The 255,759-nt window shown below is 50.0% G+C and overlaps 11 protein-coding genes and 1 non-coding gene across 23 annotated transcripts; 7 read left to right on the top strand and 5 right to left on the bottom strand.

Moving 5' to 3' along the window:
- Positions 1-3,305: 3,305 nt before the first annotated feature.
- On the top strand, positions 3,306-16,818 carry MLXIPL (MLX interacting protein like). 4 transcript variants are annotated; one of them, XM_035343331.1, is made up of 16 exons: positions 3,306-3,465; positions 3,642-3,724; positions 4,007-4,096; positions 4,844-4,888; positions 5,188-5,386; positions 6,040-6,120; positions 10,781-10,935; positions 11,015-11,609; positions 12,476-12,549; positions 12,971-13,151; positions 13,804-13,916; positions 14,102-14,221; positions 14,445-14,572; positions 14,953-15,076; positions 16,231-16,360; positions 16,586-16,818. In XM_035343331.1, the coding sequence occupies exons 1-16, from the start codon at positions 3,321-3,323 to the stop codon at positions 16,702-16,704; spliced, it is 2,382 nt and encodes a 793-aa protein (XP_035199222.1). In that variant the 5' UTR covers positions 3,306-3,320; the 3' UTR covers positions 16,705-16,818. The 4 variants fall into 4 exon arrangements, with proteins under 4 accessions (XP_035199222.1, XP_035199221.1, XP_035199220.1 ...); XM_035343330.1 differs by having other exon boundaries at positions 12,968-13,151; XM_035343329.1 differs by having other exon boundaries at positions 12,473-12,549.
- Positions 16,819-17,113: 295 nt separating this feature from the next.
- On the top strand, positions 17,114-22,531 carry TBL2 (transducin beta like 2). The gene is made up of 7 exons (XM_035343228.1): positions 17,114-17,278; positions 17,355-17,485; positions 17,571-17,755; positions 19,113-19,264; positions 20,414-20,540; positions 21,435-21,587; positions 21,952-22,531. Exons 1-7 carry the CDS (start codon positions 17,152-17,154, stop codon positions 22,406-22,408), a joined length of 1,332 nt encoding a protein of 443 aa, XP_035199119.1. The 5' UTR covers positions 17,114-17,151; the 3' UTR covers positions 22,409-22,531.
- Positions 22,532-23,006: 475 nt separating this feature from the next.
- BCL7B (BAF chromatin remodeling complex subunit BCL7B) lies at positions 23,007-29,310 on the top strand. 3 transcript variants are annotated; one of them, XM_035343231.1, is made up of 6 exons: positions 23,007-23,231; positions 23,505-23,580; positions 23,834-23,930; positions 25,260-25,445; positions 25,680-25,759; positions 28,584-29,310. In XM_035343231.1, exons 1-6 carry the CDS (start codon positions 23,140-23,142, stop codon positions 28,596-28,598), a joined length of 546 nt encoding a protein of 181 aa, XP_035199122.1. In that variant the 5' UTR covers positions 23,007-23,139; the 3' UTR covers positions 28,599-29,310. The 3 variants fall into 3 exon arrangements, with proteins under 3 accessions (XP_035199122.1, XP_035199120.1, XP_035199121.1); XM_035343229.1 differs by lacking the exon at positions 28,584-29,310 and adding an exon at positions 26,224-28,509 and having other exon boundaries at positions 23,017-23,231; XM_035343230.1 differs by lacking the exon at positions 28,584-29,310 and adding an exon at positions 26,224-28,509 and having other exon boundaries at positions 23,023-23,231; positions 25,275-25,445.
- Positions 29,311-38,635: 9,325 nt separating this feature from the next.
- MKS1 (MKS transition zone complex subunit 1) lies at positions 38,636-75,925 on the top strand. 6 transcript variants are annotated; one of them, XR_004755333.1, is made up of 19 exons: positions 38,636-38,773; positions 38,862-38,977; positions 39,045-39,112; positions 39,714-39,869; positions 40,977-41,074; positions 41,261-41,389; positions 41,708-41,812; positions 42,213-42,321; positions 43,182-43,238; positions 44,191-44,233; positions 44,754-44,816; positions 45,575-45,645; positions 46,486-46,555; positions 47,892-47,999; positions 48,527-48,660; positions 48,970-49,152; positions 49,207-50,141; positions 50,226-50,308; positions 50,389-50,447. XR_004755333.1 is itself a non-coding variant. In XM_035343217.1 (19 exons), the coding sequence occupies exons 1-19, from the start codon at positions 38,694-38,696 to the stop codon at positions 51,072-51,074; spliced, it is 1,752 nt and encodes a 583-aa protein (XP_035199108.1). In that variant the 5' UTR covers positions 38,636-38,693; the 3' UTR covers positions 51,075-54,707. The 6 variants fall into 6 exon arrangements, 4 of the variants coding, with proteins under 4 accessions (XP_035199108.1, XP_035199109.1, XP_035199110.1 ...); XM_035343217.1 differs by lacking the exon at positions 49,207-50,141 and adding an exon at positions 50,968-54,707 and having other exon boundaries at positions 48,970-49,026; positions 50,389-50,486; XM_035343220.1 differs by lacking the exon at positions 49,207-50,141 and adding an exon at positions 50,968-54,707 and having other exon boundaries at positions 38,665-38,683; positions 48,970-49,026; positions 50,389-50,486.
- On the top strand, positions 63,245-180,294 carry STX1A (syntaxin 1A). The gene is made up of 10 exons (XM_035343221.1): positions 63,245-63,369; positions 87,877-87,954; positions 89,009-89,108; positions 132,184-132,258; positions 140,117-140,190; positions 155,770-155,878; positions 172,245-172,318; positions 172,983-173,120; positions 176,140-176,250; positions 176,965-180,294. The coding sequence occupies exons 1-10, from the start codon at positions 63,340-63,342 to the stop codon at positions 177,040-177,042; spliced, it is 867 nt and encodes a 288-aa protein (XP_035199112.1). The 5' UTR covers positions 63,245-63,339; the 3' UTR covers positions 177,043-180,294.
- BUD23 (BUD23 rRNA methyltransferase and ribosome maturation factor) lies at positions 180,246-185,689 on the bottom strand. Its single transcript, XM_035343226.1, has 12 exons — positions 185,612-185,689; positions 185,488-185,525; positions 185,302-185,397; positions 185,016-185,098; positions 184,823-184,919; positions 183,920-184,016; positions 183,552-183,602; positions 182,893-182,978; positions 182,638-182,683; positions 182,295-182,356; positions 181,128-181,217; positions 180,246-180,982 (listed from the first exon to the last, which is right to left on the bottom strand). Exons 1-12 carry the CDS (start codon positions 185,657-185,659, stop codon positions 180,928-180,930), a joined length of 849 nt encoding a protein of 282 aa, XP_035199117.1. The 5' UTR covers positions 185,660-185,689; the 3' UTR covers positions 180,246-180,927.
- On the bottom strand, positions 181,645-181,778 carry LOC118176477. Its single transcript, XR_004755426.1, has one exon.
- Positions 185,690-185,734: 45 nt separating the features above from the next.
- On the top strand, positions 185,735-188,337 carry DNAJC30 (DnaJ heat shock protein family (Hsp40) member C30). Its single transcript, XM_035343227.1, has one exon. It carries the CDS (start codon positions 185,762-185,764, stop codon positions 186,386-186,388), a length of 627 nt encoding a protein of 208 aa, XP_035199118.1. The 5' UTR covers positions 185,735-185,761; the 3' UTR covers positions 186,389-188,337.
- Positions 188,338-192,501: 4,164 nt separating this feature from the next.
- VPS37D (VPS37D subunit of ESCRT-I) lies at positions 192,502-195,054 on the bottom strand. Of its 2 annotated transcripts, none has more exons than XM_035343222.1 (4): positions 194,652-195,054; positions 193,644-193,815; positions 193,236-193,318; positions 192,502-193,074 (listed from the first exon to the last, which is right to left on the bottom strand). In XM_035343222.1, the coding sequence occupies exons 1-4, from the start codon at positions 194,772-194,774 to the stop codon at positions 192,589-192,591; spliced, it is 864 nt and encodes a 287-aa protein (XP_035199113.1). In that variant the 5' UTR covers positions 194,775-195,054; the 3' UTR covers positions 192,502-192,588. The 2 variants fall into 2 exon arrangements, with proteins under 2 accessions (XP_035199113.1, XP_035199114.1); XM_035343223.1 differs by lacking the exon at positions 194,652-195,054 and adding an exon at positions 193,957-194,110.
- An 8,554-nt stretch (positions 195,055-203,608) lies between these two features.
- LOC118176298 (fibrinogen-like protein 1-like protein) lies at positions 203,609-216,453 on the top strand. Its single transcript, XM_035343225.1, has 3 exons — positions 203,609-203,851; positions 214,828-214,947; positions 215,610-216,453. The coding sequence occupies exons 2-3, from the start codon at positions 214,884-214,886 to the stop codon at positions 216,251-216,253; spliced, it is 708 nt and encodes a 235-aa protein (XP_035199116.1). The 5' UTR covers positions 203,609-203,851; positions 214,828-214,883; the 3' UTR covers positions 216,254-216,453.
- On the bottom strand, positions 204,411-211,747 carry LOC118176427 (fibrinogen-like protein 1-like protein). The gene is made up of 4 exons (XM_035343417.1): positions 211,660-211,747; positions 208,599-208,742; positions 206,090-206,152; positions 204,411-205,082 (listed from the first exon to the last, which is right to left on the bottom strand). The coding sequence occupies exons 1-4, from the start codon at positions 211,745-211,747 to the stop codon at positions 204,454-204,456; spliced, it is 924 nt and encodes a 307-aa protein (XP_035199308.1). The 3' UTR covers positions 204,411-204,453.
- Positions 216,454-219,993: 3,540 nt separating the features above from the next.
- On the bottom strand, positions 219,994-241,053 carry LOC118176282 (fibrinogen-like protein 1-like protein). The gene is made up of 7 exons (XM_035343194.1): positions 240,940-241,053; positions 239,876-239,921; positions 239,435-239,512; positions 239,065-239,168; positions 238,447-238,600; positions 221,675-221,806; positions 219,994-220,761 (listed from the first exon to the last, which is right to left on the bottom strand). Exons 1-7 carry the CDS (start codon positions 241,051-241,053, stop codon positions 220,133-220,135), a joined length of 1,257 nt encoding a protein of 418 aa, XP_035199085.1. The 3' UTR covers positions 219,994-220,132.
- Between the last annotated feature and the right edge of the window lie 14,706 nt (positions 241,054-255,759).

Here is a 255,759-nt window from a genome sequence, read left to right as displayed (position 1 = left end):
AAAAAAAAAAAAAAAAAAGCTCATGCAGATAGTAGGGGCATTTTCACGACTGTCTGATTGGAGCACAATCACTTTTTGCTTTGGGACATTTTTTGGGAAAACTGTGGCTAGATTTTTATCTCCCAGATTCTGGATTATTGATGTTAAAAACAAACAAACAAACAAAACAACCGTGATTGTGGTACCAAAATTTGCAAAACATTTGCAAGAGTATGAGCTGTTAGGAATTCCAGGAAGGGCTGTCATTCTTCAGCCAGTATGGGGCCAATGGGGTCCCTGCTGCCTGTGGAACAAGGGGGTTCTGGTGGCCCCATGGGGACCTGCTTCTGGCCGCTGTTTCTGTGTACTTGGAAAGGTCAAGCAGTCTCGTGCCTGCAGGAGGACCTTCAGCTTAGCCTTTCCCCTCCTGCTACAGCCCATTTCACTTCATGCACCTCTGCATCTAACCAAGTCATTCCTTCCCCCTCCTCTTGGCATTGATGGAGAGCAAAACACTCATTTTGCCATGAAAGTAGGGGCTGCAATGCTTAAATTTCTGGGCAGGCTAAATGAATTGTGGAACAAACAGGTGCTACTGGCTGAGCCAGAGGTGGTGCTGGCCAATGCCAGGGTTGGTCACAGAGCAAGCTCCACTCCCACCTCACCCTGTCACACAGAAACCCCTTTGCCAGTTGTGGGGTCCAGGTCCCCATTTCTTGAGCTCTGCAGGGCAGCAGGACACGTGAAGTGTGCCAAGGCACACCAGGGCATCCCAAACCTTTCTCACGGCTCAGTGCGGTGTTTGCATCCATCTCCTTGGGACATAATTTCAGGAAAGGGTGGGGCGTCTTTCAAGGCAAACTAGTGAGCAAAGATCAGCGTGATAAGCTCCGAAACTGAAAGGATCGTTAATGGAAGAAGAAGGCAGTTAGTAGTGAGGCTCACAGGCATCTCCTTTCTGCCTCCATGTCCCATGGTGCTTGGTGGCCATGGCCCCACCGGCCTCATGCGTGGACAAGGCACCCAGCTGCAGACCAAGGGCTTGGGGCCACAGTCTCTGGCTGCTCCTTTAAGCTGGCTGGTGGCATGGGCAGCACTAGCAAGGAGTGTGGCTGGGTAGCCTTGACCAGCAGGAACTGGCCACGTGCCCAGGAAACCCGTCCTTTCCATTGGCTCCTCTGCTTGGCACCACCACGCTGTTTGCCTTGTGCCACCGGGGAAAGTTCAAAATCCCTGGTGATAGTGGAGTGGCCAATGCATAGACAAGTCCTTAACTCTCTGCGGTCCAGAGCCATGGGGATGTAGGTCCTTCTCCAGCCCCTAGGGCCGTGGGTCAGGGCTGGGTGAGTGGCCAGTAGCCGTGGCTCTCCCTGGGGGAGGGTGTCCCCCTCCACCCCTGTGGCTCAGAGCTCTAGCTCCCAGACATGTTCCTACATCAGGCTCTGGAGTTGTGGGGCACCTCGGGGGTTCCTGCATCTTCTCCCAGTCCCAGCCAGAAGGCACAGGCAGTGTTCACCTCCCATCCACAGAGCCAGCTGGGGACAGCGTGGAGCATTTTGCTATAGGTACTGCTGCCTGACAGGGACACCTGTATGTAACAGCAGTGATGTCTCCCTGTTGCCCAAAAAGCCACCTCGCTCTGTAGGGCAGAGGGACAGGAGCACCCTGGAGTCTTGGCCGCCGTGTCTGGCAGTGGGTGGCTCTTGAGGGAAGCACCATGCGAATGTGGCTGTGTTGCCGGTTCTACTGCACTGAGATCCTCCTTGCCAAGTCGCTCAGCCACAGAGGGAGGGAGCCTTGTGGGCAGGACAGAGACAGCCTCTGCCATGGGACCCAGTTGAGCTGAGACACGGGAAGCAGATTTCAAGGCACAGTTAGTGCAGAATTGGCCAGTCTTCATTAGAGGGTGCACAACGGAGGTTTCATGAGTTTGAATGGGAAGTGTGCTGCTGCTTAAAGCAGCCCAGCTCTCCTCCCCCAGCACCTCCCCATGAACACCTGTCCCATCATCTGCAGGGTACATCCAAGGAGATGCTGCAACAGGGGAATATGACCCCACACACCCAAGCCCAGCCTTTACCTTTCCTCTTCTCTGCACATACAGGGGATAAGAGGGACCTGAAGCAGCATTGAGATTTTCAAGGGAGAAACTTTTAGCTGGAGGGACAGGAGGAGCTGCAGCTGTGGCCTTCCACATGCACTGTACTCCGTGTGTGAATGCTGCCCATGGGGAGCAGCCCAGCCTTCATGAAGCTGTGGGTGAAGCTGTCATCACCCAGGGCCATGTGTTGACAGGCGGGAGAGCAGGAAGAGGAGGAAAGGAAACATTCAGGATCCCAAACCGATGATAGAGAGGCTGCCCAGAGGATCAGGAGAGCCAGGCAATAAGGAAAAGAGACCCCAGCCTCTCCCACAGGGCCCCATGGGGCAGCATGACTTTGGGAACCTTTGTGCAGTGCAGTTGGGTGCACAGGAGGGTGATGGGTCCCTCAGCTGGAAGGAAATGAGCTGCAGTGCTGGCTTCATGAAAGGAAGGTTCTCACACTGCAGGCTGTATGAGGGACATCACCACCACCATGGAAAGCTGCACAACAAACACCGCTGCCTCCAGGAGCCTGGAAACACGGGAAGGAGGGAGCCCAGGCTGGGCTGGGAGACAGAGTGAGGGGGTGCACGGTGGCACCAGGTGTAGGCTTGCGTGGAAAATGAGCCCAGGGCAGTGCAGGGCTGAGGACAGGGCTGGTCCTGTCTCTGCCCTCCTAGGGAAGAGAGTGTCCCGTAATGTCCTCAGGCTGCATGTCCTTCTGTCCCCAGAACCACACTGACAGCTGTCCCTGCCTGCCTTGCTGCCCGTGTCTGGCCCTATCTGAAGGCACAGTTTCCAAACCTTGCCTGGAGTTAAAAAGAGGCTCAAAAATAGCAGTCCCAATGCTGCAGTGAGGCAAGAGCCACAGTAGCACATGCTCCCTGTGACTTGACTGGGTGGACAACTTCCCTTCCTGTCCCCTGGGGATAGAATACATCTCGGGGAAGGTGGGGTCCCACCTTGGAGCAATGTTTAGAGTCTCAATCAGTGAATTCTCCTGTATGCTGTCCTTTAATCCCAGGGCTCCAGAAGCCTAATGTGGGTCTGCAGAGCTCCTGGCTTAGGTCTGTGCTGCTCTCAGTGAACAGGAGCTCAGGTTGTTCTATGGTGCTCTGGTGGGCCCCTGGCAAGCAGCCTGCAACAGATCTGTGAAGCTGAGCCACATGGCTGTGCCTGCTCCCGGACCTGCTGGCAGCCCTCAGTCTGTCTCAAGGAATGGCCTCCTTGTAAGGCCCCAAAATCGGAGGGCTCTAGCATGGTCCCCTTCAGCCTCTCTTTTGTCTGGCATTTTAGTGGGAAGCTGGTGTCACCAAAGTGGAAGAATTTCAAGGGGCAGCGGCTGCTTTGCCGGGATAAAATCCGTCTCAACAATGCTATCTGGAGAGCGTGGTACATCCAGTGTGAGTACGGGGCCAGACCCTGCTGCCCAGGTCGAGTGCCAGGCAATGCTGTGTGGGATGGGGCTGATGTTGGGGCAGCAGAGCCGCAGCAGGCGCCCAGCCCTACGAGTGCACTGGCTCCCTCCCCTGTGCAGGGAGGGGGCTGTGGGCAAAGCTGGCTGTTTTCCCCTGGGCAGATGTGGAGCAGAGGAAGAACCCCATGTGTGGTTTCATCACCCCCCTGGAGGGATCAGAGGCTGATGAGCATCGAAAACCAGAGGTAGGGTGTGGACCCTCATTGCTCCTGTAGCCAGGAGCAGGTTCAGGGGGGAGGGGTGTGCAGCTGGGAGCTGGGGACATCGCAGGAAGTAGAGCCCCCATCCTAGCTTGCTGTCTTTGCAAGATTTGCTGGGGAAGGCATTTACAATGTGGCCCAAGGAAACCAGTCCCATCTATGGGGTGCCTGGGGTAAGCAGGGGCTGGCTGTGGGGTGCCAGGCTGGGGGATCAGCGCCCCAGGGTGCCACATGGCCGTGATGCCCCAGTACTGTCCACTCCCGCAGGCTGTCGTGCTGGAGGGCAATTACTGGAAACGTCGCATTGAAGTGGTAATGAGGGAGTACCACAAGTGGAGGATCTACTACAAGAAGCGGGTGAGTGGCCCTGTCCCTGCTGCTCCCTGCCCCAGTGTGACAATGGTGGGACAGGATGGCGGTGTTCCTGGTGCAGAGACGTAGCTGCCTGGGAACTGGCCAATGGTTGCCCCCATAGTGATGGTGGAGGGGACTTGGCGGGGTCCTGTCCCTGGCTGCCAGTGGTGCTGTGGCGCACTCTGGCAGTCTGACCTGAGCTGGTTCTGCCTTGCCTGCTGCATGGCCTGGGGCTGGGCTTGGCAGCGCACCTGCAGTGCACGTGCTGGGGTGGGACGAGCGGGGCTCACTGCATCACCTCGGCTGGGCTGCGATTCGCTGGCAGCAGCAGCTCAGCCAGGCAGCACGTGCCAGCAGGCCGGCTGGCCCGGTGTCACCCTGGGAGTCACTCCCGGGCAGGATAATCTAGCGGTGGCCCGGGTGGCACTGGCCTTGGCCGCCCGCCATGCAGGGAGGAGCGTGATGCCAGCCTCCTCCCCAGCCACTCGCTCAGCCTGAAAAAGGCCGGGGTGCCGCGGGAGGCAGTGTGCAGGCAGCCTCACACCACTGCGCACCTCTCTACCAGCCCTACTGCTGCTCTGTTCAGTAAAGGCAGATGTGAAAGGGTGGTGGCCAGGGCCAGACCCCAGAGCAGGCAGTGTGCTTGGTCCTGCTGGCTGGCAGGAGGTGATTGAGGGGCAGGGCCCGCTGCCCCCTCTGCTCTGCCCTGGATCTGCCCACACCCCAGCTGTCACCTTCTTCTCCTTCCAGCTCCGAAAGTCCAGCCGGGAGGGAGAGCTCTCCAGCCCAAAGCAGGTGAGTCTGCTGGGGAAGGATGGACAGTGGGGAGAGGGGCATGATATAGAGCTCTGTGCCAGGCAGCTCAGGAAAAGCGCAGTTGAAAGCCCCTTGTCCCTGATGTCTGTGGTGGCCACTGGAGGGGAGGCAGTTGGGATGCTGATTCACCCTCCAGAAGCACCAGCGTGCCAGGCTGGAGGCCCTGGGATGAGGGAGGCTGCAGTTGTCCGGGAACTGCCAGGGCAGCAGCCAGGGAGGCAGGCATGGGCCCTGCCTGCGGGAGGTGCCCACCAGCTCCTTTGCTCCATCTCACCCAGGACGAGGATGCCTGGAGACCAACGGAGAAATGGTGCAACCAGCTCTTCTGCAATGTGGTGCCCATGCTGCTTGGGAACGAGGAAGAGGAGCTGGGGGGCAGGCAGCACTTCGACTTGGACACCTTCCTATCAGACATCTCTGACACACTCTTCACCATGACACAGACACCCAGCACCCACCAGGCGCTCCCAGAGGATGGTAGGTGCCCCAAGTCATGCTGGAAATGGAAGAGGAGGGGTCCAGGCAGACAGCATGCCCAAGGCACATCTCTACCTCTTGGCTTCAAACAGAGAGCTGCTGCCTTTGGCAGATAGGGCCCCCACCAGTGCTGGACAGCCCCAACACTGCTGCTGCCCTGGAAGCACAGAGCTCCCAGTGGCTGCATGTGGGCTAGTCCATGCTCTCCATGGCAAGATGGGCTGTGGTGCCACAGGTGGCTGCCAGGGAGGCCAGGACTTGCCTTGCACCAGACTCCATGGCAGCGCTGTCAGTCTGGGACTGCTCCTCATTGTCTCTGCCTGGCCCGGTTCCAGGCAGTTCCTGCAGCACCAGCCAGTACCAGCTCCTGCACCTGGATCAGCTGTTTTTTCTCCTCTTTCACGGAGGGTTTTGGGTGGATGAGGCCCTAGATGTGCTGGTGGGCAGGGTGGTGGGATAGGATGGCCCTGGAGGCAGGGAGAGAACCCATCTGGCTGGCTTTGCTCTGCTGTGGGGCGAGGTGCAGCAATGCAGGGTGACAATGGTGTGTTGGCGGTGGCAATAGGTCAGGTGCGAGAACAGCCCTGGGGGAGGGGGGACACAGGATGACTGGGGGTGCAGTGCCCTAATGCTGTATCTCTGTGCTCTTCCAGCATATATTGGGAATGCTGACATGATCCAGCCAGACTTGGCACCCCTGCAGCCCAGCCTGGATGATACCATGGAGATCTCAGGTAAGAGCCAGCCTGGATGCGGAACCATATCCATACAGCCTGGTGCACTGTGCACACCATGGCAGCCCAAGGTAGAGGTAAGAAGTCTGGCCAGGACCAAGAGTAGCTGAGGGGTGAAAGTGCTGAACATGGAAAGAGCAGCAAGAGCATCTGGGGTGCCCTGGTCTGCCATAGCAGGTGAGGAAAAGCTTGGCCAAGAGCTGGTGAACAAACAGAGGGTCTTGCCAGGTGTATGAAAGCACCTGAATTTGGCTGCAGACAGAGGAAGGACAATTGTCCCCATAAGAAAGAGGAAACCTCTACAGAACAGGTTCTGTGCTGCCACATCCCTCTCCTCACCCCTCTCTTGCTGGCCAGCCCCGGGCACAGCAGCCTGGGAGCTGCATTGGAGCTGGGCCCCTGTGATGGGCTGTGCTACATCCCTTGAAGACATGTCACTGTCAGTGCCAAGTTGGCCCCAAAAACCAAAACTGCCACTGGTGTCCAGGCCAGACCGCTGGGGCAATGGGGCTGCTGAGGAGGATGGGTGAGCAATCTCAGCTTCTTCCCATGGGGCTGCCATCAGTGCTGCCAGTCATGGTCTGCCTGTGACACGCTGCACTCCTTTGTAGTAGTACAGTGTCTGTGAGCACTAGAGCATCAGATGGGACATGTCCTGGTCCCATCTGTGCTGTGCTGTGTACCCATGGGTCGTGTGAGGGCCAGGTGCTGCTGGTACACACTGCACCAGAGACCATCTCTGGCCTTGAACGTGCTGAAGCCAGTAGCCTGGGAGCACTTTCTAGGGGGGTGCAGCTGATGTGGCCTGGTGGCTGCAGGCCTCCCATGTAGCTGGCAGCCTCAGACAGCACCAGCATCTCTGAACCCCTCACAGTGTGTCTCTCAGTGCCCTGTGAGTGGAGCCTGGCTGGGACTCCCGCAGCTCCTTGACCAGCCTCCATTTCCCACTTCCTTCCACTGGAGGAAACAGAGCGGCTTGCAACATACAGCTGTGGGCTGATGCAAGACCAGATGCTGATGGGGATCAGGGGCAGCAGTGGGCACCCTCATGTGCTGGGGCAGGTGGTGGGATGCCCCAGGGGTGGATGGCTTGGGAGGACTCTCCCAAGATGGGAGATGCATTCGCTCCATGCATCCCATTGGGGTGAGCCATGCTGGGAAGAGGGTCTGTCCTCACTGCTAGCCATTGGCCTCCTGTCCCTGGGTGCCCCTGGTGGGCACCAGTCGCTGGGTGGTGGGACAGCTCTGAAGGGGTCAAAATAACACTTGCCATTCCACAGGGAGGTCCTGCATGACATTGGAAGGCTGCACTGACCCCTTTTAAGCAGCACCTCGCAGCAGTGGTGTCATGGCAGCAGCTCCAGTGCCTCTCTTTCATGGGCCACACTGTCATCCATGCTGCTGTTGTGCACCCAGTGCGGCACAGCCTCGTGATCAGCAGGAATTGTCAAGTGGCACTACGGTACCCATCTGAAGCAATGTATTTCTATGAGCAGTCAAATTGTCTTTCTTTTCCTGGGGTAGAGGCCTGCATTTTACTCCAGGGTGCTGCCTGCAAATGGGCTGGGTCTTACTGCAAGCCACTAAATGGCAGGAAAGCCTCTGCACCAGGATGTGTGAGTGTGCCAGGTGGAGGTGTGGGCGCAGAGGAGTGCGCACCTCAGGCTGGGCTGGGAGTCTGCACTTGTATTAGACAGCACAGCTGAGGTCTGCAGGGCCCTAAGAGTGACCACAGGGCCATGTCCTTTGGCCATGTCCACCACCATGGTGGTCCTTTTCCAGGAAGGGGAGGCTGATGCTGAAAGCTGGGTGCTGGGTGCCAGAGTAGCAGCTGCCAGTCAGCTTAGGACCCAAGGCTGCTTTTGCAGTGTGTGTGATGGCTGATGGTGGCTCAAGAGCAGGGATCCCCTGGCAGCCTTGTGCAGAGCAGCATGGTGTAAGTGTGTGGGGTCGGCACCACAACAGCCCTACTGGGGCTGTGCCCAGAGTCCACACATCTCATGAACAAGGCAAGCAAAGCAGAGATGGGGACTCAGGACTCCTGAAGGGTCACAGGGCTGTCACTGTGCCTGGTGGCTGTCATAGAGCTCGGTGCCTGTCACTCAGCAAGTGCAAGCCAATCCCCAAATGAGGAACCACCTCATGTCCCCAGTGGGTGCCGGAGCATGGTGTGGGGCGGATGGAGAAGTCCTGATGGCAGAGGCAAGGGAGCAGCCCGGTGCGGTGCCCGAGCTCTGCTGGCACTGCGCTCCAGGTAGGACCCGCTCTGGGCACTGGGTTACAGGGGCCAGGTTGTCCAGCTCATGGGGTGGCATCACCCTGCAGCACTGCAGGGCTCGCCTGGAGCCCAGGGCCAGTGCTGGAGGGTCCTGTATTTGGGAACAGGCTCTGTAACCTGGATCCCTTTGGAGAGCAGCTCCAGGACTGAGAAGGATGCCAAAGGCTTAGTGTGCTGACTGCACAGGCTCTTGTCCCCCAAGCAGCAGTGTGCCCTGGTTACACTGCACAGCCCGGGAGCAGATTGGGTCAATGTGACAGTGGAGAGGAGCGTGGGCAAGAGCTGCAGGGTGGTTAAGGGGCAGGAGAAGGGGAGGACAAAATGCCCAGGAGGTTGCCAGCTGCTGTGCTGGGTAGAATCCACCATCCATCCTGGCAACACAGTGAGAAGCACAAGAGGAATCGAATCTGCAGTGCTGGGCACCAGAAATGTCTATAAATACACACAGAGCTGCAGTGCTGGTGGCAGGGGGCAGCTTGGCATGGGCACAGAGAAGGGCCAGGGGTAGCATGGAGCTGGGTGCTGCACCTTGGGGAATGCTGAGATCTTGCCTGGCCATGCCACAGCCCACACCAAGTGCTGGCCCTGGAGGGGAAGGAGTGGCTCTGCCATGCTCCTAGGCACTTGCCATGTCCCTTACCTCAGTCCAGGTGGGACTGGGAACGGGCTGAGGAGGATGTGCTGCAGCCTCCGAGGACAGTGGGGCCATAAGGATCCGAGCACCTCAGAGGCCATTTCCATCATGAGAGCTCTGGTGCCGACAGCAGCCAACTCTTGTCTTGCAACAACCTGTAGCAGTGGGCTGGGAAGAAGTGTAGTGTCAATGTTGCTGCCAATCCCTGCAAGGGGGATGTAGACAAATGCTGTCCTCAGCCTGGGTTACGTGGGCTGCAGTGCCTCTCTGCAGGGCTCATGGGGAAGAGGCAGAGTCAAGGAGAGCAGAGTGCCTGCCCTGTGTCACACCAGTGTTACCCTCAGCCAGCAGTGTGCTGTGCGGTATGGCACTGCTGGGATTCCCACAGCATCCCTCTCTGCTGGCATTTCCTCCTCCAGTGTAAACTTGAAAGAGTCTCAGGCCCAGAGGTTTTGCCTCTCCCAGTGAGGACACTCCAGGCACTGGAGCCTGTGCCAGAGCCCAGAGGAGTCATTGCAGGCCTCCTGGTGCCCAGGGCACAGCTGGGCAGGCAGGGTCAGCCTGCATGTTCTTGAACTGGCTCTGCTGTCAGCAGCATGAGGGCCCGAAGGCAGAGATGCCCATGTCAGCTGAGGATTTGGCCCTGTGCTAGAGCACAGCTGGGTGCTCCCCAGCAGAGACATGGGTGCTTATGTACTGGACCAGCTGCTTGGATGCAGAACCTGTGCCACAGACTGTCAGGCAGCTGCCTGCAAGCCCATCCAGTGCTCCTGCTCCACCTTACAGGGAAACGTACATCCAGCAGCCCCATCCACACCGCACAGTCATTCTCACTGGGGAAAAACCCTCCTTGGTCAAGTTTGGTCCAGTGCTGGCACAGGCAATGGTAGCCCCAGCACAGAGCCGAGGTGTGCGTGGGGCTGATGTGCCCATGCAGCTTGTTTCACAGGGGAGGTGATTGCCCCAGGCATAACGCCAGCGCTTTGTGTCTGTGGTGTCTGGGCCTGCGGAAGAAGCAGGGTTGTGGGAAGGAGACAGGAAGGGAGAGGGAGTCGCAGCAAGGTCACGGGGCTCGGCTTCGGGAAGGCCATGGGATGTGGTTAGCCACAGGCTGCACGCAAGGCAGCACCAGACCAGAGAAGCAAATGCTTGCCCCGACCCCAGCAGGACTGTGTCGCGTGGCTCAGAGACAGTGTGACCTGATCCTCTGAGTTATGCTGTGTTGGCTATGAGACCAGCTCCACAGCTGCCCCACAGCCTGGGGCAGCTGTGGTCCCTGCTACCAGGGCTGGCTCAGGAGGAGTAGGAAGGGCCCAAACCCCCTGGGAGTAGCTGGAGCACGCAGCTCTCAGCTGGGTGTCAGGGACAGGGATGGGGATAGGGTCCCCACCCCTGGATGGTGTCCTTGGGCGGGTTTTCCTGTCCCGGTGCCTGTGGCAAGGCTGGGCCTAGGCGCGTGAGTTGCCTCTTCCCTCTCACCATGTGAAACTCCAGTGTTTCACAACAAGGGCACCAAATCTGCCATGGAGCCAGCAGCTGTCCTGGCACCAAATCTGCCCATGGAGCCAGCAGCTGTCCTGCCCCCACAAGGTGAAGGTGAACCAGGCAAATCTCCACCAGCACCAGGCATGGAGTCTCTCTCCAGTGTGCCCTGGGCTTGTCACCCCTCTCCAGGAGCAGCTCATAGCAGCAGGAGCACTCTTCTAGCCCCTCACTGCCCATCACCATCTCTCCACTTTGTCCCACAGATATTTTCATCAGCCATCGGCCATTGCCTGCACAGACACAGCTGGGCTACCAGGAGCCACCCTGCTTTGTGACTACGGCAGAACCCCTCTATGGTGGCGGAGGGGCCATGCCTGCCAGCCCCGATGCCCTGCTCCCTCCCAGCACCCTCCTCCAGGTGAGCGTGACCCCCAGCTCATGGCCCACGGCTGCCAGTGCCCAAGCCACTCCTCCTGACATGTCCCTATTTCCTGCAGCCTGGCGGTGCCTCCCAGCTCAGCCTCCATGGTGCTTTCCTCAGCTCCGAGCAACCCGTGCCACCGCTGGCTCCCGAGCCCCCTGCTGCAGTGCCTGGCAGCCTCAGCCCCCAGCTCAAACACAAGCCCTTGCTGCAGTACAACTTCCCTGGCAAGTGCGTTGGCATGGAGCCGCTCGGCCTCCCCTACATCCCCCCCAGCCCATCCCCTGGGCCCCCACTGCTGGGCCCAGAGCCCTCATTTTCCCCCGTCTCCACCCCCCGCTCCAAGTTTCCCTACACTGCCTCACCCAGCCCCTCACTCCTCGCCCACCCCGTGTCCCCGCTCTCCACACCATGCTTCGCCCAGCACACCCCGGACATGGGCTATGCTGTGGACATGGTGCCCCCAGGGTACCCTGGCCCAGCTGCCCCCCAGCACCTGCCCCACACCACACTGGGCAGCCCCAGGTTTGCCACCCCAAAAGGGCCATCCCCTGGTGGGAGTGGGCGGTCGAAGGCAAAGACTAGCAGCACCAAGGCAAAGAGGCTGCCAGGGCCCTCCGTACCACACCTGGCTGTGCCCAACCCCTGCCTGACCCAGCTGCTGACCACAGGTGAGGGGCTGCAGGAGACCCTGGGGGGTCACAGGGTTGGGGTGAGTCAGTGGTGGGTGGGGGTGCTTGGGGATGTTGGGAGAGGGGGCCCTGCTTCCTCCCAGGGATTTGGATGCTGGGGATGTGGAACTGGGTGTGTGGCTGTCCCCATGGTGAGGCAGGGAGTGGGCAAGCAGTGCCAAGCCCAGAGGCAAGGACACATGGGTGAGCCCCCCGCCCTCTGCTCTTGGGATGGAGACAGGGGCCAGTTAGCTCCAGGGCTTGATCACCAGCACTGGTCCCCGTGTCTCCAGCCTGGTGTCTCCAGCCTAATTGGTGTGAAAGGGCTGAGGGGCCTGCTGTGTGCTGCCCACCCTGCTGCCCATGTGTGTGATGGGACAGGTGCCATGGAGGATGTTTCATCCATTCCTTTGTTTGGCCAAAGCTTGCTGGGGGTATGTGACTGCACCAAGGCTCCCAGGCTAACAACAGATGAGGATTTAAGGGGCTGGCAGTAGCCTAGTGGTTGTGCTGCTTGCCTCCCCTTTAGCTGCATGTTGTGGCTGTGGGTTCGAGCTACACCCTGGGATGCTTTGCAGGCTTCTTTTTTGTAGGGTAATGGTTGGACCAGAATCATCTGGTGATTGAAGGTCTTTTCCAACCTTAATGATTCTATGATTCTATAATTCTATAGGATGTCCCCAATGCAGGGAGCAAAAGCACCTCTCTCCAGTGGCTGCTTCAGTCTTCCCTGGAGCAGATGGGCAGGGAAAGGGCTGCAGCAATGTTGGTGCTCAAGGGCTGGCACCCCCATGGGGCAGCAAAAGGTCACCCAAGCACTGGCAGCCTGATGCAGAAGCACCCTTCTGCTCCCCTCTCTCTTGCAGCCAAGCAGGAGCCAGCCCTGGACACCTCGCCTGCGCATCGTCCTGCACTCCTGCCTGCATCCCCTGTCTCCCCGGTAAGCACTTGCATACCCCTTTACCAGTTGCCCCCTCTCCCTCCTCCAGGTTGAGAATTGCCCTCCTGGTTGCTGGGAATGGGTAGGGCCACCACATAGCAGGTGGAGAGAAGGGGGCTTAACGGGGTCCCCATTGCAAAATGGAGCTGGATGCAGATGGGGCCTGTAGCTGGGGTGCCAGCGAGGCTTGGAGCAGTGCTGGGTGGGAGTCACCCAAGCATCTTTTCAGGTAAAAGAAACTGGGTAGAGCTGGCAAACATCTCACTTGCAAGGCCCCTGCAGGTCCCCCTGCAGTGTTTGGCCGTTAGTGCCGGGGCGCTGACCAACCAAAGGGGCTCTGTGCTGCGGGTGAGGTCTGGTTCCTGGCACACACAGGGCACTGGCTCCCAACCTCCTGCTTCCTTCCACTTTCTCTCAGCAGCAGAGCAGTGTCCCTGACGTCCCTGCCGCCTTCCTGTCCAGAATGGCCCAGCTGAGCCCAGGGCTGTCTCCTGGCTCCAGCCCTTCCCAGGCAGTGCCAGTGCCAGTGATACTGGCAGGCGCTGCACCGGGGCCGCTGCTGGTCCCCAAGGTGGAGCAGCTGTCCCCCACATCATCTTGTGGTGAGTCTGGGCACCCCAAGGAGCCCCACTGGGAACTTCCCCAGGGCACCCTGTTTCCTGCAGGGAGCCTGGACCAAACACAAATTGCTTCTGGCAAAATTTAATTTCTGCTTTGATTCCAGCTGTTTGCAGTTACCTACCTGAGTAAGAATGACTTCTTTCTCCTGGGAAGGGCACAGACCTTTTTATCTGGCTCTTTCTCCAGGAAAAAAAAAAGAGGAAAAGACAAAAGCAGAAAAATGTCAGAGTGTGGTTTTGAAAACCCAGAGCTTGGTTTTTGAGTGGGAAGCACCCTGCTTTCACCCACAGAAACCAGAGTGGGGGCTGGAAAACAGGCTCCCATGTCATGTTGTTTCAGTTTGGTGCTGCAAATCACAGCCTTACTCCCCTCAGGACTCCACCCAAAGAAACATTGGGAATTTTAAATATCACTTACCAAATATTCCCATTTTCTGAGCACTTGTAAAATGAATGTGATTTGGAAAAAGACAGGACAAGAAAAGGTTGGAAACTGGACTGAGGTTGGAAACAGCTGAGGGGAAACAGCTGCCTTGGAGCCAGGGCAATGCTGCAGATTGCTCCCCACTGACCGTCCCAGCACAGGACCCTAGTGTCAGCCTATCTTCCCTAAGCATCCTCTTTTATTATCCAGGCAGTGACTGGCCCAAACCCAGACAGGCCTCCTCGGGACCCACTGCAGGGCTGGGCACTGGCATCTCCCTGCATCATCCCACATCCCGTAGGGGCAGACCTGAGTCCAGCAAGGTATGGCAGGAGCAAGCGCTGCCTTCTCTATGGGGGCAGCAACTCCATGTGCACCCCCTTCCCTGCTGCCCAACCAAATTCACTCTCACCCTCACTGCAAGCTTTGGGTCAGCCCATCTCCAATGTGGCAGGAGGCCCGGGGCCACCTCCACTGCCAGAAGGTGCCTGACAGTGCTTGCCCACAGATAGAAAGCCGGCGTATCACACACATCTCTGCTGAGCAGAAGAGACGCTTCAACATCAAGCTGGGCTTTGACACACTGCACAGCTTGGTGAGCACGCTGAGCACCCAGCCCAGCATCAAGGTAAGCGTGCAGGGCAGAGCAGACCAGCTGGCCAGCTCTGGGCACGCACAGGCACGGGGCATCTCCTGGGGATGGTGTGCCCCCAGGCTGCACCAGCATGCATGGAATCATGCCCAGGTAGCCTCGGATCTGCAGCCTGTTGCAGAGACTTCCAAGGTTTGGCAGTGAGACCTTTGGCACAAGACCTTGTGCTTTTTGCTGCCTCAGCCCCGCTCCCCTGCAGGTCAGCAAGGCCACCACCTTGCAGAAGACAGCTGAGTACATCTGCAAGCTACAGCAGGAGCGGGCAGCCCTCCAGGATGAGGCACAGCGGCTGCGGGAGCAGATCGAGGAGCTCAACAGCTCAATCAAGTAGGGGGGCACAGCCAGGGGAGGTGGGAGGGAGCTGCTACCTGTGTGGGGGCAGCCAGGCAGGGCAAGTGGCAGTGCCATGGGGCAGCAGCCACAGCAAATCTTCTGAGCACCTCCATGGACCTCCATTTGTCTGTGTGTCCCCCCCCTGTCCCAAACCCTACCTGAGGGATTTGCTCAAGAAGTATAGCTGTGTGGGACCAGTGTGTGGGCACATGCTCCACCACTACCCTGAGAGCAGGACAGTACTAGCTCAAAACATGCAGGGCTACTGAAGCCTGCTGAGAGCTGAGGGCCTGCTGGAGCCTCTCCCTGCAGGGTGGCTGCCACAACTCCCAGCCCCCTGACTGCAGACTCACACTGCTGCTTGTGCACCATAGCCTGTGCCAGGAGCAGCTGCCAGCTACGGGAGTGCCCATCACGCGCCAGCGCTTTGACCAGATGCGCAGCATGTTCGACGAGTACGTCCGCTCCTCCACACTGCAGAACTGGAAGTTTTGGATTGTATCCTTTGGGGCTGGTGCCTGTTCCTGGCTCTGCTCCCTCCACCAAACACTGGGTCTGCTGGTCTGCCCACTCAGCCCACTGTTGTGTCGCTCTGGCTCAAGAGGCTCTGGAGATGACACATGGTGGTGGGAGCCCACTGAGATGCTGTGGCTAAGGGGAAGCTTCTGTTACAAGGGAGTGAAAAGAGTAGGAATAAATGATCCCTCTTTGGGGAAAATGAAACTCACCAGTGGAGCTGAGCTCACTGTTGCCATGCAGGGAAGAGCTCCTGGTGACCTGAGGAAAGGACCAGGCACAAACCTGGTGACATGAGGACTTCACCTTGGTGGACAGTATAACACACCCTGGAAGCCAAGGTGTGCCCATGCCTAGGACACAAGTCTGGACTCCACACAGTGGAAAGGATGAAGGGGGCCAAAGGCCAAGGAGTGGCAGACAGGATGGTCAAAGAGCTGGGCCAGCTTCTTAATGAATGGGGATTAGACACATTGAGACCATCAGTCCTGCAGAGACTGAGGTCTGCCAACCCCCAGGTAGCAGAAGCAACTAGGGCAAAGCAGAGGTGGTTCCTGACATGGACTGGGGGAGGGCTTTGTAGTTTCTTCCGCACAACAGTAGGGATCCTAAGGCTGACATAGGCATGCTCATGGTGGAGGAGGTGCCTGCTGTGGATTACTACACACATATTTACCAGCCCTCAGTGTTGTTCCCTGAAGCTGGGTATAGCTTGGGGAGCACACATACTGGTGTCATGCTCTGCTTTTAGGTACCTGCAGAGGACACAGTGTGAGCCAACTCCTTGATTTGGTCTGGAAGAGCTGTCCTGTGATTCTGGCAGCTTCAGCTGTGATGCAGATGGTGCAGCTCTCCTGTTGCCTGCCCTCAGCTGTGTGGTGCAGGCCAGGAGCTGGACCTGGCTCCCCAGGGCGCCCACATGCCAGAGCTGTGGTGCTACAGCGCTTGGCCTGGCGGGGTGGTTGGGATGGTGGCACTGGGCCCTGTCCTGGTCCACAGAACAGTCCTGCTGACGCATCCCTGTCACCCCAGCAGAGGGCCCGTCCTGCTGCCTGTGGGAGGATGCTGCCCACACCAGGAGCTGGTGGGTGGGAGACCACGACCAAGCTGGCCCTTAACTCCTCCGCTCCCCTCAGTTCAGCATCATTATCCGGCCCCTCTTCGAGTCTTTCAACGGCATGGTGTCCACAGCCAGCATGGAGAGCCTCACCCAGACATCTCTTGCCTGGCTGGACCAGCACTGCTCCCTCCCAGCGCTTCGGCCCAGTAGGTAGCCCCGTCCCCGCCTGGCGCCCCAGCGGCCCGGCTGGCCAGGTGTCCCGCAACGACTGGCTCGGCATCTCCTGGGGGAAAACCGAAGGGAAAGCGGCCGGGGCGCGCCGGGGTCGGTTCTGCGACACGCGCGGCACCTCCGCCGGGAGTGCGGCGTGCCCCGAGCCGGGGGGCTCGCTGCCGGCTGCGGGCACTGACGGGCCCCGCGTCTCCCCGCAGCCGTCCTGAGTTCCCTGCGGCAGCTGAGCATCTCCACCTCCATCCTGAGCGACCCGGCGCGCATCCCCGAGCAGGCGACGCGGGCGGTGACCGGGCCGCCCCGCGGCAGCTCCTCGTAGCCGCCCCGGGGCTGCCGCGCGGGGCCAGCCTGAGCCGGGCGCTCGCCTTGGCCGGACGAACGCCCACCGACGGCAACGGGGAGCCCCCGGCGGGGCTGCGGGGCCGATGGCAGGCGGGGGCCGACGTCTGCGTGCCGGGGAGATAAAGGAGTGTCTGCAGTACAGCCCCTGCCTCTTCCTGCCGCGGGGCGGGGGAACGGAGGGGAAGGAGGGAGGGGAGGGGAGGGGAGGGGAGGGGAGGGGAGGGGAGGGTGGTGGGCGGGTGGTGGGCGGGGCCGGCCAGCGGGGTGGGGGCAGTCAGCGCAGCGGGAAAGGGGCGGAGTCAAACAGAGGGGCGGGAAGGGGCGGGGTCAGACAGCAGGGCGGGAAGGGGCGGGGCGTGCCTCAGCCGCTGTCGCCGTCCGGCGCAGGCGTTCTGGGCCCCGCCACAAGCGGTGGGGTGGGAGGATGGAGACGGCGGTGCTGGGAGGGTGGGGGCCGTTGGGGGTCCTCGTCCTGGTGGTCCTGGTCCCGCTGCTGGCGGCCGCTCTCCGCCGCGCCGCCCCGCGGGGGCCGACCGCCGCGCCGCCGGCCGGTGAGTACCGCGGGGGGCTGGGCTGGGCGGCGCTGCCCCCTCAGAGCCGCTCCCCGCTGATCCCCGCTCCTCCCAGGCCCCGGGGCGAGCAGCGCCGCCGCCGCCAGGCCGGAGGGCCTCAGGAAGGCGAAGCTGCCGGCGCGGGCCCGCAGGGACAAGCCGCAGCCGCACAGCTTCACGCACCGGCTCCTGGTCGCCGCCCTCAAGGTACCCTGCCATCCCCGCAGCGGCGCTGCCGGGCGCCCCGTGCTCTCCTGCTCGCCTCCTCCTCCTGACCGTGCGCACTCCACAGGGCCACAGCGGCTCCGTGTCCTGCCTGGACTTTAGCAGCAGCGGCAAGTACCTGGCGTCGTGCGCTGACGATCGCACCGTCCGCCTGTGGAGCACCCGCGACTTCACAGCACGCGAGCACCGGTGTCTGCGTGCCAACGTGGAGCTGGACCACGCTGAGCTCGTCCGCTTCAGCCCAGATTGCAGGTGGGGCCGGGCCTCCCTGTGCCTCATCCCTGCCCAGCCCAGGGACTGCGTGTGGTGCTGCTGCACCCCAAGGCCCCGTGGATGGAGCTGCCAGGCACACGACCTGAGCACTGGTTGAAGTCAGGGCTATAGCACCTGGGCTGCAAGGATGAGTGGTTGGAGAGCTGCCAGGCGGAGAAGGACCTGGGAGTGATAGTGGACAGTCAGCTGAATATGAGCCAGCAGTGTGCTCAGGTGGCCAAGAAGGCCAACGGCATCCTGGCTTGTATCAGAAATAGTGTGACCAGCAGGGCTAGGGAGGTGATCGTCCCCCTGTACTCGGCTCTGGTGAGGCCGCACCTCGAGTACTGTGTTCAGTTTTGGGCCCCTCGCTACAAGAAGGACATCGAGGTGCTTGAGCGGGTCCAAAGAAGGGCGACGAAGCTGGTGAGGGGCCTGGAGAACAAGTCCTACGAGGAGCGGCTGAAGGAGCTGGGCTTATTCAGCCTGGAGAAGAGGAGGCTCAGGGGCGACCTTATCGCTCTCTACAGATACCTTAAAGGAGGCTGTAGAGAGGTGGGGGTTGGTCTGTTCTCCCACGTGCCTGGTGACAGGACGAGGGGGAATGGGCTAAAGTTGCGCCAGGGGAGTTTTAGGTTAGATGTTAGGAAGAGCTGCTTTACTGAAAGGGTTGTGAGACATTGGAACAGGCTGCCCAGGGAGGTGGTGGAGTCACCATCCCTGGAAGTCTTCAAAAGACGTTTAGATGTAGAGCTTAGGGATATGGTTTAGTGGGGACTGTTAGTGTTAGGTTAGAGGTTGGACTCGATGATCTTGAGGTCTTTTCCAACCTAGAAATTCTGTGAAATTCTGTGAAATTCTGTGAGGCTGTACCCCTCCAAGAAGTCTCGCAAGGTCTTGACAGTACCACTGATATTTGGCTTCTCCTGAAAGCAGCTGGCACTTCAGTATTGTGCTTGGGGCATGTATCCCAATGTCCAGCTTGCTGCCCCTGTGGAAGGTGCTTGTTAAGGTCTCTGTCAGCAAACCAGCTTGAACTGCTAGGCCTCTGGAGAACTGGGGAGGGAGCTCTTGCTGCCTGGAGAGGTTGCTTAAAAAGCCTGCCTTGGCATTTTGCAAAGTGGCCTCCTTTAGAAAGAGGAAAGGATCTGGTTTCCAGGTGTTGTTTTCCATTCAGTGTTGCAATTGACCTAAGGCAGGGAGAACTTGGTACCCTCATAAAACAAAGCTTTTTATCTGTCACTGTATATCCCTTTCTCCAGGTGTCACTGAATGACCTATTAACTTACGTTATAGATAGGCTGAACTGAGGTAACTTGTTTCTTAATGGTTCAGAGTGACATGTCCTTCCACTTAGGGCATTCATTGTCTGGCTGGCGAATGGCGAGACTATTCGTGTCTACAAAATGACTAAGAAGGATGATGGCAACTTCACCTTCACTGCGACTTCTGAGGACTTCCCAAAGAAACACAAAGCTCCTGTCATCAATATAGGAATTGCAGAGACGGGTATGGTGATGACAATCTGCTCACTTGTCAAGGCTCTCTAGATCTGCTTTGATTTTCCTTTAAAGCAATGGCTGCTGGGTTTAAACTGTTAGGGTTTTTGGCTTAATTAAGACCCACTTGATTCTCTGTAGTCTTCTAGATGTTATTTTTTAGCCTTTGTTTACTAGTAAGTAAATTGGAAGACATAGGTTGCGAAGAAACAATTTTCACATAAACAGAGAATTACCTCCCTGATATGCACAGTCTTTTAAATTAGATTTTCAAGTATACTGTTGCAAAGAGGTCTGGCCTCAATATTGAGAGCATTTCTGTTCTTTGGCTCACCTGTCTCTTTAACCAGTTAGAAATCTCCCTAGTAAGTTCATAGATTAGGAAGCATAGGATCTATCTTGGACTTGTAGGATTTTTCAGACCAGAGCCTGGGAGGGAGTTTGTTAGCAGTGAGGGAATTGAAGGATGCTTCAGGTATGTGACAATGGGCAGTTGAAAGTGGGTAGATACAAGTCGTCCTCCTCTGCAATAGAAGAGCAGAGAAAATATTAACTGAGGCCCTTGTTCAGCTGCAGAAGTGAAAATGGAAACTCTGCAACAATTAAGTTGAAGGTTAATGTGCAACTCCAGCTGTGCCCAGGCTGAAGTGAACAAGGGGGGTAAGCACTGCAAGCAAAAGTCTGAAATGTTGACAACACCAGTAATCAGGGATAATACTGCTGTGACTCTGATCAGCTACCTGTCTGTAATCCATGACTTGTAAGCTAGAGATACCTATTCAACTTGTGTTTTTTTGGGGGAAAATCAAGTCTGCTGCATTTCTCATGTGGTTCCAGTGTGGTACTGAGCTCTGCAAATGGGATCTGAAAGGTCCTGGGGTGAGAAGCACACAGGGTCTCATGAGTGCCCATTGCCAGCTGACAGCTGCTGAAGCCACAGGTTTGAGCATTAAGGTATTAACCAGGAGCTGAGCCTTCTGACACTGCTTTTCACTCAGTGCCAGGAGATCAGCACTCAAATTCTGGTGCTACTTTTGGTTCTCTTGATTGTTCTGGTGCAGAGAGAGATTGCCCTGCTTAGGGACTGTCCTAGTCCTTTGGTAAGCCTGTGACATCTTTAGGCCTAGATGCTCTCTTGACCTCTGTCTTTTTTCCCCAGGAAAGTTTATCATGACAGCTTCCAATGATACTACCATCCTGATCTGGAACCTGAAAGGTGAAGTCCTTGCCAGCATTAACACTAACCAGATGAACAATGCCTATGCTGCAGTGTCACCCTGTGGGAGGTGAGGTGCATGCAGGTATTCCAAGCTGTTCCTGCTGAGAAGTGGGAGGCCACAAGAATAAACAAAAACCTCACTTTTTCTCAGGGGAAATTATCAGATCATCCGCAGGTTGCTGTTACTATAATGCAGTTTTCGGAGGGTTCCACATTATTTTATTTTTATTTTAAAAAAATATTCCTGCCCCCAAGAGCAGTCCCTCCAGGAGTGCTGACTCCCACCTGCATGGTCTCAGACACTTGTTGGTTTGTCATTGTTTCTCAGGAACTGCTGCTCCCGTTAGCCATCTCTTGAAGAGCTGAGGGAGAGAACAGCATTGGCTTTGGGTGGCAAAGTGGGTGGGCCAATGTAAATGGTGTGTACAAAGCAAATAACATTTCTAGTGCACAGTTTTTAACCTTTTAAATGTTAATTACAGAATTAAAATCTTTATTACCTAAAGGTTGTTTATCAGGAAAATCTTGCTCTCAGCTCTGTCTCTAATCTGTTGCTGTAACAAGACTGTTAGTATGCACTGATCCCACTGAGTTCAGGGATCAGAGCACTTAGGTTTTTTATTTTGTCTGAGTAGTTTCTCAATGTTAAGTTTTGGAGTTGCTGCTCTTGTCCCTGGTGGCCTTCCTTAGCGTTCCCTCTACTAGTCTGTTTCTTTCAGTGAAAACTTTTTCAGCAGACCAAAGCAAAGTGCTGAATGTAGGTGTCCAGATAGGATTGACTTCACAGAGCCCTTTCTTACATGCCCCTCTGCACAGGCACCCTGTAGGACTGCAAGTGGCCTCTGCCTCCCTCAGGAGGCCAGAGGAGAGTTCTGTGTGGCTGTGGCTATAGAGCTCCATGGCCCAGCCAAAATAACAAATTTGTAACAAATACCCTGTCTCACTGCTTTCTTCTACCCAGGTTTGTGGCATCATGTGGCTTTACCCCTGATGTAAAGGTGTGGGAAGTGTGTTTTGGCAAGAGTGGAGATTTCCGGGAAGTGACCAGGGCTTTTGAGTTGAAAGGCCACACTGCTGGCATACATTACTTCTCCTTCTCTAATGACTCGAGGCGGTAAGTCAGTGTTATTTCAGTGCCTGAAATAGCACCATCAGGACACGTGCTCACCCCTTCCAGTGTGCCCGAGCAGCTCATCCAAACAGGCTGTAGCCCTGCACAGTGTGGAGGAACTGCTGTGTGTGTGCTCCTGGGAGCACAGGGATTGCCTTGGGCCATCTTCGTCTTCCCCAAGGGTTTCCTCCTGGTGGGAGACTGTTGCTCTAGAAAGGAGGATGAAGTACACATGCATACAGGCTCACACTGCCCAAAAGAGCGCTCTATCTACAAAGGAAAGGATTCCTTCTTTGCAGATATGGAAGGGGAATAGGTGCTACCCATTTTTCCTTGCGGTCACATGTGGTTTATGTCCTGCTTGTAGGATGGCAACTGTTTCGAAGGATGGTACATGGAAATTCTGGGACACAGATGTGGAATATAAGAAGCAACAAGATCCATACCTGCTTCTGACAGGGAAGTGTGAAGTAACAGAACCATGTCACATTGCCCTATCCCCTGATGCTCATGTCGCAGCCATCTCTTGTGGTACAAGCATTATTGTGTACAACACTCGAAGAGGAGAAGAGGAAGAGCGTTTTGTTGGTGTTCACGGACAGTACATAACAGACTTGGCTTTTGATACTAGCAGCCGCTACTTAGTGTCTTGTGGAGACCGGGCCATCCGGGTGTTCCACAACACTGCTGGCTACCGGGCGGTGGTGGAGGAGATGGAGACCATGCTGAAAAAAACTGCCAACAAAGCCACTCGAGAGAGACTGGAGCAGCAGATCACCAGTGCCAGGAAAGCACTGGCAGCAATCTATGGCAGGAAGCACTAGTCCTCTTTGCCCACAGTAGCATCTCCCAATTCCCTACAGTTGCAGGGAGCAGTGTGCTGTGGTTGATTTTTAATAACGCTGAACAACTTGTAATAAAAGAGCACTCAGACTGCTCAAGCAGAGCCTTCCTTCTGTGCTTTCTGACTGTGGTAATACAGGGCTGGATGATGCAGGGCTGCTGGGGGGTGTGAGAGGCGGTCTCGAAGGGTCTCTCGCAGCCTCCAGAGCCCAGCGGTCGCTGGCGCTGCCGGGGGGCCGTCGAAGTCTCCCCGGCTTCACGGGGCGGGCTGTTTCCGCTCCAGAGGCGAGGCGGAGGGGGTCGCGTGCCGACAGCGGGGTTGGAGCGCGGCGCCGGGCCGCCTCCCCGACCCCAATGCCGGCAGCGGGGCGGGGACGAGGGGGCGCGATTCGCCGCGCCAGGGGCCGGGCGCGGGGACGGCTCCGCCGTCAGGGGCAACGGGCAGCTGCCCCGCCCCGGGCCGGCCCCAGTGCAAGATGGCGGCTGCCGCCTCGCGCCACCTTCGCACCGCCTCCTCCTCGCGCGCCGGCGGGCGGGGCGAGCCGCGCAGGCGCAGTGCGCGCCGCCATGCTGAGGCTTCCCCCCTCCCTTCCCCCGGGCGCGGCGTTACGTGGTGACGCAGCGCGCGGGGCGTAGGCGGGGCGGGGCCTGCGCATGCGCGGGGTGCGGCGGCCGGTGCTGCGGAGCCGGGGCTGCCGGGGCTGCGGGCGCCATGTCGGGCCGCTCGGTGCGCGCCGAGACCCGCAGCCGCGCCAAGGATGACATCAAAAAAGTGATGGCGGCCATCGAGCGCGTCCGCAGATGGTGAGAGGCGGGGCGCGGGGGGGGGGGCGGGGCCTGCCGACCCGCAGCCAATCGCCGCGCCACACGGCTGGCGGCGGAGGTGCTCCAGGGGCGAGCCTCCAATCGGAGCGCCGCTCGGGGCAGCGGGCGGTGCTAGGGAAGCGGCGACCAATTAGCGCGCTCGGGTGCTCGGGAGCGGTGGGGTGGGGGGGCTGGACCAGAAGCGCTGGTGATGGGCAGGCCGCGGGACCAATCACGAGGGGTCGGCGGGGCGCTGACGGTCGTGTGGCGCAGGGAGAAGAAGTGGGTGACGGTGGGCGACACTTCGCTGCGCATCTTCAAGTGGGTGCCGGTGGCCGACAGCAAGGAGGTGAGTGCCGCCGTGCGCCCCCGGCCCCCCCCCCCCCCCGCGCTGCCCGCGGCCCTTCTTGCCCCGCAGCAGCCGCCCCAGCCGGGCTCTGCCGCCCCTTCCCCCCCCCGCCTCGCTTCTTCCCCTCGCTCCCGGCGGGGGCCCGCTGGCTCCCGGGATGGGGAGGGAGCTGGCCTGGGGGGCGGCCTCTGCGGGGCGCGTCCTGCAGCCCGGCCCCGTCGCCTCGTCTTGCGGTTTTCTTTCTCTCCTCAAGAAAGAGAAATCCAAGTCAAGCAGCAGCACCGCCCGAGAGCCCAATGGTTTCCCGGCTGACACTTCTGCCAACTCCTCGCTCCTCCTGGAGTTCCAAGGTGAGCCTGGTGGAGCCCGCTTCCCTACCGGGCTGGGTGAATACTCTAAGGCCGTACAGAAGGGGGGATGTTACTGGCTTATGCGTGCTGTCTGTTGGGAAGAGCAGCACACGTCTTCAGCGCAGAGTTGTGCGGTTCCACTTCTGGACTGTTCCTGCGGAAACTGCTGATTCTTGCCGTCAAAAAGAATCATAATCAGTTGCTTCTGGAGTTTCTGTCAGCAGTTTAATGGGGGAACCGGAGGAGTGGGGATTCCTATTCCCACTTTGCGATCCATGCTAGGGAAAGATGAGTGGCTGCCTGCAGCTGAGGCCCATGCTTACTGTGAGGACTGGCACGGACTTTGGGATGAAAGCACAGAGGATCTTTGGCTGCTGCCAGACTGAGGGAAGGCAATGTAAGATGATAAAGGAGAGGTTTTCTGTGAAGGTAACGCTACACCTCCCTTGTTGCCAGATGTGCTGCAGTGGCAAGATGGGCTTGTTTCCTCTTCCCTGCTACTGTTAGTGTGCTCTGGCATGGTTGGTGTAGGGATGCAGGGTTTTGCCATCAGGCCTGCTCAGACCTTTGCCTTTGGAGCAGTCTCTCTCTCCTGTGGGTCACGGCTTGTGATCCAAAAGCGCTGCAGCAGCCATGAGCAATCTCTGATGGTGCTGAGCAGCCCACGAGCCCACTGCTGGAATAGAGTGTATGCCTGTCCCCAGCCAACACAATCAACCCTCATTGTGGCTAAGGGACGTCGGGCATTGTGTTGGTGTTTCCAGTAGATGCAGTTAACAAGTTAGCACCGCAGGTCTACAGTTTAGCCCCCGTGGAACCGCTTTACCTGGAAAAACAGGATTGCCTTCCCTTGTGGGGCAGATGCGGAGTCTTGCTCTGATGTTAGTTTGCTGCCTTGCAAACAGAAGAGGTACAAAATTCTGGTACAGAAGCAAGAGGCCTCCTGCCCTCAAATGCCCAGGTGCAGGTGCCCACCACAAGCTGCAGACATGAGATTTGGCAATGCAGAGCTTTGTGTCAGCCTTGCACATTGTGCTCATTATTTTTTTCTGAATAGACCCAAGTTGCTTTCCTCTCCCCTGCTCAGCCTCTCTGGTCCCTGGGCAGAAGCTCCCTCTCTCCTGTGGGGCAACTGTGGATCTGGTGCTAGCTGTGTCCCAGTGTGGAGTGCTGCATCAAGGCACTCTGACTGTTGATGAGTGACTTTGTGAATTGTTTGTGTGAATGCCACTGACTGTTCTTCAGTTTCCATGAGCCCTCCATGGCCCTGGCTCTCAATGCTGCCTTTGGCTGCCTGTGCTGCTGGATCAAGGTACTCTTCTTCACTAGGTGCTGTTTCTGCAGATGAGAACAGTAACCAGAGCTCCCTGTCGGATGTCTACCAGCTCAAGGTGGACAGCAGCCCCAACTCCAGCCCCAGTCCCCAGCAGAGTGAGTCCATGAGTCCTGCCCACACATCTGACTTCCGCACGGACGACTCGCAACCACCCACACTGGGGCAGGAGACTCTGGAAGGTGGGCTCTGGGACACCTGGGCATGGCTGCTGGGCTGGGAAGAGAGGAGGTGGCCAGCTGAGCCAGGAAGCCTGGGGAAGGCACTTCTGGAGGGCCTTGTGACAGGGCTTGCGCCTTTCTTATAAGGAGGGTGACTGAGGCACCTCAGTTGGAGGTCTCCTTTCCTGGCTCAGTGGGCTGGGTACCACTGTGCTTCTGGGTCTGCACTGTTGTTAACCCTTCTATTCCCTCCAGAGCCATCCCTGCCTTCCTCGGAAGTTGCAGATGAGCCTCCCACTCTCACAAAGGAAGAACCGGTCCCCCTTGAGACTCAGGTAAGGGAAGGAGGATTGAAATCATGTCAAAATGTGTATGCACCCAGCTTGCCCTTTCTTCCCAGGGCACCTTTACTGTTTCATTAGTTGTCTATTGTAGCAGAAACATCAAGATGTATTCCAGGTATAGACTTGCTCTGCAGTTCCAAACTTCCACCAGGAGCTCCCCAAACCTGGCTTCCTGCAGAGTCCTGTGGTTTAGTTCAGGTTTTAGGGCACAAATTGTCTGTGGAAAATGTGTGGAGATAGAGTAGAATAATAATTATAGCTGACTCCAGAGCTGGGGTGGATTCTCACTGCTAATGCCCAGGAGCTCATTAAAGTCTGGCTCCTGCTGAGGCTGCCTCACAGAGGAAAGCTCAGGGTGTCCCCCCAGGGTGAGAGACAGCCTTGTCCAGCAGGTCAGCATGGCCTCGTGGGCGCACTGAGCTCCTGTCACTGCCGGTGACCTCTGGCTCTTGCAGGTAACCGAAGAGGAGGAGGACTCTGGTGCGCCGCCTCTGAAGAGATTTTGTGCCGATCAGAACTCTGTGTGCCACACGGCCTCGGAGAGCTAGCCTGCCCGTCCCCGGGGAGAGCCTTCGCCAGCCCCTCGCAGAGCCGCCTGCCCTCCCCTGGGGGCCGGGGTGCTTCCCCCAGCCTGCCCTTCCTGAGGGACAGGGCCCTCCTGCCACCTCGCTATCCAGCCTGCCCTGCCCTCAGGGGCAGGAGCCTCCTGCCAGCCCCTGCAGAGGCAGCCTGCAAACGGTTCCCCCAGCCAGATGGGACTGCTGCCAGTACCTACAAATATGCCTCTATTTATTGGCTCCCACTCTCCCTGCTGACCTGTACTAGAGTGATGTGGGGTCTCTGGTGGGTGGTCTGCATGTACAGAGGGAGGGATCCTTGGGGCTCCCCAGTGCCCATCACCCCTATGGCACTGGCACATGCTGTTTGCCTGTTTCTGGATCTCATGTCTGCCCTCCACACCAGCTGCTGCGTGCTGGGAACCAAAGAGCTGTGTTCCACCTGCACGAAGTGATTTGTCTGTTCCCTTGTGACCATAGGCTGGGGTGTTCCTGCCATAGGTGTAAAGTGCAATGGAGGGTGGGGGGAGAGCACCCTGGGAATAGAGACAACAGCCCGTCATGCTGCTGGGCAGGGATCCCACACTGGGACGCTGTGCAATAAGCTGCTAGTTTAAGCCATTAGTATTGGAAGAGAGCGGAGCGCTACCACTGTGGAGGGCAGGTACTGAACACATCGGTGCAGCCTGCCTCTGCTCTGCTGCCGGGCCCTCACAGAGCCCCTGCTGTCCTCTGCAGAGGGCAGGTGGGGGCTGGAGCGCAGAGAGACTGGCAGGGGAGAGGGGCAGCCAGCGTGGCAATGTCCTGGCTGGGTCTGCACCCTGCTCCCCTCCTGCTGTCTTGCACCTTGTGGCTGGCAGAGCAGGGGGAGCTGCCCCTGAGGTATACCCTGTCCAGGCAAGATGTAGGAACCCCCAGGGAGCCCTCCCATGCCCATGTCCCTAAGCTCCCCACACCAGCACACTGGCCCACAGCACTGCGCTGGTCTTCCCTGCCGCCACTGCATGTCCTGCCGAGTCTGTCTGTGATCAAGCCTGGCGAAGCCGAAGGTGTGGCCGCGCGTGGAAGTGAAAAGATATTTTAGCACTTAATAGAATATTTTTAAAATTAAACTATTTGAAATACAGTGCTGGGTGACTGTGGGGGCAGGTGGGAGATGAGTGCTGGGGTGGGAGCTTGGGAATGGGTGGCGGGCAGCACTGGGATTTGCGTTCTCCCCCAGCCTCATGAGACAAGCTGGTGTGGAGCCCTCACTCCACCAAACTGGTGCCCCCTCCCCACACCACGACTTGCAGGCCTGCTGCCTATTGCCTGTCTTTCTAGTCAAGCCCAGTGCCCCCTGTCAGGAAGTGGGATGGTGGCCATGGGGCATGAAACCCAGTGGGGCATGGAGCCTGCCCTTCCCAGACCCGGTCCCAGCACATCCACGTGGTGTTGCCACCCTCGCATGCAGCTGCAGGGGGCTCAACCGAGGGGCTCGGTGCGAAGGCAGCTCAGCTTTACCATTGCCAGCGCTGTGTGGTGCGTGCAGTTCCAGTGAGCTCGTGAGCTGCTCCTGTTCCACCACCAGGCTCCAGTCTGTGTTCCTGCAAGCTGCGCTAAATCCAGTGGTGTCCCGCATGGCCCCACAATACTGCCACAGTCGTGTCACAGAACTTGTGGTGTTTATGTCAAATGGTGATGAGGAAGAGGTTCAAGGTTGCTCTTTAGTTATGACAGTGCTAGAGATAATTTTGGAAAGCCTGGAGAAACCCATCCTTTACATGGACATTTAGAGCAGCCTTGTACATAGTCAAAATGGCTGGGCTGTGTTTTGCACACAGCTTTAAGATAACATTTAGAGATGAGATGGATCATGGATATACTGAAATGGCCACACAGGGCTGGGGCAGCTGGACTGTGATAATTCATCAAGGACACAGCTGGGGAGTGTCGTCTCATCCAGCCAAAGGTGCTGTGGTGCAGAGGCTTGCAGAGGAGACTCACCTCTACCTGTATGGTGACTGGCACATTCAAGAGTCATGCCTTCCCACGTAAGCCTTACCTTATGCAAAAGAGCCCAATAAATTAGGTTAATTAACATTATGTCCCTGGGTATCTTTGCAACAGTCTGTCGTTGATCTTTGTGCATTGCGAATAATGGTTTTTATTTTCCATTTATTAAATGTAGTGTATAAGCCTAAACTACGGGTGTATGGTTCCTTTTGTTACGCTGCCTTGTATGATTGCCAAGTGTTTTTAATAATTTCTCATTTCTGGATCCTGATGGCTAGACAAGAAGGGCAGCTGCTGGTAGATTTGAAAATAAACCATTCTGATGTAGTTACAGATATTAGGAAAATAGTTTTAGGAGAGAGATCCAGAGGGAAGACTTCTTGCAATCAGAGAAGGCAAAGAGATGAGCTTTCTAAAGCAGTGTGTGTATTGCTGAATTCAGGAGAAGGAGGAGTGAGGATGGAGAATTACTGTTGCCAATAGCATGGTATTGGCCTGGACATAGAGCAGTGCCTCAGGGAGTGCGTTATGTGCACAGCAAATACTTCAAGAAGATGCAGCAGCAGAGTCACTTTCTGTATGTTACTAAAATGCAGAGCTGTTGAGGTCCAGAGCAGAAAAGTGCATCCACAAAGCCACATATCTATAACATGAGCACTGGTTTGTCCCACAGGTCTGTCATTTCCATTTTGCCTGTTGCTCCAGGTAGAGCTGCTAGACTTCTCAGGCAAAGGGAAAGCTGTGCCAATGAGAACAAGCAAACCACTGAGAAAGTTCTGCTGAATTTTGATAGGGGAGCAAAGGAGACCTCTTTGAGCACTGAGGAGCACCACATGCAAGATGCCATTGCCAGGTTTTTAAGGAGAGAAAAACTGATGCATTGGAAAGGACCTGGATTTCAGTGAGACAACACCATTGAATTCAAGAGCTCTGTAGAGAATGTCTTGGAATATATTAGCAAAAAACACCCACAGTATGTCTCTGCCTTTGTAAACACTCAGGGTGGTCATTTTTTTTTTAGAGCAGGTGACAGCAGAAAAGTGAAAGCCATAGTAAAATACAGAAAAAAGCTTTAGAAAAACAAATAGCTGATATCATGAGATCAATGCCCATCTGTCATTTCAGACATATCCTGAGCATTTTTGACAAAGAATGCTTACAGGACCGCGTATGTGCTGTGAGAACTGGTTTGTTCAGCCTGGAGAAGAGGAAGCTGAGGGGAGACCTCACCGTGGTCTACAGGTTCCTCACGAGGGGGAATGGAGGGGCAGGTGCTGGTCTATTCTCTCTGGTGACCCAAGGGAATAGTGTCAAGCTGTGACAGGAGGTTCAGGCTGGATATCAGGAACAGGTTCTTCACTGAGAGGGTTGTCATGCACTGGAACAGGCTCCCCAGGGACATAGTCACGGCACTGAGCCTGTTGGAGTTTAAGCAGCGTTTGGACTGTGCAATCAGTCATGTGGTCTGAATACTTGGGTAGACCTGTGTGGTGTCAGGAGTTGACTCAGAGATCCTTGTAGGTCCCTTCACTTGGGATATGAGAGTTGAACCATTTTGCTGTGTTGTTTTCCATGACAACCCTGAATCCTGGATTGTGACAGGTGACACAGATGAAAGACTGAGCAGCAAAAAAACAGATGGAGCTCATGACAGCTGCAGATTCAGATAAAAATTGTGGGAAGTCTGCATTTATGTTAGTGCCAACTTAATTTCTGCCTTGGTTTGTAAACATTTGGGAGTGAAGACCAACTTCTTTTGTTCTGTGTTCTCACCAAACCTAGAGAAGGGGCTTTGCTGTGTAGCACAGTTCTATGCACTAGTGGTCACTGTATTTTAAATGGTCCCTAACCACAAACCATTCTTTGAAGCACTGCTCTCTGAACTGTCTCAGCAGGACTTTCTGAAGCACTCCCAACCAAAAGAAGACTTCCTAGGGATTCCATATACCTTTAAGTGAAGTTGACAGATTCAAAATTGCTTAGGAGCTTCCATTAATTCTTAATGAGAATTGCAAAAGACTTCTGCAACTAGCTTTGTAAGATGATAAGCAGGGAGTGAACTCCTGGTGGAAATCTGGCTACCTTATGTGCCTAAAAATATCTATTTTGGAAAAAAATAAAAATGTCCTTACTGGCGCTGAGCTCCATGGATTGAATTTCCCAGTGCTTGATGCACAGTGAAGATTAATCTCCATACCCTGGCTTGGTCAGTGTAGATGCAACAACTTGCCACAAGCTGTTTGGTGCCAGCTGTAAAACAAAATAGTAATTTTAGCTGTAATGATTGTGTCAAACGACCTGCCTGCAACTTTTCTTCTTTTCCAAATCAAGTACTAATGGCATCTGTAATGATGTCAGCAGCACTGAAGTAGCTACTAAAGCCTCTTCAGTCCTCTATTCATATTCTGAATATATATATATATTCAGATATATATTCTCATTCATACCTCCAGAATGGCTGGAGGTAGAGGAAAGTCCTTTTAAATCTACAGCCCAACAAGTACAATGCTCAGTATACAGCAGGTTGCAAACTGCTTTCCCTTTTGAGGTGCTCACACATTTCAGGTGTCAATTGAAACTCATTTTGCATACCCAGTGTGGCTCCATAATTGTTAAGAGCCATGTTTTGAATGAGCAGGGATGTAAGGCTCTGCTTGTTTTAATAATGTAGTCTCACTTCATTTTGAAATCTTTCCCTTTCAAGAGCTGTGTCCTGCATTTTCTTCCATCGCCCCACAGCAAGACCTGTATGGCAGGTCCTACAGAACTTAATCTGTTATTTGATAGTCCACAGGTTTGGATAAGAATTTTTCAATTTTAAGACAAAAATAGCCCTTCTTTCCCTGTGGTTCCCTGTAACATGAATCTCCCACTTTTGTGTGCTCATGGCAACAATGGCACAAGCAGAGAATACACTGGCCAGATGGCACCTCCATCCCCAGCCGACCCCAGGCAGATTCTCATGTTGTGCACAATCTATCCTGTACTCCTGGTCTCCACGTAGATCTGAGATATCTTGTCTCTGCAGGTGGTTGTTTCCTGGCAGTGATGATCAGAGCTGCAGATCTTTGACCAATGAACGCTGTTCGCAGCCCAGCACAGGATTATTCAAAGGCATATCTTTTATCAAAGGCAGCAACTCTGTCCTTGCTTCTCCCAGCCCACTGAGAGAAGGAGGTTGAAAGGTCAGGTAAAACACCAAGAGGGTGATGCTGATGAGAGAACAAAACAGCAAGGTCTTTAGGAGAGATATATCTACTGAAGAAACTCATGGTACATGCAGGTAATTCCTGTAGGATGCTGGTGTGCTGAACTGGCATTTCAGGTGTCTCTTACTTGTGCACTGGAGTCTCAACAAACTCATCCTATGTGGGCCTAGATCTTGCCTTTGAACTTTGTTGTCTATGCTTTGAGCGAACTTTGTTGTCTATGCTTTGAGCCCTCTTCTACAGCAAATCAAGATTGTGTTGCTTTGACACAGTATTGTCATTCTTAACTATGTATGCTGCATTTTCTTGAGCAGGATTGAGAAGGGAGGTTTCAAAATACTAATTTTAGTTATTTAGTGTTGTGTTTTAAAAGTTCATGTGGAAGAATGTTGATGGATATAACATATTTTTCCATCCAAGATGTTTCAAATCTGCATGAGGAACTTGCAAATAAACTGAGCTTGGCAAATGGTCCTCCATGTGAGAGATATGTGTATTCAAAAACACGTATCAAATGTGTGTCTGAACTACAAGAACGCCCCTCTCCTGGTATGCCATTTATTCTGGACATTTTTTGGAATTCAAGATTGCATTTGACAGAACTTCTAAGAAGATAATGCTGCATAAAATTTAAGATTTTATGAATTTAAAAACAAAACAAAAACAAACAAACAAAAAACAACAAACAAACAAACAAACAAACAAAAAAAAAACACTGTTGAGGTATTTAAAAGTGAAAGTGCTCCAAGAATGTTGATTTTTTCCCTAATTTTTCAGGTGTTTCGATCCCTTCTCCCCCATTTTTTCCACTAACTATAATCACAACTATGAGAATATACCCAATGTCACAGGGGTTTAGGCACTGGCTGCCACCTGTTATGCTCAGAAATCTTCTCATGGGCAAAATGTAAACAGAAAAGAGAGAATAATTTATTTCTGGTAAGTGAGATTTCAACAGTCTCATCAAATAATTATTATTAGTCTAGATCTAATAATTACAGATAAATAAAGGGGCAATACACAAATTCTCAATAATAATAGTTGCCTGCACTTTTCCTAATATCAAATTCTGCTCCGGGTGTTAGGCTCAGCCTTCCTCTGCCACTTGGGGTCCTAATGTTACAGCTTCCGTCCGCCAGGGGCTGTTATTGCAAGTTGTCAGCATCCACAGTTCTTTCATCAGGAGTAAGTACATAGTTGAGTAATTAGTTGAGTCTTTTGTCAGGAGTAAGTACATGCTTTTTCCTCATTCCAGGTTCCACCTGAGGTCACTTGCTCTTTGTTTACTAAGACACTTTTACACCTTATTCTTTCTTCACTGGTCTGCAACTTCACCATTGCATCTGAATTTAGTAAGCCCAGTGTGTTTCACAAAAGTTTGATGCTTGTTCTTTATTATCCTTAGAAAGAGTTTTGTTGAGCTCTGAAGCAGCTCTTCTTCATCTGGCAATCTGATAGCTGTTTCTGGCCTTGGGATCTCCTGTGCCACATCACTTGCCATCCTGCACTTGCGCTCCGCACCACATCCTTTATCCTGCTTCTCAAGGTATCTGCTTTTCTACCAGAGCTTAATTTTCCCTACTCCATTATGGTACAGGCAGAAATACCTCATGATACACATGAGATGCAGAAAACTTGCTTGTTGTTAATGTCTGTATAAAGCCATGGTTGCACCGCATGAAGATAAACAAAGTGAAATAAACTATCCACAGCCACCTGGCTATTAGAAAAATTGCTATTATAAGTCCCTTGACCTGCTGTCAACACTCTTCCTAATGCAGCTCGGGATATCGTTGGCCTTCTTGGCCACAAGGGCACAATGCTGGCTCATGGTTGACTTGCTGTCCACCATGACTCCCAGGTCCTCCTCTACAGGGCTGCTTTCCAGTAGGTCAGCTCCCAACCTGTAATGGTGCATGGGGTTATTCTGCCCTAGGTGCAGGAGCCTGCATTTGCCCTTGTTGAACCTAATGAGGTTCCTCTCTGCACAATGCTCCAGCCTGTCCATGTCCCTCTGAATGGCAGCACAGCCCTCTGGTGTGTCAGCCACTCCTCTCAGTTTTGTGTCATCCACATACTTTGCTGAGGGTGAACTCTGTTCCATCCTCCAAGTCATTGATGAGTAAGTCAAACAGTACAGTCCTGTACCTCTAGGTTTGGTTGTAGTGAGCTTGGAACATTTTTTATTTATTTATTTTTATTTTTTTAGTGGTGTTTTTGTTTCTTTGTTTCTTTGTTTGTTTTGGTCAGCTGCACCTTATCATTCACCTGCCCAAGATGGCATGAAAGTCAGCAGGAATGTACTTCCTCGGGAAGGAAGCACCACAGGATCATTAGGTTAGAAGGGACCTGTGGAGGTCATCCTGCCCAAACATCTGCTTAAGCAGGGACACCTGGACCCAAGACCTTGTCCAGATGGCTTTTGACCATCTCCAAGGAGACTCCACAGCTTCCACAACTGGCAGCCTGCTCCAGTGCTGTCACCGGCACAGCACACAAGTGCTTCCTGATGGTCAGAGGGAATGTCTTGTGTTCCAGTTTGTGACCATTGCCTCTTGTCCTGGCATTGGGCACCACTTTAATGAGTCTGGCTCTCTCAGCCTTTCTTCATACAAGAGATGTTCAACTTGGACTCAGTACCACTAGGACTCCCTGGGCCTTCTCTGCTAGGCTGCTTTCCAGCTGGGTGCCCCAGCCTGTCTTGGGGCCTGGGCTTGTTCCTCCCCAGGGCAGGGCTCTGTGCTTCTCCTTGCTGAACTGCAGGAGGTTCCTGTCACCCATTTCTCCAGCCTGGCCAGGTCCTTTGCTCAACACCTCCATCATGCTCCTTGCTTGTTACCTGCTCACATTTCTACTCACTCAAGCTGTTTAGAGACTGCAGTGAGTCATGCAGATTTCCCATCTAACTGGGACTATTGAAGTTAACAATCTGTTGAAATATTGTGTCAGTATTGATTGCCCAATTCTTACTGTCATGTCAAATTTGACAAAAGCAATATTGCTATTAAAACTCCAACTGTGCAGAAACCTGTCGAGAATCTTCCACATAATTATGCCTTTTCTTTTTGTCTCAGATGCCACCAGTTGCCAGAGCTTTGCCAAAGTTTTTCTTGTGACATAGTTCCTGTTTACCACTTACTTTATTAGATTTTTAAAAGCTGAAAAAATAGTCACATGATAATGTCATATTTGCCCAGAAATAAATAAATAAATAAACACGGATATCCAACTGCATCAGTGTCTGTTATATACATATATATTTTCTGATTTTGCATTCTCTAGTATTTGTAACGGCCAGCATTCCAGATCTGAAAATGTAAGGGCCTTACAATAGGGACTGCTGAGAAATTGCTGTAACAACTAGTCTGAGAAGTTGAGATATCTGAATCCTATCAGGCTTTATACTTCAAACTATGTGTGTGTGTTGCTTTTACCTTGATAGGTCGCTGAACTCCACCACAACCACTTTTTCACTCCCCCTCCTCAGAAGAGGAGGGGAAGAAGAAAAGGAAAGAAACAACTCACGTGTTGAGATAAGGATATTTTAATTAAAGGAAAAAAAATAATTATTAAGGAAAAATTATTATTAAATAATTTAACTAAAGGGAAACAAGGGAAAGGGGAAAAGGGGAAAAAAACAACAACAAGCAAAGGCTGTGTAGAAGTTCAGGGGAAATAAATTACTCTCTACTTCCCACAAATGAGCAATGCTTGACATCCTTAAAGCAGGGACTCAACACACTTAGCCATTGTTTGAGAGGACAGACATTTTCACAACAGGAGCCCACCCCTCCCCTCTTCCTTTTTCCACCTTTTATTACTGAGTCTGACATCATATGGTATGGAATATCCCTTAGGGTGACTTAGGTCAGCTGCCCTGGTGGTGTTCCTTCCTCACCTCTTGCCCACCCCCAGCCTGCTGGTTCTCAGGAGGTTAGAGGGAGTCCTGTTGCTGTGCCAGCACTGCTCATCAGTAGACACAACACTGGTGTGATACCAGTGCTGTTCTAGCTACAAGTGAAGAGCACAGCACTGTGTGGGCTGCTGCAGGGAAAGTTAACTCCATCCCAGCCAGACCCGGTACAGTGTGCCAGTTTGATGTGGCACGTATCATGTCAGCATTGCAGCACATTTAAGCAAATATGCCTTCCTGCAGTATTTAAACTTGCCTTGACCAAAACATCCCAAGAGTAGCAGTGGGGAGCAACTCCTACCCCTGCAGGCCTGTACAGGGGAACCCCTCAGAAGTGAGGTCCTGGCTGGCAGAGGAGGGTTGCTGAGCTGGGCCCCACGCTCAGGCATGCCAGGCTGGAGGGAGAGACATATCTGAAGAATCATAGAATCATTGAATGGCTTGTTTTGGAAGGGACCTCAAAGATCACCTAGTTCTGACCCCCCTGCCATAGGCAGAGATGCCACCCTGGTTGCCTCATCTAACCTGGCCTTGAACACCTCCAGAGATGGGGCATCCACAACCTCTCTGGGCAGCCTGTTCCAGTGCCTCACCACCCTCTGAGTGAAAAATTTCCTTCTAACCTCTAATCTAAATCTCCCCTCTTTTAGTTTAAAACCATTCCCCCTTGTCCTGTCATTATCTACCTGAGTAAAGAGTCCTTCTCCATCCTTTTTATAAGACACCTTTAAGTACTGAAAAGCTGCAGTGAGGTCACCCCCGGAGCCTTATCTTCTGTAGGCTGAACAGCCACAGCTCTCTCTGCCTTTCCTCATAGGAGAGATGCTCCAGCCCCTTTATCATCTTTGTGGCCCTCCCCTGGACCCACTCAAACAGCCCCATATCCTTCTTGTGCTGGGGGCTCTAGACCTGGATGCAGTACTCCAAGTGGGTCCTCACAGGTGCAGGGTAGAGAGACGCAATCCCCTCTCTTGATCTGCTGCCCACTTCTCTTTCAATGCAGCCCAGGATGCAGTTGGCCTTCTGGGCTGCAAGCATGCGCTGCTGGCTCATGCTGAGCTTTTCATCCATCAGAACCCCCAGGTTCTTCTCTGTAGGGCTGCTCTCAGTGAGTTCTTCTCCTAGCCTGTTACTCCTGTCCAGGATTGCCCTGTCCCAGGTGCAGCACCCTGCATTTAGACTTGTTGAACCTTATTAGGTTCACGTGGGCCCACTTCTCTAGCCTGTCCAGGTCCCTTTGGATGGCATCCCTTCCTTCTATTGTATCAACTGTACCACTCGGTTTGGTGTCATCTGCAACTTTGCTGAGGGTGCACTCGATCCCACTGTCTATATCGTTGATAAAGGTACTGAACAGCACTGGTCCAAGGACAGACCCCTGAGAGACACCATTTTTCACCAGCCTCTGCTTGGACATAGAACCATTGACCACCACTCTCTGGGTGCGACCTTCAAGCGACCTTCCTTATCCACTGAATGGTTCTCCCACCAAATCCATCTCTCTCCAATTTGGAGACCAGGATGTTATGTGGGACCGTGTCAAAGGCCTTGCAGAAGTCCAAGTAGATGACATTTATCGGTCTTCCTTTGTCAACTGATGCAGTCATTCCATCATAGAAAACCACTAGATTGGTCAGGCACAATTTACCCTTGTTGAAGCTATGCTGGCTGTCTCGGATCACCTCTTTGTCTTGCATGTGCCTTGACATTTTCCATGATCTTATCAGGCACAGAGGTGAGGCTCACTGGTCTGTAGTTCCCCGGTTTCTCTTTTCTACCTTTTTTAAAAATGGGAGTGAAGCATGAGAGACCCAGTGAGTGGGCGTCTGGTTAAATCATAGGATGGGGAAAGGTGGCAGCGGGGCAAGAGGCTGCGATTCAGGTGAGGCCACAGTAGCTGCCTTGTGGTAGGACAAGGAGTGGCAGCAGTCCTATGAGAAATAAAAAATAAATCAAAGGAAGACTTCAACAAGATGCAGAGAGACCTGAAGTGGTGGTGTGCAACTTCTACAGGGTGCCAGGCAGTCTAGGAAAGGAGTCAGGCACCTGGACACAAGTTGCTGCAAATATACTGACATGCCAGGTCTGTTGGAGATGTGGTGGAGGAACAAGGACCAGGGAGATGCGTGACCACAGCTGGCTGTGCTGCGCAGCATGATGTTGCATGTCAGAAAGTATTTGAAGTAAAATCAGACTATCAGTGTGAGCATGTCAGTGAGCAGTACAGCCCCACCAGTTGAAATCCCAAGGCACAGTGAGGGCAGTTTGAGCAAAGTTGCATTGGACTGTGCTGCAAACACTGACCTTTTATAAAAGCCTGACCTTTTATAAAAGCCTGAGCAATGTCTCATGTCCAGCTAGGCATGGAGCTGTGAAAGAAGGTGGCTACTTTGCAAAGGGGGACATCACACTGCCAGCGCCCACAGCGTGCTTGGCCCCTGCCTTCTTGCAGGAGCAACACAGTCCCACATCCCCCTCTGCACTGCTCCTCTTCAGAAAGTGGAACTACATAAAGTGAAATTTGTATAACAGGTGCTGCTAAAAGGGGGTCATTTAGCTATTAACTCCTTGTATGCTGTACGCACACTGCCCAGAGCCCTGAGAAAAGGGCAGACCTGGTTGCCAAAGACCAGGTGGGTTTCCATGACGTTTTCACCAGATCCCACCACAAGCCACGCAGACAGGGCAGGCAGGAGGCTAGGGTGGGTGGCACTGGGTGGGTGGCTGTGAAATGGCAGTGACTCTTGGTGTGCTGGCAGCAGGGCGCAGCACCAGCTCACATCAAGAGAGAGGCCCGCTGCTACGTGTCAGTGAGGCCCTAGCTGACAGCAGTGGTGTCCTCTTGGAGATGTCCGCTCCTTAGGAAAGTGGTGGGTAGGAGCAGGGAAACAAGCAGCAAGAGGTAAAGGTTCGCAGTCGGCTCCTCACAGCTCTCAGCCTTCAGCTCCGCGTATCAGGCTCCGCAGCATGCAGCCCGTCTTCTCTGCCAGCATCGCCAGCAGGCGGCTGTGGGGCTTCGCTCTGGAGGGCCGCGGGGACCCCCCCTCACACGTGGGCTACGGACACCGCGCCTGCGGGAGGCGCTCTGCCGCAGCCGGGCCGCAAGAGCGCCCCGAAGCCGAGCCGGGGGCCCGCGGGGGAACGGGCCCTGCCGCCACCCGGCTCGGAAGGAGCCACGGCCGCTCGGCGCCCTCCGGCCGGGGGGAGGCGCTGCGGCCGCCGCCACCGCCCCGTGTCCATGGTGAGGGGCCATGGCGGAGCCGCTGTGGAGCGCTGAGGCGGGCGGCGCCGTGTACCGCTCCCGCGACCCCGTGCGCAACCTGCGCCTCCGGTGAGCGCCCGGTCCGGTCCGGTCCGGCCCGACCCGGCCCCGCCCCCGGGGTTGCTCCCTCTCACTCTTCCTCCCTGTCCCCCCGCAGGGTCCGCATCCAGCGGGTCACGGCCACTGGGCCCCTCCCGGCGCAGGCCTCGCCGCCGCCGCTCTCCACACCGTGCGGCCCCGAGCTGCTGGCGCTGGCCGCCCGCGCCTCGCCCGGTAAGTGGGGAGCCCCGCGGGGCGGCGCTCCCGGGCGCTGCCGGTGGTGACCGACCCCCTACCGCAGGTGCCCGGCGGCGCCCGGACGAGGAAGAAGAGGCCGAGGTGGGGTGGCAGGAGAAGCTCTTCAGCCAGGTGGGTGTGCGGCGGCGGTTTCACCTCGCTGTACCGACCGACAGCTCCCCTGCGTCCCTCTGCCGCTGCCGCCTCTGTGTCGGGGCGAGCAGGGCCCCAGCAGGGGGACAACTTTCAGGCAGATGTAGAGAGTGATAAGGTCTCTATTCAGCCTCTTCTTCTCCAGACTAAACGGCCCCAGTTCCCTAAGCTACTCATACGTCCTGTTTTCTAGTCCCTTTGCAAGCTCTGTTGCTCTTCTCTGGATGTGTTCCAGCAACCCAGTATCCTTCTTGTAGTAGTTTTACCAGTATAGGGGACTACCCCCTTGTTCAACTTGGTGATCTTGAAGGTTTTTTCAACCTAGTTATGCTGGTTATGGTGTTTCTGATGCAGGCCAGGCTGTTAACCCTCTTGGCCGCCTAGGCACACAGCCAGCACTCCAAGGTCCTTTTCTGGTGGGCAGCTTTGCAGCCATCCTTCTCCAAGCCTGTATCGCTGCATTGGGTTGTTGTGACCCAAGTGCAGCACTTTGGTGTCTCCAGAAATCTCAGCTGAAAAACTTTGTCCCTGAGCTTGCTGTTGAAATGCAGCTTTTATATTTTACCTGTGGTGCTCTCAGTTTGAGGTCGATCTTTATCAAAATGAGTCAGCCTGTCAAACTCACCTGGACCGACAATACCACGAGGAGATTCTGAAACTGGAGAAGGTTGGGGGTCGGAAGAACTACCGCATCTTCACCTACACTGATCATGACCGATTCACCAACCTAGAGGAGGTATGGGCTTTTTGTTTTGCATAATCTGTACAGCAGTATCTGTCAAGAACACTAGGCCCACTGCAGAGGGAATGTTTGTCGTTTCTTGGCCATGGAGAAGCAAGCCACATATCTTGGGAGCAAGAGAACATACTGCTTCTGCAGGCAGTTTTACCTGGCATCCCAGACCCAGGATGAGGTCTTCCTGTTCCAGTGCAATGGGCAGGGACAGGTTGGAGGGACTTGGCATTGTTGAGTTGCTCTGTTTGAAAAATTTGCAACTGGCTTGTTACCAACCAAAGTGAGAAGTCTGGACACAATACAGAATTACAAGGCACAGGTTTATTCATGTGTATGGGGTGACTCACACACAATGCTTTCTAGCAGTCTTGATTCATGTTGTCTTGATGGCCCAAGGATGGGAAGAGACCCCTTTATCCTGTTTACTGTTCAGCCTCACTGGTAGGAAATTGTGAGGGGCAGCATGACCATGCCTGGAAAACTGGGGACATTTATATGGATGATTTGTAATGTAGCGGAGTGAAACTTGAAACAGCTTCTGATCCAGTCATTCCTGGATTGATCTTGTAATAGGTTTGACCCCAAATGTGGGGTGCGAGGTTTCAAGCATATTTTAGAGGGACTTAGGGTGCTAGGATCTTGGTTGTCTGCAGTTCTGCTCCTTTGATCATCCAAGTAGCAGAATAGCAAAGTACTTATCCCCAAGGTTGGGCTGTCTCTGAACCTTGTGATGAGCAGGTGTCTTTTAGTTTGCTTTAGTTTGCTTTAGTATGAACAAGGAATTCCACTCATGAGCATAAAATGCAAACTAATAGATATACATATGCACCGTATGGATACCAACAAAGTTAACACACATTCCTATTACAAGGACCAGTCAGTAAAATAGTTAGGGAGGGAAACTTTCATCACATCTGTACGTAACTTGCTGGATGGAGTTCAGCTCTGCTTTTCCACAAGAGCAGTGAATCAACTCTACAGTCTTTTAGCGGTTTGTCCATGCATGTGTGTGTGTAAATACCTGCTCTGTTCTCCAGGAGTGGAGATGTGTTTGAGAAAGAAGTCCTGTTGTATTTAAGCTGGTTCTGGTCTGTTTCTCTCCTCCAGCACTGCCAGAAGGTAACTGACTCAGATCATGAGGTGCCATCGTATCTGGCAGAGAGGATGGCCAATGTGAGAAGAAGAAGACAAGACCGTAAGCCAATGTGAGTGCAAACTGGGGTTGGAGCTTGCTAATGCAGGTTTCCAGAGCAGCCTGGTCTGTGGAAGTTGGTGACTTGAGCTGTGTTGCACTCAGAATCTGGCTTTTTGACTCCTCATCGTGGGAGAGTTCATTGCTGGCTACCGCAGTGAGTTCTGTTGACAGTAAGTTGTACTCATGTTGTTGACAGAGAAGCGAATTCCCTGAAGTCAAAAATCATCACCTGGGAGCCCTCAGAAGAATTTATAAAGAACAATCATGTGATTAACACACCTGTTCAGACCATGTACATCATGGGGGACTTGGGACCTTATGGGAAGTAAGTAAAATCCCCAAATGATCTTAATTTCCCAGAAACAAACCCATCTCATCTCCTTACTCAAATCTGTTTCTTTCAGTAGTTAAGGGGAGGGAATTCAAAGAGCTCAGTAACTCAAGCTGCTATTTTCTCTCAGCTTCTTGGGAGGTATGGAATGTATCCCTCCAAAAGGCTTCTTAAACTAATGTAGGGAAGTACTGGTATATTTATTCCCTTCTGTACCTCCATGTGCCTTTACCAGCTCTGTTGTTCTGGAGCAAGAAAGTGTCCATGTGCTCTATTTAGACCGTCTTTGTGTTTCTTGATGTCTTCCATTAGGCTTGGTCAAAGGAAATACGAACATGTTCTTTGTACAATCAAGGTGGACGGCAATGGGGTGATCACAGTGAAGCCTGACTTTACTGGCACCAAAGAAGCCTACTGGTGAGCGGGACAGGGCTGGTACCACATTTGGGGCTGGTATGGAGGGCTGAAATTGCTGTCTCCTGATTACCCCTTAGGCAGTGAGTCTGCACTTAAATTGAGGGCTATTATTTAGGTTTATTCCAAAGGCTTCTGAGACAAGGCTATTGTTTCCTTGTGCTTGGTGTCACTGTGCATTTGATGTGTGGGGCTTTGGAGCCAGTCCCTAGGGATACAGGTTATGTGTACAATGAACAAAAGCAAGTTTCTCTGAGTTACTGATGCTGTCAGGCACTCAGGAATGAGGAGAGGACTGTCAGTGACATTTTTTTTCTGTTCAGGCCTTGATGGGGGAATTGGTGTGTTATGATGGCATAGCTGATATTGCCGGGTCTGTTTTCTGCATAATGGGGTTCTGCAGGATTGAGCTGGATAGACAGAAGCGAGAGCTGTGGAAATACACCATTGAGAATGCATCTGTCCAAGTGCAGCAAGAGGAGGAGGAACGTGAGCAGCGTGTGTTCAGAGATGTAAGGGCTGGCCTCTACTGATTATATTGGCTAGTTGTCCCAATTTGACCAAGGGAATAAAGACCTCCATGTAGACATAATCATTACTGCTACAGAATGAATGTCACTGGCAGTGAGTTTCGTCATGTTCAGTGATATAAGAACTCCAATAAATACTCCCTGACTGCTTAATTCCTTAAACTAGGTTGAGGGCCTTGTCTGTTTGCCATTGGTAAACTTGTGTTGGCTATTGATTATAGTTGATATATGTAGTAAGAGCTGATGCAAGAAACCACCAATAGTGTCACCTGCCAGTGGTTTTCCTTCCCTTTCAAGCAGTGTGCAAACCCTTTCATTGGGTTTCCTCATGATGCCTGTATACTTCCTGAATGATTACTCATTACCCATAATGTTCCAGGATACTTGAGATACTCATTTTGTGCCTTGTTCTTTTTTTTAATTGTCTTTTTGCCTGTGGCAGTCTATAAAGATACTTAGTCTGTTCTCATTTTTAATTTTAATTTGTACGGTTCCTTATTGGTTTTGTGGCCAATTAGGAAACCCTGATCTAGATACACTAATCTCCCATTATGTCAGTTAAGAACTGCTGATTCTTTGGAGCTTCTTTTTACCACATAATTGACCTTTGATGAGGTTTCTTCTGAAGCTGGAGTTTCATGCAGTGTTAGCAGTTATGCATCTTTTGTTCTATTAAATTCTTATATTCTCTGTATCTACTAGAAAAGCAAAAAAACTGTTAGCTGAGCCTGTCAACAGTTTAAGTTGGTTTTAAATTACATATCCATTACAATTTTTGCAGTAATATAAGTAGAAACCTATAATCAAAAAGACACTCTAATCTACTTGTTCTGTGTTTTCAGCTGTACAGTCGACACAAGGAGTACCTCAGTGGTCTTGTTGGCTCAGAATTTGAGATGGTGAGTACCGGTGGCACTCAGCAGGGACCTGGAGCCCTGCAGCCTTTGCAGGCTGTTTACCTGGTTCACATGGCTGCCATCTGTACCAGTCTCCAAAGATTGTGTCATTCTGGGGGTGTGTTGGCAGCTTTTACCTCAGGGCCTCCTACTGAAAATTGGGTTGAAAGGGTATGATTGCAATGGATATGGGGCCTGCGAAGGTCCAACATGCATCTGTCAAACCTGTAGCAGAGCATGCTGAACGCTACAGTCTCAGTGAGACTGCATCCATTGTTTGAAGGTCTTTGACTGTAATAAGACAGAAAGAGGATTTATATGTTTTGGGATAGAGATTGCTGTTAACTTCTTGAATATCAAATGTATCTATGTTCCACTTTGTTCAAGTAAACAGCCTTTCCCAGCCTTCAAACTTACCAATTTTTTCTTTTCTCATGCACAGTTTTCCTGCTCACTAAGTTACCTAGGCTGCATTTTTTTTTTCCCTAAAGTCTTGTTTGCCAAAGTGGGAAAGTTTTACTCTTTCCTGCAGTTAGTTAAGCTAAGTGTGTTTCAGTTTGTCCTATGGATTTTTGGCTTTGTTGTTTTGGTTGTTGTTGTTTTATTTTTTTTCATACTCTTGAGCAAATGCAAGAACGCTACAGGAGAAACAGGACTATGACTTCTCACTACATTTTTATATCCATCTAGAAATCTGTAGAAGATCTGCTTTACAGAGTAGTGAATTCCTGCAGTACAGGAATTTGGTCTTAGTAGAGAGCCTCTATCCAAAGGGACTGCTGACTTCTGGAAAGGATGACAGGTTGATACAAGAAGTGATGATTTCTCCCTGACCAGCAAAGTGAAGCATTCATGTACAAATGTCTGTAGGTTATCCATGTGAGACCCTGCTAGGGGGAAACTGAATGAGGTTCCATCAGTGGTCGCTGAGCCCTTTATCTGCTTGTTTCTACAGACTCTTCCTGGTACATTGCGTCTTTTCGTGAATGGAGAAGTAGGTGAGTCCTCATTATGAACAGTAACTGTAGGGGCAAATCTGGGTGTGCTGTGATGGCTGAGGCTATAAAGGTCTAAAGATTATTGGTTCACAACCTGGTCTAGAGTAGGTGATTCTCTCCCTAAAATTCTTTACTTACTCCCTCTTTTCCACTGCTTTTGCAGACTAACCCCTCAAGTGGCATTTACTGATTGGAGGTTTATAAATACTGCAGCTTTTCTAGGAAGACAAGAGTTCTGAATAAAGGACAACAGATAGGGGAACTAATAGACTAATGTCTAGCAAAGAAGGCAGTTAAATTTGTGACCTCTCTAATCTGGTTAGTTATATGAGGATAGGCTAGTCTTGAGAAAGTCTTCTCTGAGGTCTTATCTTTTACTTCGAAGACCCTGCCTTTTTCCATCTTCTAGCAGTAATTGGTTGTGCTGAGGTTATTTGTGATACCTCTCCCAAAAGTCTACAGAGCATAATGGAGGAGTTAGTGTGGAAGTGAGCTGCTGAAATTCATTCTCTCTTCTCAGTTTCAGCTCAAGGCTATGAGTATGACAACCTCTATGTTCATTTCTTCCTGGAGCTGCCTGACCGTGAGTATTCATGCTTCCAGCCATATCACAATGATTTAAAGAACGGTCAGTCAGATCAGTTCTCCTAAAAGTTAGTAAAAGTTACCTTTTAGGTTACAGGTAGGGTCTGAGATCTAAATAGAAGTCTTCAGAGCTAAAAGTGCAGAACTTGGTGGCTTGAACTAAACTGACATGTTTATGTTAGCATCTTCCCTCTTGTCCATTCCAAATTTGACTGGATTTGGTCCACAGACTTCTTAACCAGAGGTGATCGTGTCCAGCAAACTACCCCAGGTTCATTCCTGATACTGCAGAGAACAGTCTTCCTGTCTTTTCTGCCTCAGCAATGACCTTGTCTGATTTCACTGACCAGCACTGTGTTTTCATGTTTTGTGTTGACACTAATTTATCAGTCAAAACTGAATACATAAGGTTCCCAACACTAACATGCACATCCTGCTATGTGTTTAATCCCCCTGAAGCTATGGCCCTGGCTCCCTTGTGGTTATACCTTGATGTTTGCCTGAGGAGATGCTGCTTTTGCTTCTATGTACGTTTCGATAAGGTTCTACCATATTCCAAAGGTGGAGTTGGTGCTTTCATACATCCAGGGTGTGCTGAAGAGCACCTGGAACAAGATGGAGCAGGTTGCACCTAGGGAAATTCAGTGTGGGGGAACATCTGGGTCTGAATTTCTCTTTTGAGCTGGCTCTGGTATATGAATCATTGCTCTCAACACCCAGAGTATTCACCCCTGTGCTCACGTTCTCTTCTCCCAGACTGGTCAAGCCCCGCATTCCAGCAGCTATCAGGAGTGACACAGACCTGCGCCACCAAGGCAGTGGGCTGGGTAAGGATGCTTTCAGACCTGCAGAGCAGAGTTTGACCAGTCATTCTCTGAAGTGAAATGTATAACAAGTTACAGATTTATTCAACAAAGATTCTGGCATGATAGCTCCTTTCAAAAGCAGAGCATATTTGGAATCCTCCTCATTGTTGTTATACTTGACATTTTTCCTGGTTCCACTGTGTTCAAATAAAACAGCAGAGCAGTTTCTGGAACCTTACTTTTTCCTTCCTTCTGGCTGATTGCCTTTGGATCTTTGAATTTTGTGTTCTCAAATGCTCAGAGTTAATGGAGAATTGTTCTGGCTTGCCTGAGACTGGAGTGCAAACAGTCTCAAAACTGATTTCTCAGAATCAACCTTTCTTCCAACTCCTCTCTGAGAGACAGTAAAATCTGAATTTTATAAACTTTTAATGTCTTAATGTAATCAATCATTTTAAATGTATTTAAATGTATTTTAGGTGAACTGATTTGCATATTAAAATCATTATCATACAGCATTTTGGTAGGACTGTTGTTTGAGGTATTTTGCTTGGCTCCTATATAGACTGTGGCATTCTGTAATAGTTATGCAAATGGCTGAATGATCATTTGAGGTGTTTTGCTCTTTTTCATTATTTTCATTATTTTTTTATTTTAGCCTGTTCTGTCTACATGGCAGTGGGATTGTGTGCAGATCCGTCGTGCAGTCAAGTGTTTCTTAGTGTGCTGTGATTGATCTTGTCTGGACATCATTAGTTCTCTACCATTATTTCTTTTCTCCCTGCTTTCTGTACCCTCTGTGATACCAGTGATGGAACTCTCTTCTCCAGGAATCTGATCTCTGTCCCATTCTTTTTCTAGGATAATGTGGCGTACTTCTGCTACCCCTTCACTTTGGAGATGTTTTTCTCCCAAGAAAATGAATCAGAAGGTATGTCTCCTTGTTTCTCTTAAATGTAAAGCTCTGACATCTCTTGGTTGCAGTGTAGGCATCATGCTGTTTGGTGTGTTGATGGTCCTTTGCCAAGGTGAAAGGACAGCTGTAAACAAAGGGAATCACAGAATCATAAAACTATAGAATCACAGAATATCCCTATCTGGAAGTGGCCCACAAGGATTGTATTGTCCAACTCCACACAGGACCACCCCAAAATCAGACTATATTTCTGATAGCATTGTCCAAATGCTTCTTGAACTCCAGCAGGCTTGGTGCCATGACCACTTCAGGGAAATGTTGCTCAATCAGAAGACATTCACCCTATCACCGCATAACCTCGGGACACACTAAATTTGCCCTCCCCAGCAACGCGTTAGTATTTGTATGTATTCATTGTATTCATTGTATTCAATGTATTCATTGAAGTTGCTCTGCTTCCAGGTTACAGTCAGCTTCATCCGTGCAAAACTACTTGTCTGTCTCAAAATGTCTGGCATGCTGGTCTGCATTGCTGTGCATGTTGTACTGCATAGAGCAGTGGAAGAAATGGGCCTATTTTTGTACACAGCCAAAACTACGTATTGAATCTTAAGTTAGTAGACACACTCAGTGACCTATATAATCTTTGTATTGTCTATGTCACTCTGAAATTTTCATCTCTATTTTAAGCTGGATCTCTCTGCTGCCTTTTCCTACTGCTTCACTGCGTTGCTACTATTTCCTCACCAACCCCTTTGGTCTTTGTTTTGCAGTCACCAGGGACAGCTTTACAGCATGCCTGCCACTTGAATCCAGTGTATGCATTGGATTTGAGTATTCAACCAACACTTCGGATTGGAGTATTCAACATTAACAAACTTTCAGCCTAGAATAAATTTTACGAGTTTGTTTCACTGTAGAGAAAATAAATGAATGCTTGGAGGCCTGTAGGACAATCCAAGTTAATAATCCCTCAACAGTGATGAGAAAGGTCAGAGATAAAAAGGTTCCCATGTTTTGCATCAATTATTTGCAGAGGAGTGTCTTGTCTGTCCAAATGATAGAGAAACCAGTTTGGACTTGCTGTCAGAGACTCATCAAAACAATTTTCCCAAATTTTTTTTCCCAAATTTTTAGCATCTTACCAATAATTATGTTTTCATTCTCAAGTCTGAGGGTTCAGCTTTTATAGGGAAAGATAATCACCCATACATCTAGATCTGTCATTTTAGGAGAAATACAGAAAAGGCTCCTTTCTAGCGGAGTTAGTCATTTAGTATTTTTTTTCCCTTCTGTGATAATCTCCCTCTACAGCTTTTAAAAAGTTGCAATCTACCCCATTTCCTTGCAGACTGTCTCCCTCAATGGCCTGTTATCTACTTTGAGGTTCTGTCCCTTGATTTCTGGCAAAGATACCGTGTTGAAGGGTATGGTTCCTTGGTGCTGCCAGCATCTCCAGGTAAAACATCCTTGGGATATTATGTTAAGTGTCCAGGGAAATGAGAGTTGAATGGTTCTCCTGGGAATGGATGCATCCCATCCTGGTGTTGCTTCACCTTTGCATACTGAAGGGAATAGCTAGCTGTCTGTGAGGCTGCAAAGAGAGATTTGATGTATCGTGTACTGTTATGCCTTGTTGAGAAGCATCATGTGTTGCTGTCCTTTCTCCTTCAGTAGTTCCATTGCAAAATTGCATGTTACAATGCTTTTGTGTAGTGCTGCATGTCCATCTTTATACTAGCAATAGGCCCCCTTTGTCCCAGATGGAATTTGAGGCTCACAATTAGTCTGACATTCTCATGTAGTAATAAGTAGATGCTCCTCATAGACAAGGGTAGTTTCGATGCTGTCTGTATGACTGGAGCTTGCTTATTGGGAAAACACTGGGAATCAGTAGCTATCCATCTACTGTGATGACCTCTGTGACTTTACGTTGTTGGTCATAGCTGCTAAATTGTTGTCTAAATTGTCCTGTCCTGTGGTCAGGTCTCCACATACTCACCATCCCTACCTGGCGCCCTGTGGAGCTGGGGACTGTTGCTGAACTGAGGAGGTTTTTCATTGGTGGATCTTCTGAATTAGAGGACATGACCTATGTTAGGATACCAGCAACCTTCAAGGTAGGCTCAACTGTAGGACATTGCTCTTGCTGGGAAAAGGTGGATTATGCTATTGGAACTGCATAAGGGACCCATGAGGATCACTGAGTCCAACTCCTGGCTCCACACAGAACTACCTGAAAATTAAGCCATATGTCTGAGAGCCTTGTGCAAGCGCTTCTGGACCTCCGGCAGCTTTGGTGCCATGACCATGAAACAGGCTCTCCTGGAGAGCCTGTTTCAGTGCCTGACAAGCCTCCTGGTGAAGAACCTTTTCCTGACAGCTCCTGTCTGAGCCTGCCCTGAGGCAGCTTCCTGCTGTTCCCCCAGGTCCTCTCACTGGGCACCAGAGAGAAGAGATCAGTGCCTGCTCCTCCGCTCCCCCTGGTGAGGAAGATGTAGGCCGCCATGAGGTCACCCCTCTGCCTTCTCTTTTTTAAGCTGAACAAACCAAGCCACATTAAACTCTCTTCCTACGCCGTGCCCTCTGGGCCTTTCGCAGTCTCTGGTGCCTGGGATTGGACTAGATGATATTTCAAGGTCCCTTCCAATCCCTAACATTTTGTGATTCTTTGGGACCTCTCTAAGAGGTTGATGTCCTTCTTCTCTTGTGGCTCCTCAAGTGGCACACAGTCCTCAAGGTGAGGCTGCACCAGTGCAGAGTGGAGCGGGACAAGCACTCCCCTTGACCAGTTAGCTCTGCTGTGCTTACCGCAGCCCAGGATACACTTGGCCCTTTTGGCTGCCAGGGCACACTGCTGACTCAGGTTCCACTTGTCGTTGACCATAACCCCCAGATCCCTTTGCATAGGGCTGATCTCCAGCCTCTCATTCACAGTCTGTACATATATCCAAGGCTGCCCCATCCCAGGTACAGAATCTGGCGTCTCTTGACTTCAGATGTCTGTGGACAGTTTGGACTGGACTTGAACAAATAATCTGGTGGTCGTGTCCCTCTGACTAAAGAAATGGATCCCCTTTTATACATGTGAGCAAGACAAGAATGGGCAAACCCTGAGATAGAGCTTTCTGCCTTTTGAGGTGCGTGTAACCTAGAGAAGTGGTTGTAGGTAGACCAAAGTCTTGCCTTGCCCCTGCTTGTGCTGTCCTTTTCTGAAAAGTGTATGTCAGGTCACCATTTTTTTTTTTTTTTTTTTTACCAAGTATAGACATCTTCATGTGTTTTTGTAAGGAACATGGGCTGTACTGCACCTGGAAGTGAGTTGCCTGCAGTGATAAGCTGATGGGTGTGAAGCAGGCTGAAGTTCCACATTCTTAAGAAAGCTGCAGAGGTGCTTGCTGGTGTAATGAGCAAGTTAGTCTTAAGTGGCTTTGAGTGAGAATAAGCAGCTGAAACCTTCCTTCAGCACTGCACTATCAGCTTGCTAGTGATTACATCCTACTCTCAGCACAGCCTGGTACAATCTGCCCTTCTCTCCTACCTCACTTGCTGTGTGCAGCAGGACTGGAGGAGACCGTGCCTGCAGGAGTGCATGCTTCTGGTGGGGTATGCTCATTTTTGCCAGGGTCAGCCTGCTGCAACAGGTTGCAGGCTGTTGTTACAAGAACTTTTGCTATCTTTGCAGGGAGAACGTCTGAGCCGCTTTGGTTTTCGCACAGAGACAACAGGGAATGTCACATTCCGGCTTTACTGCCTGCAGCAATCTAAGTGAGTGCTGCAGTAATTGCAAGCTCTATCCTGACAACAGTGTTCTTCCAGCCCTGACTTGAAACTGTACTTATGTGCAGAGCCTTTCTGGAAACCAGTGCCTCGAGGCATCGCGTGCAGAGTATACTGGACCGGCTTGGAGGCTTCAGCCAGCAGAGCTCTGTCTACAATGTTTTGGGTAGGGCTTTTAGTCTCATTCTGCCTGGGGAGCCTCGGGCACACTTTTGCCCCCTTTTTACAGAATGGGCAGGGAGAATCCGTTGCTGTGGGGTTGATTGTCCCCCACTGTGAGCTCTCTTGAGTCTGAGTCCATAGCAGAGGTTAAATGTTCTGACCTGAAATCTCTGGAAACTTGAGGAGGCATCACCCCTCAGCAGGTAGAAGGGATAGTCACTTCATGAGGGCAAAACCTGTGTTGCCTGGTCTTTTCCTGGCACAAACTTGTGGCTGTGGTGCACAGGCTCTGTCTACAATTCCATTATGCACAGAGTGAAGACAGGGCTGGAAGTGAAGAGAGCAGCAAGATCCAGGTGCTTTGTTGGTAGTACTTAGTGAGACTCCTGTTCTGAGGGAAATTATGTTCACTGGGTGGACTCATCCTTCCTCTTCTCTGAGGCTGTCTGATGTATTCTGACTTGCTGTCACCTGCTGTGTTGCAGAGGCTTTCCAGAGGGCACGGCGCCGGATGCAAGAAGCACGTGAGAGCCTTCCCCAAGACCTCATCAGCACCTCTGTCTCCACTGTACACCAGACACAAGAACCGTGATTGACCACCTCCACTGCCTCTAGCCTATGAGCACTTTGGATCCTCTCACTGATACCAGCTTCCCTTGTTCAGGAGGAGTCCCAAGGCCAGTGCCTGCAAGCTTTTTGAATGCCTTCTTTTGCAGCTTCCTCTGGATGGGGGCAGGAGTCTGCCTCACATCTAGATCCAGAGTCTTTGTTTTCATAGGTATCTGTGGAAGGAACCCTGTTTTTTCAAGGCATTTTGTTACCAGGCCCTAACGGTATAGCCAATTGTTCACATTTCTGATGAGCAGGCTAAACTGGGACATGAGACCCATGAAACCTTTAACACCTTTTCAAGTATTGAATAGTAAGTGATTAGAAAACATTTCAAATCTACTTGCCTTGGTAAATTTACTTTTCTTCTTAAAGAAGAGGTTACTGTTGAAGGTCAAGGCATGAATATTGTTTGGTATTTAATTAAATGAACAGTTGACTTCTTGAGAAATGCTGATAATTGTCGTCAGCACTTGTAGCTATAGGTCAATCTTCAGTAAAATGGATCTGTCTAACTGAATTTTTAAGATTTATTTATTCTTAGAGAGAGAGGTGTCTGCCACCTGTAATGTATGAAATCAAAGCAAAGTGATGTATGACAGATTCAGAACTGGAGGAAAGGGTTACATTCTGTATTTCTTTGTGTCTGAAATTTCTGGCTCTTGCGTCTCTGTATCAATTAGCAGAAGGACTTTGAGAGTACAACAGACAACACACATTCCCTCTAGTTCATAGCAGTACTTTGGCTGGAGCTGGACAGTTTGCAGACAATGAGAGCAGATTGTAATGTTTGCACAAGAGCTGAACTTTGAACTGTTCAAGCTATTCTTTTTAGCCGTGGTTCATTGTATCATCTCTACTTGCAATTCATTGCTTTGCTTGTTTTTACCCAGGTTCTTCTCCTGTTCTTTTCTCAGCCTATTTTATTCTCCTATTTTTGTTCCTCTCTCAAATCCATGGGAGCAAAGCTACCTGCAGACTGACAGTGCTGTATAGATTTGTACACGAGTCACATCTTCACATGTTCTTCTACTCTGCTCTCAACAGAAGGGATAGGAAGAAAAATCTCAGGCTGAGATCATGGATGTATCTGTAAAGCTAGAATTCACAGGCAGAGTAAGAAATAGGAACTGGCTTTCCTCTGCATGTTCCTCACTAGCAGGGGATGTGAGACTCATGGTTGCAGCCATGTGTGTGACTATTAGAACATCCCACTCCTTCCCCATTCTACATTGGTATCCTCACCTCATGCTTTCTATTTTGATCTTGTATCAGCCTTCTCTAGGAAAACCAAACTCCCCGGTTTGTTCGTCTTTGGTCTTTGTCATAATTCCTGGCAGAATCGTCTGGCAACTTGAAATGTACCTGGTAATTTCACTTACAAAAGAGGACTTTTGCTCATCTACATTGCCTGCTACCCCTGCTTTTTTATGGAAGAAACTGCCAGAACGTATTACATAGCTTGGCCTGTTAAGCAGAGCAGTGTTCTTGGCCTAGAGCTGGCTGATGCATTTTGTGCATGAGTCAGATCTCCATTTACGCTTTTTGGTGTGATGTGGCAGATCAGGCATTATAGTTGTGAAGGCAAACACCCAGTTCTGTAATAGCAGAATCAAGGCTTGTCTGGATGTATGCGCTATCACAGTCTTCAATGATATGGTCACATTTCACAGAGATTGATTCACTCAGTGCCCAGGATGAAAAGTGTTCAAGGCATTTGTAGCTGCTTACCTTCTTTTTCTTTCTCTCTTTTTTTTTTTTTTTTAAATCACAGTTCACTTCATGACTCCGTATGTTTATTGCATGTTTATAAGCAATACTTAATTTCCTTTAGGGTGTTTCTATTGTGCTTATCACTAACAGCTGCATCTCTTGTATCTGAAGCATGTTTCAGGATTGAGTTACAAGGTAAGAGAATATGCATTTTAGCAGTAAAGTAATAAAACACTTATTTGAGTGAGATGATGCTGAAGGCTGATCCTGAGAGAATGGGCTTTTCTAATTAGGTGACCATTTCCCAAGCTTGTGCTTGTTGCTCAGAGTGTTTATATGGCAGGATTTGGTGTGTTGAATGTTACGGTTACACAAAGATACAGTAAGGTGTACATAATGATACTAGTTTTGATAGTTGAAACTCTGACTAGTATAAAATTTTACAGAAACTCGAGCAAAATTTAATAATAAAGATCAGTTATAACCAAAGAAATATTCTTCTGAAGCAACACATGGTTAGCAGTGTTTCACCTTCATACTTGTGGCCTCCTTGGCCTGACAGAACAAACTGACTGATGCTTGTAAAAAAGCTTGCCGAGATGCCTGGCCAGTTGGAATGGGGGTTGTGCATACACCAGGTATGCATGGACTAAATAACAGATAGTAAATGGGGATAGATGGGAAGAAGGGGAGGTCAGTGTTTTTCCTCCAATGGTGAAGATTTTCTCAGAGGAGTCTCCCTAGGGTTTTCAATGCAGGGACACCTCTGCAGTGACATTGAGTTGAAACTCAACAGGAGAAGAGAGGGGAAGTTGTGGGCACACAAGAGCTTGGGGCAACAGGGTAGCATGGTTAGTGGGACTGCCCCAGGCACTCATGGCAGGAGAGCCTGGCAGGCTGCAGGGTGCTGTGGACTGAAGATAGAGGCTGGAGGGCAGGCGGAGCAGCTGACACAGGCTGGGCAATGCTGTGGTCTCTGCAGGTGACCTCTGTGTCTAGCAGTGAGACAGGTCTGTACGGTCTGTGGTGCATGGCCAGTGGTCCCCAGATCTGGTCACATCTGCTGCAGCTGGTATCTCTTGAGCATCAATGTCTTCTGTCTACAGGACAGACTAGAGTTGTAATGTTCAGCACCAGCCAAACTTCCTCGTGGGCACCTGTTGGAGGCTGAATCCTGCAGCCTTAGCAGTGATATGGTCTGTGTGGGGGCAGGAGCCATGCTGAAAGCCCCTGGGGGTCTTCCAGGCTTTTCATTAAATAAACTATGCAAAAAAAGGGTAATTGAAGAAATGTTTGCTCAGTGGAAGTAAAGGCTGCCAGCAGTTGCAGAGCTTGCAGGATGCACATCAGTAGCCCTTAGAAAATTCAAAATTGCAGTGTAAATAGAACAGAAAAGGAACATGTAGAAATTAGTCATTTGTGTGACTGGAGGAGCAGCTTTGCACAAAAGTCAGACCCCAGAAAGGGGTTTCACTCAACTGAAGAAGACTTATAACTTCAAACTACAGCCTTGCCAGCAAACCTCAAACACCCCTTTGTCTCAGCCCTGACCAACTGCTTGTGGTGGACCAGGGGCTACCAAAATCTTCTGGTGTGGCTTGGTGGGTGGGCTGTGCTGCCCGCCTTCCCGCACTGTTCAGCTGCAAGCCCAGTAGTAACAAGGAGCACTGCAGCAGGGAGGGGAATGTGCTGGCAGGCAGTGGATGTGCACCTCAGAGGTGCGTTTCGGAAGGTTAGTGGGTTGGCATGTGAAGTGCTGTCGCTGGTTTTGAGGAAGAAGAAGCTGAAGCAGACACATCCTACAGGGATTTGTCTTGTCATTGCATGGTACGTGGGGAGGGAGAAGTATTTTTTATCTGCACTGTGGGACTTAATGTGATCTTTATTAAATGACTGGTTGTTGCTTGTTGTCTCAGTATGTTTTCATTTTAGCTGGGGGCTTAAGGTATCAGATGAAAGCTTGCTGCGAGCCCTCTCCTGGCAGTGAGGTGAAGGAGTGGGCTGCTCTGCCTTCTACCCCCCAGTTACCTCTTTATTATGTTTGTCTTCTCAAGGTACAGCCTGTATTGTCTAAAGTCAATATCAACATTTCAATGCAAGAGTGCAGCTGAGAGTACAAAAGAGTACAAAATCACACTTCATTAGATCAATCAAAAATAAGTGTCTGTATACTCATCTTCCTGTATTGAAGTCATTGCTTTAGTTGGAATGAATTTCTTTTACTGCTTTGTTTCAAGCAGTTTTTTTAAGTGAACTGTAGCGCTGCGTAGACCACAGGTACTTCCCTTTCTCTCATATGTCAAGATCTTGTTCTAAAGTAACACAGAAAATCAGAAAGTCTGTGATTTTATCAGTCCTATAATTCATTCACAATTCCTTAAATGTTTAAAAAAAAAAAAAAAAAAAAAGAAGACTTCCAAAACAGTTGTGAGGATGTCTGTAGTGTGTGAAAGAGAAACTTTTATTTGTGTTCTTTTATGCTTTCCAGGTCTTTGAGAATGTGAGGACCAGCCTTTTGAGCAGGTGGGAAAGGTGGATTTTTTATGATTCGTTCTGACCTTAGAAAGAAAGGTCAAATTGGACACTGAGATCTAGTCCAGGCAAGATCACCTTAATTTAATATCAGCCTGAGATGTTTGTCCTACCTATTCTTTAAATGAAGATGGAGATGATGGAGACTATTGATCATCCCTCACAGATTTTTTGTTTTGTTTTTTTTTTTTTTCTTGTGAATTTTCTGGTGCATAACAATTGATGGTGTCAGCTTGTGGATGAGCTGAGCAAAGCCTGTTGTAAAGCTGCTGGTGGAGGTGTGCAGAGGAGGGAGTGTGTGATTCCTACTCAGTGGTTATTGTTTCTCTGGGGTGTTCCCAGCCCAGGTTGCCAATGAGTCTGTGATACATTGTTCTCTCTGCTGTAAATCTTGTGAGGACTGTGGTGCCCTCTCATGGCTCTGAAAATGGCATTGTGAGTCTGAGATCAGGCAAGCTGTTGACAAAAGTAAATGGCCATTTTTCTTGCTGCTGCTGCAAGCACACTGAGTCTGGCTTGCTGGATTCTTTCTAGTTCTGTTCACAACATTTTCCACCTTAGCTATACCTGCAAGGGCTGGATTCCCTCCACATTCCTTGGTCACCTATCTTCCATCCTTTCTCTTCTCCGGTACCATGTACATGGATACCTGTGTTTATTCCTTTCTGGAATGAGTAATGGCTTTAAACTAAAAGAGGAAAGATTTAGATTACACGTAAGGAAAAAAATCTTTACTCTGAGGGTGGTGAGGCACTGGAACAGGTTGCCCAGAGAAGCCGTGGATGCCCCATCCCTGGAAGTGCTCAAGACCAGGCTGGACAGGGCTTTTGGCTACCTGGTCTAGTGGCAGGTGTCCCTGCCCATGGCAGGGGATTGGTACTGGAACGGTCTTTAAGGTCCATTCTAACCCAAACCATTCTGTGATTCTATGAAGGTTTGGCTCTGCTTTGTCTTTTCTCCCAGGTACCAACCCTTGCCCTGATTATTAGCAGAAAAGCCACTCTGACCCCTTCTTTTGCACCACTGAAGCATTTCCACCCTGTGAGAGCAGCACTGAGCTGCTCTCACCATGACACCATACCATGACACCAGCCTCTGCCATCCACGCCTTCCTGTGGTTCCTTGCCTTGCCTAGCGTTGTGGATTGTGCAGAAACACTGAGACAGTGCAACGAGTGCAGAACAGCCAGGTGATGTGGATCTGGGATGCCTTACCAGCATGCGCTAGGCAAAACAGCAGCCTGGAGAGGGATCCCTCAGGGGCATAGCTCTTCTCATATCTGGCACAACAGATAATCACATAAACCTTCCCTCAACCTCTGCAAGTCTTAGCACAGATTCTCTCCCCTCCTTACCTCCTCTCTGTTGTTGCTGAACTCCCCCCCTCCTGCCAGGCTGGGCTGCACTCTTGCCCCAAAGGCAGTGTTGAGACAGGAATCTTGCTATCATAAAAGAGGATGACAAAACATCTTCCTGTTGCTTGGGCATATGAGACAGTAGACAATATTAGCTTTTCAAATGCAACTTTTTAATGACTGTTGGCATGGAGACAAGCATTTGGTGTAATCTCTGTTCAAATAATCTCTGCTCTCCTAGCATGGTGAGTGGGAAACTGTAGCTCATTGGCTGGATCCACTTGTGACTGCAGTCATGTATGCCCTTCTCTGCACTGCTCCTCCCCAGGATGTCTGTGCTGGCATGGGCACACACAGGCAGCAGGGCACTGGTGTGAAGCTTACCGTGCATGGGGCAGCAGGTGGTGCAGAGTGGCCTATCTTAATCACCTCCTGCCTGCTCTTGGCCTGCGTTCTTGGCACTAAGTGAGTTTAGTTGGCTCCATCAGCACTGCTGTGCTCAGTGGCTTCAGTCTTTACCCTCACTGAACAGCTTTCCAGTATATTCCTTGACATACTACTGGCAGCTGTTGCAGGACTTCTGTCCTTTGCCTCTGAAGACAGGTAGTTCCCCTGAAGTGGCAGCAGTGACTGCAAGAAGAATGAACAGCTTCAGCTGCTTTCTAAGTCTCAGCCAAGCTGCAAGTCCTGCAAGCCCCTGCTTCTGTCATGCAGACTCTGGATTTCAGTCTTGTCTGCACCTTCAGCCTTGCTCAAGGCCAGTAGCTTCCTTTCCTCTGCATGTCTGCGTGCTTTGGCGAGAATTTATTCTGCACCACCTTGTTGTGCACATCCAAGCTCATCACTCTATTTGCAGTCACAATCCAGTCTCTCTCTATGGATACAAGTCCTCAGAAACAGCAAGATCAGTCTTAGATCAGTTGCATACTTCAGCAGCCATCATCCTGCAATCTCTGCTCAAAATACCGTAGTAATTTTTCATACATGAGGGGTATATGAGCTTCCTTGGGTTTCTGTGCTGCATTTTCAGTTGCTGTCAGCTGCCTGACTCACCTGAAAGCTCTTAAATACATCAAGTGCTGCAGAAGTATGCACTGTTAGAATTAAGGGGGTGTCTGACTTCCTTTATTGTCGTCCCTGTTGCTTGTACAAATGAAGTGCTGTTTGAGCTTCTTCCATTTAATCTTTGTGTCTCCAGGGCTCTTGGGAATCCAGTCCCCACCACATCTGAGTCTGAATTCCTGGGGTCAGATGCTGCTCTGAGAGGTTATTTGAAAGGAGTTTGTTCTGTAGTCTCAGTTCCAGTTCTCGCTGCTCAACAGAACAAGTTCCTGTAGCATTCTCTAGTGCCACAGATGAGAGAGAGCTCTGCACCTGTGGTGGCATGTTGCACTAGAGGGAGGGTGCATGGTCAGCAGCTGGCTGGGAGAGGGATCTGCAGTTTTTAGTGGAGGGAGCCCCCGCTGGGCTGCACATGGGAAAGGATGTGTAGGAGACGGGAAGGGACTTGGTTACAGAGTGAGAATATTAGCTTCTATGATTCTCTGCGGAGCTTCAGAGAGGAGAGAAATGTTTATGTGGGATCCTCTTGATGAAACTTAGTTAAAATTGGTGCTTCATATGGAAGCTCAAAGGCTGTTGTGGAAGAAGATGCTGAGCTGTCTTGCTAGCAGGGGTCCCTGCTCTGACATCTTGAAGCTGGTACTGGAGATCTTCCAGGCAGCAGCAAAATGGAGAGGGCTGAGCCATGCAGCCACCACAGTGCCATGAGGTGACAGGCAAAATGAGCTGTTCAGCATTAGCTCTAGCAGGGAAAAGGACTCTGCAGTGTGATGACACACAAAAGCATGGTCAGACCAATCCATGATCTCAGCTGGGACAAGCAGAGCATGGCATCCTGGCTATTGTGAGAGGTGAGGATTGGGAGCTGGGTCTGGAAGGCTTTTGAGGAGTGAGCACAGGGCATGCGGAGTTGTTCTACACCAGGAGGCAATGAGCTGCTAGCAGTGGTGGGGGTAGGGACAGGGAGGTGTGAAGCCTTGTGTTGGGCAGATGAGAGCTGAGCTGCCACAGTGTGCAAGGACAGCAGGCAGGGCTAGGCCAGCAGAGTCTGCGTGAGCCAGCATTGGCTTGGCTTTCTTTGCTGCATTATGCTGGCTTTGTGTGTCCTTCCAACAGTGGGTGAGACCATCCTTCATGTTAGAGCGATTGGCAGCAACTAGGCCTTTTGTGCCACCAGTGCATGAACACACAGTGAAGTGAGACCCTGCCCTAACAAGCTGCAGCAAATCAGTGCAGTACAAAAATTTGAGAGGTACTGTAACAGATGATTGGTACAAGGTAACACATATAGTTAAGCCCAACACTTAAACTCCACCAGTATGACCTTTCCTTTCAGTGAGATCCTTGTTTCTGTGCTCCCAGCTGAGGTGTCTTAAGATTTTTCCTTGATTTTAGAGCTCTTGAAAGGTACATGGATGTCTGCTGACCCAAAGACAGACCCAGATGCATGTTGCACTTCTTTCTAATTGACTAAAGAACTGTTTTTGGAGCTGGTAGGTGTATGTGATGGGAGCAAGAGCTTCAAATCCTCTGAGAGAAAAACTGGTCCCTTTACCTGCAGGAACACCTTGACCAAGACTGTCCCAGCTCTCCACAGAAACCAATGGGCTGCAGCACACTCTGAATGACACTGGTCCTCTCTTGGAGTGATCAGGGCCCCAGTATGCATGGAGCAGATCTGCCTATGGAGGGGAGAAGGCTGCCCCTGGCATAATGGGCTCTGGGGGATGTGAGAAGGCACCAGCAGTGTGTCACAGCGTGCACACCATGCTCAAAGCTGTAAGCGGGAATCCTTGGGGTGGCTGGAGAAAGTCCTGAGGATGGAGCACTGAGGTAATTGCACCAGGAGTGCTTTCAGCTGGGTGCATGCATACTTAGAGCCCAGGTGAAAGTGAAGCAGCCAAGCTGCACAGATTTTCCTCACATTGAACCTGTTTCATGTGCAGTTGGTGGATGAGTGAGTGGGTCTGCACTCACTGCTGCAGTTCCTCCCAGATGAGAAGGGAGCTTGTGTGGGCAAGTGTGAGCCTGGGGACTAAATTAGCATTGCTCTTCAGGGGGAGCTGCTGTCAGTAGAGACAGCTCCTTGACGGGCCTGCCCAGCCTCCCTAGGCGCAGCTTGGGGGTGGCAGAGAGAGAAGACAAAAGAACAAGAAGGTGGGCTCCACAGCTCTGGCCATGGGGAGGGCTCACAGGGGTGATGGCAGAGGGGGCGATTTCTCTTTCAGAAATGCACAGTGCTCTTGTTACTTGATTAAATTCAGCTTTGTTCCTGTTGAAGAGAACTCTCCCTGCTGGTAGGTTGTGTGATAAAGCTCCCCTGCACACCCACAGAGGAGACAATGGCAGGTGGGGACCCCAAGTAACACCCTGCAGAGCTACTCCCAGGCCCTTCAGAGGGGCTGCCATCCCATCAGAGTCTATCTCCAGGAAGCCGGAGGAGCACAGTGACACAAAGGCAGGCAGGAGCCCAAACTAGGGACTCAGGAAGGGCTACTCTCTCCAGGCCCTGCCTCCAGAGCCCTCGGCCCCAGGGCTAGGGCATGAAAGCACAAAGTGTTATTTCTGCCTGGGGGCATGGAATACAGGGGAAGAGCATGTGGACATCTCACAGAACATGTTATATGATGTTTAAGAGAGGAACCAAAGGTGGTGAAAGGGGTGGATCTGGATGATGTGGAGAAGACCAAGAAGGGGAAAGTAGAATACGGGGGCAAAAAAGGCTGGTTGCATGTGGACAGTTTGCTGGTCAGAATGCTTGTCTGGCTGTGTTCTGTGCCAGCAATCCCCACAGTCTGTTTAATAAAACTCCATTTCTAACTTTGTTTTGGGTGAGGGCTCTCTGTTCTGCATACACATATGTGTATGGGGTGTGAACGCAGCAGCCAGGGTCAGATGCAGTGGGGAGGGCTGGTGTGTTGGCAGTGCAGCCCCTGGGGCATGTGTGCCTGTGAACACCTGTGGCGATGTGGGTGGACTTGGGTGATGGGTGAGATGGCCCTGAAGCAGGGGCTGATGGTGAAGGTAAGTGTGAGAACTGTCTCCGGGGGACCAGCTGTGTGTCAGGTGTGTTTGGCCAGCCATGCATGTATGTATGTACCATCCATGTGTGTGCTCAGCAGGAATGCATGCTCAGCCTCACTGCTGGCTAGAACAGAGGCATGGAGCTGCAGCAGCCTCACCACCAGCAGATGCTGGATCCAGCCTAGCTCCCTAACACCTGCTTTCTCCTGTCACTTCTCTTCCTGGGTCAGTCAAGCCTTCACCTGTGCCCCTACCCCATGGTCAGGGCTCTGAGTGTCCCTAGAGACTTGCAGAACAGACAAGTCCTGGGACAGCCTGCTCTGTCTTGCTTCAGGCATGGAGCTGTGTTTGGGACTGGGAGTAGGGTGGAGTGAGATGGCTCACCTGACAGAGCAATATGGAGGCCCACTGTATATCTTGTCTGGTCAAAATTACCATTTTCCTAAATCAACAATCACTGTTTCTCTGGCACAGATTCCTGCCCAACACTGGCTCCGTTCTCCCTGTTATTTATCTCATGCCCCTGGTTGAACTGCCGAACTGGCAACAGACTGAAATCCACAATACCAGGATGGGCAAAGCCCTCCTGCTAATGTCCCAGCAAAGTGTCAGGAGGGATGTAGCCAGAAACCAAGCACCTCTTCTGCCCTGCTGAGCTCCCAAGTCTTGGGTGACAGGGCTGAGGGTTTTCCCAGGCCCTTACCAAAGCTGGGACAAAGCTGGCAGGAGAAGGGCTGCTGGCCAAGCCCTGCCATGGGCTCCTGAGCACCCTGCTCTCTACACATCTGCAGGAGAAGCCTTGCAGGCTCTGGATGCAGCTGTGTGGAGCAGATGGCCTCATATCCTGGCTGCTCGTGAGAGGGCCCCGTGCAAAGGGCCCTTTGCCTCGTCACAGAGCCCGCTGCTAGGGGCTGGGCCCTGCCGCTCATGTCCCTGCTCCGGAGGCGCCCCGCTCCGAGACGTGAAGGGGGACAGGCCGGGGGACAGGCACCGAGCTGCGCGGCCCGGGGGCTGAGCCCGGCGGCCCGTGGCCGGACGGGCCCCGCTCGGCGCCTCCGCAGGGTTTCGTGGCGGCCGCCAGAGGGCGCCGCGTCCCAGCACTGCCTCGGGGGGCTCGGCCTGGCTCGGCCCCGCCGCCGCCCCCGAGCACCCCAAGCGGACCCTCGCGCTGCCGCCGCGGGACGGGGCAGTCGCAAGGACGCGCGCAGGGCTCCGGGGCTGTCGGAGGCACGTCCCCTTGTCGGAGCTGAGGGCAGTGCTGAGCGGAAGCGGGCGGCAGGGAAGAACCGCAAGAATCCAGCAAGACCGAATTCACCTGACAAAAAAAGCTGTGGTGCAGCAGCAGAAAAAAAAAAAAAAAAAAGCTCGAAATGGCTGCACGGGACACAAGCTAGTGGGCAGTGGGCAGTGATGTGCCCCTGTTGGGGTGGTGGGAGCACTCCAGGGGACCCCTTCTGTGCCTTCTGTGTCCCCTGAGCACCTTCATGGCACATGGCTCTTGCCTGAAGAAGGCTGCAGCCCCCGAAGAGCCACCACAGGAGCAGGCCCATGGAGAGAACTCGTGCTGGAGCAGGGGGAGAGCTGAAGGAAGAAGGGGCAGTGGAGACAAAGGGTAATGAGCTGACTGTCACCCCCATTCCCCTGCACTGCTTGGGGGAGGGAGGTCGAAGAGTCAGGAGTGTGGTTGGGGAAGTCCATCTTCCCCAAGCCCAGTCATGGTAGTGAGCAATCTTCACATACGTATCACAAGCTCCCAGTTTTATAACCTTAATTTCTCCCCCTTCCTCACTGAGAAGGGGGAATAGTGCAGTTCAGGGACTGTCTGTGTGAGGTCTCTGTCATGGCACTGACTTGTGATGAGTGGACATTTCCCAGGGAACAGGAGCACAGTTTTGCTGGGACAATAATGCCTGGCTGACATATGGCTGCTGCAACACACAGAGGCTGTTCCTGTAGCGTTGCCTTTTGCCTGAGTGCCTCTGGAGTTTTTCCCTGGTGAAGGACTGCAGGCAGGAGCAGATCCAAGCATCCTCACCGGGTGTACCCCAGCACTCTGCTCATCCCAGGGGAGCTCCGTCCCCCCTCAGGCTGCCCCAGGGCCTCCCGTTGTGCCCTGCTGGCAGAGTGAGGTGGGCGGTGGGCACAGGGGAGCCTCCTGACAGTGGCAAGCTCCCCCCCCCCCAGCAGCCACCTGGCGCCGTTGCTTTGGGCCTGGGTCGCCTAACGGTTCCTCGAGAGGCCAGCTCCAGGGCCCCCGGGGACCCTGCCCCGCTGCTGCCCCAGCCCCCCCGGGCTGCCAAGCCCCTCCTGCGGGTGCCCCCCGGGCTACAGGGTCTGCTGCACCCCCCGGTACGGCCCCTACCGGTGTGCCCCGCTCCCAGCGTATCCCCACGCGTGTCACCCCGCAGCGCGCCACCCCTCCCGCGAGACTCCCCCCGAGCTGCGCCCCCGCCCCTGCCGCTCCCAGCGTCCCGCGGGGCCGCTCCGCTCCGCCGGGCTGCGCGCATGTGCCGCGCCCGACCCTCCCCCGAGCGGCGGCCGGGCTGAGCGGCGGCGGGGCGCGATGAAGGACAGGACCGGGGAGCTGCGCGCTGTGAGTGGGGGGCACGCGGCGGGACGGGGATCGCCTCGCCCTCGGTACCGAGCTGAGGCGCTGGGAGCGTCCTGGGCTCCTGGGGCCTGCGGAGCGCGGCCGCGATGCCCCCGCCCTGGGCCGTGTCTCTGCACCGGCGGGGGGCTCTGGCCCCACGCGAGCCGGGTGCCGGGGTTGCGGGGCGTGGAGCGGCCCCCGCGGGCCGGGCGGTGCGGCCATTCTCCGAGGGCTCCCGCGGCGCCTCTGTCCCCCGCTGCCGGCTTCCCCTCGTTTCAGGCATCGGTGCCCGGTACTCGTTCGAGGTGCTCGTCCAGCGCCCGCCGCCGCACCTGCGGCCCCGCTGCTTGCCGAACGCTTTCGGCTGTCGCGGCCGCTGCGGGACGGCGGTTCGCCTCGTGGTCCTGCCCCGTGTGCCAGCTTTTCGGGAGGCCTGGCGAGCTTCCGCAGCCGAAAAACGGCTCGCTTCCACCTGGACTGGGTGTAGGCAATGCGGGGTGCAGGGTGCGGGGGTTGTCCCACGGCCCCTGCAGGCAGTGGCCTCTGCTTTCCTCGCGCATTTTGCTTTTTCATCCCTCTCGCTCTGCTGATGTCATCTGGCCTGGGAAGAGCCTGGAGCTGCGCAGCTGTTCAGGTGTGGCCACGCGGGTGGGTGACATGAGCCAGCACCCTTATCATGGAATGGGTGCTCATCCCCTGTGGACAGGCACTGCGGGATGCTTTGTGAGAGGGGAGGGAATGAGATGGGTGATGCGGCTGTGCCACTGCATGAGGGTGACTTGAAACAGTATCAGAAATGCACCAGGAGCTTCAGCAAGCATTCACCTGGCACGTCCTATGCTCAAAAAATAACCTTTCCCAGCTTGGCTGCTTCAGGTTGTGTCCTGTGCCATAAACCAGGGGTTTTGCTCAGGCTGGCAGGTCTCGTAGCTCCAGACAAAGATGCATGTTGGGGCTGAGTGTTGTCTGGAGAGACCTAGCTGAGGCCACCTGAAATGGGAGTCTGGCTTTGTCTGGAAGGCACCAGGAATACAGAGCTCTCCTAGTGGTGACGCCAGTGAGGGGAAGAGGGGGTGACTGGTAATGCTTGAGGAGAAAGGCACTATAAAAAGAAAATCTGTACCCTTCCTGCTCAGCCTGAGTGCTTGGAAAGCACCCAAACAAGGGGTTCTTTCTCCACGAACAGCGCAGGTTGTGGAAACAGAATTGGAAAATAGGCTTTTTAATAGTGAATAGTGAAACCCAGCTCCATGAGTGTCCTCTTGGCAGCCAGTGCTACCTGAGAAGTGATGCTGTAGAGTATTTTAAAATCTCTCAATTCCTATAAATATCTAAAAAAACAAACAAAACCAAAACAAACAAACAAACAAAAACCAACAAAAAAGCACATGCCGCTTTTTGCATCTCTCCTGCAGATGATCCTTATTCAGTGGTAGCATGAAGTACCTCCAGCCGTAACACTGAAGGGTCTGCAGCCCCCACGTGCAGGAGCTTTCCTGGGGCTGTTTCTGGCACCTGCTGGGGTGGGGGGGAGGGGGAGACACTGCCTGTGCCCATGCACTCAGAAGGGTCCACATGGGGCTGCTGGGTACAGTGCTCGGCTCGGGGTGCGTAGATGTCCTGGGGCTGAGTGGGGGTGTATGCTGTGGCTGGTACAGAGCCGAGCAGGGCAGCACTTGAGAAGCTCTGGTTTAGGGCCGTGCTGGCAGGAGGGGTGTGCTCCTGTATGGGATGTTGGGGCCCACTTTGTGCTAAGGATCTGGTGCCTGTAGCCAGCCTTCTTAACAGCCTCAGTCAGTTCCTTCCTGTTTTAATACAGCATCTAAATTCTGCCAGGGAGATGATTTAAAAGAAGAAGAAAGCTGTCTTTTTTTGGAGTTCAGGAGAGGATGCAGGGCTTTTGCTGCTGTGCAGAACATGACTTTCCTATCTTAATGGGATTTTTAAAATGATGCTTGACACTCAACATGCTGATCTGTGTCTTTTCTGAACCTTTGGACCCTGATTGTTTTCAAACTCATTTTAGCATATCTGCTGCTTGAGGGTGGCAGCACTCCCAGGCCTGCTCTGAACTGCCTTGGAACAGGGAAACTTATATTTGCAAAGTGTACCTTGCTATGGAGGAGGAACAACCTGCAGACCTGATTGTGGAAGATAACCGGCAGAGCTCTGTGTCCTTTGTAGGTGATTGCCACGTGCCATTGAGGCCAACAGGAGCAAATCTGTTTGCCCTGAGCCTGGATTTGTCCCTCTGCTTGACAAGTGCAGGTTAACATCTGCCCTGTGTGTCCTCCAGTAGTGTGTTGAAGCCCTGGCATGTGGGCTGTCCTCGGTGGCTGATGGCACAACCCTATCTCCTGAGTACCTCCCAGCCTGTGCTGTGCCAGCACTGTGCTGCTTTATTGGGTGTTTTTGGGGCTGTTTGGCAAGCCAGGTCCTCTTGTCGTGCTGTTGCCTTGTAACTGGGATTTGTCCCTGTGTTACTGGGCAGGAAGAAACGCGCCTTGCCTTGCTGCATGAAGAGATTCAACGTGACATCTAGGTTAGCCCTAAAGACACTCTGGCCTCCTGCAGGAGGCACATCCTCCCAGCTACAGAACTGCATCTTCTATGCAGCGGTGTTTGTTGGGGATCCCCCGCTGCTGGGGTGGGGAGCAGCTTCCTGTGGTGGGTCCAGGCTGCTGCTGCGGGGGGTGAGAAGGAGCCTTCAGATGCCACCGATGTGAGCCTGAGCAGTGGTTGTTCAGGGGGATAATGCCAGCATGCCAGGATGGCCTGTCACTGCCGCACAGCATGTCTGTGCTAAACACACAAAGCTCTGCCGTCAGCAGGGCTCAACATCAGGGGTGCTGTGGGGCCATGAGACCAGGGCTGGCATGTGTTTGCAGGGCTTCAAGAGTCCCGTGGTGCACCATCTCACCAGGGAGGCTATGGGTCTACTAGGGTACAAGGCTTTGCGATCTCTGGGGTGCAAGATGGGTCCAAATGGTAAAATGAATATGAGCAGTATTTTGAGAGAGAGCAGGAGGAGGTGAGGGATAGCAAGCATCAGGCCATAAAGGTGGTGTTTGGGAATTCCTGGTCCCTGAGTGCCCTGTTTCTTGCTGAGTGTGGCTTGCTTCCCTTCCCCACCTGTTGAAGTGGAGAGGTGGCGGCGCAGACCTGGTTGGGTGGGGGTCCCTGTCTCTGGATGAATGCCATGTACTTGGCACTACGTGCAGTTAAGAAATGTGTGTCTAGGTGATTTCAGGAGGACAGGACTCAACTTTCAGCTTTTCATGCAGACAATTAGGATTTCTAACATTTATAGATCTTTGATGACCATGTTAGTTGTTAGTCTCTAATGGGGCTGGGAAGGACCATTTGTCAGTTGACAGATCCTTTCCCTGTTTGCTACCAGAAGGTGCTTGACTGATGTCTTATTATGCAGTAGCTTGAGAAAGTGGTCCTTGAGATGCTGAAGTGGATGCTGCTCAAAGAGCATGTTCAGGTGCTGACTGGGGAGAGGTTTGGCAGGGAGACAGTGCTTGTGGGATGTTGTCCAGGCTTGTTGTGTTTCCATGCCAGCAGAAGCTTCACCAGTGTGACAAAGACCTTCTCTGGCGCATCATCAGGGGAGAAGAGCAGCCTGTGCCTGGCTGAGCCCTCACCCCAGAGGCAGAGGTATGGACCTCATGCACATGTTGTTTACCTGCTGGTGGGACTGTGTCTATTTGGAATTGGGTGCACATGCAGAGGTTTGTAGGGCCAAAGCCTCAGTGGTTGCTTGTAGCCTACATCAGTACATGAAGTGAGTGTAAAGTTTCTGGTGATCTTCTGATTGGGTCTGAAGACCTACCTTCCTCAAGTGACATTCATTGAGAACAACCCCGTGGGAGGTAGAAGAGTTGCTCTTTAACGTCTAGCACTCATTTCCCATCATGCCTCATTTCAGAGCCAAGGCATGTCCCAAACTGTGGCAGTCACTTCCCTGGCACTGGCTGGCAGTGGAGGGAGTGCAGCCCTCATGCCCAGCCTGCTGGCAGTGGCAGCAGTGGGACTTTGTGTGGCTGGGGATAGCACATCTCTGTGGGCTTCCATGTCAGTGGGAGAGATGTGGGGATATGGCCCGCTTGTACACATTTCTGTTCCATAGAACTGGGTTTGCCTTTCTCAGGAGATGTCCATGCATTTGTATGATAGCATCCAGGATGGAAGCACCTAATTCCTGTCAATGTTGCAATGTGGAAGCTGTGGGGAGGAGTACGTTAAAATAAAAGCAGAAAGCGAGGCCAGCTTCAGGTCTGGCTCTGCAGATCCATGGTCTTATCTTCTGCAGCAGCTAGAAACAGCAGCTCAGCAACTGGCTGCAGCGTTGTGGTGCAGCTGGGGAGGCAGGTGGTGGTCCTTCTGTGGGACCTGAAGGGAAGAAAGCTGCTCAGGAAGGGTGTGTACTAACCACCTTTGGGCCATGCCTGGCCCTGCCGTGTCCCTGCTGTGCTGCTGAGTCTGCAGCAGGGCAGCTACTACATTGGCTTGCTCGTGGGTTCTGCAGAACAGGAGGAGGTGAAGCATGGGTAGTCATTGTTCCTTGGGGTCTACTGTCTGTATGAGCAGGATGTGCTGAGAAATGACTGATGTGACATGAGCGAGCCCGCAGCAGTGTGTGCGCCACCGGACTTGCGTGCTGTCGTTTTGGAGCATGCTTCTGCTCCCCAGCAGCTGTGGGATCCCACATGCAAGCATGTCTCTGCTGCTGCGACAGCCCTGCTTAGGGCAAGCCAAGGAACACCTGAAATCAAGAAGACCCTCTGACATGCCTTCCATGCTCTAGTATGCAAAGCTCCTGTTGAGACCCCAGTCTCTGGGTCATCTCTGGACAATGTTTCATGCCTCCTTCCTTGGAGGTCTGCAGAGAAGTGGGGGCACAGGAAGAAGGATAGAGGCATGGGTGGGGGGGGGTATGGAGGCCTCACGGGACCTGTCTGTGCCCTGTCCTGGTGGGAGGCACAGCACAGCCAGCTCATACTGCAGCAACTGGCACTGTCCTTGGGGTGTCCCGTGGCAGAGAGGATGCCTTTTTCCCTGTCTCAGCCTCTGCTGTCACCATCCTTGGAGGGGCTGGAAAAGCAGGATGATGAGCCCCAGGTCCTGGGGGAGGGTGTCTGCTTGAAAGCTCTGGTTGAGACTCTGGGGGCTTGGTGGTTCTGCTGAAGTCAGCCAGAGGTCAGAAGTGTTCCTTGCCACTTGAAACTTGGTGCCACAATGGGAATGTGATGTGATCTTTCTGGGTTTCAGTAAAGCTTTTGACAGTTTCCCATAGGATCCTACTGGACAAAATGTCCAGCATACAACTAAACAAAAACATCATACGACGGGTGAGCAATTGGCTGATGGGCAAGGCTCAAAGGGTTGTGGTAAATGGAGCCACATCAGGCTGGAGGATGGTCACTAGTGGGGTCCCTCAAGGCTCCATTTTAGGGCCAGTCCTCTTCAATAAATGATTTGGATGTAGGACTAGAAGGTGTTTTGAGCAAATTTGCCAATGACGTTAAACTTGGAGGAGTTGTGGTCTCTGTTGAGGGTGGAAAGGCCTTGCAGAGAGATCTGGACAGACTGGAGAGCTGGGCGATCACCAACCGCAAGAAGTTTAACAAAAGCAAGTGCCAGGTCCTGCACCCGGGACAGGACAACCCTGGCTATACATATGGACTGGGCAACGAGACGCTGGAGAGCAGCCCCACAGAGAAGGATCTGGGGGTTGTGGTTGATAACAAGATGAAAATGAGCCAGCAGTGTGCCCTGGCAGCCAGGAGGGCTGACCGTATCCTGGGGTGCATCAAGCACGGCATCGCTAGTCGGTCGAGGGAAGTGATTGTCCCACTCTACTCTGCGCTGGTGCGGCCTCACCTCGAGCACTGTGTGCAGTTCTGGGGAACACAGTACAAAAAGGACGTGAAACTGTTGGAGTGTCCAGAGAAGGGCAACTAGGATGGTGAAGGGCCTAGAGGGGAAGACGTCTGAGGAGGGGCTGAGGTCACTTGGCCTGTTCAGCCTGGAAAAGAGGAGGCTGAGAGGAGACCTCATTGCGGTCTATAGCTTCCTCACGAGGGGGAGTGGAGGGGCAGGTGCCAGTCTATTCTCTTTAGTGACCAGTGATAGGACCCAAGGGAATGTTGCCAAGCTGCGGCTGGGAAGGTTCAGGCTGGATATCAAGAAGAGGCTCTTTGCTGTGAGGGTTGTCACACACTGGAACAGGCTCCCCAGGGATGTAGACACGGCACCAAGCCTGTCGGAGTTTAAAAAGTGTTTGGATTGTGCACTTAGACATATGGTCTAAACTCTGATTTTTGGGTAGACCTGTGTGGACCCAGGAGTTGGACTCGATGATCCTTGTGGGTCCTTTCCAACTTGGGATATTCTATGATTCTAAGAAAATGAGGCCTTGCGTTTGCAAGCCATATATATTTCACAGAATAGTCTAGGTTGGAAGAGACCTCCAAGATCACCAAGTCCAACCTCTGACCTAACACTAACAAATCTTCCACTAAACCGTATCCCTAAGCTCTACATCTAAATGTCTTTTAAAGACCTCCAGGGATGGTGACTCCACCACTTCCCTGGGCAGCCTATTCCAGTGACTAACAACCCTTTCAGTAAAGAAGTTCTTCCTAACATGCAACCTAAACCTCCCCTGGCACAAATTTAGCCCATTCCCCCTTGTCCTGTCACCAGGCATGTGGGAGAATAGACCAACCGCCATCTCGCTACAGCCTCCTTTAAGGTACCTGTAGAGTGCAATAAGGTCACCCCTGAGCCTCCTCTTCTCCAGGCTGAACAGTCCCAGCTCCCTCAGCCGCTCCTTGTAAGACTTTCTCCAGACCCTTCACCAGCTTCGTAGCCCTTCTCTGGACTTGCTCAAGCACCTCCATGTCCTCTTGTGGCGAGGGGCCCAAAACTGAATGCAGTACTTGAGGTGCGGCCTCACCAGAGCCGAGTACAGGGGGACAATCACTTCCCTGGACCTGCTGGCCACGCTGTTTCTTATGCAAGCCAGGATGCTGCTGGCCTTCTCGGCCACCTGAGCACACTGCTGGCTCATATTCAGCCGACTATCAACCACTACTCCCAGGTCCTTCTCTGCCAGGCAGCTTTCTAACCACTCATCTCCCAGCCTGTAGCTCTGTTTGGAGTTGTTGTGCCCCAGGTGCAGGACCCGGCACTTGGCCTTGTTGAACTTCATACAGTTGGCCTCGGCCCATCAGTCCAGCGTATCCAGATCCTCCTGCAGAGCCTTCCTACCCTTGAGCAGATCGACACACGCACCTAACTTGGTGTCGTCTGCAAACTTGCTGAGGGTGCATTCGATCCCCTTGTCCAGATCATCGATTTGCCGTACAGTGGAGGTCTAAAATGGTTTGAGTCAAAGGGGTTTAGACTTGTTCTCATTGTTTTAATTGCAAGTGTCTTTGCCTTTATGTGAGCTACTCGGAAGCTATACAAATGTTTGTTTTGCTATGTATCTCCCAGTTAACAAGATTTCTCAGGAAATATGCAAAATTACCACTACAGGCAGAACATGTACGGTAAGGCTCATTAAGCTAAGTACTATGATAAATTGCTACTTCCATAAAATTATGTATATTAGGAAAAAGGAGGAGAGTAAGCATAAGTGCAGGACCCAAGAAGAATGAGTGTGCCATGCTGCCCTGGCTTCAGATGGCCATGGTGGTCACCTGAGTGGTCATTTGGATGTCCTCCAACTGCTGAGTCTGCATTATCATACTTAAGCCAAATACATGGGGAGTGGGTGGCTCGGGAAACAGAGCAATGTGGTGTAAATATCATACTTGGCATAAAGCCAATGAGAGCGTTTTTATGTAGAAGAAATATAAAGAGGCAACTCTGGAAGGGCAAGGGTTGGAATGGCTTTCAGAGCAGCAGGGGCAACGTGCTGCAAACAGCCTGTGCATGTGCCATCAGCGAGCAGAATGGCTGGCTGTGGCTGCAAAGGGTGAGCCCCTGGGGGTGGCACTGTGTGACAGGGGATGAGCCTACGGCCAAGCAAGGGCTGCTGGCTTTGCCTGGGGTGGGAGCCTGGAGCAGAGTGGTGGCAGCGAGCTGATGTTGGGCTCTTCTAGCTCGCTGCAGGTGGTGCTATCTGAAGGGTGGGCACTTTCCCCCAGGTGGGGACCAGTGTGTTTGCTGACAGCTGAGGATGGGCATGTGGCACATCTCATTGTGGCATCTGGGTAGTGCAGGTGTGAATCCCCAGGCACCATCTACCACTCCTGTAGCAGGTGCTGCCTTTCTTCTATGCACCTTCTCTGTGCTACTGATTGTGAAAGCCAGCAAGTCACATTGGGAAGAAAGCTTCTTTGAGGCCTCAAATTTGCAGGACTGACACTGTCCCTGTGCACAGTGCTTCAGGTGACAGGCTTCAGTGGTGAAGCGTCCAGTGGCATCTTTGGGGTTTGGTCTGTGATGAGTGGGTTTGTTGTGGTTCACTTTAGTTTTGGCACCCATCTTGAACTGTGTAACTGTGTTGTCCATTAGGAATGTTATAAATAAATATTATTTGCTTCTTTTGCAAAACAGAACAGCAGCACAGCAAGCTCTGCCTTCCTCGCAGCACCAGCCAAAGTTCAAAAAACATTTTGGCTTTCCTGCAATGCTTTTCTCTGTGAGGTGCTGAGTGATCTGGGCAGCCTTGAGAGGAGCCCACATTGTCCTGCCTCATTCCGAATACCTGCACTGTCATCCCAGTCAACTCCAGCTGGGGTGGCTTGGCCTCACTGTGATTGGGTTGCCTGCTGAGTAGGTCACTGAGTAGTGCGAATCTTGACATTATCTTCTGGGAAAGCTGTGTGCTGCTGTGCAGGGAAGCTGATTTAGCTGATTGGGTATGGTGTATTTTTAGGCAAACATCTTCCTTTGGGTGTCGGATCTCAGTCGCCAAGCTGCAGTATTATGGTACTGGCACTGCCAGTGGAGGAAGGACAAACTTGTCCAGGTTCTTTATGTAAACCAGAAGTTGGTGACAAACCTCTGCATTGGAGGTTAGATTTGTAGAGAGTGTATTAAAGCTGATGCATTTCTGGTGAAGTGGCTTCAGCAGTAGCTTGAGGTGACTTGTGTGGCAGAGGTCACAGAATGGCTGAGGTTGGCAGGGACCTCTGGGTACTTCTGGTCCAACCCTGCTCAAGCAGGGCCACCCAGAGCACATTATCAAGGACCACATCTAGGTGGCTTTTGAAGATCTCCAAGGATGAGATCCACAACCTCTTTTGGCAGCCTGTGCCAGTGTTCGGTCATTCACACAGCACACAAGTACTTCCTGATGGTCAGACAGCCTATTCTGCCTCTGGTCCTGGCACTGGGCACCTCTGAAAGGAGCCTGTCTCTATCCTCTTTGCATCCTCCCGTCAGGTATTTATGGACATCGATGAGGTCCTCCCTGATCTCCTGTCAAACCTGAGAGTGTGTTACATTTTTAGAGACAATTCGCCACATGGATGAGTGAAGCCACCTAGCTCAGGGAGTTACCAAGTCCACGTCTGGGTTTCCCAGGTCTTCCATAAGGCAACAGGCTGTCCCCTCATCCTGGAAGCCTGTGCCCTCTCTGCTGCTGGGTGCAGGGATGGCAGCACAGCAAATCTGGGAGAGGAGAAGCCCTGTGAAAATGTTTGTGAACGGCAACCCAGGCTACTCTTGCCTTTGAACCAAACTTGTGACAGTAATGAAGACACTGAGCTGGGTGTGACAGTCCATTTTATCTCGGAACCAGCTCTTCTGGTCATTTTTGCCATCCCACGTGCTGACCCTGTCCGTTGGCCTGCACAGCTCTCCAAGGCACCTCAGCGCGTTCCCTGAGGCTGTCTCCGTACACACATGGGCACATCAAGGCTGTGCCACTGCCTGTGACCTCACTGACCTTTTTCAAAACCACAAATGATGTGGTTTGGCTTTGCTGCTATTGGACTGTTGTTGCATCACTACAGTTCTGACTGGGTTGTGAATTCCTAATTTCCTGCCCAGAATTATTTGTGAGGAGTTTAATGCTAATTTGTTCCTACACCAGTGTTTTCCCGTAACTGGGAGAGGTTTCTCCTCCCTGACGCATTCTGTGCAGAAGCCATTGGGCTGTCTTTGCTGCCACCGTTTGGCACAAGAGAACAGACCACCAAGGCTGTGTCATGTCAAAATCTGCTGCAGGGCAGAAATAAGCTTTCTGCATAGTGCAGTGGCTCAGTTTTTAGTGGATGTTTACAGGCTCAAGTTTATTTTCATAAGAACTAACTTTAAAAAAAAAAATATCTTCTGTCCAGGTTGTGTGAGTTTTCCAATGTTCACTGTTAGCCTCAGGCATTTCCCATCCTGCTGTGACGTCTGTTAGAAATTCTCTAGTATTAAATCCTCCTTTTTGTCTGCTTTTATTTTCAGATCTTCCATCAAGTCCTGTCAGACATGCAGTATGTGATGTACTAAACAAATGTTCATTTCATTTTTCCAGAAGACATTTCATCTTTGCCTTCTGGGAGGACTGGTGTCTCTCCTGGATGGTGCTTAAGCTTCCTTTACAATCTAGACAAAGGCACCAAAGAAATCCATTACCATTTTTATAACCTGTCTCATTTGACAGTTGTGGGTTTTATGAACTGCACTAATTTTCTCATCTCTCCTGGTGAAATGAACCAAGGGGGCTACACTGCCAGCTGCATCGCTGCTTCTTCCAGAGGCTTTGTTTCTTGCTTCACCTGCAGCTCCTGGTTGCAGGTCCAGCCCTGGCTCCACACAGAACTACCTGAAAATTAAGCCATATGTCTGAGAGCCTTGTGCAAGCGCTTCTGGACCTCCGGCAGCTTTGGTGCCATGACCACTTTCCTGGAGAGCCTGTTTCAGTGCCTGACAAGCCTCCTGGTGAAGAACCTTTTCCTGACAGCTCCTGTCTGAGCCTGCCCTGAGGCAGCTTCCTGCTGTTCCCCCAGGTCCTCTCACTGGGCACCAGAGAGAAGAGATCAGTGCCTGCTCCTCCGCTCCCCCTGGTGAGGAAGATGTAGGCCGCCATGAGGTCACCCCTCTGCCTTCTCTTTTTTAAGCTGAACAAACCAAGCCACATTAAACTCTCTTCCTACGCCGTGCCCTCTGGGCCTTTCGCAGTCTCTGGTGCCTGGGATTGGACTAGATGATATTTCAAGGTCCCTTCCAATCCCTAACATTTTGTGATTCTTTGGGACCTCTCTAAGAGGTTGATGTCCTTCTTCTCTTGTGGCTCCTCAAGTGGCACACAGTCCTCAAGGTGAGGCTGCACCAGTGCAGAGTGGAGCGGGACAAGCACTCCCCTTGACCAGTTAGCTCTGCTGTGCTTACCGCAGCCCAGGATACACTTGGCCCTTTTGGCTGCCAGGGCACACTGCTGACTCAGGTTCCACTTGTCGTTGACCATAACCCCCAGATCCCTTTGCATAGGGCTGATCTCCAGCCTCTCGTCCCCCAGGTAAGATGCGTGTTTTCCCAGGGCATTGGCACATCTGGTTTGAGTTTGTCCCCACTGCTTTCAAAGGGGATTTCTTTTCAAAAAGCAGTTGCAGACATGGTGTCAGTCTGGAAAAAGTGGGTATAATTCATTAGGGTCAGTAACTGGACTTTAGTGTATGGGGAGCAGTCAGCCAGTGCTCAGCAGAGAAACCTGATTGTTCTAGATAGTCGCATCCCTGAGTAAACAAGGGAAAAACAGAAGGTGAAGTTTCCCCTTTCTCTAGTACTTGAGAATAAATCTGTGCCTGAGGGAGGATCCCTGTGCAGAGTGAAAGTCCTTGGGACAGAAAGCACCTCTGTGCTGGCTGAGCTCATTACACCTGTGTCTGATGTGGGGAACTGAAAGCATGTTCATGCCATGACTGAGTCCCTCCTCTGAATTTTTAGTAGCTACATCATTAGGGATTTTCTTAAGCCTTTCTTTGTGGCATTATTAATTCAGGGTCAGGAAGTCATTATTGCAGCATTCTCTTAGTGAAATAATCCCATGTAGCATAATAGGGTGCTTTAAGACCTTCACTGGGGCAGGATGTTAAAAAATTAATTTCAGCTGAGTTAAGACTTTCTGCTGTTTTTCACCCAAATTACTCTTTAGCCATGATTGCGAATACGTAAAGGCATGGATGCCTTTCCAGTAAATCATAGTGCTGTTCGTGTCCTGAAACTACAGAAGGAGTTCAGTGTGCTCAGCTCCTGGCGTGTGCAGGACTTGTGGCACCTTTATTATGTCTGACACTTGTTCTCAATAGTTATATGGAAAAGTCATGTGATTTTTAGACATGCGCATGCAACTCACTGGTCCATATGGCAGTGCGTTCCAGGCTTCTTTTTGGTCAGACTTCCCTCCAAAGAGTAGAGAGAAAGCATGCTGTGTTGTGCATCATGAAAGATGCTCTGGTTTTGGTACAGGAAATGCATCTGCTTTATAAAGCAAGTATAGCCCAGATGGCTGAAATTTCTTAGTCTGGGCAGATCAGTGCAGAGGTATCCTGTTGATGAAAATAGGTAGGCCCTAGAAGAATCATAGAATATCCCAAGTTGGAAGGGACCCACAAGGATCATCGAGTCCAACTCCTGGGTCCACACAGGTCTACCCAAAAATCAGAGTTTAGACCATATGTCTAAGTGCACAATCCAAACACTTTTTAAACTCCGACAGGCTTGGTGCCGTGTCTACATCCCTGGGGAGCCTGTTCCAGTGTGTGACAACCCTCACAGCAAAGAGCCTCTTCTTGATATCCAGCCTGAACCTTCCCAGCCGCAGCTTGGCAACATTCCCTTGGGTCCTATCACTGGTCACTAAAGAGAATAGTCTGGTGCCTGCCCCTCCACTCCCCCTCGTGAGGAAGCTATAGACCGCAATGAGGTCTCCTCTCAGCCTCCTCTTTTCCAGGCTGAACAGGCCAAGTGACCTCAGCCCCTCCTCAGACGTCTTCCCCTCTAGGCCCTTCACCATCCTAGTTGCCCTTCTCTGGACACTCCAACAGTTTCACGTCCTTTTTGTACTGTGTTCCCCAGAACTGCACACAGTGCTCGAGGTGAGGCCGCACCAGCGCAGAGTAGAGTGGGACAATCACTTCCCTCGACCGACTAGCGATGCCGTGCTTGATGCACCCCAGGATACGGTCAGCCCTCCTGGCTGCCAGGGCACACTGCTGGCTCATTTTCATCTTGTTATCAACCACAACCCCCAGATCCTTCTCTGTGGGGCTGCTCTCCAGCGTCTCGTTGCCCAGTCCATATGTATAGCCAGGGTTGTCCTGTCCCGGGTGCAGGACCTGGCACTTGCTTTTGTTAAACTTCTTGCGGTTGGTGATCGCCCAGCTCTCCAGTCTGTCCAGATCTCTCTGCAAGGCCTTTCCACCCTCAACAGAGACCACAACTCCTCCAAGTTTAACGTCATTGGCAAATTTGCTCAAAACACCTTCTAGTCCTACATCCAAATCATTTATTGAAGAGGACTGGCCCTAAAATGGAGCCTTGAGGGACCCCACTAGTGACCATCCTCCAGCCTGATGTGGCTCCATTTACCACAACCCTTTGAGCCTTGCCCATCAGCCAATTGCTCACCCGTCGTATGATGTTTTTGTTTAGTTGTATGCTGGACATTTTGTCCAGTAGGATCCTATGGGAAACTGTCAAAAGCTTTACTGAAACCCAGAAAGATCACATCAGCTGGTTTCCCTTGATCAACTAGATTGGTGATCTTATCATAAAAGGAAATTAAATTTGTGAAGCACGAAGAAGAGAGGATGGAGATCAGCAGCCTGCATCTCTTAGGGATGAGCCCTTTTTTTTTGGTTATCTTAAAGTCTATAAAGTCTCTTATGGAACTTATTCATCAATGACTTGGACGAAGGAACAGAGTACACCCTCAGCAAGTTTGCTGATAACAGAAGGCTGGGAGGAGCGTGTGATACCCCAGAGGGCTGTGCTGCCATTCTGAAGTACCTCTATGGGCTGGAGAGTTGGGCTGAGAGGAATCTCATGAAGTTCAACAAAGGCAAGTGCAGGGCCCTGCACCTAGGGAGAAATAAACCCAAGCACCAGTACAGGCTAGGGGGTAACCTGCTGGAGAGCAGCTCTGCAGAGAGGGACCTGGGAGTCCTGGTGGACAGCAGGCAGACGGGGAAGCAGCAGTGTGCCCATGCGGCCAAAAAGGCCAATGGTATCCTGGTGTACATTCAGAACAGTGTTGACAGCAGGTCGAGGGAGGTGATCCTCCCCAGCTGCTTGGCCCTGGTGAGGCACAGGTGGAGTATCGTGCCCTGTTCTGGGCTCCCTGATACCAGAGGGACATTTAACTACTGGAGCGAGTCCAGAGGAGGGCTATGAAGGTGATCAGAGAGAGAACTGGAGCATCTGTCATACGAGGACAGGCTGAGAGAACTGGGCCTGTTTAGTCTGGAAAAGAGAAGACTGAGGAGAGACCTTATCAATGTGTATAAATATCTGAGGGGAGGGTGTCAAGTGGATAGAGCCAGTCTCTTCTCAGTTGTGCCCAGTGACAGGAGAGGCAACAGGCACAAACTGAAGCACAGGAGGTTCCGGCTCGATGTGAGGGGGCACATCTTTACTGGGAGGGTGACAGAGCACTGGGACAGGTTGCCCAGGGAGGTTGTGGAGTCTCCTCCTCTGGAGATACTCAAAACCCACCTGGATGCCATCCTGTGCAAGGTGCTCTAGGTGATCCTGCTCAGCAGGGGGTTGGACCAGATGATCTTCAGATGTGCCTTCAAACCCCGCACATTCTATGATTCTGTAGAAGGGGGCAGCAGCTGTTGTGGCATTTTTTTTTCCTTCCTTTGTGAAGCTTGCATTATCTCTGGTGGACACGAGGCAGCACATGACATGGGACCCCCCAGTCACGCAGGACATGTGGTGGCAGGACTCAGGGAATGGTGTGGCTGCCTCCCATGTGCTGCCTGGTGCAGGCATTTCCTAGGAAGAGTTTGGCTTGCAGGCTAACTGTTTGGCTAACTATATCAATTCCCTTGGCTCATTGTCTTCTGTCAGCTGATTTTAGAGCTGCCCTCACTGTAAGGCACTTAGGCTCACTGTGCTTCATTATGGCTCCTCTTCCTCTCTCTCTGTAAGCCACTGCAGAGCTGAGGTGACCACGTGCTGGCTGCCTGCCTGCAGCACGGAGCCAGGTCAGGAGAAGCTCTCGGTTGGGATAAGTGGTGTCTGCAGAAGTAACCCTGTGCTGCCTGCAACAGCTCTGCCCTGCAGTGGTGCAGCGGCAGCCAGGCTTTTGTGGCTCTCAGAGGCAGGGTGGCTTCTGTCACTGGGTGCTGCAAATGTGTCCTGAGCTGGGCAGGCATGGAGTTGGGTGGGTGGTCGTTACAGCAGGGCAAAGCAGCAGTGGAATGCACAGAGCACTTGTGTGGCTTTGGGAGCATGTGTTCTTTGCTTGAAGCTGGCAAGACTGGGCTTTTTAAGGCAATGAATTGTTTGTTGCTGGTGGTGAGTGCAGCCTGCAGGTAGCTTTGACCTAGACCAGAGCTTTCCGGGTTACTGGCCATGGCTTTGAGAATCTGGGATGTCTGCACTAGGGGGTCTGTTTGTGGCACCTTTTGGTAAGAAACCAAAATGCTGTCATCTGCATGGATACATAGGTTTCTATGGGGAAGTTTCTTTGGTTCTGTTTTGGGCTGGAGGCAGTGGGGCAGGCAAACAGCTGGACATCATGTATTAGATGTGGTGTAGCACTGAGGGTATTTCCAGTGATGTGTTTGGACAGATGGTGCCCTTACCCAGCCTGCAGTGACTTCACAGTAGTGACACATGCCTTTCCTGCCATCAGGCTCCATCCTTGTAATTTCCTCTTCGCAGGGCCCCCAGCCGGCCTTTTGTGCTGCTTTCCATGTGCACAGTAGGGCAGCACCTGGCCTAAATAACCACCATCATGCTGCCTATGCATTAACGCTGTGGTGCAGGAGGGGAGAAGGTGTTTTGAAAATAGAAGGGCCTTTAACAAGGCTTTGCGTGGCTTTGCCACAAGCCCTCTGTTTGGGTTGTGTGTTGCTTTCATCCAGGATTTATGGGCCTAACAAATGGCAGGATCTGATGATCAGCAGGGTGTGATGAGAACAGGCTGGGACATGGCCTCCTGTGTGCAATGAGCCAGGACCATTCCAGACATGGAAGAGATGGGCTAGCGGCAATGAGGAAATGGGCATTTAGGCAGCAGGCATGTTAACCTTCAGTGCTTCCTGCTCTGTTAGTACCCTGTAGCCTGTGTGGTCACGTGGAAAGTCTGCATTTAAAATTAATGATAGGGAATGGTTTCCTCATGGGCTTCAGTAAAGGGCTAAAAAGTCCTGAAAATTAAGATACTCTTGGAATGAAAACAAAAAATGTGGAAGGGTTCAGAAGAAGCTGTGATGGAGATGGATTTCCATGTGCGGGACTGTAGAAGCTTACTCCTGCTTCCCAACAGATATGTCCCAATGGCCCTGGAAGGGTGGGTGCTCTGGGCGGGTGGTGGGTGCATTGGGTATGCTTGGAAGTGGCATGTGGACAGGACACATGGCATCTGACAAAGCTGCCTAGTATGTGGAGCCTTTGGGTGATGTGCACTGAATCTGGGCTGCAGCATGTGACCCCCATGCTGTGAGGGAAATCTCCAGGCTGGACAACTAACTGTGATGGTGGCACATCATGGTGCGGAGGGCCAGCAGACTGCACTGGGAGGTGCAGGGATGAGCCATCCCCATGGTAAAAAGCAGCTGGGTGCTTTGTGGCATGGAGGTGGAAAGACCCAGCCCAGCTGGAAAGAGCACAGAAAAGGAGTGGTAGGACTGGGGAAGGAAGGGGCTGAATGGTGCAGGAGGTTAACTGGAGTAACAACCGTATTTACTGTGAGAAAGCTCCACAAAACACTGTCCATCAGCATAACAACTGCACTGAGTTAATGAGGAAGAAACTCCCTACGTGAAATCCTCTGTGCTGAGACCGTATTGCTGCTGGCTACCGTGACCAACAGAGATGACCTTGCTGGCAGGAGAGTCTGGGCAGCGTGGTGGGAAGGAGACTGCCACGAGCCTGGGGCAGTGTGGGCACTGGAGGCTGGGCTTCCTGACCAGGGGTGTGTTTTCTGCCACTTGGTGCTTGTGTCCCCTGGATCTGGTTGCATTTTGTATTTCTGAGATCCCTGGGGAGAGCGTAGATGGGAGCTTATGACCATTTGCGCTGCTTAGGATAGCACCAGCACAAAGAAGGCAGAAAATGCACTCATTTTTGTGTGCCCAGGTGCAGATCTTCTGACAAGCTGACCCTTGGTCTGTGTAGGAGTAAAGGGTATGAGACTGCCACTGCCTGTGTGTTGGGCTCTGGATTCCCCCAGCAGCTGGCTGTGCTGGCGGTGCAGTCTGTCTTAATTAAAGTCAGACAGTCGATGCTGAAAATGAAGCATGGCACAAACCAAGCAGGATTTCTAGTCATGTGTAAACCAAAATGCAAACATGGATCCAAAGGATTTTGGTAGCTTTAGGAGAGAATGCTTTTTAACCTCCTCAGTTGTGAGCCCTCCTACTCATGTGTGGGGAGCCTGAGTGCAGGTGGTACCTGCCAGCTCACAGGGTTGCTGTGAGACCAGGGAAACGACTGCGCATCTCAGGGAGCAATGGAGCAAATGTAGCCATTGTTCTGGGTGCATGTCACTGGGGAGGAGGTGACTGCACAGTGCATGGAGGTAGAAGGGCTCTTGAGAGGCTGCCGCTGGGCGTGGATGGTATTTGAAAAAGAAAAATGTATTTATCTTTCTGTTTGCATTTTTTCATTTTTGGTTTTCAAGCAGTGGCAAGGCAGGGGCTAGCTGAGGCTGAGGTCCCAGGGCTGCAGCAGGTCTGCAGACCTTGGCGTACAGCTGCAAGGGCTGTGCTGGCCTTGCTTGGAACGTCGAATGAATAATGGAGGAACAATGGTGATGGAGCTGGGAAGCTTGAGTGTGGTACCCTTTAGTTTACAAATGAGGGTTTGGGGTGAGGTTGGAGCAGCAATAGCAGAGGGCTGGAGGGAGGAGAGGATGCTGGTGCCAATCCCGCTCAGAGGTGCTCAGTGTAGGTGGTTGTGGTCTGGCTGCTTGGTGGCATTGGGGTATCGTAGAGCCCATGCCCAAATCCTGCACCTGGACCCAGGGCTGCATGGTTGCTGCTGGACATAGCCCCCATGCTGCACTGCTGCTTGAGCCTTCTTCCCTCACCTCCAAGGGAGCTGGGCCAGCTTCTCCGGCAAGCCAATCCTGTGCTGGGGCTTTCTTGGCAACCGCATGAGGAATTCAGAGGAATTTGCACAAGTGGTGCTGCTGATGGGTCGGGAGGAGGGCAGCTGCCCTCCATCGTTGAAACCAAACAGGTCCTGTGTGTCAGCCAAATCTGAGGCAGAAAGTGTGGCCCTGGCCCTGGCCCTGGCCTCAGCTTGGTAGCAACCCTGGGAGTGTCCCCAGGGAGCCCCAGCTCCATGCTTGGCACCATGTGCCCCTTGGTGCTATCAGGATTGTCTTGTGTCACATGGAGCAGGGCCTGATGCTTTTTGGCACGCTCTTTGGCTGTGAAGGCTTGGGTGCACCTGGCTCCATGGGGAGCTGTGACCACCTGCACAGTGCTGGGAACACCAATGTATTTTTGTGTGGAGTGGAGGATGTTTGCACAGACCTCTGCTCCCTGATGCAAGAGCAAACTATTGAATTCTGAAAGTGGAAAAACTTAGGGAAGAAGCTGGATACTGCTTGTTGCAAAAGGCATTACCTTGTGTGGGGGCTTCTGGGCTCTCACCAAGTCAAGTTGGGTAAAGGCTTGCCCGGAAGCCAGAGCATGTGCAGGCAGCAGGCTGTAGATCTTGCTCTCTGGGTCCATACTTTTAGCACAATGGTGTATTTTTACAGCAAAGCAGCAGCGCAGGTCAAAGCATTCAAGTCAAAGCAAGAGTGAGCTCTAGGTGCTCATCCTCAGCTTAATCTTGCCCAGCTCCATCAAAATCTAAATGGATTCACCCATTCCTGTTCTGGTGACTTTCACCATGTCCCAGGCTGACTGTGCAGGCAACTTGTGCCTGCCGAGCCTGGGGCATGAGGGCCCAGCTCTGGCTGCTGCAGGAAGGAGGTGCAGGAGCCCAGATTAACAGCTCTTGAATTCCAGGCTTCAGGAAATGGAATCACAGGCTGGTTGAGGCTGGAAGGAACCTCAGGAAATCATTTGGTCCAACCTGGGTCTGCCACCCAAAGCAGGTTGCACAGGACCATGTGCTTTTTGAAGATCTCCAAGGAGGGAGACTCCACAACTTCTCTGGGCAGCCTGTGCCAGTGCTTGATCACTCGCAGAATAAAGTGTTTCCTGATGCTCAGAGGGAACGGAACCTTTTGTGTTCCAGTTTGTGCACATTGCCTCTTGTCCTGGCACTGGGCATCACTGAAAGGAGCCTGGCTCTGTCCTCTTTGCACCCTCCCTTCAAGTATTTATGGACACTGATGAGGTCCCCCTGAGCCTGCTCTTCTCCAGGCTGCGCAGTCCCAGCTCTCTCAGTCTCTCCTTATAGCACGGGTGATTTAGTCCCTTTATTATTTTTGTGGCCCTTCACAGGACTCTCTCCAGTAGTTCCACGTCTCACTTGTCCTGGGGGACTCAGAACTGGACACAGGTCTCTAGGTGCAACATTGAGTGGAGTGGAAGGATCACCTCCCTTGACCTGCTGGCAGCACTTTGGCTAGTACAGCCCAGGACACCATCAGCCTTCTTTGCCCAAGAGCACGCTGCTGGATTGCGGTCAGCTTGGTGCCCACCAGGACTCTCCAGGCCTTCTCTGCCAGGCTGCTTTCCAGCTGGGTGCTCCAGCCTGTCCTGGGGCCTGGGTTTGTTCCTCCGCAGGGCAGGACTCTGTGCTTCTCCTTGCTGAACTGCAGGAGGTTCCTGTCACCCATTTCTCCAGCCTGGCCAGGTCCCTCTGAATGGCAGCATGGTACTCTGGTGTATCGACCACTCCTCACAGTTCAGTGTCATCTGTAAATTTGCTGAGGGTACACTCTCTTCCATTACTGAGACTGTTAATGAAGATACCAAACGACTGGACCCAGTATGGACCCCTGGGGGTGCACTGGTAGTTACTGGCCACCAGCTAGACTTTGTGCGACTGATCACTACCTTTGGTGCCTGGCCAGTCAGCCAGTTTTCAACCCACCTCGTTGTCTGTCCTTCCAGCCCATACATCAACATAGACACTTGAGGATCTAATGGAGGAGTGTGAAAGGCCTTCCTAAAGTCTAGATAGACAATATCCACTGCTCTTCCATCATACGTCAGGCTGGTCATTTCATTACAGAAGCTTATCAGGTTGGTCAGGCACGACTACCCCTTTGTGAATCCATGTTCACTACTCCTGATGTTTTTCTTCTCCTTCATGTGCCTGAAAATGGTTTCCAGGATTAGCTGTTTCATCAGCTTTCCAGGAATTGAGGTGAGGGTGACTGGCTTGTAGTTATTGTTTTTTTTTTTTTTTTTTTTTTTTTTTCCTAATATCTAAGCTAAACCTCCCGCGGTGCAACTTGAGTCCATTTCTTCTTGTCCTATCACTTCTTGCTTGGGAGAAGAGACCAATCACTACCTTGCTACAACCTGCTTTGAGGTAATTGTAGAGTGATAAGGTCTCCCCTGAGCCTCCTTTTTCTCTAGGCTAAATAACCCCAGTTCCCTCAGCTAGTTCTCATAAAACTTGTTCTCTAGACCCTTCACCAGCTTCTTTGCCCTTCTTTGGACATGATCCAGTATCTCAAAGTCCTTCTTTTAGGGAGGGGCCCAAAACTAAACACAGTATTTGAGATGTGGCCTCACCAGAGAAAAGTATGGGGGACAGTCACTTACCTAGTCCTGGTGGCCACACAATTTCTGCTACAAGCCAGGATGCTGTTGGCCTTCTTGGCCACCTGAGCACACTGCTGGCTCATATTCAGCTGGCTATCAACCAATACCCCTGGGTCCCTTTCGACCAGACAGCTTTCCATCCACTCTTCTCCCAGCCTGTAGTGTTGCACGGGGTTGTTGTGCCTCAAGTGCAGGTCCTGGCACTTGGCCTTATTGAACCTCATACTGTTGGCCTCAGCCCATCATTCCAGCCTATCCAGGTGCCTCTGCAGATTCCTCCTACCCTCAAGCAGGTCAGCATTCCTGCCTAACTTGGTGTCTGCAAGCTTACTGAGGGTGCACTGATTCCTGGAGATGTTTTTACCCAGCTGGGCGGCTGAACTCTACCACAACTGCTCTCTCACTCCTGCTCCTCAAAGCGAATGGGGGAGAAAATACGATGTAAAGGGCTCAAGAGTTGAGATAAAGACGGGAAATCACTCAACAATTATTATCATGGGCAAAACAGACTCAGCATAGGGAGATTAATATAATTTATTACCTATCACTAACAGCTAAGTTAGTGATAGGAAATAAATTATAAATTATAAATAAATTATAAATAGGTAAAAAAGTAAGCAGTGAGAAACTCAGAACAAACTAAGAACACCTTCCCCCCACCCACCCTCTTCTACATCCTCCTCTGAGTGGTGCAGGGAAATGGGGAATGGGGGCTGAGGTCAGTCCTCGATGCTTCGTCTCTGCTGCTCCTTCATGGTCCCTCTCTGTCCCTGCTCCACGTGGGGTCCCTCCCATGGGATGCCGTCCTTCCCAAACTGAGCCTGCGGGGGCTGCCCACAGGCAGCAGCTGTTCAAGAACTGCTCCCACATGGCTCTGTCCATCCCCCAGGAGCAAACTGTTCCAGCACAGGTCCCCCCACGGGCAGCAGTTCCCCCCAGGCCCCCTGCTCCTGCGTGGGCTCCTCTCCATGGGCTGCAGTGTGGAGATCTGCTCCATGTGGGACCCGTGGGCTGCAGGGGGACAGCCTGCTCCACCAAGGGCCTCTCCACAGGCTGCAGGGGAACTTCTGCTCTGGTACCTGGAGTACCTCATGCCCTCCTTCTGCACTGACCTTGGTGGCTGCAGGGCTGTTTCTCACTCCTCTCTCTCCCAGCTGCTGTTATGCAGCATTTTTTTTTTTTTTTTCTTCCTTAAATCTGCTCTCCCAGAGGCACAACTTTGCTCACTGGGTCAACTCTGGCCATCAGTGGGTCCCTTTTGGAGCTGGCTGGACAAAGGGCAGCTTCTGGAGCCTTCTAACAGAGGCCACCTCTGCAGCCCCCTCTGCTATCAAAACCTTGCCACATAAACCCAATGCAATCCCCTTGTCCAGATCATTTATAAATATATTAAACAAAACTGGCACCAGTACTGAGCCCTGGAGGACACTACACACTTCTTTGTGCCCATGGAGTGAATACTGGGTTTGAGCAGCAACATTCCTGTTTTTACTTGTCAAGATGAGATTTTCATATGTATGAATCTTGCTATCTCTCAGATCTTTATGTTCGTGAGCATGCCTTTCATGAACTGGTTACCAAAGCAAAAGGTGCCATGAGCAGTGGCAAGAATGAAAGCTGGGGCCTTCTCTAGAAGAATCCACCCAAATCAGTCATGCTAGGTTGAAAAGATGATTTTAGGGGGAAAAAATAGGCAGTTCATCTGTCATTCTTCTGTGTAAGAGGAATTCTCTAGAGTCCTACTGTCTGTATTGGTTAGGTCTCTGCAGATGTGGAGTGGCCAAAGGGTGTTGAGCTCCTGGGTAGCAGCTGACAAAATGTGTGACAATTATTAGACGAATAAAGACAGTCGTCTGTTTTAGGTGGATAAAGAATTAGTTGGCTGGTCGCAGCCAAAGGGTTGTGGTCAACAGTTCTATATCTGGGTGGAGGCCAGTCACAAGTGGTGTCCCTCAGTGGTCGGTCTTGGGTCCGGTGCTCTTTAACATCTTTATCAATGACACAGACGGTGGAATTCTACGATTCTATGAATCGAGTGCACCCTTGGCAAGTTTGCAGATGACACCAAGCTGAGCGGTGCGGTTGATACAATAGAGGGAAGGGATGCCATCCAGAGGGACCTGGACAGGCTCAAGAAGTGGGCCCATGATAACCTAATGAGGGTCAACAAGGCCAAGTGCAAGGTGTTACACTTGGGCTGGGGCAATCTCAGGTATTTATACAGACTGGGAGAAGAAGAACTTGAGAGCAGCTCTGCAGAGAAGGACTTTGGGGTCCTGTTGAATGAGAAGCTGGACATGAGCCAGCAGTGTGCACTTGTAGCCCAGAAGGCCGATTATGTCCTGGGCTACATTAAAAAAGGGGTGGCCAGCAGGGAGAGGGAGGTGATTGTCCCCCTCTACTCTTGTGAGATCCCACCTAGGGCCCCCAGCAAAAGAAGGATGTGGAGCTCTTGGAATGGGTCCAGAGGAGGGCCACTAAGATGACCAGAGGGCTGGAGAGCCTCTCCTATGCAGAAAGGTTGAGGGAACTGTGTTTGTTTAGCTTGGAGAAGAGAAGGCTCCAGGGAGACCTCATTGCAGCGTTCCAGTACTTGAAGGGAAAGTATAAATAGGAGGGGGAATGCCTATTTACATGTGTTGATCGTGATAGGGCAAGGGGGAATGGTTTTAAACTAAGGCAGGGGAGATTTAGGTTTGAAATTAGGAGAAAGTTTTTCACTCAGAGAGTGGTGTGGTACTGGAACAGGTTGCCCAGGGAGGTTGTGGATGCCCCATCCCTGGAGGCGTTCAAGGCCAGGGTGGATGCGACTCTAGGCAGGCAACCCTAGTGGTTGTCAACCCTGCCCAGAGCAGGGGGGTTGAAACTAGATGATCTTTAAGGTCCTTTTCAACCTAGGCCATTCTATGATTCTATGATCTTAAATTTTCTCTATTCCACAGGTTGCTTCTCTCTAGTGAAGACAGAGCAAGAAGAAACTTTTCTACCCAATTATTTTCCATTTCCCTCTGTCATCTGTCTGCTTTAGATTATACCTTTTTTAAAAATGTCTCCTTACACAGAGGACATCAAGACTTATTTTTCTTCCTACTGCAAGCTTGTGTTCTCTGCCTTCCTGGGTTATGAGGTGACAGTGGCACATATGCTGCTCCAGACAAGGACACCCTCTCACTTGTTTGCTGTGGTTTTACTAGTTCTGATGTATTTTCTGTTCTGTCCCTTCTTTCTTACATTCTAACATCTGTACTGTTTTCTCATCACTGCTGTTTGTGGAGCCATTGTGCTCATGCACAGCTGAGAATAGCTCCGTGAGCACATAAAGTTCTCCCTTCAGGTATGCTGTAATGTGTAGGTATCATAAATCTTCCAGGGTTGACTCAGAAGGCCAAGTGGTGGTACAGCCAGCTGCAGCGGTGCTTTTCATTGTATTGTTTTTGCTGGAGCTGGATGTTATCTACTCTTCTGGTCTCCCTGCAGTGCTCTGATGTGGTAGTGCCTCTCTTACTGGTGTTTGTCCCAGCTCACAGGAGCAAGTGAGCAAAGGTGAAGAGGAAGATGTACCCAAGATAATCTCCTGAAATGGATCTGCAAGATTTGCAGGAAGTACTTGTTGATGCTTCTTTCTGTCTTGTTGCAGGCGAAGGACAGTGATGATGATGATGAAGTCACCGTTAGCGTGGACCGGGACCGCTTCATGGATGAGTTCTTTGAACAGGTGAGAGTTTTGTTTTTCCAGTGCAGCTTTGATGGCAGTTCAAAACTTTCTGTAAATGCTGGAGCAGACTGTGTGTTTATGATATGGGTTCCCATAGCAGGCAAGCAGCAGTTGAGTGAGGGTATGGGTGTTCTGCCTTGATTGATGCCTCTTAACTGGTGCTCAGGCTCTGGGTTCTCAGGGCTTACCTTGAGAGCAGTGACTAGTGGGAGCCAGGCTTCCATGCAGACCCGAGGCTGTTTTGTTGTGTTGTACCTAACCCAAGGGCTGCTTTGCTGCTCCACCTGCTCCTGTAGAAACCAAAAGGGCAGCTGAGCCAGTTAAGCACCAAGTGGTAGTGTGGAAGCCTGTAAACACAGGCTGCATTGTAGGAGGCTTTCTTGTTGCAGTGTGAATGCCTCTAGACTGCCATGAAATCAGTTTCTAAAATCACTCCTGAAAGCACCTCTGCAGAGTAAAAATTTCTGCATGGGATTGATGTAATTTTGTTCCTCTCATTACCAAACATGAGGTTGTTTTCTGGCATGTGGGTGGCTGTAAGATATACATGCGGATTTTTAGCATACCTTTAGTATGACATGTGTGTAGGGGGTGTAAAAATGTATCTGTGCAGGCAATGGAGTGTGGAATGAAAAATATGACGTGCAGATGGATGAAGACGAGCAAAGTAGTGGCGTGAGTTGAAGAAAAAGATAGAGTTGGAGTGTGTGCAGCCTGGCAGGTAGAGGGCACAAGTACAGGTTCTCAGTCTCCATGATGCTGGCATGTTTTCTTATAGTGCAGGGAAAATGCCAGTACGGAGAGGCACAGTATCACTTGGCTTCCCTACTATTTGGGGTGAGGCTCAAAACAGATTTCTCAGCCCCTGGAGCTGGGTGACTGAGCTGGGAAGAATCCTGGCTTATGTAACTTGAGCAACACACTGCATGCTGGAGATGCTGAGTCTGGAAATTCATAGATCTGATGTTCATTTAATATACCCTACAAGTTTCTCAGTGTATGATAAAGCATATCTCTCACAGGATACCTGTCTTGTTCTTTTCTGTCTCCACAGGTAGAAGAAATTCGAGGGTTCATTGATAAAATCTCAGAGAACGTGGAGGAAGTGAAGAGGAAGCACAGTGCCATTCTTGCTTCACCCAACCCTGATGAGAGTGAGTGAGCTGGGATCTGCTTGTGTCTCTGCAGGCTTGGGCCTGTGTGTGGCTGCTTTGTGTGGCGCTGGTTGTGCGGTAGATATATATGGGCAGAAATCCTCTTGTCTCTCTTGGCCTCTCCCAGAGGCATAATCTCATTTATTGGCTCAACTTTGGCTGGGGTCCCTTTGTGTCCCTTTTGGAACTGGCTGGACACAGGGCAGCTTCTGGACTCTTCTCACAGAAGCCACCCCTGCAGCTCCCCACTACCAAAACGTTGCCACGCAAACCCAATAAATGAGGGAGGAATGGGACCTATGTGGAAAGGAGATGGAAGGACTGCCGATGGCTTTCTGACCTTGAGAGATAAAATGAGGTTTCAGAGTGGCTGGTGGAGACTTTCTGAAGGACAGGGCAGTGTAGAGGCTGAAAATAGCAAATGACAATTTTGTAGCCAGGTGGTTGTTTTCTTACTCTGCCGGGCAAAGTGCTTGTTCTGCATTCCCTTCTGTATCAGTTACACATAACTGCAGGCAGAGCTGGACCTCTGGGCTGTCACAATTGCAGTGGAATCTGCAGGAGGATCTCTGGGATGAGGAGCACTGCTGCCTCCTGCTCCCAGCAGCACTTCCAGCCCCAGGGCTGCTTGGGAAGGGCAAGTGGCTGAGGCATTGCTCGCAGCGGGAGGTAAGCACTGCCTGCATGACCCACAAATGGTACATGCCTTTGATTCCACACGTGTGCACTTGTGGCCCAGTCCCACCCATCCTGAAGGACATTTCATTGCTGACTGGCCATGGAGTCTGTCCCTTCCAGACCTACTAACGTATTGCTGTTTTCCTCCCCAGTCATTTGTTCTTGAGCTTTGTTGCCAAGAATAGATGTCAAGAACTAATAAGGCAGCAAAGTTTGTCTCTGGGCTCTAACTCTGGCAGAGTTAGAGCTGTTGGTGGTGAACTCCGTCTCCCGGTGCAAGGAATGTACTTGCTGCCGGCTGAGTGTATTACTAGAGAAGAGGGGGCAGTTGGATGAGACACTGGCTGATGTGGGCAGCTGGCCTTTCTTAACACAGAGACCTTCCAGCCTTTGGTGTCTGCAAACCCCTCTGCTGGGGGACCAGATCTCTGTCTTGCCATCTACCCTCATCCCATCCGCTTCTCTTCATTTTCCCAGTGCATTTCCATGTCTGCTTGCATCCTTCCAACTTCATCTTATTTCTAGTGGTCTAGAAGGAAGTTGTCTGTATACTTGTTTTCCTATATCCAGCCCTACTTCAAATAAGTTGAAATTGCTAATTGCATGGAAGAACCTGGCCTTTCCTAAATCATCTCTCTCTCCCCTATCCTGGCAGCTGCTCCTCAGCTAAATTTAATTTGGCCCAGCCTGGAAGTGATAGAATTTCTCAAGGCAATTCATGTGTCTCAGACTGTATCTCACCCATCCTGTAGGCTCTTTTGCTTTGCACTTGCACTGTAGGAGTTAGTGGTATTTGTTTGGATGTTTTCATAAAGAGATGTCATTGCTTTGCTTCTGGCTGCTGGGCACATACAGCATGCATCAGTATGTCATCTGCCCAGGGCTGAGCCATATCTCAGGCTGCAAAGGGCACTCATGGCCTGAAAGTATAATCTATTTAAAAGTCTGAGATCTGCAGTGAACAAGATACTGTGACATTGGTGTGACTTCCAGAACCAGGAACACTGGAAGTGCTTCTGGTTTTGTTTTACAGCATCATTGTGCCTTGGTATTGCAGAAAATTCAGTATATAATGCCAAAAGCAATTTCGGCAGTAAAGGAGAGCTTCTACCTTGTTAAATAATCAGTTTTCTGTAATACTGTGGTGCACTGAGAAGGTGCAGGTGGAACCTGTGTCTTAAATGGCTGTGCTTAGGCAAACATGACCTCAGTGCTATGCTGTATGTGCTCTGCTTTCGTAGGAGGCTCAGGTGGCCAAGACTCTGCCTGAGACCTGGATGTGCCCACCTGCCCTGAGCTGGGTTGGAGGTGCTGGGCTTGAGCCTTGTGTCTGTAGAAGAGCTCATCTCTTCCCTCCTGCTGATATCTCTTCTGGCTGCACAGACTGTTCTCAGATCCACGTTGCCTCTGCTGCTTGTGCTTATTTTGGTGTCCTGTGGGTGGGCATCTGTCTCACTTTGCCATCGTTCCTGTGAGGTGGCAGCCCACCCGCCTGCAGCTCCAGCACGCTTATGCCCAGGGCAGAGTGGTTGTGGGGGGATGGGGAACATCTCCCAGCTCAGCAGCTCTGCACTGCATGGCCAGTGGTTCTGCAGCCAGGCTTGGGATGTGTTTGGAGAGGCCCTTGGAGCGGCCAACGGGCTGTATTCCTCACTGAAGAGGGGCTGTTCTCCTGATTTGAATCAATTCCTGCTAAATCTGTTCCTAAAATCCTTCTCAGTGGGCTGCTGCATCTGTTGCTACTCATGGTGCTTGAAGAAGCAGGCTGTTGCTGCTTTGGTCCTTTGTCTGGGCTGGTTCCCAGAAGAGGTGGCTTTGAATAGTAAGCCACCAAATTGAGAGGAATTAAATGATGTTTTTCTGGAGCAGTCAGGAAGGACTTCTCTGCCATTCGTCTTCTCTGTGCACAGCTTACCTCCTTGCTTCCATGCTCATGATTCCTCAAGTGCTTTGTTATATAATAGATGCTGTTTGGTGAATGAATCGCCTCTGGGAACATAAATCTTCAAATCTGAAGGTCTTTCAGCCTGTCAGCTCAGCCCATCTCCTCAAACTTCAGAAGACCTGATAAATATTTCAAACCTTGAAGCAGGTCCATTACTAATCTGCATCGAGAACAGAAGGGGAGGTTCAGTTGCATGTACATTTACCCTCTGTTTTTATAGATTTAAGCTGTGTGAATTCGAGGTGGTGGCTTCAGGGTGCACTTCCCATGTGACTTGGTTCAGATTCTGTCTGCTGGAGGAGATGTGAGTTATTTGGCCTCTAATTTGTAACAGAACTACGTCTGGCAGAGGGATGTTCCAGGTGGTCAAGAAGATTAATTGTAGTTGTTCACCTGTCTAATATGATGATGCAAAGCTATCTAGTGCTAAAAAGGCAATTCTGGATTGTCTTGATGTCTAGGCTCTGGCTAGATTTCTCCCAACAGGCTCTGTGCTTTCACTGTCAGTATAACCTTGGGGCTCACTAGGTCCTTTTGCAACCAGGTCCTTTTGCAAGGTGTCACAGCTGGAAGCCTGCTTTGTGTGGAGGAGATGCTGCTGGGGCATTGCCTGGAGGAAGGAAGGCTATTGTCTTTGGTTGGTTCTTGCTGGAGCTGCCCTCCCCTGGCACTGCTTTCTGTGGCCCCTTAACTTCTGCCTCCACTGTGCAGTCATTTTCCTGGGGCATATGTTCCTGCTGGTGCCTGGTTCAGCCTGGGCAGAGGGGAGGTTTCCCTGGAAATCCCGACCTGCAGTTGTGCTGTGTTATACAACACGTTGGAGGCTTCAGGCTCGTGTGATGCTCCTTTGGGAAAAGAAGTGTGAGAGGAAAAAGGGCACAGGGATTTCTGTGAAAAGCTTGGTTTTGTTCTCCTGTCCTCAGAGCTGTCTTTACTCCTCTGCCCTCTGTGCTGCTGCTTTTCCTGGCTTCCCTGGGGCTGCACATCAGAGCTATTGCGGACTTCATCAGTCCTTGGAGGTGGAGGCAAAACACCTGCAAAACAGGCACAGAACAAGGGACCTGGCAAAGGATGTCTGGGCACATTCTGCACCCAGAAAGCAAATTGATGTGTCCCTGCTGCTCATTGTGCTGCCCTCACCCCTGCTCTGCCACCTTGCTGGTTCCTCCCCTGCCCTGGCTGCACCCTGCTCAGGCCTGGCAAAGCATGGTGTTTGGCATGGGCAGGGCTGTGGTGTTTGTGCTGGGTGACATAAAAGGGCATGGTAAAGGCAGCTTCAGCTCCTGAACCTGCAGTGGGGTTGGTGAGGTGTGGAGTGGATCTGATGGACATGAAGGGACCTGGAGGATTAGACAGCATCCACTGGTGCAGGACTGGGGAAGGGAATGGGGCACAAATGTAGCCAGTAGTTAACAGGTTCCCCCCTCCAGAAGGGGGATTCTTCAGCCACATGCTGTTAAGCTGTGTGTGTGGGGGGCACTCTTCACTGCAGGGTGCTGATGTGGTAAAGGTTGTCAGGCTTGGGGTGAGCCTGGGCAGGCTCCTGGAAGGCAAACCACCATGGTGTGGGGAGCCCAAGCCAAAACTGGCCAGGAATACGGCGAGGTATTTTCTTTGTGCGTGCGCTCTTCTCTCTTCTAGCACGTGCTTTTGGCTGATGTGAAAGAGCCCCCCCCTCTCCCTGTGCAGAGTGCTCGCCTGTGGAGAGCCAGGTGCAGCCCTTCTGTGGAGCAGGGCAGGGCTCAGCAGCTGAGCTGCTCTCTCATCACAGTCCTCGTTTAACTGAGCCCCGCTCATCTGGGGAGAAGGTGTGGGGAGCCCCATCTTCCTCCTCTGTAGCACCCTCTCTTGCTTTCAGTGCAGTGGACATGGGACCGTGGTGCCTGCTGCTCATGTGCCACATCCTCCTGTGGCAGCTGAGAGGTGCCAGAGCTGGAAGTTGCATCACTTTGCTGTGCTGGCTGCGCTGCATATGGAAAGGGCTTGGGCACTGTGGGGGATGGCATGAGAGGATGTACTGGGTCTGGCTGGGATGTTAACTTTCCCTGCAGCAGCCCATACAGTGCTGCGCTCTGCACTTGTAGCTAGAACAGCAGTGGTATCACACCAGTGTTGTGTCTGCTGCTGAGAAGTGCTGGCACAGCATCAGGACTCTCTCTGACCCTCCTAGGGGGTGGGCAAAAAGTGAGAAAGAAACATCATCAGGGCAGCTGACCTAAACCAACCAAAGGGATATTCCATACCATATGATGTCACACTCAGCAATAAAAGGTGGAAAAAGGAAGAAGAGGGGAGGGGTGGGCTCTCGTTGCGAAAACGTCTGTCCTCCTCCCGAACACCGGCTATGTGCGTTGAGGCCCTGCTTCAAGGACGTGGTCAAGCATCGCTCATTTGTGGGAAGCAGAGAGTAATTTCTTTCCTCTGTACTTCCACACAGCCTTTACTTGTTTTGTTTAGTTACTCTCTTTCCCCCCTCCCTCTTCCCCTTTCCCTTTTTCCCCTTTAGTTGAATTGTTTAATTAATAATAATATTTCCTTAATTTTATATATATATATATATTTTTTTTTTTTCCCTCTTTAATTAAATCATCCTTATCTCAACCCGTGATTTGTTCTTTCCTTTACTTCTTCCCCTCCTCATCTGAGGAGGGGGAGTGAGAGAGCGGTTGTGGTGTTCAACTGCCTAGCACGGTAAAACCACCACAGAGGAGGTACAATCTGCTTCCCCGGTTCTCAGCATCTTGCCTGCCTGTGTTCCCAGCTCCTCTTCTGAGCATGTCTGTGAGGGGGAAGGTGAGGGTGATGCCATGGGGAGCAGGATCCTGACCCTGCTATCAGGAGGGCAGCAGGTTTGCTACTGACATCCACCCTGTGGGATGAATGAGTTCCTGTATTTCATGTCTCATTTCTCATTTTCTATAGATAATTTCCAAGTTCCAGTTTTGTGCAGCTGCAGGGGATTTTGCTGTTTATTTCCTGGCAACAGCTTGGCCAAGGGGAAGTGTGCTTTCCAAGTGTCAAGGCTGGGATAGCAAAGGACTTTGGCCCTTCTTCAGTGCTGCACAGGAGGACGTGCCAGCCTAGCATCAGCGGCAGTGGAAGGGTGCTGCTCTCCACAGACCTTTGTGCCTGTGTTGGGTTGTGCTGTCAGGGCTGCCTGTTCCCAGGCAGCTCTGGTGCAGAACCCAGGGCTGGGGTAGGTCAGGCTGCAACCCCTGTGCCTGCAGAGGGGAAGGCTACTGTGTTTCGGAGCAGTGGTGGGTGGGTAAAGTGACTCTTCCGCTGGTAATTGGACCTGTGTGAATTGCAGGACACAGCGTGAAGCCTGAGCTGCTTCACTGGAAATGAGAAAATCAGGTAGCTCTGCATACTGGGAGAGCAGGAGTGGTCCCCTTTATGATCCCTGTGCTTGGTGCTGATGCAGCAGGGGACGGGCCAATGGTTCTGCCCAGAGTAGTAAATCTGGTGTGAAATGGAGAAGCTTGAGAGGTGACTGAAGGCAGGGAGGGGGTGCTCCTCTGCAAGCTGGAGTTGGTCCAGGAGCTCCACAGCAATGTGGACATGGGAGCACAGCTGGACTGGTAGGGGAAGAGCAGGGCAGAGTGGCACAAAGTGATCCCTGAGACGTGTTCCTGCACCTGACCTCACTGATACTGTCTCTAAAAAGCATCAGTGTAGGACAGGGTCTGGTTGAACCCTCTGTTGGGTGCTCAGGAAGTACCATCAGATCCTGTGCTGCTCTTCTGCTAGTTCTGCACAGCACCTGGCCCTGGGGGCTGCTTGCAGGCACCTGTTCTAAGCATGCTGTTCTTTTGGTAGGAAATCCTGCAGATGTCTTTTGGTCCCTTGGAGGCACTGGAAGCTGTATTTCTCCATGCTAAAGGCTGCAGAGTTGAGGCCAGGAGCTACTGATGCATTTGGACAATGCTCTCAAAAATATGGTTTGATTTTTGAGTGGTTCCAAAAAATTTGCTCTGGCTCGGAGGAAGCCTTCTTTCCTCTGAGGCAGAAAATCTTCCTGGAAATGCAACTCTGGTCACCTGGTTGCTGCAGAGTGGCTCCAGGGCCTTGCTCTGCCTTGTCTTGGACGTCCTGAGCAGAGTTGTGCTCATGATACCCATGGTTATTATGGCACTACTGTAATAACCTGTCAGAAACCTCCTGCAGTTCAGCAAGGAGAAGCACAGAGTCCTGCCCTGCGGAGGAACAAGCCCAGGCCCCAGGACAGGCTGGGGCACCCAGCTGGAAAGCAGCCTGGCCGAGAAGGCCTGGGGGGGTCCTGGTAGGCACCAAGCTGACCGCGAGCCAGCAATGTGCTCTTGGGCAAAGAAGGCTGATGATGTCCTGGGCTGTATTAGCCAAAGTGCTGCCAGCAGGTCGAGGGAGATGACAAACTGGGGTACAAACTGGTGCACAGGAGGTTCCCTCTGAACATCAGGGAGCAATTCCTTGCTGTGAGGGTGCTGGAGCCTCCTCACAGGCTGCCCAGAGAGGTTGTAGAGTCTCCTCCTTGGAGATCTTCTAAAGCTGCCTAGATGTGGTCCTGGGCACCCTGCTTGGGGTTTCCCTGCTTGAGCAGGGGTTGAACCAGGTGGATCCAGACGTCCCCACCAACCATTCTATCATCCTGTGAATGCCCAGGATTTGCTAAGGAAAGGGCTTTGCTCAGGCATTGTCTCTGGGTTGCTGCATCTTGTCTGTCTTGCACAGAGATGCTTTTCATAATCCTTATGTGCATTTCTGTATTTCTCCAGCTCCATCTTGAACTATTTTTTTTTTTTCTTGTCCCAGAAATTCTTGTTGAAAGGCCACTCTAGGACTTAACCTCCAATGGTCAGGATCCATCTTCTCATTTCCAGCCTGAGTCTATTTATGATCAATTTAAATACCAATGTCATCACAAGAACAAACATACTTAGCTTAAATAGCTGTTTGCCCTTCTGGCTTCATCTTGTCAGGTCTATGCAACAGTTTGTTCATTTTACAAGGGCTTTACACAATCCCTGCCTTTCTGGTCTCCCTCCTTGTGCTGGAGGTCTGTGGTCTGTCCTTTTTGTCTCCTGGAGCTCAGTTTGCTGTAATGGAGCTTTTCCACTCATTTTACCTGAATGTCTGCAGTCTGGGATCAGACCTCTCAGCTGCCCTGAACTCCTGTAGCTGGATGTTCCATGAGTCTCCATGTCCTCTCTCTTCTTTGCCCATGTAGCTTTTCTGTTTGTGCCCCTTGATGTGCCATGTGTTAGTCCAGGTAAGATTGCCTTTTTACCATGCAGCTACTGTACAGCCCCCCTGCATGCCTAGGCTTTGTGATCACTGGTGCCTATTGTCTGCTCTGTCATCCTGAACAATGCTGGATGATCTGCAACACCAAGTGAATGCATAGTAAATATCAATTAACTGTAGTCTGATTCATGGCAACAACAACAAAAAAAATCAGCTGCTCTGTAATTATTTTTGGCTTAATATAGACCAGACAGTTAGTGGTCCTCCTGGAAGATGTGTTCTCATTGTCACAAGGTGTTTGCAGTAAAGCTGGGGTGCTTTGGTGAAAGTGCTTCTGCTGAAAAAACTTACCTCCTTTGGGCTGTGCACCCTGTTGCACCCTGGGCCCTGCTACGCTGCACTTCTGCTTGTCAGCATCCTTGCAGGAAGTATGTTTTGGAGCAGAAGCCTGCCTTTACTGCCAGAGGCATTGGTGCCCTTGTGGTAGCATAGGAGAGCTCCCATGTCTCTTTGGCTCTGTGCAATTTGCAGCAGTGCAGGCAGTATAATAATGCTGCCCCTGGTTTTGTCACTTCCTGAGCAGTTTAATCTACATGTTACTTTATGCCCAGGTCCCCGGGGGTTTCAGGAACTCTCCTGAAGGGCTTGGTGCTGTGCTGGGTGTTTACCTGCTGGGCAGCTGCAGGCAGGAATGTGCCACCTGGAAACCTGCAGGACTGTTCTGGTAGTTTTGCTGTTGGGCTTTTTATTCTGCTTGTGTTTGTGCAAGACGTGCCAGGTCCCAGACTTGCCTGCATGACAGCAAGATCATGAGCTGGATTTATGAAATGGAGTGGCTAAGGTAATCCAAGTGCTGAACTGGGCACAGATTGCCCCTCTTCTGTCTGAGTGAAATCATTTTACTTACAAGCATGGGGTGAACTGTGAGGCAGAGTGAGTAAGACGCAGGGCAGAGCCAGCAGATCAGCAGCCCTGGGAGTCAGAGGGGACAGGGCCATCACTCCCTTGGGCCCTGTTGCAGTGTTGCTGGCTGTCAGATGTTCAGGTGCCCCTCCGCTGACTCCTCTTGTTTGTGTCCCCAATTAACCCCTGCTCCCCACTCCACTTCTGCTCTTCTTTGGCTTAGCTTGTGCTTTCTAGTGCTTGCTGCTTCTTGAGCTGAGCTGTACTTTGGTGCCGCAGCAGGATGAGCAAGTGGTCCGGTGTGCATGGCAAGGCAATCTGTGCTCCCCTGTGGTACAAGCCCAGGTCTGATGTTTGGCCTGAGGAGGCTGGAATTGGGAAGAAAAACAAAGGGGAAGAAGAATCAGGGGGGATGCTTCAGCTGACCCTCTTGCAGTGCTCACCAGGAGGAGTTAAGTCATCTTGCTCAGTAGGTTGATCAGGCTGGGGCTATGGCACTGGTTCAGCAGGCTGGGAGGCTGCTGGTGGCACCTGGCCACACAGCTGTCCTCCCCTGTCCCTGATGGACTCCATTGGCATCCAGGCAAGTGTTGAGCTGGGGAGCAGTGCTGGTGTGAGCAGGCAGACGTTGGGTGACATGGGAGCACATGCTACAGTGGCATAGTTCCTGCGTGCGTGCATTGCAGGGGCCTGCAGGAGCAGCAGTTGCCCTTTCAGTTTGTGTACTGAGCAGCATGTAGATCCAGAGAGGACAGACCTGCTAATGGTGTTTGCTTTGACTCTGGCTCATGGTTGAGATTCTCTTGTCTGCTTATAGCAGCCTGGATTCCCTCCCCACCTGCTTATGTATTAGATGTAGCTTGAAAATTGCTGTTTTTTCTTGTGTTTTTAGCTGTCAGGCTCAGAGCTGGTGGGGGAGGCAGATGAGAGGTACATCCCTGTGGTATGAGCTGTCCTGTCACCCAGAAGAACGGCTCTGTGCCTGGCAGTGTGCCCTTGCTTGGGGCTGCCACACTACAGGGGGTGCTGCCTGTGCAGACAGGAAAACATAGTTCCTGGGGTGGGGTACAATGCCCTCCAGAAGATCACATTGTGATGGTTTCGCTCGGGTGGGTGACCGAGCTCCACCACAACCGCTCTCTCACTCCCCCTCCTCAAAGAGGAACAGGGAGAAAATACGATGAAAGGGGCTCAAGGGTTGAGATAAGGACGAGGAGATCGCGCAGTAATTATTGTGATGGGCAAAACAGACTCAGCATAGGGAGATAGTAAGATTTATTGCCTATTACGAATGAGCTAGAGAAGTGAGAAACAAAGGAAAGAAACCAAAAGCACCTTCCCCCCTCCATCCACCCTCTTCCACCTCCTCCCCCCGAGCGGCGCAGGGGAACGGGGGAATGGGGGCTATGGTCAGTCTATAGAAATTCTTCTCTGCCGCTCCTTCTCGGTCACTCTCGTCCCCTGTGCTGTGGGGTCCCACCCACGGGATGCAGTCCTTGCTGAACTGATCCAGCGTGGGCTTCCCACAGGCAGCAGCTCTTCAAGAACTGCTCCAGATATGGGTCCGTACCACGGGGTCCATCCCTCGGGAGCAAACTGCTCCAACCTGGGTCCCCCACGGGCAGCAGCTCCTGCCAGGTCACCTGCTCCTGCGTGGTCTCCTCTCCACGGGCTGCAGGTCCGGCCTGGAATCTGCTCCGGCAGGGGTCTTCCACAGGCCGCAGTCTCCGTCGGTGCAGGGCCACCTGCTCCACCGTGGTCTCCTCCACGGGCTGCAGCGTGGAACCCTGCTCCACCTTGGTACTCCATGGGCTGCAGGGGGACAGCCTGCTTCACCATGGTCCTTACCACAGGCCGCAGGGGACTTCTGCTCCGGCGCCTGGAGCACCTCTCCCCCTCCTTCTTCAGTGACCTTGGCGCCTGCAAGGCTGTTCCTCACTCCTCTCACTCTCCCAGCTGCTGTGTGGCGCAGCGTTTTTTTTTCCCTATCTTAAATATGCTCTCACAGAGGCGCAAACAACATCACTTATTGGCTCAGTTCTGGTCAGCAGTGTGGCCCTTACCAAACATGGGGCAGCTTCTAGATCCTTCTCACAGAAGCCACCCCTATGGCCCCCTGCTACCAAAACCTTGTCACATAAACCCACTACACGCATCCAAACCCAGGAGCGTATCCTTTGCAACTAGATCTCAGCTTTCTCTTGCTAAATCTCCATTGTTTTGGTGCTGCCAGATGGGGATAATCCATTATTTGCTGAAATGAGTTTAGTAGGACTGTGATGACCAAGCCGTAAATCCTGTTACTGTGGATTACTTCGGCACTGCTGCGTGTTGCAGAGCTGGGGAGGCTTTGTGATTTCTAGGCATGCCAAGGGCAAAAGTGCAGCCTGTGTCTGGCTGGTGCTTGTGGCTGTGGGGTTGTGTGGCATGGCCAGCCACCTTCATGGAGGAGGAAGAGGAAGAAGGTGGCCAGAGACCCTGGGACTGATCGCCAGGTCCTCATTGTCATCTGTGGTTTGGCTTCATACCTGGGGATCGTGTGGCAGGTGCTCCTGCTGTGGGGGATTACAAGAACTGGTTTTGCAAAGGGAGAATGATTTGTTAAGACACAAAGTCTAGGACAATAAAGTGGAAACTGCTGGAAACAGCTTCTGGAGGAATTGCTGGTAAAAGCATGTCTGGGTTGGAGCAGCTGGAAAAATAGCAGTTGTGTGTGTGTGTCTTTGTGCAGTCATTACTCAGAAAAGAAGTCATTGCTTAGAAAAGAACGGCCAAGGAGAGTGTACCCCCCTCTGACAGATGAGAAGGGTACTCTTTACTTGGGTAGGTAATGACAGGACAAGGGGAAATGGTTTTAAACTAAAAGAGGGGAGATTTAGATTAGAGGTTAGAAGGACATTTTTCACTCAGAGGGTGGTGAGGCACTGGAACAGGTTTCCCAGAGAGGTTGTGGATGCCCCATCCCTGGAGGTGTTCAAGGCCAGGTTAGATGAGGCAACCAGGGTGGTATCCCTGCCATGGCAGGGGGCTTGGAACTAGGTGATCTTTGAGGTCCCTTCCAACCCAAGCCATTCGATGATTCTATGATTTCCTGCCTGTGGCATGTGGGTGGGCGATGTACATGGTTATATTTCAGGTGGAGAGAGGGGGAGGAGAAGGAGTGGACTAAAGCGGAAATTTTAGGTGATAGGAGGGAGCAGGTGGACAAAGCAGGAAATCAGAGTGCTGAAGGACCCTGAGAGATTTTAAAGTACGGAGATACAGGAGGAATTGTGAAGTTGCCGTTTCGAGCAATCTCAGTCTGGTTTTCCAGCAGCAAAAAAGATGTCATTATTTGTAGTAAAAGAGAGATGTGTTCAGTAACTGTGTGTAGTGTGGGGGAAAGCCAGGCAATGCATCATGTGGTGACCTCTGGTCCAGACCCAGGGTCACTGAGGAGGGTGCCTGAGAGCTGCAGAGGAGCCAGGTGGGTGATGAGGGTCCTGAGCAGGTTCCCAGGTGTTTTTCAGTGAGCAGCAGCAGTCTTCTAAAAGAAGTCTTCTCGGTGAAGGGCCAGGAAGGGTTGGTAGTCACAGGACTGTCTCATCTTACATCTTCTCCTAGCAAAGGATGGGCACTTAACTAATACCAGGATGCTGTAATTAATGCATTGAACTTGTCTATGGAAGACAGCTGTTCAGCCCCTTGTTTTTTCAAATAAGGTGTGAGTTGGTGCTTGTCAAAATTTTGCTGTAGTAGGTCTTTAGAAGAACTTGGATTTGCAGCCACTGGCATTTGGGCGTATGAAGGGCAAGGCTGCCTGTTGGAAATGGGAGTCATTAAGTGATCAGACTGTGGTAGCTGTCGGCCAGTGGGCATTAGCATGGTGTGTGGTAGGCATCTGCCTCCATCGGTGGTTGGGACAACAATGCCAACACCTTCCTGAGCACCGCTGGGAGAGCATGTAGGTTTGGCCTGGGAGGAATGTGGGGGACAGGGCTCTGGCACAGGGTGATCTGGATGTTGTATGCAGCTGGTTTGTTAGGTGTGCAGTAAGGAGTAGAGAACCGTGGCTGTGAAATGGGAGACTTCATTTGAGGAAGAGTTGGTGTTTGCTAGTAGTGGCCCCTTTTACCACTTAGGCTGTAGCCAAGCTGCAGCAGTCAGAAATGGGGAGTTCCTGAGTCTGCTGTGATTTCTTCTGGCGTGAATGTGGCTGGAAAGCTGTGGCATCTCACTGAGCAGCCTGGACCAGTGCTTGATTGTCCTCATGGTGAAAAGAATTTTTCCTGCATTTCTGCATGAATCCTACTTGCTGCAGTTTATGCCTGTTGTGCCCTCTCTGCTGATTGTATATGACTGTTAAAAGCATGGCCTCATCTTCCTAAAGGCTTGGTAGGTGCTGGCAGGCTGCTGTTAGGTTTTCCGGGAGCCATCTCCTTGCCAGTGAGCAAGCCCAGCTCCCTTTGTCCTCCAGGGCAATTACTCCAGTCTGTCACCATCATGGTCGCCCTTTGCTGAACTTGCTTTGCCTTATCAATGTCTTGTCTGTGTAATGGGGAACAGACCAGTCTAGATGGGGTCTAAATGCTGAGTAAAGGGGGAGAACTGTTTTCTGCTGGCTGTGCTCCTGCTTGCACAGCCTGGGGCATGGCTGATGTCCCCATTACTGGGGCATGTTGCAGGCTCCTGTCCATCAGCAGGGCAATTCCCAGCCCTGTGCTGCCCAACCTGTAGCCACACTCAGGACTTCCTGCGTGGGACCAGGCTTGGCACCTTCCCTGGTTGAATGTCCCATGGTTTGAGCTGATCCCATGGCATGGTGGTGGGGCTGCGCTGCACCTGGATATTCACGCAGAGGGACAGAAAGCCCAGAGCTATGGAAAGGGCAAGTAAGAAGAATCCTGAAAACAGAGAGAATGTCTACTCTCAACTTGGAGACCAAGAAGAGTATTTTATCCAGTGCTTAGAAATAGTATACAGAAGTGTGGCCTAATATTACAACGTGATAAAGAAAAAAAGTGTTTTTAGAGGAAGGTTTGGAAAATAATCGTTTTTTTTTTTTTTTTTTTTTTTTTTAGCAAGCAGTTAGCACTGTACTGAAGTGTGTCTGGTTGAATTGCTGCAGTAGTCAAGTTTTTGAATTTTTCCAAATCTTCCCAGTGCTTGTTTTAGGAGAAAATACATAGGAAATACTTCCTATTTTCCTCTAAACTCCCCCCAAAATCCTGTTGGTTTATTGCCTTGCAACACCACCTACCTTCAACATGTAACTTCTCCTGGCATGTTGCAGCAGCCCCCTCTCTCCTGGGTCTATGGCTGCAATGCTCCAACTGCATGATTTTGATCCCGAGGGCTGCTGCCTGCACACCTGGTTCTCAGCGTGGCTGCCCTGCCTTGGGGTCTGGGTGCCCCAGGCTGCACATCCTGCGCTGTGGGGTGGGTGCACTGGCAGCTGCATGGTGGTGGTTGGAAATAACAACTTTCCTGCAATCTAGGAAGGTGATTAATCACTGTGGGGAGTATTGCTGCCCATTTGCTGTTAATGAGAACCCTGCAGAGAGCTCAGTAGTGGGGGCCTGACTCCAGGCAAGCATCTGGGAGCTGTGAATCTGGAGCAGTCACTGCTCCCTGTGTGGATGTCCGCCAACCCTCCCATAGGGTGCACGTGGATATCTGCGCAGGTGTTTGTCAGCTCTGCTGCCTGCATATTGGCCACATGGCATGGGTTGTCAGTGGGATATTAACTGGGTGCAGCTGCAACCTCTGAGCTGGGCACTGGTTTTGGCTGGGAGCTGTGCAAAAGCTTGACTAGGACCTGGGATTTATTTTGTTTCACTTGTCAGGCTGCTATGCTGTCTTCCGAGGTGCCTAGACTGGGTGGCTTGAGTTGCACCTCCCTTCTGTTCAGCTTTAGGTATTGATACAGGGGATCCAGGAATGGGAGGAATTCTTCAAGGCCTGGCAGGGAGGTGCTGGTCTGATGTGTGTTCCAGAGGCTGGAGCAGTGTCCCTGCCTTTCTGCCCTGGTGTGGAGATGGGCTCAACAAGACACTAGCTTATCTTGAGTCAGATGTACTGCTGGTGATGCTGCCACTGTTTGCTCAGGGAATGCACAGTGAATAACAGGGACTGTTGTTGCTTTTTAAGTCTGGGGATGAAAATGTGCCAGGGAACTTGTAGATGGGGAATAACTTCAGGTGTCAGGGCAGCTTCAGTCTGTAGACTGGAAAAAGCTGAGTTCTGCTATTGTGCCAGTGAGATCTAGGCCTGAGAGCTAGGAGGGTAAACATTTATCTCTTTCCTTTTTGTTGTAGCCTCAATGCATTGCAAACTGCCTATTCAGATCAGTTGTAGCTGTTTCCCCTGCACTGCTCTGGGCTGGAACCCTGGTGCCTGTGGCAAGGCTGTGGGTCATGGAAGCTGCCAACTTAAATTTTGTTTAAAGTCTGTTTATTTTGTTAGAGCCCTTCAAAATCCTGCACCTGGCTATGAAAGAGAAGGTCCTGCAGGATGAGGTATGAGCAGGAGCTTGTAGCAGCTTCTCAGCAGATAAATCAGGCTCTGCTGCAGCATGCTGTGATGTGCACCTGCCTGGCAAAGCAAGAGAAATCCTGTTTTAGACACCAACTTTCTAAATGTCTAGGGTTTAATTAAAACTCTGGAGGGCTCCAGACAGGGATGACCTCTGTAAAAGCTCAACATGTTTGGGATTAACAATGAATTAGTGACTTGTTGGTTAGACAAGCCGAGCTGTGGGCCTTGGTCTCTAAACCTCCCTCCCTTCACTCTGGTGTGCCTTTAATTCACTTCACGTGTCATGGGTTGGCTGTGCCTGTGCCTACATCTGTTCCCATCCCAGCAGCCTCCATACCAGTAGGTGTGCAAATCCCCTCGCTCTCCCTCTGGCAAGAGCTCTGCTTTGCTGTCACTTCACATCAGCAGTGATTTAGCAGCCATGCTGGAAGACATCCTGTCTAGGAGAGCATCTCTTTGGCCTCCAAGGTCGTATCTAAGCTGTTGTCAGACAGCAGTGGTATCTGCAAGGGGTCTGCACGGTGCTCTCCAGGGCCCATTGGTGCAGCTGCAGCAGATGACTGAGCTCCCTCCCCTCCAGCCCTGCCGGCTGCCTCTTCAGAGGCTGATGCATTCTTCCAGTAAGGCAATGCCAGGCACAGTGTTGCTTTTATTCTTCTCATTAGCAGAGAGCAGAGCATACCTGTGGGGATGCAGGTTGTGGGGTGGGTGGGCTGTGCACTTCTGCTCTAACCCCAGTGCCTCCCTCTCCTAAAAGCAACCCCAGCAGCACCTGGAGTACTATGTCATATTCTGGGCCCCCGAGTACAAGAGACACCTGGATGTACTGGAGACAATCCAACAAAGGGCCACCAAGATGCTTGAAGGGATGCTTTCTGGTGAGAAATCTGGAACTCTTCAGCCTAGAGAAGAGCAGGCCCAGTCCATAAATACACAAAGGGAGGATGCAAAGAGGATGGAGCCATGCTCCTTTAAGTGCTGACCAGGACAAGAGGCAGTGGGCACAAAAAGGAGCACTGGAGGCTCCCTCTGAACATCAGGAAGCACTTCTGTGCTGTTTGAGTAACAGAGCCTTGGCACAGGTTGCCCAGAGAGGTTGTGGAGTTTCCTCCTTGGAGATCTTCAGAAGGTGCCTGTGCGTGGTCCTGGGCACCCTGTTCTGGGTGGCCCAATTGAACCACCCTCAGCTGTTTTGTGGTTCTGTTATTCTGTAACTCTCTGGGTTCTAGCTGGAGAAGAAGGGTCTCACAGTTTTGCATGTACCCCCTGTTGTTGTGCTTTTTGGCTGTGGTGCCAGGCCAGCATCACCTGTGTAAGGTGGCTGATTTTCTAGGTGCTGGCCCTTGACTTTGTTACTTCAAGCTAGAGCAGAGCTGCTTTTTTTCAGGGACCCTGAAGTATTTTTAAGTTAATTCATTGAACAGGTTTAAATAACAGATATAAGGGCAGGGCTGGTTAAATGAGACACTGGGAAATGAAATACCAAGGGAAGACACTGCCATAATCTGGGACAGTTGCTGGGTATGAGCTAGAGATTATTCAGAAGAAGAAAAAATTACTGTTTGACCTGTCACTTGGCTTATTCCTCTGCATTTTGCTGCTTAACTATTAGGGCTTGATCTCTGTTGGTGATTAGCGGGTGCTCACTGGTGCATGTCGCAAGTTCTCTGCACCTTTGTGTGCAGGGAGCTGTGTGGAGATGTGACTGTGCACCCTGGACACCTCATCATCATGTGGTGACAGCGCGATGGGATTGCTGGAACATGAGCAGGCAGAGTGCCCAGATGGCCAAGAAGGTCGAAGACATCCTAGCCTGCATCAGAAATAGCATAGTCAGCAGGACTAGGGAACTGATAGCCCCTTGTATGCAGCGCTGGCGAGCCCGTGCCTCAAATATTGTGTTCAGTTTGGTGCCCCTCTCTATAAGAAGGATATTGAGTTGCTCGAGCATGTGAAGAGAAGAGCAACAAAGCTGATGAAGGGACTAGAAGACAAGATGTATGAGGAGTGGCTGAGGGAACTGGGGTCACTTAGTCTGGAGAAGGAGAGGCTGAGGGCAGACCTCATCACTCTCTACAACTGCCTCAAAGGAGGCTGCAGCAAGGAGGGTATTGCTCTCTTTTCTCAGGTGACAATTGATATGATGCATATGCATTGCAATGGCCTCAAGTTGCACCAGGGAAGGTTTAGATTGGATATCAGGAAGAATTCCTTCATGGAAAAGGTGGTTAGGCATAGGAACAGGCTGCCCAGGGAAGTGGTAGGTACACTATCCCTGGAGGTATTTAAGAGATGTGTGGCTGTAGTGCTTAGGGACATAGTTTAGTTTAGTGGTAGACCTGTAGGGTTAGATAATGGAAGTTCTTGATGATCTTAAAGTTGTTTTACAACCTGAATAATTCTGTGATTCTAAGTGTTAATGTGGGTCTGGAAAAGCTGGTTGTTTTTTGTGGGTAGTGCTCTGACAGGGCTGTGGGTGAGTACCTGCCAGTGGTCACTGACTCTGGGGAATTGTATTTACTGTTTGCTAAATGGAAATGTTTCTCAAAATGAATAGTTTATGCTGGGTAGCTGCCTAGTTCAGCAGCAAAGAGATTTCACTTCCCAGAACCTGGCAGATGCTAATTCTTCTATCATCCAAGTCCCATGGCCTGATTGCAGTAGAAATGGTGATGTGCAGCAGCATGGCTGGGACTGGCTATCCAGCAGTTACAGACTCCAGCTCCATTATGCATGAATTACTTCCTGCTGCCTTCATCTCATTTCCTGGGCCAGCTGGAATGCAGGGCAAAGCAGGGAGACAGGTAGCAGAGCAGGATACACCATGTAGGCTGCTGTTGAAGCCTACAGCCTTGCAGCCTGGGAAGATGCATCTTGTTTGATTTTGCTGCCAGTTATATTGATGTGGTGTATGCTGTCAAGGTCTTACCAAATATTTCTGTCACTCTTCCATATTTCACCATTATGGTCTTTTCCATCACCAGAGGTCATAGTGATGCTTTGTGGTGTTCTCTGTTGTTTTAGGGAACTCCTCAGATGCACCTCTTTTACTACCACTTCATCAGGTTTTTCATCTCAGTGCCCTGATTCTTCTTCAGGTGTGCTGGATACATGCCAATTACCTGTTCCACTCTTCTCCTTATCCGGCTCCAAGTGGTCTCCCTGACCCATCCTCAGCATGGCTTTGTGCATGTCTTCTTACTGTCCTGTGCTTGCATCTGGTACAGCACAAATACATGATGGGAGAGAAGACAGAACAGACTCTATCGCACAGTTTAAAAGAAGCAGCAAGCATGCATTCTATATCTGATCCAAAAACAGCCAACCTCAACACAAAATGCAAGCTGAGAGTTAAAGCAGCTGGGTGGGGAGGAAGCTGGTGCTGGCAGAGTGGAGGGACTGGTGTACAGCATGGTGCCGAGGTTGTTCTGCCTGGCAGGAAGAGAGGAGAGCAGCTTGGGCAAGGGGAGAGGAGAGGTGATGCTGTGCCTTGAGCTCAGCGGCACCAGGGTATTCTGATACTCGAGGGATACTCTACTGCTGAGAGATTAGAGAGGTATGGTTGCTTTGGGAGAGTTTGTCTTCTCCTCAGCCCCTCATGCCAGTAACTGGGTTTTGTCTCTAGCTTGGCCGGGTCTGGTGTGTGGTGAAGCTGAATAATCACTGGCATGATGCATTTGGTGCACAGGAGGAAATGCACTTCTGTTTTTCAGAATGAAGCATCTGAGGGCTGTGGTGGCTTTGCTGGGGAGGGAGCAAGCACTGTGCATGCTGCCTGTGCTCAGGCTGGTACATTCAGCGCACGCTGGATCTGGGGAATTTGCTCTTGTTGGTGAGTTCAGCTGAACTGTTGAGAGTTGCAGACTGCCCCTTTCCTAGCATGAATGCTGTCAGCATAGGCCATAGAGGCATGCTTTCCCGCCCAGAATATCCAGTGTAGAGCAGTGAGTGGAAACCAGATGTGTGGGATGGATGGGGACTTCATTCTGGTGTTGAAACCACCCCTGTGTGGTTGTGGCTGTTGAAATCACGGCTATTGCAGGGGTTCCCTCAGAGCCCAGGGGTGCTGGAGGACTTGGCTCTACATCTGCTTTCATGAGCAGGCTTGTTGTACTTGTTAGTTGATGGAGACTTGGGTACATGGTTGGTTTTCATTACTAATGCCAGTTGTGTCACTGGGAGACAGCAGCCACGTTTCAAATGGAAACAGTTGATGGGGTCTATATAAAAAAAGGTGTCGTGTGTCCTGGGTGTCATGGTGTGTAGGGCTTGGCTGCAGGGTTATTTGGACTTTTCAAGCAGCTGCAGAACAGCTGGGCATGCTGTATGGCAGAAGGGTGATGAAGAGATGACACCCCCACCTCATTCACCTCTGTTTTTCATCATTCTGTTGTTGGGAGCTCAGCTGGTGGATTTCCCCCAGAGTGCAGTTCACAGAGCTGGTGATCAGCACATGGTAGCATCTGTCACTCACTTCTCCAAGGGCCCAAAAATGAATGTTTTGGGCTCCAGACAAGAAGGTGACATTCCTGGGGGAAGTGGGGCTGAGCCCCATGTGGCAGCCACGTAACACCACAGTGCAAGCAGGCAAGGAACTCAAATCGCAGACTTCTCATCTGGATTTGGGAAACCAAATTCCTTTAAAAATCCCAGTCTGAGTTCTGAATTCACTAAGCAAATTAAGCTGAGTGGTGTGTGGAAAGACCACACCTGTGTGGGAGTAAGGTGGAAGGGTTTCTGGACATACAGGCACAGGAGGTGATAGACTACGAGCATTGGAGCAGTGCAAAGGGGCTGGGAGATCTTGGTATAGGGTTATTTGGGGCCTTTTTTTTTTTTTTTTTTTTTTTCTCATGGCATTACTACCATACAGGAAATCTGATGAGTCGTGATTTCATGTTAAGCAAAAATAGAAGTCCTTTAACAAAATAAAATGCACGTATCAATGGATTCAAAAAGCTATGAGGAATCTGTGCACTGCTGATGGATGCAGATGCAGTTACTTCATATGGGAAGGGGATGAGCTGCGTCACTGCAGCAGGAACAGCAGGAACCTGAATCATTTGGGGTGGACTCCAGGTATGTGCACCCTGCCAAGAGCTGACAGATTGGAGTTCCTGACAATTGTAGCTGGCAACCCTGCAGCAAAGCATACATGCCTTGTGCCAGCATCCACATGTGGAGCCTGCAATATCAAGGTCTGTACGTGCTACCTGAAATGCTAACATCAATTTACTAGTAAGTACATTTGATTTTAAGAAAATAGTTCCCATATGTTGGGAAAATGGGGAAAAGCACATGCTGATTCCCAGGTTTTTGGGGCTGAGGCCTACCTTTACGTAGTGTCACCTGTAAAAGTATCAGCCTGTGATGATGGGAGGAGATGACACTACTGTGTCCTGGAATGTGGCATTCTAAGCTGAGGTGTACTCTTTGTGAAGCTCCTGGAAATGATCACAGAATCACAGAATCACAGAATTTCTAGGTTGGAAGAGACCTCAAGATCATCAAGTCCAACCTCTGACCTAACACTAACAGTCCCCACTAAACCATATCCCTAAGCTCTACATCTAAATGTCTTTTAAAGACCTCCAGGGATGGTGACTCCACCACTTCCCTGGGCAGCCCGTTCCAATGTCTAACAACCCTTTCGGTAAAGAAGTTCTTCCTAACATCCAACCTAAACCTCCCCTGGCACAAAATGATGTAGTATTGTTTTTTCCACTAAGAGCTTAAAGTTTTTAAATCATGAAGAAAGGCCAGTAATGGCTTGTCCATGCCTTTATAGTCCCTTTTTGATAAGCATGTTGGGTATGTGAGAAACCAGGATTTTTCTTTATAGGTGTAGGATTTTGGAAGAATGCAGCCAAGTGACTCATGAAGCTATTGCATGTTCATCCCAAGCCAGAAATTAGGACAATTTTATGCAAGGCATGTTAACATCTCTTAAAATGTTACAGCTATAAGAAGTGCCTTATTCTTGACATCCATCTGGGTTCTTGCAAAGACTGCTTATAGTAATGGCACCATGTGTGGATTATATATCTCACTGTGACTGAAAGGAACCTGGAGCTCCAAGTCTGGGAGATAATTCTGTGTCTTGAGAGTACAGGAAGGGCTTTTAATAACTTATGATGCTACAGGAAAGCAGCCTGGTGGGAAAGCAACTTGAACGTAAGCAGAACCTCACCAACTTTATTTTCCTCTAAGTTTTAGGAAAATTCACCTTAATATTTATAGTCCCAATACTGAAGTGTGAGCACAGTAAGCCCAGGTGGCAAATACCGTCCCATCTTCTCTTCCTGTATGAAGTATGTAAGACTGGATTAAACTTGGGTGAAGTTTGCAAGACTCAGAAACTTCTGCATCTGTCCTGTTTCCTCTCCTTAGAATTGCAGGAGCTGCCAGACTGTGACAATTCAGTCCTGTTTGTGTGCTTTGTTGTGTTTATGCTTCACTGTTTGAGTGTTGAGTGTCACTTCACTGTTTGAGTGTTGAACTATGAGTGTTAATGTCTAGAGATATGATTATTAGTTTTAACATGGAAGCTATGTCAGGATTTAGCTGTGGAAGGATGCATAATTTTTGCTCTTAACTTCAAATAAAATGAAGCAATATTTAAATCCACAACCATATTTTTTGATTGTCTTGCTGCTCAGTTTAATGTGAAAAAACACTATCTAAATGGAGCCATCAGTGTTTGTTATTGTAGCTCTGTTTCCATTGTTGACCTGTCTCTGTACCAGCTCTGAGCAGTGTGCTGCTCACAGTATCTGGGCATTAAGCCCTCACGAGCTCCTGCTCTCCTACCAGACAATCTCTCAGTCTCTTTCTTCAGCAGTGAAGAAACTACTACTTAACTTTGCAGCTGAAGGGATTCCCCTCAGAAGCTGCCTCAGCCCTCATCTGAACACACCTCTGGTGGCACAGTGGTGATTGACGTGCTGGGAATGGCTTCCCCTCAGCTCGTGAAAAAGTGGACACCAGCTGACTGGGAGCAACAGGAGGAACAGAGATCAATCTGTTTTTTGTGATTTAAGTAATTTTGTTTTGGGAAAAAATGGATTCACTTGATGGAAGCAAGTTTTTGTGAACTACTGGTAGTGTCTCCTGGCAGATGGCTGTTTCAGCGTCCCTGCCTGTGGGGAGGGCTGGTGCTAAGGCATGAGCCTGCGCTGTGCCATTTCTAGCAAGAACATGGGGGGGGGGGGGGGGGTTTGTAATGTTTGGCAATCAGGATTAGTATTCAGGCAGTAAGCTCTACCTATTTCCATACTTTGAATTCAGTAAGACACCACATTAAGTTACATGAAAGCCCTAACTCCTGAACTGTTTGTTTGCCTAATGTGTCACATGGATTTTTGAGCAGCATATCTATTCCTGTCTTGGCTGGGCCTGGAGCTTGGAAATCTCTAATGCATTACATGTGCCTGAGAGTTGTAAGTAACAGCACTGGATATGTGGAAATGTGAAATCAATCCTGCTTTGCATACAGGTAAAGGGACACGCCGGATGGCTGGAGCCCACCAGCACTGTTCTGGCTGTACATCCTAAGCTCTTGTCCTGGTCATGGTTCACAATAGTGAGATGTGACTTCACCCTGATCCAGTGAAGGCCTCTGCCTGCTCTGCAGGCTCCTGGCCTTCCTGTCAAGCTGCTTCTGCTCTGCTGCAGGCTCACCCTTTGCCTGCCCATGGTAGGGTGTGAGGATGCTGCCACTACAGCCTGGGAGTGAAGGGGGTGAGGCTCGCGCTTCCCCATCATCTCCCTGTTCCTCTTTGGTGCCTGTGTACAGAGAGCCCACCTTGAGTGGACAGAAATAGCTTCTGCAGAAGCCATTGAAATGTTAAGAGCAAGCAGGCAAAACCCATTATGGTGCTGTCCCAGTGTTGACAAACCACTGCTGTGCACACCACAGCAGCAGTGAGCATCCTTAGCTGTCACATGGGGGATGTAGTACCTGCTGAGGGCTTGTTAAAAAGTTCTCACAGCATAGCTTGGAGTTAGCACTGGGAAGGTGCTTAATAAAAAGCTGCTTGCCTTTCCCTGCAGAGCAAGGGCCTCATCTCAGAGCCCGGTCCTCCCCAGCTGCGCATGGGAGTACCTGGCCTTATGCTTGAGTCTTTTCATGGTGAGCATTAGTGGTGGGAAAGAGTCCTGGAGCCGGTTTCTCCATGCTGTCACAGTGTGGGTAAGCCTGTCTGGGGGTGGTGGCGCCCCTTTGGCCATCAGCAGGAGCAGAAGCAAGGCATCCTCAGCACCATGGGGACAGAGGGTCCTTCCCTGTGTGGGGAGGAGGGAGATGCTGAGCAATGAGGAAGAGCTTTCTAAGTAGTTCTTAAAACTTTGCAGGCTCCCTATTATATTTAATAGAACATGTCATAGTTATAAGAGCAACTCTGCTTGTTCCAGATAAGATACTGGGTGCACCAGGTAGTCAACTGCTCTCATTGCTGGCATCTGTGTGTGTAAACACTGTCAAAAGGCAGAGCCAACAGTAACTGTTACTGCTCTAGACAATGTTTTGCTGTGAACCTGCTGAAAGTTTTTGCCCGAACACATTACACATTCACCTGTGCAGAGCTGGCTGGACACAGAGTGCTGCCGGATCAGTAACACCTTTCCTGCTGTTGCATGCAGTGTCTTTGTTGAGTGTGGTACTGCATGTTCCAGGTGCAGGCTATGGCCAGGAGGCTTAACCTTTTGATAGAATACACAGCGAAAGAGGCAGCCAGTTGGTTTACCAGCCTTAGGCAGCTAGTATCCAGATAAGAAAGCTCCTCTTCCTTGTGTCCACCAAGGTGCAGGCTGTTCCCCTTACTGATCCTTATTTTCCAGCTCAGTCTAGTGCCAGTGGTGCTGCATGGCAGCAGCTGACACTTTGCAGTCAAGTAACCTTCTGAAAGACAATTGCTTTTCAAAGATGTCATAGAGTTGCAAAACACCACAACAGCTTAGCTTGTTCTGCTCTTATACAGCGCAGGCTGGTACAGCTCAGAGCAGTTGAAGTTGGGAAGGACTGCTGGAGGTCATTTGGTCCAACCCCCTTCTCAAGGCTGGGTCACCTACAGCAGGTTGCTCAGGACTATGTCCACATGGCATTTGATTATCTCCAAGAATGAAGGGTCTCTGTGCCAGTGCTTGGTACCCTTATAATAAAAAAAATCCTTGCAGAACCACAGGACGGTAGAAGTTGGCAGGGACCTCTGCTCCACCTCTGGAGACTGTGGCAGGTCAAAAGTAAGAGACCAGAATCCTCCCATGCCAAAGGAGTTGGGTGATGCATGCTCCATGAAAGAGAAAAGGCCCCACATGGTGAAAGTGCAGATTTGGTGATTACTTTGGTCCTGACCATGAGCTGTGGATCAAAGACTTTCTGGGGACACAGATCTTTATTAGGTGGACCATGTCCAGACATGGCTAGTGCATGGTCTTCAGCAGAAGTTCACAGACCCAGCTCACAGACTGAGATGAACACAAGAAGACCATGTCCCTCCCTAAGCATTGTGCACAGGTGTCCCACATTCTGCAACCCATTCCCTGTCCCAGCACCAGGCAGGCAGTCCTGTGACCTAGCTGAAGGTGGTATGTGTTGTGTTAAAGGTTAAAGTAATTGGGAGTGATGCCCAATTGTTACAAGTCCGGTGCCCAAGCTGTTACAAGTCCGGTCACATTCAGGGTACTGAATTATCAGTTATGGATTCACAATGTAACACACCCTCAGTCTAGTTGCATTCCATGAACTACCGTGGCCACACTTAGAAAGAGTTTGGTCATGTTATGAGAAGTAGAACATGGCTAGATTTAATGAGTGGTGCAATTTATTAAAGCAAGAGGTACAAAGGTTCTTTGGATTGCTGGTGATAAATTCACTGTCTGCAAAGCACATACAAATGTGCTTTGCTATGTCCAGAAGTATGAGTAACACAGTCTGGCTATAAATGTGTTAAAAGGTATAAATGACTCTATAGAGTTTTCTTAAGTTTCCTGGGGAGGCACTCGGTATAACCAAGTGTTCATATATTACCCAAAGGCATCTCAGTGAGGGGAAGAGATGCTCAGCCCGTCAACTGATCCCAGAAGTCGCAATGGGTATCTTCCCTAACATCCTCTCTCTCTTAAGCTAATTTAAATTATTTTCTATCTTTTAGATGGAGCTTGACTGACTCTAATCATGCATATCTGGGTTACAATTGGTGCAAAATTTTCTCGCTTTTGTTTAAAGGTATAGACTCAGAGAAATTCAAAGTACATGCTCAGGGAGGGGTGATCACATGTTGGAGGTCGGTAGCTTTTGGGATGGAGGTGTGTTTTGGTATTATAGTGATGTTATAATGAGCAGAGTTCACTAAAGTACAGCCTTTTGTCAAAAACATGACAGGCCGTTGGCTCAGGGTAGCAGATGTGCAGTTTATTGGTTTCAGCGTGCCCAAGAGCAATCCTGTCTTATCAAAGAGCCTGGCCACGGTGTCTCCACTCTGCTCCACACTCCGTACTGTTCCTCTTAGAGTCATCACACCAAGTTCCCCCAGTGTGATTAACATCTAAGGTTGGAGGCCTAGGGAACTGTAGTGCAGCTACACTCCACCCTGGAAGCTTCTTCAGTGTTTTACCTTTTCTTAAAAATGTGAATATCTGTTTAATTTCCAAATCACCTTGGGCAATTATTCCACAGTATGGGAAATCTGGATTTTCCCAGACCTTGACCCCAGAAGAAGGGTATTGGACAACGGATTAAGTATCAACAGGACCACAAGAAACAAGCCAGCCAAGCATTAGTGAACATCAGCTGGAGAACTTCTTCCAGAAAATTTGATTAATTAGATCTTTTGCTGTGTGTAGGTAGATTTCAGACTGCCCGTATGCAGCAATCAGCCAGCATCTTCTTATCTCCCTTAGGTGAAATACTGTTTCCTAGCATCAGTGACACTTGATTTTTTTTTTTATTGGTGTGTCATCATCTAGGAAACGTGGAAGTACTGCCGGAATACAGGGTCAATGTTGTGTTTGGAGGTGGGATCATGACCCCCTTCTGTCCTCACTGTCTACTCTCAGCACGGTGCAGGCTATTTCTGTCCTCCTGCCACAGCACTGCATTGAACTTGTGGGTGGGCAGTTGTCTACCTGAATCCTGCTCAGTCACTGTTTTCCAAGAATAACACACCTTCAGTTCCCACACATACTGTCCTGTCATCATCTGCCGCCTTCCTTGCTGGCTCTCTGTAATGTCCTCCAAGTGGATGACCAGATATATAAGGTCGTGGGGTTGTATTTTACTGCCTTCCTTGGGAACCAGCTGAGATTTGTCCTTTTTCAGTATTGCTGTAATTGGTTTTTAACTTGGTTTTGTCATTAATCAAGTGTGTTTTAAAATCATATATGTGAAGCAAGCACAGCTCTTCTGTGCCTCCTCTGTGAGTTGATGTGAACAGATTTTATTCCAACCTTACAAGCTCTTAATGAAAACACTGACTTGAACTTAATCAAGGACTGACTCCTGAATGGAACTTGTTCATCATTTTTTCCCAGGCTGACTCTGAATATTTGTCTGCTCTCAGTGTCTAGTCTGGCAGTGCAGGTGTGGTATACCCATGTTGCCCTGCTTAGCCGAACTCCTTTGTACTACAGGAATATTAAAGACACTCTCCTCACTGCTTTTCCTTCCTTGCAAATTTTTCTTTGATTAAAAACTTATCCTGGGCCTAATTTTCCTTCTGAGTAGTGTTAAATCCAGCCCCACTGAAATAGGCTCAGCAGCAGTGCCTTTTTTGCCTCTGTAACAGCTGGAGGTTGTCTTTCCTGAGCGTTTTCTGGGTGCATTAATGCAGTCTTTCACTCGTAGTTGAGAGCTATGCGTTGCAGTCTTAGAGCAAAGTGTTACTTTCCCTGTGAGAGCAGGTGCTGCTGCATTGCAGAACAGCATGCGCATCTAATAAGGAAGTGGAGGTGAGGACTGTGTGCTTTGTACCCAGAGCAGCCAGAAATGTGGAAAAGGCTAACATGGAAAAAGGCTGTTGCTGGGTTAGAGCCTCTGGGAGGGTTTGGTGTCAGTTTGACAAGGAGGGCCGGGATGCACCACAACTGTAGTGTATAAGGTGGGGGACCACAGCCATGCCTTTGACACAGAGTGTTCAGGATGCTCAAGGCATGGCCACAGATGTTCAGAAGATGTCCCAGTATGAGGATTCTCCCAAGGGAGTACAAAACCTGCTATGTAAAAGTAGAAATGTCACCCTTCCAGGGAGAAGGATGTCTGTTCCTTGGCAAGCTGGTGAGGATAAGGGCTCCAGTGGTCATGCTGGGGAGTGTGTGTTTTGGTCAGTGCTCTTGTGGGAGGATATTCTTCTGCCAGAAGTGCGTGACTGCACGTCCTTGTCTGAGTCCCTCAGAAAGTGGCTGGTTGAGCAGGAGCCATGCAGGGGCTGTTGCTCTGGAGCATGGAGGTGTTGGGCTGCAGCCAGGACTTCTGGGTTGTTCATCAAAGCCCCTGTTCAGGTTGCACAGCCCCATGTCATCAGGGGAATTGCTGGGAGACTGCAGGTACTTCACCTTATGCAGATGGCTTTGCTTGCACAGTAGTTAAATTTTAAAGAGATTTTTAAGTTTGCATGCAAATGATTAGACAGGTAGCTGTGTTTGGCCAGCCAGCTGCCAACACCAGATGCTTGTGGCAAAGTGTGAAAGCTTGTAGGGCAGAGTCTGATGTCGTGCTCAGTAATTAGTAAAGAAAGAGCAACGCTGCAAATGGGGAAGCAAATCTTGGCAAATAAAGAAATCTGGAGAGTTAAGTGGCAGGGGAGGGTGAATTCCAGCATGCAGAGAAAGAGAGGCCTGAGAAGCCGTAATTAAGGGAGACAGACTGCAACTCCTCTGCAGGAGCAAAATGAGTCTGATGTAACTTGCCCTTCTCTGAGAGCTGCTGAGCAAGGAGGGTACCGGAGCTTTGGAGCTGTGAGACAGGGAGCAAGTGAGTTTACTGTTATGCTGCTGAGTTGCTTCCTGGGTTTGCTGGTCACTGCAGTCCTGTTCCTTTTGGCATTCCCAATTTTCTTCTCAGCTTGTTGCTGTCATGCTGGTGGGTGTGTTGGGTGCAGACCATCTGTCAAGGCAGGATTGGGCCTCGTGCTCTGGGGAAGGGACCATGAAGGCTTTGGCTGTGGTGCCCATGATGACTGCCATGAGTTCCTTGTCAGAGGAGTATGGGTGTCCAGACTGTGCCAAAACTCTGGGTCTGGCAAAGCATCTCTCCAGAGCCTGGCCTCTGGGCTCATCCCTTCCTGCTTTGACTGTGATGTTGTGCCTTGTTTTGAAAGATGACTCTCTTTGCTGTCTCAGCAACCAGGGCAGCTGGCAGATGTGGGTGGGCCCATTGCTCTGTGCCCTCAGCTTGAGCTGCAGCCTTTCTCTTGTGTTAGCAGCAGATGGCTGCAACCTCCCTGCCATCTTGGCCTGTGCAGAGCATCCTGATGGGCTGTCAGCCTGGGGTCTGTGGCCCTCACTCTGCCTCCAGGCTTGGGGCAAGCATGTGTTTCATAACACTGCTTCAGCTCCACTGGAGATGAAAATCCCTCTGCCTCCTGTCAGGAGGCGATGTGGCTGCCAGCCCTGTCCCAGTGCCTCTCTGAAGGGCTTAGACATGGCAGTCATTACAGTATGTCAGAATCAGAGAGCATGGACCAGGATTTTCTGTCTGACAAATTAGTGAGCACCAGGGAAGTGAGTGGCAACACCATTGATGCTAGCAGCTGACACCACGCTGGGAGGAGCGGGGTGCTGGGGTGAGCATGCTGGACAGCACATTGCGCAGCCAGGTACCCCGAGGGAAGAGGAAGACCTGGGACAGCGGAGCAGAGCTCCCAAGCAGCAGAGAGACCTGAGAGACATAGGGAAGGTTCATTAGGAGACCCAGTGAGAGCTGTTGGAGGGACGTGTGAGAAGCTAGAGTGGGGAGGCTCTGGGCTAGCTGTAGTGCCAGTTCCCTGCCTGCTTTAGCCTTAGGGGAGCCAAATTCGCCTCCACCCCCTGCCTCTGGTGTGAAGACCTGGGACTGTACTGGGGGGTGAGCTGTATGGGCAGCATTAGATCGGTGGGGTGGGGGGTGGGGGGCAGAGAGCAGAGCTGCCAGGGGAGGGAGTCCATGTGGGACTATGCAGGGCTGCTCTCTGTGGTGAGCACAGGTGCAGCGAAATGGCCCCATGTGCCACTCACCACCTCATGCAAGGTGAGGAGGGCTGGAGGCCAGCAAGGAACTCTTCCTGCTGGAAGCAACCCCTGCAAATGCAGGGCAGCTGGGGCCAGCGCTTGTGTTACCAAAAGGATGCTGGGGAGCGGTCTGTGCCATGGGGCAGCAACATAGAGGTTTCTCCTTGGGCTCCCGGGGCTGGAGCACAGACATGCTCTCCCTGAGTTGGGAGAGGAGGTCTCCTTACTGTGGCAGGAGGTCCCTGAGTTCCTGTCTTCCTATGCTGTAACACAGGGAAACTCCTGATAATTAACAATTTGTTTCTTATTTCTTTAAATTAATAAAGAGAAGAGAGCTCAGCAATGAGACAGCCTTGTGATGGCTGCCACGGGAAAGAGGCTCAGCCCCATACAGGCACCTCACATAAAGGTGAGCAGAGCTGGAGATGCGAGAGCAACCACATAGCCATGTGGAACTGGCTTTACTTTACATTTGGAGAAATGGGACTGGGAGAATATGGATTTGAGGACGGATGCACCAAACCTTGCCTTGCCACTGCAGTCACCTTCTCACCCAGAACGTGACCTGGGTGACTCCACACTTTGTGAATGAAGCCATGTTCCTAAAGCTGGAGAGAGCTGGCTTTGTTGTGGATCATCTTCAAAGGGGCACTTGGCACAGCAGGCAGCTGTGGGAGCTCTGCAGCCTATGTCAGCATTGTGCCCACCAGTCATCCTGTCAAAAAAGGTACTTGAACAAGGGCCATGCACTGTGAGGTAGACTTTTTCCCATTCTGACTGACATTTCACATTATTTTCCTACTGCCTCTTTAGCGATGCTCTGTGACCTGGACTACTCCTAGAGCTTCCTGACAAGGAATGCCTCTTTCTCTTTGTTGATTAAATGCCTTATGATTATTGCTCATGTGTTGCTATTTATTGAGACACACCAGCCTGCTGTGCATGCACAGTCCTTTGTCCTCAGTTGTGCAAGGGAGCAGTTGCCAGCGCGGTGTCCAGTGCCACTGCTGTGCAGCTCAGCTGGGGTAGCAAGTGGTGAGGCTGGTGATGGGCAGCTGCTGTGGCACATGCCTTATCGAGGAGAGACACCACACGGCTCTTAGGGACTTGAGTGGTCTTTGTGTGCCTCAAACTGCACACTCTGACACCCAGCTCAGCAGCAGCTTGAAAAGACTAGTGGACCTGACAGGGTGTTGCACCAGCAAATTTTCTTGCAGAAGCTCCAGCCAAGGTTAGAGGTTACTAGATGGGCACCATATGTCCATGTAGCCAGAAGCAGCTGCTGCCCTGCTCAGACTGGGGATCAGGATGGGGAGAACAGGGAGAGAAAAAAATGAGGGAGACTGAGACCCAACAGCAGCTGTCCTGTGTGGCCGTGACTTCTGCTTACCTGTAAAAAGACTCTGAGTAAGGCAATTCCATGTACTCCATGTTCAAAAATATAAAGCAGGCCTTTTATTTTTTAGAAAAAAAATGCTGGACTGAGCAGCAGAGGTGTCTGAACTCTTCAGCAGGTGGTTTCAGGGGCTTTATTTTGCATATGCTTTGGCAATGGAATAACAGTCTTTTGAAGAGTTTTCCTGCAGCTGAAGCTCTGGGTGGTAGGACTTCTTCAGGTCATTTTTTTCCACCAGTACTAGAAAATGTTTTCTTTTCCACTTATTTGCTCTTTGTCATGGGGATGTAGTACTCTAAAAATAACTACCACAATTCCCTGGCTGGCTGCCTTTCTGCCATAAGCCCAGTTTCTCTTTGTCCAAATGGAGTTACAGTAAGTGGTCTGTCACCTTGTGCATCACCTTGGGTGAAGGACTTCTCCTGTGGACCCTGTCCCCTGGCTCCTCCACTGTGTCTGCCTTCACTTGTGCACCTTTCGGTCTGCTCAGTAGCCAGGGCTCCTGGTCCTTGCAGCCTCTCTAGGTTGGACTTGCTTTTTGTCCTGAACTATTTAAATAAGGCATTCAGGGTACTTCTGCTTTTGAGAAGAGCCATGGTGCGTCCTAGGTTAAATATCTGCTGGTCTATAGTGGGTTGTGCAGAAGTGGGCAGTACTGGCAGGTAAATGGGAAGGTGTGGAGCCTGTGCATGCCTTGAGCATCCCTTGGAGAGCCCTCTGCTCAAAGCAGATCTAGTCTTGCCTCTGCTGAGGGGGACTGCTCCACCAGACAGGCATAAAGAGGCCTGAGGTGCCTAAGACAGGTGAGTTGTCTGATGCAGGTCCTTACGTAGTCTTGCAGCATGTAGCCACACTGGCTTACAGAGCAGCATCTGATGTGGTGTGGGGTGACCAGCATCTCTCCAGAACTCTGCCTCCTGGACACATCTCTGCCTGCTGCGGTGGGATGGGTGGTTGGAAAGGTCCCAGGAAGCAAGCAGTGTGGGCTGGGGTACTCAGGATCTTAGTGTTCATCTCAGGTGCTTGCACAAGTAAGGAGGGCAGCTCAGAGCTGACTTCCCAAAGGAGGTGAGGGCAAAAAGAGAGGGACAGATGAAGGAGCTTTGAAATACAGCCAGAATGCTAGGAATAAAATTATCAAGGCATTAAAGCATGGGAGAAAAAGAAATGATTTATTTGCACCAGACATCTATGTTACAAAACCAGTTAATAAAACCAGGAATTGAAATTGTTCATTTGTGATCATAAATTCAGCCCACTTTTTATTGCACAGACCTTGAAGAAAGATTTGCATAATTGGAATATGAAATATCCTTGGTACAGCCTCAGCAAGAATAGCTGAGTGTGCAGCAGTGCTACCTGTATTCAGGTCTGTAGCACAGGGCTGGGCTGGCACACACAGAGCAGTGTCTGTAATGCTGTAGGCCCCAGTGAGCAGCACAGAAATGGCCTCGAGGTTGATAAACATGAGAAGCAAATCTTCCTGTAATGCAAAACTACTGTACCCCCATGGAAGAATCAATCAATCCAGGATCCTGGATTTGACTTGGCAGGTAGAGGGGAACCAATGACAGGATTAAATGCAAGAAGTTTGGTGCATATTATATCATGTGCGTACCAGATAAATTTAAAACACTATATTGGTTCTCAATGCATTCTTTTCTTGCCACCTTTCTAGAACTCCTACTTTTTGAGTTCTTCTTACCACTGATTTACATTTGTCTCCATTTTTTCCATATGTGGTTGAGGAGAAGGAGAATACATCCCCACCCTCTCCCAGAGACACAGCTGGGAGCAGCAGGGACCTGGGAAGCCCAGCAAGCAGCATCCTGAAGGACAGCCTGAATTTTTGAAATCCTAGAATCATAGAATCATTAAGGTTGGAAAAGACCTCCAAGATCATCTGGTCCATCCATCCCCCTACCACCAGTACCACCCATGTCCCCCTACCACCCCTAAACCATGTCCCAAAGCACCACATCCAACCTTTCCTTGAACACCCCCAGGGACGGTGATTCCACCACCTCCCTGGGCAACCCATTCCAATGTTTGACTGCTCTTTCTGAGAAGAAATGTCTCCTCATTTCCAACAGGAACCTCCCCTGGCACAACTTGAGGACATTCCCTCGTCCTGTCGCTAGTCATTTGCGAGAAAAGGCTGACCCCCAGCTCCCCACAACTTCCTTTCTGGTAGTTGTAGAGAGCAATAAGATCTCCCCTGAGCCTCCTCTTCCCAAGACTAAACAACCCCAGTTCCCTCAGCCACTCCTCACAGGACTTGTGTTCTAGGCCCTTCACCAGCTTCGTAGCCCTTCTCTGAACACACTTCATGACCTCAGTGTCCTTCTTGTACTGAGGAGTCCAAAAGTGAACACAGTACTCAAGGTTTCCTGGATCACAGAATCACAGAATGGTTGAGATTGGAAGGAACCTCCAGAGATCATCTAGTCTAACCCCTCTGCTCAAGCAGGGTCACCTAGAACATGTTATACAGGATCACATCCAGGCGGGTTTTGAATATCCCCAAAGAAGGAGACTCCACAACCTCTCTGGGCAGCCTGTTCCAGTGCTCTGTAACCCGAACCGTAAAAAAGTTCTTCCTCATATGGCAATGAAACCTCCTGTGGTTTGATTTATACCCATTACCCATGGCCCCATCACTGGTCACCACCGAGAAGAGTTTGGCCCCATCCTCCTGACATTATCGCCTCAGGTATTTATAGAGGTTGATAATCCCCTCTCAACCTCCTCTTCTCTAGGCTAATTAGGCCCAGCTTGCTTAGTCTTTCATCATAGGACAGATGCTTCAATCCCTTAATCATCTTTGTGGCTCTGCGCTAGACCCTCTCTAGATGTTCTATGTCCCTCTTGTACTGGGGAGCCCAGAACTGCACACAATACTCCAGGTATGGCCTTGCCAGTGCTGAGTAGAGGGGGAGTCGACTTGCTGTCCACACTTCTCTTGATGCAGGCTGAGATCCCATTGGCCTTCTTGGCCGCAAGGGCACACTGCTGGCTCATAGTTAACTTGTTGTCCACCACAACCCCCAGGTCCCTCTCTTCAGAGCTACTCTCCAGCAGGTGAGCCCCCAACCTGTACTGGTGCTTGGGGTTATTTCTCCCCAGGTGCAGGACCCTGCACTTGCAGGGTTGAACCTCATGAAGATGAACCTCATGAGGTTCCTTTCTGCCCACCTCTCCAGCCTATCCGGGTCTTTCCGAATGGCCGCGCAAGCCTCTGGTGCGTCAGCTACTCTGACAATCTATGTATCATCTGCAAACTTGCTGTGGGTGCACTCTGTCCCTTCATCTAGGTCACTGATGAATTAGTTGAATAGCACTGGACCCAGTACTGACCCCTGGGGGACACCACTAGCCACAGGACTCCAACTGCACTTGGCACCATTGAGCGCAACCCTCTGAGCTCTGCCATCCAGACAATTCTTGATCCACCCCACTGTCCACTCATGGATCCCACACTTCTGGAGCTTGTCTCGGAGGATGTTATGGGAGACACTGTTGAAAGCCTTGCTGAAGTCAAGGCAGACAACATCCACTGCTCTCCTTTCATCCATCCAGTCAGTCATTACATTGTAGAAGGCCATTAGGTTGGTTAAACATGACTTCCCCTTGATGAATTCCTGTTGACTGCTTCTGATGACCTTCTTTTCCTCCACGTGCTTAGAGATATCCTCAAGGATGAGCTGCCCCATCACCTTTCCAGGGATGGACGTGAGGCTGACTGACCTGTGGTTTCCTGTGTATTCCTTCTTGCCCTTCTTGAAGACTAGAGTAATGTTGGCTTTCTTCCAGTCCTTAGGCACCTCTCCTGTTCTCCGAGACCTTTTGAAGATGATAGAGAGAGGCTTAACAATAACGGTCTCCAGTTCCCTCAGCAGCCTCAGGTGCATCTTATTGGAGGCCATAGATTTGTGGGCATCTAGATTGTCTGAACAACCTCTAACCCAATCCTCTTCAACCAGGGGAAAGTCTTCCTCTCTCCAGGTTTTCTCTAGTTTCTGGGCTCAGTAGTGCATGGGGGCTAGCCTTAGCAGTGAAGATTTAAGCAAAGAAGGCATTCAGTAACTCCACCTTCTCTGTATCCGCTGTCACCAAGGTGCCCGCCTCATTTAGCAGTGCACCCACATTTTCCTTAGTCTTCCTTTTGTTGCTGATGTATTTGAAGAAGCCCTTCTTGTTATCCTTGATGTCTCTTGCTAAATTTGATTCTAACCAGGCCTTGGCCTTCCTTATTGCATCCCTGCATTCTCTGGGCAATCTGGCAATGTTCCTATATTCCACCCAAGTGGTCTGTCCCTTCTTCCACATCATGTACACTTTCTTCTTCTGTTTAATTTTTCCCAAGAGCTCCTTGCCCACCCATGCAGGTCTCCTGCCCCCCTTCTTCCCCCTTGACTTCTTTCTCATAGGGATGCTCTGATCCTGAGCTTGGAGGAAGTGGTGCTTGAATATTAGCCTGAACTCCCTTTCTCTGTAGGGCCCTGTCCAGTTAGGTCCCTGAAGAGGTCAAAGTTAGCTCTCTTGAAATCCAGGGTTGCAGTCCTACTTTTTGCCCTGCTTCCTCTTCGCAGGATCTTGAATGCCAACATCTCATGATCACTTCAGCCGAGATGGCCCTCAACCTTCATGTTTCCAACTAGACCATCTCTGTTAGTACCAGGTCCAACAGTGCCTCTCTCCTTGGTGGTTCACCTACCACCTGCATCAAGAAGTTATCTGCAATGTTCTGCAGTAACCTCCTGGACTGTTCGTTCTGAGCTGTGTTGTCTCCCTGGAAAGTATTGGGGTGGTTAAAATCCCCCAGAAGAACCAGGGCCTGCAAACGTGAGGCAACTTGCTGATGCCTGTAGAAGGCCTCATACACTTCCTCTTCCTGATTTGGTGACCTGTAGTAAACACCCACCACAATGTCACCCCTGTTGGGCTGCCCTTTAATCCCCACCCACAGACTCTTGACTCGGATCCTCCTTATGACCCTTCTTATAGAGGGGTGTCACTTATGGACATCACTCAGATGTCCTTAAATAAAAAGAAAACTATCAGTGGTTCTAGTACAGTAATAAATGAAAATGGTTGAATAATGCAGAAAGGATGGAAACGTAAGGGAAATGCTTTTTTTGGAAAGTTTGAGATAACATGATATATTATGATGATTAAATTCTTACATTCTCACGGCAATTTGGGTGGTTGTTAAACATTAGGTACCAAATATAGTCCCTGCTGGATCTAATCTATCTGCAATCATAGATGAGAAAGCTTTCAAAGAGTTGAGTAAGATGGTGCTGCTGCCATTAGTGTTGATTTCCAATAAGTCTCTGAATACCTGATAGGTACCAGGAGCTCAGAAGGCGGCACAGCATTATTATTATTATTATTATTATTATTAAAAAGATAAATGGAATGAGCTGGGTAATTATTGACTGATTAACCTGACCTTGCTTCTGGGCAAAATAATGGACTACTTGAAGTGGAATTCGATCAACAGAGAATTAAAGGAGGATAATACAATTACTGCAGTTCAGCAAGGCATTTTAAAAATAGATTTGATCAGCTTCACATGGTACCTTTGCCTGCTGAGGATCAGGTCAGCTCTGCTCTGAGTACCTATCCCACCGCTGTCTACACTGTTTGAGGAAGGCTGGAAGGAGGCATCCACCCAGCTCGTGGACACGGAAGGAGCAGGTTGCTTATCTGCCAGAGGAGTATTCCTGGAATAGCAGGTGCTAGCAGGGCTGGAGACCTCTGTCAGACTCAGGTTTGTTGGATGGTTGCATTTGCAGTCAGTGGGAGCAGCCATTCAGAGCTGTTTGTTATCTTAAATCTTTCTGTCTTGATTCAGTGCCCCTGGAGGAGCCCCTGACAGCAAATGTCTGCCCTTCCGTGCACAGCACACACCAGACCAGTGCTTCTGTACAAAGCTGCTGCAGTTTCATCAGACTCATTATCTGCTTTAAGCCACATTTCGGGAGGGTCTCACCACTATGCAAATAGAATTATGATCTTCAGTTTGCATTGTACTCTGCTCTCTAAACTGCAGGTCCTATGGAGCCACAGACTGGAGTACCTGGTTTGTGATGTGAAAGGCTTGGGTTACCAGAGGCAAGCTGTGGTTCCAGTTTGCTTTGCTGTTAGACATGAACTGTTCTGCTGTGGCTGTCCTGTTTGGCTGTCCTGTTAGGTGGCTCCACAAGTGGGACAGGCCTTGGGAGCCTTGGTGTTACATGGGTTGAATTCCAGCTCACACAAATGTCCAGACTGGGTTATGGCATTTGCATGGATCCCTTTCACTTCTAGCTCTTCCTCACCTGACAAAACCTGTTGCTTTTGTCTCTAGTAATTGGAAAGAAAATCAAGTCCCACCAATTTCCAAAAAAGGAAATGCAGCAAGACACTGAGCTGCACTGTCTCTGTTTTCTCTACCTTTTGCACAAGTTAACCACAAAAACAAAAAGCTTTTTTTACAAGCAAAATTCAACCCCATAATTTGTGCTGCTGTATTATAAAAAGACAGCCAGAGTGATTGCCGATGAGACAATGTGTAGCATATTTTGAGGTTAAAGAAACATTGGGCACATGGCATCTGGGTCAGCTTTGGCCAGACTCACTTTGTCCTGAGATTTGTTTCCCCCCCCACCCGGAAATTTTTTGTTTCCAAGCCCAGACAAGAGCAGCAGGAGCAGCCAGAGAATGGCCATGCATGGGGACTCCCCAGGAGCTTTACACAATGGGTTTCTGGGTGTGAGGTTGTGCGTGGTTGCAGATCACAAAGCCCAGGTATTGATGCAGAACTACCTGGCGTCCTTGTCCTGACAGTGAACCCATGTGGACACTTCCATGCTTGCTGTGGCTGCAGTTGGGTGTTTGCCTGGCTGAATGGGCAGCCTGTGGGGAGCAGGCCGAGTTTCCTGGGTGTGTGAAACAGGATACATCAGCACTCATATTTTGAAGGGTATTTTATTAGTGCAGTCCCACTGGTAAGTAGCTTTGAATTACCTAAAAATATCAGTTAAAAAGTTCACCTTCTTCCTTCATTAGTAACTTAACAACAAAAAAAGAAAAAAGTCAAAGACTACAGTTTTAATCTGTTGCAGATTACATCCAAACACTGGTGGACAGTACAGGCAAGGTGTTCAGGACAGCAACTTTAGTTCCGGGGGATCTTTAAGAACTTTTTAAACCTTTGTGCCCATCATTGCTGTTCTGCTTCCATATAAAAGCATTGTGACATTTTGCACTGACACTGAATCCCAGCAGCACCTCTCCTTGATGCATGTCAAGCCGTATTTGTCCCTCCTGTAACGGTGGAAGTTAAAAATCCTGGGGCTGTTGGTCTGCCATGATGGTAATGGACATCTATACTCTTGCTCATTGCTGTAGTGTCACTGCAGCTCACTGAAGGCAGATGGATGGCACCATCACATCCTGGTTCTGCACCTCAGCAAGCAGCTGGAGCTCCTTTTATTGCTTCTGTGTGGAAGGACAAGCCCAGCTCTGCCCAGGGCTTCAGTCATGTAGCTGTCCCCTGCCCACTGTCTGTTTTTACGTGTCTATTTTATAGATTTCTAATTTTTACTTCTTGTTTTACTTAGCTTGAATAAGTAAGTTGCAATATTAGACTTTGAACTTGGTTTCCAAGAAAGGAACATTGGCCTTTGAAAACTTAAGGACTGCATAGGGTTTGTTGATATCTCAAATCTCTTTGGGCAAATGGGACTTTATCTAGAAAGTCCTGAGCTGTATACAAATGCAGGGCATTTACTTCCGAGTTACTTCTCACTTGGCATATCTGCCCTCTTGGTGCTTTCCCTGCCAAGCCAGCCTGACCAGCTGCCCACACTTAGTGCTGGGAGATGCTCCCAGTAGTGACATGGAACATACAGGAACTCAGGAGACCTTTCCTGGAGATGGGGAGTGCAGCCCAGATGCTACTTGTGTCCTGTTTCCTTGCCATGCTGAATACCACCGTGTCTCAGGTCATGCTGGCTCTGCTGCACCCACTCCAGGGATGAGTTCTTGCAGTGTGTGTCCAAGGCTGCTCTTTCTTCATGGGGGAGCAGGGCAGCCAGTACAGGAGGTTTGCTCATTCCACACAACTGTGAGAAGGCTTGTGGCTGAAACAGCCTTTCTAGCCAGTCTCCTGATGTTTTTATTACTTTAAGGCCATAAAACACTGTAGAAGAAGTTCCAACCAGCTCTGTAAGTCCACAGGGAGGATTCCATCTTGCTTGTGGCTTGTCCAGAGACCAGGTCACTTGTGTGGGCTGCCAGGCCATCACCAGGTCCTGTGCTTCATCTTTGTTTGCACTCTGCAGAACTATCCAATGTTTTGCAAATGTAAATGCCAAGATAAGCAGACAAAGGAAAAGACAAGAGAGGTTAGTTTTTCTAAAAATGTTATTGCGGGAACTGTGGTCAGGATTTTCTTTTAATTTTTTATTGAAAGAATTAAAATCTTTACCAAAAAGATCCTTTTTTTCTGACTTTGTTAGTTAACTGAGGTATGAGTTAGTTTAAAATCATGCTTTTATTGATTGTGTGGTTGGTTGTCCATAAAGAATTCCAGGTCACAAGAGGTGATGTTTAATTAATCCAAATAACAAGCAAGTGAGGAAACTCAGATGCCTGAGAACGGTACTGTGTGTATGAAGTCACTGTTGGGGTGATGCTCAGAAGCGCTGCAGGTTCCCAGCACAAAGGTGAGTGGGTTTCAGTCACCCGTGATTAACTTTGAAGGGAAGATCTGGTGCTGTGGTGCCCCTGCTGCTGTCCAGATCACTTTTTCCGCCCTCTGTTATCGATGAACTTCAGTGTCCAGCGCTTGGCTATAGGCAGAATTCCCTTGAGAGCATCCCCTGTAGGAGCCTTAACTTGCCTCTCAGGTCAGACTGGGGACGTGGCCCTGTGCTGCTGGTGGCCATTGGACATCCCTCTTTCTGTGTTGTGCTCCAGGACAGCAGGAGTTAGACTCGGTGATCTTTGGGTGTCCCTTCCAACTTGGGATGTTCTGCTATTCCACCATTCAAGGAATGGGACCTGGCCCTAGGGCAGCAGCTCTGACCTCTGGGATGTGTGTGGGGTGCAGGGAGCCTGGCCCTGCCATTGGGCAGCACACCTTGTCCCTTTGTGCTGTGCCTGCCACTGCAGGATGGCCTTGGCCAGAGCAGTGGTGATGTTGTGGTAGTTCATCATCCTGTTGCTGAATGTTACTCTCCATGAACGGTTCAATAGACTTGAGTGAGTCACTTAAACAGACGCCATCAATGTGAAAATAATTGTCTGGGAAGTCTGTGCCTGCCAGATTGCCAAGTAATCCTCACAAGTCCTGTGACTGGAAGCCATCCAGAAGGAGTGTTTTCTCTTTGCTGTTCTGTTGAAAATGTGTTGAGGAAAGGCAGCTTCAGCCTTGCCCACAAAAGCGCGCAACCCGCTGTCCCGTGCCCCTCCACCTGTTGCCTGGCCCATCACCTGCCTGAGCTGCTGGTACTGTGGGTGCCCCTGCAAGCTGCATTACTGTGGCACATCCCTCACCCCAGATCAACAGGGGAAGGGGAAAGTACTTGGCAGTGAATTACATGAAATTGTTTCATAAGATTAAAGACGAATACAGGTGGGAAGAAACTCCTGGAGGCCCCTGGTCTCATGCACCCCAGCAGGGCCATTAGGTCAGTCTTTTCAGGCCTATGTCCAGCCATGTGATGAATTGCTCTAAGGATGGACATCCCATATCATCTCTGAGTCTAGACTGCGTTCACAATGACAATATTTTCCAATCTAGTTGGAAATTCCCATGTTGCAGCATGTTCCATCACTGCTTGTCCTGTTCCACTGCACCTCCAAGGAGAGTCTGGTTCCAGCTTCTATCCTCCCTCCTCCTGGGCAGTTGCAGATAGCAGTGGGATCCCCCTTCGTGTTCCTGTTTCCAGGTGAACAAATCCAGCTCTCAGCTGTCCTTGTGTTCATGGCAGCCCTCATCCAACAGCACTTCAGGGTCTTTGTCTACAGAGCTGTTTCCCTGTCACCTGGCCCCAGCCTGTCCTACTATATGGAGTTAGCTCAGGCTGGTTTGGTTATCACATACAAGTTCTTTCAAGAAAGGGGAAAAAAAAAGAAGTAGTCATTTAAATGAGAACTCAGACTGAAAATGTTCTCTTACTTTCCGTGCCTTTGAGCTTGATCTGTATCTAATATGTAATCATACCACTTTCTCCAATGAGGCTGCTGTGTTGGTTTGTTTAGAAATACCTGGAGCCTGGGAGAAGGTATTTGCAGATATGCTCATTTCCTCATTTTCCCAACACTGCTGAAGCTTATCTCTGAGTCAGAAAAGTGTACAAGCATCGATAGGATTTGACCTTCCCCCAGTACATTCCCATCATCATGATTTTAAAGAAATTTTTATTTAATTAAGTCTTGATCCCCTCAAAATCAAGAGGGAGTGGTAGGATAGCAGGATTTCTGAGAAATCATATTGAATGGCAGGTATTTTGTACTTTCTTTAGTATCTGCATCTTGAGACACTGTGATGTGCTGGTTTTGCAGCTGAATTTTGGGGTCAGCTGGTCTCACGGTCAGGTCAGGGTTATGACCATGTTGAGCCAGCTTAACTGCCACAAGCCTATGGATGAGCACAGAGAGGGACTCACTGTGACAACTCTGCATCTATATGCTGGTCCCATGCTGAGGTGGGATGCTGTTGGAGTGCAGGAGGTTCTTGTCATGTGCCCAGATGGGTGGGTAACTGTGTGCTGGGCACAGGAGGTGTGTGACCTGCTCCAGTTTTGCTGTGGTTCTTGCCTGGGTCTAAAAACTTCATGAATATGGGACCATGAGTTGCACATCTCAGCTTCATCAAGGACACTCTGGTTTCTGGGAGAGGATCATGGTGGAGATCAAGGAGCTTTGCTCTGATCCAGGTTTACCAAGCAGGGATAGTTGCTTGGAGATGCTGTGGCAGTGCAGAGAAAAGTCCTACAAGACACAAGTGTCTAGAGACATTATAGTAATTGCAGCGTTTTTAATGAGTTCAGAGCATTACTGCCTGATTTCTGACATTTGCACATAAGAGAGGATAGATAGTCCTGTGCCAAACTTCTTCAGTTATCAGGGCTTTCTCAGCTGATTTACTGCTCTCAAGTGTGTCATATGCTTTAGTTTCCTTCTCCCTGTACCCGAGTCAATATTCCTTGACAGCCCAGGAGAGTCACTGCTGTAAAAGCCTTTGCAATCCTGGAGAGAAAGGCCTGAAACTAAACAGGGACTCGATGGGCTCCTATCACTTGAGAGGGCTGTTCTCCAGTGGGAGCCTGAAGCTGCATGCACAGTGCTTTGGCCTGGTCACACAGGAGGATGTGGGTACATAGGGATATAAATGAGTACAGAGAGAAAGTACTTGCTTGCACTTGGTTTTATTTGCATCTGCCGTGTCCCTGCACACTGAAATACGAGAACTGTTTTACAGTCCTGCTGCTGTTGTGCTCCCCAGAGCCATTTCTGAGACACAGGCTGTGGGACTGGGAGTGTTTCCTGGCACTGTGCCACTGCAGCCCACAGATTTTTGCCAAAAGCAGTGAATTCAGGCTGGGGAGTGAATATGCACAAACTGGCTATTATTAAGACAGTGTCAATGATAGCTGCTGGCTGCAGGGCAGAAGAGAGCCTAGGCATGGCTGAGCTAAATCCCTATTGCTGAGCAAGGAGAAAGTGAGCACAGGAGCACCAGACTTTCCCTGAGGAAGACATAACCATTTATAATGGCCTGGGGAGGGCTTGCCAGCGTGGCAGAGCCCTAGGTAAATTGTCCCACACTGTGGCACTTGGTGTGCAGAAGGTTTTGGTGTGCAGCCAAGCTTTTCTCTTCACTGCAGGAACCAGCACTGTCACTTGTTTATCTTTTCCATTTCACTTTCTGCACAGCCCTGAGCATGTGGGAGTTTAGCTTGGTGTGCAGGCAGGAGTCCTGCAGTATGGCTTCTCTGTCCTCTGGTTTGCCTGGCCAGCAGCTGGATTATGGCCAGGCTCAGGACTTGGGAGGAGAATCTGTCTGGGTCCATGGAGTGGAGGTGCTCCACCAACTCTACCAGCCAGGAAGGGGCAGTGCTGTCAGCTCCAGGCCCCATATACTATGGGACTGGGGTATAGATTTTAGCAGTGTCTACAACACACCCATGTTTGCTCTTTTTCTTTCTCCTCAGAAACAAAGGAAGAGCTGGAAGAGCTGATGTCTGACATAAAAAAGACAGCAAACAAAGTGCGCTCCAAGCTAAAGAGTGAGTATTTGCCTGTGATGCTGCTATGGGGCACCAGGTAAGGGGGTATGCCCACTGCACTCCTGCCTTACAGCCTCTGGGCTGGCAGGTTCAGCACAGGGAGGGGGTGCTGCCCTCCTGTGCTCAGGATGCTTCCCTGCCTCCTGCTCTGTGTCCCCAGGGCCAGCACTGCCTACTCATCCCTCTTATGTTGTAGCATTCACTCGTTTCAGCTCTCTTAACCACGCACAAACTCATCCTGACAGCAAGGGTAACCCTAAATCCCAGTGGGCACATGCTGCTCTTCTTTTCCCATGGGTCCAATCTCACCTGGAACACCTGATTTACCCTCCATTTTCTCCATCTACCAAGAAATTACTTTTGCTGGGGAGTGATCACATTAAGAATGAGCTGTGTGCTGAGTGTGGAAACAAGATAGGTTTTGGGGATGTGACATGACCAGAAATGCCTGTTAGCTTGGCTCAGCTTACCATGGGGCCTTGGCTGTCATCTCAAGCCTGTGTCACCAGCAGCTGGTGTTTGTTGCAGGTCAAGGGAATTTTGGGGTGTTTTTCTCTAGGTAGGAAAGGGCAGGTTACAAACAGAACCCTGTTGCAGCCTGGTCCTATCTGTCTGTGCTCAGGCAACCTTGGGAAGGGACAGCCAGAGGTGGCTTCTGCCTTTGCTTTGTGGGGATCACCTGGGAATGTGCATCACCTTCCCTTCTCTAGCATCCTCTAGCTACTTCTGTTTGCCTTTTATGAAGTCACACCGTTGAGTCTCTGTTCCAGGACAAAGGTGAGGGAAAGGGACATGAGCGCCCAGCAGGCTTGTGCACAAGTCCCTGCTGCAGAGTCCTGGGCCAGCCAATGCCAGCATTGGCAGGTGGGCCATTGGGCTCTCCTGGTGAGCCTGGGCTCCAAGCACACCTGTGGCAAGGCCAAAGGGGTTGCCAGGGCTGGTCTTGTCATCCCTTGCTTTTCCATCTGCAGTGCAGGCTGCCTCACTAGTGGCAGCGGGACAGCTCTGTGCTGAGCAGTGGGGCCTCCTGCTGTCCCAGCTGTGCTGCCATAGCGTCCCAATGCAGAGGCTCTGTGGGGCTGGTGGTGGGCGAGAAAGAAGCTGTGAGCCTCGGAAAGGTTGTCCCATCTCATCAGCATGCTCCGTCATCTTGGTGTGTCTTCTGCCATGGATGTCATGGGGACAGAGCGTGGTATGACTCACAGTTTCTGCAGTCAGAAGAATCAATCTCTTTGACAAGCAGGGAGAGGATGATGTGGCTGTGAACCTGCAGATCGCTGTGGTTGCACTGGAGCACTTGGCTGAGCCCATTTTGCTGAGGGAGCCTGAGTAGCCGAGATCAGATCCCAGGGATGGTGACATCTCGGAGCAGGAGGCAGGTTGTAGTGGCAGGGTTTGGATTTGTTGGCACTGGTCTTGGGACCATGTGGGATTTGGAAGAGCTCATTGCAGGAGACTGGCTGTACCTGAAGGGCTGGGCAAGAAGTGGGTGCTTCCCCTGCACCAACAGCATTCTCCTGGATCCTGAGGTTTCGTGGGAGCCCTGCAGTCATGGAGGACTTGGATGTGGCTGATGCTCTTTGTCAGATTTGTCTCCAAATGTGTGTGACTGTGGCCTGTCTGGATGCCAGAAGGAACACTTATACCTCTGTCAGAGGTATAAGTGTTATGCCAGAAGGAACTTATGCCAGAAGGAACACTTATACCCCTTGCTCCCTCTGTCCTCCTGAGACGTGATCTCACCTAGACCCAGGATGGAAACTGAGGTACCAGCTTATGTGCTTTGCACACCAGGGGATCCCTTCCAAAGAAGCAGGGCCCCTCTGGGTGGGGAGCCTCACAGTACTCAGATCCCTGGAGCCTAGGTGGGGACAGGGTGTAGTATGTCCTGCTGCGGTGATGCCTGCAAGCCCGCATCCCGAGTACCCAAGGAGCTCTCCCTGTGCAAACTGACAGAACAGAGTTTATTCAGGGGGGACTCTGGGAGGTGCCCCACTGCTGTCCCCTCCAGACAGCAGTGGCACCAGCTGCTGCTGTGGTTACTTCAGACTTCACAGCAGTCACTGGAAGAAGAGCTGAGCACTAATGGTTTCTTTTGGGAACATACAACATACTCTATAAATCACAGGTTTTTATGCTACTGCATAAAAAAAATTATTTTCCATACATTTTTTAAGAGGATTTAAGAGCCTGAAGAATTGCAGAACAGGATCTGATTCCTGTTTCCTTCTTCCAGAAAAGAACCACCAGTATTGTATTTACCTGGAGAAGCAGACTGTTAGTCCTTGTGCATTGTCCCAAATCACCTACTTGCCAGCATGATCAATGAAAGAAAACAGTCAGGAATGATTAAAAACACTATCTGCTGACAATGGATTGACTTCTTTAGGAGAGATATTGCTCATGCAGTGGCTAATTCTAATTACCAGCTTCTTGGGAAAATGTGATTTTATTAATTATTATAAATGTACAGTGTTTGACAATACTGTTCCCTGGGAATAGGGAATGATTTATGACAAATGCTGAGGAATACCAATTGCTGATGTAATGTGCTGTGCAGGCAGCATCCAGTCACTCTCCCAGGCAGGGGTATGCATGTGAGAAGTGCCACGGCTGTCTGGTTGTGTGGGATGGAACCTTTCAAGATATCTCCAGATACAGACGCTTGTTCCAGAAGAGAATGCAGAATTTGTGCTGATATTCTCTAGCACTTCCCTGGAGCACACTGTGCTGTATGACTCCCTCTGCAAGCACCACGATATGTTCCCTAGGCCCAGTCTTCCTTAGAAGCTTCGGTGCTGCTCCTGTCTGCAGAGTGTGCTGCAGGGCCATCTGCACTGACCAGCACATGGCAAGCACAGAAATGCCCACATTGCTGGTGGTGTCCCTGATGCACTGGCTGGCCCTTGGGAGCCCCTGCTGCAGGAGGGACCTGTCCCATGCCAGGCTTGCAGGTTGTGCAGCAGCATGGAAGGTGCCAGGGCCAGGCTTGGAGATCTGTGGGGATGTCTACATCAGGAATGGGGCATTTCAGCCTAACTCAGGGAGTGCCACCAGCTCATGCTGGTCTACTGGGAGGCATGTAGCTCTGTACACTGTGCCAGCCTGCTGGTGGGAGCTTTCTTCCAGGCTTTTCAACCCCCTGTAAAGATTGTAACATGAGAGCTATTGCATGTTCTGAGCTGACCATGAGGAGATTTGCACTGCCTTGCTCTGTGGCAGAACTCCTACCGTGCAACACCATGCCCTCTCCCTGCCTGGGCCCCAGTGGGACACTGAGTTGGGCGGCGCTCCTATGTGCTGTTATTTGTGGTCTTTGGACAAGTGAAAAATCAATCTCAGTTAGTTGTACTGTGGCATAATTAAAAGGACAAATCTCTGCTTTGCTAAAGGGGAATGTTCAGCAAGATGAGGCCCGCTCTCCAGCCTGGGCATTGTGGTCTCTCCTGTGCAGGGCTGAGCTCTTGTTGACAGGGCCCCTGGAAAAGTCTTGAGCTTTGGTATTTTGCAGAGACATTTTAACTCTGTATTTCCTCATCCTGCATAGCAGGGGGAGAAGAGCACTGTGTTCCATTTTGTTTGAATACCAGAAAGTACAGAGATCAGAGTTGAGCATCACATCAGTTTTGCTGAAACCCTTGCTTACCAACCTGGGAGTGACTAATGCTCTTGACAGCACTGAGTCGCTCCTTTGGCCAGGCACAGCTGTAATGCAGGTAAAAGACAGTGCCTGCCAGAGAGATCGTGTGCCCTCACCTTCTGAGTCTTCATTAACATAGAATCATAGAATCATAGAATATCCTGAGTTGGAAGGGACCCTTAAGGATCATCAAGTCCAACTCTTGACACCGCACAGGTCTACCCAAAAGTTCAGATCATGTGACTAAGTGCACAGTCCAATCTCTTCTTAAATTCAGACAGGCTTGGTGCAGTGACAACTTCCCTGGGGAGCCTGTTCCAGTGTGCAACCACCCTCTCTGTGAAGAACCCCCTCCTGATGTCAAGCCTAAATTTCCCCTGCCTCAGCTTAACCCCGTTCCCGCGGGTCCTGTCACTGGTGTTAATGGAGAAAAGGTCTCCTGCCTCTCGACACCCCCTTACGAGGAAGTTGTAGACTGTGATGAGGTCTCCTCTCAGCCTCCTCTTCTCCAGGCTGAACAGGCCCAGTGACCTCAGCCGTTCTTCGTACGTCTTCCCCTCCAGGCCTATCACCATCTTCGTAGCCCTCCTCTGGACACTCTCCAACAGTTTCATGTTCCTTTTTATACTGTGGTGCCCAGAACTGCACATAGTGCTCGAGGTGAGGCTGCACCAGCGCAGAGTAGAGCGGGACAATCACCTCCCTTGACCTACTAGTGATGCCGTGCTTGATGCACCCCAGGACACGGTTGGCCCTCCTGGCTGCCAGGGCACACTGCTGGCTCATATTCAACTTGCTGTCTACCACGACCCCCAGATCCCTCTCTTCTAGGCTGCTCTCCAGCGTCTCATCGCCCAGTCTGTACGTGCAGCCAGAGTTTCCCCGTCCCAGGTGCAGGACCCGGCACTTGCTCTTATTGAACTTCATGCGGTTGGTGATCGCCCAGCTCTCCAACCTATCCAGATCCCTCTGCAAGGCCTTTCCACCCTCATTCGAGTCCACAACTCCTCCAAGTTTGGTGTCATCAGCAAACTTGCTCAAAATACCTTCTATTCCTACATCCAGATCGTTTATAAAAATATTGAAAAGTACCGGCCCTAAAATGGAGCCTCGAGGGACCCCACTAGTGACCGCCTGCCAGCCTGACGCAGCCCCATTTACCATAACCCTTTGGGCCCTGCCCGTTAGCCAATTGCTCACCCATTGTATGATGTTTTTATTTAGCTGTATGGTGGACATTTTGTCCAGTATGATCCTATGGGAAACCGTGTCAAAAGCCTTGCTGAAGTCCAAAAAAATCACATCAGCTGGTTTCCCTTGGTCCACCATACGGGTGATCTTATCATAAAAGGAAATCAGGTTAGTTAGGCAGGACCTACCCTTCACAAACCCATGCTGGCTGGGACCAATGACTGCTTTGTCCCCCAGGTGCGCCTCAATAAGTTCGAGAACCATCTTCTCCATGATTTTACCAGGCACTGACATGAGACTGACAGGCCTGTAATTGCTAGGGTCTTCTTTCTGACCCTTCTTGAAAATCGGCACGACATTTGCCAGCTTCCAGTCTACCGGGACCTCTCCAAATTCCCAGGATCGTTGAAAAATAATTGAGAGAGGTTCCGCGATGATGTCCGCCAGCTCTTTCAGCACCCGGGGATGAATCCCATCCGGACCCATGGACTTGTAGGGATCCAGGTGGAGTAGCAAATCCCGCACACGTTCAGGGTCGGTTGGGAGTTTGTCATCCCCACCGTCCCGGTCCTCCAGCTCGGGGCACCCTGGGTCCCGAAGCCCATCATCGGCAATGAAGACAGAGGCAAAGAAGGCGTTAAGCGTCTCTGCTTTGCCTATGTCATTGTCTGTGAGGAGACCTTCCCTATCAAGGAGCGGCCCTATGTATTCTTTAGTTCTCCTTTTTCCATTCACATATCTAAAAAAACCCTTTTTGTTTTCTCTCACAGACACAGCCAGCTTCAACTCTAGGTGTGCTTTGGCCACACGAACTTTCTCCCTACAAACACGAACAGCATCCCTGTATTCTTTCCATGACACCTGGCCCTCCTTCCAGTAGCAAAACACTCTCTGTTTCCGCCTAATCTCCATTAGAATGTTCCTGGTCAGCCACGCCGGCCTCCTGCCCCGCCTGCCTGACTTGCGATATTTAGGAATTGCCTGATCTTGTGCTTCTAGGAGGCATCGCTTAAAGAATGACCAGCACTGGTGGACATCGAGGCCTTCAAGAGCAGTTTCCCAGGGGACCTTGCTGACTAGTTCCCTGAGCAGCCTGAAGTCCGCTTTCCCCATATCTAGGGATGAGGTTTTGGTGGCGCTTTTCCTTCTGTCACCGTAAATTTTGAACTCAACCACTTCATGGTCGCTATGACCAAGGCGGCCACCAATCACCACATCTCCCACCAGACCCTCTCTGTTTTCTAGCAACAGGTCTAGGAGGGCACCTTTCCTAGTTGGCTCCGTTAGCACCTGCACCAAGAAGTTATCATCTAGGTGCTTCATGAACCTCCTGGACTTGCTCGTGTCAGCCGTGTGGCACTCCCAGTTAATGTCTGGCAAGTTGAAGTCCCCCATAAGGACAAGGGGAGTTAATCTTGAGGCCTCTCTTAGTTCTGTAAAGAATAATTTATCGGCGCTATCGTCCTGGCCAGGCGGTCTGTAATAGACTCCCACAACGACATCCCCTTTATTCGTTCGTCCCTTGATCCTTACCCAGAGGCTCTCAACTTTGCCATTGCCGACCTGAAGTTCCACACAGTCCAGCCCCTGCTTCACATACATCGCCACCCCACCACCTCGCCTACCCTGCCTGTCCCTCCTGAAGAGCCTGTAACCATCTATCGCAACACCCCAGTCACAGGACTCATCCCACCAGGTTTCGCTTATGCCGATGATGTCGTAGTTGCGGGACTGGGCCAGGACTTCTAGCTCATCCATTTTATTCCTCATGCTGCGTGCGTTCGTGTAGAAGCACTTCAGGTGCGTCTCCTTACACTCAGCACCTTGTGGATCTGACCGAAGGACCTCACTGGCACACAGCCCCTCTGATTCTAGCGTACCATCCCTTAGGTCTTCACCGGCGTGCCTGGTTTTAGCCCCTTCCGCCTTCGACTCTAGTTTAAAGCCCTATCTATCAGCCCTGCCAACTCCTGACCAAAGATCCTTACCCCTCTCCGAGAGAGGCGCATCCCATCCGGTGTCATCAGGCCTGGTGTAGCATAGACCTTCCCGTGATCAAAGAACCCAAAATTCTGCCGGTCACACCAGTCTCGAAGCCACGAGTTTATGTGAACAGCACGCCTTTCAGCTTCGATCCCCCCTATCGGAAGGACAGAGGCAAACACAACCTGCGCCCCTGATCCTCTAAGTAGTCGCCCCAAATCCCTAGTCTCTTTTGATCGCCTTCGGACTTCTTGTTGCTACTTCATCGCTACCAGCCTGAAAGACCAGTAGCGGGTAGTAGTCAGTGGGCCGTACCAGGCGCTTGACTTTCGTGGCAAAGTCTCTCACCCGAGCCCCAGGGAGGCAACAGACTTCTCTGCGGGTTGGGTCCGGTCGGCATATCGGTCCCTCTGTCCCTTTCATTGCCTGGCATGCCTTTTCTGAGCTGCAGGTTGGGCTGCATGATCTCCTGAAGTCCGTTTAAGGCTGAATTATTCTATAATTCTGAATAATTTCCCTTCTGCTCCCCTCAAAGTCAAGAAATAGCCTAGAAGTAGCTTGGGAGACCTTGCTATATAGCAGCCTTCTGGTACCTAAATGAGGCCTATACGAAAGCTGGGGAGGGACACTGCCTGGGAAGCCTGACCACATGTGCAAGTGAAGCTGCAGGAGCTGGTGGAGAAGAGGACTCATGTTGGTCAGAGCGCCTGTGACACTTGTATGCCCGGGTGCCTGGGCACAGTCCTGCACCTTGCCTAAGCCCCCGCCACTCCTATGGAGACAGAGTCATTGATTCCTCCTGCCTGAATGGATAATTGCTGAAAATTGAGGGAGCAGTTTAGAAGTGGGATGTGTGCATTGCATTAATGAAATGATGCTGTGCTGTCCAGCTAAACCAACAGGCTGGAGTCAGAAACTGGGAATTGCTCAGTGCCAAATGCTCCCCAGTTCACAGGCTTCCATCTTTTAAAATCACTTTGCCATACAATCTCTTTTCCTTCTCTAAACAGCCTAAAATAATCTATGTCTTTCTTCCCTAATCAGGTATTGAGCAGAGCATTGAACAAGAAGAAGGACTGAACAGGTCATCTGCTGACCTGAGGATAAGGAAAACTCAGGTGAGTTTCTGCCCTGGTGTCACCAGAGAGGGTTTTCACTTAGTCTAAAAAGATGGGTTATCTGTCAGAGTGCAAGCCTGCAGCCTGTTGGAAATGTTCTTCCCTGCTGGGGCTGTGGTTGCTGCTCCACCTCTGTGTGGCCTTGCAGTCTGTGAAATGGTAGACTTGAAGGGCTGATGCAATTTTCCCTCTTGTTCCAGTGAAACCACCAATAACGTGCACCTTCTTTCAGTGGGCTTCTTAATGGGGTTATCCAGGGATTTAGAGGTAGAGACTTGGTTTATTGCCAAAGCTTTTCTAGGGGAGTGACACAAAATTGTTCCATAAGAACTGAACGTATTACATGAGATCAACATGCTGAATTGAGTTTTGTTAATGAGACCGAGACATGAAGGGGTGCACCTCCCTTTCCTCCACCCAGGTAGGTACTGAGGCTGCTTTATGCTCAGTTTTGATTAGGGGTCATGCTTCTCTTGCTTCTTGTCTGCAGCCAAGGGAGATGGGTAATATTGGCTTTACAAGAGATGGGGGTTGAGGGACACAGGGCTTTGTAGGTCCAACAACATGCACTAGAAACTGGGAGTCACTGATCCTTCTCTAGGCTGCAGGTTGGGCTGCATGACCTCCTGAAGTCCGTTCAAGGCTGAATTACTCTATAATTCTGAATAATTTCCCTTCTGCTCTCCTCAAAGTCAAGAAATAGCCTAGAAGTAGCTTAAGAGACCTTGCTATATAGCAGCCTTCTGGTACCTAAAGGAGGCCTATACGAAAGCTGGGGAGGGACTATCAGGGAGTGTGAGTGATAGGGGAAGGCGTAATGGCTTTAAACTAAGAGATGGTAGATTTTGTTTTTACATTAGGAAGAAATTCTTCACTGTGGGGGTGGTGAAGCAGTGGCACAGGTTACCCAGAGAAGCTGTGGATGCCGCATCCCTGGAAGTGTTCAAGGACAGGTTGCACTGGGCTTTGAGCAACCTGGTCTGGTGGGAGGTGTCCCTGCCCATGGCAGGGGAGTTGGAATTAGATGATCTTTAAGGTCCCTTCCAACCCAAACCATTCTGTGATTCTATGAAACGTTTAATGGAAGATAAGTTGGAGTGCCTCGTAGAGAGGCTTTTCTCTCACAAACAGCTGATTACAGCCACTGCAGGTGTCTCTGCTGAGCACTGCTTAGGTCCTGGCCTGAGAGGACAGATCACAAACATCTCTGTGATATCTGCATTGGGTTCTAGTACTAGACTTCAAAAACACTAACAGAGAGCACAATCAACAGGGTTGCTCATGGCAAGGACAACAACTTGGCAGAAATTGTCAAAAGAAAGTTTCCTCCAGGAAACAGGAGGCAGGCACAACTAGGGAGAGCTGTGCAAAGCACCTGAGAAGTGCTGAGGGAAAGGACATAGTGGTGAACTGGGGGCAGGGGAGATGAGCAAGCATCACACCCCACTTGGACATCCTGCGGCATTTTCACAGGTCTCAAATTAACACAGAACCATTTGACCACTGATGACCTGAGGTCTCATAAGACAGGGTTATCGTTGGTCTCCAACTGCTTTTGAAGCCAGGGCTTTGGTTCCTAAATAACATGTACCGTTAGAAAATGGGACATGCTTTTACAGATTTTGCGTGGAAGTTGAAGTTATGCAATTGTGCACTGTCTTGGATGTCCCATTATTGCAGGGTACATTGGGATGGAGGCAGGAGAGACCAAAGACATGGCTCCAGTGGCTTTGTTGGATCAGCCAGTGGTGCAGATTTATCTGTATCAGGCATAGGTATGTGTTGGCATTTTGGCCCCAGCACATCTGCCAGCCTTAGTGCTGACTGGAGTGCTATACTCTGTCTGTGGCACGCACAGGAGGGTAGGTGGTTCCTGACACTGCACCTACTAGCACATTGTTAACTCCAGGTCTGTACGTTAAGTCTATACATTGTTGGCTACGTCTTGAGTTCTAAAAGTTGAACTAGTTTAACTTGATGAAATGGCACTAGACAAAGACAAGATAAATTATCTCCAGAAAAAGTGTACAAAGCAAAAAAGTATTTCATTTACAGATGGTGTAACTTGGCCATACTACCCAGTAATGGGCTGAAAATGTGGGCTAATTTGCGTGGGGAAGTGATTTCAAATGAACATGATTTTTTATAACTTTGGATCCTTCATCTCCCAGAAGGAAAGTTAGAGACTTGATTACATGAATCATTTAATGAGAGCTTCTCCCGTCATTCACATATTGTCCTCTGTGGAGCAGTTCCCTGCTGCACAAATCTTAACCAGAGATGGACAAGCAAACAGAACCGTAATGCTTCAAGAGGAGAAAAAAAATGTGTGCCTGCCAGTAAATCATCCCTAACCTAATTTCTTGTGAAAGCTTTCAAAGGTGAGATGAGAAAAAATACTCTGGTTATTTGCTCTCTAATCTAAAAGAGCTAAGCCTCTTTTTCGGAGCTGTTCCTGCAGGTCCTGCTGTCTTTCAGGACCCCCCACTCTGTCTGGGTTTGCCATACAGCATTTCACGTGGCTTCCTCTAGAGACAGGTTAAAATTTAGAAAAATGTTTAGGAAAAATTTTTTTAGGAATTTTTTAAGGAAAAATTTAGATAATTTGAATGGAAGTGTGTACAGGTGCAAGCAGAAGAGGGAATGGTGGAAGAAGGGATTGGCGTGGGTTGATGACACCTAACCTAAGATGCCAGCACAGATACATACAGCTTCTAAGAAGGCTTAGGGTAAGTAGAAAACCATTGTGCAGCTTACTCCAGAACAGATAAAAAGGACCTCTAAAGGTCCTGTACAATTTTAATCATTCTATAATTATGTATCAGCTGTGCTGCCTAAAGACCCAAGGCAGGTAAGGGTGAAAGGGTGAAAGATCAGTGTTGCTGTCAGCTCTTGAAGAGCACAGAAGGAACATCCCAAACCAGTCTGTGGCCACCAGTAACAAAGATCCCAGGACGCATGAGGAGGACTCATAAGATGTGTCACACACAAACACTGCTGGCCATGCGTGTTTTTGGGCTTGTGAATTTGGAGCATGAGAAAATAAGTGAATCTAGGAGTGAGTGTGAGTGAAACACATTTTATTTAATAAATCAACTTATTGTTCTGTGCAGTCTTCGTGAGCTTCACTACGTTAGTTGCTGCACTCTGGTGCTGACCCTCTGTATCTTAAGCAGTCTTGCCCAACCCTGCAGCAATGCTCAGCCATGGGAGTTCAGCACCTCAAACCTGGCCTTGGCCTCTGCCAGCATCCATGTTGGTGATGTGACCTTGCAGTGTTTTCAGCCAGTGCTCAGCCATACTTGAGTCATTCACCATGGGTTAGTCATGCTGTGATGGCTGGGCAAATGGTCTGAGTTGTGATAGGCTGTGTTCAGGGCATGCATGGGGTGTCTGTGTGGTTGGTGCAGGGCTGTGAGCCTATAACAGGTGTCGCATGGTCACAGCTTCTTAAAACGAACTTGCCCTGGGCTGAAACTTTGTCTTTAATTCCCCACCACACAGTGCTGCTGTGTAGTTTTAATTGCGGGTTGGCTAACACACTGGTGAGTGTTCAGTGGAAGAACACTGTACAAAATGGAGCCGTTGCTCTGGTAGTGCTTCTTCGGCACTTGCCTCTTCTTTGCTTCAGAGTGAGCTCTGGTACTTTGTTCTCTCTGGTCATACTGACAAAACATGAATGAAAAAAAAAAAAAAGGTATCTCAGAGCAGACAAATGAGTCCTTGTTCCGCAGCAAAGAGCTTGTTTTAGCAAACCATTAAACTGATAATGCAAATAGCAGCTGCCAGCACTGCTCTTCATTGCCTATGCGTGGGGATCCAGGCACCTCTTGTGCCTCACTGGCAGAGGTTTTATACACAAATATAAATCATACTTTCTCAAAGCCCTTTGCAGGGAAGCAAGAGGATTTGGGGCATTTCTACTCCTTTTCAGCCCATAAAGCCACTTGTGTAGTCTGCTCCCCTATGCTGCAGTCAATGCCTAATCAATACCACAGTGACATTAACTAATTTTGCAAAGGCAGCTTCCAGCACAGAGCCCAGCATCCTCCAGACCCTGCACAAGTGGTGAGAGGCTGTCATGGCTGAGCCTCAGGCAGTGGGGAAACCGTGCTGTGCAAAACAGATGCAAGAGAAAGGCTTGAAATGTGTCTCAAGAGCAAGTGGAAATGACAATTGCTGGGGCTTGCTTTCAGCAGGACATAGCAAAGAAAAGCAAAGCAGAGTGAAACAGTATACAGCAAAGCAGGACAGCATCTGCGTGCCATCTCTTCTCTCCTAACTCTGGGAGGGGCCTTGGCACAGGCACAGCTCTTCACAAACTGGGCAGTGTGTTGGGGAGGGGGATGTTAGCAGGTCTCTTCCCAGAAAAAAAAACACACCTCTTCCTTCACCACTCCAAAGACACTGCTGTTGCTGCTTCCAGCAGTGTTGTGAAACGACCACCATCAAGCTTTCTTCTCAGCTCTGCTCCATGATGCGCCCTTCAGGAGTGGTTTGCTATCTCAAATACAAGTGCAGGTGTCAGTGGCAAGAAGGTGGAGACCAGGCATGTGGTACACAGGTGTGCCCAAACAGACCGCAGGAAAATAGGAGCACACAGGGCTGCACAGCCCCAGGGAGCAGTCCCAAAGCTTGTTTTCCAGAAAAGGGTTAGCAGCAAAGCTGGGAGCTCTTAACTGCCATCTCCCTTCATCCCCTGGAAGGAACTGAAGAAATTCGGTTATCTTTTACCTCCTCTTGCTCTCCTGCATCCCAGTGCCTCCAGATATGGTGAGGCTTCCTTCCATCAAAGCCCGGTGGGGACCCAATGCAAGTTGAAAGCTCAGAGCCGCTGCACTGTGATGCTAAAGTGGATGATGTAGCACAATGCTCCGCTTCTGGGCTTGGGCTTGTGATCCAGGCAGTCTCTGTCTGTCTTCTTGTGGATGCTGACCCTGTGCTGGGACCCTGTGCACAGCAGTGTGTGTGTTCAGGATGGTGGAGGCTGGGAGCAGAGCTGAGCACAGAGCAGCGTGATCCTAGGGCTGCATTGCTGGCTTTGCTCGTCATCATGGGCTTCAGGTGAGTAGGGCTGACAGCTCTTGTGGGCCTGGCAAGTGGCACTGCTGGGCTGTGAGTGCCTGACGAATGAGCTGTGCCAGCGCAACTGTTGTAGCTGTCCCCAGGGAAACAGTGTGGGGTGAGCTTATGGTAAGGCAGTGACTTGGCTCTGAGTTGAGTTATCTGCATTCCAGTTTGTTGTAGAGTTTGGGATGATGCTGATCCCACTTGCCCTACAGGGTAGCTCCAGCATCTCCCCTGCTAATCATTTGTATTTGTAACTTTCTGGCTGGGTTATACATTTAGTGTGAAAATGTCCATGGCCCTTGATGGTGTTGCCCTGTTACTTGGTGCGCTGCTGTGCAATTTCAGATTTTTGGTACTATGGGACAGATTCACTGCCCCAGAGAGTGTAATGGAGATAATGCAGCTGGTACTGTCTGTGACCAAGTGCAGGAGTCCTCCTTGGACTCAGCCACCCAGCAACAAGCCGGTGGCCCAGCTAGAAATCTGCCATCTAGATTTATTCCTAATCATGGCATCACGGTATATCAGTGAGAGGGGAAGTCAGGAGATCTCAGTCCCTGCCCCAGAGCCATGCCAGTCATATCAGGTTACTCATGGCCTTGTCAGGCTGCATTCTTAGTATCTGTAAGGATGGAGATGTCATGGGCATCAGGTCCATGGGTCCTCTAGGCCCTCGTCCAGTGTTTGACCACTCTTGTGATGATTTCCAGTTAAATTTCCTATAGGAAATTTTGCAATTTCATATATTCCAGCTTGGTCCATCACCTCTTGTTGTGCCACTGTGCACCTCCAAGAAGAGTCTGGCTCCATCTTCTCTCTTCCCAGGGGGATTCTAAGATCCCCCTGAGCTTTGACACCTCCAGCTGACCTAACCCGCTTCTCTCAGCCTGTCCTTGTTTGTCCTGTGCTCTAGCCTAGACCATCTCAGTGGCCTCAACTGTATTCACTCCCATGTGACTTCTCTGGGGAAGCCCCTTGCAGAACACAGCACTTTAGATGTGGTCTCACAGTTGGCAGGTGGATGGAGTAATCGCTGTCCTTGCCCTGCTGGCTGTCCTCCGGCTCACTGCTGACTCCTGGGCATGGTCTTTTCTCCACCAGGACTTCAGGGGATTTTATAAAGCTACTTTCTGGTCAGCTGGCCCCTAGCCCATCCTGCAGCGTGCATTTCTGTCCCCATTGCAGGACCCTGCATTTCCCTTTGAACTTTATGGGATTCCTGTCAGCCCCTTTCTCCAGCCTTTTGAGGTCCCCCTGAATGCCAGCCCTGCCTTCCAAATTCCCAATTTGATGTCTTCTGCAAATGTGCAGAAAATGCACTCTACTCTGACATGCTAGCTTGGTGATGAAGTTTTTTAACATATAGTCCCCAGCATCACACATGGAGAGGTTGTCATTAGGAACTGGCCACTTCTTGGACTTTGTACTGCTTGCTGTTCACAACCCTCTGAGTCTAGCAGTCCAATTTGCCACCCACCTTATCCAGCCCATCTCTTATCAAAATGGCTAAGTATACTGTGGGAGTCTGTGCTAAAGGCCTTAAACTCATGGTATACACCATTCTTTATTCTCCTCTCATCTGCACAGCCAGGCATCTCATTGGAAAAGTCAACCAGGTTAGTACAGCATGATTTGCCCCTGGTAAATCTACACTGGCTGTTTCCAATTATCCTGTTGTACTTTCAGGAGGACTCAGGGGAGGCCAAGCAGACTTGGGTTTCCCAGATTCTCTTACCAAAAGATTGGTCTAATGTTTACCTTTTGCCAGTCCTCTGGAATCACCCATGGTCACCGCTGTCTTTGGAAGATGTTGGAGAGGCCCTTTACAGTGACATGGGCCAGGTCCCATGGACCTGTGTATCTCCAGCTGGTGTAGGCTCTCCCATAGCCTACATCCTGCTCTGTGGGTAGTTCTTCATGTCTCTGGTATCTGGTCAGAGGACTCTAGGAGGCCAAGAGGACTGAGGCTAAAGAGCAAAATGTATCATTTGCCTTAGCCATTTCCCTGGTTGCTGGGGCTCGTTCAGGCTCACTGGTACTTTTGGCAGCCCATCTTGCTGTCCTGCTGAACACTCACACTGTTCCAGCTGAGCTTTGGCTTTCCCATCTCCTTCTCGGGCACTCGGCAGCATGTCTATGCTCCCTGGAACCTGGCCCTGCTCCCAGCTCTCTCCTAGTCTCTGAGATCCTGCCTGCCCTCAGTGCAGCTGGTGCTGCAGATTGCTGCCTGGGCTCAGCACAGCACAGTGGAACCATCCTGTGTCTGCACCTCCCTAGTGCAGGAAAGTGGTAAGGGGTTGCGTGTAGGGCCTGGCATGTGGCCAGGCTCACCTTCACTTGCCTATGCTATCTGGAGCCAAGGAAACCAGTAGGAACCAGATTGAAACTAATTTTAAATCATCAGTCTGTGAGAAAAATTTGCAATGGCTAAACCACCAAGGTGTCAAAATTGTCATTTTAAAACTCTTTTCCTACCATACATTCAGCAGCATGCTCTGATCTGTCTAGAATGAAGCCCAAAGAAGCTGCCCTGCTTCTGAAAAGTGCTTTTTTGTGTGGGAGTTGGGACAGGTTGAAACAGAGATCTGATTTAGATGTCTGGTACGTTAAGTGTGATCCTTGTGTAGGTATTTCTGCAACAAGGGCTTTACTCGTTTGTACAGACTTTGCTGTGAGCAAATCACTGAGTGAAAGAAAAAATGAGGAGCTAGTTCACCCTTGTCAACATGTTGTAAAGTAGGAGTAATGGTGGTATCTAGGCATTAAGATTATGGACTTTTATACTGGTTTTGCTGTTGTCATTGCCAGCCAAAAGAGCCTCATTGGACCTGGAGCCTTCATAGGAACAGCTTTCTCTTACCCCGTCCATTGACGTGGGCTGGGGTGCCACTCTGATGTTTGACTGCTTAAATTGTCTGGGCTATGTTGAAGCTATGAAGGCAGGGAAGACCTGTGCGGATGTGTACTAGCAGATTGGATGGGGCTGGTCCTCTGGCTGTGGTCCTGGGGCAGATGATGATGCTGGCCTCTTCCACAGGAGCATGAGAATCACAAAATAGTCTAGGTTGGAAGAGACCTCCAAGATCACCGAGTCCAACCTCTGACAGTAACAAGAACTCCACTAAACCATATCACTAAGCTCTACATCTAAATGTCTTTTAAAGACCTCCAGGGATGGGGACTCCACCACTTCCCTGGGCAGCCTATTCCAATGCCTAACAACCCTTTCAGTAAAGAAGTTCTTCCTAACATGCAACCTAAACCTCCCCTGGTGCAACTTTAGCCCATTCCCCCTCATCCTGTCACCAGGCATGTGGGAGAATAGACCAACCCCCCCTCACTACAGCCTCCTTTCAGGTGCCTGTAGAGTGCGATAAGGTCGCCCCTGAGCCTTCTCTTTTCCAGGCTGAACAATCCCAGCTCCCTCAGCCGCTCCTCATGAGACTTATTCTCCAGACCCCTCATCAGCTTCATTGCCCTTCTCAGGACTTGCTCGAGCACCTCAGTGTCCTTCTTGTAGTGAGGGGCTCAAAACTGAACACAGTACTCGAGGTGCGGCCTCACCAGAGCCGAGTACGGGGGGACAATCACTTCCCTAGCCCTGCTGGCCACACTGTTTCTTATGCAAGCCAGGATGCTGCTGGCCTTCTTGGCCACCTGAGCACACTGCTGGCTCATATTCAGCCGACTATCAACCAATACTCCCAGATCCTTCTCTGCCAGGCAGCTTTCTAACCACTCATCTCCCAGCCTGTAGCGCTGCTTGGGATTGTTGTGCCCCAGGTGCAGGACCTGGCACCTGGCCTTGTTGAACTTCATACAGTTGGCCTCGGCCCATCAGTCCAGCGTATCCAGATCCTCCTGCAAAGCCTTCCTACCCTCAAGCAGATTGACACACGCACCTAACTTGGTGTCATCTGCAAACTTGCTGAGGGCGCACTCAATCCCCTCATCCAGATCATCGATAAAGATGTTAAAGAGGACTGGCCCCAGTACTGAGCCCTGGGGGACACCACTAGTGACCGGCCTCCAACTGGATTTAACTCCATTCACCACGACTCTTTGGGCCCAGCTACCCAGCCAGTTTTAACCCAACAAAGCATATGCCAGTCCAAGCCACGAGCAGTCAGTTTCTTGAGGAGAATGAAGTGGGAAAGTGTCAAAAGCCTTACTGAAGTCAAGTTAGATCACATCCACAGCCTTTCCCTCATCCACCAAGCGTGTCACTTTGTCATAGAAGGAGATCAGGTTTGTCAAGAAGGACCTGCCTTTCATAAACCCATGCTGACTGGGCCTGATCGCCTGGTTGCCCTGCAAGATAATCTGCTCCATGAGCTTCCCTGGCACTGAGGTCAAACTAATAGGCCTCTAGTTTCCTGGGTCAACCTTCTGGCCCTTCTTTTGGATGGCAGTCACATTTGCTAGACGCCAGTTGACTGGGACCTCCCCCGATAGCCAGGACTGCTGATAAATGATGGAAAGCGGCTTGGTCAGCTTTTCTGCCAGTTCTCACAGCACCCTCAGGTGGATCCCATCTGGCCCCATCGACTTGTGTACATCCAAGTGCTGTAGCAGATCGCCAACCATTTCCTCATGGATTGTGAGGGCCACATCCTGCTCCCCATCCCCTTCGACCGGCTCAGGGTATTGGGTATCCAGATAACAACTAGTCTTGCCGCTAAAGACTGAGGCAAAGAAGGCGCTAAGCACCTCAGCATTTTCCTCATCTCTTGTCACTAAGCTTCCCCCCCCATCCAGTAAAGAATGGAGATTCTCCTTAGTCCTCTTTTTCGTGTTAATGTATTTATAAAAACATTTTCTGTTATCTTTAATATCTTTAATAACATCTTCTGTTATCTTTAGCCCTTCTAATTTTGTCCCTACACATCCTTACAACATCCTTATAATCCTTCTGAGTGGCCTGCACTCTTTTCCAAAGATCATAAACCCTCTTTTTTTTTCCTAAGCTCTAGCCACAACTCTCTGTTCAGCCAGGCTGGTCTTCTTCCATGCTGGCTCGTCTTTGGGCATGTGGAGACAGACCCCTCCTGAGCCTTTAAGATTTCCTTCTTGAGGAGTGCCCAGCCTTCCTGGACTCCTCTGCCCTTCAGGACTGCTTCCCAAGGAACTCTGCCAAGCACTGTCCTGAACAGTTCAAAGTCTGCCCTCCGGAAGTCTAAGAAAGCAATTTTACTGGTCCCCCACCTGACTTTGCCAAGAATAAAGAACTGTACCATTTCTTGGTCACTCTGCCCAAGACAGCTCCCGACCACCACATCTCCCACCAGTTCTTCTCTGTTTGTGAACAGAAGGTCCAGTGGGGCACCTCCCCTGGTAGGCTCACTAGCCAGCTGTGTCAGGAAACTACCTTCCATGCTCTCCAGAAACCTCCTAGACGGCTTCCTCTGAGCTGTATTGCATGTCCAGGATATGTCTGGGAAGTTGAAGTCCACCCACGAGGACAAGAGCTGATGGCTGTCCCAAACTCCCCGAGCCCCAGCAAACTGGCCACTAGGGCAGCCTGGCTCCTGAGCTGTTTCTGCACTGTGGAAAAGATGTTTTCATGTTCATGTTTTTATGTTTCATTACATTAACACCACCCTATTTGTCCCCACATCACATCAGTAGTTTGAATAAAGCACCCTGCCTATCTGAAAAAGATACAGGTACTTTGAGGTCACAGGGAGTTGTGCAGCTCCTGAGGGTATCCCCAGCTCAGAAATACTGCCAGAGATGCAGGTTCACAGAAATGGTGACAGTATTTTCAGTGTTTCTGTAAGTATGAAAGCTATTTCAAGTTCATAGCAGAGTGAACAGAGTGAACAGAGTGAGCAGAGTATTTGCATTCTTCCAAATGTCAGTATTTGTTATTCAGAATAGCTTTTGCTTTAATTGCTTTTGGGCTTGGTTCATCCAGCTGGTGCAGTGGAAATTTTCACCTTGGTTGGACTAGTTCTTACACTGTGAAAGAAACCCAGCTGGTGGAAACTCAGGGACAGGAACTCTGCTTCCCCTGTATCCCCAGTGGGAGCTCTGGAGGAAGGCGGGGGTGCCCCACAGGAGTCCACACAGGATGAGCACTTGAGAAATATTTCTCTTAAATAGAAAAAATGTTATAGGACAAGGTCCTTGGTTTCAGTATATGCTTTGTGGGTGTTTTGTAGCACTCCATAGGTACCCAGAGACTGATGGTTCTGCATGAGCTCTCTAGAAATCCATCTTGGTGGTTCAGCAAAGTGGGTTGCTTTCCCAACATTTGAGGAGTAAATTGTTACTTGCCGTAGGTGAAACAACCCAATTTCATGTTATTTAGTATTTTCTGTTTAATGAATTTCTTTCAAATGCAAGGTACATATTGATGTGCTTTTTATTTACTCTTAATATTCAAGCAGTTTTTATTTAATGACTAAAAGCCACTTAAAATGCTTTTGCTAGTGCATTTTTCATGAAACTCTGTGTTCTTTCAAAATCAAATGCATTTTATAGATATGGAATGCCTGTGGGAATGTAAAATAACAATCTGACAGAATAAACACTAAGTTGAATAACTTAAATAAAAGAGAGGTGGTGTGGTATACTGATTAGCAGAAAGGAGTGTCATTCAACAACTAAGGCTGTATTTGGCTGCAGCTCAACATATGTTGATAGTTTTCAGCTGAATGAGAATGAACTTGATTTTAGGAAAATGATTTTGAAAAGGCAGAACAGGAGTCACTTGGACTGTATATCACATCTTTGCAGGATTTCTAGCTATGACTTGAAGATGATCAGGAGCTGTTCTGACCTTACTTTGGGCTGGACGCCTCGAGCAGAGGCTGCTTGCTGAAGCTGACACTGCCAGGGTCTTTTGTGTGAGGTTTGCCAGCAGAAGAGGAATGAGATTGGCTAAGCCTGAGGCTCTACCATAAATGCTGACCTGCCTCTTACTTAGAATAGCTGCAAAGCAAATGCAAATGTATCTAAAGATGTCTCCAGTGCTGTGCCCAGGAGGTAGGGGTGTGTTGGCCAGGGCTGCTCAGGACACATGGACACCTGGTAGGAGCATCTGAATGCATGTGTGCATCATGCATGTTTGGCCTGTTGGAGCAACAGTGCAGGGAGTGAAGGGACATGCTGTATTGAAGCTGTCCTGCCCATGTACAGGCTTTGAAGCCTCCTCCATCTGGGCAGAGCTCAAGCACAGCCCTTTGTTTCAGCTGTCCATGGGATATAACTCACTGTAGGCCGTTCTGGTGGCTTGCCAAGAGTTCTTTGTTTTAAGAGTTCCTTCATCCTGTCAGTCACTCTCAGTTTTCTTTCCTTACATTCTTTCTCATCCTTTCTGGATATCTTGTTTTCCTGTCCCTTTTTCTGTCTCCTCTTCTCCTTTCTCCCTCCACCATTTTTCCACATCACCTGTTGCTCCTGCTCCTGGAGTCTGGCTGCATGGGCAGTCTGTGGGGGGTGAGGCTGGGGTAACACAAACCAGTGGTTTCCCACCTTGCACCATCCCATCTGGGTACTACTGACTGGCCCCAACTTGTAGATATCTGACACCTGCAGGTGGGATGCTGACTATTCAGGCTGTGCGGTATATGTGGCCAGTCCCATCAATCATAGAATCATAGAATATCCTGAGTTGGAAGGGACCCAGAAGGATCATGGAGTCCAACTGCTGGCACCACGCAGGTCTACCCAAAAATTCAGACTACCTCACTAAGTACACGGTCTAAACACTTCTTAAACTCCAACATGCTGTTACTTCTGTTGCATGGCTGAAGAAGGGCATGAACGGTTCTTGCCTGACACAGCATCAAATTTGGCTTCCCTTGAGACTCATACACAAGAAACTGAGTTTCTGGCATGTTGGGGAAAAGGCTTGTTGATGAAGTGTAAGTGTTTGGATGTTGGATGCATGTGGTGCTCTGTCCTGGCTTTTCTGGAATATCTTCATTGCTGTTTGTTGTTCTCTTGTTAGTGGGCAGCTGTATCATATGGCACTCCCAGCACAGGTGGGTTCTGGGTGGGTGAAGGGGGGGTGAGCTCCCACCCACAGGCAGCACCAGCTTTGTGGGCAGGTGATGCTTGGCAGGGGTCAGTATGTTTGACTGGCTGTGGTTGGGTATAATTCAGAGATCTAGTGCCTTTCCTTGGAAATAGAAAGCAGCCTAATACAATGACGGTGCTCTCTGTGCAGGGGCTGATAGCTCTGCTGTGACATCAGCCCCAGGTGGGCAAGCAGCTCTGCAGGCAGCCATTGGATTTGGGATGTGCAGCCATCCCCCTGTGTTCCCATGGGACCAGCACTTGGGGTGAGCATTTTATGTGCGGAGCTGGGCTTAGCTCGAGTACTGTGTTCAGTACAATGGTTGAGTATTCACCTCGAGTGCTGTGTTCAGTTTTGAGCCCCTCACTACAAGAAGGACACTGAGGTGCTCGAGCAAGTCCTGAGAAGGGCAATGAAGCTGATGAGGGGTCTGGAGAATAAGTCTCATGAGGAGCGGCTGAGGGAGCTGGGATTGTTCAGCCTGGAAAAGAGAAGGCTCAGGGGCGACCTTATCGCACTCCACAGGCACCTGAAAGGAGGCTGTAGTGAGGGGGGGTTGGTCTATTCTCCCACATGCCTGGTGACAGGATGAGGGGGAATGGGCTAAAGTTGCACCAGGGGAGGTTTAGGTTGCATGTTAGGAAGAACTTCTTTACTGAAAGGGTTGTTAGGCATTGGAATAGGCTGCCCAGGGAAGTGGCTGAGTCCCCATCCCTGGAGGTCTTTAAAAGACATTTAGATGTAGAGCTTAGTGATACGGTTTAGTGGAGTTCTAGAGGTTGGACTTGGTGATCTTGGAGGTCTCTTCCAACCTAGATGATTTTGTTAGCTGCACTGCAGTGGCAGGCAGCTTGGTGGTGAGACCCACAACACAGGTCAGGTAAAAAGTCCCATTGTCTGTGAATGGCTGGAGGGCATTAAAGAGCTATTTCAGCTTATTTTAAGGCTTATGGAAGACAGAGGGGTAATCAGAGATAGACAACATAGCTTCACAAAGGGCAAATCATACCTGACTAATTTGGTGGCCTTCTATGACAGCACTGTGGGGCACGGGAAGAGCAACCAATGTCATCTACCTTGACTTGTACAAAGCCTTTGATACATTCCCACAGAACATCTTTGTGTCTAAACTGGCAACTGTAAGCCAACTGTATCCTGGGGTGCATCAAAAGAAGTATGACCAGCAGATCAAGAAGGTGATTCTTTCCCTCTGCTCTGCTCTCTTGAGACCCCACCTGGAGTACTGTCTTCAGCTCTGGGGCCCCCAGCACAAGAAGGATGTGGAACTGTTGGAGCAAGTCCGGAGGAGGCCATGAAGATGATCACAGGCTGGAGCACTTCTATGGAGACAGGCTGAGAGAGCTCTCAGCAGAGAGAAGAGAAGGCTCCAGGGAGATCATATAGTGGTCTTCTGGTACCTAAAGGGGCCCTACAGGAAAGCTGGGAGGGTCTCTTGGTCAGGGGGTGTAGTGATACGACAAGGGGTAACAGTTTTAAACCACAAGAGAGTAGATTTAGGTTAGATAGATATAAGGAAGAAATTCTTTATTATGAGTGTGGTGAGGCACTGAAACAGGTTGCCCAGAGAAGCTGTGGATGCCCCATCCCTGGAAGTGCTCAAGGCCAGGCTGGATGGGGCTTTGAGCAACCTGGTCCAGTGGGAGGTGTCCCTGCCCATGGCAGGTGGTTGGAACTGGATGGTCTTTAAGGCCCCTTCCAACCCAAACCATTCTATGATACGATTTATAAAGGCTCTGTTGTCTTTGAAATTCCTGAAGTGGATGGGTGGACAGAGACTGGGGGAGGTTTATGGGGCATGGGGAATGTCTGGGCCCTCCAGTATGGGGAGGGAAAACAGGACTGTCCTAGAGCATGCTGCATGCTGGCAGACTAGCCTGCTTGGCCCGCCCCCAGTGCTCCACACCAGCCTGACTGGTGGCTGGTCCCTGCCTGTGCCTGGGGAGGTGCAGCAGGCAGGAAAGGCTGGGCAGCAGCACTGCCCACTCCTAGCAGGACAGCCAAGTTCAAAACCAGGTGGGTGAAGTTTTGTCTGTCTGTTGTGCTAGACCTGCTTCTCTACCAGCACATTACCCATTTCTTCTGACAGGCCACTAAAATGTTCTTAGATCAGTGCTGCTGTAGAACAGCCAGGGGCCATGGGCTCAGTGGCACTGGGATTCCAGCTCCAGTGCTGCTATCTGTTGGCAAATGTCCCCTGCCAGGTAGCTGTCATGGTGATTGGCCCAGGCACCTGTGTTGGCCTCGAGGGGGCTGCTGCCTGCCACAACCCCCAGTGAACCCTAGAGGCTGAAAGAAAAGCCAGGACTGGGGTGCAGGGTTCAGGGTCAGTCCTAGCCTTGTTGTGCACTGTTACCCACTTTGAATTCTCTTATAGTTTGAGAGTGGCCGCTAGGCTGGAAAAGGTGTTTGGATAATGGAAGCAGCCAGGTTTTGAACCCCCTCTGTTGCTCTTCCCTCTGCAGCACTCAACGCTGTCGCGCAAGTTTGTAGAAGTGATGTCTGAGTACAACGCCACGCAGACTGACTACCGGGAGCGCTGCAAGGGCAGGATTCAGAGGCAGCTGGAGATCAGTGAGTAAATGCGGTGGGAAGTACAGCTCGGTGCCCTGGGGCTGCATCCTGCACTATCTGTGGCAGAGCCAGAGGTGCCCACACCTGCGCACGCTTCTGTGTCCAAACCCAAGTGCCCCTGGGCTGTGCATGCACTCAGGAGCAGCTGGGATATGCTCCTGCTACAGGGCAGACAAGTGACAGTCCCTTGTATTTTGCTGTGTTTCATTGTTAAAAATATAGTCAGTAATGCTGGTGTGCCCACCGGAGCTGAGGAACCAGTGATTCCCACACCTGTACAGTCCCTACAGCCGACATGGCACTTCTGCTGTTTGGGTTTTCCTCAGATCTGGATTTGTGCTCATGCTCCACTGCAGGATGCTGCTCACTGCACACCCGGCACAGCTCTGAAGCACCCCAGATTGGCCATGCATGCTGCTGCTGTGAGCACTTAAGACAGCTGGCAGCAAGCCTCATGCACTGCTGGGCTCTGGCAGGAGCACATGAGGGCTGCGAGCAGTGAGGAGAGCCACCATCAGCCCAAGTGTTTTCAGCTTAATCATATCTAACTTATTTAGCTGTCCTGGTTGAGAAAGGCAAATAACAGTGCCTTACTGGGGAGCTGGCTCCATCCATCTAGCATCTGCATAAGGTGGGTGTTGTCCTGGATGCTGTCATCCCTCCCAATGGTGCAAGCAGACTGCAGTGCATGGCACCTCTGCTCCAGGCACTGACAGCGTTGCTTTGTCTGCAGGGCTGGCAAGGTGTGCCTGCATCCTGCAAAGCACAAAAACTCCCAAGGTTTTCTTAAATGCTACGTAGAGACCGCAGAGAGCACGGAGAGAGAAATTTCTCTCTCTCTTGTTTGCAGCCAATTTTGAACTCCAACAGGCTTGTGGGAGTTCCTGACTCCCATGGATATCTGTGGCATCAGTCCCTGCCCAGGTAGTAGCAGTGCCTGACTTTCCTCTGGGCGGTTTTCATTTCAGGTATAATGAAGTATATATAACAACAGACAAGTGAGCTCTTGAGATGTGGGCACTTTATGCTCTCAACATTTTCCCTTATAGCAACCCTGACCAAGGATGGTGGTAGTTCTCTGCAGTGGTGGTGTCTTCTGGCTAAATGTGGGCCCCAGGTGACACCTCTTAAGCCGTTAGCCACTGTGGCACTAGTATCTTGTTAAGATTTCACTGTGTAATTCAGAGCCCATCACTGAGGAGAAGTCTGTCTGCCCACAAAATCTGCTTTCCTAGTGATTATTCTGGGGAATCAGTGATACATGGTTAGCTTTAGAGAAATGTGGTCATCTCCCAGCAAAGAAGAACCTTAACACCACCATAATTAGGGGAATAAGCAGACAAGGGGGAAGTTAGGGCAAGTAGATACTGAAAGACATTTTGCAAATAATTTCATGGGCAGAGGTGTGTCATGAGTTTTTGTGATTAAAATGTAAAAGTCTGAAGCACAGTCCATTTTTTTCTCACAAACAAATGAGTGTTTTTTCCTTTCAAGACTCAGCATGAATATTAAGGTAGATCTCTGAGTCCTAATGGTTTCCTTGATGGTCACTTGTGGAAATGTCCCACGTGAGCTGCAAATGCCTGTCAATCTGGATGCTAGTGGGGTATGGTAGCTTCTGTGGAAGGATAGAAGGAGACTTGACTGTGCAAATCTTTCCTCTGTTAAGATTATTCTTTATCATGTATAATAATAATGTGAACATTTCACATCGGCTGAGTAGAATATTGATTGACATGAGGTTCAACAAGAGCTTGACATTTAATGTAAAGCATGATGATGAATGTGTGTCACTGCTCCAGCTGACTGTGACTCATTTATCAGCTAATGTCATTCTGTAGGTGATACCCAGCCACAGGAGTGTCTTACAACATAACAGGAATTTAAAGTATCCCTATTCCTCCCTTATAAGAGAGGAGAAGATTTGAAAGGATTTACCCAGGTCCTTAATCACCTGCAGAGAAACTGTGAAAGAATCGTGAAAGAAACTTACCTCTTGTTTGTCAGGTTTTAGAAGGACTCTGCTGCTCTGTTTGAGTTATGCAGTACTTGTCTTTGCTTTGTCTATCCTAACTGGGCTGACCTTTAGAGTTGGCAGAGCATTGACAGGGCATGAGGAAAAGGCTCACAGCGGTGCGGTTCTTGGGTGCAGAGGAGGTGTCCTAGTCAGTGAGGAACCTGCCTTCCCTTTTGGGGCGGAGATGTAAGGCAGATGCATGTGGAGGATGGGGGTCTGTGCTGTGCACAGTCCAGCGCACAGTCCTTTGCAAAAGCTTGATTCCTCTGGCTGGTGACAACAGAAAATCCCTGTTGGCAAAAAGAAGTGACAAGCTTACTGGGGTTTTGTCAGGAGTGCTGTCTGGACAGAGAACTGTGCTTTTCCCTGCATGTAACAGCCAGCACCTTCCATCTCTGCTGAACTGAGCTCAACTGGGAAGTGGTGGCTGCACAAATATCTATGAAACCTGTAGCTCTCGTTTTCCACTGATGGAAGTGCTGGGAGCTCTGACAGCAAAGTCAATAAATCACTAAGGTTCTGAAAGTATGAGAACAGGGATTTTCAGTTGTTCTGGGGAGGCTTTCCGGCAGCTGGTGAGGTTCTCTGTCCTAACTGCTTCTACATCTTGCTCCGGAAATGGGATAGCCAGCTTCTTTTCCTGGTCTGATGTTTGTGACACACTTGTTCTGTACGTGCCAGCCTTACGCCTCCTCTCCATGTGGTGCAGAGGTGGTAGTGGGCATGCAGAGAAATACCTCTCTGCTGAAGTGCTGCTGTCTGCAGAGGAATACTTTTACTTTCTGGTGCTAGAAGTGCATGGCTGGATGGGACATGGTGATGAGTGAAGTTTAGGGACAGGGTCTGCAGGGACATCATGAGTGGGAAAAGCTCAGAATGTGCTTGTTACAGAAGAAATGGTGATGTAGGAAAACTACCATGGCACTTTCATGGGCAATGCTGTTTTTTGCAAAGAGCAACTGGTGAACTCTTGGGGCTCTTTACAGCCCCCTCAAGACCTCAGGATCTGCCTCTTTTCCTTGTGTAGGCACCTTGTGCATGCCAGAGGTTGTGCCTCTGGTCCTTACTGTCACTTTCCACATACAGTGTCATCTGAGCCCCTGAGTCTGACTTGGTTAAGTGGGTATCCTCTCCTCTCACTGCTTCTGTTCTAGTCCTAACAGTTGTCCCCTTTTCCCCTACACACTCACTCTGCTTCCAAGCACACCAAGACAGAGGATGTCATAGAGGGATTTCAGGATGCAGTGTCCTCAGGTTGCTGAGTGCTGGACAAATCCTTGGTGGCTGTTCTTGCTCAACCACCTCTTGCTGGGATGTGCCTCCTCCCTGTGGCATCCCCACGGATGCTACTTGGAGCCATGCTTTCGCTAGTGCTTTCTGGAGCCTGAGTGTCATTGCTGCATGCAACGGGAGGTGTTGCTCCTTTGTTTTCCCCTCTCCATTTTGGCCATTATGAGGAATGACATCTTAAGTGATTAAGTTTTGATGCCAGAGAATTTGGATTTGAGGCCTGGAGGAGCTTTCTGTGGCACTTGTGTAGCTTTGATGTCATGGAGGTGCTGCACAGAGACTGTTTTTTATGAACAATTGAGTTATGTGTGAGACTGAGGATCCAAAAATAAAGAATCCATTGTCTCCAAAGGCACTGAGAGAACTAATCAGCCCCCACCCCACTATGTGAGACTGGGTTAATTGATGTGCAGAAGTGCAAGCTGAAGATGCTTCATGAACTGCCCATGATCTAGGACAGCCCAGGGCTGGTCCAGCCCAGGTGGCTTCTTTGAGTAGCCCTGAGCAGCCCGAAAGGCTACGGTGCTCCCCATGAATGCCAGTGGGTCGACAGGGCAGAAGCAGCTGCATGCACAGCACTGCGTGGGAGCCTTAACAGATTCACATGGGATTCCTATGGCACTTCCATCTCACAACTTACCACTCATTCATCTACCCTAAAAAGGTTCTCTTGGATCAAAATGCCTATGCAGCTCTGGAAGCTGGTGCCTGCAGCCCTCCCTGCAGAAGGGGTCACAGGGCAGGGATTCAGGTAGCAGTTTGTGACGTCCTGCTCAGGCTTTTACAGCTGAAGTCTGCTCCCCTCAATACCACTACTGTCAGTGCTCGACCCGTCTATGCTGGGGGACAGCCAAGTGGGCTGGGTCCCCAGCACTTGCTGCCTCTGCATGCACAGATAGACAGGACAGCATTATCCATGCCTGTGGGAGTTGTATAGATTTGTATCTACAGAGAGCTTGGAAGTCTGATCCAGACAGAGGATCCCAGCCTCCAGGGAAGGTGTCTGGTTCTCTCTATGTCCAGCTTGAGCCCTAGTGTCATTCTGTGGGTGCTCGTGCAGCCTCACTGCTGGGGAGGAGTGAGCACAGCTGACTTGTTACAGTTAATGCAGCTGTGGCATGTTGGACTTCTGCAGTCTAGAGGCATCTACCTGGAAGTCTTTCCTATTTATAGAGTGTGTGATGTGCAGAAGTCTGCAAACTGATGTTTTGCATTGGCTGTGTGACGAATGCAAGCTGTGGTACCAGCACCTTCCCCATGGAGCTTCTGCAAATCCCTGCACACCCCAGAGGGAGCTGCTTCTGCCCCCTCTCTGTGAAGCTAGTTGATCCATGTGGCCCTTGCAGGGCCACAGCCTCTGCAGTGGCATTGAGGGGAGTTTGGTGGCAAGTCTCCTTAATGACTTCATGTCTCTGCCTGTCCCAGAGCTTCATGACCTGTCTTGTGCCCTTCACTCCTTTCCAGCTAAGGGCTGAGTTTGCTTCTCCCTCTATTTCACAGTCCCCAGCAGTGCTCCATGCTGCTTTGTTGACAACTCTCAGAGGCTTTTCTTCTCAGGAAAGCTTTAATTTCTAAAGATGCCAAGTGATATGAAGATGCATTCTGGAGCTCTCTAGGGAGGCAGAGGACCAGTTGTCATGATTTTCCAGTATTTTGCCAAATTTCAGGGCATGGATTTTCTCCTGGGCTCTTACCGCTTTATAGGCACCTTCCATTGACTCAGCACTTTCATTCCCATTTGTGGTTATGCAGTAATTTTGTGGTAATGTGGACGGGCAATGGATCAACCAAGTATCTGACACACATTTATCTGGTTTTGTTGCTATTGAAGATCTAACAGTAGCCTTCCAAACCATGAAACCTAGCCAGAAGGCAGTGGACTTGCAGGACCCCAGAAGACTTCCCTAGAAGTCTTTGGTGAGTGTTGTGCTGCATGGTGTGAGCAAGGTGTAACTTCCAGGCCTCATGCTTTGTCTTAACATTAAAGCAAACTCTTCCTGACCAGCTACATCCCTTGGTCAAGCCTGCACTGCCCGGCTCATTGTAACCCATGTGATGTCTGTGCTCTCGTTCTTTGCCTTGAATGCTTCGGGGCCTTTACCTGCCCTGTGCTTTGCAAGAGGGGAATGGGACAGCAAGGAGACAGTGAGAGACAGGGCAAGAACATATATCTTGCATTCTATCCTGTCTCTGCCTGCAAGATGTGGCAACCCCTGGAGCTGATACTGCTGCTTGTCGTCAGGGCTTTCTTCAGGACTTGAATGGGACAGTGCAGTGGGTCCTTGAGATGCACCATACTCAGCACACTCCTCTTTGTCACTGTGCCAGTGACTGCTCAGTGCTGAGCATAATCAACATGAGGGTTAGTAATTTTGTGCTGTTCCAACCCTTGTTTTCCCTGTCCTGTCCAGGACAGCCATGAGCAAGGAGCCAATAGCAGCCAGAGAAGCCAGCATGACTTTCTGCAAAACAGGCCCTGTTATATGAACCAATTCATCTTTCTGGTGCAGTAAAAGGAATGTATTAATTCAAACACAAGACAAGATCTGACAAAAGTCAGACATTTTGATTAAGAAATTAGGTCCTTTGGCTCTGGGGTTGTATGTCAGACACAGGCATCTCTGCAGGCTGAAGCTGGGTCATGCTTGGCACAAGCAGACTCTGGATGATCTTCCACCAAAGCTAGAAAAACACTTGCAGAGCTTTTGTCCTCAGAGATGTCTTTTTGGAAGGCTTGATAACTTGCCCTAATTTATATGAATCTTCAGAAATCTCTGGCTGCCAGAAATTTTCCAGTTGCCAAAGCAAAAAAGCTTTTGGACTGTTCTTTGGAGTTACGTTTTGTTTGGAGGTAGTTCTGTTTGCAATTACAAAGACTTTTCTCTGATTGCTGGCACTTGCACAACATGAAGAACCACCAGCAGGGGAACACAGGACTCAGCTTCGCCCACTGAGAGTGGCAGGATCAGCAACTCTGCTGCTTCCAGCTCTCCACATGCTGCTCCAAGCTTCTTGCCCTCCAAGGCTGTTTGCAGAAACCATTCCTTGCATCATGCTGCTGTCTCCTCTGCTGAGCCAAACCAGGGGCCTGGATCAGGCAGAAAAGGACATTTTAAAATTTATTTATTTATTTATTTATTTATTTTGAGTTTCCTCCAATGGAGCAGGTTCTTCCATCAGCCATGGTGCATGGCAGTGGGAAAGTCAGTGTGGCAGAAAGGGCCTGCGGGGCTGGGAATGGGGTGTCCTGGGTTGCCCTTGGTGGTTCTGAAACTTGAAGCAGTGACTGGAAACAGGCTGTGGAGCCCTTTCAGGAGCTTGGGGAGGTGGGGTGGATGTTTCAACCCAAGAGCACATTGGCATTACAGAACTCCTTCAGACCTGCGAGCACACAGATTGCAGAGTTAAGCCCTGACCTGAAACCAAACAGGCTTCACTGAGCTCACATTTGGTATAGAAAGATGAAGTTGAATGCCTGGAGATCCTCTTGTACTTCACCATTCATAGACCTGGGGATGAGGAGAAGTGGCAGATGCAAGCAGAGCAGCATGCAGAGGTCGTGGAGCCTCTTGCCAAGGCTCCCAGCCCTCCTGCAGGAGAATGGAAGGGGGTCGGAACACGTCAGCAGGAATGGTGAAGGACTCTAGCAGAATGTGGTTTCCATGGGTAATTTCCATGAGAATTACATTGGGCTGAAATAGATAATATTTTGCTTCTTGGATTTGTCAGCCATGGTGTGAGCAGAGCTAGGAGGAGGACTTGTTCCCTTGCTGCAAAGCAGCAGCTTCTAAGGGCTTTGGGTGCCACTAGCAGTTCTTAGTCATCAAGACAAGCCTTGCCCAGGACTTCCACCTCTGCCCATAGGTCCTGCAGCTGTATAGGATCAGGCCTGGGCCACCCAGTTCACATCTGAGATGTGTTGCAGATGTACCTGTCTCCAGCCCTGTCTCCTGGGACCTTGGATCTTTGTCTTAGTCGTGTCCCCAGTCCTTCTCTGGCCATGTCTCCTGGATAGACCTTGGCCCCACATTGTAGCTTTGTCTCCAGTCCTGTCTCCAGCCCCATTTCCTGCTGTTCCTGACAGGACTCTTTGGAGCTACCCCAGATTTGATTTCACAGCTTGCCTTGTCTGACACTGCTGCTGGACTTTTTTATCACCACTCAGCTTTCATGCTGTGGGATTGCACCCCAGTTGGTGAGGGCCCCACGTGTGCTGGGGTCACCCCAGCTCCTGTCTCAGCCCCTGCCCTGGAGCAACTCCACTCCTGCTTCTCCAGCACAGCCCTGGGGAGGCTGCCAAGGCAGGATGGCATCCCAGCATTTCAGCAGTCCCAAGGTTTCCGAAGCCTTTGGAGTGTCTGTGACCACATTGCCCAGAACTTGGGGAAAACATTTCAAACCCACCATTTATGTAAGGGCTATAGGCTTGTCCTTGCTGTTCATGCAGGAAGATGTGGGGACAGGGCAACTGCCCAAGCAACCCCAGGAACTAGGAACTGCTGGATGAGCTCATGCCAGCTCTGATAAGGAAGAACTTCTGCTGCAGAGTGGAGATCCCTGTCGTCTGGTTCTGGTTGCCTTTCTTTTTGGGGTTGCAGACCAAACATGGAGGAACAGACTGCTGCTCCTCACCCTCTATGGTTCTTTGTGCTTATGTCCTACGGGTAGAGCATTTCTTTGCTTTGTCATATGGTCCCTTTTCTTCCTCTTTATAATCTTTATTATACTTTTTAATGTTGATATCTAAGATCTGCTCAGTTTGTGATTTTGTCTCCTTGCAGTATGCAGTCAGATTTGAAGATTTACTCCATTAAGTGATGAGCTGTGGATTATGCTCCCCTTTGAGCCATTTGGGGAGTCCTGCCTTACAGCACCGATGGGAGGGATGCAGGCTCCATTTTGGGCTCCTTGAGCCCATCAAATGCAGTTTGTTTGACCCCAAGAGGTACAGCAATAGACTACTGGGAGGCTCATAGCTGGGAGAATCTGTTGCTGCCCCGGTGTGCTGCTTGCCAAGCTCAGCAGCAGGTTCTCAGTGCATGATTTGGGCTGCAATACTTTGCATCTCTCTGCTCTCTCTGTTCAATGTGCAGGCTTGGGGAGGTCTGAATGCTCCAGTCCCCCACATAGCGGCACAGCTTGCTGTGACCCGGACTGATAGCCCAGGAACTGTCGCATTTTCTTGAAAGAAAAAGACACAGTGGGGCCAAGCTCAATCCATTTTTCTCTCTTCTTCTAAATCATGGGGTGCCTGTCCCAAGAATGCCCCAGACATGCCAAGAAGAGTGTCTTCTCCCATATGGTCTATGCTTTGGTTTCCCACTTCAAGAGCCAGCTGGGCACTGTTGCAGGCTTATTGAGCCATGCCTATTGGTTATTAAAATAAAAATCCTAATAACTTTTTAGATTATTAGATGTTAGTCACAAATAATATGAATTCTTTCCTGGCCATGGGCAATTAACCATTTTTCCCTCCTGGCCATTGTTTTTTCTCTTGTTCTTCTTTTATTTTCTATCTGTCTTCTAACTGTAATTATTTTTCAGACATCCCAATAAATGGCTTCCTTTGTATTGCCACCTGTACATCTCAATTACATCTTGCTTTTAGAATCTCCATGAGCTTCAATGTGCAGCTCGCAGCTCCTGTTCTCCCTCCTGCAGTGTCTCCTCTGCTGCTTGCTGGTCTGTATGACTTGCTGGAGGTGTTGGCGGAGCACTGGATCCAGCTCTGCCTGATGCTCCTGGGGTGATATGGATTTAGCTGTCACCTCTAGGTGACAGCTAAGGTGCTGGGCCCTTGTCATGTCATATGCAGGTTCCGCTCCCCATGCTTGGGGCACTCTCACAGCCCTCCACCTGCTCCTTTGAGGCTTCTGGAAGAGCTGCTGAGTTTCAGTTCTCCCTTTGCTGCCTTCCCTTTGACTTACTTCTTACTTGCCTGTGTGACCAGGAAGAGGAACATACAGTGCAGGCAGCAAGGAGTTGTGCAGCACTGATAATGTTGGGCAAAAGAGGAGCATGGGTGAGGCAGATCAGGGAAGTGATCCCAGCTACCCACTGCACACATCAGTGTGCCCTCCTGACTCCTAAATCTTCAAGCATTAGCCAATTGAAGTCTTCTGGAGTCTCCTGCTCACCACGTGTGTGGTTGGGTTTATTCCCTCTCCCTTCCAGTAACCTTCTGCTGCCAGGAGACAGCAAACAACCTTTGTGTGGCACAGATAACACTGCCTGGAGCCTGCAGTCTCCCATGTGTTCCTGACTGCTGTCGCCATCAACATCTGCTGATACGGCATTTTCCTGAGGCAAAGCCAGAAACACACTTCCATTGCAGCTGCTTAGAGCACCTGTGTGTGGTAAGAGCCTCAGGAAGTAAGCACAGGAGCTCCAGGTGGTCTTCTTGTTTCTGCGTTTCAGGACAAGAAAAAGAGACCTGAAATTAAGTGTGGAGGTGTCCTTTTTTTGTAGAAAATCTTCAGGCAGGGAAGCAGCATTCACTATGCTGCTGTGCAGGATGGCTTAAAGCTTCTTACTTTCCTCAAGGAAATACCAGAAGGGAGAAATTGGGTAGAAACCTATGTGTGTATCCAGCCCTGACACAGCAGTGAATGTAAAGTCTGCAGAGTCAGGACTGCTGCAGGGAAGAGCTTGTTTCCATCTTGGACTATGATGCTGGAACCAGCCCAAAATAGCCCCATTGTCTCCTCAGCCATGCTGCAGAGGGGGGGGCTGGTGCCTGGTTATGGCTGGAGGAGCACGGACTGCCTGCCACAGTGCTCCCAGGCTCACTGACAGACTCTCACTGCATTCTGCCACATCTCCTCTTCTTCCCCATTCAGAGATGTCCAGGACTCATCCTGGAGAATGTTATTGTCTTTTCTGATACACACTAAAAAATCCTGTGGGAAGCGTGTGGCAGGGGAGCACTGTACCAGATCCTGGGGCTTCCTTGTCTGCCCTTCTGTTTTCAGGCAAGCTTGAATGCATTCATGCTCTCTCTGTAGTGCTTGGTACTTGGGCTCCTGGAGGGCACCAGGGACCTCCAGCTAGGAGGGTCCACATCCATCTCCCACTGCATTTGTTGGGTTTCTCTTCAGTGGGCCTGTGCTGGTAGTGATGTACTCCCTTTCCCTCGCGTCTCTGTAACCATGTGGCAGGTACTGGCCTTATCTAGGGATTCTTCTAGATTGAGCAAACCTCATTTGGCTTCTATGGGTTCACTGTTTTTTTTACAAGTCATTTCATTTGCTTGCTGTGGCTATCAGCTCCAGGGCAGGCACGTTGTGTAGTGGAGTAGGGGACCACAGCATTCGGGGGGGGGTCCTTCATGGAAGCAACCCAGGGAGTGGAGGGAACTGTCAGCACACAGCAACCATCACAAAAGAAGCTGATGAGGACTGGGCAGGATCAGCAGCAGCAGCAGCCAACCCCAGGTACAAAGACTGCCTCTGGGGAGCACAAGCACCAGGGCGGGCAACCATGGTGCAGCACGTCAGCCAGGCGTGGCTGTTGGCACAGCAGTGTGCACGGGAGGGTGCAGGATGGGTCATTTTTTATTCTGGGAGCAGCAGAGGAAGGGCCTGCTATTGCAGCAGAAACTGTGTCCACCCACTGAACCTGCCAGTCTGAGTCTGAAACCCAGATGGAGGGGTTGCAACCTCCTTGGGCAGATGCCTACACCCAAACAGAGGATCGAAAAGGGGACTGAAAGAGCTGCCTGGACCCTCAGTTTCAGGGAACTCCAGTCTCTGGAAGTTCCACTATGTCCTGAAGGCCTAGGTGGGTGTCATGGGTGTAAGTGTGCCCAGCTGGATGAACTTTTCAAACTTTTTGAACTCTGAATGTTTTTTGAACTCTGAACTTTTTTTTTTGAACTTTTTTTTTTTGAACTCTGTTACAATATGTGCTCACTAGGCAATGTAGCATCCAGCAATCTGAGAGGGAGATTGACAAGTTGTATTATGCACTGATGCAGGCCGAGCAACAGCCCTGCCTGAAGTCCTGGTAGGGGGAAGGTAAACAAGCTTCCAGCCCTGAACCAACAAACTTGAATGATTCACAAGACAAAGGAGACTGGACCCTCGCCTCTTCTTGGAGCAGAAGTCTCCCCTTACCCATGAATTGCCCCTGCACAACAGGTATGATGCGCTAGGGCTGGAAAGAAGAGACTGTGTGAGTAATGGTAAAGACCTTGGAAAGGGCAACCATACAAAATTGGCTCAGTCTATCACCTGCACAAAAAACAGTATCACAAAAAGGGCTCAAAAGTTTGGGATCTTGTAGGTAAAAGTTAAGGACCAATAAAGTGCACCTTGTGGTTGGGGTCTACTACCAGCCTCCTGATCAAGGGCAGCCTGTTGACGAGGCCTTCTTGTTTCAACTACAAGAAGTGTCATTCACATGCTCTCATCTTGATGAGGAACTTCAACCACCTAGATGTCTGCTGGAAAAGCTAGACAGCAGGCTGTAAGCAGTCCAGAAGACTCCTGAAGTGTGTTGAGGGTAACTTCCTGGTAGCAGACGAACCAACCAGAGGAGAAGCGTTACTGTACCTGGTGCTTACCAGTGCAGACAAACTCATTAAAGAGGTTAAGTTTAGAGGCAGTCTGGGCTGCAGTGACAATGCCTTGGTTGAGTTTGTGATCTCAAGGAATATTGGCCTGGCAAATAGCAAAGTCAGGACCATGAACTTCCAAAGAGCAAACTTCAAGTTATTTAAAGACCTAGTGGACGAGATTCCCTGGAACACTATCCTTAGGGACAAAGGAGCTGAACAGAGCTGGAAACTCTTTAAATATGTTTTTCTTAGAGCACAAGAACTCTCCATTCCCCTGTGTGAGAAAGCAAGCAGAGAGGGCAGAAAACCAGGATGGTTGTGCAAGGACCTTCTGGTCAAAATGAGGTGCAAGAAGGAAATGCACAGGCATTGGCACGAAGCAGAGACATGTAGCATGGGAAGAATACAGGGATGAAATCAGGAAAGCCAAGACACAGAGGGAACTGAGCTTGGCAAGGGATGCAAACAATAACAAGAAAGGATTTTGTAGGTACACTGCACAGAAAAGAAAGGCCAAATAGAACGTAACCCCTCTGATAAACAAGGGTGAACTGGTAACAACAGACATGGAGAAGGCTGAGATACTCAACAACTTCTTTGCCTCAGTCTTCACTGGCAGTCAGGCTTCCCATGTCTCTCATTTCCCTGAACCTGTACATGAGGGCTGAGGGAGCAAAGTCCCTCCCACTGTAAGTGAAGAGCAGGTTTGAGAACACCTGCTGAAACTGAACAGGTGCAAGTCTATGGGGCCCAAAGACATGCATCCCAGGGTCCAGAGGGAATTGCCAAGCCTCCCTCCATCATCTTGAAAAGTCTTGGCAGTCAGGTGAAGTCCCTGGTGACTGGAAAAAGGGAAACATCACTCCCATTTTTAAAAAGAGTAGAAAGGAGGACCTGGAGAACTATAGACTGGTGAACCTCACCCCTGTGCCTAGGAAGATCATGGATAAGATCCTCCTGGAAGCAATATCACAGCACATTCAAGACAAGGAGGTGATCTAAGACAGCCAGCATGGCTTCACCAATGGCAAATCTGGTAGTCTTCTATGATGAACAGGTACACTCTTTGCTGGGTTAAGAACTGGCTGGACTGCAGGGCCCAGAGTAGTGGTGAACTGAGTGAAATCCAGCTGGTGACTGGTCATGAGTGGTGTTCCCCAAGGGTCAGTGCTGGGGCCCATCCACTTTAATATCTTTATTGGTGATTTGGATGAGGGAATTGAGTACACCCTCAGTAAGTTTGCAGACAACACCAAGATGGGGGGAAGTGTCGATCTGCTGGAGGGTAGGAAGGCCCTTCAGAGGGACTTGGACAGGTTTGGTCGATGGACAGAGGCCAATGGGTTGAGGTTCAACATGGCTAAGTACTGGGTCCTGCACTTTGGTCACAACAACCCCATGCAGTGCTACAGGCTTGGGAGAGAGTGGCTGGAAAGCTGTGCAGAGGAAAAGGATCTGGGGGTGTTGGTTGATGTTCACCTGGACATGAGCCGGCAGTGTGCCCAGGTGGCCGAGAAGGCCAACGGCATCCTGGCTTTTGTCAGGAATAGTGCAGCCAGCAGAACTAGGGAAGTGATTGTCCCCTTGTATTCTGCTCTGGTGAGGCCGCACCTCAAGTACTGTGTTCTCTTTTGGGCTCCTCAGTACAAGAAAGACATTGAGGCCATGGAGTGTGTCCAGAGAACGGCTATGAAGCTGGTGAAGGGCCTAGAACACAAGTCCTGTGAGGAGTGGCTGAGGGAACTGGGGTTGTTTAGTCTTGGGAAGAGGAGGCTCAGGGGAGATCTTATTGCTCTCTACAACTACCAGAAAGGAAGTTGTGGGGAGCTGGGGGTCAGCCTTTTCTCACAAATGACTAGCGACAGGACAAGAGGGAATGTCCTCAAGTTGTGCCAGGGGAGGTTCCTGTTGGAAATGAGGAGACATTTCTTCTCAGAAAGAGCAGTCAAACATTGGAATGGGTTGCCCAGGGAGGTGGTGGAATCACCGTCCCTGGGGGTGTTCAAGGAAAGGTTGGATGTGGTGCTTCGGGACATGGTTTAGTGGGTGGTACTGGTGGTAGGGGGATGGATGGACCAGATGATCTTGGAGGTCTTTTCCAACCTTAATGATTCTATGATTCTAGGATTTCAAAAATTCAGGCTGTCCTTCAGGATGCTGCTTGCTGGGCTTCCCAGGTCCCTGCTGCTCCCAGCTGTGTCTCTGGGAGAGGGTGGGGATGTATTCTCCTTCTCCTCAACCACATATGGAAAAAATGGAGACAAATGTAAATCAGTGGTAAGAAGAACTCAAAAAGTAGGAGTTCTAGAAAGGTGGCAAGAAAAGAATGCATTGAGAACCAATATAGTGTTTTAAATTTATCTGGTACGCACATGATATAATATGCACCAAACTTCTTGCATTTAATCCTGTCATTGGTTCCCCTCTACCTGCCAAGTCAAATCCAGGATCGAGGCTCAGATGATCTTGGAGGTCTTTGCCAACTTTAATGATTCTGTGGAGTGACTGCATCATTTGAAAGGGAAAACTAACCAACATCATCTAACTGGAAGCCTGTAAAGCTTTTGACACAGTCTCACATGACATCCTGGTCAAGAAATTGGAGAGGGATGATTTTGATAGGTGTACCATTCAGTGGATAAGGAATTGTCTTGAAAGCCACACCCTGAGAGTGGTTGTCAATGGCTCTATGTCCTGGTGGAGGCCGGTGATGAGTGGTGTCCCTCAGGGATTTGTCTTGGGACTGGTACTGTTTAATATTATTATCAGTGACTTAGACAATGGGGTCAAGTGCACACTCAGCAAGTTTGCAGGTGACACTAAGCTGAGTGGTGCAGTTGTTATAACAGAATGAAAAGATGCCATCCATAGGGATGTGATCAAGCTAGAAAACTGGGCCCATGTGAACTGAATGATGTTCAAAAGTGTAAGTGTAAGTGTAAGGTGCTGCACCTGTGTTGGGGCAATCCCAGACATGAGAACAGACATGGTGAAGAACTCATTGAAAGCAGCCTTGCAGAGAAGGACTTAGGGGTTCTGGTGGATGAAAAACTTGACATGAGCCAGCAGTGCATGCTTGCAGCCCAGAAAGCCAACTGCATTCTGGGCTGCATCAACAGAGGTGTGACCAGCAGGTCGAGGGAGGTGATTGTCCCCTCTACTCTGGTCTTGTGAGGCACCACTTGGAGTACTGCATCTACGTTTGGGGACCTGAGATGTGCACAAGAGATCCACAAGATGATGCACAAGAGATGTGGACCTGTTAGAGCGGTTCCAGAAGAGGGCCATGAAGCTGAGCAGGGGGCAGGAGCACCTCTCCTATTAAGACAGGCTGGGAGACCTGGAGCTGTTCAGCCTGAAGAAGAGATGGTTCCAGGACACCTTATTGTAGCTTTTCAATATGTAAAGGGGGCTTATAAAAAAAGATGGAGAGTGACTTTTTGCTCAGGTAGATAATGACAGGACAAGGGGGAATGGCTTTAAACTAAAAGAGGGGAGATTTAGATTAGAAGTTAGGAGAGAATTCATCCCTCAGAGGGTGGTGAGGCCCTATAACAGGTTTTCCAGAGAAGCTGTGTATGCTCCGTTTCTGGAGGTGTTCAAGACAAGGTTGGACAAGGCACTGGGCTACCTGATCTAGTGGGTAGTGTCCCTGCCCATGACAGGGGGCTTGGAACTAGATGATCTGCAAGGTCGCTTCCAACCCAAGCCGTTCTATATTTCTATGATTAGCAGTTCCTGCCTGTCTGCCCCCATCTGCTCCTGGTCGCACCAATGGGATGCTCTCTGCCTTCTCTGCAAGCGTCAGCCCTGGTAAAAGCCTGCACAGAATGTTTGTCTCTGTTTAGCACTGCAATTTCATGAGTACTACCTGGCTATTAGAATCATAGAATAATATAAGACTGAAGTAACTTATGCTGGAGGACTGGTGTAACCTGCAGAATGACTACTATGTCTCACCTCTGTAGCAATGAAGAATATGTCCATGGGGAGTGGGAAGCAACTGTGATCAAAGGATGAGAAAATTGCCTGCAAAGGAGCTGTGGGGCTAAAAGTACCACAATGGGGCCAGGCGTGCTGCCAAGAATGAGGGCAGGAGAAGGAATGAGTCCGATTTCTCTGTTAAACAGCTGCAGGGCTAAAACTAAGGCAGCCCTGAGGGCTTAAACACCCTTGGGGCATTAATGAGGCTCTGATTGGCTGCAGTAGGGTGTGTCAGGGCAGTGAACTCTGCTGAGCTGGATGTCTTTGTGGGCTTCGACTGTCCTGGGACAGGGTTTATTAGGATAGCCCTGAAGTCTATCCTTGCTCTTGGATTGCTGCTCTCCCACCCCTCCTGGATGCTGGCCAGCATTCCTGTAATGGCCCTCTGAGCTCTCAGGGCTAGAAGAGCAGCTCGGCTCTGCTTCTAGGAGATGCCACAGAGTCAGCAGAGCCCTGTGGTAGGGTTGCTGGACCTGTGGCCAGGACAGGAGCTCACAAGTGACCCATGTGTGTTGCAGCTGGCAGGACCACCACCAGTGAGGAGCTGGAGGACATGCTGGAGAGCGGCAACCCAGCCATCTTCTCCTCTGGGGTAAGCACCATGGGCCAGCCCTGCTTCAAGCCCAGCATGGTTAAAAGCTAAGCCAGCCCTTGTCCCTTGGGGAATTGTCTGTTGAATGTGCTCCTAGCACAGGAATGACAAGTACTGCCCATACTGCAGCAGGATAATGCATGAGCAGGGACTATGTCCTGGCTGGAAGGGCAGCTATGGGCTGGGGCAGGGCAGAAGGGAGGCTGCTGCAAACTGCCTGGCTGGGGTGGCTGGAGGCTCCCCCTGCTCCATGGTACTTGTGGGTTAGAAGCTATATGGCAGCCAAGCCTTTCACACTCTGGCACCAGCCACGAAGCAGGGTTGCCTTGCACTGCCCTGCTCTGCCCAGATCCCTGCCATGCCCAGTGGCCTCATGGGCAGGCAGATGGTGCTGGCTTGCAATGTTCCCTCCGAGTCCAGTGCCAGCCTCCAAGGCTTTTGTGTGGCTCCATGGTGCCTGGTTATGGCCTCATGGTCACTGTGAAGCCAAACCCCAGAGTGCTCTTCCAAGATCTTGCTCCGTTTTCTCTGTTTCTCCCAGAAGATGCCTCCCTTTTAAACCGTTCTCCTACCCCTCTTGGTTCCCCTGTTCCCAGAGGTGAGGGACAACATCTGGGGCACAGAGGCAGGACTGAACATGTTTACTGGCCTTGTCTTCTTGCAGATCATTATGGATTCAAACATCACCAAGCAGGCACTGAATGAGATTGAGACACGGCACAGTGAGATCATCAAGCTGGAGAACAGCATCCGAGAGCTGCATGACATGTTCATGGACATGGCCATGCTGGTGGAGAGCCAGGTAGGGAGACCTGCAGCCCATAGCCCAGATGCCAGCTCACTGGGGGGGTGGGGAGGAGGGAGGAGAGGAGGAAAGGCTGGAGAGGAACTGATGTGCTCTGAAAGGGCACAGAAAAGGCACTGGGGCAGACAGCCTGGGAGGGTAGCCCTGGGCCCATGAAAGTGCTCAGGTGGCCAAGAAGGCCAACAGCATCCTGGCTTGCATAAGAAACAGCGTGGCCAGCAGGTCCAGGGAAGTGATTGTCCCCCTGTACTCGGCTCTGGTGAGGCCGCACCTTGAGTACTGCGTTCAGTTTTGGGCCCCTCGCTACAAGAAGGACATGGAGGTGCTTGAGCAAGTCCAGGGAAGGGCTACGAAGCTGGTGAAGGGTTTGGAGAACAAGGCTTATGAGGAGTGGCTGAGGGAGCTGGGACTGTTTAGCCTGGAGAAGAGGAGGCTTGGGCGACCTTATTGCACTCTATAGGTACCTGAAAGGAGGCTGTAGCGAGGTGGCGGTTGGTCTATTCTCCCACATGCCTGGTGACAGGACGAGGGGGAATGGGCTAAAGTTGCGCCAGGGGAGGTTTAGGTTGGATATTAGGAAGAACTTCTTTACTGAACAGGTTGTTAGTCACTGGAATAGGCTGCCCAGGGAAGTGGTTGAGTCCCCATCCCTGGAGGTCTTTAAAAGACATTTAGATGTAGAGCTTAGGGATATGGTTTAGTGGAAGATTTGTTAGTGTTAGGTCAGAGGTTGGACTTGGTGATCTTGGAGGTCTCTTCCAACCTAGACTATTCTGTGATTCTGTGATTGTGATTCTGTGAAGCACCTCCATGCTGGTGTCCTTCCAAGGTGGGTGCTGAGGCAAAAACCTGCATCTGGCTACCTGGTACCTACACTGCTCCCAGCAGGGCTGAGGTGGGCTCTCCAGGGCTGGAGGTATCTGTCCTGTGCCCCAGAGCAGGAGCTGCTGTGTGCTCAGGGCGGGTGGTGAGGTGAATTGTCCTGGAGGAGGGTACCTGCTGGTGGCTGGCACCCAGGTGGGGAGGGGTTCTTCTCCCCCGGAGCCTGACCAGTGCTGGGGAGGCCCATGTGGGCTCACATTTAAGCACTGGGCCCCACTGACAGAGCCTGGGGAACCCCAGGCTGTGCCACTAGCCTGCAGGGCATGGCCCTTCAGATGGGCATGCTCTTCAGTGTCTCTGCTCACCCCCCTTCTTGCCTGCCATGCTGTCGCGGCCGAGGAGACATCAGTGGCAGGTAAAGCCCCGCCTGGCCCTTGCCAGTGCTGCATGCTCGGCTCTGCATGGCTGCACTCTGCATGTCTGTGGCTCTTTTGTGGCACCAGGGCTGGTCCTTGGAAAATGGGTGAGGGTGGCTGTGGCATGGAGGTGTTTGTCTGGCCTGCCCTTGACCAGCTGGCAAACCTGGCCCTGTGTGTCTCCTCCATTTTCCCTTGATGTCTGCAGGTCATTGGGTTGTCAGCTCCTGGGACAGGCTGGGACAGGTGGCCCAGGGTCAGAAGAGTTTGGCAGTGCCATCATGCTGCTCCTAAGAGAAGGGCCCTTGCATCTTCTGTCCCCTCTGGCTGGCCCCAGTGGGGGGTTTAGGGGGGGGAAGGGGGAGGAGGTGCCAGTCCATGCAGGGCCACCTCCACCTTGTTCAGAGACTCTAGGTACTGTGTCCTATGCTCACATTCTTTGGGTTTCTCATGCCACTCTGCCAGCAGTTGTCACCATTCCTGGGAGCCCTGCTTGTCACATGGCCATGTCTGGCTCCCCTACAGGGCCCACGGTTGGTGCAGCCCCCATGGTACACACACATAGGTGGAGGCAAGGGGTGACAGGCCGCTGTGACTGCCTCTGGCACCACCATCCCTTACCAGCCTTCCCTGGGAAGAACTGGAGGCATGAAGCTGTGTGGGAGGCTTGATGCACTCCAGGAGGATTTGTGGCCTCCTGCCCTGCTGTAACTGCTAGACCATGCCAGCATCCTGCGACACCCCGGGGTTGGGGGAGGTAGTCTCTGAGCTGCTGGCACAGGGAAGGCAGAGAGCAGAGGGGTACCAGACTCACAGCTATGCTGGCAGCTGCCTACTCTGCCCTAGGAATGGCACCAGAGGGCAAGGGAAGCAGCAGCTTTAGGCAGCATATCACAGGCATGGGACAAGAGCATCAGGGTGCCTGATGAGGGTCAGTGCTTTGACCAAGGTGAGAAGGTAAAATCCCTGGGCTTGCAAGGCTTGTCCTCTCTGGTGCTGCCAGGTGTTAAAGCTCAGAAAAGACCATTGTAGAGTTGCTGGCCGTGATCCCCAGCTTTGCAGCCCGGATTCCCTCTGTGCTGTGCAGAAGGGCATTGGGGTTCAAGCCTCTACCCACCCCTGGAAAGCCTGTCATTCACATGAACCATCAGACAGGACCCGGATGCTCCTGGTGGGCAGTAAAGAGGGGGCAGAGGGGGAAGGTTGGCTAGGTGAGGATGCCTCACGCCATGTCTCCATATCCTGGAGGAGGAGTGGGGCAGGAGTCCCTGCAGGACCCAGTGGTCCAGACTGACCAGCCTCGCTTCAGGAGTCTCTGCTCTTGGCAGGGTGCTTGTGCAGATATAAGTAGTCACCTGTGCATGTTTGTGGCTTTCTGAGCACCCCACATGGTGCTGCTGTTGTGGTCTTTGCCCTCCCCTGCCATTCCTCCTGCTTTTCCAGTGTGTAGCACCGAGATGATGCAAATCCTGTTGTGGCTGTGATGCTCACCTGGGACATGAGACGTGGCCACCAGGCCAGGACTGGGATGGGGAACCCACTTGCCTCTCTGCTGGGGTGTATACAGACGTCCCAGCCCTCTTGCACAAAGCCTGTGGTCTGGACCCGCACCCCAGGGTGTCCACTGCCTGTGTGCCTGCTACAGGCAGGTGACTATCCCTCTCTCCCATGCAGGGCCACTGGGCAGGGTGACGTCTGCACGGTGCCGGGGAGCAGCAGGGAAGGAAGGAGCTCACGTATGTGCACATGGGCGTGTGGGCTCTGTCCCTACTCTGCAGGGTGAGATGATTGACCGCATTGAGTACAACGTGGAACACTCTGTGGACTACGTGGAGCGGGCTGTGTCTGACACCAAAAAAGCAGTGAAGTACCAGAGCAAAGCCAGACGGGTGAGTCATGGCACTGGCTGTGTCTTATCTTCCCCTGCCTGCACTTCTGACACTATGGACCAGGTCTCAGCCTGGCACCCCTGCCTGCCTTGCTGCTTGCACAAAGGAGCAGGCAACAAGGTGCAGCCTTGTGGGTACTCAACTACTGCTTTACCCCACACCACTGGGTGCAGCATGGGTCCTGCTGGTGACATGAACTGAGGCAGAGCTCTGTAACAGGGGGCTCCTTGAGCACTGTCAACAAGACATGGGGCAGGGGTGCTCATTGGTGGGAGAAGGGACAGGGTGGATTCCATGGGCCAGGCTAGATGTGGGAGCCATGTCCCTTGCCAAAACAAGGTGGAGGTGGTAGAGAAAGGCGTGGTAGAGAAAGGCATGGTAGAGCTCTGACCCCAAGCACAGTGCCAGCTGCCTGTCCCATTCCCCAAGCCTGGCCCTACCAGCATGCTCCTATGTCTCTGCAGCAGTCTAGCAGCTCAGGGGATCTAGTGGACCACCAGGTTTGCCAGTCCAGTGCTTAAGAGGGAGCTTGGGTACCCAGCCATGCCCCAGCAATGGCCAGAGCCTGTCTGGCTCCCCTGGTGCTGATCAGAGCCCACCACAGACACACAGGGATGGGGCACATCGCAGGCCCCAGCTCTTGAATCCAGCTTGCCCCGGCACTCATGGTCCCCTCTCCCTTCTCTCCCTGCCGGTGCTGGAACACCTGAGCAGAAGAAGATCATGATCATTATCTGCTGTGTGATCCTGGGTATTGTCATTGCCTCTACCTTCGGCGGTATTTTCGGATAGACTCACCCCCACAGGACTGTTTGTGATGGATGGAGCCGCGCGTACCACGGGGCTGCAGCCACACTGGAGCGAACCACGCAGCCCCCGGAGCTTCCCAGCAGCATTTCAGTTTCTAATGCATGGTTGTTTGTGATGCTGTGTGTGCGGTGCGTCTGTGTGGAGGGAGCACCAGCCTTGGGGTGCAGGCGGGGTGCAGGGGACAGTGATGGGCGTGAGGGGGACCTCTGGGGAGAACCTGAGCTCTCATCACTGCACCAGCCTGAGACACTGGCTGGGACCAGGTGGGGACAGAGGTACCATTGGGCACTGCTGCTCTTCTTGTGCTAGGCAGTTTGTGTTAGTGACACCTGAAGATGAGACAAATGATGGGCAGAGTCCTCAGGAGCACAGAGCCCAGTCAACTTTTCCCAGCTCTTCCCATCACCTTCAGCCAGAACTCTTGTGTCTGTCAGCCACATCCGTGTTTGCAAAACACTTTTCCTCAGGCTGCTTTACTCATGAGGCACTTCCCCGTGGTGCACTCTGCCAGGCTCTGCCCTCCCTGTGCACATACCTGGCTGCAGGGCTCCATTCCTGCTGCTCTGCTAGTGGTGGAGCTGCCTGCTGCCCTGTGCAAGCCCTTGCCCCAGTGCAGGTGCCTCGGGCTGGATGTGCTGCTGCTGGCCAGTGAGTGGTGCTGCTTGGGGCCATCTCTGATTCTTAGGGATGGGGACAGTCACATGGGGCTCAGTGCTGCACCTCAGTACTGGCCTGGCAGGGCAAGAGGCCACAGGTGGTTTGAGGCCACCAACTTTCACTGGCTGCTTGCCCTGCTCCAAATCCTCCTTGTTCTGTTCTCAGCTCTGGCACACAGTGGCCCTGGCACTTGCTGTCCCCATGCCTGGGCTTAGGCTGTCAGAGTTTGAGGACAGCTCTGACACCCACAGCCCCAGGTGGTACTTATCTGGGAGCAAGGCTTTACCCAGCCCAACTCCTCCACATATACACCCTTGGGCTGGGGGCTGGAGGCAATGGGGCTTTCTCCTGTCACAGTCCCAGGGAGCAGCAAAGGCTTGCATCCACACCCTGCAAGCTAAAAGCAGCAGCCTTCTTTCTCCTCCTTTTGTCACCAGCTCCTGAGCAGGGCAAGGCCTGACCTCTTTCCATCTCTACCACATCTGAGCATCTGCCTGCCACCTCCTTCTGTCACAGTGTCCTGCTGCCTGCTCTTCCATGGGGCCATCAGGGAGACACCTGTACACTGTGGGCTGCTGTGCCAGCACCTAGGTGCCCCATGCTGTCAGCTTTATCTATTGCATGGATGCAGCCCTGTTGCCACCATCCTGTTACTTGCATGCTGCTGCCTCAGTCCAACACCAGGGGTCTGCCCTTGTATTCCTCAGGAGAGTCTGGTGCTCTGGCTGGCCCATGAAATGCCAAAGCACTGTGGAGGAGCCCGAGCAGGGTAGGTGCTGGTGCCAAGCTTGCAGACATGCACTAGGGTGGAGGCTGGACATGAGCCCAGATGCTGGTAACAGAAAAGAGGCACTTGATGGCAGTGAGTACTCCAGCTGCAGGCAGCATGCTGCCTCACTGTTTCAATCAGGGGCAGCTGAGTGCACTCCACCTCCATGTTCCCTGAGGGCTAAGGAGTGGAAGCTGGGGCGGAAGGGCGAGGGCAGGCCTGGTTGGAGCTGAGCCCTGCCCCACCCCGTGCTCCATCATTCTGCCTGGCTGGTATAGCACTGGCACTGGCCTTGTGCAGCATGCCCACAGGTGCAGGGTGCAGGGCAGCAGGCTGTAGCCAGGACACAGTCCTGCTTTCCCTGAGCACAGCCCTCCCTGTCACTATTACCAAAGGTCCCACAACAGAACCCTGCTTGCATTCAGTCACTGCTGGGGAGCGTGTCCAGCCCAGTCCCCCATCCTGCCCAGCCCAAGCCCCCAGCACCTGTGGCCATGAGAACATCCAAGAGCACAGACTCCTTCTTTCAGAGTCCCGTGACATCTAATATTAGCTACACCACTGCAGTCTGTGTGTGCACAATGGCTTGGGGCACTGGGACCCCTGCAAGCAGGGGCAGGCAGGCTCTGGAGACCCCTCCAGGGTAGGAAGCAGGCACTGGCATAGCCCTTGCTGTGTGGGCATGTCTGGCTACAGGAGAGAGAGGTGGAGGTGATGTACAATGCCTGCTGCTTCTGTCCCAGTGCTGGTGCCTGCCACTGCAATTCTGCACATTGCTGTGCTAAGCTAGTGTGAGCTGCAGGCCCCCTCCTCTGGGAAGCAATAACACTACTGGTAGGGCTGCTCCTAGGTGGGCAGGCAAGAGTTCATCTCAGGCTCTGACCCCGCAGCAATGCCCACTGCTAGCACAAGGGGACTTTTTCTTTTTTCTTCCAAGAAATGGTTTCTGTGATACAAGCTCAGATGACCTCAGTGCCCAGCCCCATCAAGGCACAAAGCCAAGAACAGCACTGGTGTGGTTTCTGACACTTGCTCCGTGTCGATACCACCACTGCCAGCAGCAGGAACCAGACGGCACTGTGATTTTGCCACTGGCGCTTTGCTGGGATCGTGCAGGCAGTGATAGCTGCATGCTCTGACATGATGGAGGTAGAGGAGCATGCTGCCTTCACTGCCCTGCAGGCTGTCTCTCACTGTCCTTGCTGTGAGGAGAGGGTGTTTTGGTGCGATAGTTTCCCCTGCGCTATGGGAAGCCCCATTGAGTTCCTTTTTACCTGCCTGTCATTGCATGTACAGACTGAATCACCAATAGTGTGGTTGTACTTTGGGGAAACATTTCACTTTTTCTTTCTAGCCCCCAACCTCAGACCACTTATCCTTTGGGTTTTGACACCTCTGTTCCAAGTGCCACCTGCCCTCCTAGCACCACGAGCATGTTGATGCAGTATTCTATGAGCAGTGTGGGGCACACACAGCTTGCACTTGAATTGGGGATTGGGGATTTATTTTTTTAGTTGTATTTTTTTTGTTTGTTTGTTTTTTAGTAAGTAATGTACTTGAAGGCTTTCCAAGCCCTCTGTGGAGTTGTACTGTTGCTGTACTGTGAGCTAAGTGTCCTTGTTTTCTATGTGGATCTTGACCCTAGCTTGCTCTGTCTCACTGGGCTGGATGACACTGTATTGTTGCCTCTTTTCTCCTTCACCCTTTCCCTCCCGGCTAACCTCCCTTCCTTCTCCCAAAGCTTTGGGTGCAAAACAGCTTCCCGTTTTGTGGAATTTTTATGTAGAATAAACATTTGTAACTGTAAAGCTCTGGGCTGGCACCTCTATTTAAAGGGAAGGGAGGAAGTGACAGGCAGCAAGGGTTGCAGTTTAGAGATTCCAACACCCTCAGAGCATTAATGAATACAGGGTGGGCCTGATTTGAAGCGGATGCAGGAGGAATCACCATAGGAAAGTTCAGATAATACTTCTGCCATTCTGCCTAGAGGAAGACTGGCTCTCATGGGACACACACCTTTATACTGCCTGGCTACCTGCCTGCAGGCAGAGGGGAAGCTGGCAGGAAACCTGGTGCTGTTTTCCACCTCAGCTCCCCTGCACTGAGGACGCAACACAGGAGACCAGCAACACTTCTAACTCATTGACTGTTTAGTGAAGAAGCTGGATATAATGCTCTGGCTCACCGCCCCATTAGGAAAATAAGCAATGGCATGGCAGACACCAATTGGACAGAACTCTGTGCCACTGCCTTCAGAGAAAGCAGGTCTGGCAGCTTTGCAGTTTGCAGTTTGGCTGCACCTGAGCCAGTCTACACCTGCAAGAGCCACAGTGACCTGTTCCAACAAGTCCCAGGCCTGGGGTGCCCATCTGTGCCATTCACAGGAGGCTCACTGGAGAAGCCAACACACAGTCTTCCATGTCAGCAGTGTCCACAGCAATTCAGAAGTGAGGGCGGCGCTTTCGACCTGTGTATTTCGTGTCTGCTCGTACCTCCCTGTGAAGAAAATCAGAGAGCAACTCATTGTGATACACAGGTAGGGAAGGGAAGCTAGTTCATGGCAGGAGTTTGAATGGGTGACAGACAGCAAGCCAGTCCAGCATAGTCAACTTCAGCTGAGGCAGGACCCAGCTAAACTTACTTGCCCTGTCGTCGCCTGCGCTCTTTTTTCTCAAGAATCCAGTCCCGGCTTTTCTTCACAGACTTGCCCTTAGTGTTTCTGAACCGTGTCCTACAGAGACAGCAGACAGCAGCTGGGGAGGAACACTTTTGTGCCCTGGAAGATTTCCACCCAGACCTGGGTATGCCCTCTGCCTCATAAAAACAGCGTGTGCTTTCCCACTCCCCAGGGATAAAAGAGGCTCAGGAGCACTGTGGACAAGGCCCACATGGTCCAGCTCCAGACACACAGGAGGAGGGAGGCTACCACCAACCACAGCTCTGAGCCAAGGGATACCTATCCTCCCCTGGCTGCAGCAGACCAGCACTCCCCTGTGCCACATCTGACATACCAGCAGCGTGCTTAAGTGCAGCCACCTTCCCCTTGTCTGCTCTACTCTGAACAAAGCAGACAAAGCCTCTGGCTTCCCAACAAGTTGCCAGTTCTGCTATTGCCTTCCAAGATGAAGTACCCCCTGGACTAAGTGAGCAGAGCACAGCAGTGTAAGAGACAGGAAAACATGGCAGCCACCAGCTCCTGGCAGCCATGACGATTTTCCTCTTTTTTATTCTCTGTCTCTCCCACTGGCTGCAGGGGGGGCTCCTCCCTGCACCACTACTATAGGAGGAGACCTTGCCAGCAGGAGAAACCACCCAGGACACAGCTAGGCACAGTCAGACAGCAAAGAACTTGACAGAGGATGGAAGGGAACACCAGGTTTCAAGCACAGCAGCCTGCCTCCCCGCCAAAAAAAAAACAACAAAAAAACATAACCAGAACTGTAAAAAACCTCCCTTCCACCACCAGTAACCTATGCTACAGTGTGGAGCTGAAGAGCTGAGTGCTGGACAGAAAGTGAACCTCAGTCTGAATGCTCAGCTGAAGTTCCAGGGTGAGCATCAACAGCAGCTCCCTGATGCCATAGCAAAGCCCTCTAGTCAAACCAACCTGTTACATTCATTGTGTCTGGGGCCCTTCAGTAAGATAAAGCAGTGCCCATCTGGGCTGCCAATGGTCCTCCCAGTACCCCCAGTCCGTTCCTTCCCACCACTTCACACATAGAAGCACTGTGGTCCTCAATAAGCAAAACTGAGCACTTATATCCCCTGAAATTGGGGAGGACTTGAAACTTCACCCCACGTACAATACCTCTCACTGGTGAACTTTGCCTGGTGTATTTCTTCTCCATCAGCACACTCAGTACCAAGGCCCTGAAAAGCAAAATTAGGAACTTTCACCTGGTGCAGAAAGAGCTAGTGGTCACTGCCATCTAAATAAATTAAGGGAAACACAGTGCTCTATAAGGGGAGGGACTGGGCAGGCGTAAACTGATCTCTCAGAAACTGTGACACAGAAACCAGATGAGAAGAAACATAAGAGTGAAGCCACATCTGCATATGCAGTTGTCTGGTGTGACTCCTGCTCACCCACAGCTCTTCCACATAACCCAGCAGCCAGGAAAGCATTTCTGCTGCTAGGCAGAGTTCCTCACCTTTGGTAATGTGCCAGAAGCCCCAACAAAGAGGCAGAGGAAGAACCTGAAGGGAAAAAAATATGAGGAACATGAAGCTGAGATTCAGCATGTGATTCCCAGTCCCTAAGCAAGACTGGGATCTTCTATTATAGAGTCAGATATAAACTGTCACCTCTGCCCAGGATTGAACCGTGGGAAAGAGAAAAACAGCTTGTAAAAATCACTGCTGAGGCTATGCCTCACATTGCCCATTCACAGAAACACAGGACTCACTTCTTGGCTTTGGTGCTGTTAGGGTAATCTACCACCATTCCCCCAGTAAAGCCAGCTCTCATGGCTTGGGCCGTGATGAGCTCCAGCTGGAAAAAGAAGCACATGCATATGTCATTCACCCACAACCAAAGCCCAAGAGCTCTAGGCTCAGTCACAGCTAACTGTGTATGCACAAGACGGGTCAACCCTGCTTCTGTTAAACCCTACACCAAGCCCCTAGCTCTGCAGTTCCATCCAGGCAGCAGCCTGCAGTATTTTTGTTCTCCCTGCTCCTCCACCTTGCCGGGATTCAGTGGAGCAGCAGACTCTCCAGGAGAGGTATACTAGGCTGGATTTTCCAGCCCTTGGGAATTATAGTACAGTGCTGACAATTACAGCCCAGTACAACCCAGTCACACAGGCAAAAATCCAGCACAGCACATTTAGATCAAGTCCTGTCAATTTCTTTGATTTTAAGGCTCAGCCCAAAACAAACTGTGAAGCAGCAGAAATTGCGTAGGGCTTTCTCCTTGTTGTTTTTTTCCTGGCTCTTGCAGCTTTATGGATGGCAGGAAGGACAGAGACAGACCTGATGTGGGGCAATTCAAAGCCCCAAAGAGCACACAGGTTTTCTGCCTTGCTCTGCCTGTTCTTCTTCCCCACCAAGTGATATCTAGTACCTGTTCTGAATTCTCAGGGTACAGCTGCAGGACGGCTCGGGATCCTTGGGCCTATGGGAAATAAAGTCAGTCATGACCCTGTTAAGACAAGGTTCCCCTCTGGTCACCCAGTCCCTAGCCCCCAACGCCTAAAACTTCCTAGAGAACTCTCCCAGCAGAGCTGCTCAGACTGCAGAGTCAGCTTCTCTGCAGCACAGCAGGGCATGAAACTAACAGCAGGGATTACAGAAACACAGGGCTCCATGCAAAAAGGAATGCAGACAGGAAATAGATGCTCCTGCTAGTATTTACTTAAAAAGTCTTCCTAAAAGTCACCAGTGAGGACACAGAAATAGGCAGAGGCCTGACTGAGAGAGCATGACACTTACCAAGGCAGTATAAAGAGTTGAGAAGAATTGATAAAGGCGTTTTGGAGGACTATGCGACTTCTTATCAGCATTACAAAGCCACTGCACTGCGGAAATACTGAGAAAGAGAGCAAGACCCTCAAGACAACGAGCCATCAATTCTTTAGCAGAGCCCTAACCTCCCTTTGAGCTTCCTTTCAGCGTTAAATGTTTTAGGCATCATGGAAACTAATTTTCCCTAAGTAACTTTGCCTTCCACTTTGCAGTCAAGACACTACAGGAATCCCTCTTGAGACTCCCTAAGCCATGCCACAATCCAACATAGCACAGCAGTTATTCAAGCACAACAAAAACACCAAGCATCTCTCCCAGGCCAGGTGCTCAAATAATTCAATGCTTGGTTGGGGCCCTTGCATAGCCCACACGTAGCCATGCAGGTTTTGACAATGAGCAATCCCAAACTGATTCAGATCAGTAACAGACAGCCCCTGCTCCTGTACGGTGCCTTTATGAGGTATTCTCTAAGAAAAGTATTTCTTTCCCCTTCACCTCAAAATCAACCATCAAGCTCGGCTGTGAGGTCAGTCCCTAGATCAACGTCACAGGAATACTTTAGGTTTTCATCCTAGGTGCAAGTCAACTCCCCTGACATTATCCCCAACTTCACTTTATTTATTTTGATACTCTTCCCAGCTCACTACCACAAAACACAGACAAGCATCTCTTGGGAAACTGCTGCTTCTACAATCTAGAATCTCAGCAGCTTGTCCCAGAGAGCTGGAGTCAAGTTGGCATGGAGTAAACAGTGACAGGTAAGGAGTCATCTCAGTCATCTGTTATGCAACATAAGCAGACCATGTATACAGTACAAAATATGTAGCTATGCAGAGTATCAAGAGAGCTTGATTAGGTGCACAAACTCACCTGATACAGCCATCAAACATGCCAGGCCTGAAGGGAATGCCGTGACCCACATCTGCAAGAAGAAGGTCTCCTTCCACCTCTCTCTCCACAGCCACATCTGCACAGAACAGAGGACAGCTCATGGTACCAAGCTCATGCCTTCAACAATCACCTGAGGTGAAGTGAGAGCTAAAGGGGAGGAGGGGCCACTCACCCAACATTGCAGGGCTAATGTCCATGCCAATCCAGTAGTGCCCCTCTTCAGAGATAAAATCCCCACTCAGCCCAGAGCCACAGCTGAAGGGAGGAAAGGGTGGAAACAGAGATCACAGGCCTTGCCAGACAATGCTCTAGGACAGCCATTGCACAACAGTGACATCCCCCTCTGTTAGTCCACAGCAGACACCAGCGCCATGGGGCCCGGGCACCCCCCTCGGTGCCATGTCGGGCTGAATCCCCACATGCCTGTGTGCTGCGCCCCGACGCTGGGCCCCGCTCACCCCACATCCAGGAGGAGGCATGGCCGGTCCTCGGGCAGCCCCAGCAGCTCCACGGCCCGCTCCGACATCTGCGCCTGGATTTCCATCACCCGGGAGCTGCAAGGCAGGGCAAGGGAGGGCTCAGGAAGGGGCACGCCGGGCCCGGGCCCCGCAGCCGCTCCCTCAGCCCAGCCCAGCCCGCCGTACTTCTGCGTGTACTTCCGCGCCTCCACCTCATCGTAGAACTGCAACGAGAGAAGGGAGGGGGAGGCGTGAGGCCCAGCCCTGCCAGCGGCTCGGCCCCGCCAGCGGCCCGGCGCCGCCGCCTCACCAGCTCGGGCGGCCCACGGTGCTCGGGCCGGCGCCCGCCGCCCGCCATGCTGCCGTGTGCCGTCACTGCTCCGACGTCACCACGAAGCGCCGGCGCACATCGCGCCGCACCCAAGATGGTGGCGCACGGGCGCTGAGGCAGCGCGGCCCGATGGAGCCGGCGGCGATCGGTCGCCTGCGGCGCCTCCTGCTCGCCGCGCCGGGCCTCGGCCTGGCGCCGGGCCGCGCCGGGCACCGGGGATGCGGCGAGGCCTCAGGGCCGCGCCGCGACCTGTATGAGGTGCTGGGTGTGCCGCCCACGGCGACACAGGCGCAGATCAAGACGGCGTACTACGAGCAGTCGTTCCGGTACCATCCCGACCGCAACGCGGGCAGCGCTGCCGCCGCCGAGCGCTTCGCCGCCGTCAGCGAGGCCTACCTGGTGCTGGGCAGCGCCGTGCTGCGCCGCAAGTACGACCGCGGCGTCCTCAGCCGCGAGGACGTGCGCGACGCCCCCAAGCCCTCGGGCCGCCCGGTCACCCCCGCGCCCCCGCCCGCCCGCGCCGCCGCCGCCTCCTCCCGCCGCGGGCCCGTCCCGCCGCCCTTCGACTTCGACGCCTTCTACCGCGCGCACTACGGGGAGCAGCTGGAGCGGGAGCGGGTGCTGCGGGCGCGGCGGGAGCAGCTACGCCTCCGCCGGGAGGAGGCTGCGGCCCAAGGCCGCTTCCGACTCTTCTCTGACCTCTCAGTTGGGCTCCTCTTTTTCTTGGGCGTTGTCCTGCTCTACAGCCTCAAGTAACGTGTGGGCACCAGCCCAGCTCCACCACTGCAACAGGACAACGGGGCTCACTGGTGGGCAGGGCCTCTGCACCCACTTCATGCCTGGGCTCAGCTCCTCATGCTGTGACCTGTCCCCTTTGCTGTGATCTTTAGAGACAGTGCATGGCCACAATACGTGGCTGTGATGTGTTACCTTTGCAAGTGTGACCTGCAGACATTGTATAACCACTGGGTACCATATGTGGGCCCTTCTCCATAGGCTGACCCTTCTGCCAGTATGACCTGCAGATGTTGTGCCTGATGGGTTTGTGGACCTTTGTTTGTGGACTCTGACATGTCCCCACCATCAGTGCTGTTCTTTGACCCTGGTGGGAACCATGTGTCTTCTCTTGAGCTGCAGTGGAGATTAAATGATTGACTATAGTTTTTGTGTGCTGTGTTCATAGGGTCAGCCAATGCTGACTAATGACTCCTTGTGGTTTACTGTTAATCTGAAACTAGCCACCTCCATGCTTTCACACTTGAAGAATGAAACCTGGTCCTACAAGAATGAAACCATGTCCTAGTCAGCGTGTCACATCACCTGGAGATGCTGCCCAAAATACTTTGGTATTTAGAACAGCCTGTCCTGTCTATGGCTTGCTAGGAACTTCGCACAAGACTATCTCATATAGGCCTTTATGGCTGGAGCGGTACGCTTCTGGGCACTGAGTGGTGTTATTTGTGTTTTACATGTGTCTAAGCATCATTTGTACATAAGAGTATTTACCTATTTAAGTACGGAGTGTTTTAGGATTGTCTCTAAGCGATTCTGTGTTTCCTTTGGTGAAAGTTTCACCCATACTATTTGAAGAGAATGAAGCTTGCTATAACATGGTATTGCAATGCTTAGCATGCCAAAGGTATTGTCTGCATTGCTTTGCATTGTATTTGCTGGGCTTGGCTGTGACTTCTGTGCAGAAGCTGAGCCCTTCCCTCTCACTGCAGTGACCCTGGGTTATGTTTTCTTCCAATATAAGCTTGCGAAAGGAAAATGCCTAACATTTTCCAGCTATGGAGTTCCGTGATAACTGAACTGAGCCTTACGCAGTAGCACGTCAGAGTGTAATGTGTACTGGTGCAGGGTATATGCTGCTATAGGAGAGTTTTCTGCCTCTTCCGGAAATAATTTTACTAATTCCAACTGCAGGTGCTCAAAAGTGCTTTGTGTTTGGAGAAATTCAGCCTGGGAGCATGTAGAGGGCTTTCCAGCATCTTCTTTGGTTGTTGTTCCACCCCCTCTATGTAGGATAATAGTCCTGAAATGTCAACATGCGAAGGGCAGAGGGAGCTTGGTGTTCAAATTGGTTATGAACTGAAAGCCTCTAGAGCTGTGGCTAGTGACATCACTGATTATTTTTGTGCTGTAAGACAAGTTTCTTGAAAGACCAGAGGCTGTTTCCCAGTCAGAGTTTGGCCAGTAATAGTATCTTGCAGGCTGGAAGAGCTTGGCAACAGCCATGCAAAGCAGTGGGTGCTGTAAAGGAATACATCTCTAGTTCCTGGTATCATGGGTTGTAAGGTTTTCAAGGCAGCCCTGCCAAACATTTGTGTTCAAGATTGATCTTGATCTCTGTGTGTAGTGCTGAGGCCCAGGGCTGTGGGCTGTTCCTGCAGTCAAGCCCTGTATCCAGCCATGAACTAACTTGCAGCCAGGGAGTGCGTTGGTGCTGCACAGAACAGGAGGAACTGCGACTAGTTAGTGTGCTCCCTGCTTAACACTGGGGATAGGGAAGCAATCCTATAAGCCATCTGTCTGTCCTGCTCTGTGCCTGGTGCTTGTGTCTGAAATTGGAGGGTGAAGTAACCAGACACCAAAGCTGAGCTAATCTATGTACCTAACTGTGAGTAGCATGGACAGTGTAAGAAAAGAGCAGAAACTCATGGGCTGAAATAAAGACAGTTTAATAGAGAAAACAAACAAACAAACAAAAACAACATAAACAGTAATCAACAACAGCAACAAAAAATCACCAAACGATGCACAACCCAATTGCTCGCCATCTGCTAACTGATGCCCAGCCATTCCCCAAGCAGTCCCCTAGCCAGCTCCACGGGCTTTATTGTTCAGCATGACGCCATAAGTTATGGAATACCCTTTTGGCTGTCCTGGTTGTGACCCATCCCAGCTTCTTGTGTACCCCCAGCCTCCTCACTGGCAGGGTAGTATGAGAAGCAGGCAAGTCCTTGACTTGGTGTAAGTACTGCTCAGCAACACCTAAAACGTTGATGTGTTATCAACATTATTCTCATTCTAAATCCAGAATACAGTGCTATACCAGCTACTAAGAAGAAAATTAACTCAATCCTAGCTGAAACCAGGACACTGGTCTTCAGATCACCACCTCCATGCTGGTTGGGCCTGAGTGCTCTGCTTCTTCAGGAGGGATTTTGAATCAGGCACATACTGGCTGGAGGTAATCCAGATTCACGGACCTACTGCCACCTCCCAGCACACGAAGTTTCTACACCTTCATTGTCTTGTGCTAATACTGTCATCGTGTTTAATATTTCTCCTGTTTCCCAAGTTGTTTCCCTAATGGAAGGCTGCCAGGGGCAATTGGTTTTCCATTAGCCAAGTGAGCACAGTCCTTGTGGGGTACCTGTGGCAGGAGTGCCAGAGGAAATCCGTCAGTATCTAACTGTGACAGCAGTGGTGTAATGGCAAGGGATTGTGTGAGTTGCCAACATCAGAAACTCAAGGTGGAAAAGGGGAGGAAACAGGACAAAAGCAGAGTTTAGCTGTTGCTACACTAAGTTGAATGAAAGCTCCAGGTAAACTGAGATAAGTCTGGATTAAGCCTGTCACCACCTGAGACCTTGCAAGGTCAGGGCCTTGCCCAGAGAGGAGCAGGCTGTGTGAGCAGGGTCCTGAACCAAGCTCCAAGGGGACAGCCCCAATGCTCACCTGCCCTAGAGTTGCTGGGCAAAGCTCTGTACCCTAGCCCTGCTTCTCCTGGGTCCCAGTGAAAGGTCCTGGGGAAGGGCTGCATGGTTGGCAGCACCTGCAGATGTAGGGATGGGTGAGGCAGCATCACCTTCCCATCAGCAGCATCCCCTGCGGCAACTCTTCTGTTAATGGAGTTACCTATTAACAGCCCTGCTGCCAGCTCAGCACTTGCTGTGCAGGGAGGCCCAGCTGGGGCACCATGTTGTGGCTATGCCACTTGCTGGCCAGCCCCATCCTGTTTTTTATCCTCCAGTGGAGCAGGGTTGTGGCTCAAAGGGTCTCTGGGAGTCTGACAGGGGTAGCCCTTCTCTGCCTGGTCTCCTGTCCATCCCAGGCTGGGGTTGCTGCTCACCCACCTGCCTGGGGAGCAAGAGAGGCCACGCACCCAGCAGGGCCTGCACTCCAGACCACCTTTCCCCAGTTTGGTGCAGGAATTAATGTGGGGCCACGTTCCACACACAGTAGCAGCTCTTCCTCTTCCCTGGGGCAAGTGGAGGCAAATCCCCTCCCTCTTCACCTCCCCCCCCTCCCCCCGACAGGCCTCATGGTGGGTGGTGGCCCTCTAGGGCATGGGTGCTGGTGAAAGTGTCACTGCACAGTAAGGAGAGGCACAGGAGGATCGTCCTCCCCAGCAGGACTCTTGCTGCTTCTGCCAGCTCCTACCTGTTACCAATGCTCCCATCCTGTGGCTGTGTGCAGGACTTTGTCCTCCCAGGTCTGCCTGCGTAAGGGACCAGAGCTGCCAGAATGGTGAGGCACTGCCTGTGTACTCTGGGAGCCAAGAGGCAGGCAGCTAATGGTGCTGTGCTCCCCAGAGACATGCACTGCACTAATCCTGTGTGTGCTTCCCATCAGGACCACTGACCTGGCCCCAAGCTGGATAGACCCATCTCCAGGTTTGGGGCTTAGAAGAATCTCCTCAGGGCAGGGAATCATCTTGTGCCAGAGTCTGCCAGCGGGCCTTGGATGAAGAAAGGTAATGGACTACTGGGTTGCAGAGCCTAGCCATGTCATCCCACTGAGTGGGGCCAGCACCCAGGGGTGCTGCAGGGCTTCTACAGACAGAAAGCCACCCAGGGCTGCTGCAACCCAGCAAAGGCTCCTGACTCACTGTGGTTTTGGACTGTTACCTTCAGTAAGATAAAGATACTCCACCTCCCTGGACTTGGGAGAGGCAGCTGCTCACTTTGAGGATTCACACTCATGGGACCAGATTTGACACTCACTGTAAGGTGTCTCAGTAGCTGCCTGGGCTAGAGCAGGTTGTTGTGGAGCTGCTGATAAACCTATGCAGGGAGTCTGGATGGCTGTCTGTTGGGCTCCAGGACACTGTGCATCCCAGCCCCTGCCAGACACAGCCTTGAGGTGGTCCCATGTGGAGCTTGCTCCAGGAGAGGGCCAGTGGCCACAGTGAGGAGGATGAAGCAAAGACCAAAATTACCCTCTAAAAGATGCTGGTTTGGGCCAAAAGGGTCCGCCAGGACAGGTTGCGCACATTCTCCCTGCCTGTGCCATAGGCAGTTCTGCAAGAGAGCACCAGGCACTCAGCACCATGCTCAAGGCACCTGCTGGGCCCTTTCCCTTCTCTGGGAGCTGGGTATGGGAATGTTGTGGTTCAGCAGCTTCAGCTCCTGCCACGGCTGCATGAGGTGCAAATAATGGTCTGTGGGGTGAAAGCAACAGTGCAAACCCTATAGCGAGGGATAATGAGGATAATGAGGGATAATGAGCCAGGACCCTTGGCCAATGTGCCCTGCACAGGGACTCTGGCCAGAGCCTGGCACTGGCCTCAGGGCACTGGGATGGAGGAATAGCAACCTCTTGAGATCTGTAGCATGAACCTTCCTTACAGTAAAGCTGAGGGTTAAACTGGTCTCCTATGTGCTCCTACTCAGCCCTCTTACTTCCCTGGTCACATTAGTGTTGTGGGGTAAGCCAGAGCCTAACCAGCAGTCAGCCATGTCTTGGCACATGGCTGACTGTCCTTGTTGAAGGGATGAGCACAAACTGAGCATGGTAGGACCCTGGAAAGAAGGAGGTGCTCTGCAAAACAACAAATATTCCAGCCACCACAGTCTTCTGGCCTGCCAATAAAGTGACAGCATTCATCTCGGTGGCTGGTTCCTGATTTGTCTTAAACGTGTTTGAACTGGTTAAATTGGATGACTGGCCTCAGTGCCACAGGTGAGGGTTGCGGTTTGGAGCATGAGATAGGGTACCCTGGGTGAGGGCAGCAGTACTGCCCATCTCCTCCATGGGTGCAGGAGCACTCAGGGGACTCTGCAAGCTGCATGGTGATGGGGGTGATCAAGCACTGCCAGCCTACAGTCCATATTTTGGCCAGAGCCCTGTGCTTCTTTGGATGATTTCTAAGCTGTCTGCACAACAGGGCCTCCTAGCTGGAGGGTAGATAGACAGCTGGGGAAAACAAACAAAAAACCCTGCAACCAGACAGGGACTGAACGCATAAGAGCCTGAAAACAAATCAAAGGCTAGAAACAGCATCAACACACCAGCACAAGAGACGTCCCAGTACTGGGAACATGTAGGCTGCCTGAGGGCTATCCTGCTTCCTCCCAGCTTTGTCTCACCATCTATTGCAAGAGTTTAAGGAAAGACTCCCAGAGGAGTCTCTGGGGAGCCACAACTAGTGCAAGAGGGTGGATAGGGAGTGTGTACTAAAAATACTGCAGGGCTGGGGGGAGACCTGCACTTCCTGCAGCCCTCACCATCCCCACAATGCCGATGGACTGGGCCAAACACAAGGGCAATGCCTAGGGTGACCTCCAAACCTGGCAAGTGTCGCCCCCACAGCCACCTCCTCCCCACCCCTCCTGTACATCTGTTCACAGACAGGCCAACAGGGGAACACAGAGCATGGAAAAGAGTCTTTATTTAGAAAGCATGTGGCGCCCAGAGCTCCTGAGCCCTCTTCCAACCCACCTGGGTTCTCCTGACCCCCCCCCCCCTCTCCCATCACTGTTCCTCTTGCTGTGGACACAGAAACATCTTCCCCCCCCCCCCCCCCCAACAGCTCACCAAGTGCAGCATCTACTGCCTGGCCACACTTGCTACCCCACTACATCCTCAGCCAAGCTCCTTCTCCGCAAGTACCCACCCCCTGTAGCTGCCCAACAGCCACCACAGCCCCTCAGGGCCTTGTGGACACCCCTGCATGCTCCCTGGCCAAGACCATGCAGCCCACAGGGCACAGCCTTGTCCCTGTTCTGTTACCGGTGTGGTGGCTCCTGTTTCTGATGGCATGGCAGCTGCTGCACGCAGAAGGGACGGGGGCTGAGCAGATGGACGTGTCGGACAAGGTGCAGGGGCAAGCCCCTAGGGGTGTCAGGGCAGGGGGCTGCTGGCTGCTTTCCCAGGGCTGGGAGATAGCGTTTCAGAGGTACAGCTGGCATAGCAAAGGGCACAACAACCTCTGAGGGGATAAGACAGGCATGCATGAAGTGGTAGCAGAGATGGAGGTCTTTGGGGGTTGCTCCACTCCACAGCGGGGCAAGGCAGACTGGCGCTGGGCTGACTTGGACACCTGGGCACACCATGGGGCCTGCAGGGTCTCTGTCTGCCCTGCGTTTCTGCAGCAGCTCCTGCAGTTTCTCCAGCTGCACCCGGCAGATGTGAGAGCGTGTGCGGCTCTGGCAAAAGGATTCCAGAAAGGCATCAAGGGGCAGGTCTTGGGCCAGGAACTGCTCCATCTGTGCCTGCAGGACAGGCAGTGGGCAGTGTCAAGCAATGAGCTGCGGGACCATGGAGGGAGCCCAGGTGGCTGAGCCCCTGGACTGTTCTCCAGGGTCCTGCACACAGTAGGGCACAGGCCCCAGGCGAGGAAGGGGCAGTAGCACAGGGGCCTCATCTGACTCACCTCTGACTCTGCCTCGGAGGCATCCATCTTGGCTTGGAGCTGGCCAAGGGCACTCTGTGGGCTCCACTTCTCCAGGTATGTCTCTGTGCCGGGAAAGGATAGAGCTGCCAACAGACCTCCCCCCACTGCTGGGATTGTGGTCTTTCCCACTCCCAAGCATGAGGGGAGCTCTCCCCCCCCTCAACAAAAAGCCCCGAGACACATCCCTGGAGCCATCTGCACAGCAGAGCTTGCATCCCACCATGGCAGCTGAGCGCCAGTTACATCTTACACCATTCCTGATCACGACCAGGCCGTATCCCCATGCATGTCTGATGGTGCTGAGCCCACCCTGGCCTTCCTGTTAATGCAGCATTCTCTGGACATGCCAGCCAGCCCTGCACAGCTCTGCCTTACCCCCCCACTCACCCAGGCGCTGCTGCTTGTCCCAGCACGCTTCTTGTATCTCCCGTAGCTCCTGGTACTTGATGGCTAAGGAAGCCTTCCCGTCCTCCAGCTGTGGGCGCAGGGACAGGTTCTCCCTGGCCAGGGTACTGTTAGATGCCAAACACATCTCCCGCTCCAGCTGCAGACTCTGAAACTACGGGGATGCAGGGTTCACACCAGGAGGCACAGCTGGAGCCACTCTGAGCCATGGAGCCTACTCCCATCCCTACCACCTGCTCTGCCTCAAAAGGGGCATGTCCTAGGGAAAACTCATTCACAGCACAGGGCAGGTTACCTTGAAGGTTAGCAGAGCTCACAGCTGGCCTACCCAGCCCCCCTTCTGCAGCGAGTCACAGCTCCTGAAAGGCCTCGTTAGTTAATGAGGACGTCAGGAGAGCAGCACCCTCTCTTGATGCACACACATCTTCCACCCATGGAAAGCAGAGAGCAGAGTGTGCTGTGCATCAAGAAGCCAAGTGGAAGTATGGTGAAAACAGGCCTACATTAACTTAAAAATAATCCGTCTCCATTCCCACCAAGCAGCACAGGACCAATGGGAGCCAAAGGGCAACCCTGGATTATTCCAGCCACCTTGGTATGAGCTGGGGGATGGCACCCAGGTGTGGGGGGGCACAGCTGGGGGCTCCAGGCAGGGAGCGGCTGCCCCAGGGCTGCGGCACATCCCCTGGCCGTTTCCCCCCTTGCTACCGTTCCCCTGCAATCGCAGCTTTGCCTCAAAAGGGAGAGCAGCGGAGGCAGAGGCTCTGACCGCGCTCAGGTTTTCGATGCGTGCGATGGCTGCTGCCCTCCCCCCCCCCTGCGGCAGCAGCAGCACCGGAGCAGCCGCAGGTACACGAACAAAGCTTCTACCATGACTGATGCGGCGCGGCTGGGACGCCAGGCCGGCCAGTGCCCGGCCAAAGAGGGCCGGGGTCCGGACCGCCCAGCCCCGCTCCTCGCACGGAGCTGCCAGCGGCCCCGAGCCCCTACCTTCCTGCTGAGGCGGGCGGCGCGCTGCAGCCGGGGCTCATCCTGCAGCAACGCCCGCAGCTGCACCGTGCTCAGCGACGCAAAGCAGCGCGGGGCCTCGGGGGGCGCCGGGGGCCGGGCCATGGGCCTGGCACGGTCGGGACCCCACCGCCCTTCACCGCCGACCGCGTCAGCTGGAGCCGCGCGCCCGGAGCCCCGCCCCGCCCCGCTCGCCTTAACGGGGCCGCCGGGGTCCAGGCACTTCCGCCACGCGCTGTCCTGCGCTGCGGGCGTGCTGCGCCTGCTGCGCCTGCTGTGTGCTTCCTGCGCTGCACTGCGCCTCGCTGTGTGTCTGCTGCACCTGCTCTGTGCATCCTGCACCCCTCTGTGTGCTTCCTGTGCCCGCTACGTGCATCCTGCACTGCGCCATCTGTGCACATCCTGTGTTGTATTGCACCTCGCTGTGCGCGTGCTGCACCTGCTGTCTGCATCCTGCACTGCACCTGCTCTCTGCATCTTTGTATTGGTTTTATGTGGCAAGGATTTTGTTGCGGGGGGGGGCGGGGGAGGGGGGGTGGAAAGGGGATGCAGGGATGGTTTCTGTGAGAAGAGTCCAGAAGCTTCTCCATGTTAGATAAGGGCCATTTTCAGCCATCTCCAAAAGGGACCTGCCACTGGTTAGAGCCATGCCAATAAGCAAGGTTGTCTGTACCTCTTAGAGCAGATTTAAGAAAGGGAAAAAACTGCTACACAATAGCAGCTGGGAGAGAGAGGAGTGAGAAACACCCTGCAGCCACTAAGGTGAATGCAGCAGGAGGACAGTAGGTGGGACTGCCCAGCGCTGAATAAACGTACCTACTTTACAATCTTACTGATTGTGGGGTCAGTTTTTCGTGACTCAAAACCTGTGGAATCAGGACTTTTGAGTCCATCATAAGTCAGATCAGGCTTGTGAGCTGTATGCTCTATGTAGGGCCCTGGAACTATTAAAGGGGAAAAGTGGGGCTATATTTTCAGCACGTTGAACTGAATGAACTCCCCATGCCTGAATCACCACCAGAAAGCAGTGTTGTACAACAAAAACTGGAAGTTTCTCCAAAGATGTTGCCATTAAATTAATAATATACTTTTAAAATATTAATATATATATATATTTTTTTTAAAAAACGTACTTGTCTCTTGCCATGAAATACTGTTACTATTAAACTTTATGTTCTAGTTTGGAGACAAAAAGGAATATAGTTAAGCTATGAGCATGTGACTTTCTGTTTCCTTAAGGTGGTGAGCTTTAATTCTATTCATGCTAAGTCTCAATGAGACATACTAGCATCCATGTGGACCCATTCATTTTAATGTAAAATAGTGGGTCAGATGATTCAAAGCCTTAATGTAAATGTACTCAAGTAGGGGAAAGGTGAATTGGTATCATTTATTTTAAAAAGTCATATGGTGGATTTGTTTGTTTGTTTAAGTTTGTACTAATATAAAAATCACATGAGCACACTTGTTGAACAGTAAAAGTTATTTTTATGTAAGTGCATTTACTCTTTCTGTTTTTGAACAAACAGAAGTATCAAATACTTGTTTAAATATTAAGTGGGTGTTTTGAGCCTGCAAATTTTAATATTGGCTCTAAAACTCTGCTTTCATAAGTACCATTTATTATACCACTATATTTCTGATGTTTGCATAATCATAAAAGGACCTCAAAACTTGAATATGCAGACTGAAATATAAGCTGATAGCCTTGAATATGTCAGTGTGCTATATAGTGGCCTTTGAGGACTGTCACAATAACCCTTTCACATTACAGAGGTAATGTTTTAGTCCTAAATTTTCAGGACCCCTTAGTACAGAAGAGAGCTTTATACAATTACTGATGTGAATTTCTCTAAAAATGTATATTTTTGTGTCCAGTTGTATTATTTAAGTGTTCCTTTGTATAAATTTGTGCATGCTTCTGTTGTTATTTAACCTGGCTGGCAGCTAAACACCACACAGGTGTTTGCTCACCCTTCCCCCTCCCTCTCTGGGTTGGGGGAGAGAAATGAGAAAAACTGAGGCCTGTGGGTTGAGGTGGAAACAGTTTAGTGGGACAGAAAATAAATTAATAATAATAATAATGTGTACGGGGCGGTGATGCACGTTGCAGTTGCTTGCCACCCGCTGACCGATGCCCAGCCTGTCCCCAGGCTGCTGGCCCCCCCAGCCTGTCTAGCCACCCCTATACATTGTTTAGCATGACATCAGATGGTATGGAATGCCCCTTTGTCCAGTTTGGGTCTGCTGTCCTGGGTCTGTCCCCTCCCAGCTCCTGCTGCACCCCTAACCTAACTGCTGGCAGGACAGAGTGCGAAGCTGAAAAGTCCTTGGCTTAGTGTAAGCACTGCTCTGCAACAATTAAAACATCAGCATGTTATAAACACTCTTCTAATTCTAATCCAAAACACAGCACCCTGCCAGCTACTAGGAGGAAAATTAACTCTATCCTAACTAAAACCAGGACAGCTTCTAAAACAAAACAGGGGGAGTAGATGACGCACGGAAAACTGACTTCACAATCAGTAAGATTGTAAAGTAGGTATGTTTATTCAGCGCTGGGCAGCACGGGGGGTAGTCCCACCAAAGTCGTGTGCAACAATTGGGCGGTCGTCGGGATGAAGTAAGACATTTTCCTCAGAGTTGAACTCTTAACCTTGTCTTCCTGCGCATGCTCCCTGAGCCCTTGGTCACAATCTGGATCACAAGATTGGTTTGGTCCAGTTCTTGGGATCCAAGGGGCTCCTGTTATCTTGAGGCCTTGCATGTTTATCTTATCCTTTATAAACAGTCCTTCTTATCTCTGAGCCCTTCATCACAGTCCGAACAATAAGGTTAGGTTGATCTGGTTCTTGGAGCCCCAGGGGCTCATTTGGTTCTTGGGGCCCCAGGGGCTCATCTGGAGGCCTAAGTGCAGCATAGGCCCAGTACATCACAAATGTAGCACGTACTAAGCAATGAGTGTTGTCTATATATTTATTCTTAATCAGTCACTCTCTAATTTCTAATCCCATGTTTCATAGGGGTGTGACCCCCAGGAAAAGGTAGATAAAGTATGCTATGTTCTTAATATTTTTTTTAATTGATGGACAGAGGAAGGTCCTTGCATTTGTCTGTGCAGGAGAAAAGGCAACAGACAGATCTAGGAGACAGATCTGGGAGAAACTCAGTTAAAGAAAGAGCACAAGTCATGGTAAAAACAAACAAACAAACAAAAATTACAGCACCAATCATTGGGAAGGGCCCTACACTCTAATAACTTGGGGCTGAGGTTGTGCTTGTGTATTAACAGAAGCTGGTCCTAGATGAGTGTCAGCACCACGGGTCCGTCCGGCCGTCTCATCATCTGCCTTAACATGATCACAGCACCCTCCTCTGCAGTTTGGTCTCCAGCTCAAACAAAAAACAATGTATGGAAGGGTCCCGCTGGCATATGCAGGACCCACAAACAAAGACTTCAGGAGCTGGAGGGGCAGCCAGAGCGCCCCTACCCCCCACCCCCCCCCCAGGCTGGGCAGCACTCAGTGCCTGCCTCTCCCAGGGATGTGGTTACAATGTTTATTAAAGATAGAATTAGTATGCCTGGTAGTTTTTCTCTGTGTTTTAGTTTGTGTTAATTGTGCTTTCTTAATTTGTGTTAATCGTACTTTTTTATGTTAATAAAGAAAGGGGGAGATGTGGGAGTGTGGCCATGGGGGTCGACAAGCCCCATGGCTGGTGATAACAGTCAAGCCCCATGGTTGGTGATAACATCAGACTCTAAAGAGTTTAGAGGAGGGAACAAAGAGGGGTGATTCAGGAGACACCTTGCCGTCTTGGGTTGTTTGTTCTCCGGCTGCTGGGGCATGGAACATTGGTAAAAATTTTATTAGAACACTTAATACCTAGATATGGGATAATCCAGTACATTGATTCTGATCAGGACACACACTTTACTTCTAAAATAATAAAATTATTATGTCAACCATTAGGTATTCAGTGGGAATACCACACTCTGTGGCACCCACAAAGCTCGGGGAAAGTAGAAAGAATGAATCTAACAATAAAACAATTGGCTAGGTTAATGATCAAGACAAAAATGCCCTGGACTAAATGCTTATTGGCACTTTTAAACATTAGAACTAAACCACTCAGTGAGACTGGATTATCACCATATAAAATGTTATATGGCATGCCTTATTCTCAAGGGATGCCCCTAGGGAACAATGTAGTTGAGGATCATAGTATCCAGAAATATATAATTACTATTGGTGGAAGATTAAAAGAGCTAAGAGAAATTGGGATGATGGCTCAATCACCACCTTTAGGATTTGCAATTCACCAGTTAAAACCGAGAGATAGGGTTCTAATAAAAACATGGAAAGAAGAAAGCTTATCTCCCTTCTGGGAAGGACCCTTTCTTGTTTTATTAACTACAGAAACAGCTGTGAGAACTGCTGAGAAAGGATGGACACGTGTTGCGAGTAAAAGGTCTAGTGAAAGAGTGGAAGGTAGCATTTGAACCAGGAGAAACTAAACTAACCATCAGACGGACTTGAAGAAGCCTTTGTCAAAGAGTATAAGCTAAGTTGCTGTGGGAATTTTACTGTAATTACTCCTGTAAAATTCGTAAACAGAGAAACTCTTGAATAGATACCTATTAAGGGAAGCAATTTATCAACACCAGGGATCAGTTAAGCATTATCCCCTGAAGGTAACAGTAGGCTATCTGCAGTGTACACCCCTTTAAGATTAAGGAAGAGGGCAAGACCGGATAGGGAACTGGTGCTGCAGCTGGGAAGGTCTGCCAAGGGCTGCAACCCCTTCGGGCTGTGACCACTGATCACCATGGCCCTTACCGGACCTCTTCTAGTCCTACTTGGGGTGAGTTTCTTGGCCCAAGCTACGGCCATCAACTGCAGTCAATGTATAGTAACTGCTAGAAAAGGATGGTTGAGCTCCCAAACATTGGTGTATATATATGACTGTAAAGGCCAGAAAATAGGAAGCTGCATTTTTAACCTAACTCAGTATGCTCTATGCAGAGAAGGTGACAGGACCATATGCTATGATCCAAAAGAACTCCCTTACTAATATTGAGTAGAAATGAAGACAGATTCAAAAGTAGGCAAATTAATTGGAACAAGTGAAGTTGTAACCACCCTGAATACCTCAGTGTCAATAATCTTTGATCCCTGTGATATTATAGATGAAGACCCATATACTGATTGTGGAAGCCTGAGTTGGAGGAGATATTATAGTAACCAGCCCACGTACATTTGTCCTAGAAAGGGTGGAACAGTGGCTTCACTGGATCAGTTACACTGATTTGAGTAACATCTTTGATAAGAGATGATCCATGGGACAGGAGTTATCATTACTGTGAGCCCTCAAATTGGGGTTTTGCTTGTTGGAGTACAGATCCTGGGGCTATAGGACCCCAATATATATGCTTAATAGAATAATTAGGTTGCAAGCTGTAGTAGAAATAGTTGTGAATAAAACCGGAAATGCACTCGGATTAATTGCAAAACAAAATACCACGGTGAGAACTACTTTGTATCAAAATTGCTTAGCTTTAGATGATTTGCTAGCACAAGAAGGAGGAGTCTGTGGAAAATTTAACCTTAGTAATTGCTGTTTAGAGATTGATGGCATTCTGTGGGAGGGACCCAACATGGAGCAGGGGCAGAGAGTGACTGAGAAGGAGAGGCAGAGACAAAGAGTCATGGTATAGTGGTTCTGTCGGGGATGGAGTTAACCTTCCCTGCGGCAGCCCTTAGAGCATTGTGCTCTGCACTTGTAGTGAGAACAGCACTGATACCACACCAATGTTTTGTCTGTTGCTGAGCAGTGCTGGCACAGCATCAAGACTTCTCCAAACCTCCCAAAGCCAGTACGCCAGGGGTGGGCAAGAAGTGGAGAGGGGAGATCACCAGGTCAGCTGACCTAAACTGACAGAAGGGATATTCCATACCATATGATGTTACACTCAACAATAAAACGTGTGAAAGGAGAAGGAGGAGGGGGGGCTCTTGTTATGAAGACGCCTGTCCTTTCGAACAACCACTATGCCTATTGAGGCCCTGCTTCTCAGGATGTGGCCAAACATCACTCATTGAAGGGAAGTAGAGAAGTAGAGAGGTGTTTTTGTTTTGTTTTGTTTTGTTTTTTCCCTCTTTCTGTGCTTCCACATGGCTTTTTTTTTTTTTTCCTTTCTGTTTTTTTTGCTTTGTTTTGTTTTGTTTTCCCCATAGTTAAATTATCCTTATCTCAAGCCATGAGCATTGTTTTTCTTCCCATCATGCTTTCTTCTCCTTTTCTTCTGAGAGCGCGGTTGTGGTGGAGTTCAGCTGTCCAGCAAGGTAAAACCAACACACATGGACTGACCACAACCCCCATTCCCCATTCCCCCGCCCACTTGGGGGGAGGACTTAGAAGAGTATGGTTGGGGGGGAAGGTGTTTTAAGTTTGGTTTTAGTTTCTCACTGCTCTAGTCTGTTAATAATAAGGCTTTAATCTCATTAATCTCCCTGTGCTGAGTCTGTTTTGCCTGTGACGGTAGTTGTTGAGTGCTCTCCCTGTCCTTATCTCAACCCATTTACCTTTTTTTCATCATATTTTTTCCCTCCGTTCTTTTGAGGAGAAGGAGTGAGAGAGCAGTGTGGTGGAACTTGGCTGCCCATCAATGTGAAACCACCATACACTTGAGGCCAAGCAGTGGGCATTAAATGCTGTTTCCCACCAGATAGTTTCTCTGGAAATATTAGCCCTGACCAGGCTGACCCCAGAACAGTCCAATTCCTGCTCCAGTAGCAGTGCATGGCTCTCACTACAGCTGTGTTTTTTAGTAACGTAGAACTTCTCTGCAATGCAATCCCCACCTCCTGTGAGGTCCTGGTGTGCTACTTTTCCCGCAGTTTCTGCACTGCAACATCTTTTACCTAAAGCATAAGCGTAGGGCTATACAAGGAGAGTTTCCCAGCCTCCAGCACAGAAATGTCTGGAAATAGAGCTGATAAGGATTTGAGCAGTCAAGTTTCTGCCCCTGAATCTTTCTGAGCAGCAGAGATGAAGCATCAAGGACTGACTGCTGCCCCCATTCCCAGTTCCCCTGCCCCACTCAGGGGGAGAACACAGAAGAAAATGGATGGGGGGAAAGTGTTTTTAGTTTGAGTTTTTCACTGCTCTAGCTTGTTAGTGGTAGGTAATTAATTACATTAATCTCCCTATGCTGAGTCTGTTTTGCCTGCGACAATAATTCCTGTCCTTAAATCTTGAGCCCTTTTCATCCCATCTTTCCCTTTCCCCTTTCCCTTTGAGGGGGTGGGGTGTGTGTGTGTCTGTGTGTGTGTGTCTGTGTGTGTGTGTGTGATTGGCTGTTGGAGTTCAGCTGCCTCACTGAGTAAACCACCACAATCCCACACCGTGTGTTCTTCCTGCACCCCTCTGTGTGCATCCTACACTGCACCCTGCTGCATGCTTCCTGCACCTGCTGTGTGCATCCTGCTGTGTGCATCCACCACACTGCTCTCTCACTCCTTCTCCTCAAAAGAACGGAGGGAAAAAATATGATGAAAAAAAGGTAAATGGGTTGAGATAAGGACAGGGAGAGCACTCAACAACTACCGTCACAGGCAAAACAGACTCAGCACAGGGAGATTAATGAGATTAAAGCCTTGCTATGTAAGCCCAATACAAGGTGTCACCTTAAACCAACTCTGACTACTGGAAATGTGCAAAGTAAAGCTGCCATTGAGCTGCTGGGAGCTGGAGGTCACTACTGTTGGGTAGCCAGGAGCCAAGCAGGACTTAGAAAGCATTTGGATGTGTAGCTTGGAAGGAGCTGTGTAGAGCCAGTGCTGTTGTAGGAGAGATGAAAACCTGGCTGCATACTGGGATGTGCTGTTGTGCAGGGATGAGGATCATTTGCTCCTTAGTCTGGCTGTGCAAGCACAAGTCCAATTTTGGAGTTCCGCTTGGAAACCTCAGAGGCCCAGGAGCAGCAGCAGTGTCATTTCTCAGTCTACCTAGTGCCACCTGAAATCATTGAGCCTTCTGTCTCTGAAAGCCAAATCTGCTCTAAGGACAGTGTATGGCAGGAAGGACACCTTCCAGCTACCCATTCTCCCCATCTGCTGCTAAGGGTGCTTCTCTACCAGCTGATGCCAAGTCCATCATTGACCTGCACTGTGCACTCCCTCCCTGCACTGTGGTGCCAATTGCAAGGAGACACTATAATGAGGGCACCAAAGGCATGGCTTTTGCTGAGTGAATGTTCCCCTTCTGTCTTAGAGAATAACTGGTGTCAGGAAAGGCACTTTCAGGATCTCTAGTCCAACCTTTGCATGGGAGAGTTGACTCCCAAACCAGATCAGACTGCTCAGAGCTATGTCTGCTTTAATTTGGATTGTTTCCAAAGCTGGACATACTCTCCATCTCTGGAGAGGGCCAAGTGATCCTGCAGAGTCTCTGATGGGTCACTCTCCAAGGCCAAGTGGGGATGCCAGCCAAAGCAAGAGACTTTGGCATGGGCTGGACTCTGAGGTCCCACCAGTTCTCTGCACTCCGTCTTCGTGGGCCATTGCTTGGTGCTGGAGGCTCTCAGGAGAGCAAGTGAAGAGAGAGAAAGCACTGCTGGTGCCGTGCTGCCTCAAAACAAAGCCAGAACCCTTTGTGAAGGTGAAAGCGCTTCTTGAACAGTCTGTCCTGGCAGTGAGTGCCATAGTGTCATGGGATGGAGGAGCTTCAGGGACCTTGTCCTGCAGCCTCACAGCATCAGCTCAGTCTGCACCTTTCCTTACAAAGGTTCATCTAAATTGATCTTTGGAATTTTGATATGAGCTACACTCTTCTCATTCCTGTAATAGGCTCTTCCCTCATTATAATCTGTCCTAATTCAACTAACTCCTAACATCTAGCTTACCTTTCTTTTGCTTCCATTATGTTCAGTGCTTCTTGGTCACAGCAGAAATATGTACTTAGATCTTTGAAATCATTTTTCTGTAGGATCAAAGCATGACTGTGCAGACAGACAGGTGCCATGACCAACTCATGACAGACACAGACTCCCAGCAGGATGAGGTCCTCATCACAGGAACATCACCACAAAATTTGACACTGGACTGTGAACATGGTGATGATGTGTAAAGAGTTCTTTCATGTGCTACATCCCTTCTGAACCCTTCTGCACAGAGTTACAGGTCCTATATCTCAGTGTAACTAATCTTAAATTCTCTTACATCCATTTCTGTGAGAAACACTTCAGACTTTTTCTCTCACCAAGCCCGATTGCTCCAGTCCTAGCAATTGACATGGGATTTCTTTGGTCTCAGTGGGAGCACATCAGAGATATAGAACAGAAATTCATTAATGGAGAATAAGCTCAAGGAAGCAAATTTATTTGTCTGCTTTACCAGACACCACAGAGAGACAGAGTGTATGGAATTTGTGGCACATAGATTTTTTGCTTGTGAATTCTGGAGGCAACTAATGATCACTGATGAAAAGTCATTCCAGGGTTCAGTGTCTTCCTCCAACAGGGAAGGTATATGCAGAATCCACAAATTTCACTTTTTTTTTTTTTTTTTTTTTTTTTCTTGATTATGAACATAATAAAAAAGAATCATTGGCAAGCACAAGGAAAGAGCTGAAGAAAGGGGAAGCCTGCACTCAGAGACAGAAAAAAGAAAGTGGCATTTCAATAAAATCCTGATACTCTTAGGCTCTTCTCTCTGCTCCAGAAAGGCTCAAGCTGTGCAGAGCCTTTGAGAGCACCCAGTGCATACAGGAGGGGGAAGAAGCACTAACAGTATGGAGCTGGTTTGATGAGGATAAGGGAGGATTTGCAGTCCCCTTTACACAGGCTACCCCATGTCATGCCACCCTTGAAATTCAGCCGTACAGAATAACATGCCGAGTACCACCACCCACCCTCATAGCTGTAGGCACAGTTCTTACTGTAAGTATCCTGATCCCGATCTTTTGTGGAAAACTTCATGTTGTCATGCATAGTGTTGGGATTGTCTGAAGTCATGGCATCCCCTGCTGTCCCTGTGTAGGAGCCCAGCCTCAACCGGTAGCCATGGGACTCATCTTCCACACTGAAGAGGTTGTAGTCTGCAAATTTGATGTTATTTTTGGTATCCCAGATGACAAATCTGACCTGGTAGACCTTCTGCTTGGCAATCTGATGAATGTACTCGGTGCCCAGCCAGTACTCACTGCGCACGTTCCCAAAGCCATATTTATAGGTGCTCCAGGACTCAGCCCAGGTGACAGCTGTGTCTTTCTGGTTCCTCTGGATGACCGTCCAGCCCCCATTTGTCACATTCATTTCACAGTACACCACGAGCTGGTGGAGTCCTTTTGGCTGGATGATGTAGACACCACTGCGGCTACCTGCAGGGATCTCACTGCAGTCCTTGGGCCAGCCTGGGGCAGGAAACAGAGCTGGTTATTGCATTGCATTGCACACAATGAGACACTGAAAGCACCTGGTAATTCTTTTGTACCTGTATTTTATTGCACACACATTCCTGGGCTGTATTAGGAATACACATTTACCACAGGGGTAAATGAAAAACTTGAAATAATCAAAAACATTGCCTTCAACCAGCACACAATACAACCTTGTCCAGGTCAGAGTCTCTGTCACCACACCACTGCAGTGCTGTGGTGATTCACCTGTGGCATGTTGGTGATATATCACTACAGAGATAAATGCAAATCTGGGTTCTAAAGCCACTTGCATGGAAGGATTAGAGATTTATAGTCATCTTAGAAAACCCAGAGTGTGGTCCAGACATCCATATTGCTCAAAACAAAATCAGCCCTTGTGATCTCAATAGGACAAATCGACTGGTTTTCTCTGGGCTTACCCAAGAGCTCCTTAGAGCTCTTGACTTAGAGCTCCTGACTTACTTCATTTGATTAGTCTATCCATTCTCTAGAGTGTCAGCCCCTTAAACAATGAAGCAATGTGTTCACCCACATACCAGTACCAGTGGTTATTTCTACCCAGTGAAACCTTATCATGTGTCATATGGACTGATGACCTTGTGAGTTCTGTCCTTTCTGTCCTCTCAGTCCTTTTCTTACCCAGCCTTGTCATCAAATGAATGGCAAAAACAGGATAATAACCAATTGCCACAACCTGAAGGCAAATAATTAATAATGACTTTACAGTTTGGATCTTTAGATAGAAACTTCATGTTAAAATCCCTCATCGCTAAGTCCAGGACATGGCTGGTGTTAGGGTCCATCTGAGATTATGAGCTGTGACACATCCGTAGCCTATCAGAAAATCAACATTTTTCCTGGGAGGAGCCTGTATACATGTAGGATATGGACTGAGGTGGCTGAGAACTCTTCATGAGCTTCTAGGCTCTTAGTAACGGTGGAATCTTGTGAGCAGACGTACTTCTTGAGAACAGACTTACCATGAGCCACTGGTGGATGAGGGGCAATGTCTCTGACCTGTCGAGCATGTTTGTCATCCTTATCTGAATTGACAAGAACAGAGGAGACAGGAGTGAGTGTTGAGAGTACACGTCAGATGCCTACTGGGAGAACATAATCTTCTCCAGATGGTATTTCCATATTTTGGTTGTTTTTGCTCCTCATTCCAGAGGGGCATACCTTTACCACTTCAGTTATCAGCCAGATGGTAGTTCAGGGCAATTTACCTCTACAAATACCTGAGGGGACAATGTAAAGAGGATGGGGCCAAACTATTCTCAGTGGTGGCCAGTGATAGGACAAAGGGTAATGGGTATAAATTGAACTACAGGAGGTTTCATTGCCATATGAAGAAGAACTTCTTTACAGTTAGGGTGACAGAGCACTGGAACAGGCTGCCCAGAGAGGTCTCCTACTTTGGAGATATTCAAAACCCACCTGAATACCATCCTATGTAACATGCTCTATGTGACCATGCTTGAGCAAGGGGGGTTATACTAGATGATCTCTGGAGGTCCCTTCCAATCTCAACCATTCTCTGTGATTCTGTAATTTACATGATGTTAGCGTGGGGCAGATGTTTCCTTGATGAAAAGGGTTTGAGCACACTTTGTGTGGGAAGAACCTTAAATAGTGGTAGCAACAGTGGGAAGACAGTTGCTAATTTACGGTAGAAGCAGTTAGAAAGGGATTCAGGAAGAAGAGGGATTAGAAGGGAAAGAAAAGTGAGAGCTGACACAGGAAAACCAGTTCTGGTATCAAGAACTTTAAGAGGAGCTCTGCTCAGCTGGCTCAGAAAGGAATTTGAAGGGTGTTGATGGAGGAGGGGATGGTTCACAGTGAAATAATGCAATTTGTTCACAAAGACACCTTGTGTATATCCAATGATGGTTAAAAAACAGAGGTGTGGCTCACAGGCTTATGTGATCCATGCCCATCACAAATAAATAAATAAATAAATAATCCCGTCCCCTCTCTGAAACAGACATCTAACCTTACAGCTGCTGTTCTCTGACATCCTCAAATCTCTGCTTCCTGCTTTCTCTCTCAGCTAGTGCTTTCATATCCTCTCTCTCTCTTAGGAAATGTTTAACTTAATCCTCTTTCACAGTGTGTAAGTCCATTCCTTCTCTTGCTATACCCAGGGTACACTTCTTCCTGCGGCTAGACTGTATATTGCTAACACATCCTCTTCCATAGTCATCTGATTTTGGAGCTGGATGATTCAGTTCTTCAGTTTTCCCTGGCACAGTCTACCTGGCATATTTCTTACCCCCTTTATGCAACTCTCACCAAATATCTCTTGAAACTCACCAGTAAATGTGGTGGTTGGCCTGAGCCTCTGTGGAGTGGAAAACACTCTTGTAACATGGTTTTGTGCACTTTCGCAGCAGGGTATTTACTTTTACTACAGCGATATGAAGCTGTTCACTAACATTTGTTTATAAGCCAAAGTCTGCCCCTCTTCTCTTCTGCTTTCACTTCCTGTCCATTTGGATTCATACCTCCACAAGTCAAAACTTTCAAATGTTAGCCTGTGTTATCTGGCATGTCTCCCTGCTTACCTAGCTTACATTCACACTGCTCATGTTTTTAGCACGCAGTGGTCTGAGTGAGAGATGAGGGTGAAGCTCAGAGCACACGTCTTTTTCTGTATTCAGACTTGCACTTCTCAGGGAAGCTTGCCAAGCGCTCAGTCATAGATGCTCTCCATGTTGGCATTTTCTTGACAGATGACCTTTGCAGTGAAGGCTGATGTGAAACCAGAGTTGAACACTTGGACCTTGTCCTTTTCTGACAAAAAACTCTTTTTCCCTTCTAAGTGAACCAGCTCTTTCTGCTCACACAGCCACCTATTTTTCTAGGAGGCTTCCTCATAGCTCCAAAGCTTCCTGGTAGTCATAAATTACTCCATGCTGTCATCTGACTGGCCTATGTCAGTGACACTACTTCCTACAGATTCTGACTGTTACTACGGACTCTGTTGTAACTTTGCTCATTTCCTCTGCATTCAGTTCTCTCTTGAATTCCCTCTCTCTGCTGACCTTGTGATTTCCAGAGGTGGCTAATGTTCTTGCTGTCATCAAAACAGTGCGATTGTTTCATTTAACACCTGTAACACTACTTCTCCAAGGAAGTGCCCATTGTCCAGAGCATCCTTGCCTTAGTCTTCCTGCCAGTGAGATTGGACCTATTCCTTCTCCTGTGATCCTGGGAACTCTGGGTTTTGGATTATTGGACTCACATATGGGCAGAAGAACTTAATGCCACACAGAAGATGAGGCAGGCTACAATCAGAAGATGACTCTGAGATTATTCTTGTTCCAGTAAATTAGCCTAAATTCGTAGCAAATTGGTATTTTCTGCACATAGAGTAATATTTAGTCCTTCCTCCATGGCAGGGGTGGAGTCAGGTTGGGGTGGAGAGCTATCTAGGATCTTACTGAACATGACCTTGTCTGTCTCTCCCTGTTACAGTGGTATACTTACCAAGCGGGAAGGACTCTGGGTGAAGATTCATAATTTCATCCAGTGTGCCATTGCAGAGATGTAAGTTTTTTATGTCAAAGGCAAGAAGAAGTGCTGCCGGAGCCAGCAGGGAAGTGCAAATCAGGAGGCAAAGGTACCGGGGAGCTAAAATGGGAAGAAATTGAAAAAGAAGAAGAAGAAAAAGAGAGGGCACATAACATGAATCCCACTTTACTCTTGCAGAGTAAAATACAAAAATAAATTTCTTTATTTGTAGAGCTTCCTCTTGGAGCTCAAAGTCCCAATTCACTACCTTAGATGAACTATCAAATACTCATTGACAGGAGTCATCAGCAGTGGCAGCTTATGTTGGTGATTTTTGAGACAGATAAAGTATGAAAACCTTTTCCAAACCCAAAGTAACTGTAATCAGAACTCCCTGTGAAAACCAAGTCTTGGGACTAGAGATAACAAGTAGGGTGAGGACGGAAGGAGGTATCCTCTTTCCTCCCATCTCCTACTCACATGTATTCTCTGGTATGAACTGGGAGTACACTTGCCTCCAGCCCAGGTTGGTGGGCAGTAAAAACCCAGATGTGTAGGAGGAAGCAGAAGAAACATGCAAGAGCCACCACCTGGCTTTTGCAAATTATCTCCTTTATATATGGCTACTTCAAAAAATCCACATGTAGCCATCTGACCCAGTTTGTTCTTGTTTGGAGAAGCTAGGGAAACCAGCACACTTCTTGTAATATTAAATCAAAATAAAATGACAGAAAATTTATCATGGTTCCTGAACAGTGGGGCATTATGGAGATACCTACCCATAGGGAAAACAAATCCATGATATAGCTCACCCTGTCATATTACTAGTATGACCCCTTTATTGTTTGAACAGGAGCAGAGCCAAACCTATTCCAGCACTGCCATGGGATACCTAGGTTTGTCATGGTTCTTAGTGATGACTGAGAAGGAAAAAGTTCAAGCTGGGATTTCCAGTCTGGAACTAATATCTGTGATTGCAGCCATCCTAGACATAAACACCCCTTTCTGGGAATGCTGAGCGTTGTCCACATGGTTTGTGCTGGATGCATTTCTACATCAGAGCTCTTTTAATCACTCTCCAGTCCAATTGATTTGTTTCTCAATTGCTATCTAACATTTAGTGTCTTGATGCACTTACGTTTAGGGACCTGTTTAAAGATATCATGTCTTTAGGCCACCAGAGAAGCAATGTTTCCTCCACTGCTGGCCCATTCCTCCATAAATAGTCTTGAAAGGTCTGGCTAGGATGGAGATGCAAAGGAGAGGAACAGCCACTCCTGGGTGTTCTTCTGGGGACAGCAGTGTGCTTTCAAATCATCTAAACTCTAGATCTTGATATCTGTTCAATATTATATAAGAAGAATATCTAAAAAAATATATCAATTTTATGTGCTAGGTATTTAATATTTTCTCTGCAGAACTGAAAATTACAAAGAATGTTTGGTAAATTTGCATCTTGTAAAATGGGCTATCTGGCAGTCCAAAGCTACACTGATGCAGTGTGCACATAGCAGAAAATGCAGACTTCTGCTCCAGTTCCCACTCCAGGGCACAGTGAGTCTGGGCAGACTAATGGACTTAGTGCTGCAATAGCCAGGGTGTGGGCAGAAGCGAGCCCTGCAGCAGACAAAGTGCTCTGAGATCCGCAGCACATTCAGCAGCGTGGTGCCATTCCCGCCCAGCCCAGCCCACACTCACCCATGCTGTCTCTGAGGGGACCCTGCAGAATGGGAAGCCAGGCAGGTTTGGCTTGGCTGAAAGGGTGTCCAGCCTGAAAGTTATAGGACTCGGCAGGTAAGGGGGTGGAGGCACAAGACCCAAACCACAGCACTTATGCTCTGGCTGGCAACAGCACCAGTGGTTTATGGCGTATTTGCTCTTCATCATTAAGTAGTATGTCCTCAAACAAAGAAGGCTATGTTTTTAAAAAATGAAGATCTTTCTTCAGAAGCAAAGCAAATAATTAAGAGCTCATGAGATAGTGCCTTGAACAACCGCAATTCCTGCTTGAAGGGTTTCCCCAGGGAACAGTATCCTCTGAGCACCCTGAACATTTCAACTTGAAAGTAAATACCCAGATGACATTCCCCTCCTGGATGGAAATCAAATATCAAGGGGTAAATTGCTCTCTCCAGAGTAGGCATTGAGCTAAACAGCCATTGGGGACCCATTTAGATCCTCTGCTATGTTCAGGAAAGAGGTACTCAAGTGTTCCTGGCAAATTTTGCATTTTTTATCTAAGCACCGAACTTCAGAAAGTACTACTCCAGGTGTCTCCTGACATGCCTGCCACAACCACCCAGCCTCTTTTGCAACATGTGCTGTGTTTGCCCCTGGCACCACTGCTCCTGAAGCAGTCACAAGGGAGTTTTAGGAACTGTGACATGGCACTGATGTAAATGGTCTCAGTTCAAGCCTCTCTCTGCAAATTACAGCATGTATTTCTTAAAGAAAATTCCAGTCCATCTTTTTTTCTAGGGATCAATTAGAGAGAAGAGCAGGCAAAGTGGAGACCTTAATGTTGTCTACAACTACTTCATGAGATACAGAGAACATGGAACCAGATTGTTCTTCTTGTGCATGGTGATCGGATAAGAAGCAATAGATCTAACTTGGAATATTGGAAATTCCAGTTAGAAATAGGGACTATTTTTAGCATGAATTTGGTCAAACACTGGAACAGGTACCCAGGGAGGCTGTCGGATTTCCATCCTTGGAGGTTTTCAGTGCTTTGAGCAAGGTGGTTGGACTAGATGACCTCCAGAAGTCCCTTCCAACCTAAATAAATGTATGACCCTATGATTCTGTGACTCTGCTTGGAGATGCACAGGGACAGGATGAGAGGCAATGGACACGAGAAGAGAGGGAAATTAAAATTAGATTAAAAAAATATATATATCCTGAGGCTGTTCAAACACTGGGTAAAGCAAACAAACAAACAAAAAAAACCCACTTGGCATGACCCCAAGTAACCCCTTCTAAGTTTTCCCTGCTTTGGCCTAGAGGTCAGACCAGCAACATTCAAAGTCTGTCCCACTCTTGGTTACCTCGTGTTTCTCTAGTTCCCCAAAGAGCACTCCTTCCTCAGCCCCTATGCCCCTGTATTTCTTCATAACTACAGCCATGGTGCTAGGCTTTGTGCAAGATGCAGAGGTGGATGCAGCAGAACATGCATTGTACTCCCAGGGAAAGGCACTTTATCAGTGTGAAGAGCAATAGCAAATGCTAGGGAACACAGTCTGAAAGCCTGTGCAGCATGAGAGACTTGTACAGCCAGGTATGATTTACCCTTTTAGGATTAACTGCTACTGGCCTTAAGCACATTAGTGTGCCCTAATGGCTCAGCACCCCCTGGCACCAACTCCCACCTGCAACCTTCAGTTAGTTCAATCCATGCATCCATGAAGTCCCAGCTCAGCCCTGGGCCTTTAGCCCTGACCTGAAATACTTGTATGGGTATTGGGCTCCAGTCCTGTCTATGGCCTTGCTTTCTGGATGCATCTTAGACCTATACTGTAGGTAGTTTGTCTCCTAGACTGACCACTCTGATCCAGGTTGTAGCTTATCTCCAGACCTGTCTCTTGCCTTTTGTCCTTTTGTCCAGTATCGTGGACCTGGTTAATCAACCAGATTTGCCTTGCCTAGGGGTGTCACCAACACTCAGCTGTCTGCTGTGCTCAGCCCTTGCAACACAGAGCCCTTTGGTGAGTGTACTGCTTTCTTGACTGAGCTCCTGACTTGCCTGCCCTTAAGGAGCAGCCAGCCTTTGCTTCTCCCAGAGATGCAGCTCATTCTCCCTTAAGTCCTGCACAGTGCTGTGTGCTCTCTCTCTCTGGAGTGCAGTGTTTGGATGTTGACCTCAGCTCTGCTTCCAACTTTTATCTTCTCTGAGTTTCTCTTGCATCTTTCTTAGAAACAGATCCCACTTCAGAGTGATTTAGAAAACCCTTGTTTTATGCCCTTGAAGACACCATTGACCAGAATATTTGAGCCAAAGTTACAACAGTGTTATCTGTTATCTGCTGAGTTGCAGATAAGCTGTCCTGTTGACACACTGCTTATTTGAAAGAAATACCTTATGCATTCATTTGGCACAGTCTAGTGGAGCCTGCTATGCAAAGGAGCAGGGGAAGACTTTCTCTCCATGGCCCACAGGGCTCATGTTCTCTCTGCATTGGGCAATCCTGTTGTGAGAAGGACAAAAAGCAGCTCACCAGCCAGCCCTGGCACAGGCACCCAGGCCTTGCATTTCTCACCTCCAATGGCCTCTGACACAAGGTGGCTCATGGGAGCCCCTAAGAGACCCACTTCCCTCCCATGCCTACACAGAAAGGAAGCATAGCCATTCTGCTTGGGGTCCTTATTCTCAGGGTAACCTGGGCCTTCCTCCACCTATGGGCTTGGAATTGCTGCTTTTATGCTTCTCTCAAACTAAAGAAGTCTAGGGGCATGGGGACTGGGATGTTCAGACTCCCACTCTCTAACCAAGCAAGAAGGGGTGAGATGTAAGGATGCAGATGGAATTTGATCCAAGGAGCCCCTACCTCAGAGAGGGCTGGATGCCAGTGACCATCCAGATCTGCAAGTTGCATTACTTGACATGGGTTCCTGCAGTATGGAAAGTTTGGTGGGAGCCTCAGCATGATGGCTTGGTGTGCACACCGGGTTTAAAGCTGTGACAAGAAGACAATAAATCTGTATACACTGCTGAAAACATTGCTTGGCTGCCAGGAGAAGAAAGCAGAAGGGACATATCTTTACACTCTTAGAATTAGCTTGACAAAGTGATGGAGTTGGCTGCACCTTCTGGCCTAAAAAGCAGCTCTCCCAAACCACCTGTTTTGAGAGCATTTTGCCACAGGGAGCAACCCTTGGTCAACATTCCTGGGGCTGGGGGCTCTGAAGGGCCTTGCCAGGCCAAAGGCAGGGTTTGGGAAGGAGAATGGAAAAGGGAACCACAGACACCTGTTTGTCACCTGGAGCCATGCCCTCTGCTTAGACCATGCAGATAGTGGTGCCTTGGGACATACTGTATGCAATAACTTCTGGCTGCTGGACACTGGCTCCAGCCCAATGACTTAACTCACTGATCCTGAAACCTGCCAGTGGAGAGTTAGCAAGCAGGAAGGTCTCTTGAAGATGTGTACTCATTTTTCCAAGGTCACCTTTGGAACTGGACAAATGGAAACCTAACCTCCCCTCCCTTGATAGTCCATGTCCTTAAAAAGATGTCTCTCTCCACTTGAGTTTGATCATGCTTTCCAGAAATTGCTCCAAGTGGGCAATTCACATGTAGTGTTTGTGTAGCTGAAAGAGTCAATAACTGAAATCCCTCCTTATGGAGGGGATTATTTTGTACTTCTCTAGATGGAAAGACATGACTCCCTCCCTCCAGTGAGCTTACTTATGCTGTCATGGGATCTGAAAGCTGCTTGAGTCACAGTCTCTAAGTGTCTCCTAGTACTTCTACAAATAACAACTGTGACCACAAGTGGGTGCAGTGCCTATAAAGTCACCATGCAATGCTTGGCATGAGAGGCTGCATCACTGAGTTCCTGCTCTCTGCTCAGCTGTGCTTTTGTGATGGGTGAGTTACCTTCCCAGAGGTACACTGCATTCATATGTGGTGCTGGTCTCAAATGAGACCTGCACAGGGTGAGTATACAAAGGCGCAAGATGACAGTCAGGATAGTGACCATGATCTTGCCTGGGTGATGCAAGTCCAGGCACCACGGTAACAGAAGGAATACAAAACCAAAGCACCAGACAAAATGCATTCATGGTGCCAGATTATGCTTTTTCCAGGCTACCTATGTCCTGTATTCCCCTGTCCTGTCAGGACAGGTTAGTGTGGAGCCCTGAATTTCAACCTGTTTCTTTTCCTTCCTGGTCGATGCATGTAGCACTTATGGCTGCACAGGGGTCCTTCCCCAGGCATGGTTATCATCTCCCCCACTACTGAGCTGGTGCAGGGCTTAGGGGTATGCTGGTGGCCAGCAACAGAGGGCTTGTGCTCATGTCAGTGTGTGGGACCAGGAGACCTCCTCCTGTCTGCTTTGGTGGTGGTACGTGTACAGTAGGACCCATCCTCTGGATCTGGGTCCTGTGATTCTGCCTTCTCTGGTCAGGGCTTTCTGGGGGACATTGGTAGGGGCTGGGAGGGCTGCCCAGGGATCCTGACAGTGCTGGGCCTTCCCATACCCAGGGCTCCAGGCAGGAACACGCCGGCTCCACAGGAACCTTGTCCTCCTGCCTGTGGTGATGGTGATGCTTCTCCTCTGTGTGAATGCAGGCCCAGCAGTACCCACTGCCAGCTCCCGGACTGGTAAGTATGGATGGACTAGACTAGGGGCAATGGCTGGGCACCAAGGGGGAAAGTATCTGCTTGGCTCAGCACTGACCCATGGGTCTGCTAAGTGCCATATAGGCCATCATGCAGTCAGGCTTAGGCACAACACAACAACTCCTCATGCACACTAACCTCTGGACTATATCTTGTAAGATAAGAAGCCTGACACCCATAAGCCACCCTAGAACCCTTGGTGGCTCCAGGCTGAAACCAAGGTATTTATGCCTAAACACTGTAACTTGGCAGGATTGTTCTGCAGTGCTTTTTTCTTTTTACATCTCAGCTCCATCAGAGATCCTCCCAGCACATCTATCTATCTATCTATCTATCTATCTATCTATCTATCTACCTACCTACCTATCTATCTATCTATCTATCTATCTATCTGTCTATCCATCCATCCATCCATCCCTCCATCCATCCATCCATTTATTTTTGTAGCTCTTGTTGATTCGGAATCTTCCCTTCCTTCCTGAAGGGAGGGTAACATTCCATGCAAGACCTTTGTGTCCAAGACAAGCAGAATTTTGCAGTGTGAATCTGAAGTACCCACAGAAAATTGCCCATCTTCAGACACAAAACAGGAAAAACAAATTAGATGGCAAATTACTCTATGTTTACCACAGATGCTTTTGCAGGTTTCCCTGCAGACTGCAGCCATCTCCGCAAGACCAGCCCCAGTGGGGTGTATGTCATCCAGCCAGCAAAGTCTCCCCCGCGGGTGGTGTGGTGCGACATGGACACCGAAGGCAAGGGCTGGACTGTTGTCCAGAGAAACTCTTATGACACTGAGCTCACTTGGAAGCAATCCTGGACCACCTACAAGTATGGCTTTGGGAATGTGCAGGGTGATCACTGGCTGGGCACTGAGTACCTGCACCTGCTCACACAGCAAGGCACCTACAAGGTCCGCTTCATTGTGCGGAATAAAGCCAATGTCACCCATTATGCTGAATATGACATCTTCAGTGTGGAGAGCGAGGCCACTGGATACCCACTGAGGCTGGGTCGGTTTTCTGGTGATGGGGATGACTATCTGACCAGCTACTACCCCAAGAAGGGGGGAATACACGACAACATGAAGTTCAGCACAACCGACCGAGATCAGGACCAGTACAGTGGGAACTGTGCCAGCATCTACGGGGGCTGGTGGTATGACAGATGCCAGAATGTCCTGCTCAATGCCAAAAACCACATCCTCTGGCCAGGATTCTGCGATAGTGGTGACTGTGCATCCTCCCTCATCTTGGTCAAACCCACAGATGTGTGTTATCTGTATTGAAGGGGCCAGCCTCCCAGGAGGCTGCAGGAGTGCCAGCAGCCCAGTGCCCTATTCCTGTGCCTGCTAGCAGCTCTGTGCCAGCCCTACTGCTTGTCCTGCACTGCCTGAAGCTCCTGCACTGTAATCAGCTGAAACACCACAGCTCTGGGGCTCAGGAGCCGTCCCCTGGAGCCCTGGGCATGTGAGCAGCTTTACCCAGTGCTACTGTGCTGGCTAGCACTGAAACAGAGGCACTGGTTTGGGGTGGATGAAGGGGACAAGTGCAAGTTCCATTCCCTGTGCAATCGGTATATCCCTGCTTTGCTCAGATCCTATTCACTCCTCAGGCCCCATCAGCCCCTCAGCTCTGCTAACCATGGTGGAAGAAATCAGCTACAATAAACCCTGGAGCCAGACTTCACTGCCTTCTGTCTCCCTGTTGCGTCAGAAATGTGCATAATGTGTATGTGGGGATGGTTTTGTCTAGTCCTTCAGGATGGTGGACTGTGGGGATAGAGGGTGCATTATGCACATGTGTTGCCATAGATCCCCTCCTAGGCAAGGACATACACCTGCCTAAGGGATTCCATTTTTCCCTGGAACACAGAGAGCACACATTCCCCAGGGCTAACATGGTGGCTACTCATTTCAAGATGTTTTTTTTAGGCAGTGCTAGGCCAGGTCAGCCATGGAGCTGATTTTCCTCCTCAGCTGAACCAGTGAAGAGCTGGTGTGCTTTGCAGAGCCTTTGTGTTGATGTTTCTCTTTTTATGAAATGCTTGAATGTTCCTCAGTGAAAGGCCTGATGGCAATTCTCCCTGCTACTGACTCTCCCCAGCATCAGCCTGTAACATGTTTTGTCCCTCTGGTGTGGTTGTTGTACACAGCTAGGTACAGTTGTTGTACCTAGCTGTTGTTCTGTCTGTGGTTTGGTTCTCAGGTTTCTGGATGCTTCCAATTATTTGTTCCAGCCACTGTGCACAGGACTGTGGCTGTAAGGCTATTATCAGTCAACAGGGCCAGCAAAACCCATGGTATCACAAAACCCTTGCCCCACATCTGCCCCTGTCCATGGCTGGGCGGTTGCTCAGTGCTGGGAATGGGAAGACACACACACACACCTCAATTGGGTTGTGGAGCAGGTGGTGGGCTCTCTGAGAGCATGAGGGGAGGACAGGGGGCCTTGGTAAGTCAGTCCCATTGTACTGCAGAGGGTGAATGTGGCTATGGATCTCCTTTGCAATGGAGGAAAGTTTGAACTTAAGGCCTGAAAGAAGCCACTGTTCTCCTGTGTCTTTGAAATAAAAGCTGAGCTCTAGGAAGGTTTGCAGTTGTGAACTCTGAACAGGTTTGGACTCTCAGGCCAAGATCTCTGCATGAGTTCTCAGGGCAGCCAGCAGAGCTATGGCAGCACTGTCTTTCTGAGGTGGCAGCAGAGGCAGCCTTGGCTGTCCTGGGGTCATCGGTGGGCCTGCAGCCCCCATGTATGGGAAGATGAACACATGAGGGTGGTGCTGGCTGAGAAAGAATCAGACTCATAGAATTGCTTGGGTTGGAAGGCACCTTAAAAATCATCTAATTCCAACCCCACTGCCACAGGCAAGGATGCCACCCACTAGATCAGGTTGGTCAAGACCCCATCCAGCCTGGCCTTCAACACATTCAGGGATGGGGCATCCACAACTTTTCTTGGCAACCTGTTCCAGTGCCTCACTACCCTTACAGTGAAGAATTTACTCTTAATGTCTAGTCAAAATTTATCCTCTTTTTGTTTAAGACCATTCCCCCTTGTCCTATCATTATCTACATGAGTAAAGAGTCCTTCTCCAACCTTTTTATAAGACCCCTTTAAGTATTAATAGGTCTCAATTAGGTCTTCCCGGAGTCTTGTCTTCTCCAGGATGAATATGCCCAGCTCCCTCAGCCTTTCTTCATAGGAGAGGTGCTCCAGCCCTCTGATCATCTTTGTAGCCCTCCTCTGGACTCCACATCTTTCTTGTGCTTGAGCCCAAAACCTGGACACAGTACTCCAGGTGGGACCCCATGAGGGCAGAATAGAGGGGGACAATCACCTCCCTTGACCTGCTGGCCACTCTTCTTTTGATGCAGCCCAGGATGCAGTTGGCCTTCTGGGCTGCAAGCATGCAATGCTGGCTCATGTTGAACTTTTTGTCCACCAGAACCCCCAAGTCCTTCTCTACAGGGCTGCTCTCAATGATTTTTTTTACCCAGTCTGTACTCCTGTCTGGGATTACCCCAATCCAGCTGCAGCATCTTGTACTTGTTGAACTTACACTCATTTAGTTCACATGGGTCCACTTCTCCAGCCTGTCTGGGTCCCTTTGAATGGCATCTATCTTTGAATGGTCTTCTATCGTATCAACTGCACCACTCAGCTTGGTGTCATCTGCAAACTTGCTGAGGGTGCACTCGATCCCATCATCTATGCCATTGATAAAGATACTGAAAAGCACCGGTCCCAAGACAAATCCATGAAGGATGCCACTCATTACCTGTCTCCACCTGGACATAGAGCCATTGACCACCACTCTCTGGGTGTGGCCATTGAGCCAATTCCTTATCTACCAGATGGTCTACCCATCAAATCCATATCTCTCCAATTTAGAGACCAGGATGTCATGTGGGACTGTGTCAAAGGCTTTACAGAAGTCCAAGTAGATGCCATCGGCTGGTCTTCCCTTGTTGACTGATTACAGTCATTCCATCACAGAAGGCCAGCAAATTGGTCAGGCATAATTTACCATTGTTAAAGTCATGCTGGCTGTCCCACATCATCTCCTGGTACTGCATGTGCCTTAACACTGCCTCCAGGAGGATTTGTTCCATGATCTTCCCAGGCACAGAGGTGAGGCTCAATGGTCTGTAGTTCCCCAGGTTGTTCTTTCTACCCTCTTTAAAAATGGGAGTGATGTTTCCCATTTTCAGTCACTGGGGACTTTGCCTGACTGCCATGATTTTTCAAATATGATGGAGAGTGGCTTGGTGACTGCATCAGCCAATTTCCTCATACATGAGAGATGTGGGAAGCCTGACCACTAGTCAAGACTGAGGCAAAGAAGTTAAGTACCTCTGCCTTCTCTCCACATCTGTTGTTACCAGTTTTCTGTCTTCATTTGTCAGGACCATCATTCACAAACCTGACAAGGCAAGATGATGCTGGCCTGGCAGCCCTGTTTAGGTCTCCAGGTCAACATAGGTATGGCTGAACTGAGATGGTGCTTCCTCCTAGCCTCACCTCTAGCTGTTGGCCATGTGGTACTGCATCCCGTTTTTGAAAGATCCATACCTTGAAACTCATCTCTCTTAAGTGCAAGTTTTATTTTTAAATCCCCATTTGAATCTTGTGAAAAATTTCCCTTTTGCTTTCTTACTGCACCAGGAGCCTCCTGGCAGAAGCAGGCATCAAATGAAGGACATTTTCACATGTCTGTCCAGGTTCTGAAAACAATTTTATTCTGCAAGATGAACACAGGCTACAGCAGAGGTATGGCCTGCCTGGCCTCAGAGCACCTTAGGACAGGTTACTGAGTAATGAATGATATTTTTCTGCTTAAGTCAGTGGTCATCATGTCTAACTTCAAAGGAGAAAGAGAATGAGCCCTTGCTGGATCAGGAGGGTTTTAGCGTAGTTTTCTCCCCAGAAGCACCATACTTGGAAACTGAATTGTTTATAAAGTCTTATTCTACTAATGATCCTAAAAATGCATCATAGGTGACAGGCCATAGATAAAGCAGGGAACATCATTACTTTTCAGGAGAAGAGGAAAAAATAAAAGGTCTTTTGATATGCTGGAACACCCCTATTCACCCCCAGCCCTCAGCCAATAAAGAGTGGCCCAGCAGAGCACTGATCTGGCCATGTGAAAGTGCAAAATAATGCTAGTGGTAAGGAGCTGGTTTGATGAGGATAAGGGAGGATTTGCAGTCCCCTTTACACAGGCTACCCCATGTCATGCCACCCTTGAAATTCAGCCGTACAGAATAACATGCCGAGTACCACCACCCACCCCCAGAGTGGGATGCACAGTTCTTTCTTGAAGTGTCTTGATCCATGTCTTTTGTGGAAAATTTCATGTTGTTGTGCACATTACTGGGATTGTTTGAGTCCATGGCATCCCCTGCTGTCCCTGTGTAGGAGCCCAGCCTCAACCGGTAGCCATGGGACTCATCTTCCACACTGAAGAGGTTGTAGTCTGCAAATTTGATGTTATTTTTGGTATCCCAGATGACAAATCTGACCTGGTAGACCTTCTGCTTGGCAATCTGATGAATGTACTCGGTGCCCAGCCAGTACTCACTGCGCACGTTCCCAAAGCCATATTTATAGGTGCTCCAGGACTCAGCCCAGGTGACAGCTGTGTCTTTCTGGTTCCTCTGGATGACCGTCCAGCCCCCGTTTGTCACATTCATTTCACAGTACACCTTGATGGGGTGGAGACCTGTGGGCTGGATTATGTAAATGCCACTGGGGCTGCCAGAGACAAGCTCGCTGCAGTCTTTGGGCCAACCTGGGATAGGTGAGAGAGTGCTTTAACAATAACCTGTGCAAGACAACAAGACCATGTTTCACCCTATGGCAGGATGGACATGTGGCTGGAGTACTCTAGAGATGCTCAGCTGCCCCAGTCCTTAAAGGTCAATGTGCTTCACTGGAGGTGAGAGTGGGTTGACCTCAGCACTTTGCTCCTTTTCCCTAACAGGATACCTAATAGAAAGGCCCTAGTCCCACTGGGCTACGTTGGTATCAGGCCAGGAGACTGATAGGGACACTGGCAGGCTCCTCTGGGTCTCCTGAAGAAGAGGCTGTATGGCTAAAATGGGGTCATGCTGGGCAGGGAGGTGAAGAAGATCTTGCCCCTGCCAGCAACTTAGGGAACTGAGGAATGGCCTCTTCCAGCACACATACACCTTCATCGACCTGCATGGTGTATGTGCACACATACACAGAGGACTGCAGCCTGCACTGGGTATGCTTCCTCACATCCACTGCCCTCTATCCTGGAGCAGGTCCAGGGCTAGGGATGATAGAAGGCTCTTCTCCAGCCAGAGCTGGCAGTACCTGAGCATACGACACTGGATCCCCCCTGTGCTGGCTGGTGTGATCTCCCCTTGTCTTCAACTCACTTGGTTTAGGATTGCACCCTCCCAATGCAGTTAAGTTAGTCCTGCAAGATGGGCAGAAATCTTCTCCACAAAGAAGCAAAGCCTGGGGCTGATGCTGCCTCTCCACATTCTGCCTACCTGTATATACTATGGACGAGTTTCATGGATCTGAGGCACTGTCACACACTTTCCCCCATGTGTTACTTTATTAGGCAACCACTAGCTGAGAGCACTGGTTGTGCCAGCTGGGCTGGCCCAAACCAAAGAACTGAAATGGGATTAGTGAGAGCACTGTGATGCCCATGGGATGCTACGTACTGGTTTTCTTCAGAGCACTTGCCGAAGTGTTGGAGAGAGTTTTCTTGAAGATGTTTAGGGTTTGCTTAGGCATGGAGAGACCTGGGGCAGCCAAGACCAGAACACAAGCAAGAGGTAGAAGGCACTGCGTAACTAGAAAGGGAAAAGATGTAGAAAAGATGAAATGCAACCCTCCCTCCACAGAAGTGGTAAATCCCATAGCTCCAGCACTGCACAGTGTATCATGACCATCTGAGATGCTGGAATGCACCAAGTATGCTTGTAGCATCAGACTGGTCTGTGCAAGCTGGAGAGCATGCCAAAAGGCCTCATCTCTTTTACCCAAGGGGTAAGTATCCTTGCCTTTTTTTCCTTTGCCGGCTCTCAGAAAGCCATGTATGAGATGGTCTCAGTTGGAGCAAAGCACCCAACAGCTGAACGAGTCAAGTTTTCACAGGGACACATTCCTAGCCTCCAAAACAGGGAACTGACTGGGGTGAGTCAGACAGCGGTGTGCTGGTATATAAAGGGATGTCAGGCGAGCAGTGCCCTAAGAGGACACTGGTGCCACCATGCACCCATTTGTGCAAGGAACAGTGCAGAGTGTTTCCCTGTTGTTGGGCTGCCCTATTGCTGCTCCCAGCAAATGGGCTGCTCCCATTGATAGCAAGGTGTGCCCCCCTTCCCCACTCACCCATGGTGTCGGTGTGTGAATGCCTTCTGAAGCGCAAAGCTGTGGAGCTGCAGGTCTCACAGAGGCCTTTGTAGTGTCCTGTGCAGTGGGAGGGGTGAGTGAGTCCAACCCCTTCTCAGCTTCTTTTCTCCTGGAGGTGGAAATCAGACTTTTTTTTTTTTTTTTTACTTTTTTTTTTTTTCCCTCACTTAGAAAACACAACCTGAGAAGAAGGTGACTGTGGTTCTTGGTACATAGCTTTCTGAGCTGGAAAGAAAATAATACCTGTGCCAGTAAGAATTCTTGGAATGTTTTCTACTGTGAGTGCTTTGCTCCTTGGATGAAATTTCTGTTGGGAGCAGCGTATCTGGGAGCTTTGAAGAGTGCTGTTCAGTAAATAAGTGCTTGGATGACAGTCATCATTCAGCATGGAAAGCAAACACTGAGGATGCCCCCACCCCTCACCATTTCAGCAAAGGCACTGCCAAGTCAAGTGGTTCTTGTTTAATGTGCTTTTATCAGGCCCAGCCTCGCTCTTGGTGAGGAATTTTCAGCAGCCTCAAGGCTCCCAGAGTGACTGGCTGTTGTGGGACAGAGTTTTGAAGTATCCGATGGTTTCTGCACTGCATGACAGCAGGCAGAGGGGTGTGGTGGAGGTGGTCAGGGGAAGGCAGGAGAGCCCTGTATTCCCTAGTGAGCAATGATCCTGAGCTGCGAGGAGCCTGCTGAAAGAGACTGAATTAAAGGTTACTGTTGATTAGTCAAGACAGCTGTGGTCTCTGGGGCACTGCGTTTGGGAGACTAGTCATGCAGAATGGATAGCTACAGAGGAAAGCAAGTGTCTGCCCAGGAATGGAGATAACCTGTGTGGAATGGAGGGCAGCACTGGGGTTCTGAGCATGTGCAGAGGGGAATGGGAGGGCATGGTCTCAATGTGCAGAGAGGAAAGGAGAAAACCTGACCATGCATGGAAGGTAATGGCCAAAATTTGAGCATGCTCAGATAAAAATGTAGGAGATCTAAAGGGGTGTTGTGGGGTGGGGGGTTGAACCTAGGTACTGAGTGCCCAAAGAGGGGATCTGAAAGTAGATGGAGGGCAATGGTGGGAATCTGAGAGCACTTGTCATGGAGAAGAGGGACATGAGCCTGCACAGAGGGGAGTGGGCAGCACTGAACACACAGTGAAAGGAACAGAGGAAATCTCATCATGAGGGGAGCAGAAGTGCATGCATATGGAAGTGGAGGAAACCTCAGCATACAAGGGATCTGTTTGTGCAAGGATGACAACAGAGGGGTTCTAAGCGAGCATGAGGAGGGGAATTGGAAGGATGTGAAGGTGACTGGAAGGGAATGAAGAGTTTTGACTGTGCATAGTGGGGAATTGGAGATGTGTGGAAGGTCATGATGGGGAATGGAGGTCATCTAAAACTGATGGAACTGAATGAATCTGAGGGTGAATGGAGTAAGACGGAGGGAATCTTAAGAGCACACTGAAGGGAACAGAGGGAATTTGAGGGTATATGGTGCATGGTTTGAATTTGAGGGTGCATGGTTTGGATATAAGGCACTGAGAATGTACTGAGGGACTGGAGCATGCAAGGGGGAAGGAGAGAAGATCTGAGCATGCGTGGGTGGGAACTGTGGTGTTCTGAGGCCTGGGTAAGGGAGCAGAGAGGAGCTATGAGCATTGAAAAGGGAATGGAGGCTAATTGAGGGCCCACAGACAAGAACAGTGGGAACCTGAGCATGCACTGAGAATAATGGAAGGGACCACAATTGGGGGAATAGAGAGTGCCCTAAGGAAAAGGGAGGCGGATCTGGATGTGTACAGGGAGAAATGGAGAACATCTGACTGAACATGGAGATTAATGAATAGTTGTAATATTCTCTCTGATGCTCCCTAGGGTCTTTTATTTGCCATCTGGTGCAATGCAGAGGCTTCCATTTGGTCCTCTAAGATTCACCACATTTACTTTGGCTGCACCCATCCAGAGGCCTCCATTTTCCCTCCTGCACGTCAGATTCTCCTCCATTTGCCTTCTGGTGCAGCACAGAGCCCCCCCATTTTTTTTCCTTTGCACTGCATCCTAGTGGCCTCCATTTGCATTGCTTTAAATGCCGGAGTCCTCTGCCTGCCCTCAGGTGCTCTTTAAGACCTCCATTGCCTTCTCATGCACCATGCTTCCCTTTGCAAAACTTATCATCCCAGAGACCCTGGGAGGGAGCTCTGTACGGGATGGAGGCCAAGCCAGCAGGTGCTGTCAGGACCAGAACTGGGAGTAGGAGATGCAGCACAGACATAGCTGCTGTGTAGCACTGGTGGGGGCCAGTGGCAAAGCCTCAGCTTAAAAGTGGCCTTCAAGGGAAAAAAAGGGGCAGGCCCTCACATCTAACTTTTTTTTTTTTTTTTTTTTTTTTCCAGATCAGCTTGTTTCAGTGAAGTAGCTGAGCTTGAACTTGGCCAGCTCAACTTCTTAACTCAGACAACTACACTCCTAGAAGGGGAAAAGGACTCAGAAAACTGGCAGCAGCCCACCCTCACAACCAGCAGTAGCATGGGAATCTTCAGAACAACCTGTGGCAGGGGGAGCAAACCTGAATGGCAACTGGGGCCAGCAACTGCTTTGGGATCTGGGTCTTCCATGCCTACAGGGAAGCACAAGGTTCTCAACTGCCAGTCCATTACAGGTTTGTGTTTCCATAACTAGGACAGAAGGATAGATTCTCTGGGTGCTCAGGTGCCATGGTTACTCTAAGGTCTCTTGGGTTACTGCCCTCCCATGGGTCCTCCTCCCATCTGCAATAGTGATAGTGGTTGGGTTAGGGTAAGGGTCTGTTTGCTCTGGGGAAATTCAGAAGCCACGAAATTATGGGAGGTCCTGGAGTTTACTAGAGGATTGTTTTGGAGGGTGTGACCATCCAGAAGGATCAGAGGAAGGGGTACTGTGAGGTGGCACCTTATAAGTGTGCTGTGACAACTCATTGTCATGTGAAGCCTCGTTGCTTCAATTTGGGTAAGGTGTTTTCTGGCACTCCTCAAGTAAGGTTGGATAAATCAAGCTGCTGGGGAGTGCATCTGCACAGGTATGTAGAAGGATGGTGTTCCTTTAAGGGTATCTGGTCAAGGACCTTGTTCATTACAGCAAGGGATAATAAGAAACGAAGGAGGCCATAAACAAGAACATGCGAACATGCAGGAACCAAAATGTGACCAAGAAATGATAAGGGAGGCAGAGATGGAGACCAAGCCTAGTCAGTCATATTCATTGATGAGGGCATGTGAGAATATGAGAATGTGTATTCCAGCATGGTTATCTAATTGGAGACCCTGCCAATCAGGAAAGGAAAAAGGGGGGAAGCCAGAAACCAAAATATACCAAGACACAGACCTGACCAAGCAAACATGGAGACAGTGACAACAAACAAAACTCACAGTCATACTGATTGATGGACTATAGAGAAACTATAGGCTCCACTTTGAGGAGAATCAAGCTAAGTGAGGGGGGCCTGGACTGGAAAGGATGCAGGAATCAGTAGAGCTCAGCAAATCTGTGAGGGAATGTGCAAGGGGAAGGAGAGCAGGGAGGAACAAAGGTAGGTAGAAAACAGTATAAAAGGGGTTGGTTGCATGTAATACAGGGCTTACAGGACTGGTATGATTATCTGTATCAGTATGATTATCTGGTTGAGCCCTGCATCTGATCACCACAGTCTATATTAGCTTCTTATATTTTCTTATTAAATCTTGTCTTAATTCTCTTTCTCTGTGTAATCATACTCTATCTCATGTGTTTGTGCTGCACGGTATAAGTGCAAGGTATGATGTGTGTGTGAGTGAACTATTAATAATGACTTTCTTGTCCTTCATGTGCCTGGACATGGTATCCAAGATTAGCTGCTCTATCATCTTCCCAGGGATTGAGGTCAGGTTGACTAGCTTGTAGCTCCTCAGGTTCTCCTTTTTGCCCTTCTTGAAGATAGGATTGATATTTACTTCCCTCCAGTTTTTGGACACTTCTGCTAGTCACCTTTATCAATCAAAGTTTATCAAGAGTGGCCTCTCAATGATATCTGCCACTCCCCTCAGCACTCGTGCAGGCCTGCATTTTCCCTAGTCTTCTTTTTTCTGTTCATGTACTGTAGAAATCTTTCTTGCTGCCCTTCATATCCCTTGATAGATTTAACTCCAAGCCAGCCTTGGCTTTTCTAATCCCATCCTTGAGTAATTGATTCTCTTTATTCCTTCAGGGTCACCAACTCCTTTCTCCTCTTGTACACTTCTTTGGTATGTCTGATTTCAGGCAGGTACTCCTTGCACATTTGTGCAAACCTTCCACTGCTTTTGCTTGATTTCCTGCTTGTTCATAGTAAAAACATAATATAAACATATAAAATAAAAGCACGTCCCCTGTTTTTATCGATGTTTTTGTTTGTGGGGTGAGAAATGTGGGCTGGTAGGAATCCATCTCTGTGGATTCCTCTGCTTTGGTTGGCAAGGGAGATGGTGCAGAGCATGGCACAGCACCTCTGGGGTTGCAGGTACACTGATGCACTGACATCCTCTTCCCTAGAGTGGTAGCCAGGCCTGAGAGCTGCCCTGGTCTCTTGGGAGGGTCCACCCTGACCAGCTCATCTCTGAGAGTGTCAGTCCTAACCTTTGTGAGCCATGAGGGACTGTTCCCCTGGGTCAGTCCCTTTGGCCAGTCTCCGGAACTGGAATTTGTGCTTGTCAGCTGATGGCTTCTGTGCCAGAGCTGCAGCAAGGCTGCCTCATCAGCTGCTGTATAGCTGAGGTCCCCACACAAAAATGTATCCAGAGCATGGAATAAAAGAATCAGAGTCCTGGAGGACAGTGTTACTGCACTTGATCTAGGGCCAGCCCTTCATCAGGGTACTGGTACTGCTGGATGCCTGATACCTGTTGAGTTAGCCCCCAGCATGTGTGCCCTGGTTTCAACTAGGATAGAGTTAATTTTCCTCCTAGTAGCTGGCAGGGTGCTGTGTTTTGGATTAGAAGAGTGTTTATAACATGCTGATGTTTTAATTGTTGCAGAGCAGTGCTTACACTAAGCCAAGGACTTTTCAGCTTTTCTGTAGCTGTCTTTATAGCATTGCGCTCTGCACTTGTAGTGAGAACAGCACTGATACCACACCAATGTTTTGTCTGTTGCTGAGCAGTGCTAGTACAACATCAAGACTTCTCTAAACCTTCCAAAGCCAGTAGGCCAGGGGTGGGCAAGAAGTGGAGAGGGGAGATCACCAGGTCAGCTGACCTAAACTGACAGAAGGGATACTCCATACCATATGATGTCACACTCAACAATAAAATGTGTGAAAGGAGGAGGAGGAGGGGAGGCTCTTGTTATGAAGATATCTGTCCTTTCAAACAACCACTATGCCTATTGAGGCCTTGCTTCTCAGGATGTGGCCAAACATCACTTATTGATGAGAAGTAGCGAATATATATTTTTTTCTCTCTCTGTGCTTCCACTTGACCTTTGCTTGTTTACCTCTCTTCCCCCCTTTTTCTTTTTAACTAAATTATCCTTATCTCAACCCACGAGCCTTTTTAAAAATTTCTATCATGCTTTCTTCTCCCCCTCTTCTTCTGAGGAGGGGGAATGACAGAGTGGTTGTGTTGGAGTATAGTTGCCCAGTAGGCTAAAACCACCACAGTCACTGAGGGGAAGGAATTTGTAGGTGGCTTTGCACTGTTTCACACACCCCTGTAATGAGGAAGTAAGCAGTAGAAACAAAAACTTGAGCAAGATCGAGATAAATAACTTGGTTGCAGTGTTAAAGATGACCTTTGGGCAGTGGCCAATTGCTGGCTGGCTTGAGGCGCATGTCTGAGGGTCTCTAACTGATGGTATGACAGATTCGGGCATATGGACAGCACATGAGGCTATGGGGAAAGTATATGTAGTGGAGAAAAATGGCAATAAAGGTCTTCTGTTCAAGAGCCTTCTGGAGTCTGTGTCTTTCATCCCTTCAACTCACCAACGTTATAGTAAATAATTTCCTCCTAATATCTAATCTAAATCTACCCTCTTATAGTTTAAAGCTATTACTCCTCATCCTATCACTACACTCCCTGACAAAGAGTCCCTCCCCAGCTTTCCTGTAGGCCCCTTTTAGGTACTGAAAGACTGATAGAAGGTCTTCCCGGAGCCTTCACTTGCCCAGAGTGAACAACCCCAACTCCCTCAGCTTGTCTTTGCAGGAGAGGTGCTCCAGCCCCTTGATCATTTTTTGTGGCCCTCTTCTGGACTCATTCTAATACTTCCGTGTCTTTCCTGTGCATGAGTGGTGGGTGACTCCAGAGCTGTAAACAGTGACATAGGTGAGGTCTCACAAGAGCAGAGCAGAGGGGAAGAATCACCTCCATCACCCTGCTGGCTATGCTGCTTTTGATGCAGATCAGGGTACAGCTGGCTTTCTGGGCTGTAAGCATACATTGCCAGCTCATGTCAAGCTTCTCGTCAACCAACACTCCCAGGCCCTTTTCCTCAGAGCTGCTCTCAATCCATTCTCTTCCCAGCCTGTATTTGTGCTTGGGATTGCCCTGGCCCATATGCAAGACCTTGCACTTGGCTTTGTTGAATCTCATGAGGCTCACACAGGCCCACCCCTCAGGCCTTCCCAGGCCCCTCTGGATGGCATCCTGTTCCTTCCCTCCAGTTCCCTCCACCACACCACACAGCTTGGTGTCATCACCACACAGCTTGGTGTCATACCACCCCGTATGGTGGACCAAGGGAAACCAGCTGATGTGATTTTTTTGGACTTCAGCAAGGCTTTTGACACGGTCTCCCATAGGATCCTACTGGACAAAATGTCCACCATACAGCTAAATAAAAACATCATACAATGGGTGAGCAATTGGCTAACGGGCAGGGCCCAAAGGGTTATGGTAAATGGGGCTGTGTCAGGCTGGCGGGCGGTCACTAGTGGGGTCCCTCAAGGCTCCATTTTAGGGCTGGTACTTTTCAATATTTTTATAAACGATCTGGATGTAGGAATAGAAGGTATTTTGAGCAAGTTTGCTGATGACACCAAACTTGGAGGAGTCGTGAACTCGAATGAGGGTGGAAAGGCCTTGCAGAGGGATCTGGATAGGTTGGAGAGCTGGGCGATCACCAACCGTATGAAGTTCAATAAGAGCAAGTGCCGGGTCCTGCACCTGGGACGGGGAAACCCTGGCTGCACGTACAGACTGGGCGATGAGACGCTGGAGAGCAGCCTAGAAGAGAGGGATCTGGGGGTCGTGGTAGACAGCAAGTTGAATATGAGCCAGCAGTGTGCCCTGGCAGCCAGGAGGGCCAACCGTGTCCTGGGGTGCATCAAGCACGGCATCGCTAGTAGGTCAAGGGAGGTGATTGTCCCGCTCTACTCTGCGCTGGTGCGGCCTCACCTCGAGTACTGTGTGCAGTTCTGGGCACCACGGTATAAAAAGGACATGAAACTGTTGGAGAGTGTCCAGAGGAGGGCTACGAAGATGGTGATAGGCCTGGAGGGGAAGACGTACGAAGAACGGCTGAGGTCACTGGGCCTGTTCAGCCTGGAGAAGAGGAGGCTGAGAGGAGACCTCATCACAGTCTACAACTTCCTCGTAAGGGGGTGTCGAGAGGCAGGAGACCTTTTCTCCATTAACACCAGTGACAGGACCCGCGGGAACGGGGTTAAGCTGAGGCAGGGGAAATTTAGGCTTGACATCAGGAGGGGGTTCTTCATAGAGAGGGTGGTTGCGCACTGGAACAGGCTCCCCAGGGAAGTTGTCACTGCACCAAGCCTGTCTGAATTTAAGAAGAGATTGGACTGTGCACTTAGTCACATGGTCTGAACTTTTGGGTAGACCTGTGCGGTGTCAAGAGTTGGACTTGATGATCCTTAAGGGTCCCTTCCAACTCAGGATATTCTATGATTCTATGATTCTATGATCAGCAAACTTGCTGAGGGTGCACTTGATCCCACTGTCCATGTCACTGACAACAATGTTAAACAGTGCCTGTCCCAATACTGACCACTCATTACTGATCTCCACTTGTACATTGAGCTGTTGACCACAACTCTTTGAGTGTGACCATACAGACAATTCCTTACCCACTGAGTGGTATTTGATTTGACATCAAATCCACGGCTCTCCAATTTAAAGACAAAGATATCATGGGGGACAGTGTGAAATGTTTTGCACAAGTCCAGGTAGATGATATCGTTTGCTCTTCCCTTATTCACCAATGCTGGAACCTCATCATAGAAGGACACTGTACTTGTCAGTTACAATATGCCCTTAGTTGGCTGTCACCAATCACCTTCTTATTTTCCACGTACCTTAGCATATTTTCCAGGAGGATCTGCTCCTTGATCTTGCAGGGCACAGAGGTGAGACTGACTGGCCTGTAGTTCCCTTGGTCTTCCATTCTTTCCTTTTTAAAAATTGAGTTTTTTTTTTTTCCCTCTTCCAGTCAGTGAGAACTTCACTTGACTGCCATGACTTCTCCAATATGATGGATAGTGGCTTACCAATTACATATGCCAGGTCATTCAGGACATGTGGATGTATCTCATCAGGTCCCATGTACTTGTGTACCTTTAGAATCACAGAATCACAGACTCATTTAGGCTGAAAGAGACCTCCAAGATCACCTAGTCCAACCTCTGATCTAACACTAACAAGTCCTCCACTAAACCATATCCCTAAGCTCTACATCTAAACATCTTTTAAAGACCTTCCAGGGATGGTGACTCAACCACTTCCCTGGGCAGCCCATTCCAATGCCTAACAACCCTTTCAGTAAAGAAGTTCTTCCTAACATGCAACCTAAACCTCCCCTGGTGCAACTTTAGCCCATTCCCCCTCATCCTATCACTGGACATGTGGGAGAATAAACCAATCCCCACCCCGCTACAGCCTCCTTTAAGGTACCTGTAGAGAGCAATAATGTCACCCCTGAGCCTCCTCTTCTCCAGGCTAAACAATCCCAGCTCCCTCAGCTGCTCCTATGCTGGGTCTGTCTGGGATGGAGTCACCTTTCCCTGCATCAGCCCATGCTCTGCACTTGTAGCTGGGACAGCACTGGTATCATGCCAGTGTTTTGTCTATTGCTGCATAGTACTGGCACAGCATCAGGACTCCCTCCAAGCCCCCAAGAGCCAGCAGGCTGGGGGTGGGCAAGTGATGGGGAGGGGACATGCCAGGGCAGCTGACCTAAACCAATCAAAGGAATATTCCATAACACATGATGTCACACTCAGCAATAAAAGGGGGACTCCCGTGGGGGAGGGGGCTGTCCTCCGGAATGACCATTATGCGTTTTGAGGCCCTGCTTCCCAGGACATGGCCGAATATTGCTCGTTGATGGGAAGTAGAGAATAACTTTTTTTTTTTTTTCTTTTCCCCATCTTCTCTCCCTTGAATTAAATCATTCTGATCTCAAACCTCGAGCTCTTTGTGTCGTATTTCCCCGCCCTCCTCAAGGAGGAAGGGGGAGTGGGAGAGTGGCCATGGTGGAACTCAGCTGCCCACCTGAGTAAAACCACCACAGTCCTTACTGGCACCCAATGTGGGGCTCGAGGGTTGAGATAACAGTAGAACTGATTAAAGTATTTACAACTAACATACTTGCTAGTCACAATGTTTGGTTTGCTGTTAATATTTTTCTGTGTAACTGTGTTGTATGTAATTTGTCCTCTGTTCTCTTTTCTCCTCTATATCTGATCAGAGAACATGTTAAAATCTGTGTTTGGTTTCTTTATCACTGTGCTGTAACATACTGGCCTTCAGTTTCGTGTGGTATTCAGGCCCTGCACTGTTATCATTCTGGTCTCCTGGAGATTATATTTTTGGAAATATTAAGAATTACACCACCTTCTTTTTCTCCCCTAGAAGTCAATTTGTGAATAATATTGGGAGTGGTGCCTTCTTCTTCTCCCCCTGTGGGCTAATTGCAGCAGCCTTCGAGTATCTTGAATACCCTTGGTTGGACGTCATCCTCCTATTACTAGTTGTAGTGCTTTTCTTCCTCCCTAAGGTCAAACAATTCATTAAGAATATCATCCAAGAATCTGCCCCAAGACAAAGTAGTTGTGGGTGGCAAGGTGCGTGTGGGGATATGGGCAGGTACCTGTCATGGTTGTCTCCTCCAATGCTTTTTCACTTCACATCCTAACAAGTGTGAAATCCAAAAAAAACTGGTAGAATGTTTGAAAGACGTATGCCCTGACCCTGGCAATACCAGAGAACTCCACCAGCTTATTGCACAGTGCTGGGGTCTGGCTTACACCTACCAAATGGTAATTAACACTGCCCAGCAGTGGGGAAGTTTCTGCAGTTTCAGCAGTGGGGAAGTTCTCTCAATGACGAGATAACACACACTGTGACCACAGAGGACCAACCATCTATGGTATCAATTGCCCCTATAGTCAAGACAAAACAATGGAAATGGAAGTCAGCTCGTTTAGTAAGGGAAGAAGCTCCCACTGAGGAGGAGGGAGAAGAGGAAAAGGCAGACAGCTCTAAAGCAGCGTCATCACAACAACATCAGGGAGAAGAGACCGAAATCATAAATGAATCAGAAAACACCTGATCTCTATCCTTGAGTGAGTTGTGAGAAATATGAAAGGATTTCAGTTGTCATCCAGGTTAGCACATCCTCACCCGGATGCTTTGATGCTGGGACACTGGGGCCAATAGCCAACAACTAGAAGGCAATGAAGCCAAGTAGCTGGGATCCATCTCTAGAGGAAGGATCATTGACAATAACTGGAAGACAGGCACAAGTTCTCAGCCTCTGGAGGTGACTCCTGGCAGCTGTGAAAGAAAGGTATCCCCACAAGGAAGATACTGTATATCAAGTAGGCAAGTGGACGACCATGGAGAAAGGTCTCCAGCAACTGAGGGAATTAGCTGTGCTGTAGATGAATTATAGTAATTTGAACCATGAACAGACACCTAAAGACCCTGATGAAGTCCAGTGCACAGCATCCATGCGGCGGAAGTTTGTATGGTCTGCACCCTTATCACATGCCAGTATACTAGCAGCAATAAATTGGGATGAGGGGATGTGGCCAATAGTGGATACTGTGTCCAATCAGCTTCATAAATAGGAAGAAAATCTCTATGCCCCAGTACAGGCCTGCATTTCAGACGTGGAGAAACTGTCCCAATGGTTAGAAGAACACATAACTTCCTCCTCATATAGATGGAAGAATCTTTCAGCTACTAAGTGCCAGCATTCTCTAGCTCAAGCAAGGGAGAATCCAGGATGCACACCATGGAGCACCTTGTGGTTTTATTTATGTGACCATGGTATGAGGAAGTGGGATGGTGAACTGACCTCAGCCATAGCTGCTCGGGATGCGAACTGCGGAAAGATACAGAAGCAAGAAAAGAGGCCACTAGGAGGATTGCTGCCCTCTGTTGGGCAGTCCCCTAGAGGCAGTAGAAGGGCTAGTATTACTCCTGACCCTGACGAAGAGACCTCTGCTTCACATTTGGAAGAATTAACTGACAGATGCTCCAGCCAGGACTAGTGGAGCCCTGCCTCTGGCCAGGTAGAGGAGAGGGACAACTGGATTTACTGGACTGTGTGGATTTGATGGCCTGGCACACTGGAACCACAGAAATATAAAGCTCTAGTGGACACAGGCTCACAGTGTACCCTAATGCCATCAGGCCAACAAAGAGCAGAACTCATCTGTATCTCTGGAGTGACGGGGGATCCCAAGAGCTAACTGTATTGGAAGCTGAAGTGAGTCTAACTGGGAATGAGTAGCAAAAGCACCCAATCATGACTGGCCAAGAGGCTCCGTGCATCCTCGGCATAGACTACCTCAAGAGAGGGTATTTCAAGGGTCCAAAAGGGTGCTGGTATGCTTTTGGCATAGCTGCTTTGACCACAGAGAAGATTAAGCAGCTGTCTACCCTGCCTGGTCTCTCAGAAGAACCTTCTGCTGTAGGAGTGCTGAGGATTGAAGAACAGTAAGTGCCAATTGTGACTACACAGCTCTTCATAAGACTTGTTCTTCAGACTCCTCACCAGCTTCATTGCCCTTTTCTGGACATGCTCGAGCACCTCAATATCCTTCTTGTAGTGAGGGGCTCAAAACTGAACACAGTACTCAAGGTGTGGCCTCAGCAGAGCCGAGTACAAAGGGAAAATCAGTTCCCTAGTCCTGCAAGCCACACTATTTCTGATACAACCCAGGATGCTTGCTGGCTCATATTCAGCCGGCTATCAACCAATATGCCCAGGTCCTTCTCTGCCAGGCAGCTTTCTAACCACACATCTCCCAGCCTGTAGCGCTGCTTGGGATTGTTGTGCCCCAGGTGCAGGACCCGGCACCTGGCCTTGTTGAACTTCATACAGTTGGCCTCGGCCCATCGGTCCAGCCTATCCAGATCCTCCTGCAGAGCCTTCCTACCCTCAAGCAGATTGACACATGCACCTAAATTGGTGTCATCTGCAAACTTACTGAGGGTGCACTCGATCCCCTCATCCAGATCATCGATGAAGATACTAAAGAGAACTGGCCCCAGTACTGAGCCCTGGGGGACACCACTAGTGACCGGCCTCCAACTGGATTTAACTCCATTCACCACGACTCTTTGGGCCCAGCTACCCAGACAGTTTTTAACCCAATAAAGCGTACGCCAGTCCAAGCCACGAGCAGCCAGTTTCTTGAGGAGAATGCTGTGGGGAACGGTGTCAAAAGCCTTACTAAAGTCAAGGTAGACCACATCCACAGCCTTTCCTTCATCCACTGCAACATGCTCTGTGCTGGCATGGAGATCCCTGCTCTGCACTGCATCCTCTATGTACAAACTGTGGTTACTCACAGAGTACTGGCACTGGTGTATTGAGCCCTGATGGGATACAAATCTACCACAGAGGGGACTGGTTACTACACGGGCAGTTGTCCAGACAGTGCTGATCCCTAATTGAGCTGCCTATTCATGTCCACCAAAAAAACAGTTGGCAATCAGGTGGTGAGGAGCCTAGGCTGTCGTCTCTTCTCTCCATCCTCCCCACCACCCCACACCTTCAAGGCTGTGCCAGGAATCTTTGCATGTCAAGAGACTGCTGCAATAATTCCTATGCCACCTGTTAGGAAGCCAGAGGGGAAATTGATGTCTAATAACCAGAGCATTTCTTGCAATGTGATCCTTTATTACATCACAAAAAAGAATTTTGTTGTTCAATACAGGCAAGAAAAAGGAGTATCTGCTGCCAGATATCATGAAGCAGCTGCAGGATGCTGACAAAGGCATCAGCACATGAGCCCTCGTTGTACTCAGGAACATGTTCCCTCTCATGGGGCAGAAGAGGGATGGTCCCATCACTTTGCAGCTGGCTGAGAAGCTTCTGACATCCCATGATCATGTGAGGGTAACAGGAGAGCTGAAGGCTCTATTCGTGGGTATGTGGGCATGGTCATGCCCGTGGTTTGTGCCTGATGCATGCCTGTGAATTGTGCCTCCCACTGGAGACATCTCCCTGGGTGTTGTCAGAAATATTTTAACCCATGTTTCTCAGACTGTTCCCTGTTCTGCCCTGATTGTGCCTTTGGTGTCCCTGTCTTTGGTGTCCTCTGTTGTGGCACTGCATCAAACCAGTCTTTTTTCTGCCCTCAGCTGCTCCATGACATGTTGAGTCCCTTCCATGCTTGCTGTGGCATGGGGCAGAGACAAGAAAAGAGCCTGAGATGTCTGAGAGAACGGGGGAGCCCATGCCCTATGGCTCTCTCTTCCTGTTACCCTCCATTTCTTGTGTATGTTCCTGTCATCAGTACTTAGGATCAGAATAGCTCCTTCACACTACATGGCTGTCCATCTGAGGGAAAACAGTGATTGAAAAGATTGCAATTCTTTTTTTCCCCAGTCCAATTCTTAACAGCACAAGAAATAGGCAAGCATCACAAAAATACGCTGAGTTCTTAATGGGAAGCATTATTATTATTTATTATTAAATCAAAAATATGAGATGCAGCCTCTAGGTGGCCCCATTGTGTTACCAGATAGCTGCAAGACAAGAAATTCCTCATTCCTTGCTCAAGACTGCTGTGCTGTCAGTGTCCTGTGGCTTTGGAGGAATTCAGATGGAAATCCAGATGAGGAAAGATTTTTTACCAATTATTTGAGAACACAAGAATCAAAAGGATGTGGACATACTCTTCTGAGTTTGTTGCCTGTTTTTTCATATTTTTTTGGTAACTTTTGTTTATAACATAAACACCAATTTTAACAAAGGTATGTATGACTAGAGTCACTCAAGCTGCACCTGAGTGATAAAAAATGATATAAATTAGCTTAAGGGATAGAGGGTGTTGGGGAAGATATCATTGTGAAGGAAAAGATCCTATCTTGAAAGATATCTTCTGACTTCTGGGATCAGTCAACGGGCTGAGCCTCTCTTCCACAATTGGGATGACTTTGGGTAAGATTTGAATGTTTGGTTATACCAAGTGTCTCCTCAGGAAACTTAGAAATCTCTATAGAGTTGCTTCATATCTTTTAACATGTTTGTAGCCAGGCCTTATTACTCATACTTTTGGTATTTGCACGTGCTTTTCAGACAGTGAATTTATCATTAGCAAACCAAAGAACCTGTGTATCTGTTGCTTTAATAAATTGCACTGCTCATTAAATGTAGCTGTGATAGTTCTCATTGAAAATGACCAAACTCTTTCTAAGTGTGGCTGTGGTAGTTCATGGTATGTGAGTAGACTGAGGGTGTAGTACATTGTTTGTGAATTTGTAATCATGATAGTTCAGTACCCTGAATGCAACCAGACTTATAACAGCTAACAGGTAATAAATTATAATTTTGTATCAGAGTCAAGTTCTCTACCATTCCACACAGGAAAAGAGTTAGGGGAATGACCCAGGTGTCCTCGTGCAAGAAGAGCAGCTATTTTGATCCCCAGGATTTGATCCATTGTGTCAAGCTCCTGTAGTGTAAATCCAACTGAATCTGAACTCTCCTTGGGGTCCCTGTTGTCTGGGTCTTTGGGATACCTGGGAGTCACAGGGGTCTGTGAAGCTCTGAAGGTTTCCAGAAACACCACCAAGAGGTCCTGGGAGGATGAAGGAAGAATGGAGAAAGAGTAGGAGGCCCTATATCACCATTTTCTGGGGGGAGGAGGATCATGGGGCAGCTGGGTGTACTGGGAGCCATTGAGGTGTCTCAGGGTGAAAGTATGGGGTCTTGGGGAGTCTTGGGCAGCTGGATCCCCCAAATGTAATTTGGGGGGGGGGGGGGGGGGGGGGGGGCAAAGGGATTATGGGAGTTCTGGGGAAAATGGGTGAAAGTGACCGGGTCTCAGGGGCAATTAGGGAGACCTAAGTCTGGGAGAAGCAAGACGGCAAAGTGGTCTGAGGTAGTCCTGGGCAAGTGAGGAGTCCCAGAATGGGCCTGAGGATGATGGGAGTTCCAGGGGAAAATATGAATGATGCCCTGTCAGTTTATGAGTCACAATTGTCTATGCCTCCCCCCCCCCCCCCCCTTCCTCACATTTGTAGGGATTCCTGCTTAGGGACTGGGAGATCAGGGGGATTCAGGAATACCATGCTGGTCTGTGAGGTACTCCAGAAGCATGGGGATTTTGAGGGTTGAGTTTATAAGTTCAGGAGTACTTACACCAGTAGCAGCACTAGCCCTATGAAGCCAAGTGCCAGCCCCAGCTCCAGTAACACTGTGGGCTGCAGGGGAGTCCTGCCGTGGGGCCAGCGCAGCACAGCTCTGAACTGGGCCTGGAGTCCCTGCTCTGCTTCCACACTTCCCCCTGATACTGTGGGGATGCAGGCACCTAGGGTCAAAGGGTACTCCTCCCCAGGAACCAGGTGCCCCGGCAGCCCCTACTCCAGTCACAGACATAACAGCCCCCACGGGCCCAGGCATCTGAGGGTTCCTCCCCCCACTCCACATGCCCCATTGCCCCTGAGAGGAGCCAGGCATTGGGGAACACCTGCTCCACTCCAACCTCTCTACCATGGATCCAAATGTTCAAGCACCCTGCTCACACACACCCCAATTCCTCTTCTGTTGACCCAGGTGTCTGGGGGTCCTGCTCCATCCCACAATGCTCACTGCCCTTGGGGGACTCAGGTTTCTGTGCACACCATTGAGGTAGAAGTACTTGCGGGCCAGGGTCTCAGACGGGGCCCCCAGGCGACAGGCAATGGTTCCTAGGGTGGGGTCCTGGAGGGTCAGGCTGGGAGGTTCCCCCAAACTCTCCTGCAGTTCCTCAAACAGTGCTAGGTCCTGTGTGCGTATCTGGACATGGGGGAACATGTCAACATTGCCTTGTCCACTGGGATCATGCAATAGCACATGTGCTGTGCAAAGGCACCTGTGTCATGCTTGTCATGTCCCCCTTATGCTCCTTGTGCCCTTTGTCTCATGCATGTGCATCGCACCTTGTCCCCCACATGCTCTTTGTGCCTTTCTGTGTACTACACGGGCATGCATAACCACAACATATGCACAAGTTACTTCCTTCACGAGTGGACAGGAATCTGTACTGCCCCACCTCCTGCTCACTCACCCTTCATATGGGTGCTAGCTTGCTTCCATCCTGTGCACACTCTCACACATGCTACTTATCACATTTATATCTACAGTATAAGCAATACTTCCATCTAGTGATAGTTCTCATGCCAAGCACAGAAGTGGTCTTGCTATGCCCACTCCTCTCATGAATGTCTATACATACTCTTGCACATGCATAAGCTACTCACATCCTTGGCAAACATCCAGGTAATGGGCAGGTCTGGAGGGACAGCAAAGGGCACATCACAGTGCAGTGTGATGGCTTCATCCTCATGGACCCACACATCTTGAACTGGGAACATTGGCGGACATGTTAACTTACATATGCTCATGCATTCACAGAAATGATTGCACTCATGTATGAACACACATGCTTATACACTCACGGTGGGCATGGGCTGGCATGCATCCTAGCACATTCTCATGTGCTCATGATGGGCTTAGCAGGCATGCCCACATGTCAGAAAGGAAGGTTGTCCCAAGGGCCCTTGGGGCACCCAGCTCTGGGGTAGTTCTTAGCCCAGCCTGGATGATCTGGGTCGACAATGGCGCTCCTACCTGGGCAGTCAAGGGGGAACTGGCAGTCCACAAGGCGGCAGGTTGCACACTGGAAGATGCGGGCAGCTGGCTGGTACCCTGGGAGGGAGATGTTTGGTGGCCCCAGAGGGATAGGAGGTGTAATAGGGGAAAGGGGGTGGCAAGACAGAGGGATAGGCACTCACCACAGGGGGGGATGCAGGCTGGAGCTGGTCAGGGAAGCATAGTTAAACTTGAGATCATTAGGGATCCATATCCCTGTGATGAGCTCAGCCCTTGTCCAGCCCTTGTTTGGCAAGCCTGGAAGCATCTCCAGGAAAGGTATGCCCAGGGTGGGGGTCCCAGGGGTGTAGATGTCCAGGGGAGGGGGAGTTTCAGTCCCTGGCATGGGAAAGCTGGGGTGGGAGTCCCAAGGTTCACCCAGGTGGGAGTCCTGAGTGGGGATCCCTGCTGGGCCCATACCTTCTTCCAGCTGGCTCAGCTTCACCCATATTGTATTGATGGCTTCCTGCAGAGACACCTCAAAAGGCTCTGGAGGCTCCCAGATGTCCAGGTGAGACAATGTTCCCCCTCCCCCCCCCCCAACCCCCCAGTCTCAACCCCACACTCCTCCACCCCCAACTCCCCAGATTCCCTGTACAACACACCTGAATCCACTATATCCATCCTGGAGTTTCATGCATCCCTAAATATCCCCTTAAAGCCCCAGACTCTCTATATGCTGAAGCTTGTATGCGCTCAGGATTCCCCAGATATCCCCTCACACCACCCCAGACCTCCATAAATCCTATATTCCCAGATCGCCATTCATGTCCTCCATATCCCATCCCTCATGCCCCTAACCTCTCAGGTCTCATCCCCATACAAGTTGCTGCTTACTTATTTCCTTCTGCTTCTCCAGAAAATGCAGGGCATCCATGATGATCTCCCGAAGTGCCTCACGCTGACCTGACCCTGAGACCAGTACAAGGCACTGGGACCTCTACAGGGTCAGGATTGGAGGTTCAGGGTTGGAGGGTTCCACTAAGGGCTGGGATCCTGATCAAGGTTTAGGGGTTCTGGGAAGGGTCAGGTATCCCTGGGGATCCCTCAGCTCTTGAATAGGGCTGGGAGTTGATGGAATTCCCTAGTGTGTTCCTGGTCAGGGCTGGGTGATCAACAGTGTTCCAGGCAAGGCTGGGAATCCCAGAGATACTTGGGATCCAGGTCATAGTTGGGGGAGTGCCAGACAGAGTTGAGGGTGCTGGAGCATGGTCCCTGGGGTCCAGGTCAGAACTGGGGAGACATGGTTGAAGGTCCCCAGGATGCTTGTCTAAGGGGGGTTCCTCTTTAGAAAAGGGGTCCCCAGCTACCAAGGGTCCTGTCCAGTGTCAGAATGAGGGCCTTGTTTTTTGGGGAGTCCACAGAGGACTCTGGGATCCTGTTCAGGGTGGAGATCTCCACTGAGATGGTTGTTCCTAGGGTGCCAGTCAGGATGGGGGTACCCAGGGAGGTGGATGTTCCCAGGGGTCCCACCACGCACCTACAGTGACAGGGGCAAGTGGCACAGCAGCCTCAGCAAGCGCCTCCAGGCAGTGTTGCTGCTGGGGGCCCTTGAGGGAGGTCCTGGTGATGTCATGGCAAAAGCGGGTCCACTGCATGGGAGGCCCAAAGCAGAGCAGGCAGGGGTGAATCCCAGGAAACCAGGGTACCAGGACTACCCACTGCCACAGGCCAAGTTCCACTGGTTGGATGCCTGGGTGACCTGGGAGCCAGGGGGCCAGCACCAGCAGGAAGGAAACCCACCACCACCCCATGTTCCCAAACCATAGCACCTATATGCATAGGTCCCTGGGGAACAGGTTGGTTCCTAGATGGGGCCCAGCTGCTTGGGTATCCAGGGAACACGAGGGTTCCTAGGCGGGGCCCTGGTGGTTTGGTCCCCTCCTCAAGGGAGTTCCCCTCCTATGGGGATTGGGGATACCCAGACATGTGGGTCCCCTGGGGTTTTGGGGATGGAGAAGGGGCTCCCAGTACCCTCATTTTGGTCTCCCAAAATTCTTCGCCTGCATTCCACACCAATCATTTTATTTGGCATCTCCAAATTACCTGTATTTGAATGTCTAATTTCCCCCCACCTCATCTCCTATAATCTTACCCATTCAGCACCCTCAATCCAGTCGCTGTCAGTCTCCAAATCCCATCCACTGAAAACCACTCACGTCCTCCTTTTGGTTTCTCCTTATCCCATCCCATGAATACCTTCATACTCTTGTTTGCAATCACTGAAATAAGTATTCTTTGGGGTCACTGAAGTCCTTTATGCTGTCCCCATCCCTTTCCCTGTCTCTGGTCTTTGCTTGGAGGGGACTCAGGTGTCCCAGATGAAATTTGGAAGCCAAGGTGGGGCACAGGGGTAGAGGGCCCAATGTAGAGATAGATCAAGATGGAGGTCTGTGGCAGAAGGTTATGGGGACACCTGTATTCCTCTGCCCCATGCCCCAGTCCAGGCTGTCCTATGATACTTATTCCCTAGGACCAGGTTGATGCTGACCCTTTGGCAGCCAAAAAATGTTGCTATGCTGGTGAGCAGTGGGGTTGTCTTTGAAAGTGGGGGTGTCAGTCTGGGGAACTGGAGGGGAATTTGGTCTCCTGTGACCCCAGCTGGTATTTAGAGTTGCTCTGATGCCCGTATTGGGTTTACGTGACAAGGTTTTGGTGGCGGGGAGCTGCAGGGCTGGCCTCTGTGAGAAGAGCCCAGAAGCTGTGAGAAGCTGTCTTCTCTCTGTAAGAAGAGCCCAGCAAAAGGGACCCACTGCTGGCCAGAGTTGAGCCAATAAGTGATGTTGTTCATACTTCTGTGAGACCATAATTTAAAAAGGGAACAACAACACAACAGCAGCTGGGAGAGTGAGGAGTGAGAAACATCTGTGCAGACCTCAATGTCAGTGCAGCAGGAGGGCAGGAGGTGCTCCAGGCACGCAGAACAAGTTTCCCTGTGGAGAGGCCCCTGGTGGAGCAGGCTGTCCCCCGGCAGCCCATGGGTGCCACATGGAGCAGATCTCCACACTGCAGCCCGTGGAGGAGCTCCCGGTGGAGCAGGTGGATGTGGCCTGGAGGAGGCTGTGGCCCATGGAGAGCTCCTGCAGGAGCAGGCCCCGGGTTGGAGCTGCAGCCCATGGAGAGGAGCCCACGCAGGAGCAAGGGGCCTGGGGGGAGCTGTCGCCTGTGGGGGACCCATGCTGGAGCAGTTTGTTGCTGACAGATGGACCCTGTGGTATGGAGCCATGTGGGAACAGTTCTTGAAGAGCTGCTGCCTGTGGGCAGCCCCTGCAGGCTCAGTTCGGGAAGGACGGCATCCCGTGGAAGGGACCCCATGTTGGAGCAGGGGTAGAGAGTGACTGTGAAGGAGCAGTGGAGATGAAGCATCAGGGACTGACTGCAGCCCCTATTCCTGGTTCCCCTGCACCACTCGAGTGGACGTAGAGGAGGGTGGGTGGGGGCAAGGTGTTCTTAGATTGTTTTGAGTTTCTCACTGCTCTAGCTTGTTAGTAATAGGTAGTCAATTACATTAATCTCTCTATGCTGAGTCTGTTTTACCTGTGACAATAATTGTTGTGTGACCTCCCTGTCCCTTGTTGTGTGACCTCCCTCCCTTGAGCTCTTTGCATCATATTTTCTCCCTCTTTCCCTTTGAGCAGGGGGAGTGAGAGAGTGGTTGTGGTAGAGCTCATCTGCCCTGCTGAGTAAAACCACCACAATGCCTCATGAGATTTCATTTGCCTCATCCCTGGAGGTGTTCAAGATCAGGTTGGACAAGACCCTTGGCTACCTGATCTAGTGGGTGGCATCCCTGCCAGTGCTAGGGGGATTGGAACTAGATGATCATTGAGGTCCCTTCCAACCCAAGCCATTCTATGGTTCTTTGATCTCATTCCTACTGCTGGTCTAAATGTGTGAGAGAAGAGAGCCCTGGTAGGCATCAGACACCACTTCTGGGTCTGCAGGCCCCAGACCTTTCCCTTCCCCTCCACTAGCCAGGGCACACTGGTACATCCAAGATTGTACCAGTACTCCCCATTTCATCTCAGTGTACCCTGATGAGTTGCACTGCACTTCCATGCACCCCAGTATTTTTCCTGGAGTACCAGGCAGGGTCTCTGGATACTGTATGGATATGTAGGAACACAGTGCAAATACTGCAGCTGAATTGTTGCTGAACAGTTACTGAAGAGAGCTTGGGAGAGATCTTGAACACAGGCCTGAAACCTAGTCCCTGTCTCTGAGCTGTCCTTTCCTGTCCCCCTCCCCAAGCTCAGATGACAAGTAATTTCAGATTTCACACCCTCTCATGGCAAGTCCTCACCAGTCTGGAAACTTGACTTACTTCCACTAAAAAAAGAAATAATTAAAGTTTTCTGTCATGGCTGGCAATGACCAGAGCTCTACCACTAGACCAGGAGAGGCTCTTCTTCTATAGATAAAGGGTTCAAAAGCTGTTCAGCATCGTATATGGGGAGAAGGCAGATAGGCTGCGCAGGCCTTCTTCAGATCAAGTTTTCTTAGAGTATTGACGATGAGGTTTCAGTGCTGTCTGTGATGGGATTGACTTGCGGAAAACAGACTCCACAATCAGTAAGATTGTAAAGTAGGTATGTTTATTCAGTGCTGGGCAGCATGGGGGGTAGTCCAACCAAAATTATGTGCACCTGATGTGGCAACTTGCCATGGTTATATGCAGCAAAGAGTTACATATGCATAAATTTTCAAAATACTCCTATACATAATCATAACCTGTTCCCTCTTCATATTAAAATTAGTTCCAAGGAGTCATTTCCATAAACTCCTATCATCTGCACTTGCGCAGTGTCTCCTGGTGGTGGTTCCCACTGAGGTTCCAAGGTCTTCTCTGCAAGAGACTTTACATACACATAATCTCTAGGTTGTGTATTGTGCACTGGTGCATCTAACCCTCTACCTGGAGTCCCACTCACATGCTTTCCAATTTCATTGAGCTGTTTACCTAAGGCCACCATATAGGAGGTCATACGTCATCCCCAGCTTGACGGATATTCCTCTTGTATTCCATAGGGTCATCCATATAAGATTTCAAAAGAGCCTAGCTCTACCTTTCCCCTTGGTATACGCAAAAGGGCTAAAGGAAGAGACTGAGGCCAGACCAAATATTCTTCCTGTCCCAACTTCATAATTTGCTGTTTTCTACTTGGCCACTCGACTGAGGGTGATATGTGGTATGAAGTTGCCAGTCTATACCCAAATGGCGGCTAATTTGTTGTACCACTTTTGCCCCTGTTAGAGGATACAGTTGCTGGAATTCCAAAATGGGTTATTATTTCTTGTATCCTGGTTACCTTGGCTGTTCTGGTCAGGAAAGCTTCTGGGCATCCTGAAAAGGTGTCAGTTAATACCAATAAATAGTGATACCCCACTTTTCTTGGGAGTTCGAGAAAAATAATAATAATTTACCACTGTTTGGAGCTTGATTACATTTAAACCCATCTAACAATGGTATAAAAATTAGGCCCTATCCATTTTCTATTTAAAAAATGTGAGAAACACTCTGTAGCCAATAACTTAGGCTCAGATGAGGATCTCAGTGAAGTAGTAATTGATTCACGATTGAAATGGCAGGCGTCTCACAAGCAGGAGTGTGCCTACTAGTTCTATAACACAGTTTATATATATATATAAATATATAAATCTATCTATATATTTTTTTCTCGAGGACCGGGACCCTCCTGTTTCCCCATTGACTGGGTAATCCTGGTTCACAATCTACCCGGTGCTTCACAGACAATACATGGCTTTCAGTTGCCAGCCTGTTATAAATCAAATTTCTTTTGACTTTTATACTCTTTGAGGTGGTAATGTTTCTTACACAGCGATTTCTGCCTAATTGCTCTAAGGATTCTGGTTGTCTGCATTTTACAAGGTTGTCTGTCAAGCTTTCTTATCACTGCACCCATATCTCAATACCACTTTTCTTCCCTCCAAACAATGTAACTCTGCAAAAACAACATTTCTATTCCCACAAAAACTCTAATGCTACTTCAGCTCCCCAGCATGCTTTATTATGTTTTCCAATTACCATTCAATTTAATATGGTATCACAATTCTCCTATTGTTTATTTAAGGTAAACCTGCAAGTAACATTTTCCGTTTACATCTTAGAATATTCTACTTCATTTTCTAAAGCTTTTGCTAATGCCTGGTTTTCTGTTCCTAGTACTAGTGCCAAAATTTGACTCTCAGATGCCTGTTCTGCCACCCCTTTGGCTCCTACATCAGCCAATCTATTTCCCCTTTCAATATCAGTATCCCCTGCTTGATGTAAATTTAGTAGCCAGGTATACTGCTTGGAGTTACTTCAGTATCTCTTTTGCATGTTTAATTGAGTAAGATGAAAGTCCTCTCTCCTTCCAAATTGCCCCATGTGCATGCACCACACCAAAGTCATATTTCAGATCTGTCCAAATGTTTGCCAGCTCAAGAGCTCTTATCAAGGCGATGATTTCCACCTTTTGGGCTGATGTCTGTTACCACATATCCCGTGAGGTGAAGTCCCTGGCGTATGAAGCTGCCACCATCTATATACCAATTCTCCACAGCTTCTAGGGGTGTATCCTTTAAGTCTGGTCAGCTGGAGTATACCGTGTCCATGGTCTTGATGCAATCATGAATGGGTAATCTGGAAACTCTGTTACTAAGGAAACAAGCTGGGTTCACAGTATTAGTAAGTTGTTTTCCGTCCTCTATCAGGATTTTCCCATTCAAAGGCAAAGAGTTTCTGGCTTTCATTTGCCACGGGCAGGCAGAAAAAGGCATCCTTTAAATCTAGTACCATGAACCAAACTTGACAATTTTTCTCATTTTGTAATTCCAATCATTTTTCCCAATTTAAATTTCAAGCATTGCCTGTTACCCAATTGCTCCTATTACATGTACAGAGTCAGTGCTTTTCCAGAATCAATTTTTGAATTAATACAAAGAAGCTCCTGTAACCAACAAAAAAATTCAAGCCTCTCTCTTCATTCCCTAGCTTTATTTCAACCAGTGGATCTGCTAGGGTAGATCCACCTGGTCCCTGTCATTCCTGCCTGCAGCCTAAGACAATTTCTTTCTGATATTTCTTTCTGATATTCAATTGCCCTAGAAAGAAGCTAGCCAACTGCCTCTGTTTGTTTTCTGAAGCCAGGTCCAAACTGTTATTTATTTTTGTTTTGTTTTGTTTTTCCATTACATTTCAAAGTTGGTTCAAAAATTCCATAGGGATTTCTTTTGTACCTTGTAGGAACAGATTTTCAATTCCCAATTTAATCCAATTTTGGTATTTACATAATCATAATCTTCTTCCTAAATGTCTCAATTCTCTGGGATTAAACTCTTCTTTCAACAAACAAACTTTACTATTTCAGATTATTAATGAGCCCTGTTCCAATCATAAATCCACAGGACTTCGGGAAAACACCTGAAGTACTCAGCCTTCTGTTTTCTAGACGAACAATACTGCCTTTTTCACAAAATTTACATTTCAACAGGACCAAATTTCAAGCTGAATGTCAATTTTTCTCATGCACTTTGTTAGTAAACACACACAAAGCAAGGAATCACTCCTATGTATCCATTAACATGGGGGTTTAAAAAGGTAATAAATCCGCTCTCCCCCTTCTTACCAAATTCCCAGGACTCAAGCCCAAACCACCAAAGAAGTGACTCTCTCCATTCTGCTACTTTGATAATCAGTCAGCCCCCTGCTCCAATACTTGGAAACTGACCAAACACCACAGCGCATATACCAAAACTTCTGAACTGTTACTTAGATAATGCTCCTGCATTCCTCCTTGTCACACTCAAAACATTTAAGAATAAAAATAGGATTACAAGATGCACTGCCGGGCCTGTATATTGGGCACCATCAATCAACACTTGGATAAAACAGCACTTCCTTTTGATCTGTCATGTGCTTTGTTCGTCTCTGGCTGTTCCCCACACGGAGAATATGGAACTGCGGATCGGAACTCCGCACTTGCTTTGCAGCGATGCTATGTCTCACTCACACAGCACAATCACACAATCACACAAAGTGGCTCCTTGCATTTCTCATTCACACCACAAGAATATATCATTTAAAACAATAACCAAACTTGTTTATATCATTTCTGGCCATGTTCCTCGTGGAGTAACTCACTTCACAACAATACTTTGTCTCAAACACATACACTTACACAAATGTTTTCAACATGAGATACCTAGACATCCACAAATAAGACATACAATTATTAACGCTCCTATTAATATCCCTCCAGCAGCTGCAAATATTACCCAGATAACCTTGTCACAATTTTGAGAGGCCCGCTTACCCTTCTCCTGCTTCTTATACAGTCATTAGCAGGTCTGTCCTGGCTCCCAAAACTGGGATGCAGTGGTAACCTCAGATTTGCTCAATCTACTCCCAAGATCGCTAGTGGCCGCTCTATTGGTCAGCAAATCCTCCTTGACTCTACCAGTCAGCAAATCCCCCTTGACCACTCTATTAATCACCAAATCCCCCTTGACTGCTCTATCGGTCAGCCTGTAAATCGTGTGCACCTGACGCAGCAACTTGCCATGGTTATACGCAGCAAAGAGTTACATATGCATGCATTTTCACAATACACCTATACATAATCATAACCTGTCCCTGCTTCATATTAAAATTAGTTCCAAGGAGTCATTTCCATAAACTTCTCCCATCTGCGCTTGCACAGTGTCTCTTGGTGGTTGTCGGGGATTGTGGGGATGAAGGTTGGTGACTTTTCCTCATCACCACTAGTTGACCTCTTGTCTTTGTGCAGACTTAGTTGCTCCTTGGCTCTTGTCCATCCACAGGACCAGTTTCTGCCACTTTCTTAAGATAGGCTCACACTCTTATTAAGAGACTGACCTTGGTAAGGGGCCCAAGACTTCTTGCTTTTAGTTAATTTGCACAATGCACCATAGTTAGCAAAGATACTAAGTAGCATCCTAGTTTAATGCTGTCAGTGCTCTATCTCTACTTGATAAGATTCTCCTAACTCCCTCTCAGGATGCTGGTCCTTTTCACCTTTTGGGTTTGAGATGTGTCTAATCCAAGGTGCAGATGCCAAAGCCTCTTTCTCTGCATCCCACAAGGTCTGTCAAGAGAATATTCTTTTGTCTCTGCATGCTATAAGATTGGAAGGATAGGCACGGCCTGGGAGACAGAACCATTATCTATATTAGCCAGCTGTTCCTTTTTTTTTTTTTTTTTTTTTTTTTTTTTTTTTTTTTTTTTTTTCCTTCTTCTTGTGTCCATATCAACCTCCTTCTACTTCATCCACCAGTCTTTGGTTGACTCTACTGTCTGTCTTCCAAGTCTACTCTGTTTTCATACACTGCAGCTACAACACTGGGGAGGAAGTCTCTCCTCTGACTGAGACCCTCTTACTCCTCACCTTTGCCAGCACTGAGATGTCAGACTGGCAATATTGACGCTGTTCCCTGCATTCTGCATCTACACGCACTGTGAGATGGCCATGAAGATCTCTGTATACTCTAACAACTACGTGGCATTACACTGTGGGTATGCAAAGTCAGTCTGATTACCTGAGTGATGTCAGCCAAGACATCGTTCTTCTGGGAACACTTTCTATTTATCAGAATATCCTGACCTATCTTCATTATAATAGTAAAAATCATATCCCTAGGCTGGGAGACCCTGGCCCTACAAGAGACCCTTCCTCTCTAAGGATGCTCAGAATGATTCTGTTATGTCAGCTTTATGCTAATTATGTAAGCAAGCGGCTAGGGGATTTTACAAGCATGTAAATATACTGATAAGGGATTGTATAGAGAGTGGCACAGAAAATCCTTAGGTGTAGCAGCTCTGTGGGAAAACACCTGGTACCTAGACTTGTGCCATTGTGAAATAATATCTTGACCTAGTGTGCAGATTGCCTCATTGAACACAGACTGCCTCAGCTTGACACCATTCCCTTGGGTCCTATCACTGGTGACTAAAGAGAATAGATTGGCACCTGCCCCTTCACTCCCCCTTGTGAGGAAGCTTTAGACTGTGATGAGGTCTCCCCTCAGCCTCCTCTTTTCGAGGCTGAAGAGGCCAAGTGACCTCAGCTGCTCCTCATACCTCTTCCCCTCTAGGCCCTTCACCATCTTTGTAGCCCAGGATCTTACTGACTTGAAGGTCTACAACTTCCTTGCGAGGGGGAGAGGAGAGGCAGGTGACCTATTTTCCATACACACCAGTGACAGGACCTGCGGGAGTGCTGTTAAGCTGAGGCAGGGGAAATTTAGGCTGGATATCAGGAGGAGGTTCTTCACCGAGAGGGTGGTTGTGCATTGGAACAGGCTCCCCAGTGAAGTAGTCACTTCACTGAGCCTGTCTGAATTTAAGAAGAGGTTGGACTGTGCACTTAGTCACATGGTCTAGACTTCTGGGTAGACCTGTGCGGTGCCAGGAGTTGGACTTGATGATCCTTATGGGTCCCTTCCAGCTCTGGATATTTTATGATTCTATGAAAGAGGCTTTAATCTATCCTGGTTTGTCTACTAACGAACAAGCATGAAAGAGACACATGTCCTTGCCTCTGAAGAGGAAGTGAAGGAACAGCTAGTGCAAGGAACACAAAAATCAGTTACGCCGGACTAATATGTGGTTGTATCTCAGCTTGGAGACTGCAACCCTCTTAAAACTTCCAGATCGAGAGGAACACTTTGGCTGCAGCCTAAAAGCCATGTGTACATTAGCTCCCCCAAGCCAGCCAATCTTCTTCCCATGACCTGCCAAGAAACAGCAATGTAGGCATGTAACCAAATTAAAGCCCAAACCTTCAGCCTACTCCTTGACCTGAATAGTGAGTGAGGATTCAGATCCTGGCATTTAAATGGGATAGTTTATACGCAGCTGAAGTAAATAGTGTAGTCAGAGGTTACAGGGCTAGATTTTGAAAAGTCCTACATAAAGAAGAGATCTCAGAAAAGCAAATTTAAATAACATTAATGTCAATAAAGTAATTCTGATTGCTATATTCTTTATTTGTCATATCTAGACAGATGAAAACCTACAATAGCAATTTTGCCTTTAAGGTCATTTTCTTTTTTCTTTTATTTATGTATTTATTTATTTTAACAGGCTCTGTACTGATTTTCCTCACAGAACAACTAACAGAAATATGACCCTTATGCACCTTTTGCAGTTAAATCATTAGGTCAACTCTAACCACGAAGTCCCTTGTCAGGTTATTTCTATTAGTGATAAGGAGCAATTGACCTTAAAAGACTGAAGCCAAGTAGATGAGCCTATTCCCTAAGGTCTCTTGGCTCCACCCTTGTTAACTGAAGTTTGCCAGGTGTGGATCATTTGACCTTTGCTATATAGGAAGCATGAGGAGTTGTGGGGAAGTTGCTTCCCTATGAGAGTTTGAGGCTCATGTTGCTTTTCTGCTCCTAGGGTGCTTTTCTGCCATGGTGAAATGGACTCAGTGTTCCCCAGTAGGCTGCTTTTTCTTCTTGTTTTCTACCATCTCTGTGAAATAGTTTTAGTAACTCTATGAGCTAGCTACGTTGGTGGTGCCTTCTCAGTACAGTAAAACCCTGGTGGTATGACTTCACTGTGAAGTAGTTTGGAAGTGACTCAAGTTCAGAAGCTGGCAGGTAAGTGTTCCTGGGTTCTACTGTTGTTTAATGTTGAGGAGTTTGAGTACTTTCTTCACCTTGTCTGTTTTCAGTGAAATCACTTACGTGGATTCTAAGCTCGCTTTCCAGCCTTTAAAAATATAATAATAACAAAAAACTCAGAAGCTCAAGTGCTTACAGGTAAGCCTGAGTTTGAAGAATATTCTTAAGTATTTGCTAAGATTGAACAACAGACTGGGTGAAAAAGGTGTCTTAATGTGAACTCAAATTATGCCTTGTGGTAAGTAGAAATAGATTTGGGTAGATACTAGTAGCATTATTGTTACTTTCCCGAAGTGGAAACTGTGAGAATTTGCTGTTCATAAAAGAAATTCTGTTTTCAAAATAGGCAAGTCAAAAGCCTTTAGATTACCAGAAGTTATAGCTTCAAGGAGATAACTTTAAAGAAAAACTATTGTTGGACACTTCCTCTGTAGATTGGCTCCCTGAAGAAAAAGTGTGAAAGCTGTAATTGTTAGTAGTCTCTGAGGTAGGGTCAGGGGAAGGTGTTTCTTCCCACTTGTTTACTCTCCCTTTCTTCTCCTCCAGGAGTGTTATAGTAGCTTTCCAAAACATTGACCATCCTTGAGATGTTCAGGCCAGCATGTTCTTATCATTATGTCTCCTGAATACAATTCAGTTTTTGTCTAAGATTAAACAAATACTTAAGAGTGTCATCCAGAGATCTGTCCTGAGGCAGGAGAGTTAGGAGTGGCAGGGAGAGCAGGGAGGATATGGGCAGGCACCTAGAGCAGGGGGCACCTCCACTGCAAAGACCATGAGGAACCCACAATGAATAAATTGCCTAAACAATGCTGGTAGTACAAAGAAAGTCTCTTTTCTTCCCTACAGGCCTGCATCTCAGCTGTGGAGAAACTCTTGGAAGAGGTCCACCATGCCACATGGAAGATTTATCTTACTCCCCACTGGTACAATCTAGTATCTGAGGTATCAGAGATAAGCGTCCTTCTGTGCAAGGAAGATGACAGAGTGGGTACACAGCCCGTGCCACCCTGTGGTTTTACCAATGTAACCATGGAGAGGACATGAGAAAAAAATGGAAAATCTATGTTCTCACTAGAGGCACATGTGAGTTGCAAATAAAAACAAGGGGGGGGAAAAAGGATTCTGTGAGAAACTTGCTACTCCAAATTGCAGTGGGCAGTCCTCAGTTCACTCCATCTGGTTCCCTCCAGTCCAGTTTTTTGCCAGGAACATGATTTGACAGAGCAGTCAACTGTTTCTTTAGCTTGGAGGATGCTGAAATGGGTTCTTTAGAAAGAGAAGGTGCAGAGTCCTGTTGTGCGTGGGGTTGCGTAAAGGCTCTCCAAGGGAGTTCGGGTATACCCAAAGGCTTCAGTTGGGAGCACTCTTTGATGGGAGAAAGTGGCACCGTATGTGTTTTTTAGGGTCCTACTTAGGGTTTGGCTCAGTGTTCCAGTTAGGGTTATGTTTAGGGTTCTTTGGAAAGAGTGAAGGTGCAGAGTCCTGTTGCATGTGGGGTTGTGAAAAGGAAGGAGAGCCTTTCAGTGCAGATGAAAGCAAGAAATACAGCTTCATTGAATCCAATTAGAGTATTAAAGGTAAGCGGCTGCAGCATCCTTATAGGATTCCTTTTATGTTAATATATGGATTATTTAAAACAGTCCTTAAATGCTTGATGCCTGAACAGTTTGCATGGATATTTTTTTTTTTTTTAAAAAGTTGATAGACCATTTTTTTCCATTTTTGAATGACCACTAGGAAAGAATGCCTGAAATAAAGAGGTTAAAGGCAAATAATTTTAATTTGATTTGATGATTAAGTGGCAAACAAGAGTAAGAGTTGCAATATGCCTTATTAAATTCAGTCCAACCAAGTAGGAAAAATAAATTTGGACAGCTGTATCTTGGAAAAGAATCTAGTAGGTAGAAAGGAAGTTGTGCGGAGCCTTCCATCCTCATATGGAAATGAGGGCATGCTTATGCAGAGTAACATATGTTGGTGACAATATTGAAATATTTCTTGGTTCATATGTAGATCTGATTTCTCCTAAGCACACTGAATTCACAGCTATTAATCCTCCAGAATTGCACTGGGGAGGTTTAGTTTGGATATTAGGAAGACATTCTTTACAGAATGGGTTGTTAGGCATTGGAATAGGCTGCCCAGGGAATGGTTGAGTCACCATCCCTGGAGGTCCTTAAAAGACATTTAAACCTTAGTGATACGGTTTAGTGGAGGACTTGTTAGTGTTAGGTCAGAGGTTGGACTAGATGATCTTGCAGGTCTCTTCCAACCTAGATGATTCTGTGGCTCTGGGATAATTGTGTTTTCTTTTTCTTTGTTTGCTTGTTTGTATTTTCCCTATTTGTATAGGCTTAAGAACATAGAAAAATGTGCTGATGAAACAATTTTTAGTATAAAAAAGCCGGCTTGGTACATCTCATTACAAAAAAAATACGAACTTGAGCTTCTGATTGGCTTCACGCTGAACTCTGTGCTGTTCTTGTCATAATCTTGATCTATCAGTAGATAATATGGTTTAATCACAAATAGTCATGTGATGATCTCACTGCAAGAAAACTCAATGTCTAAAATCAAATTTAGACTTCAGACTCATTTAGGCTGAAAGAGACCTCCAAGATCACTGAGTCTAACCTTTGACCTAAAGCTAACAAATCTTCCACTAAACCATATCCCTAAGCTCTACATTTAAATGTCTTTTAAAGACCTCCAGGGATGGGGACTCAACCACTTCCCTGGGCAGCCTATTCCAGTGACTAACAACCTGTTCAGTAAAGAAGTTCCTCCTAATATCCAACCTAAACCTCCCCTGGTGCAACTTTAGCCCATTCCCCCTTGTTCTGTCACCAGGCATGTGGGAGAATAGACCAACTGCCACCTCGCTACAGCCTCCTTTCAGGTGCCTGTAGAGTGCAATAAGGTCACCCCTGAGCCTCCTCTTCTCCATGCTAAACAGACCCAGCTCCCTCAGCTGCTCCTTATAAGACTTGTTCTCCAGACCCTTCACCAGCTTTGTAGCCCTTCTCTGGACTTGCTCAAGCACCTCCATGTCCTTCTTGTAGCGAGGGACCCAAAACTGAATGCAGTACTTAAGGTGCAGCCTCATCGGAGCTGAGTACAGGGGGACAATCACTTCCCTGGACCTGCTGGCCACGCTGTTTCTTATGCAAGCCAGGATGCTGCTGGCCTTCTTGGCTGCCTGAGCACGCTGCTGGCTCATATTCAGCTGACTGTCAACCACTACTCCCAGGTTCTTCTCTGCCAGGCAGCTTTCTAACCACACATCTCCCAGCCTGTAGCTCTGTTTGGGGTTGTTGTGCCCCAGGTGCAGGACCTGGCACCTGGCCTTGTTGAACTTCATACAGTTGGCCTCGGCCCATCTGTCCAGCCTATCCAGATCCTCCTGCAGAGCCTTCCTACCCTCAAGCAGATTGACACACACACCTAACTTGGTGTCATCTGCAAACTTACTGAGGGTGCACTCGATCCCCTCATCCAGATCATTGATGAAGATGTTAAAGAGGACTGGCCCCAGTACCGAGCCCTGGGGGACTCCACTAGTGACTGGCCTCCAACTGGATTTGACTCCATTCACCACAACTCTCTGGGCCTGGCCATCCAGCCAGCTCTTAACCCAAAAAAGTGTATGGCAGTCCAAGCCATGAGCAGCCAGTTTCCTGAGGAGAATGCTGTGGGGAACGGTGTCAAATGCCTTACTAAAGTCAAGGTAGACCACATCCACAGCCTTTCCCTCATCCACTAAGCGTGTCACCTTGTCATAGAAGGAGATCAGGTTCGTCAAGCAGGACCTGCCCTTCATAAATCCATGCTGACTAGACCTGATCGCCTGCTTGCCCTGCAACTGCCGCATGATGACACCCAAGATAATCTGCTCCATGAGCTTCCCTGGCACTGATGTTAAATTGACAAGCCTATAGTTCCCCAATTGTGGCTGCAGAGTGGAAATTCTGCAACTTCCCATCTTTGTCACCATTCTTTCTAAAACATGAGTTTTACATGCTCTTCTTAAGTGACAAGGAATTGACAATTGAAGGCCCAACAGCCTCCTTGGGGTCTCAGGTCCCTCACAAAGAAGGCTCCTGCCTGCCCCTGACTCAGGTACAAATGCTGGCCTCCAAGACTCAAGCTGCACTGAGGCAATGTCCTGAGGGGCAGCAGAGAGATTGCAGGATTCCTGTGGCTTCACTTCTGGCACAAGCTTCCTGGCTACCTTGCTGTGCATGCCCCTCACAAGGGCATGGTGGTACCAAAGACCTTGAGCCCAGAGATGTCAGGAGCAATTGCCAGGGACCACGTGTGCAAAGGTGGCTTCTCTGGGAGGCTCTGGTGGTGAGCACTGCCTACCGCTCCTAGTTCTAGTTCCGTTTGGGACTCAGTAGCACCATGGCACCATGGCCCTGTAAGGCAGCAGCTGACTGGTCCCAGCATCTTCCTGACTCCCTATGATGCGTTGCCTGGCCCCTGATTGGCTGGCTAGCCATTGTTAGCTGTATTGTAACTGGCTTGTCATCAATAGGGGGTGTGTCTTCCTCTCCCTATAAAAGTGCAATGGGGGAAATGGGAAACAGTGTTGGGGATGGCTGGAGGAGGTGTTGGAGGAGGTGTTGGAGGAGGTGTTGGAGGAGGTG

Source organism: Oxyura jamaicensis, chromosome 19, assembly GCF_011077185.1.
Source record: "Oxyura jamaicensis isolate SHBP4307 breed ruddy duck chromosome 19, BPBGC_Ojam_1.0, whole genome shotgun sequence".
NCBI classification, from domain to species: Eukaryota; Metazoa; Chordata; class Aves; order Anseriformes; family Anatidae; genus Oxyura; species Oxyura jamaicensis.
This window is presented reverse-complemented; position numbering and strand designations above follow the sequence as displayed.

Bases quoted from the DNA above. Each gene is read 5' to 3' on its own strand.
- MLXIPL (XM_035343328.1), top strand. From the start codon at position 3,321: ATGGTCCCCTTCAGCCTCTCTTTTGTCTGGCATTTTAGTGGGAAGCTG. The intron at 10,936-11,014 runs GTGAGCGTGACC...TATTTCCTGCAG, and splicing joins CTCCCAGCACCCTCCTCCAG to CCTGGCGGTGCCTCCCAGCT. The intron at 12,550-12,967 runs GTAAGCACTTGC...ACTTTCTCTCAG, and splicing joins CTGCATCCCCTGTCTCCCCG to CAGCAGAGCAGTGTCCCTGA.
- TBL2 (XM_035343228.1), top strand. From the start codon at position 17,152: ATGGAGACGGCGGTGCTGGGAGGGTGGGGGCCGTTGGGGGTCCTCGTC. The intron at 17,756-19,112 runs GTGGGGCCGGGC...CCTTCCACTTAG, and splicing joins CGCTTCAGCCCAGATTGCAG to GGCATTCATTGTCTGGCTGG. The intron at 20,541-21,434 runs GTGAGGTGCATG...TCTTCTACCCAG, and splicing joins GCAGTGTCACCCTGTGGGAG to GTTTGTGGCATCATGTGGCT.
- BCL7B (XM_035343229.1), top strand. From the start codon at position 23,140: ATGTCGGGCCGCTCGGTGCGCGCCGAGACCCGCAGCCGCGCCAAGGAT. The intron at 23,232-23,504 runs GTGAGAGGCGGG...CGTGTGGCGCAG, and splicing joins ATCGAGCGCGTCCGCAGATG to GGAGAAGAAGTGGGTGACGG. The intron at 25,446-25,679 runs GTGGGCTCTGGG...TATTCCCTCCAG, and splicing joins GGGGCAGGAGACTCTGGAAG to AGCCATCCCTGCCTTCCTCG.
- MKS1 (XM_035343217.1), top strand. From the start codon at position 38,694: ATGGCGGAGCCGCTGTGGAGCGCTGAGGCGGGCGGCGCCGTGTACCGC. The intron at 38,978-39,044 runs GTAAGTGGGGAG...CCCCTACCGCAG, and splicing joins GGCCGCCCGCGCCTCGCCCG to GTGCCCGGCGGCGCCCGGAC. The intron at 41,813-42,212 runs GTGAGCGGGACA...GGGGTTCTGCAG, and splicing joins GGCACCAAAGAAGCCTACTG to GATTGAGCTGGATAGACAGA.
- STX1A (XM_035343221.1), top strand. From the start codon at position 63,340: ATGAAGGACAGGACCGGGGAGCTGCGCGCT. The intron at 132,259-140,116 runs GTGAGTATTTGC...TTCCCTAATCAG, and splicing joins AGTGCGCTCCAAGCTAAAGA to GTATTGAGCAGAGCATTGAA. The intron at 140,191-155,769 runs GTGAGTTTCTGC...TTCCCTCTGCAG, and splicing joins TGAGGATAAGGAAAACTCAG to CACTCAACGCTGTCGCGCAA.
- BUD23 (XM_035343226.1), bottom strand. From the start codon at position 185,659: ATGGCGGGCGGCGGGCGCCGGCCCGAGCACCGTGGGCCGCCCGAGCTG. The intron at 185,398-185,487 runs GTACGGCGGGCT...CCTGCCTTGCAG, and splicing joins GCGCGGAAGTACACGCAGAA to CTCCCGGGTGATGGAAATCC. The intron at 180,983-181,127 runs GTAAGTTTAGCT...TTTTCTTCACAG, and splicing joins CGCAGGCGACGACAGGGCAA to GGAGGTACGAGCAGACACGA.
- DNAJC30 (XM_035343227.1), top strand. From the start codon at position 185,762: ATGGAGCCGGCGGCGATCGGTCGCCTGCGGCGCCTCCTGCTCGCCGCG.
- VPS37D (XM_035343222.1), bottom strand. From the start codon at position 194,774: ATGGCCCGGCCCCCGGCGCCCCCCGAGGCCCCGCGCTGCTTTGCGTCG. The intron at 193,816-194,651 runs GTAGGGGCTCGG...GCATCCCCGTAG, and splicing joins CCGCCCGCCTCAGCAGGAAG to TTTCAGAGTCTGCAGCTGGA. The intron at 193,319-193,643 runs GTGAGTGGGGGG...TTCCCGGCACAG, and splicing joins GGACAAGCAGCAGCGCCTGG to AGACATACCTGGAGAAGTGG.
- LOC118176427 (XM_035343417.1), bottom strand. From the start codon at position 211,747: ATGGCTGTAGTTATGAAGAAATACAGGGGCATAGGGGCTGAGGAAGGA. The intron at 208,743-211,659 runs GTGGGACAGACT...TTCCCATTTTAG, and splicing joins GAAACACGAGGTAACCAAGA to CTCCCCGGTACCTTTGCCTC. The intron at 206,153-208,598 runs GTAAGTATACCA...TTGTCAATTCAG, and splicing joins CCCAGAGTCCTTCCCGCTTG to ATAAGGATGACAAACATGCT.
- LOC118176298 (XM_035343225.1), top strand. From the start codon at position 214,884: ATGGTGATGCTTCTCCTCTGTGTGAATGCAGGCCCAGCAGTACCCACT. The intron at 214,948-215,609 runs GTAAGTATGGAT...ATGCTTTTGCAG, and splicing joins CACTGCCAGCTCCCGGACTG to GTTTCCCTGCAGACTGCAGC.
- LOC118176282 (XM_035343194.1), bottom strand. From the start codon at position 241,053: ATGCAGTGGACCCGCTTTTGCCATGACATCACCAGGACCTCCCTCAAG. The intron at 239,922-240,939 runs GTAGGTGCGTGG...GTGTCTCTGCAG, and splicing joins TGCCACTTGCCCCTGTCACT to GAAGCCATCAATACAATATG. The intron at 220,762-221,674 runs GTACGTAGCATC...CACCTATCCCAG, and splicing joins AAGTGCTCTGAAGAAAACCA to GTTGGCCCAAAGACTGCAGC.